General features: G+C 47.1%; 2 protein-coding genes across 2 annotated transcripts; both read left to right on the top strand.

Annotated features, from left to right (window-relative positions):
• The first annotated feature begins 61,146 nt into the window (after positions 1-61,146).
• Positions 61,147-166,135, top strand: LOC141219265 (SH3 domain-containing kinase-binding protein 1-like). The gene is made up of 7 exons (XM_073666034.1): positions 61,147-61,366; positions 143,346-143,451; positions 144,538-144,541; positions 155,206-155,331; positions 157,015-157,268; positions 160,274-160,337; positions 166,094-166,135. Exons 1-7 carry the CDS (start codon positions 61,147-61,149, stop codon positions 166,133-166,135), a joined length of 816 nt encoding a protein of 271 aa, XP_073522135.1.
• Positions 166,136-167,240: 1,105 nt separating this feature from the next.
• LOC141219264 (SH3 domain-containing kinase-binding protein 1-like) lies at positions 167,241-258,313 on the top strand. Its single transcript, XM_073666033.1, has 7 exons — positions 167,241-167,316; positions 173,598-173,687; positions 238,047-238,159; positions 247,383-247,508; positions 249,192-249,445; positions 252,450-252,513; positions 258,272-258,313. The coding sequence occupies exons 1-7, from the start codon at positions 167,241-167,243 to the stop codon at positions 258,311-258,313; spliced, it is 765 nt and encodes a 254-aa protein (XP_073522134.1).
• Positions 258,314-288,358: the final 30,045 nt, after the last annotated feature.

The raw sequence follows: 288,358 nt of genomic DNA, 5'->3' as shown, positions 1-288,358 counted from the left end.
AACAGGAGGAGCACTGCCAGAGCCCTGCAAAATGACCTCCAGCAGGCCACAAATGTGCATGTGTACAGCCCAACACCGTGCAGGACACTTGGCATTTTCCACAGAACACCAGGATTGGCAAAGTCGCCACTGGCGCCCTGTGCTCTTCATAGATGAAAGCAGGTTCACACTGAGCTCATGCGACAGACGTGACAGAGTCTGGAGACGCCGTGGAGAGCGCATAGTGGGCAAACAACCTTACGCGGTGAAATGAGCTGCATCTGGATCTCGTCCACCTAAAGGGACTGTCAGCACAGAATGACTGTACAAACTAAGTCCCATCTCTCGGTGCTTCATGACGGGTCCAATCATTTATATACACCTTCCCACCTGCTTGTTTTCCCTCTATACACACCCTTCTCTTCTTTGATTGACAGCTCTGGCTTCATAGAACCAGAGAAGGAAGGAGACAGAGATAAAACAAGTAGGTGGGAAGGTGTATAGAAATGATTGGCCCACGCCGTGATCCATGGAGCGCTTGTACTTGATTTCTACAGTCATTCTGTGCTGACAGTCCCTTTAAAATCAGTGTTTCCCAAACTCCAGTCCCCACGGCCCCCCACAGGTCATGTATTCAGGATTTCTATAGTATTGCACAGGTGAGAGAATTCCTGATTCCTTGATGCTACTTTCATCACATGTGTAATACTGAGAAAATCCTGAAAACATGACCTGTTGGGGTGAAAACCTGACCTGTTGGGGGCCATGAGGACTGGAGTTTGGGAAACACTGCCTTAAATGGAGCGGTGCTGCAGTTTTATTATTCAGCGATTAGCAGGATCCCCCAACAATTTCTTAAGCAATGAGAAAATGCAGCCCCTAATGATGTCCTCTGACAATAAGCGGGTCACGGACAGCAGATGCATTGGGTTCTGCATTTCTTGGAGAATGGGATGGGGCAGCTTCTGTCTTCTCCGTGATACAATCAGGAAGGAGATGCAGCGTGAGACAATCCCTGTCTAGATCTTTGATCTGATCATCAATACAGAGGGCTGATTGGTGAAGACAGAGGGAAAGGCTAATAAGATTATTAAAAAAAACTTAGTTTTTCAGCTGGTACTTCCTCTGGGGTCAGTATGCCAACCTCATTGACTTCATAGCACTTGCCAGAGTGGGCAGACACGATTTATTGCCTTTACACACGTCACCTCCACACAGGGCGATGCTGGCTACCACGCCTCTGTAGTGATCAAACGTTGAGTCAAACAGCAGGGCTTTAAGAGGGCTGCCCTTTTCAATCTTGGGACTAAAACACAAAAATAAGACATCCTGTTAAGGGGTATAAAGGTAAGTAAACCGCGTTCAGTCCGGGGTGATGAATTCCAAAAGACAAAGTTTATTCTGCCATCACATAACGTTTCGACCTGTTATAGGTCTTTATCAAGTATATACAAAGACATACAGGGATACTGATCCCCCTGGTCAGTGGCCAGAACCCTGTAAATTCCCCTTAAATGGTCCAAAACTGAAACTGTGGGAACAATCGAATCCACTTAGGGTTCAGCAAACTTACAGTCAAGGGTTTGATAAAGTTATCTACACCCTTGTGTCTCCGGAAAGCATGGCGTACGTTCACGTGCTGAAAATGCCGACCAGTGCTGGAGTGAGCGGAGGTCCGCAGCTTGTGACAATCCTGCTGTAGTGAAACTACAGGTCCCAGCAGGCTGACGGTCTCTCATCAAGTTATGCTGGGAGCCGCAGTTTCACAAATAGTGCTAGAGGATCCATGTCAGAAATATGAGGCTGCCACTAGGGTTTCTCCCACAAATATGTAATCGGACGTGGAGCAGATCCACACGTGGATGAGCCATATTCTCTATCTGTGAACATACTACTCTCCTTCACTCAGATTGTAAGTGGTTCTGCAGCGCATCTGTGCAGAGCAAGCTGTCAATCAAAATCCGGGCCGGGTTTACAGCCGTCACCTCCGATATAGTGAGCGGTGCTGTGATCCAAGACTGTAGCCGCTCCGTGCACAACGATGAGTGAAGGCCGGCAGCTGCAGGGAGGAAAGAAGTTAATTTTCTCCCGTACCTGCACTATCAATAAGGCGGCCGGGCAACATTGTAACAATATTTATCTGCAGATTAACCCTATACCTGCAGGTAAATAGCATTTTTCAAGGTGACAGGTTCCCTTTAATGAAGAGAAGATGGATAGAGCTGCATTAGTCCATACTCACAGTGGAAGCCTCCTGACAACTTCTTGAAGAACACTTTCCACATTTGTTCCAAGCTTCGCCGAGATCTAATAGAAATAAACAGAGAAATTAATTTCTTAATACAGTTTAGACCTCGGCTCCAATGAATCACAAGAAATGAAACCTGTTTGAAGCTGACAAGCAATCAAGCCCCTCCGTAAGCCACACAGAACATGGCTACTTATGTCATCTGCAGGTGATTAAAGGAACCTGTCATGTTGAAATGGTATAAGATCTGTAGGGGGATGTTGTAGAGCAGAGAAGTTGATCAGACTGATAGACATATCTGTGGGAAGAGAGTCAGTAAGACTTGCATTTTATGCAGAGGAAGTCCTGCAGTATGTATACTAGTCCAGTGGGCGGTCCTAAGTGATTGACAGTTCCCTGTATGACCATGCAGGCAAAGATAGCTGTCAATCACTAGCATGACCGCCCACTGGACTCATCTATACAAACAGCAGGATTCCACTGAATAAATTGATACAGGAAAAATATCTATCTTTGTACTGTGTTAGCCAGTAGATAGAAGAGTATTTAGATTTGAGAGTCCTCAGTGGTTGATACCTTTTAATGGCTAACGGAAAAGATGGTAACAAATTGCAAGCTTTCCAGACTACTCAGGTCTCAGGTCTGCCTGATGAAGAGGCCTGAGCAGTTTGGAAAGCTTGCAATTTGTTACCATCTTTTCAGTTAGCCATTAAAGGTATCAACCACTGAGGACTCTCAAATCTAATGAATGAATTACAATTTATACTGAATCTTCTCCCACAAACCTATATATCGTTCTGCTCAGTTTCTCATGGATAAAACCTGTAAGTCTGAATGGGGCTGTAATGTTATTACAATCATGTATACGCAGATCACAAAATCTTTCAGATGATCTTTTATTTTTAACACTCAAAACCCCTATGGATATTTATGTTTACTAAAGGATTCCTTACCCATTCTTCTGACAGCTCTTCTTTAGGTATGGACACATACCGGCATCCGGCATAAAAACATCTGGAGACTTTTCCTTTTTCTGTGATATTGGATAATCTTGTTCATTTCTAACGCTTTAAATCTTTCAAATTGTTTCCGAAAAATGTATCATAAAGGGACTTCCTCAGGTCAGTTTTGCTTGTGGTTGTGTTACCATTATTTGTGCCAAATGTATCAAAGAGTTGCACGATGTTTGATAAATGTTTATGTAGAACTTCCATCTTTATTTATTTATTTTACTCACTTACATAGCACCATCCTATTCCGCAGCGCTTTACAGACATTATCATCGCTGTCCCCATTGGGGCTCACAATCTACATTCCCTATCAGTATGTCTTTGGAGTGTGGGAGGAAACCAGAGAACCTGAAGGAAACCAACGCAAACACGGGGAGAACATACAAACTTCTTGCAGATATCATCCTTGGAGGTATTTGAACCCAGGATCCCAGAGCTGCAAAGCAACAATGCTAACCACTGAGCCACGGTGTATCTTTATCCACTGAGCCACGGTGTATCTTTATCCACTGAGCCACCGTGTATCTTTATCCACTGAGCCACCGTGTATCTTTATCCACTGAGCCACCGTGTATCTTTATCCACTGAGCCACCGTGTATCTTTATCCACTTTTAACGTCACCCGTCGTTCTTAGACCTGTTTAGCTTTCCAAGCCCAATTTCTAAAAGTTGCAAGAGTGCTGTAAAATAGGAAACTGCACATTTTTGCGCAAAAATGATGCGTCACAAAATAGTTTCGTGTTTTTTTAACACCAAAAATTGATGTAAATTCCTCGCTACATTGCCCCTTTTCCAGCCAAATTTTGTAGAAAAAAAAATAAAAGACAAGGTACAGACAGCGAAGTTAAATTTGCCTACAGGAATGATTTTGATCTGGAGCGCATTGTACCCGGATACAGTCACTAGCGGGAATGTCAACCATCTTCTCAATTTGTTTCTCCACCCTCTCCGGATCTGCATTCTTCAAGTCTATCTAAAAGCAAAAGTATAAATACTAATTATTTATCAAAGCTGGACAAAATCTAGAAACCATATAATAAAACTGGCATAAAATATAGTGCTGAACAAGAGTTTAGGGAGAGATGTACAACTGGCACTGGCCTTTAAAAGGGATTGTGTAATCGCACAAAACTAGCAAAAATGTAAAGTGCCTGTAAAACAAGGAACGTGCAATTTACCTCTTAGTAAAAATCCTATTCTTTCTCAAGAACGGGAGGAATTTTAATTTCATAATTTTTTTTAATCAAATAATTTTTATTGAAAAACTCCAAATACAAATTTTCCATCTTTCAAATAACATACATGACATAGTAATTCCATAGTATAAAACATGAACAAAGTATCTGAACTTCAATTCCCTAACCCACCCTAAACCCAAATCCCAACACTCCAGAGAGAACCATTTTCAGAGCAGTTCTAGAATAACGGACTACAGCATTCGTAGAAGGGGAAGAAGATAAAAAAGTGACTAACAAAGGGATAGCAGCGTTTTAATTTTATCATTTACTGCTTGATGCCTGAGCCGGGAAGTGCACGCTTGAAAACTGTTGCAGGCTGCTGTAATCACAGGACACAAGCAAACAGCATGGCATTTCCTATCAGCAGGGAGGAAGTAAAGGGAACAGTAATGAAAGTCTCCTCCTACTCCGCTCCATAATGAAATGAACAGTGTGCATCCTACAAATGCGATGCATACAGCAAACAATTGATTTTCCATACACAGGTTTTGAGTTGACCACTGGATATACACATGTGTATAACTAATTACCAGAACTGGAAATCGAAAAAAAAGACGAGCAAGTTTGGGGTGAATCCTGCCTTCATTACTGCACAGCCGCTCATAGAGGGATCGGTACTAGGAACAGCAGGAGTGCCGGCGATGTTCACAGATTTACCTGCTGCGGGACTGAAGGAGTCTGATAGTGTTCGGCTCTAAGCTTTTCACCTTGTTTACGACAGGAATAATTGAAAGCTGTGCTTCAAAGGCGAGGAAGAAGTTGGTCACTGTCTGCGCTTGAATACCCTTAAGGGGGGAAAAAATATATATATACATATATACAAATACTGAAACATCTAAATGCATTAGAACATCAAACCTGGTGAAGCGGTAAATGACTTGTCCTCCAGGGATACAGGCTACTGTCATTCAGTAATTATTTAATAGGAATTTTACATTTTATGTGATCACCACGCTAGAATGTAAATGATGAAAACACAACACAACTCCTCACCATATGAAGATATTTTGTGTTTTATAGAACAGCATTTCTGTGGAATAACACGACTGATTTACTGTGTATGCACCATAGCCTTCATTTGATGTCACTTACTGTCACCTGTCACCTTGCCCCAACTCTGCAATCCCCAATATCAGTCCATGACCTCAATGGGGTCACTATAAAATTCTAAAGAGGACTGGTCATGTCTCTATTAGAAAATAGATAAACTTAGGATAGAAACAATATGAGCATATACCCCGCTATAAGTAAGTAAAAAGCAATAGTGAATATATATAATATAGGGTACTTAGTAAACATGGTTTTTGATTTTAAAAAAGCCATCCCACCCACACCAAGGTGTACCCAGTCAGTTATGTGAAATATATAATAAGATACACTTTAGTACAATATTAGTGTTTTATCCCTTTAAATCTGCTGCTACTTCTGTCACCATGGTAACTGCATTCATACTCAGCCAATAGGATTGCTCGGTTTGAATTTGGGAAAAAAAAAAAAGTCCTATATCGTCAGTTTGTTCCTTCTCATCTGAGTGTGAAGACAGACACCTGCGATCAGCGAGAGATTATAGGTATAAGACGTGATATAATATAACGGACGGAGCCACATCCCATCACACGCACTCAGCGACCACAACTCACAGGAATCAGCACATTTACCAGACAATAAGTTATTATTCCCCAACACATAATACGCTGAGACACCAGTGGGGGGCGCCGCACTCGTTACATCTCCCATCTGGATGGATCCAGCGACGAGATCCTGATATTTCCCCCCAGCTCCGCTCCTCCATAGGGAATGGCCCAGATGCACGCAGAACGGACCGAAGTGTAATACTGCTAGAACTCTGCATGATATCACATCCTCCATATATACCACATAATAAAGGGGTGCTCCCACTGGGACAGGTCATCACCTATCCAGAGATCAGTGATAACTTGTTCCAACTAGACATCCCCTTTAATGGAAGAGATCACATCTCTAACAGTCAATACGCTATTCATTCCCATTCTTCCCTGGCCCCAGTAATGCCCCTGAGTATATCGCCAATATGAGCCAATCATCAAACCCTCTGCTGACTGTTCCCGATGTTTTATAGAGTTTGGAGACGTTGCTACAAGAGAAGATATCAGCGGACACCATGGGGGTGGAGTATTCTGCCAGCGATGGAGCAGGTAGTATCCACCAGTCTGTGATATCTGACCTTCCTCCATATTCTGCTCTTACATGCGTTTCTTCAGCTTTACCCCTTCCCGACATAACCAATTTATGTTTTTTTTCTGTTTTTTCCTCCGCTTTTTCCAAGGGCTATAACTTTTTGATATCTGTCCACATAGTGTGAGGTCTTGTTATTTTGTAGGATGAGCTGTCCTTATAAATGACACCATTCATTTACCACATAGTGCTAGAAAACGGGAAAAACATTTCAAGTGCAGTAAAAGTGCGAAAAAAAAAGCCTGACATTGTTTTTCTGGGAACGGTTTTAACGGCGCACATTGTGTGGTAAAAATGACCTGGTAATAGGATCCTACTCCTCAGTGTGATTACAGCAAGACCAAACTTCTCCAATAGTTTTGGCAAAAGAAAAAAACTTTTTTTTGATGCTGTCACCATTTTTTCTGAGACCCGAAACATTTTCAGTTTCCGGGTTGATGGAGCTGTGTGGGGGCTTATTTTTTGAAGGGCAAGAGGACTTTATTGATAACATTTTGGGACACATATGTCATGGTCATCGCTTCTTACAGGATTTTCTGCAGTATTGAGGCGAACGAAAAAATGCAATTTTGTCTTTTTGAATTTTTTTCTGTGTTCACTGATCGTTTTTTTTTTTTATATTTTGATAGATTGTATTTCTCTGAAAGAGACCAAACCACAAAATGTGTATATTTTTATTATCTTTATTTTTAGTGGGAGGTGAGTTGAACGTGTGGGGTTTTAATAAATATATATATACTTTTTTCACTGTATTTGTATACATCATCTGATTGCTTGTGCTATATACAGCGATACCACAGTAATGCTCCATATAACAAAACCACGGTCTTCTTTACAGCCCAAATGAAGCGTTATGATGACAGACACGGAGGCTTCAGCAGACCCCCGGATGTCATAGCAGTCCATCAGCGCCCTATGATCGTGTCACAGGAGCGCCGGTGGGCGTATGGAACGACGCGTCCCAATGCTGGCGCGCTGTTAATGCTGCTGTTAGAGATTGACAGCAGCACTGAACAGGTTAACAGTGGTGGGCAGATCTTCGCTCCACTCGCAGCTGTTAGAGGCAGGTCCTGGTTGTTTGTCACAGCCATTATCTGCCATGTACGGGGCGAGCTGACCCTGCTCCATACACCCGCTACTGACTTATACCATACATGTACGGCAGATGTTGGTAAGGAGTTAAAGCGGTTGTCCAGCTTTGGGGCCATTTTTTTTACTTTAATGCAAGTATTTGGGGCTAAAATCGATTTCTGTAATTGAGTTTTGTAACATACCTGGCGGCGTCCTTGCATGGTGGTCCGTCTCCCACTGTGCAAGAGGGCGCACTTGATCTCCTGTCCAGAATGTCTCTCTGGCTTCCCTCCATGCTGTCTGTTTGTGTCTGTTTCTGCTGCTTAAGGGCGGCGCCCGATCACTTCCTGCCTTTTGTACCTGCTGTGGGTCACACCCCTTGTGCGTCCTCAGCCTATTGCTGTCTGTCACTTGGTATATAGCTCAGCAGCTCCCTTCTATCCCTGCCTGAGCATAGTGTTTCCTTCAGTGTGTGCTTGCACTCTGAAGGTGCCAGGTCCCGTCTCTTGTCTCCTGCTTTTTGTATCAGTTCCCGTGTCTGAACTGAGTCCTGTATGTCTCCTGCTTTGCGGTATCAGCTCCCGTGTCTGAACTGAGTCCTGTATGTCTCCTGCTTTGCGGTATCAGCTCCCGTGTCTGAACTGAGTCCTGTATGTCTCCTGCTTTGCGGTATCAGCTCCCGTGTCTGAACTGACTCCTTTCTGTGTTCTCTTGTCTGTCCTGTCTGAACACGCTCCTAGCCTGTTCCTCTCGCCTTCTAGTGGCCGATTTCCTAGACCCGCTCCTGTGTCTGGTCTGTCCTGTCTGAACACGCTCCTTGCCTGTTCGTTCCGCCTTCTAGTGGCCGATTTCCTAGACCCGCTCCTGCGTCTGGTCTGTCCTGTCTGAACACGCTCCTTGCCTGTTCGTTCCGCCTCTCTGGGGGCCGTATTCCCAGACCCGCTCCTGTATCCCTCTGCAGTGTCGGTCTCCTCCGTACACTCAGTTCCAGTCTGAACTCTCTCCTGTCCTTTACCTGTTTTGCCTCTATGTCCGTTCCCTTCCTTTTTCTGCAGAGTCTGAACTCGTACCTAACTCCTGCTTGTTGTCTCTGCAAGTACTGTGTGAGTATCTGGCTCTGTCTTTCCCTTCCTGTCTGTTCCGTGTGAACAGAGCCCTGTCCTCCCTGCTCAGCCTTGTCTGCACTCTAGCTGTGCTTGCCTGTAACCCTCTGCCTGTATTGTTCCTGAGTCCCGGTGTGTACTGGGTCCTATCCCGCCTGTGTTCCTACCTGCTAGTGCCTCCCTGTCTGCACTCTAGCTGTGCTTGCCTTTACCCCCCTGCCTGCATACCCGCCTGCCTGCATACCAGTCGTGCCTGCCTATACCCTCCAGTCTGTGTGCCAGCCTACCAGCCTGTTCCTGTATTCCCCTGTGTGGGTCAACAGCCGTGTCCGGGGTCTGTCCTGGAGTAGCACCTGGTCCCTCTGCTCGGTTCCTCCTTGGTGCACTGGCGTCGTATGCCGTCGTGCGACCCTGGTCGGATCGGGTGAATACTTAGTCACGCCCCTCCAGGCATTCACTCTCCGGCACGGTCCAGTGGAATCACTACCAATCACACGCACACGCCGCTTAGCCCGGGCGTGTGCATAACAGCATGCTCAGGCCATGGTTCCCGTTGAGCCCCACGGCCTTCGCTCTTTGAGAAGTTTTTCCAGCGAATACATGCATTAAAATAAATAAATAAATTTTTTTCCCCCTTTAGCTGAGTTCCAGGCGAATTACGCACCCGTCCAGATGGATCTATCAGCTCTCGTTCCTGCGGATCCGCCACGTTACTATGGGGATCCAAGACAGTGTCGTGCATTTGTGGAGCAATGCATGCTACACTTTAAGGCCTACCCTCTCTATTTTCCTTCCGATTGGGCTAAAGTGGCCTTTATGATTGACTACCTAGCGGGTGATGCCTTGAAATGGGTCACCCCCCTATGGGAAGCATGGGATCCTGTCATCCTTGACCTGCAGGCCTTCCTGGTGGCCTTTCGTATGGTCTTCGAGGACCCTAACTCTGAAGCCCCTGCTGAAGCTTCACTTCCCAATATCCCGGAGCAGCCCCGACGGGTAATGTGTGTGGGTAGCGCAATAGTCCTCCAGCCCAATGAGACTACTGCCCACCCAGAATCCTCACAGGGTGACTACGCTTTCCGGAATACTTCTCTCAACCTCAAGAGGCAGTCCAGACGTGCTAGACTTAGAGGCAAGCCGTCACGCCAGGGTCTGTCCTCCCTGAGACCTCCTGACCCCAACCTTGAAGTCCCTACTGAAGCTTCATCTCCCTGTATCCCGGAGAAACCCCAATGGGTAATGTGCGTGGGTAGTGCACCAGTTCTCCTGGCCGAAGAGACTTCTGCCCATCCAGACTCCACACAGGAGAACTTCCTGCACCCGGCATCAGATGCTTTTTTCTCTTTAACCGGTGTGCATGTCCAAGGATGCTCCAAAGCTGTGGTTACCTCAGAGTCTGTGCACCTCTACTACCTGGTGGAGGATCCCCTGTTGCCTCCTGAACCCTCCGGGATACCACTCGATGACAAATGGAGAGAGACTTCTCTACACCCGGTACTCAATACTTTGTCCGCTTCGTCCTGTGAGCCTGACAATGGGTACCCCAAAGTGGTAGTTACCTCCGAGTCTCTACACCCCTCCGACCAGGCGGAGGATCTCCAGTTGTCTCCTGAACCCTTCGGGGTGCTACCTGGTAGCGAAAGGACAGAGACTCTCTTATACTCTGTACCTGATACCTCGCTCGCTTCGTCCAGTGAGTCCAACCTAGTGTACTCCGAAGCAGAGGTTACTCCTGAGTCTCTACACCCCTCCGACCAGGCGGAGGACCTCCAGTTGTGTTCAGAATCCTTCGGGGTGCCACCTGGTGGTGAATGGACAGAGACTTTCCTATATCCTGGATCTGATACCTCGCTTGCTTCGTCCAGTGAGTCCGACCTAGTGTACTCTGAAGCAGAGGTTACCCGTGAGTCTCTACACCCCTCTGACCAGGCGGAGGACCGCCAGCTGTCTCCAGAACCCTTCGGGGTGCCACCTGGTGGTGAATGGACAGAGACTTTCCTATACTCGGTACCCGATACCTCGCCTGCTTCCTCCAGTGAGTCCGACCTAGTGTACTCTGAAGCAGAGGTTACCCGTGAGTCTCTACACCCCTCTGACCAGGCGGAGGACCGCCAGCTGTCTCCAGAACCCTTCGGGGTGCCACCTGGTGGTGAATGGACAGAGACTTTCCTATACTCGGTACCCGATACCTCGCCTGCTTCCTCCAGTGAGTCCGACCTAGTGTACTCTGAAGCAGTTGTTTTCTCTGAGCCTCTGCACTCTTCTGACCCGGCGGAGGACCTCCAGTTGTTTCCTGAATCCTCCGGGATACCACCAGATAACAAAGAGACAGTGACTTTTCCTCATTATGTACCTGATAACCCGTCTATTTCTTCCTGTGAGCTTGACAAGATGTACCTCGAAGCAGAGATTACCCTTAAGTCTCTGTCCCCCTCCAACCCAGTGAACGACTGGCCCTCGAATTCCCTGCGGAAGATTCTGGCAGGCCTGAAGAAGAGGGGGCGTAAGGGGGGAGGTACTGTAACATACCTGGCGGCGTCCTTGCATGGCGGTCCGTCTCCCACTGTGCAAGAGGGCGCACTTGATCTCCTGTCCAGAATGTCTCTCTGGCTTCCCTCCATGCTGTCTGTTTGTGTCTGTTTCTGCTGCTTAAGGGCGGCGCCCGATCACTTCCTGCCTTTTGTACCTGCTGTGGGTCACACCCCTTGTGCGTCCTCAGCCTATTGCTGTCTGTCACTTGGTATATAGCTCAGCAGCTCCCTTCTATCCCTGCCTGAGCATAGTGTTTCCTTCAGTGTGTGCTTGCACTCTGAAGGTGCCAGGTCCCGTCTCTTGTCTCCTGCTTTTTGTATCAGTTCCCGTGTCTGAACTGAGTCCTGTATGTCTCCTGCTTTGCGGTATCAGCTCCCGTGTCTGAACTGAGTCCTGTATGTCTCCTGCTTTGCGGTATCAGCTCCCGTGTCTGAACTGACTCCTTTCTGTGTTCTCTTGTCTGTCCTGTCTGAACACGCTCCTAGCCTGTTCCTCTCGCCTTCTAGTGGCCGATTTCCTAGACCCGCTCCTGTGTCTGGTCTGTCCTGTCTGAACACGCTCCTTGCCTGTTCGTTCCGCCTTCTAGTGGCCGATTTCCTAGACCCGCTCCTGCGTCTGGTCTGTCCTGTCTGAACACGCTCCTTGCCTGTTCGTTCCGCCTCTCTGGGGGCCGTATTCCCAGACCCGCTCCTGTATCCCTCTGCAGTGTCGGTCTCCTCCGTACACTCAGTTCCAGTCTGAACTCTCTCCTGTCCTTTACCTGTTTTGCCTCTATGTCCGTTCCCTTCCTTTTTCTGCAGAGTCTGAACTCGTACCTAACTCCTGCTTGTTGTCTCTGCAAGTACTGTGTGAGTATCTGGCTCTGTCTTTCCCTTCCTGTCTGTTCCGTGTGAACAGAGCCCTGTCCTCCCTGCTCAGCCTTGTCTGCACTCTAGCTGTGCTTGCCTGTAACCCTCTGCCTGTATTGTTCCTGAGTCCCGGTGTGTACTGGGTCCTATCCCGCCTGTGTTCCTACCTGCTAGTGCCTCCCTGTCTGCACTCTAGCTGTGCTTGCCTTTACCCCCCTGCCTGCATACCCGCCTGCCTGCATACCAGTCGTGCCTGCCTATACCCTCCAGTCTGTGTGCCAGCCTACCAGCCTGTTCCTGTATTCCCCTGTGTGGGTCAACAGCCGTGTCCGGGGTCTGTCCTGGAGTAGCACCTGGATCAGCCTGTAGTGTGTTTTTCCACTTTAATTTTGGGGGTGACTCCGAATCCAGGCCTCCATTGGTTAATAAATTTGATTTCCATTGATGATTTTTGTGTGATTTTGTTGTCAACACATTCAACTTTGTACAGAACAAAGTATTCAATGAGAATATTTCATTCATTCAGATCTAGGATGTGTTATTTGAGTGTTCCCTTTATTTTTTTGAGCAGTGTGTATATATAATATAAACAATTACTGCAGCTTTAATACTATTTATTACGTCTCAGGAGGAGGACGGAAGAGGAAGAGGACGGAAGAGGCGGAGGACGGAAGAGATGGAGGACGGAAGAGGCGGAGGATGGAAGAGGAGGAGGACAGAAGAGGAGGAGGATGGAAAAGGAGGAGGACGGAAGAGGAGGAGGATGGAAGAGAAGGAGGACGGAAGAGGCGGAGGATGGAAGAGGCGGAGGATGGAAGAGGCGGAGGACAAAAGAGGCGGAGGGCGGAAGAGGTGGAGGACGGAAGAGAAGGAGGACCGAAGAGGAAGAGGACGGAAGATGAGGAGGACGGAAGAGGAGAAGGACGTAAGAGGAAGAGGACGGAAGAGGAGGAGGACGGAAGAGGCGGAGGACAGAAAAGGCGGAGGACGGAAGAGGCGGAGGACAGAAGAGGCGGAGGACGGAAGAGGCGGAGGACAGAAGAGAAGGAGTACGGAAGAGGAGGAGGATGGAAGAGGAGGAGGACGGAAGAGGAGGAGGACGTAAGAGGAAGAGGACAGAAGAGGAGGAGGACGGAAGTGGAGGAGGATGGAAGAGGAGGAGGACAGAATAGGAGGAGGAGGACAGAACTGCACCTTAAGATCCCTAGGGGGAAAGGGATTGTAGTAATATAGTGGTAGTATATCTGTATTAGTGTAATATGAGTAATAATACTAGTGATAATAGTAAGAAAGTAATAAAATAACAGTAGTAATAGTAGTAGGTAGAATAGCAGTGTGATCCAGGGTCCTAGGACTGATCGCCTTTTCTCGGGGTCAAGAAGGAATTTTTCCCCTGTGACACAAATTGGCTGAAGTGTACTGGGGTTTTTGCCTTCTTCTGGATCAACACTGTAGGTATAGGGCAGTATTAGCAGTGATAGGAAAGAAGAATAATACTGTAATAAGATAGCACAATGTAATAATAACCATATCAAATAGATTTATAAAAACAAATTAAAATAACTCCAGTAGTACAATAATTAGTGTAATATTATATAACTTCTAATAACATTATTAGGTTTGATCCAGGGTCCTAGTACTGATCGCCTTTTCCCGGGGTCAAGAAGGAATTTTTCCCCTGTGACACAAATTGGCTGAAGTGTCCTGGGGTTTTTGCCTTCTTCTGGATCAACACTGTAGGTATAGGGCAGTATTAGCAGTGATAGGAAAGAAGAATAATACTGTAATAAGATAGCACAATGTAATAATAACCATATCAAATAGATTTATAAAAACAAATTAAAATAACTCCAGTAGTACAATAATTAGTGTAATATTATATAACTTGTAATAACATTATTAGGTTTGATCCAGGGTCCTAGGACTGATCGCCTTTTCCCGGGGTCAAGAAGGAATTTTTCCCCTGTGACACAAATTGGCTGAAGGTGTCCTGGGGTTTTTACCTTCTTCTGGATCAACAGTTTTAGGCATAGGGATTTTAGTAATACCATTATTAGAATCACAAGATTAATAAAAAAAAATTAGAATTACATTTTTTTAATTAGTTTTATAACAGTTACAATTAATTGCATTAATGCAATAATAATAAATAGTAAAAATGGTGGTAATAATAATAATACAAAAAACTAGTCCCAGTTAGTAAGTTAGTGTAATGTTAGTGTAGGGACCCATCTGAAGAGGTCGCCTTGACGTTGGCAGATGGGCTCGCACAATTTGCTCAAAATGTGCGCTAAGAACCTCATATTTCTATGTACAGGAGATCTAGCAGTAATACCATTCAGGAGATAGATATCTGTGTACACACATTCTGTTATATACTTTTGTGCAGCACACAGGGCAGGTATACAGGTACAGGGCGAGAGTGTTACAGTGATATTATAACTCGGCCTTAAGGATAAAATGCTGATAACTACAGATCCTGGAAACATATCCGAAACTAGACCTTGTAAGTAACTGGTTCCCAGCTAGTGGTAAATATGTACAGGGCAGTCCGGTACCAAGACCTGCTCTATAGGACACATTATCATCAGGCAGGTCCTTACAAGATCTGCGGCAGAAGTGTGGCTGTATAACACAGTTCTGCTCCTGCCTCAGCTGCCCACAGTGGAGCCAACCTTGATCCTGGCAGCTTAATCCATTGTATGACACAGTAGGGGGCTTCCACAGCATTTAGGCACTTTAGACAGGAGAGGGAGGCATGATCATGGTGCCAATGAGTTTCTATGGCAGCTGAGATCTAACAATGGACCCCATGACGGCCATCTTACTGCTCCTATTAGACCCCGGCTGAGGAAAGGTCTATGAGGACACCGGTCAGACTTATGTCGCCTGCTCTGCACATATTAGAAATACCTAGGGCTGATTAGTTTGCCATTTGTAAATCTGATCCAGCAGCGTTGGGCTACCACTGACGTGATCAGGGCTATTGAGCTCCTAGATTGGGCAGAGGAGCTCAGTATTCAGCAGGAGCTGGCCGAGGAGAGCAGAGCAACTTGCATGGGGCTACTGCACAAGAAGCAACTCACAAGGTGGAGATTTACCCGGAGACGCTGTGCTCGGGCTGTGATCTGCTGTGCAGGCTGCATAGTAGATGCCTCGAAGGACCCGAACTTCACCCCTAACAGGCACAGCAGAGCTCGGACGGCTGCAAGTGAAAGGAGAGCGGCTGATTAGTAACTGCTGCGTCTCCTGCAGCTCAGATAAGAGCCGCACAGAGCGGGAGTTCAGTAATGATGAATATGGGAAGTGTCCGCCCCTCACATGCCCTATATGCGGCCTCCAGAGGTAAAGTCTCCCCTGTAACCAGCGCCTCCTCCCACCTTCTCTGCTGGCATGCTCCATTACTTAAAGGGAATGTCTGAAGAAAACAAGTTATCACTTATCCACAGGCTCGGTGATCACTTACTGATCGTGGGGTCTGACCGCTGCGAGCCATCGTCTGATCGGGAAGGAGTGGAAAGTCAGGGATCAACTGCAGCTCCATTCATTCTCTATGGGGCTCCGGAAAAGCCGAGCTCAGCGCTTGAATGCCACATAGGGAATAAATGGAGCGGATCCTGGAGTAATAACATGTCCTCCTCTCCTCAGCTTTCTGTCTGTGTAAGTGGCTCAGCCCTTGTCTCCCCTTCTGCTCCGGCTTCTGTGCTGGTCCTTGTGAGGAAGAGGAAACCCTCTGCCCTTCTGCTCCGGCTTCTGTGCTGGTCCCTGTGAGGAAGAGGAAACCCCCTGCCCTTCCGCTCTCAGTCCTTTGCGACTTTTCACAATCGTTCAGTGCAGGGCCGGCGTCAGCACCCGGCGTACCCGGGCAAGTGCCGGGGCCCTGGAAAATCAGAGGGGCCCACCCACCGCCCACTCACTGTCGGGGCCCGGGCCCAGCCGCCCACTCACTGTCGGGGCCGGGCCCACACACCCACCCGCCCACTCACTATCGGGGCCGGGACCACACACCCACCCGCCCACTCACTGTCGGGGCCGGGCCCACACACCCACCCGCCCACTCACTGTCGGGGCCAGGCCCATACACCCACCCGCCCACTCACTGTCGGGGCCGGGCCCACACACCCACCCGCCTACTCACTGTTGGGGCCGGGCCCACACACCCACCCAGCCACTCACTGTCGGGGCCGGGCCCACACACCCACCCGCCCACTCACTGTCGGGGCCCTGGCCGCATCTTCGGCACCTGTTCAGTGACGCAGGCGCTGCTTGATTGCCGGCACTCCCCCCAGACACGGCCACGCGCTATGCGGCTGTGTCTGCTAGTAATGACGCGGCAGGGTCGACGGCACTGCACCTTTAATTGTGCTTGTGTGTCGCCCCTGCCGCGTCATTACTAGCAGACACAGCAGCACAGTGCGCGGCCGTGTCTGGGGGGAGTGCCGGCAATCAAACATCGTCGGAGGTCCTGCACAGATGGGGGGGAGCGACCCGGACCCGACCGCAAGTGGGCCCCTCTGATGGTCCAGGGCCATGATGTCTGTGACATGCCGGGGGCCCTGCACTGCCCCAAACCTGAGGAGCTGCTGGACAGGACACTGGACCGGGGACAGGTGAGTGATGCTTCCCCAATCCCCATATTAAAAATACTTGTAATGGGTCTGTGTGAGCGCATGTACAGTATGTGAATGTCAGTGTGTATGACTGTGTATATAAATTTGTCTGTTTTATATATGTCTTTAAGAATTTGTGTAAAAATGTGTATGTCTGTATGTGTACATATCTGTGTACCATGTGTGCGTGCATGTGTCTGCGTACCGTGTGTGCGTGCATGTGTCTGCGTACCGTGTGTGCGTGCATGTGTCTGCGTACCGTGTGTGCGTGCATGTGTCTGCGTACCGTGTGTGCGTGCGCGTGTCTGCGTACCGTGTGTGCGTGCGCGTGTCTGCGTACCGTGTGTGCGTGCGCGTGTCTGCGTACCGTGTGTGCGTGCGCGTGTCTGCGTGCCGTGTGTGCTTGAGCGTGTCTGCGTACCGTTTGTGCATGTGCATGTCTGCGTACCGTGTGTGCTTGCGCATGTCTGCGTACCGTGTGTGTGCGCATGTCTGCATATGTGAAGGATGAGGTGGCAGGCTGGGCCCTGTGTACTATATATATATTTCTCCGCCGTATCTGTGCATCATGAATCGTGTATGTGTTAAAAGGGCCCACTGAGACTTTTTTGCCCGGGGCCCAGAAAAACCTGGAGCCGGCCCTGGCTTAGTGCACCCATTATATGTAATAAGGATCATTCTTCATCCCTTGTCCAGCTTTCATCCCCCCCAGTCTGACCAGCGGACAAGATAATAAACATGTGAGTGGAAGGTTCACAATTATTAGATGTGTTGTGAAAAGTCTCCACAGCATTATCCGGAGAAAACTGCAGGGTGACCGCTTGTGAAACCAGCACAAAATCCAGTGGACAGCGCTTCCCTGCCCCCCGCCGGTCTCTGTATCCTGGCATTCAGCTATTCCATTTGGTGCTTATTCTGGAAGGAAAACAAAAATGTGATGTTCTTACACAGACGCCTGAAGACGCAGCTTTTCATCATCCATGTTGGGCTGTTGTATGACGTGTGGATTACTCTGCTTGCTGGATTCTTGCATTACCACAAACACTGCCTTTATTTTGTGATTTCTGTGCCGCTTCCCACTTCTATTGGCAGTGTGATATATCAGCACGTGAGGGCTGCCACAATCATGTGTCAATAGGTTATTGCTGGAGCCTGTGATATAGAGACCATCCTGGACCAGGGATGAGTTGGTACAGAAGCACCTAGAGAGGGGGGTACAGGGGCTTCATTTCAATTTTAAACTTAGCTGGATTGTGTTTAGCTACAAGAATGGAAAGTAAAATAATAAAATCTTAATTTTTTTTTTCTATTTGGCAAAATCGTCCATCAGAGGTTTGGCCACTACCGAAAAGTTTTTGATGAACTTACAGTAGTAGCTGGCGAAACCCAAAAAACTTTGTAACGCCTTTAAGTCTTGAATATAATACCAATCCAGTACCGTCCGGACTTTGGCCAGATCCATGCAAAAACGGTGAATGATAAGAACTAACCTTGAATGGAGAACATACATTTCTCTGGTTTGACAAATAATTTATTATCTTTGAGTATCTGTAAGACCTGCCTGACATGTACCTGATGTGACTGGAGGTAAATAAATTAATATGTCATCAAGATTGGTTTGTTATGATCTACCTGCCAGATGACTAAAAATGTCACTAACAGTGTTGAAAGAAAGCGGGAGCATTAGTCAACCCAAATGCCATCACAAGCTTTTCATAGTGCCCCTCAGGAGTATTGAAGGCCATCTTCCACTCATCTCCTCAATGTGAATGAGATTATAAGCCCCCCTGAGGTCTAGTTTAATCAAATCGTAGGAGCCAAATTTTTTTCTAAAGAGGTCGGGGATGAGAGGGAGAGGATATGCATCCCAGACCGTGATCCGATTAAACTCGCGAAAATCAAGGCGGGGGCGCAACCCCCAGTCTTTTTTTTGACAAATAAAAACCCCACTGCAACGGGAGATGAAGAACGTCTTATATGGCCCAATGGTAGACTGACTGACCATGCTGTTCTGAACTGCCACCCTAAGATGGCTTCCCATTATATACCTACTGTATAAGTGCTCCCTCTAACGGCTTCCTCCACCCACACCCACTACTGGTTCCCCCTACCTTTGGGTTCCCCCCACTCCAGCCAGGGACAGGGCTCAGCAGCTGCACTCTGCATGTTGGATGCAGGTGTTTTGGGGGGTTCCGTGCAGCACTCCAATCTTACCTGAGTGAAGGGAGACACCACACCTCTGGGTGAGGTGCAGTACCTCTGTGACGACTGAACCCTCAGGGGCGCCACATGCCCACGATGCAGAAATGCTCCGGATTTTTCCTGAGTGTTTCTGCATCTCCCTGGCAGAAAAAACGCATGCAGATTTTACATGCGTTTTTCCTGCCAGGGACAAACGTAAGTGAAGCATTTTTCACATGCATGTCCGCATGCGGGTTGTCAACCGCTTTCCAAGCGATTTTAGCATCACTTGGAAAGTGCTTGACAACTTGGTCACGCTATATAAATCCTTGCAACCGGCATGTATTTATATAGTGTGACCAAGTTAATAGTTGAAAAAAAGAATAAAAATGGTAAAAAAAAAAAAAATAGAATTAGACTTACCGGTAATTCTGTTTCTAAGACCCTCCACGACAGCACACCTGGAGGTAGCCTCCCAATCCTAATTAGGGACAGGAAAACAAGATGTTAAATAGCCCCTCCCTGCTACAATCCCCAGTGTTTTCAAAGGACCCCACAGTATGAATTCTCTAAATATTTATTAACACTAAGGATTTTTCCAATCAATAAAGAAATGGAGGGAACTACCCATGCTGTTGTGGAGGGTCTTAGAAACCGAATTACTGGTAAGTCTAATTCTATTTTCTCCAATCCCCTCCATGACAGCACACCTGGAGTAATACCAAAGAATGAATTTTAGGGAGCGACAACAGCCTGAAGGACTTTCCTTCCAAATGCTAAGGCTATGTGCCCACGTTGCATTTATGAAGCAGAAAATTTCTGCTTCATTTCTGCAAGTCCTCTCCCGGAAAAACGCATGCGGAATTCCGCACGCATTTATCGCGCATTTTTCGCGCGTTTATCACGCGTTTTCCACATGCGGAATTGCCTTGCGTTTTTTATGCATTGGACAAAGGCAATTCTGCTTGCGGAAACGCAAAATTAAATGACATGCTGCGGACTTTTGAACGCAGCATAAACGCTGCGGAAAAATCCGCAGCATGTGCATAGAACTTGCGGAATCCCATTGGGGACCATGGGGTGCGGGTTACCAAGCGTTTTACAAGCGTTTCCGCTGCGGAAATTCCGCATCAAAAACGCTTGAAAAACGCTACGTGGGCACACAGCCTTAGTCTCTATTAGATATTACATCTAGTCTATAATGTTTAGCAAAGGTATGGACAGACGACCATGTAGCTGCCCTGCAAATCTGCTCAATGGATGCACTAGCTTTTTCCGCCCAGGAGACCGACATAGCTCTAGTAGAAAGAGCTTTCAAGGATTCCAGAGGAGGCAAATCTTGAACTATGTATGTTTCACAAATTGCTTTCTTAATCCAATTTGCTAGCGTATTTTTGCAATTTTCTTTCCTTTATTGGGGCCTCCATATTGGACAAATAGGTTCTGATCCTTCCTCCAGGTTTCAGTCTGCCTCAAATAGCGGATTATAGTCCTTCTTACATTCAACGCGTGGAATTCTTCTTCCTTGCTATTTGATGGATTTTGACAGAATGACGGAAGAATTATGGGCTGAGACATATGAAAATTAGACGACACTTTAGGTAGAAAAGAAGGATCCAACTGGAGGATGATCCTGTCCTCCAAAATACGACAATAAGTCTCTCTGATAGACAGGGCTTGGATTTCACTCACTCTTCTGGCTGTAGTCAGAGCTATAAGCAATGTCACTTTCCAAGACAATTTGTCTATGTGTGCCTCGGCTATTGGCTCGAAAGGATGCATAGTTAGGCCTCTAAGAACTACGTTGAGATCCCAAGGTGGAACTATTTTAGCTCTTGTTGGAATAATCCGAGAAGCAGCTATCATGAACCTCTTAATCCATCTGTTTTGGGCCAAATCAGCATCAAAATAGGAACTTAAAGGCGAGACTTGGACCTTCAGCGTGCTTGGTCTTAATCCTTTAGACAGACCGTTCTGTAGGAAATCCAAGATTCTGGCCACATCAGGCCGAAAGGGATCTAATGGACGAGGCTCATACCATAGCTTGAAAGCTTTCTAGATTTTTCCATAGATGGAATTTGTGACTGGTTTTCTGTTTTTCTGCAGTGTATGTGACTCGCCCCCAGGGGTGTCGCGGGGCACCCGGCAGCCGGGCCTAAGACTGCCTGCGGGGATTATCGCGGTGGCTGGCCCAGGGCGGTCAGTGCCAAAAGGAATTATTTGTAGGGAATTTGTCGTGACGCCACCTGTGGTGTCTGGTGATGATCACCAGCGCTGCAACAGTCCTCTGAGGCAGATGTCCCGACAGCTTGAGATGGAACGGCTCCCCACAGGTGGAGCAGGCCTCAGGGCAGTATAAATGATGCAGGTTGCGCTGAGGGTTGTGGTGCAGGGAAAGCGATGGCACAGCAGGAGTAACGGACAGAGACAGGGGATTTGCTTCATTACCTTTACTGGTACAGCTGTTAGGTACGGTCCAGGGTACTCCAGATGAAGGGCGCACTTTTGGACTTCTCCCCAGGGAGCGGTTATAGGGCCTCCTGATCTGTGTCTGTCCCTATGTATGCTCCTGGCCAGCCTGCAACTGGGCCTAGCTTATGTGTCCTGCTTTTACTTCACCTGATGCTCAGAAATAGGACCTCTGGTTGGTAACCACTTTCCCTGGATGTCGGGGCCTTCGTGGTTCCTGATCCTGTGTGTGTCTAGCCTTCAGGTTTGCCAGGGACTTGTAGTCCTCCTGGGATTCCGGTTATCCCCACTGGGTGTAAAGGGTCCCTGCAGGCGCGGACCCGGTGTCCGGTAGATATAAAGGGGTGAGCTTACTGTGCTCCTCTGCCCCCTTGGTTTCACTCCCACTTTTCTCCTTGCCGTCGGCCACACTCGGGGCCCTCACTACTAGGCAGCTGACGTGCTGCGTCTTCACCGCTATCTGAGCGTCGGCACGCTCTCAGGCTCTCTCTCAGCCTGCCTGCTCTGCTCTGACTCTGAGCACTCACTAATCAACTGAGCTGCCTGGCTCCACCTTCCCTATATATATATATCCCTATCCGGGCTCCCTCTGCTGGTATGAGGTGGAAGGTAGAGATGTTTGTATGTAGTGAGGGCCTCTTGTGGAGAAATCCATCCATGCACCCTTCTGGGTTCTGTGGCACCAATGCACAGCAGGGCGCCACATTTGGATCACCTGTACTGAGAAGCCTCTGGCTTTTCAGAGGGCAGTCTCAGAAGCCAAACTGCTAGAGCCAAATTCTGAGGGGCCGGATGGAAAATCTGGCCCTAATGCAGCAGATCGTGGATTCGAGGAAGCATCAATGGATCCTCCATTCTTAGACTGCTCAATGTTCCAAACCATGCTCTTTTTGGCCACATTGGAGCTATTAGGATAGTCTTGACCCCTTCCGACCTGATTTTTTGTAAAGTCCTTGGTATTAACAGAATCAGGGGAAAAGCATTAGCGAGCCCAACTTTCCAAGGGTGAGCGAATGCATCTATCCCTGTTGCTGAATCCTCGGGGTTCAAAGAGAAAAAGGCTCTTACTTTTGCGTTTTCCTGGTTCGCAAACAGGTCCACATCTGGGTATTCCCTCTTTTGAACAATCATCTGAAATATCTTCGAGTTCATGCTCGTCTCCCCTGGATGAATGTCTTTTCTGCTCAGAAGATCTGCATGATAGTTGTCGGAGCCTCTCAGATGCAGAGCCGATAAGGATAGTAGATGATGCTTCGCCCAGTGGAAGATCCTTTCGGACATCTGTAACCTCCTGCTTCTTGTACTTCCCTGATGTCTCAAGTGGGCTACAGTTGTCATATTGTCCGAGTAGACTCTGACATGCGACCCCTGAAGCACAGTATTGGCTGCCCATAGGGTTTCTTCCACCACTTTCATTTCTCTTAAGTTTGAGTACTGCTCTGCTATTTCTTGCGACCAGACCCCGTGGAAGGCCACGTGGGAGACTACTGCTCCCCATCCCCTTTTGCTTGCGTCTGTTTTGACGGATAACAAGGGAAGTTGAATCCATGCTGAACTTTTCTCCAGATTTCCTGGACAGAGCCACCAATTTAAAGATGCTTTCACCTTCTCTGGCAGATGAATTCTGTTGGAGAGGGAACTTGGAGATCTGTCCCAACAGGAAAGGATGTAGTTTTGAAGGACCCTTGAATGCGCTTGAGCCCAAGGTACCGCCTGAATAGATGAGGTCATGGACCCGAGGACGGACATGGCGAATCTTAATGACACTCAGCTCTGGTTCTTTAGTGCATAAACTTTCGACCTCAACTGAATCTGCTTCTCTTTTGGCAGAAAAGAGGCTTGTTGCTGAGAATCCAGGAGAATTCCCAAGAAGGTCTTCCTGGTGGAGGGAATCAGATCTGACTTTTGGTAGTTTATCAACCATCCCAAGGATTCCAGGATCTGGAGGGTCATCTGGAGGTCTCTTTCCAAACTTGAAACCGAGGGAACCATCACCAAAAAATTGTCTAAATATGGCACGATGCAGATATTCAGTTTCCTTAGATAAACCTACTACCTCTGCCATGATCTTTGTAAACAGGCGGGTTGCTGACGGAATGCCGAAGGGGAGTACATTGAATTGAAAATGAAGTACCTCTCGGTTCTGAGTTACAGCAAATCTGAGAAATTTTCTGTAATCCGGATGAATTGGCACGTGGTAGTAAGCCTCTGGCTGGTCTACTGTTGCCACGACAAATCCTTTTCCAATCAACGGAATCGTGGACTTTATCGACTCCATCTTGAACCTTCTGTATTTCACATATTGGTTGAGATGTTTCAGATTAAGGATTATCCTGTAAGAACCTGAGACCTTCCTTAGCAGAAACACCCGATAATAGTGTCCTTCTCCTTGTTCCATGGATGCACTGGTGAAATGACTCCCGAGTTTTGAAGCTTCTGAAGACCTAACTAGAGATGAGCGTTGTTCGACTCGAACTGTTCGCCAATCTCAAATTCGAGCTGTTTTGGGCGGTGTTCGAGCCGGTCGGCGAACACGAACGATTTGAAAAAAATTCGACTGTTCGAGGTTATGTTCGATAACTGTTCGTGCACCAAAATCATAACTGGATTTTTTCTCAGTAATGCTGAAAATGAATGTTAATACGCAGTTTGAGTGTACAGCGGGGCGGGGGGAGGGGCAGGGGATGGATCTCTGCAGGAATAATGAAGATCTCCATTTTTCTTTCTCTTTCCCGCATTTACAGTGGGGAGGTGCAGTCTGTCAGCCTATCAGCAGCGCACACACGGAGCGAAGTGCTTTTTTTCACACAAGCAAGGGCATGTGTCATTGGCCGTGTATGTCACATGTCCTTGCCCTATAAGACCCAGCCATTTTCCCCGTCGCCACCATTTTCTCACTGTTGCAGCTGCGTGTTAGACGGCACCGCTGTAGCTGTGTGCGCTATACCTTGTTAATTTAAAGCCAATTTTAGCACAAATCTACAGATAGCTTGGGAGTAGGGAAGAGTTGTGATTGCAGTCCTTTTAAGGACTAGGTTACAGCATTTCCTACGACTTTTATCAGGCAGGTCTGTGCTCTTAAATAGATAGGTTGGGAGTAAAGACTAATTGTAATTGCAGTCCTTTTCAGGACTAAGTTAGATCAGTTCCTATCAGTTTTTGCCAGGCAGGTCTGTGCCAGTGCTCTGCAAGTTTTTTTCACAGCATTTGGCTAAATCTAGCAAAGCTAATCCTTTTTGGCCTATTGCAGAGTGTGTTAGTCAGTGGAGTAGCCTATCTTTGTTGCAAGCTACACCACCTGTGTATAGAATACCATTTTTTTTACTGCACCTAGTGAAGTAAAACCTTTTGGGCATAGCATCATTCTATTAGTCCATCTATACTAACCTCCATCAGGTTGCAAACTGAATATAATTTTTTTCTGCATCTAGCTCTGAAAAAATATTTGGGCTTCTAGCAGTGTGTGGGACTTGTTCTACTAGTCCATCTATACTGACCTCCATCAGGTTGCAAATTGAATATAATTTTTTTCTGCATCTAGCTCTGAAAAAAAATGTGGGCTTCTAGCAGTGTGTGGGACTTGTTCTATTAGTCCATCTTTACTGACCTCCATCAGGTTGCAAATTGAATATAATTTTTTTCTGCATCTAGCTCTGAAAAAATATTTGGGCTTCTAGCAGTGTGTGGAACTTGTTCTATTAGTCCATCTATACTGACCTCCATCAGGTTGCAAATTCAATATCATTTTTATCTGCATCTAACCCAGCCAATAGTTTTGGCCTAATACCACAGTTTGGCCACTCAGCTCTGCTCGGTTCCCATCCATTGTTTTTTTGTGCAAACAACTCCAGAGTTGTGAATTAGTTAACCACCAAAATGAGTGGAAAAGGCCTGCTGCTGGTGGAAAGGGGAATAGGCGTGTTGGGAAGGGGAAAAAAGGTTGTGTCTGTGGGGTAGCTGTTAAAGCAACAGTAACATCTGCAGAAGAAAGACCATCTTCCAGCCAAACTAAAATGTCTACTTCTTTTAGCGGACAATGCGATAAGATCCCTTTCTTACGGCCACGCCAATCGCTACAAATTCCAGATGAGGCACAAAAACAGCAGGTGCTTCAATGGATATCAAGTGCTCCTTTAAGTGGGCTCTCCTTCACCTCAACTTCAACATCACAAATACTCCAGTCCTCAGAGGTGTCACCCCAATCGCACTTGCTTCCTCACAGCTCCCAAATCTCCAGCTGCCCGTCTGAGTATGAGGTAGAACAGATGGTTGAGTCTGCAGAGCTGTTTACTCATACTATAGCCTGGGAATCAGAGGTCGGCTCCAGCGCTTCTGTGAATCCAGACGAGGAAATGATCTGCACTGATGCCCAGAATCTTTATGAGTCGGATCCAGGACCAGACGCAGAAGGTTCTGACCATAATGTAGACCCTCATTCCCAAACTGTAACTCCTGTTGGTGGAGACAATGAGGAAGACGATGATGAGACTCAAATACCTGATTGGAGCGACAACTTTAGTTTTTTGTCAGGGCAGGAACAGGTTGGCTCTGAGGACGACGGGTGTGATAACGCACAGGGTGATGATGATGAGGTTGGAGATCCCACTTACTGTCAACCCACAGTCAGCCAGTCGATGAGGTCAGCAGAGGAGGTGGAGGAGGATGCTAGTGACGACGAGGTCAGGTTGCGCCTTCCTGGACAGAGACGTAGTACTGGAAGCACGTCAACAACTGCATCCTCAAACACAACTCTGCCTCTCACCACAAGTCGTGGTGGCTCTTCAGGTCGCATGGGTGCTAAGCCTTGCATAGCCTGGGCATTTTTTCAGATCGATAAAGATGACCCAACTCGTGTTATCTGTAACATTTGTCAGCAAAAGCTAAGTAGAGGCCAAAATATACATAGTTTGAGTACTTCATGCATGAACCGGCACATGGACATGAAGCATAAGTTGCAGTGGGAAGCTCACTGTGCTACAATGCGGCCTAGCCGGCCGGGCCAACCACCGTCTGCCATATCTTGTGCATCCGCGGCCTCTTCATCCTCTGTGACTGGGGGGACAGCAGTCACACCTGTTTTGGGGCGAAGACCTGCCACCTCTTTACCCGCAACAGCCAGCGTGATTGGCAGGTCATCATTTTCTTTGGAGGTGGTAACACCAGCTGGTGTTGAGCGCTGTCCGACATCGATAGCACCACCTTTGGATCAAGGCAACCTAACATGTCCGCCTGCATCTTCCTCACAGACCGGCAGTTTGCCGGGGACACCCTTATCAACCCCGTCTAAGCACAATAGCCAGCCCTCGGTCCCTCAGATGTGGACAAGTAAAAGACCATTTCCTCCTAGCCATGAGAAAGCTAAGAGGTTGAATTTCACCATCTGCAAGCTCTTGGCTACAGAAATGCTGCCTTTCCGCCTGGTGGACACAGAGGATTTTCGAGACCTTATGTCCGTCGCAGTGCCCCAGTACCAGATGCCCAGTCGGCACTACTTCTCAAAGAAAGGTGTGCCTGCGCTCCACCAGCATGTCGCACACAACATCACCGCTTCTTTGAGAAACTCTGTGTGTGACAGGGTGCATTTCACCACAGACACTTGGACGAGTAGGCATGGACAGGGGCGTTACATGTCGCTGACTGGGCACTGGGTAACTATGGTGACAGCAGGACAAGGGGCTGCTGTCCAAGTCTTGCCGTCCCCACGAGTTGTGCGTCAATCCTCTTTATCTCAAAGTTCCTCCACTGCTTCTGCCTCCTCAACCTCCTCTCGGTCCTCCACCTGCACCCAAAGCCTGTCTGGTCATGCCACAAGCTTTCTAACTGTGCAGAAGGGATCCTGCACACCTCCTTACTATGCTGGCAGAAGGGCTCAACGTCATCAGGCGGTTTTTACTTTGAAATGTCTGGGAAATGTGAGTCACACAGCTGAGGAGTTGTGGTCAGCTCTGGAGAACCAATTTCATGAATGGTTGTCTCCACTGGACCTGAAACCAGGGAAGGCTGTGTGCGACAATGCTGCAAACCTGGGTGCGGCCCTTCGCCGGTCAATGTCACACACGTGCCTTGTATGGCTCACGTGTTGAACCTGGTTGTCCAGCAATTTTTAGCCCACTATCCCGGACTAGATGGCCTTCTGCAGAGGGCACGGTCGCTGTGTGCTCACTTCCGCCGTTCGCATCCCGCAGCTCAGCGACTTACATCTCTACAGAAGTCGTTGGGCCTGCCACTTCACCGGCTAAAATGCGATGTGCCTACCCGGTGGAATTCAACTCTGCACATGTTGCAGCGACTGTGGCAGCACCGACAAGCCCTGGTGCAATACGTTCTGACGTATAGCCTGGGCCAACGAGATCCAGAGGTGGGGCAAATCACGCTGGAGGAGTGGTCTCAGATCAGGGACCTATGCACCCTTCTGCACAGTTTTGAAATGGCGACAAAGATGTTTAGTGCTGACGATGCCATTATCAGCATGAGTATTCCGGTGATTTACATGCTGGAGCACATGTTAAACAGAATTCGGAGTCAGGTGGTGGCACAAGAGGAGGTGGAGGAAGTAGAGGAGGAGGAGTTGTATGCGGAAGGGCTAACATCTGCAAGGTCCAGACGGTCGGCAGCACCAAGGCGGCAGGCATGTGAGGGTGGGGGAGATGGTTTTACCAGGGCGCATGGTAGCAGCCAAACTAGTGAGGAAGGTGCAGGAGCCCAGGAAGAAGTGGAGGACGAACTGATGGAAGACTCATCAGATGAGGGAGACCTTGATCACATTTCTGTTGTGCGAGGTTGGGGGGAGAGGACAGAAGAAGGAAGCATGATTGTTACCTCGCCACCAACACAACAGGGACTTGGTGCTCCTGGATGCGCAACACACATGAGTGCCTTCTTGCTGCGCTACCTGCAACATGACCCTCGAATTGTGAGAATTAGAAATAATCCTGACTACTGGGTTGCCACACTGTTAGATCCCCGGTACAAAAGTAAATTTGCAGAAATTATTCCTGCCATAGAAAGGGATGCACGCATGCAGGAGTATCAGCAGAGACTGTTGCAGAATCTTACATGTGCTTTTCCACAAAACACCAGTGGTGCACGTAGTGAATCTCACAGTTCCAACTTGCCAACCGTGGGACCGTCGAGTGTTCAGCACTCAAACCGTAACAGAACCACAGTATCTGCTGGTAACATCAATTTTGCGGAATAATTTCACCACTTTTTTAGCCCATCCTTTGCAAGGCCACAGGAGACAAGAAGTCTGACACATAGTCAACGCCTAGAGAAGATGGTACAGGAGTATCTCCAAGTAAACATTGAAGCCATGACTGTGTCACTGGACCCTTGCTCTTTTTGGGCTTCCAATCTGGATAAATGGCCGGAGCTAGCCACTTACGCCTTGGAGATCTTGTCATGCCCCGCAGCCAGCGTTCTGTCTGAACGTGTGTTCAGCGCTGCTGGTGGTGTGCTGACAGATAAGCGCACGCGGTTCTCCACTGATAATGTAGACAGACTCACGTTCATAAAGATGAACAAATCATGGATCCGAAACGACTTTTCTACCCCTGTGTCATCCTGGGGAGAGTAAAAGCTTGATGATTGGTTAAAATCACCTCACCAACCGTTTTAAGCTTTCAAATTACTAATCATGTTTATCTGTATCTTGACTGGAAAATAATTTGGGCTTTGTAGCAGTGTGCAGCACTGATTCTATTAGGCCATCTATACTAAGCTCCACCAGATTTAAAATTAAAAATAATTTTTAGCTGCATCTAGCCCGGAAAATAATTTTGGGGCTCCGAGATGCGCAAGACACATAAGTGCCTTCTTGCTGCACTACCTGCAACATGACCCTCATATTGTCAGAATTCAAAGTAATCCTGACTACTGGGTTGCCACACTCTTAGATCCCCCAAACTTTTCGATCAACCTTTTCATTTTAATAAAGACCAAAAAAATGGTCATTTTTGAAATTATAAGCATTAGCAGGTTATTAGAAACTGAAATCAAACAGTTTTCAACTCAAAACTTTATTCTAGGTGATGTTACATTTGCACATAGGACCCCTTGTTCGAAAGGAGCTTCTGAACTCTCTCGTCCATTGAATTTGTCAGGTTTTGGATGGTTTCTGCTTCAATTGTTTTGCATTGGGACAGAATACCCTCCCAGAGCTGTTGCTTAGATGTGAACTGCCTCCCGCCATCATAGACACTCCTTTTGATGATGTTCCAGAGGTTCTGAATGGGGTAGAGGTCAGGGGAGCATGGGGGTCACACCATAAGTTTGTCCCCTTTTATGCCCATATCAGCCAGAGATGCAGATGTTTTATGTGCAGCATGAGATGGTGCATTATCATGCATAAAAATGATCTTGCTGTGGAATACACGGTTCTTCTTCTTGAACCATGGCAGGAAGTGCTGTTTGAGAAACTCCACATACATTATGGAGTTCATCTTTACCCCTTCAGGGATCCTAAAGGGGCCGACAATCTCTCTCCCCATGATTCCAGCCCAAAACATTACTCCACCTCCTCCTTGTTGGCGCTGTAGCCGTGTTTGCGGGGGGGTGTCCATCAACCAGCCATCCTCCACTCCATCCATCTGGACCATCGAGCGTTGCACGGCACTCATCCGTGAACAAAACAGTTTTGAAATCAGTCTTCATGTAATGTTTGGCCCACTGGAGCCGTTTCTGCTTGTGTGAAGTGGATAGAGGAGGTCGACAAGATGGCGTATGCACAGCTGCAAACCTCTGAAGGACCCTGCATCTTGTTGTTCGGGGGATGTTGGAGGCACCAGCAGCTTCAAAAACTTGTCTGCTGCTATGACAAGGCTTTTTTGCCGCTGCTCTTTTAACCTGACGTAATTGCCTGTAGGAAAGAGTCCTTAATTTGTCCTTATCAGCACGCACACGTTGGTACTGTGAATCAGCTACATACTACTTGATTGCCAAGACACTTCATCCTGATCATCGCACAATGTTGATTGTAGTCATGCCTTGACCTAAACACTCCACAATTTCTTGCTTCTCAGCAGCCGACACATCCTTTTTCTTTGCCATTTTGGCAGAAAATGTAGGCTGCTTAATAATGTGGGACAGCCTTCTTAAGTAGTCTTGCCTTTCATTGGACACACCTGCCAAACTAATTAGCACAGGTGTCTGCAATTGCTTACAGTGATATAAAGAGCCCTGACACACATCACCATCAATGAGTTTAACTGACAAACAAGCAAATTCTTCCCTTATCACTCCTAAACACTTTTTGCATAATAATTTGGAACACAGTGTACATGTGCTTTTCCACAAAACACCAGTGGTTCAGGTGGATTTGGGCGTGCGGTGGCGACTCGCCCGTCCGCACCCCTGGGATCCCTTCGTTCCTTGTTCCTGGAGCCTTCTCCGCTCCTCTTCCTTCCTTCTCCCTCTTCCAGGCCTGGGCCTCTGTTACTAGGCCCGCCTCAGGAGCAGAGCGCATGCAGAGCCCCTGCTCCCTGTCACTTCTGCTCAGACTTCTCTGCACTGAACTAAGATGGTGCCCACCTTTTATACTCCCTTCTCAATGCACCCAGGAACTGCTTCCTCCCTGCTCCTGCACTACAGGGTTCCCCTTCCTCAGTGTTCCCTCCCCCCACTCCAGCCAGGGACAGGGACTGTCGTGCCCATCTCAGGGGCATATTGGTCGCCCTGCCCCACGGCAATGTGGTGTAATGCATGCAGGTGTAGGGTCCTGATCCACACTCCATCCTTACCTGAGAGTGAGATATCACACCTCTGGGTGAGGTGGAATACCTCTGTAGCAACCGAGCCCTGAGGGTGCTACAGTTCCATTTATCTTCAGCCTAGGTGATGTATTGCGATACAGGGCCGTGATTTTGGCTATAAAAGGGTCCCCTAGACCCCTACCCCAAGCTTTTTAAGAGAATCATATATGACGTGCCAGGAGACTCTATGGAATGCTTTCTCAGCATCCAACGAGAGTATCTAATTACAAATTTTTAACTGCATCTAGCCCAGGAAATACTTTGTGCCTAGTAGCAGTGTCTGCTAGTCAGCGGATTATCCCGGCTGTTAAGCAAGCTACACCACCTGTAGCTTGGACACTTAATTTTTTCAAAGGAAATGCTTCGGGACCACGGGATACTCAGTGAAGAGCATCAGGAGGCACCCCAAGGCATAGGGGCTGGGACTGGTGGTAGGATGCCTTGCGGTGGACAGCCGAGCTCGATCCTTATAAAAGCTTTTTAATTGCAGCAGCTTTAGTGGACGCTACTGGAGCTGGAATTACGCGGCTGCTGGCATGAGACTTGCCCTCCAATAGATCCTTGTAAATGGATTTAAAGTGTATTCATTCAAATTAGAGAGACAATTTAAATTAAAAAGCTTAGAGCTGCCTCCACCACAGGGGGGGCTCGCTCGACCCACCAGCGGACAGGCACCAATATTGGGAGAGGGGGGCTGGCCGTCAGGGTTCACCGCGGCTCTGGCACAAACCCGGCGACACGGAGATGGCACGGGCAGGAGCGGACTGGCCGTGTCGGCTTCTCACTTTTTGGATTTTAGAAGGGCATGACATGCCTATATCTGTGTCTCCCCCTCCTTTTACTCCTCCACCTCTTTTCTTTTCGCATGACTATATGTACTTGTCACTTTTCCATGTGTTAGTTGTGTCTTCTGAGCAGTTTGTCAGCTTTTGGACACCTTTGAAGGTGTTTTCTATGTGTTTCTATGTGTTTTTGTTTGCCTGCCATTGGTTTTAACGGTGTTCGAAGGTGTTCGACGAACAGTTCGACGAACAGTTCGGCGAACACACGGGTGTTCGACGAACCGAACCGAACCCGAACACTACGGGGGTGGCTCAGCACTACTGTTGACCCATGTGTGATCGTGACTCATTAGGAAGCATCTGACTTTAATGAACAACTATAACTACGCATGACCTGTTACGGCCAATGTGGTTTCCTACCTGATGGCTTCCCTCTTCCCAACATACCAAGGGATCCCATGATCCCGTCCCTGAAATAAAGACGCTACAACCTGTTATTCGTTGAATAAATTTGGCCACAGCGGCCGTTTATTAACAAACAACAAATAACAAACAAAATAACAATGAAATATATATATATATATATATGGAGGGAGGGTTCTTGGAGCTAATAGATGTGGCTTTAAATTAACTTAAAAAATCAACCGCCATGTTACCCTCAGCCGTTCAGCACCAGCTCAAGGGCACCAAAAACTTCCACATTCCGTGAAAGACCAACCAACTAAATGCTCCCGAGGTAAAACCCCGTCCAGAGCCCAGAACCGACTGCCAGATCACCCCCCACTCAATTTAAACGACCTGGAATTTTCCCAATTCCTTCCACCGACAATTCGGTACCAACTCCAAGAACCCCACCCCCCGCCAACCACAAAGAGCCCTGAAACCTTAGGCTCGTGAATGCCTCAAAGCTACCAACGCCCTTCAATCCCCTCCTGTATTGCAAGGGCCCAAAGATCGATACCGATATCATTGAGATGAACACCATCCTTCAACCAAAAATTACCAACCCCCGATTCCAACTCAAAGTGCCTAAAACTTATCCCCCCATTCCTTGACACAAAGCTAGACACGGCCCTATTTAATTTCACTCTTGCTCTATTTATACCTTTTTCTGATCTGACCACCCGCCATTTCTTCCTGGGCTCTATATCTGACCAAACCGTCAGAACCCCCGGGAACGAAGTCCACAATCTCAAAAAATCAAAACGGATATCCCGAATTAACTCTCTCACGGGCCTTGCCCCCAAATCGTTCCCTCCCAAATGCACAACCAGAATATCCGGTGTTCTGTCCAATCTTGCCGCTTTATGAAACTCCGACAAAAACCGGCTCCATACCATCTCTCTTAAACCTAGCCACCTTATAACCACTTGTACCATCGGAAAGCCCAATTGCCTGCCGTCACGCCTTACGTCAGCATGCAGCGCCCCCCAATGCACGTACGAATGTCCGAAAATCCAAGCTAACACGGGAAAGCCACCTAAAAGAATAATAAACAAGCATATTCAACAACTCACAAATGAACAAAGTCCTGCGTTATTTAACGGCGAACATACGTCAAATAACGGTCCGAACTCCACCTTCCAATCCGCTTTATCACCTCCGCCCCCAAACCGCGCCTATCAGCCTCATACACTGTCCCAATCCTAAAGGAATGTGAACCATAAACACCCGGGCTAAGGCCCAACTCTTGCACCCCCTTTTTTAGGACCACTATACACTGGAAACGGGAAAGAAATGACCCGTTGCAATGACGTAACAGTAGGCCGGATCTACACGACCACACTTGCCAATAAACCTCCAAGCACCTTCTTGGACACATCAGAGCCCCGTCCACTCTACCTCAAACGACGCGCTTACCTCTACCCAACTGATCAGTTTTTGCGCATCTAATCCAAAAATCGATACCCCAGGCCCAGCAACTCGTGTCTTCGGCTAATAAACCTCCCGCCCTATTCCTGCTGGGGGTGACCAACTCGCCTATTCTCATCGCCCCGAAAAAAGCTAAGGAAAAGGCTAACGTAAACAGAGCCGCCTCAAAAGTAGAACAACAAATCCTTTCCAAAACCAGACCTAACCTTTCCAACATACTAAACGTGACTGGCCTACACTTATCCAAACTCTTGCTACCTTTTCGAAAACCTCTAAGTGCCTGCTTGACCAAAAAGGATTTAGTAACATCAGTCAAACACTGTAACTTGAAACCGAATGCGAGCCTAGCAACAAATTTACTAATTCTAGATGCCGACCACCCTAAGTCCGCAGCCTTACCAACCAAAAACAAGACTGCCAACGTCCTATCCTCGTCACTCTCTATCGCCCCCCAATGCGACACCCAAATTACCACAGACAAACGAATCTGGGGGACCTATGAACATAAAATCATCCAGGTAATGAATAACGGACTGCACACCTGCAAAATCCCTGACCACTCATTCCAGAAAAGTACTGAAAGTTTCAAACAATGAACATGAAATAGAACCACCCTTAGGCAAACACCTATCTAGGTAATAACCTTTGTTCCAAAAACAACCCAATAGCGGAATGCTAGCCGGGTGAACTGGAAGTAGCCTAAAAGCTGATTCAATGTCAGTTTTCGCTAACAGTGACCCAGGCCCGTACCTACGAACCCATGACACAGCCGCATCAAATGATGTGTATTCAACCGAACATAATTTCGGCGCTATACCGTCATTGACCGAACAACCTTTTGGGTACGACAAATGCCGGATCAGGCAAAATTTATTTGGCTCCTTCTTAGGCACTACCCCCAAAGGAGAAATGATCACGCCTTCAACCGGTAGACTATCAAAAGGCCCCGCCATACGACCTAACTCCACTTCCTTTACCAACTTAACACCGACAACCTCTGGATGCAACAAAGCAGACCTCAAATTCTTAACAGAGAATGGAACCATATGGTCAGGAGGCGGGATCCTGAAACCCTCCAAAAAAACATTATTAATAATCCTGGCCTTCGATTGATCGGGATATCTACTTAGAAAGGGGGCCATCCCTAGCAGATTCACTGGAGTCACCCCCTTGACCGGTACCACACGACATCCTTCCTTTTCCTTTTTTGAAGCATTTTGCAGCCCCATGGGAGCTCCAGTTGCAATGGGAACAAACGTGCTTGAACTTACAGCTGTTCCCTTATTTGCACTGGCCATCATTAAATTGCCAGCACGTTCCCGACTTCTCTTTTCCTCCCTGACTACCTCCCCCCTGTCCCGACGATTGACTCCCGCTTCCCCCGCACCGGTGAAAGGACTGCCCGTATCTAGCAGGGGCCATCACTTTTAACCAAAGGCCAATATCTTTCTGGTCCCACTTAATCTCAGGCTGCACCGCCTTCCTCTGCCTGAATTGCTCGTCGTACCTCAGCCATGTTTATCCCCCGTAAGTACGATGCGCTTCCCCAATCGCGTCTAAGTAACAGAATAGACCCGAGCAATTTTCAGGAACTTTTCCCCAATGACACCGGCCAATATAGCGAATGCTTGAAGCCAATTTGCAAAAGTCTGAGGGATCCTCCTCTTCCTTTTTGCTATTATCCTTCCTCCCCTTGTCTAAATTAAACTTCTCCAAGGGAAGGAGGGAGAAAATTTTGACATATTCTTCACGCCAAATTTTCTCCTTCACCTCTTCCCCAGTGGCCCTTCGAAGCACACATACACCTCACCCTTTGCCCTATCATCCAGCTTCACCGTATCGCCCTTGTCCTTTTCCGTCTGAACCGATACTGAAACGCCCGTAGATGCTACCTCTGTGCCCGCCGCAGACCCTACCGTAACGCAACTGGGTTGCAGCAACACCTCCTGGCCTGGTAACCAAGCTCCTACGGGGGATGGCCTTTCCCCACCCGCTGCACCTCTCTCCATTCTAAGCAAAATCTGTGACATGCTATGCAAGATATCCCTAATCCCCGATACCTCTGCACCCCCGGGACCACCTAAACTCCTCCCCCCTGGCCCTACAAACTGACCACTACCTCCCCTTAGCAAAACAGCCCCTGCGGGCGACAAACAAGACATAGAATCATACTCACGCAGTTGCGCAGGTGCTGTGTTCCCGCCAGCCGGAATTCCTCAGTCCTGACGATCACTTCTTCCGTCACGGTCACTGCTGGAATCGGATCCTTCTGTGTCCATTCGCCACTCAAGGCCCGCGCCCCTGGCCTCTGCGTCACCAGGGGGGACCTGAACGGTCACGGATGCTGCAGACTGGCTTCTCCCCGACGATCGCCTCCCGCCAGACCGTCTTGCACTCCTGGATGCAGCTCTGGGCCTACTCCGGCAACCAGACCCAGACGCACAGGCCTGGACGCTGCCAGGCAGAGCGGTGTCGCTGCCCGCCGCTCCTTCCCTTCCGCGTCGTCCATGTGAGCCAGGCAGCAGTGGTTCCCTGGACTGCTGCCTGCCCGCAGATGCTTGCCTCCCTGGTGTCACGTCTCTGAGCTGGCCCACCAGGGATTCGACGGACGCCATTTCTGGGTAAATCACTCTGCTGCTCCTCAGGGAATGGCGGTTTTCCCACACTTTTCCCTATATATGCGCCTCTCCCACTACCCACCCCCCAACTTCCCATTATCCAATCCCCAAGGCTGCCTCATTCAAAAGGGGGGGGGGGGGTGAAACCTCCAGACCAATCCCAGTCATGGGTGGCTTCCCCATAGCTGTTCTGTCTCCAGCCCCCTCCTTGCTGATAGTTTTTGGTTTGCTTTCTTATTGCCTGTAGCATTTTACAAGATATGGGTATATTCTGTGAAACAGGACAAGTTTATCTTGGGATATGAGTTTTTGAATGCAAGATTGTTGTAGATATGTGAAAGCTGACATTGATTTTGAATTTAAGGCTGCATTCACACTTTGCTTTTGCAGGGTTTTCTTCGTTTTTTTGTTGCTGCAATCGAGATAGAAATGGCAAAAAAATGCAATGCAGCTGCAACATGTGAACTTTTTTTTTATTTTACTTATAGAGCGTCATTAATTCCACAGCTCTTTACAGAAATTATCAACACTATCCACATTGGGGGCTAGCAATCTAGATCCCCTATCAATATGTCTTTGGGGTGTGGGAGGAAACTCATGCGAACACGGGGATGTGGAGCCCCTGAGGGTTCGACCGCCACAGGAATGCTGCACTTCTCTAATGGAGTGTAGTGTTCCTCCTCTGAGGTAAGAACAGTGCGATGGTCAGGACCCTTCCTTCACATCCAACACCACACTTCTCCCACCAGAGGGGGCTAGAATGCACTATGTGCTGCCCTCCTGGTTACAGGGAGATTGGGGAACCAAGAGTTAGGGGAACCATTTAGTGGGTGAGGGTGGAGGACTCACATTTTAGTGACACTTTAAATTTCATATTTAGTAAAAAGCCATCTTGGTTCATGGTCTTTTGGGAGGTCCTTTGGTCTTTGCTCAGTCTTGTAACTGTGAACACTGTGATCTCCGACCCTGAGTGTGGATCCTGTGTGGACCTGCAGCGGATGGAGACACAGCCCTCGTACCTTGGCCTTGGGACAAGGGGCTGGCTGCAGATGATGAACGTCTCAGCCCGGTCAAGGACCATGACCAAGAAGGCCCGGAACTTAAGAGTGTAGCTCCATAGCAAATGTATCCCAGTGAGGATGCAGACGGAGCGGTAGACGCCACCTGTCCTCGCCCACCTGATATATTCAGAGGGAGTCCGGCTGCAAGAGGGGTACCGGCCTCCGACACCCGACCTTGCTACTCCACGTCCTGGTCGGGAAAGCCCGGTAGGCCCTGAGGATCCCACCGGGTATCGGAAGGAGCGGAGCTGCCACCCGTACCCTTTTTCTGAGAGGAGCTCAGAGGGAGACCCGGCCTATCCACACACACACAGACGGGAAAGGACCCGGTCTGAAGTCTAGGAAAACTCTGGTGCAGGATCCTGATTTAACACTGGACTTGCTCGGAGGTTGTCGGACCCCCGTCCCTGGTGGCCGCAGAACTCCGCGAGGAGCAGGGTCGCCTTCCTTCTCCCATCTCTTATGTGAGTAAAGCCTTGGAAGTTCACCCCTATGGCCTCCGGACTTTCTTTAATCGGCGCTACACCGCACGACACAGACTTTCTAGACTACTACCCCGCCTCCGTCCTGTCTCTCTGCCCTGAGGCCTTGCTCCGCCTGTGGGGAGTAGTAACAACGCCAGCTGCCCTAACACCAGGCCTCAGCGGACTGCGGTAGCGCTGGTGGCCTTCACCAGGTGCCACAGGTGGCGTAGTTGTAATCAGCCACTCAACCCCGATAAGCCCATACCATCCCTTTTAAATTGTGACGGCCCTGAGCACGGAGCGGGTCCGGGCCACGGCTGCACCCCATCTCTCCATCTTAGGACCCGACTCCGAGTCCCCCATCTCCCAGGGTAAAGAAAAGGGCTTCCGAGAAGAGGCGTCACAGGGAGAACATACAAAATCCTACATTCATGCAATAATGAACCCTTTAAAAATGTTTTAAAATATAGCATCAACCATAAGTATTAACTTCTATCTATTTTAAGGGTTATTCCCATCTTCAAAGTCAGGTATAATTGGAAAGCGCTTGTAAAAACAAGCAACTTTCTAATTTACTATTTATTTAATGCGGCTCAAACTGACAATATAAACTTAGCACATAGACGGGTAGATATATTTAGTGGTACAAATCACTGCCTCTTTTCTTGAGAAACTGAAGTTTAAAGGGAATCTGTCACCTGTTTTTGCTCTGTAATTTGAGAGCAGTATGATGTAGGGGCTGAGAGCCTGATTCCAACGATGTGTCACTTATTGGACTGTGTTTTGCTGTTTCAGTACAATCAGAGTTTTATCAGCAGGAGATTATCACTATAGGACAAGCTGCCCGCATGCCTCCTAGGCCATCCACACACCCCAACATTGAATGGCAGCTTTTTGTCAATATACATTGGCAGCTTTCTGTGTACAATCAGTGGTATGGGCTGGATTACATAGGGCTCAACATTTCAAGGTCTGCTAGAACTTCAGCAGAGAAAATTGTGACCCTATCATAAGTGCTGGACCCAGTAACTAAGTTATACATTGCTGGAATCAGGGTCTCTGTCTCTACATCATGCAGCTGTCACATTACGTAGCAAAAACCTGCTGATAGATTCTCTGTAATCATATATGCTTATTATAGTTCACTGTGCACCCTTAGAGTGGTCTAGAGGCTCAGTGCACCGTTCCGTACACTGGTTTTGCATGCCCCGCCTCCCTCATTAGTGATCGACAGCGCTGCCTTGCCTGGAGCTAGAACTGTCTGCAGAAAAAGCTCAGGCTGACAGTCACCAGTGAGGGTGCAAAATCAGTGGGAGATCGGTTTGCAGAGCCTCTTGGTCACACTAAGGATGCATTAAGCTTCCTAATTTGCTTATTTGATTAAGCTTCAATTACTGCAGAATAGAGGCAGGATTTGGAACTATAGGTGTAATTTTTCGAGTGACTATATCCCCTACAGGGTTTTGTTTTATAATGTCAGATTGGGCTGACAGATTCCCTTTAATATCTGCCCCCTGATAATTAAAATTGCATTTTTTTATTGTTTACTGTTCATAGGCTAAACAGTAGCAGTGGCTAAAGATGCACTTACAAGCTCTTACATAGTGAGCTTGCAAACACGGCACTGAAACTGGACAGGATCTTTGGAACTTGCTATTAGTTCCGATTCTGGCCAGCTTCAGTACCACTGCACTTCTTTAATGCTGCCTCATATAACATCAGGGAGCGCTAGATTCACATCTGGCCTGAATTGTCAATCAAGCAGGAGCGCACTGCTTCTTAGCAAGTAGGTAGCTGTGAGCCTGGAGAGCGGTGCGCTCCTGACCATAAATCACGGGACAAGCCCTTTAATTCAATTTATGTTGTGCACCATTTTATTTGACCAATAAATAACAGATTAGCAGAATTTCGGGTGCTGCTAACACACTCTCCAGGAATGCATTAGGGCAAGCATAACTAGCGGATTGCCAGATATAGTGGTGCTCATCTTGAGATAAAACAGTACAAAATTATGAGCAAAAACAGCATGAAAAACTGAATGAGAGCGACACTCACAATTGATACGTGAAAATACAGCACAGTATTGTGGTCGTCATATGAGGAGACATAAAGACAGTGCCGGACTGGGGTGCCAAAGGCCCACCAGTAACATTGACTTTGGGGGACCCACTTTTCAACTGCATGCAAATATTACACTACCCTTGTTCACAAATTTACCTATACCTCTATATAATAATAAACTGGGTATTTTGGTGAATGAATGATGGTATGCTGCTTTTTTTTCTGTTCCAAGTGAATTATGCCTAGTACTGCCCATATAGTGGAGTTGGGGCCCACCAGAGGATTTCCCTGCTGCCCTATGGGCCAGTCCGAGCCTGAATAAAGAGGAATGTAAGCGACAGCTGTTTCACATAAACTACACTTCTTCAGGCTCAGCCGGAAAAAGCGTAGTTTACGTGAAACAGCTGTCGCTTATTTATGTCTTTATGTCTCCTCATGTGACAACCACAATAAAGTGCTGTACTTTCATGTACTAGTGGTGAGTGCCGCTCTCATTCAGTTTCAATCTGTTTTTGCTCACCATTTTATTTGCAAATTCTTATGAATGACAGTAAATCACGTCTTATAAAAGCGCTTTGTGTTTTTCAGCCCACTGAAATTGGCATCAGAAACTGTTGGCCAAATGTAAAATTCTGCCTTTTTTACCATCCTTGGCCATTTATTGGCTGTGTTCTTTTGTGCAAAGAACTGGGTAGATGGGACAGATAATAAATTGAAATTTCGGCATGTGATGTATTTTAGTCTGTGTTGGTCATCGGTAGCCCAGCAGTTATAGATTAACGTACATCATTACAACTAGAAATCCTATTTATACAAGCAATACATATAAAAACCCAGGATACAATGATTAGAATAGTGTAGAAGCTTCATGGCAGTAGATCACTACGTTGTGGGAAACCTCTGCTCCTGAATGGAGTAAATCTATAACACGAGGCCGATCTCATCATAGAACAGAAGTTCCTCCTGGTTCTTTATATTTCTGGGGAAGTCGACTGAGTACTTATAATACTGATGAAAAGAATAAATGCCCGTGTATAAGACAGAGAAGCTGTTTGACCGTATCCAACTTGAAGAGAAAGAGATGTCACTTAGTTGATAGATTTGTTGCCATATCTGTATTTTATCTGTTAGATGTTGAAGGCTTTGATTCCCTTGTGTCAACTGGAGAGAAACTTAGTCCTCCTACTGCTTCAAGGCCTAAATCCAGCGGGAGACGTCCACCTTCCCAGTCTCTGACGTCGTATGTATGTGCCGCAATTCATGCTCCACACAACTAAATGCTGCTCATGACTAAGGGACGGCCTATAATGCAATCTACAGAAGTGTCCTACAGAATAGGAGACCTGAGCGGCAGGGATCACTTTACACCACTGACAGACCCAGCCTGATACATTCTTCTCATTATTCTGTTTGTCCTGGCTATAAGTCGTCACTCTCCTGAACCCAGCTGGTAAATGTATAGACACGTGCAATTTTCAAGGAGTGTAAAGACTTCTCATGAGTACAGATGCCTTAAAGGGAAGGTGCCATCAAAAAAAAATTTTTTTCAACATTTGCGAAAACGTAAAGTATTATTGTTTTGATTCGTTTCTCCAATATTATCATATTTTTTTAATGGAGTAAAATATGAAAAATAATTTAAAAACTTTGACATGTTCCACTTTGAAACACTAGGGGGAGCCGCTACTGAAATTTGGCATGAAAACCTTGTGTAGAGCTGGCATGCATTACGACTGCTGAAAATCTGGGCTGGATTTGCTCCATGTCTGATGTCTCCTCCTCCCCCCTCCCTTTCTGGGTGTTTACAAATGGATAAGAGACAATGAAGTTTAGGAATTAGGATCTCTCACAGTGAGGAGCCATTTTGTTGTAGACACAAAGTGATACCAACACACAACTACATGCAGATCCTTATGCAGCAAGGTCTGATATTAGGCTATGTGCCCACTTTGCGTAAATTAAGCAGAAATTTCTGCATCATTTCCGCATCTCCCTGCTGCGGGAAAGCGCAAGCCTAATTCACATGCGTTTTCCTGCAAAACACAAGCGCAAATCCAGCGTTTTTGCATGCATTTTAGCATGCACATTGTCAAGAGCTTTCCAAGCGATATTAGCATCACTTGGAAAAGTGCTTGACAGGTTGGTCACACTGCATAGTGCTTGACAAGTGTGACCAACTTTTTACTATTGATGCTGCATATGCATGTAAAAAATAATAAGTCTCCTCACCGCTCCTCCCCGGTAGCTTTGTTCCCATAGATACAGAGCGGCAGGACCTGTGAGGACCTCACGGTCACATGACCGCAGCATCATCGCAGGCCGTTGCCGCAATGCATCTCTGGGTCCGGAGGCAGCGGCGGTGAGGAGATTGTGGGCTGACAGAGGGTAAGTATATTGATATTTATTATTTTCATTATTTTTTTACAACAGGTTTTATGGTACCTGGGCCTGGAGGTGAGTCTCCTCTCCTCCAGACCCGGGTACCATACACATATTGAAGCGCACAATATACACATGGTGGGCATGGACATACGCATAAGGCGGCGATTACTCCGCGTAACCGCAAAATTAATGGACATGCTACGTGTTTTTACACAGCGATAATACGCAGCATGTGCTCATGACTTGCGTTCTCACATAGGGGACCATGGGGGGCATATATACTAGCGTTTTTCAAGTCTTTGCGCTGCGTAATTTACGTGAAAAAAACTCTTAAACGCTATGTGGGCACACAGCCGTAGACACATAGTGATACCAGCACACAACTACATGCAGATCCTTATGCAGCAAGGTCTGATATTAGAGCGTCAGCTCTGCGGCCCAGGCCTGGATATACAGGAGTATATAGTACAGAGCGGTCACTGAGGTCTGATATTAGAGCGTCAGCTCTGCGGCCCAGGCCTGGATATACAGGAGTATATAGTACAGAGCGGTCACTGAGGTCTGATATTAGAGCGTCAGCTCTGCGGCCCAGGCCTGGATATACAGGAGTATATAGTACAGAGCGGTCACTGAGGTCTGATATTAGAGCGTCAGCTCTGCGGCCCAGGCCTGGATATACAGGAGTATATAGTACAGAGCGGTCACTGAGGTCTGATATTAGAGCGTCAGCTCTGCGGCCCAGGCCTGGATATACAGGAGTATATAGTACAGAGCGGTCACTGAGGTCTGATATTAGAGCGTCAGCTCTGCGGCCCAGGCCTGGATATACAGGAGTATATAGTACAGAGCGGTCACTGAGGTCTGATATTAGAGCGTCAGCTCTGCGGCCCAGGCCTGGATATACAGGAGTATATAGTACAGAGCGGTCACTGAGGTCTGATATTAGAGCGTCAGCTCTGCGGCCCAGGCCTGGACTGAATATTGTCCTTGTGTTCTTACTATTTATTTTGTATATAATGTATTTAAATGTTTCAGTTTTATTTAGTAATTTGCATTTTCATTATTAATGCAAATATAAAGGGTCGCTGGTCATGTGACCTCTCATGTTATGGATTAGGTACCAGTGACAAGTAACAGTAGAATAGTGACTGCAGCTCTGGAGGTGACTGGAGGATAAGACCAGATGTAACAGCAGAATAGGGAGTGCAGCTCTGGAGGATAAAACCAGATGTAAAACCAGATGTAACAGCAGAATAGTGACCGCAGCTCTGGCAGATAAAACCAGATGTAACAGCAGAATAGTGACCGCAGCTCTGGAGGTGACTGGAGGATAAGACCAGATGTAGCAGCAGAATAGTGACCGCAGCTCTGGAGGATAAGACAAGATGTAACAGCAGAATAGTGAGTGCAGTTCTGGAGGTGACTGAAGGATAAGACCAGATGTAACAGCAGAATAGTGACCGCAGCTCTGGAGGATAAGACAAGATGTAACAGCAGAATAGTGAGTGCAGTTCTGGAGGTGACTGAAGGATAAGACCAGATGTAACAAAAAATGAATACAAAAAAAACAAAACTGCGGCACCTTCACTTTAATGCTGTGAAAATAAGAAGGAAGCTGGGGATGGAGGAAACTCAAATGGTCCCAAAGGGTAGACTATAATAAAAAGCGCAACACAGCACTTAGCTAACATATTAGTGTTGTTCTCTAGTCAATTCATTTTCACTAAAGAAGGGGGCTGGAGGCAAGGAACCTAGATGGAAGCCCCACATGACCGGGAGGGGACAGGAGGGTGTAATTTGAACTTAAAAGGATAGGGATTGGATATAGGTTGAAGGGCGGGCATTTGAGGGGGGGGGGGTAGATAAAGCAGAAAGGGTGGGGTGAGAAACGGTCAGTTCAGAGAAGAAAGCATTGGAAAAGTCCCAGAGACAAGACCATTGGAGAAAGTCCTTTTGTGTGAAGACACTTACCAAGAATATGGAAACTGTAGATTCCTTGAGCGCAAGACTGAGGGAGGCTGCAAGATCCAGAAGTGGAGGGTGGCTGGAGTCCCAGCTGTCTGGATTGCTGGGGAGTGATGGGGCAGAAGCACCTCCATCGAGATCTGGAAGGGCCAGCAGGAGGACGAGGCCCCCCGTTAGGATTTCTCTGGACACGGTTAGTGCGGGCAGCAGGCGCAGGCCGCGGAGCCCCTCAGGGGACCCTGCGTCCGGTGAGCGTGTTGTTGGAACTCCCCGTCAGCGTGCCCGCCGCGGCAGGAATCCGCCTAGCCGCCCTGCGGGCTCCATCTGCAGTGTATCGCAGTCCTCAACTGAAAGAACCCGGTCGGCTGTGCTGCGGCCTGCTCCGGTGTCACGCCGCAATACCAGGGCCCGGGCCGCGCCAGAAGCAATGCCCACGATACAGCCACGTCAGCTTCCGGTGGGCGGGACATCACCGGAAGTGCTAGCAACGTCACTTCCGGAACCGGCATCACGTGACGGGGCTACTCAGGAAGTCTTCGACGGAGATATGCACACGCCCCCCAGTTCAAGAAAAGGCACCAATTCAAAGCGCCGTGACCACAGAGGACGCGTAGCGGGGGGAGCAGCAGAAGGATCATTTGCACGGCAGGTACACGTGGCGATGCTCCAGTCGGGGTGCCTGCTAGAAACAATGGGACAGGGATGCAGCAGCAGAATTTCACGGGCAGGCAGCGGCAATTTGAAGATCTGCTGCCTGGCTCGATGCAACACATTCAAGGCGGTGGAGCGGCGGGCATTAGCACTGGGATGCCTGGCAGTCAAACTTGGAACACGACAGGCCGGACACGAGAGTCGGGGTCTGGAAATCAAGGAAGGTCACGGACGGCAGGAAGGACCAGAGCCAGGATTGACTGAGGATGAGCAGCGGAGACGGCGGCGAGTGCTCAGGTCCCCCCTGGTGACGAGGAGGACAGGGGCGCGGGCCTTGCGCTGCAGCAGGAGTCGGACGGATCGGAGAGTGGGGAGGATAGAGGTGAATCCAGGCGTCGGCAGGACACAGGAATTTTGGCTGGCAGGGACACAGCACCTGCGCAGCTGGGTGAGTTTGCTTCTATGTCTTGTTTGTCGCCCGCTGGGTCATTACTGTATGAGGGAGTTGATAGGCAGTCGGCGGGGCCCAGCGGGCAAAATATTAGGGGAGGTTGCGGGTCTGATATAATGGGTCTTAGAGACATTTTGTTTAATATGTCGCAATTTTTGGCTAGAATAGATAGTGGGGGGAGTTAATCAGGGTGGATTGGCATCCGCGGCAGCGACGTGGGTGCCTAGTCAACCGGTGTCTTTGCAGGTGGGAAGCGAGATGGGCAGGTCGGGGGTCAGTGCAGACATTATACCTTCTGGGGTATCGGTTTGTGTGCAGACAGAAAAGGACAAGGCGGATAATGTAAGACTGGGCGATAGGGCAAAAGGGGAAGTTTATGTGTGCTTTGAGGGGCCGTTGGGGGCACACCTAAAAAAAGAGGTAAAGGAAAAAATTTGGCGGGATGAGTACGTAGAGATTTTTTCCCTTCTTCCATTGGAAAAGTTTAACCTGGATAAGGGAAAAAGGGATGAGAGTAGAAAAGAGGAGGAGGAGAAGCGTAGGTGGAGGTTGATTCCTCAGACGTTTGTAAATTGGTTACAGGCTTTCGCAATATTGGCTAGTGTTATTGGGGAGAAAGCTCCTGATAATTGCTCAGGCTTATTCTGCTAGCTTGATGCTATCGGGGAGGCCCAGAGGACTTACGGGGGTCAGGCGTGGTTAAGATATGATGAGCAATTTCGGCAGAGAAAAGCAGTCCGACCGGAGATCAGATGGGATCAGAAAGACATTGGGTTGTGGTTGAGGGTTATGGCTCCAGTGAGGTATGGGCAGTCCTTTCACGGGAACAACAGTAGCGGGAATCAATCAGCGGGACATGGGGGAGGTAGTAAGGGGGCGCAAAACATTAAAAAGGAAGCGGGAACTTGCTGGCAATTTAATGATGGCCAATGCAAGTACGGGAACTCCTGTAAATTCAAGCATGTGTGCTCCCATTGTAATGGAAGCTCACATAGAGCATCAAAATGCTTTAAGAGAGGAAAAGGAAAGCCGTCGGTGGTTACCGGTCAAGGGGGTTACTCCGGTGAGGGTTCACGCGATGGCCCCCTTTCTAAATAGGTATCCGGATCAGTTGAAGGCTAAAGTTATTGAGGATGGGTTTTTGGATGGTTTTAGAATACCAGCTCCTGATCATGTAGTCCCTTTTTCGGTTAAAAATTTAATGTCGGCTCACCGTTATCCAGAGGTGGTTAAGACAAAGTTAGCTAAAGAGGTTGAATTGGGCAGGATGGCGGGACCGTTTCAGGAATTGCCTAGCAACAAGGTGATTATTTCACCGTTAGGAGTTGTGCCCAAGAAAGAGGTGAATAAGTTTCGCTTGATTCAGCATTTGTCATACCCTAAAGGGCTTTCAGTGAATGATGGCATTGCGCAGGAGTTGTGTTCGGTCCAATATACATCTTTTGATGCGGCGGCACAATGGGTACGGAGGTATGGGCCAGGCTCGTTGCTAGCTAAGACTGATATTGAGTCTGCTTTTAGGTTGTTGCCAGTTCACCCGGATAGCATCCCGTTGTTGGGATGTTTTTGGGAAGGGGAGTATTATGTTGATAGATGTTTGCCAATGGGTTGTTCAATTTCGTGTTCTTTGTTTGAAACTTTCAGTAGTTTTTTGGAATGAGTAGTGAAGGACCTGGCTTCTGTGAAGTCGGTCATTCATTATTTGGACGACTTCTTGTTTATAGGTCCCCCGCAATCATTGTTGTGTAGGAATTTGTTAGGTACTATGGAGTGGGAGGCAGAGCATTTTAGCGTACCTTTGGCAGTAGAAAAGACGGAAGGCCCTTGCACAACCCTAAGTTTCCTGGACATTGTAATTGATACTGAAAGGATGGAGTGTCGGTTACCAGATGATAAATTGATTTTGCTTAAACAGGAGGTCGATAGGATCGGGAGATTGCGCAAGGTGACACTGAAGGAGTTACAGTCACTGTTAGGGCGTTTGAATTTTGCGGGCAGGATTTTGCCAATGGGTAGAATATTTTGTCGCAGGTTGGCTGGAGCAACAGCAGGAGTGCGGGCTCCGCATCATTTTATTCGCTTAAATAAAGAACACAAGGAGGATCTGAAAGTTTGGAAGTTGTTTCTGCAAAATTATAACAGAAGATCGTTAATACAGGAGGAGTTTTTGAACAGTTATGATTGTGAGATATTTACTGATGCTGCAGGAGGTGCTGGTTATGGGGCATACTGGAAAGGGCGGTGCAGTGTAGGTGAGTGGCCGAATTTGTGGAAAGAGAGGGGTCTTACGAGGAACTTGGCATTTTTGGAGTTGTTTCCTATTGTTGTGGCGGTGAATATTTGGGGGGAGTGTTTTGCCAACAGGAGAATTCGGTTTCACTGCGATAACATGGGAGTTGTATCGGTCATCAACAGTTTGTTGGCCTTGTCGCCGCCTGTGATTAGGTTGCTGAGGGAACTTGTACTTTGTTGTCTTAAGTTGAATGCTTGGATTACAGCAGTCCATGTGCCAGGTGTAAAAAATTCCATAGCAGATGCCTTGTCTCGTTTTCAGTGGGATCGTTTTCGGGCACTAGCACCAGAGGCAGAGGACGTGGGTCAAGAATGCCCTTCGCGGTTATGGCAGATGGTTATGGAGGAGTGGGACGGTTAATACAAGAGTCTATCACAAGGCAGACCTGGGCATCATACGAGGCATCGTTGCGAGTATGGCAAAGTTGGATTCGGGAGTGGGGTGGAGTGGAGAGTGAGGTAGATAGAGAGACGGCTGTGTTGTTTCTGCTGGGAAAGGGCGGCAGAGAGCGGATAGTCGATTTCAAAAGTTGGCAAGTTTGTGGCAGGATTAGCATTTGGTTTTAAATTGCTGGGTACGAAGGATGTTACGAAGGCCTTTTTGGTGAAGCAAGCTTTGAAGGGCTTTAGGAAAGGAGGTAAAGTGTTGGATAAACGTAGGCCGGTAACCTTTAGTATCTTGGAACGTTTGGGTTTGGTAATGGATAGGATTTGTTGTTCATTTTTCGAGGCCACATTGTTTAGATTGGCTTTTGCTTTGGCATTTTTTGGTGCACTAAGGGTAGGTGAATTGGTGGCACTAAGCAAGAATAAGGTTGGGGGTTTGTTTGCTGAGGATATGAGCGGTCGAGATGGGGGCATTGAATTTTGGATAAGACGGGGGATGACAGATCAATTGGGCAGAGGAAAACGTGTGGTCTTAGGTGAGGTTAAGGGATCTTTGGTTTGTCCTAGGACATGTTTAATGGCTTACTGGCAGGTTTGGTCAGGGAGGAAGGGCTCATTATTGTGTCATGAAAATGGTGAATTTTTATCGCGTTTCCAGTTTATAGCAGTGTTTAAGAAGGGTATTGCTGAGTTGGGCCTTAGCCCTGAGGTATATGGGTCACATTCCTTCAGAATTAGCGCGTCATCGGAAGCGGATGGTTTGGGGTTAGGCAAGGAAGTGATAAAACGCATTGGGAGATGGAGTTCCGATCGATACCTGTCTTATGTAAGGAATTAGGCATTCGGTCTAATGTAATTATCTTTTGGTTTTAAATATTTTTGGTTGTCTTGTTGCAGGTGGAGTCCCGTTGTTAGTGTGGATTATGGGGCACTCTTTTGTCCACTGGGGGGCACTGCGGGCGGACGTGAGGCCCGACGGTAGGCAATTGGGCTTCAGCCGAGAGCAAGCCATGGTTCTGTGGTTGGGTTTCCGAGGGATGGTGTGGAGAAGAGTACTGCCAGAGTTCCATAAAGCAGCTCATTTGGATCGGGCATCGGATATTTTAGTGCTGCACATGGGAGGGAATGATTTGGGGGCTCGACCGGTCAGGGAATTGATGAGGGACATTAAAATTGATCTTTTAAGGCTATGGAGATCGTTTCCTGAGGTGTTGACTGTTTGGTCTGAGGTGGTGCCCAGAAAAACATGGAGGGAGGCCAGATCATTGAAGGGAATTAATAGGGCACGTATAAAGTTGAACAGAGCCATATCAGCTTTTGTTAACAGGAATGGGGGAGTAAGCGTACGGCATCTTGATCTGGAAGCGGGAGTTGGAGAATTTTGGGCAAAGGATGGCGTGCATTTGAATGATATACGCATCGATTTATGGGCATTGGCCATACAAGGCGGGATTGAAAGGGCTTTGGCGGTGTTGGGGCGCTCACGAGCCTGAGGTGGTCAGGGCTGTTCGTTTGTGGCGGGGGAGGGGGGGGGGGGTTGTGGCCAAATTCATCCAAAGAGAAAATTACAGGTGCAGTGTTTTATTTGGTATGGGTGAAAAGGGGAGGGGGAATGTGAACCATGGAACCCGGGTTGGCCGTACATGGTCAAGAAGGGGGCTGGAGGCAAGGAACCTAGATGGAAGCCCCACATGACCGGGAGGGGACAGGAGGGTGTAATTTGAACTTAAAAGAATAAGGATTGGATATAGGTTGAGGGGCGGGCATTTGAGGGGGGCGTAGATAAAGCAGAAAGGGTGGGGTGAGAAACGGTCAGTTCAGAGAAGAAAGCATTGGAAAAGTCCCACCCACCCCTTTTTTCGGTTGTTTGTTAGTTTCTTTTAAATTGCATTGGAAAAGGGCGGGTTTTGTAGGAAGAAGAACAGGGAGGTCTAATAATTAGGGTGTATTAGGAGGGGTTTTATATATATATATATATATATATATATATATATATATATATATATATATATATATATATATATATGTATAAAAAAATTTTAGTGATGTGTTAAGATGTCTTTGTCACAGTGGCTGGCGGGGGGGGTTGGGGTTCTTGGAGTTGGCACGGAAGTGTCGGTAAAAAAGGAGATTATCAAGTTACAGGCATTGGCTTGATTAAGGGGGGTGATCTGGCATTTTGGTTTTGGGGGCTCTGGACGGGGTTTTACCCTGGGAGCTTTTGGTGCCCTTGAGCTGGCGTGGTACGGCTGAGGGTAACATGGTGGTTCAAGTACAGTTTGGTTTATGCCAGATCAATTTTTTAACTCCAAGAACCCTTACCCTTGTTATTATAATGTTTATATGTTTAATATTGTTGTTTGTTAATAAAACCGCCGCTGTGGCCAAATTTATCCAAAGAGAAAATTACAGGTGCAGTGTTTTATTTGGTATGGGTGAAAAGGGGAGGGGGAATGTGAACAATGGAACCCGGGTTGGCCGTACACGGTCAAGAGTCTCTTTATAGCTGTGCTGGTAAGAATGGAGATGGCTGGCTTATTACGCATCTTCTTGTCATGTAGGAAATATTGTTACATTCAGTATACTTTTATTCACTACGATCTTTTGTAGTCCTCCCTTTCCAGTCCTGATTTCTTTGACTCTCCAAGTCCAGAAGATGACAAGGATGATATCAATCACCTGTCACAGAGACTTATAGACTCATCCAAGAAAGCCCCACGTAGTCTTACATCACAGGTAAGTAAGGGGAGCGTGCTCTCTGTTGTGGATCAATACAATTAGGACTGGGAGGGTTAAAAGTCAATGTGTAATCTTACCATGGAGGAAAGGTGTAGATGATCCATGCTTATCGGGGAGTATAGCAATATAGCTGCCTACTGTAGCTGCTCTATTTCCTGCTGCGCTGATGGTCCCTAATGTCACGGGTGTACTCTCTTCCCTTATAAAAGCTAAATAAGTAATTGTGGGAAAACCTTTTTCTAGAAGTAGATTTTTACCAGTTTATCATAGATTGCATCCTTTAAGGCATTGTCCAACTTGACTAAGTTATTACCCATACATGCATGGAATGGTGATAATTTGTTGATTAGAAATTATGAAAAAGATTTGTAGGACCCTAGTCCAGCTGCCATATTGGTAGTCCATGGCTGCCAGAGCAGAGCCCTGTGAACCTCCTCCTACCTGCTGGTGTTCCCAGTGTCTCTTCTGATCCGTAGGCCTGGCTCACTGTCATTGTTCTGGTACAACGCACACATGACGCTTAGCCAGGCCTGCCGATCAGAACAAGCACCAGGGATCCTGGCCGTTAAAAGGAGGTTCACAGAGCTCTGCTCCGGCGGCCATTGACTACTGAAGTAGTCGTTGAATAAGGATCCCGCAAATCTTTTTAATCATCTCTATTGCAGATTGCTTGAGGTCCCACTGCTGTGATTACCACACTCTCAAGATATGAGCACAGCACCACTCCATTCATTGTCTGTGGAACTCTGGCAGGCCATAGAAATTGAATGGAGCAGCAGTGCACATGCACAGCCATCATTCAAATCCTGTACATAGGTGGTAACTTGCTACTTGGGACAACTCCTCAAAGGAATTATCCTACAAACAAGGTGCGGACATATCATTGGTGCAACCAATGGGGCCGCACAGGGGCCCAAGAGATAAGGGGGCCCATTTCTACCTCCAAAGCAGGTGCAATTTTGCATTCTTAGGAGCTCTTGGACTGCAAAGGGCCATATATTGTTCTTGTACCCGGGCCCTTTTCTGTCTGTATACACCAGTGCTACAAACAACAGGTGATTATATGATGATGCAGGGTCCAACTGCTGGGAGTCCCACCAATCCTGAGGACTGTATTTCACATGTGAATGGAGCATTAGGGCATATGCATGACCGCCGCTCTGTTGACTGCCTATGGCACAGGTGGTCACACATACTGCTGTTCCACAAAACCATAGAAGTGAATGGAGCTGTGGTCACACACTGTGGTGCACTGCTGCTCCATATTGCAGAAATAAGACCCCTGTTCTCATGACTGGTGGAGGTCCCAGCGAACAGACCCCCAGTAATCTTACATTTATCCCCTATCTAATAGATAGCTTATGCTGCATTAGCCAAGTCAGCTCTGTACCATCTATGGGGGTCACTGTATACATTAGAATATTAAATGAAAGTGTTTTTTTTGTGTTTTTTTTCTCTTTAATCAGAGCATTGCCTATGACTGAGCTGTAATTGTGGCTGCAGTTGTGCCTGCATTTTCTTAATATCTTTCAATAATGAAGACCACCTAATAGCACATATAATACCGCTGTATTTAGGCAATGATTTACCAGCATATGGGAAATATTCATTTATGATTACTACATGTGTCCTTTTAATAATAATAGTTTTCTGTACATATTCAGTGTATTCCTGTCTTGTAGGTACCAGAGAACAGAGCTGCATTGCCCCCCAAACCAGGAGGCTTGATTTCAAGTGTTAGTTTCTCACACGGCGCTCCTGGAGCCCCATCAGCATTTCACATTGTCACCTCAAGTAGTCACAGGTCAAACTCTCCGTCCTTTGGTAGCTCCGATGCAAGACACACAGTTGAGCATGGCCAGTCATCACTAGAAGAGCTGCAGGCACAAGTCAAGGAGCTTCGAAGCATCATTGAGACAATGAAGGACCAGCAAAAGTAAGCTTTATTATACCAGATGCCGGCAGCCGGGAATTAAAGGACTTGTTCTGATTTAATATTTTTGTGTAAAGTTTCAAAAATGTCATGGATGACTTTTTTATAATGTGCAAACCAAATGAATGGCTATCATGTCATACATAGATAGCCCGAGTCCACAAGATGGAGAGCCGCTGCTTGTCAGGGCTCAAAAAAGAGGTTCCCTGGAGGTTGTCCTCTCTAACAGGTTTTCCTGATGAAAGAAACTCTTAAAATGTCATGATACATTGTATTATTTATGGAGTATTTGTTTATTAATAATTAATCCATACCATTTTTTCCCTGAGCGTGAATTCAGTCGGAGCTTATTTTCATCAGATCGGTGCTAAGAGACACTATAATTGTCACAGTCAGTGATTTCCATCTGGCTAAAAGAAGAATGTGCAAAAGACGAAAAACAAATCTGCAATTATGTTCAAAATATCAATTTAGCAGAGAATAGGAAGTAATTAACACAATCTATTCACACTCATCTAATAACAGCCTGTAATGGATGTTATAAGACTTCATTCAGCACATTGGAAGCAGACAATTTTGCTATACGTTCAGAAAATGGACCTTTTCTCTAGATGGATCTAAAGGTGCAGTGAGCAAATGTACAGCCATATACTTAGGTCCATTTACTATTAGCTTCCAGCATTAAAAGAAATGAGTTGAGATGCTGTTTATGACAGGGCAGAATAAAGCCTCAGACTGTGTGACTATATGACTATATTTTTGCTATAGTTTTTCATACTTTTTTACATTTAGTACATCACAGTTTGCAAGTTCCGTGAATGTACCTATCTTTCTTCTGCTGGTATATAGTGAGATCCACTGGGAATCTAAAACATTGGGACAGTGCTCTAAGAGGAGAAAAAGAAAAATGAGATCTTGTACAGTACAAGGTGTAGAAAAGGGCTCCCCAACCTGTGGCTCGCAGACCTATAATGTGTGGCTCGCGGCTGTGTGTCAGCTTGTTGCCTTAGCACCATGTCTAACAAACAGATATGAAGAGCAGGTCTCTAGTTCCTGACGTTTGTGGATAACCCCATACAGAAGAGCAGGTCTAGATGCACATATATAAGAGGTTGTCCACTACTAGGACAACCCTTTATCACTCTGAATGTTTGCCCTCGTTAAAATAAAAACCCCTGTCCTCACCTCCCGTGCTGGCGCAGTTCCAGTGGTGTCGGCACTCACGTTCTGGGGCTCTCGTGCGGTTATGTCACGTGAGCCCTGCACCATATCAATACTGGTGTCCTAGTCCTAGTAGTGGACAACCCCTTTAAGAGTTGGAGAGATAAATGAAGTCTGGAGATGAGACTGGAGATAAGATGATACTGCTAGTTAAAGGGTTGCTTGAAGTTGGATGCAATAATGTGGTGGGAGTGCCTGCTGCGAGAATACCGAATATGAGTGCGGTGAGAACCCCTGTATGTAAGCACACTGCCTTGGTTTTATTTCTATGGGGAAGTTCTGGCTGTTATTATACCAGTAATGGGGCTCTGGGTGTAACTACTGTGGGATAGGGAGCGGGATCTGGATGTCACTAGTCGGGGGGCTCTGGATGTTGCTCATGACCCTCTCTCAGAGCTGAATGCGATTCCCAAGGTAAGAAATGTTGGGGATCACTGATCTAGAATTACTCAGGCCTGAGTGCAAAGAGGGGGTAGATTTCTTGATGGTAGTGACTGTAGACGTCCCTATGGTGGAGCATTTGGGACAGACTAGTTCTTTCTTGGTAGTGAAATTCTAGGATGCATGATATATTATAATCTATACAATCTGTGAGTTCTATTTGCCAACGATAGGTAGCACCAAAGTAATTAATTTCAATAATTTAAATGGATGGTCAGTGGAACAAAAACGTCTTTATATTTAGTGCCATATTAAAATGCGAGAAGGATGGAGTAAATTGAAATATAAGACAGTGGAGTCTCTTGGCTAATGTGATGTAGTGTCTGAAGCAGGTCGTATAGTCACTGAGCATATCACCAGAGCAGCAATAAGGAGCCTGGTGTATCTGGCAGCAGAGTAGAGGAGATGATAGGGTAGCACATGTAACTATGGCACAGCAGGGATTGACCTAGGTGTGATTATAGTGGACGCACATAAATACATAACTGATTGGTTCAGTTGATTCTCACTTGGTTGCCTGAGTCTCTCCTGGAGATGAATACTGTGTCGCATCTCCTCCTAGGGATCCAGTACAATCACCATAGTGGGTAATCCTTTTGTGGACTGTCACTGCCATGTCTCCTCAGAACCTGCCCCCTTGGGTATTTCCAGCCTCAGAGGTCTCGCAAGCCAAACAAACCAAACTCCAACCCAAAGATGAAGGGTTTTTTAGGTGGTAGGTGTAGGTTGTACCACTGGTATCTTGCAATGGGGTGAGAGCTCAACTATGAATTTGAGGCTTCAGCATCAGAATTATTCAGATCCTGTCCAGACTAGGCTTGAAACATTGGTCCATGCGTAAGCAGTAAATTCATGGGCTCTATGCTTAAACATATGTAGGCCTAGGATTATTAAGAGGCTCGATGTGGAACCCAGGATGATGTGTCCACATCAGCTGACTGTTTTTTTTTATATATATTTGTTTTTTTTGCAAATGAGTATTTGTCATCTGAACATTTGTTGCTTTTCTGGTGAACATTTGTCTGTGTCCAATATAAGCACAGGGTGATATATTAGATGAAAATTATCTGAAAATAAGATGCTTCTCCCTATGTATTATTCAGTATATGCAAAGAAGACTGTGAAATAGATAATCTGTGGAGCACATATCATCTCAGATCTCAGCACAGCTTACCCCAAGCAGTATTTCAGGAGTCAGATTCCTACTCAAACTATTTGGTTATTCGGATTCTCCACATGTTTCATTGTCCTTGTTCTTCACTTTGCTGCCTTTTAAAGTATAGTTTAGTATACTCGAGGTTACCCCAGAAAATTAATTCCATCGTTCTTGTATTTTTATTTTAGAAAAGAAATAAAACAATTACTGTCCGAGCTGGATGAAGAAAAGAAGATTCGTCTTCGATTACAGGTACACAATATTTGACTTGAAGCCCTTCCGAAATAGTAGTTTGGAAATGTATGCTGTAGTTGTGCTCTGACCACAGGTTCCAGTGATATGATAAAAGTCTGAAATTCTCAGAGTCCTGTTAGTACATCATCAATCATAGGCTTACTCATTAAAACGGTGTAAAGAAAATCCAGTTGTCTTTTTTCAATAATATACTTTTTATTAAGGGATGTTTTACAAAAGAAGGGAAAGGGAAAATAAAATATGATAAAGACAGTATAGTAGTATTACAACAGTTACATCATCCTAACAAAACTTTTAACTTGGAGGAAAAATCTGGAAAAGGATAGCCGGAGAGGAAGAAAGGAAAGAAAGGAAGGAAAGGGAGAGAGGAATGGGATGGGGAAAAAAGGGAAGGACGAATGAGGAAAACAGGGGAAAGGGAGGTGAAAACAAAATAGATCATCTATAGTATAAATCCTTGTTATGGCATCACAGGATTTCAGTTTAATTATGTTAAAATAATAAATGATTTGTATACTTTCTGGCTAAAAGATGTTATTTGTTTGGAGAGGTATTCTTATTCAGGGAAAAGTATCCAGTATCCAGATCCAGAAAGACCATATAGAATAGTATTTCTTAAGAGAGCTGTTTCTTAACGCATAGGAATGTTCTAAAGAATTGTGAACTAACATCTTATCTATAATTTCTGAGATAGTAGGAACATTAACTGACTTCCATTTAGATTCAATAAGTAGCTTTGTTATAGCCAATATATGAATGGAAATATGTTTTATCTTCTGTGGGAGTAAATTTGAGTCAAGAGATAGAAGGGCTAGTTGTGGTGAAATATTAACTGTAGAGTTGTTGATTTTATTCAACAATTTAAAGATCTCTTTCCATATTAATGCAGCTTTAGAACATGTCCAAAAGATATGAAATACCGTATTTTTCGGACTATAAGACGCACCGGACCATAAGATGCACCTAGGTTTTAGAGGAGGAAAAAAAAAATAATTAAGCAAAAAATGTGTTCATGATGCACTTTCAAGGGGGAGGGGGTCTTCTGCTGACACTGGTATAGGGGTAATGTCCCCCAATTCTGACAATATCCCCCATCCTGGTATATATGTCTCTCCCCTTCCTTTTATACGTGGTCCCCATCCCCATCCTGGTATGCCTCACATCCCTCCATCCTGGTATGCATGGCACCCCTCATCCTTATCCTGGTATGTATGGCACCCCTCATCCCTGTCCTGGTATGCATGGCACCCCTCATCCCTGTCCTGGTATGCATGGCACCCCTAATCCCTATCCTGTTATGCATGGCACCCCTCATCCCTATCCTGGTATGCATGGCACCCCTCATCCCTATCCTGGTATGCATGACACCCATAATCCCTATCCTGGTATGCATGGCACCCCTAATCCCTATCCTGGTATGAATGGCACAGCAATCCCCATCCTGGTATGCATGGCACAGCAATCCCCATCCTGGTATGCATGGCACCCCTAATCCCTATCCTGGTATGCATGGCACCCCTCATCCTTATCGTGGTATGTATGGCCCCTCATTCTAATCCTGGTATGTATGGCCCCCTCATCTTTATCCTGTTATGTATGCCGCCCTCAGTGTTATCCTGGTATGTATGGCCCCCTCATCTTTATCTTGTTATGTATGGCCCCCTCATCTTTATCCTGTTATGTATGCCCCCCTCAGCATTACCCTGGTATGTATGGCCCCCTCATCCTTACCCTGGTATGTATGGCCCCCTCATCCTTACCCTGGTATGTATGGCCCCCTCATCCTTATCCTAGTATGCGTGGTCCCCCTAATCCCTATCATGCTGCACATTAAAAAAAAAACTCTCCTACTCACCTTTCTTCTCTCCTCCAGCGCTTCGTCCTGCCTGCCCACACTGATCTCTCCATGTGAGCCGCGCATGGCGTCACTACCATGTGCAAGGAGAGATCAGCTGCCGGAAGTCACTGCTCGCAATGCCGGTACTGTGTGCACGGGGAGCAGTGACTTCATGCTCCTTCATAGCCGACACACATCGTAGCCGCGCTGCGGCTCCTGCTGCTGCCGGGCTACCGCGTGTGCCCGCTTATTAAAGGGCATAAATATTCACCCCATCTCCATGCCCATGGGCGTGGAGAGAGGTTGAATATTCATGCCCTTTAACAGCGGGCACAGGCGATTCCGGCAACAGCAGGAGCCGCGCTGCGGCTACACTGTGTGCTGCTATTAAGGAGCGTGGGGAGCACTGAATATTCATTTTCTTTAGCAGCGGGGACAATGTAGGCTGCAGCGGGCGGTTGCTGACTCCTGTTCCCCGCTCCTTCACCGCTACTGCTCCCCCCACACCCCACATATATATACACCCCCCCCCCTTCAACATTCGGACTATAAGACGCACCCCCCATTTTCCTCCAAAATTTTGGAGGAAAAAAGGGCTTCTTATAGTCCGAAAATTACGGTAAGTTGGTTTTTTGTCCACAGTATCTCCAACATGAATCAGAGTAGTCCACAAAGGCTTTCTTTAGTCTGGCTGTACAATTCCTCTTCTGGAAGATTATGAAAAGTTTTTAGGGAGAGGAAGTCTATAATTGATTTGTTTAAAGTGGCGACCATGAAATCCCAGTTGATGCGAACAAATGTCTTTTCGGCTTCTAAAGATAGTAGTATGGAAGACAATTTTTGTTTTTCCACATATATAAGTAAATTTAAAAGTCTTTTTGTGTCATCTGAGGCTTGTCTTCCCTTAATAAAACCCTACTTTATCAGAATGAATTAGTATAGGCATAATTTTAATGAATCTTTCAGATATTAGCTTAGCGTATATTTTCAGTGTCTGTATTTAGAAGAGATATCGGCCTTTGGTTCGACATCTCCTCAGAATTACTATTTTGTTTAGGTATAACAACAATGGTGGCTATTAGGGATTCATTTGAGAATAGGCCATTGTTGGTCGTTTGATATAACAGAAGTTAGGGGGTTAGAGAGATGATGTCTAAATAATTTATAATATTTGGTGGGTATTCATCAAGTCCGGGGGATTTATTTTCCGGCAATTTCTTGATGGCAATATCAGTTTTGTTAGTAGAGAAAGGGGAATTTAATCATTTAATTTGCTCTGAGTTTAATTGCGGGAGTTCTTCTGAAAGGAAATTATTTATTCATTTCATATTTAATTGGGTAGTTTCTTTGTCGTCTTTCAGATTGTATAGGGAAGAATAAAATGTAGCAAATTGTTCCACTATAGCTTGCGGGTGTATGTAGTTGATTCCATCTTGGATTTAAGTTCAGCTCTAAGACTTATTATGGCAAAGTGAGTTTTTTTCCGTCGGATTTTGTTGTTGTTTCGCCACTGCCTTGCTAATCTTTTGGGTGATTTTTTTTATATATTTTCTTTTGTTTTCCTTTTGTGTTGTGCATTGAGTTGGATAAGGATCCCTCTAAGTACTGCCTTATGGACATCTCAAATACTAGTATTTGCGCAATAAAATAATGATGTAGCCACTTATGGTTAGACCTTTAAAATGAATTTACTCTGAGGGTCTACTTTTCTTCCTTGTTCTGGATTGTGACCATTCTCGGACATATTCCGTCCGTCCTTTGGGTCTTGAATAAGGTTGGCTTTTCCATTGAAGAAGACTATGAGTCTAGCAGAAAAACACCACTATACGAAATGTTATTCGCTCTTAAGATGCTAGTTATGCCAGCAAAGGATTTTCCTAGCATATCTCTTTTGAGAAGTCCAGAAATATTTTTATTGACTGGTAAAGAGGAGGTAGATATTAATTTTTCTTTAGATAGTCCAGAAGGCGACCGGTCCTTAGTCTGGAAGAAATGTATTCTCGCAATCGCTTCTCTTGAAGTGTCTCCTGACAGAAAACTAGGTTTTGGTAGCCTATGGGCTCTGTCTGTTGTCAGTTCTGCATTAGGAACCGATGGTAGTGTTTTATATATTAAGTCTTTAATATATGGAACCATTTGTGACGGGGAAACATTCTCAAGTATTCCCCTAAATTTTAGATTGTTCCGCCTGTTGCGGTCCTCTAAATCTGTAAGTTTTAATTTTAATGTTTTAACTTCGCTTTTAAGTAAACAATGATCCTTTTCCAAAGCGTATTGTGTGCCAGATATGGGGATTTTACTTTTTTATTTGTGTCATTGATTTTCTGATTAATATCTTTTCAGTATTGCATTTAGGCTTTGGAATCCATTGACCATAATTATGTTCAGTTGTTGAATGAAAGATGAATGGAGGTCTAGCAAGTATTTTTCTCATGGAGAAAGATTAACAGGTTTCTCTTTTATTAAAATTGTGTTTGCGTTGTCACTATATCTATTAATGGGTATCAGAATAGGAGACATATCAGGAGAAGTTGTATGGTCCCTTTTAGCTCTATGTTTAGAGGGGGTCAAATTGGGAGATATGTCCTCTGAACCATCATCTGTTTCAGATGAGTGTAAGTCCTTTTTATTATCATTGTTACCCTTTATGCCACTTGCCTGCTTCTTTCTTTTATTCCTTGTATGAGATCCACCTAATGTGAACGATGTGTCCATATTAATAGGGGCAGTACGGGAAGTATATGTAATAATATTATCAGACAGTTCCTCATCTTTGCCTGTCATCATTTATCTTGGAGCTGCGCTGTATGCTCAGTATCCAGAAGCTCTGCTATTAAACAGCGTGATTGCGGCGCGTTGCTAGTGTCTGTCAAGAGGGGATTCTCCAAGTGCAGGGACTTCTCCTGAGCTGGTAAGTAGCCCGGCTTCTGAATGACATTGGCGCTGCCCGCTCTGTTGCTGGCACGGCGCTCCGTGTCATTAGTGAGGCGTGCGGTGCTGCTCCGGGGTAGAGGGAGTTTACTCACTGCTGCTCTTCAGTGATTCCTGTCAGCGCTGGGCTTTTGCTTCCCACGGTGAGTTCCTTTCTTTTTACCTCAGGTGGAGGTAGTGGTCCCATTGGATCTTGATGGTGGGCCTCAGAGGTGGGTCCAGGACTATCTTGAAGGTCCAGGGGATTCTTCTTTTCTTTGTACAAGAAACAGTTGTTGCTCTAAACATTCTCTATCCATTTTTATTCCATATGGATGTCAATGAAATTAAGAAATCTCTACAATCCAAATGAGAACAATGGACATGTCACAGCCCACATCAGAAGTCCTACAATCATGAACTTTTCTTCCCTCCAAGGCCAAAATACGTTTGGTGCCAAACGATCTAAAATTTGCCTCAAACGCGACAAGCACAACAGCCGTTCACCTACCAAGGACGCCCTGGTGACTTTTCTAGCTCTCACCCACGTGAATATCGGTGGACTCCACGTTGTGCTCAAGTGTTCCTCCTCGAAACTGCGCATGAAGGAAACTCCGGCAGTTTTACTTCAGAGTGGTACTTTTTTATGATATTTTTCCATGAATAAAGAGTATTTCCAATTGTCTGTTTACAAGCTTTATAATTTTATGGTTGTTTTTTCTTTCCTTTTTTATTACGTCTTTTATCTCGGATTTTCTGAAATCTCTGTGCAGCTGAGTAACCCTTTCCTGTCCTTTCTGTTACCTTCTGAGACATACTATATGGGTTTGGATCTCTGACTGGAAACGTTCATGTGCAAAGTACTGTTCATACAATGTGATGAAACGCTTTGCTTTTCACTGTACTTTACGAATGTGTTCCCTAAGAGAGAAAAGTATGGCGTTTACAGATAATTTGTGCCTTTTTTTAATTCTTGATTCCTGCAGAAACATAGTAGTTACAAGTTGGCCCTAACTATATTGGTGATCGGACCGGCCAGACGAAGCTTGTAGGGTAAGAACGCCCTTCTCCGGACGTCACCTGAGACAGGAGGTTCATAGGACTATTATAATAATAGAAAATGCAATAAAATAACTTAAAAATAAACTTTATCATTTAGGAAGTACGGTTACATTTATTTTAAAGAGACAGGATGCAAATTAAAAATACAAAAAAAAACAATTATCATTCTAGTAATGGAGGAAGAATTATAGATTTATGCTAAAAGTAAAATAAAGATGCAAATGGTTGGTGAGAAATAAGTGACCACATTGAATATTTCTTTAGATTCAGTAGTAATGGAATTCTAATTGGACAATACTTTACAATAGTTAAGTATGCATTACAAGGGATCGTAAATGTATTTTAGGATAGGGCTTTGGATTAGTTTACATTATCTTTCCAAGTAATGAAATAATAAGAAGCAATGAAGAAAGACAATGATTGTGAAAGCCAAGGCGTCCCTTGTTTACAAGCAGCTGAGATTTCTGAATTTCACTCTAGTGGTGACGTTTGGTACTGCGTGCAGCGTATTTGAAGCCTCTGGATAGAGTACAACAGAGACCTCTAGTGGTACAAATTGTAAAAGACATGTTATACGAATGACTATATTTTTAATTGCATGGTGCGCAAATGTTTAAATCAAAAACCGCAATATAAGTATATACTGTATTGATGTCCAACATGTTATAGAAAAAATGTATAACAAAGCCCAAAAATAAGCATTAATAATCATATTCGTAGACAAACTGGTTAAGATTCTACTCAAAATAGCTTCTTGTGTTGGAGGCGACAATTGTGTGGATTATCGGTGTTGCCATGAGGTCGGTTGCTGCACTTGTATTATTAGACTTGCCTCTTTAGGTTGCAAGAATGAAGAAGATGCTGAATATGTCTCATTTTCTGTCATCCTCGAGTGAACGCAGATGGGAAAGTATAGAAGATAAATCTAATGTGACATGTCCCTCCCATATTTATATGTGACGTTGCCCTTTCTCAAGCTGCACCCCACATGGGGTCTAAGAATCAGGACAAACACCTAGAAATCTGGGTGCTTGAGTGTTGTATGTATATATACAATAAAATGTCTTTAATTCAGCTTTGATGGGACCTGAGAGGTGACAGATGAACTAATACACTGGATTATTGGACTGCCATGTATATGTTGTGGATGAACTCTACCTAGAGAATCTCTAGGAAGAAAGTCCAATGTACAGGTCAGATGCCAGATAATCAGAACTTCTGGACTATCGGATGCCCGATTAAAGGGATTTTGTTGTATGTATATATTTCATCATTTGTATGTAAAGTTAATGTGCAACCAAGTGATCTCAGTGAGAGCAGTGCATGGGGTTATAAGGAATTGGTGACATTTATATAGATGTGACCCATTTTGTATATCACGGTATAACGACGCACTGGTTTTTGCCGTCACTCGCTGTTTCCGTAATTGGCAAATATCACAAGTCAGTGCAGACGATGTGAAGAGGTGGAAGATGACATTACTGCTGAGAGAGTTACGCTAGTTTGTCATAGCATGGAATGAATGTCCCATCATTACAACATGTTATACTTACAGGAACGTCATTGTGTTACCAGTGTATGTTCCTTATTATAAGTTACCACTTCACTGGAATTTATACTCATCACCCAAAACTAAGTGTGAATTATGTTTTACATTTTTTGCTCCCCTTCTCCTATTTTGAGCAAATAAAAATACAGTCTCTTGGCTCGTACAATCGATTCCCTGCATATTTAGTGATGCTGTTTTTAACTTGGATTTTGATAATATCTCTGGTATTTATGTCTTGTCACTTGCCACTCTGTTGTAAGCTTCATAATGAAACAGAATGTTTTTTATATGGATGTGCTGTCATTGTGTGATTTATTTTTTCCATGAGCCGTGATGTGTCCAAATAGAATATCCAAACTATTCAGAAAGTGGCCGGACAAGGGGATTTGGAGGATGGTTACTAATGCAAAATGTAGATGATAGATAGATTAACAAAAAAAGGAGCTGGAAAAGCATAAAGAAAGGCTCCAGCACACAGACTGCAACCCACCAAGCTATGGCACATAAGTCAGCGAAAAAGAGGGTAGCACTTTATAGAAAATTACATCAAAAATGGTGTATTTATTGGCCCATGTGAACAGGTGGAAATGCTTCAGCTCAAAAGCAAGTGGATTTTCAACGTAACTAAACAAGCCTCATCGGGTCTAAGAAATCTATGTAATAATGTGAACAGCTTCTATTGTGGAGTCTGCTCCACTTCAGAGTTATCACATATATTGGGAATAACCCTTTCCCGTCTAAGGTAGTTTTCACCTTCCTGACCAGGCCAAATTTTTTAAACCAATGTGCTATTTTATGTGGTAATAATTTTTTTCTTGACACGTTGTATTTTATGTTAGTGGTAGATTTAGGTTAATATGATTGGCATTTATATTAAAGAAATAGAAATTTGATGCATATGACGCGCCCCCTGGGACATATTCCTTTTTGAGGGGAATACCCGGCACCGGATCAGATGGGGGGGGTTGTAGTCTCCGAGCGGCTGTGACCCGGTCCCGTGCCCAGGGCGTCAAGCTAAGTGTTATGTGGCAGCTTTACAGATGTTACTAAAGTTCTTTTGTGTCGACTACGCCACCCGTTGGGATGCGGTCACTGTGGCCGCCGCTGCAGCAGGGTCCGCTGAGGCTGATGGTGGGTGCGCAGCTTGGTGGGATAACCCCCAACGGGAGGGGTATAGCCTCAGAGGGGACAGGCGCAGAGGATGGGGGTTGTGGTGGTGCGGTGCAGCTGGCAATGAAGACAGACTCGGGTTGTGCAGTTAAGGGTGTTTACTTACTGCTGATGTTGTACTGGTCACTCCAGCTGCTAGTGACCACCCGAGCCGTGCTGCGTCCACCAGGTCCTGGATCCAGCCAACCCCCAAACAAGTCCGGAGCGTGGCCCTGAGCTCTCCCTCTGTCCTTTCTTCAGCCGTCCCCACCAGTGATTCACCTAGGTCCAGCTCCCTCGGGCCTTCTTTTGGGACACCCTTGGCCCTGGGTTCCCTTCAGTCTTCCCCCTCTGGGTCTTTCTCTGCTCCACTCTCTCTCTCTCCAGGGCTGCTGTTTCCTTCTCTCTCCTCTCCAACTGACTTGTTCTCAGCGTCTGACCCTGATCTAAGTTGGTGCCCTCCTTATATATCCCTCTATGTGTGAGCTCAGGTGACCAGCACCCAATGAGCTCCTAACACTACCCAGACTGCTCCCCCTATCTGCCCCTACACTACATGGGATGTACCACCCCCCTCCCACTCCAGCCAGGAACAGACTCGGTCGTACCTGCACATTTCTAAGTGGGAGTACCGTCGGCCTGCTCCTCTGGAATGGGATGTATGTAGTGCATGCAGTCTATCTGAGCTCAGTTCCACACTCCTTCCTTACCCGGGAGTGGAATATCACACCTCTGGGTTGAGGTGCAATACCCCTGTAGCAGCCGAATCCTCAGGGTGCTACATTCCCCCCTGGTAAATCACAGCACGTCCTCGGGCTGTAAGACATAAAACACCAAAACATACAAAATTTTTCATATAAACATATAAAACATATAAACATTATATATATATAAAACTTTTTATATAAACATTCTCGTAGACTTCTCTTGTCTCTGGTTCCTCCTCCGGACACTGTGCAACGTGTGTCCGGGAAAAGTGCGACAGTCTCTTAGAAAATCTGGTTTTCTATAAAACCGGTAGGGGGCGCTTTAGGACGCGCAACTATTTACAAGGAAGTTGGCCGCTCTCAGTCCTCGGCCAGGTAGAGGGAAGGGAATGGCTGCTCACAGTCCTCAGCCTGTAGGATGAAGGGGTTAACGGGTAAACAGTTCACTGGTCCCAACGGGGACTATTTTAGCAGCAACAGTTCCAGTTTCAGTTCCTTTATACCCCGATTGGGTAACTATTTACATCACTTCTCGGCCGCACTCAACGGCGTCTTCCTCCTGCTCTTTGCTTACAGCTGGTTGTTACTTCAGACCCGTCCGGCCATGTGAGCTGGCTGAACAAGTCCTCTCCCAGACGCGGCACCCTTGGTTTTACGGGTGCGGGCGCGGTGGTGGTGGCGCCCGGGTTGCCCAGGCCTTGCGGCCAGGCCTGGGGCACCTGGAAGGTGAAGGGCACCGTTAGGACGGCGGCGCCCTGGGCTACCTGGCCTTGCGGCCAGGCCGGAGGCTCCGCGGAGGTAGGGGGCGCTGTTGGTGATGCGGCGCCCGGGGGTACTAGGCCTTGCGACCAGGCTGGTGGTGTTTCCTGCTTTGTCACGCTCCGGGTCGAGGCGCGTGACGTCACAGGGGTCGCTGCGGCGGCTTCCGGTCGGGGCCTAGTCCATAGCGGTGACATGGCGGCTATGGGCACAGCAGGGGGACTTTCGGGCTCTGCGACGGGGAGCTGGGGCAGGTAAGCGGTGTCACGGCTTGGGGTATAGGCGTCCCCTTTACCTGCCTCCATGCGTTCGGCTCCCTCCTCGGCGCCGTCTCCGGCCTTGGGTCCTCCTGCGCCATCCTCAGAGGCGGTCTGCTTCCTCTTCCAGGGTAGCGTGCTCCGTTGACTGGTCTCTGGTTGCTGGGCCATCTCCCGGCTCCACTCCGCCAGTATCTCGCGCTGTACCCGGGCCATCCTCCTTGCGAGGCCCTCCAGGGCAGTTTGTGCACACTCCCGGTCTCGGGGGAGCTGCGCTAGGATCTCCGCTAGACCTAGCGGGGTTGTGGACTCTAGCAGGCTCCTGACCATCGGGTCGGTGCTGCTCTGCTCGGCTTCCGGCAGGCTCCTGGCCAGCGGGCCGGTGCTGCTCTGCCCTCCTTCCTCGGTCTCCAGCAGACTCCTGGCCAGCGGGCCGGTGCTGTTCTGCTTTCTCTCCATCTCCGGGTAAGCTCCTCCGCTACTCCTTGTTAGACCTCTTGCCTCCGGGTGCGCTCGCTCCAGACTGCTCCAAGCGACACCCATCTTTGTTCTTCTCTTTCGTCTCCTCCCACTTCGAGGGCGGTCCCGGGGCAACTCGGTGACTGTCAGCTCCAGGGGTAGTTCTTTCACGCTGACCGACACCTCCAGCATCACAGTCTCTGTTGGTGGGGGCGGTTTCCACTTTTGGCGCCATTTTCTGTCCTGGCCCACGATGGGAGGTGGCCTCCTGCCCTCCTTTGGCACGCCCATAATGGCGTCCGCTGCTCTTCCAAGGCGGGAAATCTGCGGTTTTGGCGGGAATCGCTTCCCAGTGGCGGGAAACTCGGCAGATGGCGGGAACAAGCTGGAAATGGCGGACAATCGGCGGGAAACGACTGGTGATGGAGTCCGATGGCGTGGACCCTCCGGAACCGGCGGGAGACTTCTTTCTGAGGTAAACTTGCACTTTTCTTCAGGCACGCAGTACCCGGGTGTTGCGGGCACGTAATCCTGCCGACTACGCCAAAGTTGACGCGCCCCCTGGGACATATTCCTTTTTGAGGGGAATACCCGGCACCGGATCAGATGGGGGGGGTTGTAGTCTCCGAGCGGCTGTGACCCGGTCCCGTGCCCAGGGCGTCAAGCTAAGTGTTATGTGGCAGCTTTACAGATGTTACTAAAGTTCTTTTGTGTCGACTACGCCACCCGTTGGGATGCGGTCACTGTGGCCGCCGCTGCAGCAGGGTCCGCTGAGGCTGATGGTGGGTGCGCAGCTTGGTGGGATAACCCCCAACGGGAGGGGTATAGCCTCAGAGGGGACAGGCGCAGAGGATGGGGGTTGTGGTGGTGTGGTGCAGCCGGCAATGAAGACAGACTCGGGTTGTGCAGTTAAGGGTGTTTACTTACTGCTGATGTTGTACTGGTCACTCCAGCTGCTAGTGACCACCCGAGCCGTGCTGCGTCCACCAGGTCCTGGATCCAGCCAACCCCCAAACAAGTCCGGAGCGTGGCCCTGAGCTCTCCCTCTGTCCTTTCTTCAGCCGTCCCCACCAGTGATTCACCTAGGTCCAGCTCCCTCGGGCCTTCTTTTGGGACACCCTTGGCCCTGGGTTCCCTTCAGTCTTCCCCCTCTGGGTCTTTCTCTGCTCCACTCTCTCTCTCTCCAGGGCTGCTGTTTCCTTCTCTCTCCTCTCCAACTGACTTGTTCTCAGCGTCTGACCCTGATCTAAGTTGGTGCCCTCCTTATATATCCCTCTATGTGTGAGCTCAGGTGACCAGCACCCAATGAGCTCCTAACACTACCCAGACTGCTTCCCCTATCTGCCCCTACACTACATGGGATGTACCACCCCCCTCCCACTCCAGCCAGGAACAGACTCGGTCGTACCTGCACATTTCTAAGTGGGAGTACCGTCGGCCTGCTCCTCTGGAATGGGATGTATGTAGTGCATGCAGTCTATCTGAGCTCAGTTCCACACTCCTTCCTTACCCGGGAGTGGAATATCACACCTCTGGGTTGAGGTGCAATACCCCTGTAGCAGCCGAATCCTCAGGGTGCTACACATATATTTTGAAAAAATCTCCATTTTTGAACTTTGAAATTTTTATGTCCCTAAAAACTTTATTTTTGTGCCATACTGCAGAATTTTTTTAAATAAATAACATTTACCATATGTCTACATTAAATACGCTCTATTTTTAATTGATATTTTTTTGTTAGGATTTTTTATAAGGGTTAAAAGTTTAGCAGTAATTTTTCTTTTTCTCAATGAGATTTCCAAACTCTCTTTTTTTAGGGGCCCTTTACACATTTGAAGTGATTTTGAGGGGCCTATGTCACGTGTACCCCTCAAGATTTTCAAAACTGTATTGAGAAATTTTGTATACCCCACAGGGCTTCATGCTGTTAAATGAAAAATTACTTTTTATGCACAAAAATGTTACTTTAGCTCCCAATTTTGTCATTTCAGTAACGGAGCAGAAGAAAATAGACAATTAATTTTGGGCCAACACCCCACATGTGGCTGGAAGATACTTTTTGGATAAACGGCAGGGCTTGAAAGGCAAGGAGCAAAATTTTACATTGGAGCACAATTTTGGCTGGAATAGATTCCATATGCCATGTCACATTTGCAGAGCTCCTGAGGTGCCCAAAGAATGGAAAGCCCCTAGAAAAGGCCCCATGTTAGTTACTGCATTCCTCAAGGAATTCAACTAAGGGTATGCTGGCCATTTTAGATCCAAAGATGCTTCACAAAAGTTTATAACATTGGAACAAGAAAAATGTTTTCTATGAAAATGTTACTTTAGCCCCAAATGTCTCAGTACACTGAAATCCCATAAGAGGCTGAAACCTATTTTTGGGGCCCATAGCTGGGTTCAGAAGGAAAGGAGCGCTATTTGGCCTTTGTTAAGCTATTTTGGAAGAGATAGACTATAAACATCATGTTACATTTGCGGAGCTCCTGAAGTGCTAAAATCCAAAACCTCCCACAATTACCCAAATTATAAAAACTACACCCACTATGAATTCATTTAGGGGTGGGGTGAGCATCTTGAACCCACAGGCATTTCAGAGAATTTTATAACACTAGGCCGTGAAAAAGAAAAAAAAAGTTTTTTTCCACTAAGATGTTGAAGAAGCCACAAATTTTCATTTTTACAAGGGTAACGTTGAGTACATCAATACTCCATATGTGGTCGGAGACTACTCTTTGGGCTCAGAAGGGAAGAAGCGCTATAAAACTTTTGGCTCACAATTTTACCTGGAATAGATTGCAGATGACATGTCACATTTCAAGAGCCCATAAGGTGAGAAACCCACAAAAACTCCCATAATTGAACCCATTTTGGAAACTGTATCCCTCAAGGAATTCATTTCTGGGTGTAGTGAGCATCTTAAACCGGGTGACAAGTCACTAAACACTTGGAGGTGAAATTGAAGGATGACATTTTTTCAACCAAAATGTTGGTTTAGCCCCAACGTTTTGCAAGGATGACAAGAAAAATTGGACCCTATAAATCATAATACAATTTTCTCCTGAAAATACAAATCTCCAGTATGTGGCCAGAATGGTTTGGGGTGCCATGTCACATCAGCAGAACGCCTGATGTACCAGAAAAGCAGAAACCCCCAAAGTGACCACATTTAAAAAAAAAACTGTACCCTTCAATGAATTTAGAGGTATAGTGCACATGTTGACACCATATGTGTTTCACTGAATTTTATTAATTTATCAGCAGGAGATTATCACAGCCTGACTAGGTCTCATGTGCAGGCCAGTCAGGTTAATCTGTGTAACCCCGCCCCTACCACTGATTGGCAGTTTTCTGAAACTGTACAGTGTACATAGGAAGCTGCCAATCAGCGGTGGGGGAGGGGTTACATCGAGCTCAGCATTTATAGCGCTGCTATATCAACAGCAGATAAAGCATGGATTATATCAAAACTGTACCAAGCAGTCCAGTCAGTGATACATTGCTTGAATCAGGCTTTCTTGCTCTATATTATGCTGCTTTCAGATTACATAGCAAAAACCTGCCGTCAGATTCCCTTTAATAGTGTATATAAGTAATAAGTTGCTTGTAAACTAAAATTTGGTTATACTTTTTTGTTGGTGCCTTAAGTTTTATTCAGTTGAGGTTTCTCTGTGTACATTTAGAAGCACATTCATTTAGACTGGCGTTACGCACATAAGTTTTAATGAAGGGGCTTGCTGGAGTACAATGTGCCTTATTCATTAAGTAGAGTATGACTCTTCATGGACTAGGTGTATCTGATAACCAGCATGCACTGTAGCCAAACGTGTCCTCCAATTAGTGACTGGAGTACACTTCTGGAGTAAGTTACACCACTAGAGTGGCATAATGTATCATGATTTGAGTAGCCGCGCCCCGTCCATATCCTGCACATTCTATCTCATAATAGTGGAGCTGGCGTTTATGCTAAACATTGCAACTTATTAAGGAGTAGTGATGAGCGAGCACTAAAATGCTCGGGTACTAGTTGCTCGAATCAAGCAAATTGGAATGCTCGAGTGCTCGACCCCAGCAATGAGCCTAATTTAAGTCTATGGGAAACTCGAGCATTTTTTCGGCGGCACCCCCCCACCCCGGAGGTCTGCAGGGGGCCAAAAACTGTCCAAATCAATAGGAACAGTGCTCAAATGCCATGGGAACAGCATGGGGAAGACCCCTGGAAGCATCTCTGACTCCCAGGTCACTGCTGTGAACAATGTTGTCAGAGTATTACCCCACTTTTACGGATTCACAATGAAACATACAAAAACTAAACCAAAATGGATTTTCGTGGGAAAAATGTCAAGGAACATCCTTTCCAAGGTAATGACTTGTATATAAAGCAAAATAAATAACCAAAAACAAAAATGCTCCTCAATGCGCCCTTGTGAATAGCTTCACTGACACACTGCTACAAACTGTAAATGGAAGACAATATTTTACACGATCGCTACAAATGGCTGGATTTGTACCGCAGTTATATGTGATATGTCTGATGGACGCCTACTGTTTTAAATAGCGGGCTTGTAGTTTCCTATTATTCACAGCGACCACGTGTGAATAGCTTCACTGACAAACTGCTACAAACTGTAAATGAAGGATAATATTTTCCACGTTCACTACACATTTCTGAATTTTTATCGCTGTAATATGGGATCACGTCTGATGATGGAAAAGATCTGGTTGTATTCTGCAGTGCTAACAAGCAAATGGAGAAGTAAAATGGTGTACTCTGGATTGCTTTTTTAAGCAAATGATCAGGATTAACATAAAAAAAAATAGCTCTGGCCCCTGATATCTGGGGCTATGTCTACGGATATCTGTAACAGCAGGAGCAGACAGAACGTGCAGTGGACCCTCTTGTGCTGTGTACACTGCCACAAACCCTGCCTGCCTGCCTAACTCGTGCTATCAGGATTAATATATGCAGCTGGATTAGTCCTCAGAAGAACTGTTAGTTCAGATGGATATATATATATACATACTCCTGGAGTACCACTACCTATATGTAACTATTACACCGCCAATTCTCTCCCTCACACAGCAGGACCTCTCCTTACTCTGCCTGTTTGCGGGATAGGCTTTGATGAGCATAGCGGCGCCCGGTCTTATATAGACTCGATGACGCTATTCGGCCAGCCAATCACTGTAATGCCACAACCAACATGGCTACGACATTACAGTGTGTGGCAAACAATCCCTGCATGGTCATTGGCTCTCTAAAGAGAGCCAAACATGCATGGCGGGGAACAGAGCTCCCGCCCGAGCAACCCCGAAAATACTCGCCGAGCATGTCGAGCAGGGTGATGCTCAGGCGAGTACCGAGCAGTGGTGAGCACGCTCGCTCATCACTGTTAAGGAGTTTTACACAATTCCAACATAAACCCCTTAATGAATCAAGCCCTTAGTCTATATAAGGGTTGTCCACTACTAGGACCAACCCTTCTCAATTACTGTTTCCACGAAGTAAAGTAATAGCAGCTATACTCACCTCCGGTGGTGGCACCATTCCAGCTGGATCACTGAGGGGCTCCTGCAGGAACTGAGCAGTCAATGTCTTTGATCCTAGCTGTTATCTTTAATTTACCTCTTTGATGCCACAACCTATAGTAACAGTGGCATCTAGGTTGCTAAATAAAGTTAGGGGGCTTTCTTAGTCAATAAACCTACACAATGGCCCCCACAGCTGCAATGTTAAATCATGCCTCGCAGCATCGCGCAATGAAGCAACCAGGTTCACGTTCTGTATAGGGACTACAATAAAAAAAGTAAAACAATAAAATAAAATGTTTATAAAAAAAATAACATACATCCCTGTTCTTTGATGTGGACTTGGGAACTGAGCTGGCAGATGACGGCTGTGTTATTCAGCTATCATCTGCTTCTAACAGTAGTGAATGGAGGGAAGCTCCACCTGCGGCTGCTACACCCCCCCAGCATCTTAGTGCACGCTGCCTTAGATCTTATCTTTATGGCACAAGGTAATGGAAATCTTTGACAATGACGATATTTTTTATAATGTAACCTCTGAATCTATTGTCTATTATTACCTTTTCTTGTTACATGTTATACCTACTATTGTCACTGACTTACCTTATAAGGTTATTACCTTGAAAGCCACATGTTATACCTACCTTTGCTATCAATGCTCCTTATGTGAAGGTACCTTTTGATACGATCTATGCTTGGTTTTTTACCAATATATTACCTGGCCGGCAGCTTACACTCACATTTGTGATACAATCTATGCTGGTTTAGGGATGTTAGTCTCCTTGCAGGATCTTTACCATCTCATCCTGCCTCTGTAGCTGTCCTCTCCTATCCCCAACCCCTCCCCTCCTTTCCTTATTTATTGTCTTTGTATAACTTTAAATATCATTCAATAAAATTTATATTTTATGATACAAAATCCCTTTTATGTCATTTTGGGTCTACCAACAGGCGGATTAAGATACAAATAGGGGAGATTCTCCCCCTATATTTAACCTCTTCTTCCCAAAATAGATGACACGTAGGGTTGCCTTGACAGCCTTGGGTCTGCTGAACACGCCAGTGCTTGTCATGACAGTACTCCTTTGAACACCAGCCTATGGAGAGTAGGAGACTGTGATTTTTGATATATAAAGAAGCAGGGCTGTCATCAGGAATTTCAGCACCCCATTCTGGCAAAATTTTCGAGCCCCCTTGAAACTCCACCCCAGCTCCGCCTCCATCTCTTGAATCTTCCACACTCCCACCACCCAATCTTGGAAAAACTCCACTTCTGCACCACGTCCTTACCAATCACACATTAACAGTTCCCATCAAACACTATATCACATACATAGCCAGCAGCTTTTGTTTTGGCCAAAAGATTTTTTAAGCCTGCCACCACGACAAGGTAGACTCCTTTGGCAGGGCCCTACTCTACTCTAACCTATTAAACATTTCTTAAAATATCCAATACTCTGTTTAGTGATATTTTTCTTTATTTTTCTTTAAGGGAATGTGTCACATATATTTTTAAACTAATTGAAATCAGATTGTGATAATTTTTTATAATCTGTATTTCTGATTGCAGATTATTGTATTTTGTTTTCTGTACATTTATGGAAGCTGCTCTCTTGCCTATTTGGAGATATGGACATTAGACATTATAGGGGACTCTATGTATTTCCTTGGGACAGTTTTCTTTACATGTTCTTATATTTAGTGACATGCAGATGTCATTGTGCAGGAAAGGGGAAAAGGTGAGCTGTGACACTACCTAATGTGAATGGTGGATTCTGTTATCTCTCATTGTAATCCTGCTTGTTATAATAATGAGGTGACTGATGAAAAGGGATCTCTTCTGGATGTGTCAGTCTATTAGAAAAGCAGTTTCTGAATATTTATTATTTTGTGATATAAGGGGTGACAAACTTTAAAGTAAAGTCTTCCAAAACTTTAAGCTATGATTAAAAGGATTGGCCATTTTCTGGTTATTGTTGACCAATGTGTTTGAGAGGATGATAAGGCACTTACTAATATGGCCTTTCTTGAATTTTGGCACTAAATATGAGATATGGGAAATAGAAATATAGTCTATGTTGAATTTTGTCACTAAGTGCCTTTTATTCCTCTCACAAACACATTGGTTAACAATAACCAGAGAGTGGTCAATGCCCTTAACATAAAAGCTTCGGAACACATTCCCACTAAACATTTAGCTCTTTTTCATAAGAGTCATTTAGTTAAATCCTTTGGTCAATTATGTAAAGTGCAAATTATAGTGTCAGTAACAAAACAAACAGAAAACAAAACAATGACAAGATGTATAACCAATTAATACAATGAAAATAAGGTCATTTTGTGAGGTCAGGAAAATGCAAAATAAAAACAACAAACAGTATTGCACACGATCTAAGGAACTGAACCATAATAATAAAGATGTATTTCCATAAATCTAAGAACAACAGACAATAGTGCGCTCTATCCTTAGAACTGAGCCCTAATAATAAATGGGTATTCCCATCTGGGGCACTGATAGTACATCGCTGGGTCAGTCAGGTGCAGGTCCCACAACTGAAACATTACTAACTGATCTGTTACATCTCTCTAATACTAGGACTTTGGGTCAGTAATCCGGCAGTCAGGCTAGGATACTCATCCATAATACAGGGGAACATTCATGGCATAAATACACTAATGTAAAACTGGCTGCAATGTGGAAGATGTGAAGATGCAAATTGACATATGTGGAACAGGCAGTCGTCTTACCTTCTGGTTAGCAAAATCATTAATCAGGTCTTTAATATTCAGGCGTCTGGAGAGCTCATGCTCAATTGATAGAAGGGCTAGGCTGTTCAACCGTTATTCTGTCATTGTAGGACGCAGATAGTTCTTTACCAATGAGAGATTGCTAAATGCTATCTGTACTTCTGCTACTGAAAGTGGTAGGATGCTAAAAATTCTGAGTGCAATACACACCTCTCCATATATTCCTTGAAGCTTGAATTTGTAGATGGCGTTTAGTAAATCCAGTGGACCCATATTTTCTGTAAATGTACCTTCATAAACTTTCCGAAGATGTTGCAGCTCAGAAAGTAACGATGATGTTTAGATCCTTAGGGTATGCAGAGATCAATTCTTCAGTGGATGCCACCAGATTTTTTTTCACTAATTGTCCTCACCTTAAGAGCTGGAGCAAACAACTTGCAGACATATTCCATTGATCTGAGGCGCTGGTGAAAATGAGAAATTATAGTGTCCATTGCCACAAGAAGGCCATTAGCTTTGAAGTGCTCTTCAGGATTTGCAGCTTCATGATGCTTTGACTTTCTTTGGCACTATTGTTGAGCATTCAATAGGTCCTTTGCAATCTGGAATCTGCTACCAAACCAGCTTCAGAAAGCAGAGTGGGACACTTTTCCCTGAGTAATATCGTTTCTTCAGAGAGAGGTTTAAGGTTGGCAGCTCCAACTTCCAAAAGAGACAGATCTAGATTGTAGTATTTTTTTTCTCTCAAAAGTCGTAAGAACTTTTACCCAAAATGTTGCTAAAATCACTGCCCTGAAAGACAAAAAATAGTCTTGGACATCTTCAGCTTCTGAATGTGCATCATTTGTAAGTTTTCCGTAAGAAAGAACTTCATCAAGAAACTTCAAAATGCTTGGCAGCCTCTATTCTTGAGCTCCACCGGGTGTCACTTAGACCATGTAAAGGCCTTCCAACTGCATCAAGTTGGAAGACCGTTGCTAAACAGAATGTATAGCCGGTTTAGGCTTCCAAAAAAGTCTTCATTTCAGGACAGCTTGCAACAGCATGAACACCCACAAAGTTTATAGAATGGGCAGTACAAAGACAAAAGAGAGCCCTTGGAAATTTCACTAGAATTTTGGCCCTTACACCTTTAATCCTACCAGACATGTTTGCTCCTTTATCATATACCTGGCCTCTGCAGTTTTTAGGTCAATGGCATGCTCATTCAGTCTTGATATAACCATGTCCTCAATTTCTTCTCGTGTCTTCTGAAAAAAAAATGTATGTCTCTCTGGAGACATACCTCAAAAGTACAACGCTCTGTTCAGTGCGTGAGACGTCTGAAGTAGCATCACAAATAAAAATAAATAGCTTCTTTCCTATCTGAAAATATGGCATCCAGGACATGTTTTCTATAAATATTTATACATTTATTTTGTATTGTCCAAGATAGATAATGAGCTGGAATTTTTTTGCTTTTCTTGACTAACCTTGAATTTTCTAGATGCTCTTTTAGTACACTGTCATATTGTGACAGGATTTCCAAAGTTCCAAGAAAATTGCCGTTATGTAGATCTCAAATTCTCTGCAATATTCCCCTGAAAGCCATGTTGCATTAACCTAATTGCAGTGTCGCATCCAAAAGTCTTTCTAGAAGAGTCACGAGCTTCTCCGCTTCCTTCGCTAAACTTCATTGCATCTCAAAGTCAACAGCATGGCCACCTAGGGCATTTTGGAGTGTTCTCCAACTCCAGTAGTGCTTCCTGTTCTGTGCAATATGTTCATGCTCTGGTAACTTGAGGTACAGGCGATTCCATTTGAAAACCAAAGGATTAAAACCTTCTTTCCGATAAAGTCTGCTCCCAGTCTTGATTCTCTGATCAACAGAAAATGCCATGCACGCTACACAATACATTGCTTTCTTACTTGGACTCCATGTTAGCCAATCCCTGAAAAAATGTTCATGCCCATTAGATGACTTGGCATATAGGAGAAAGTCACTAAAAGAACGGTCATCAACATCCTTAGGCAGAGATTGTACTATCTGCTTCAATACTTCGTTATTAGAAAGCCCTGAAAATACAATCTTCTCCCTTTCCTTGTCCATGATGACATCTGGCCACATTGCTGGGTCTTTCCAATCGATTTCTTCTCCTTGTAATGTTACATGAATGCACTCCTCTGAAGAAAACGACTCTGTGTAGTAGAGGCGAGAGAGCCTTTAAGAGAACTCTTACATGATGCATCAAAGATGGAGAGAGATTGCCATCTGCTGTCCAGACACAGTCAAGCGGAACCAAGATATACAAGAGAAGTTGAAGACAGAGCAGATTTAGATGCTGGACCCGGTCAGGTGACTTCCAGGAAGGAGTTCCTGGAGATAAGAGGCCAGCGCGCCAAGCCTGAGGAGTTTTTGGCGCCAAGCAGCAGAGAGGAGCAGACGTGCTCCCTGCATGCTGAGAAGACCTGCGTGGCAGGCCTAAGCCGGAGGCCTGCCAGGTGCCATAGCCGGGCAGCGGTGGATGAGCTCCGGATCCCTCACAGATGTGACCCAATTGCTGTACCTACTGAGGAGAGTCGGAACCTGCTTGCGGTGCTGAGTGAGTTCGCGGAACCCGACGTCGCCCGCCGACAGACGAGATCTGGACCCCCCTATCCCCGGCTTGAGAGACTGCCTCCAACGGCCAGGAAGAGAGGAGTTGAGAGACTGCTGAGCCAGGAAAGTCACGCCAGTGAAAGCAGAAGAGCTGCATACGTGAACAGGGCCGTCACTTCTTCTGTTCACTCACGGTACCGGGGCCAGTTGGGTTTAGGTACTCAGGTTGGGAGGGGAACAGTTGGGGCGGAAGAAGCTAAACTTGCTTTAATTGATTTTGTCCGGAAAAGACTTGCGGCCTAGCGGGAATAACCGGTGACCCCCACTAGAGCCATATACAGAGATAAAGAACTGACGTGGTGACTCCCCTGACTGGGTGCACCACATTACTTTGAGAGACTTCGTATTTTGCTAATATTTCAAATTACCGTTCAATACCCTTGTTGCTATCCCCTTGCTCAAAATACCTGTTTTATATATACATAAACTGTTTATAATCATCTCTGACTGTCCCTGCCTTGTGTCTCTGTGCGTTGCATTCCGGCAACTGCATTACATCTGCACTTTGGCAGCAAGATTGTCCTTCATATACATGTTCTAAAATGGAACATGACCATGAAGGTGACGCGCCCCCTGGGCCATGTTGTTAGGGATACCCGGAGCCGGATCAGATGGGGGTTGTAGTCTCCGAGTGGCTGTGACCCGGTCCGTGCCCAGGGTGTCAAACTCAGTGTGCGGCAGTCCTTGTAGATGTTTTAGTGTCGACTACGCCACCCGTTGATTTGCGGTCAAAAGGCCGCCGCTGCAGGATGGTCCGCTGAGGCTGGTGGTGTGTGTGCAGCTGTGGTAGTATAACCCCCAACGGGAGGGGTATAGCCTCAGGGGGTCAGACGTGGAGGATGGTGGTTGTGAAGGTGCAGCAAGGAGACTCAGAGGCATGAAATGCAGTTCAGGGTTTTTACTCACTGGTGTTGCTCGGGTCACTCTGTACAGCAGTGACCACCCAAGCCGTGCTGCGTCCACCAGGTCCTGGACTCGGCCAACTCCCGGGCAATTCTTGAGTATGGTCCTGAGCTCCTTTCTGACTCTCCCTTCTTCTGGCCGTTCCCACCAGGGATCCACCTCTGTCCAGCTCCCTCGGGCCTCTTAGTGGTTGAACCTTCTCTGGCTTCCCTGGCCCTACTCGTGGTGTGCCTTCCTGGTGGATTTGGTGAGGGTCGTGGCAGATCCTGCCCACGACCTCCGGTTCCTGGTTAAGGTGTGCTTTAGCCTCTGCCAGCTTAGGATCCGGTACCCTTTTGCCGACCCTTCACCCTTATCAGCTCTCATACAGGCTCTTGGGGTCCCCTCTCGTCCTGCGCCTCTGGGTCTCTCTTCCTTCTCCTCTCCTGGAGTACTGCTGACTCGCAGACTCACTAACTGACTGACTGACTGACCCTGTCCTAAGATGGTGCCCACCTTATATACTCCCTCTATGTGTGAGCTCAGGTGACCAGCACCCAATGAGCTCCTACATTTACCCAGACTACTCCCCCTATCTGCCCCTACACTACTGGGATGTTCCACCCCCCTCCCACTCCAGCCACGGACAGACGCTGTCGTACCTGCACATATACTGGTGGGAGTACCGTTGTTCTGCCCCCCCGGAAATGGGATGTATGTAGTGCATGCAGCCTACTGAGCTCAGTTCCATACTCCATCCTTACCCGGGAGTGGAATACCACACCTCTGGGTTGAGGTGCAATACCCCTGTAGCAGCCGAATCCTCAGGGTGCTACATTCCCCCCTGGTAAATCACAGCACGTCCTCGGGCTGTAAAAGAATAAACATCCAAAAACATACAATTTTTTTTTCAAAAACACCAACATATAAAACATATAAACACTTTCAGCAGTATAAACTTTTTCTTGTTCCTCCGGCCACGGTGCAACTTGTGACCGGGTAAAGTGCCACAGTCTCTGGTAGAAAAACAACAGTTTCCTATAAAACCGGTAGGGGGCGCCTTAGAAAGCGCAACTATATACAAAGGGAGGTATGGCCGCTCTTAGTCCTCGGCCAGTGGGGAAAAGGAATGGCTGTTCACAGTCCTCAGCCTGTTAGGGGATAGGGACACACGGGTACAGTTCTCTTGCTGGTCCCGACGGGGACTACACTTTGGTAGCAGCAGTTTTTGTACCCACACGGGTAACTATTCACATACTCTATTTACAGTTCATCAGTGGCGGTGTGCTCTTGGCTGAGGGTAATCTTTAGACCCGTCCGGGTCCTCTTGATCCTCCTCACCCCGTAGCTCCTCCTCAGTCAGTCTATGCACATGCAGGGCATACGGGACCTTGGCGCACTGATGCCGGGTGAAGGTGACCTCATCACCCAGGTATAGGTCATGACCTCTGTGTCCCTCCGGGAGATGACTTTCAACGTCTCTGCGGGTGACAAAGACGTCGCCGGGGGTCTTGTGGTCCCGGATGAAACCCCACCCGTGCTCCAACTGGAATTTTATTACAGTCCCGCTGGCACGGGGACCGTGGGCGGCACGGGGGTTTCTGCGGGCTCGGCTCTTCTGCTCGGCGCTCTTCACTTGGAGCCGCTCCTCGCGGACCCGCCTCTCTCGTCGCTCTCTAGCAAAAACCTCCAATTGTTGCTGGCAGCACTCCGCACGCTGGGCTGCGGCTGCCCGGGTCTCCTCGGTGAATCCCATCAGGTCCTCACCGGTAAAGTCCCACTCGAACTGGGCTTCCTCCAACGAGAGTGGGGTGATCTTGGCGGGCGCCGGAGCCGGGATCAGGGGCTCATCCAGGGGTCTTTCTTTCCGGAGTCGGGGATGGTGGTACTCCGGTGGCCACACAGGGGGCTGCCCATCCGGGCAAGTGTGCTGGGCAAATAGGTCTTCACCCAGGTGTGGCGCTGTGGACGTTGAGGGCGCGGTGGTGGTAGCGGCGCCCGGGTTCACCAGGCCTTGCGACCAGACCTGGGGCACCCTGAAGGTGAAGGGCACCGTGAAGACGGCGGCGCCCGGGGTTACGTGGCCCAACGACCAGGCCGGTGGCTCGGCTGTGGTATAGGGCGCTGTTGGTACTGCTGCGCCCGGGGGTACTCGGCCCTGCGACCAGGCCGGGGGCGCTTCTTGCTTGGCCACGCTCTGAGTCGAGGCGCATGACGTCACAGGGAGCGCGGACGCGGCTCCGGCCGCTTGAGGCCTAGCTTGGAGCGATGACGCAGCGGCTACGGGAACGGTGAATGGGGCTTCGGGCTCTGCGACGGGGAGCTGGGGCAGGTTTACGGCTTCTGGGCACGGGATGTTGTCGTCCCCATTACCTGCCTTCATCTCTTCGGCTCCCTCCGCGGCGTCGTCTCCGGCCGTCGTCCATCCTTCGCCGTCCTCAGAGGTGGACTTGCTCCTCGCTGCGGGTGGCATGCTTCGCTGGCGGGCTCCGGCCTGCCGGGCCATCTCTCGGGTCCACTCCGCCAGTGTTTCCTGCTGCACCCGGGCCATCCTTCGTGCTAGGCCCTCCAGCGCGGTCCGTGCATGCTCCCGATCTCCGGGGAGCTGCGCCAGGATCTCCAGCAGGCCTTCTGGAGTGGCGACCTGCAACAGGCTCCTGACCACTGGGTCGGTGCTGCCTGACTCTCCCTCCATCTCCGGGTGTGTTCTCTCTGGACTCTCCTCCAGACTCCTCCAAGCTGCTCCCATCTTCTTTCTTTTGTTCGGTATCCGCCCACATTGAGGGTGGTCCCGGGGCCACTTGGTGATTGTCAGTTCCAGGGGCAGTTCTCTCACGCTGATGGACATATCAATCATCACAGTCTCTGCTGGTGGGGGCGGTTTCCACTTTTGGCGCCATTTTCGGTCCTGGCCCACGATGGGAGGTGGCCTCTTGCCATCCTTTGGCACGCCCATAAGGGCGTCCGCTCTGCCAAGGCGGGAAATCTTCTCAGATGGCGGGAACCGCTTCCCTATGGCGGGAAACTCTGTGGATGGCGGGAAAAGACTGCAGATGACGGGCAAATGGCGGGAACTGATCCGAGATGGCGTCCGATGGCGGGGACCCTCTGGAATTGGCGGGAGACTTCTTTTTACGGTAAATGCGAACTTTTCTTCAGGCACGCAGTACCCGGTGGTTGCGGGCACGTGATCCTGCCGACTACGCCAAAGTTGACGCGCCCCCTGGGCCATGTTGTTAGGGATACCCGGAGCCGGATCAGATGGGGGTTGTAGTCTCCGAGTGGCTGTGACCCGGTCCGTGCCCAGGGTGTCAAACTCAGTGTGCGGCAGTCCTTGTAGATGTTTTTAGTGTCGACTACGCCACCCGTTGATTTGCGGTCAAAAGGCCGCCGCTGCAGGATGGTCCGCTGAGGCTGGTGGTGTGTGTGCAGCTGTGGTAGTATAACCCCCAACGGGAGGGGTATAGCCTCAGGGGGTCAGACGTGGAGGATGGTGGTTGTGAAGGTGCAGCAAGGAGACTCAGAGGCATGAAATGCAGTTCAGGGTTTTTACTCACTGGTGTTGCTCGGGTCACTCTGTACAGCAGTGACCACCCAAGCCGTGCTGCGTCCACCAGGTCCTGGACTCGGCCAACTCCTGGGCAATTCTTGAGTATGGTCCTGAGCTCCTTTCTGACTCTCCCTTCTTCTGGCCGTTCCCACCAGGGATCCACCTCTGTCCAGCTCCCTCGGGCCTCTTAGTGGTTGAACCTTCTCTGGCTTCCCTGGCCCTACTCGTGGTGTGCCTTCCTGGTGGATTTGGTGAGGGTCGTGGCAGATCCTGCCCACGACCTCCGGTTCCTGGTTAAGGTGTGCTTTAGCCTCTGCCAGCTTAGGATCCGGTACCCTTTTGCCGACCCTTCACCCTTATCAGCTCTCATACAGGCTCTTGGGGTCCCCTCTCGTCCTGCGCCTCTGGGTCTCTCTTCCTTCTCCTCTCCTGGAGTACTGCTGACTCGCAGACTCACTAACTGACTGACTGACTGACCCTGTCCTAAGATGGTGCCCACCTTATATACTCCCTCTATGTGTGAGCTCAGGTGACCAGCACCCAATGAGCTCCTACATTTACCCAGACTACTCCCCCTATCTGCCCCTACACTACTGGGATGTTCCACCCCCCTCCCACTCCAGCCACGGACAGACGCTGTCGTACCTGCACATATACTGGTGGGAGTACCGTTGTTCTGCCCCCCCGGAAATGGGATGTATGTAGTGCATGCAGCCTACTGAGCTCAGTTCCATACTCCATCCTTACCCGGGAGTGGAATACCACACCTCTGGGTTGAGGTGCAATACCCCTGTAGCAGCCGAATCCTCAGGGTGCTACAAAGGCATTGGCTCTTCTTCCATCTCCATAAAAACAGTGGGAGGGAGCATTTTGTGAGAAGGACTCTTTGGTGACATGGTACTGGACCGTGTTTCCGCAGATTCTTCTGTTACTGCACCAGTTGGCATAGCTGCACCCTCTTTTTACAAGTGGGTGTGTGCGTGAACCTCATCACTTTGGGGCTCTCAACTCCTATTGTGCCGCAAGAACCAGGGTGCGCCGGCAGCTTGGGAACAAAGAGCGGGTCGGCAGTGTCTGACGTCACTGATGTCAGATGAGGCCAGCCCACTCTGCTGCGGCCATACAGTGTAAGTAGCTGCGGCTGTGAGTGACTGGGGCCCAGATCTTAATAAAGCCGACGCGGCTTCAGTCACTGCTCAGTACATAGTAATCGGCTGCTCTAACCGCGCACTGGCACTGACTGACAGTGTAAAATGTTCTGCGTATAGCTATGATTATAATGGAGTGCAGATATTGTGGTGCATATACTTACCGCCAGTTTATGAGTAGATCTGCTGACTCCTTTATCTTCGATGTCTTCCAATGGGATCCGCTGTCAACTTTATGCTCAGCTGCATAAAAAAAAAATCCGGCCTCCTTCCTCCCCTTAATAGCCGGCCATCACACACCTTTTCCCAACACCCATGACAGCTTTTTCATGAGTGTGAGGAAATCTTACTACCGGTAATGGTAAAAATGATCATAGACATGTGCAATGATGTTTGTTTAAAAAAAAAAATCCGGCCTCCTCCTCCCCTTAATAGCCGGCCATCGCACACCATGTTATTTCTTCTCAGCCCAAGACAGCACCGAAAGATGGAGCTGTCATGAGCAAGAGGAAAATCCAATTACCGGTTAGTGTAAAAAGTTCTGCACATGTCTATGATTATAGTGAAGCGCAGGTGTTGTGGCGCTTATACTTACCGCCAGCATATGATTACAATATCTGGCTTCTCCATCTTTAGAGTCTGTCTTTGGGGTCCCTCAGTGTTGTGTCCATGGTTATCTTCATTCCAGCAGTTTTTCCAGATGATCAGTGATGTTCACTCTTCGGTTCTTCAAGGTCTTCTGGAGGCTGAGGAAGACAGCTCGCTCTGGTGACTATGGAGCTGGTGTCTTGTCAAGGGTTTCTGTAGCACCCTGAGGATTCGGCTGCTACAGGGGTATTGCACCTCAACCCAGAGGTGTGATATTCCACTCCCGGGTAAGGATGGAGTGTGGACCTGAGCTCGGTAGGCTGCATGCACTACACACATCCCATTTCCGAGGAGCAGACCGACGGTACTCCCACTTAGAAATGTGCAGGTACGACCGAGTCTGTTCCTGGCTGGAGTGGGAGGGGGGTGGTACATCCCAAGTAGTGTAGGGGCAGATAGGGGGAGCAGCCTGGGTAAAGATAGGAGCTCATTGGGTGCTGGTCACCTGAGCTCACACATAGAGGGTGTATATAAGGTGGGCACCATCAGAGAACAGGGTCAGTCTGTCAGAGTAAGAAGCAGAGGTCCAGATGAGCCTGCAGAGAGAGAGTGGAGCAGAGAAGAAAGACCCAGGGAAGACAAAGAGAGGACTCTGAGAACCCAAATTCAATCACCGGGTGAAGAGTCGGCAATAGGGTACCGGATCCCAAGCTGGTGGGGGCAAAATCACACCCTAGCCAGAGACCGGAGGCCGTGGGCAGTGTCTGCCACGGCCACCCACCACATCCACCCCGAAGGCATACCACGTGGAGGGTCAGGGAACCCAAGGCCAAGGGTCTCCCAGCAGAAGGCCCGAGGGAGCTGGACCTAGGTGGATCACTAGTGGGGACGGCCAGAGGAAAGGACAGAAGGAGAGCTCAGGGTCACGCTCCGGACTTGTTTGGGGGTTGGCTGAATCCAGGACCTGGTGGACGCAGCACGGCTCGGGTGGTCACTTGAAGCTGGAGTGACCGGAACAGCAGCAGTGAGTAAATACCCTAAACTGCACAACCCGACTCTGTCTTCATTTAACATCTATGCTGCACCACCACAACCCCCATCCTCTGCACCTGACCCCCTGAGGCTATACCCCACCCGTTGGGGGTTATACTACCAAAAGCTGCACCAACACCATCAGCCTCAGCGGACCCTGCTGCAGCGGCGGCCATAGTGACCGCAATACAACGGGTGGCGTAGTCGACATTAAGAACTTTATAACATCTGTAGGACTGCCACATACTCTGAGCTTGACACCCTGGGCACGGACCGGGTCACAGCCACTCGGAAGACTACAACTCCCATCTGATCCGGCTCCGGATATTCCCCTAAAGAATATGGCCCAGGGGGCGCGTCAACTTTGGCGTAGTCGGCAGGATTACGTGCCCGCAACAACCGGGTACTGCGTGCCTGAAGAAAAGAACGAGTTTACCTCAAAAAGAAGTCTCCTGCCGGTTCCGGAGGGTCCCCGCCATCGGACTCCATCACAGGTCGATTCCCGCCGGTTGTCCGCCATTAACAGCTTTTTCCCGCCATCTGCAGAGTTTCCCGCCACTGGGAGACGATTCCCGCCATTTCCAAAGGTTTCCCGCCTTGGAAGAGCGGACGCCATTATGGGCGTGCCAGAGGATGGCAAGAGGCCACCTCCCATCGTGGGCCAGGACCGAAAATGGCGCCAAAAGTGGAAACCGCCCCCACCAACAGAGACTGTGATGCTAGAGGTGTCTGTCAGCGTGAAAGAACTGCCCCTGGAGCTGACAGTCACCAAGTGGCCCCGGGACCGCCCTCGAAGTGGGAGGACTGAGGAGAAGAGAACAAAGATGGGTGTCGCTTGGAGCAGTCTGGAGAGAGCGCACCCGGAGGCAAGAAGCCTGGAGAAGGGTATCGGAGGAGCTTACCCGGAGATGGCGAGAAAGCAGAGCAGCACCGGCCCGTTGGCCAGGAGCCTGCTAGAAACAGAGGAGAGAGAGCAGAGCAGCACCGGCCCGCTGGCCAGGAGCCTGCTAGAGACAGCAGAAGGAGAGCAGAGCAGCACCGACCCGTTGGTCAGGAGCCTGCTGGAAACAACGACCTCACTAGGCCTAGTGGAGGTCCTAGCACAGCTCCCCCGAAACCGGGAGTGTGCACAGACCGCTCTGGAGGGCCTCGCAAGGAGGATGGCCCGGGTGCAGCGAGAGACGTTGGCGGAGTGGAGCCGTGAGATGGCCCAGCAGACCGAGACCTGTCAGCGGAGCACGCCACCCAAGACGAGGAGACAGACCGCCTCTGAGGATGGCGCGGGAGGACTGAAGGCCGGAGACGGCGCCGAGAAGGGAGCCGAACGAGTGGAGGCAGGTAAAGGGGACGTCTATACCCCAAACCGGGAAACCGCGCACCTGCCCCAGCTCCCCGTCGCAGAGCCCGAAGTCAATCCTGCCGTGCCCGTCACTGCAACGTCACCGCCGCAGACTAGGCCTCAAACGGGAGCCGCGACCCCTGTGACGTCACACGCCTCGACCCCGAGCGTGACCAAGCAGGAAGTACCACCAGCCTGGTCGCAAGGCCTAGTACCCCCGGGCGCCGCAATACCAACAGCGCCCCCTACCTCCGCGGAGCCACCGGCCTGGTCGCAGGGCCAAGTAGCCCAGGGCGCCGCCGTCCTTACGGTGCCCTTCACCTTCCAGATACCCCAGGCCTGGCCGCAAGGCCCGGGCAACCCGGGCGCTAACACCACCGCGCCCATAAGACCAAAAGTGCCGCATCTGGGAGAAGATCTGTTCGCCCAACATACGTGCCCGGATGGGCAGCCCTTTATTTGGCCACCGGAGTTTCACCATCCCCGACTCCGGAAAGAGAGAGCCCTAGACGAGCCCCTGATTCCGGCTCCGAAGCCCATAAAGAGGATCTCGCCCCCGCTAGAAGAGACCCAGTTTGAGTGGGACCCCACCGGAGAAGATCTCATGGGGTTCACTCAGGAGACTCGGGCAGCTGCAGCGGAGCGTGCTGAGTGCTGCCGCCAACAGCTCGAGGTCTTCGAGAGGGAGCGGAGAGAGAGGCGGGTCCGGGAACAGCAAGCCCAGATAAGGAGCGCGGAGCAGAAGAGCCGGGCCAGGAGAGACCCCCGTGCAGCGCATAGTCCCCGCACCACCGGGACTGTGATAAAGTTTAACATGCAGCATGGGTGGGGCTTCATCCGAGACCACCGCACCCTAGGCGACGTCTTCGTGACCAGGAGAGACGTTGAATCCCACCTACCGGAGGGACACAGAGGTCGTGACCTTTACATCGGGGACGAGGTCACCTTCACCCGGCACAAGTGTGCCAAAGGACCCTACGCCCTCCATGTGCATCGTCTGACGGAGGAAGAGCTGCGGTGTGAGGAGGAAGAACAAGAGGACCCGGACGGGTCTGAAGCCAAAGGTAACCATAAAGAAAGAGCAGGAGGACGCCGTCGTTAAGTACAGCAGAGTACAAGCTGTATATAGTTGCCCGTCGGGGCACCGTGAACTGTTACTGCTGCTATTATAGTCCCCGTTGGGACCAGCAAGTGTGAACTGTTTACCCGTATTTCCCTTAATCCCACTGACCGAGGACTGAGAGCGGTCATTCCTCCCTAATACCTGGCCGAGGACTGAGAGCGGCCATATCCCTTGTAAATAGTTGCGCGTCCTAAAGCGCCCCCTACCGGTTTTATAGGAAAACCATTTTTTCAAGAAAAGACTGTCGCACTGTACCCGGTCACACGTTGCACAGTGACCGGAGGAGGAGCCAGAGGCGACGAGAATGTTTTGCTGCTAATGTATGTTATTTTATATGTTTTTACTATGTTGTTGATATGAAAAAAAAAAAAAAAAAAAAAATTGTATGTTTTGGTGTTTTATGTCTTACAGCCCGAGGACGTGCTGTGATTTACCAGGGGGGAATGTAGCACCCTGAGGATTCGGCTGCTACAGGGGTATTGCACCTCAACCCAGAGGTGTGATATTCCACTCCCGGGTAAGGATGGAGTGTGGACCTGAGCTCGGTAGGCTGCATGCACTACACACATCCCATTTCCGAGGAGCAGACCGACGGTACTCCCACTTAGAAATGTGCAGGTACGACCGAGTCTGTTCCTGGCTGGAGTGGGAGGGGGGTGGTACATCCCAAGTAGTGTAGGGGCAGATAGGGGGAGCAGCCTGGGTAAAGATAGGAGCTCATTGGGTGCTGGTCACCTGAGCTCACACATAGAGGGTGTATATAAGGTGGGCACCATCAGAGAACAGGGTCAGTCTGTCAGAGTAAGAAGCAGAGGTCCAGATGAGCCTGCAGAGAGAGAGTGGAGCAGAGAAGAAAGACCCAGGGAAGACAAAGAGAGGACTCTGAGAACCCAAATTCAATCACCGGGTGAAGAGTCGGCAATAGGGTACCGGATCCCAAGCTGGTGGGGGCAAAAGCACACCCTAGCCAGAGACCGGAGGCCGTGGGCAGTGTCTGCCACGGCCACCCACCACATCCACCCCGAAGGCATACCACGTGGAGGGTCAGGGAACCCAAGGCCAAGGGTCTCCCAGCAGAAGGCCCGAGGGAGCTGGACCTAGGTGGATCACTAGTGGGGACGGCCAGAGGAAGGGACAGAAGGAGAGCTCAGGGTCACGCTCCGGACTTGTTTGGGGGTTGGCTGAATCCAGGACCTGGTGGACGCAGCACGGCTCGGGTGGTCACTTGAAGCTGGAGTGACCGGAACAACAGCAGTGAGTAAATACCCTAAACTGCACAACCCGACTCTGTCTTCATTTAACATCTATGCTGCACCACCACAACCCCCATCCTCTGCACCTGACCCCCTGAGGCTATACCCCACCCGTTGGGGGTTATACTACCAAAAGCTGCACCAACACCATCAGCCTCAGCGGACCCTGCTGCAGCGGCGGCCATAGTGACCGCAATACAACGGGTGGCGTAGTCGACATTAAGAACTTTATAACATCTGTAGGACTGCCACATACTCTGAGCTTGACACCCTGGGCACGGACCGGGTCACAGCCACTCGAAAGACTACAACTCCCATCTGATCCGGCTCCGGATATTCCCCTAAAGAATATGGCCCAGGGGGCGCGTCATTTCCATGTTGACAAAAGAAAATCCCTTGAACATGGCCTGGTCCTTTGCTGATAGAGGTGACTTTTTGGCCTCCGCTGCTTCTAATTTCTCCAGATGGTGTGGTCGAGAACGGTGATGAGCTTTAGTTGGCTATAAAACAAAAAAAGAATCATAACATTAAGAATATGACTTTTTATCACATTCCTGGTTTTAAACTGCACTAAAATTACCAAAATCTTAATCCTTCTGGAGAAGGATGATGTCCACATTAACTTGAAAGTGAAAAGTGAAATGATCTGATCCATCAGACCAGGACCAGCAGCTCTGGATGATGTTGGTTTAACAATGTTAGTGTCAGCGGTAAATAATACTCAACAGAAAGTCAACACCAAAAAATGATAGAAACAACTATCAGCTTTCAATAAGTGTTCTCTACCCATCATTGTTTCCCCTATGCAGAGATGATGGTGCAATGTGATCTGGACATATACTTACTACAGGGATGTGTGGTGGAGGCACTTTCAGGGCTTCCACAGAGACCCAGTCAATACACTGGAAAAACACCTGCTCTCTGATGTTACCATGGACTCCTAAGCGTCTGGCTGGATCTTTCTGTAGGAGCTAAAAACAATAAAGTAAAACCCATGAAGGTAAGTGGTAGAGACAATAAAACATTCTCACGACATCACCATTTAAATGAATATTATACAACCCCTAGTACTAATAACTTGGAGTTATACTGACCTGTTTAATGATGTCATCAATGCCGGAGGATGCCTCATCGAGTGTCAGATGGAACGTACACTCACTGGTAACCATATCTTTTAAGATGACACCAAAAGAATACCAGTCTACTCCGGCGTTATACTCCTTGCCAGGAAAAATCTATCATGGAAGAGAGAACAGAAAGGTCAAAATGTTAACGCCCCATGGACTATAATTTTTGTGAAAATTAAATAGGAAAGCACTATTGTCTGCACCTCAGGAGCCATGTAGCCCGGTGTTCCAGCGTATTCGGTGGCTGTTCGGTCTCCATGCATGTTGTCAATTGCGAGACCGAAATCTGTGATCTTAATATGGCCCGTTTCAGCCACCAGGATGTTCTCGGGCTTGAGGTCTCTGTGGATGACGCCCTTGGAGTGGAGGTACTGGATTCCACAGACCAGTTCAGCGGCATAGAATCTGACAAAAAGACATGAATGAGTGTAGCTTCCCGAGGAGAAGACAAGAAACACCAAGATCCAGCCAATATTATCTACATGATCAACCAGAACAAGATGACTATATACAGGACATACAACAAATCCTGCCAGATCCCACTGATGAATAATGAAGCCACTCAGGTTTCTGTCGCTGCAGTCTACAATATTTTTGATATAAAAAGCACCAGAACCCAAAGGCATATAATACAGCACCGAAGTGAACAGAACCAACCCTAGACATTTATGTACAGTTATGATCAGGATTGTAGGTAACATAAAATGTACCTTGCGCTGGGGATGTCAAGCCGCCCCTTCGTCAGTAGGAAGGTGTTAAAGTCCCCGCAGCTCACGTATTCCAGACCAAGCAGCACATAGCGCTGTAGCACAGAAAAACGTATAAGTATATTTATATGCAGGTAAAGTTGCCAAAAGATTACAATATCTAAACACATGCTACAGAATAGGTCAGTATAACTATAGGCAACAGGATAAATGGAAGGTTGATAGTATACATTTCCCATTTAAGAGGGATTACATTTCAGATGTCCCAACATTTTTTCAATGTTCTAGCTGACGACCATATGAGGCATCTCTAATGACAAATGACACCTTAGGGATCATAATTGTGCTCCTGTGGAGGGTTATTTAAATATGCGGTTATGTATAATGATTTTCTTTAGAGTGGCATACGGAGATTTAAAGGACTGCTGTACATTTTGTTCAATTAATATTCAATGTAATTTTATTTCAGACATTTACAGGGGGTGCCCTGTTATTACTGAGGCTCGGGTCAAGCATGGTGCCAGTCAGAGGTTTACTGCCTCAGAGGGGTTTTACTGCAGGGGGATATTTACTGCCTGGGGGGTGTATTTACTGCTTGTAGGGGGGTATTTGCTGTGTGTGTGAGGGCATTTACTGTGTGTGTGAGTGCATTTACTGTGTGTGGGGTTGGTGCAGACACAGTATGGTTAGTGGGGGGATGAGTGTGGACATAGTATGAGGAGCAAGGGGAAAATGTATGCGGACACAGTATTGAGAGCGAGTGTCATGGGTGTGTCAGAGGTGACAGACAGTCGCCCTGCAGTTGGTTGCAGGAGATCTCTACATTTGGCATTACAGACAACTTGCTAGAGGCTGGCTGTCTCTAGGACCCAGCGGCTACCTCCCTCTGGCTAATTATCTCCCTCGTGTGGGTGTATAATTAACTGCTGTGTCTTAGAGGGAGGTGCCGGCGATATTCATTACTACTTGTGAGGCTTTAGCAAGAGCAGTACTTCATCCTCTCTGGAGCTTGAGGCCGTGTGTTCATTTGTCTGGAGTCGTCTAAAGCTAAGAATCTGGGCTCCCTTTTACTTTTCCTTTTGTGTTGCACTAGTCTTTCCCACACCAGGCACGACATTATCACCGGCCGAGCACGTTTTGAAAAGGAAAAAAAAAATCTGCCTTTTTTTTTTCTTTCTCTGTGTGTTTTTGGGCGTGGACCTTTTTTTTTTCCTTTCTCCCTTCGTACGGGTTCAGTTGCAGAGCTCGCAGAGCAGTTTTACAGTCTGTCTCTGGAGGTGAATGACTTCCGCTGTGAGGTTTAGCAGCAGCATCAGCGGTTACAGGTCGCCAATCTGAGGGTCTCTGCAGGTAGGCCGGTCCAGCCTGAACCCAAGGTTGTCCTCCTGGACAGGTTTTCAGGAGGTAGGGATACGTTTTTTTGTATTTAAGGAGGCATGCAAATTATACTTTAAACTTCATCCTTACTCCTCTAGTAATGAGGAGCTACGGATTGGTATTGTGATATCTCTATTACAGGGAGATCCTCAGTCATGGGCGTTTTCTTTACCGCAGGACTCTGTTTGTCTCCAGTCTGTGGAGGGGTTTTTCGAGGCTCTGGCCCTCATTTATGATGACCTTGACCGAGTCGCCTTGGCTGAGTCTAGGCTACGTCGCCTTAAGCAGGGAAATAGGTCAGTGGAAACATTCAGTTCGGAATTCCGCAGATGGGCAACGGATTCCAAATGGAATGACTCAGCCCTTAGAAGTCAATTTTGTAAGGAGCTTACTGAAAGGTTGAAAGATGCCTTGGCAGTATATGAAACCCCTCAGTCCTTGGAGGCTGCCATGTCTTTGGCCATACATCTTGATAGACGCCTTCGGGATTGACAGGTGAGACCACCTTCTCCAGGGCCTTCTAGTTGGGGTTGTGTATCCCTGCCAGGGGAGCGGTCTGGGGGTGAACCAGTATTGGGGGAGGTGGAAGAACCCATGCAGTAAAGGGGTGTATCTGCATCATACATCTCCCCGGAGATTCACAAGAAAAAAGGCATGTTTTTTTTTGTGGGGAAAAAATTTCTGTGTTTGCTGACAGTGGAGCCGGAGTCATCATTTTGGATGCTGAGTTTGTGAAAACTCATGGTCTTGTTTGCTGTACTTTAGATAAACCTATTTCCATTTTCGCCATCAACTCGGCGACCCTTGCAGAGAGAGCATTTACTCAGATTGTACATAATGTAAAAGTGAGTGTGGGGTCAGTTCATTGTGAAATCATCCCTTGCTATGTTCTGGACAATCTTCCCACACTGATTGTCTTGGATATCCCTTGGCTTGTTAAACATAATCCATTGGTTGATTGGCAAACTGGGGAGATTATTGAATGGGGAGATTACTGCCATGAGAACTGTCTAGATATTTCCCTTGCTACTGTCTCTACGGAAATATTACCTGCTTTTCTGTCTGGTTTTGAGGATGTTTTTTCTGAGAGGTGATGTCAGGATTTGCCCCCTCATCGTGCTTATGACTGTCCTATTAACCTGACCCCCGGAGCTAAACTACCGAAGTCCAGACTGTATAATCTTTCTGGCCCTGAGAGACAAGCCATGAAGGATTTCATTGCGGAAAGTCTGGAGAAGGGACATATCAGACCCTCATCTTAGCCCGTGGCTACAGGTTTCTTTGTGAAGAAAAAAGATGGCGGTCTACGTCCCTGTTTAGATTTCCAGGAATTAAATCAAATTACCATCGATGATCCATACCCTCTTCCTCTGATTCCTGATTTGTTCAGCCAGGTTGTGGGAGCTAAGGTATTCTCCAAGTTGGATTTAAGGGAAGCCTACAACCTGGTTAGAATCAGAGAAGGGGACGGATGGAAAACAGCGTTCAATACCCCGGAAGGACATTTCGAGAGTCAGGTTATGCCTTTTGGTTTGGCCAATGTACCTGCGGTATTCCAGAATTTCATAAATGATATTTTCCATCATTTGATAGGGAGGTTTGTGGTGGTCTATCTGGACGATATTTTGCTTTACTCCACTGATTTTGAGACTCATCAGGGGCATGTTAAGCAGGTACTCCAGATATTAAGGGATAGCAAACTTTAAGCCAGACTAGAAAAATGTGTTTTCGCTGTTCAGGAGGTGCAGTTTTTGGGGTACTTGTTGTCATCTTCGGATTTTCGGATGGATCCGGAGAAGATCCATGCAGTCCTTGACTGGGAACGTCCAGAGAACCTGAAGGCTCTACAACGTTTTCTGGGCTTTACTAATTTTTACCGGAAATTCATCCAGAATCACTCTGTTACTGTGAAACCCCTTACTGACATGACTAAGAAGGGGTCTAATTTTTCCAAATGGTCGGATTCTTCCATCCAGGCTTTTTCTTCCTTAAAGAATCATTTTGCCACTGCACCTATACTCATTCAACCCGATGTTTCTCAACTCTTTATTGATGTGTCTGATATCGGGGTTGGGGCTGTGTTGTCTCAGGATTCGTCCCCTGGTAAATGGCGTCCATGCGCCTTCTTTTCTAAAAAAAATGTCTTCGGCTGAGAGAAATTATGACGTGGGTAATAGGGAACTTTTGGCGATCAAATTGGCGTTCGATGAATAGCGACATTGGATGGAGGGGGCTGTCCATCCTATTACTGTTATTACTGACCATAAGAACGTGTCATATATCCATCAGCTAAACGTCTCAACCGTAGGCAAGCCAGATGGTCCATGTTTTTTACTAGGTTCAATTTTGTTGTCACTTTTCATCCAGAGGTCAAAAATGTCAAGGCTGATGCTTTGTCCCAGAGTTTCACTGGTGGTGGTGACCATGAGAACCCTGCCGCGATATTACAGAAAGGTGTATTCATTTCGGCACTTTATCCTGAACTGGAGGGTGAGGTGCTGGAGGCTCAGGGGGACGCCCCTGCCTCCTGCCCTTCAGGAAAGTTATTTGTACCATCCAATCTGCGCTGCAAAGTAATTAAGGAACATCATAACTCTGTGCTTTCTGGGCATCTAGGTGGTAAGGCAACGGTAGACCTCCTCGCTAGTCGTTTTTGGTGGCCCGGGTTGCATCAGGATGTAATTGAACACGTAGCTGCTTGTAGTATTTGCACGCGTTCTAAGGTTTCGCATATCCATCCGTCTGGTACTCTTCTTCCGCTACCTATCCCTAGTAGGCCATGGACACAATTGTCCATGGATTTTATTACTGACCTACTGGTTTCTGCAGGCAAAACGGTGGATTTGGTGGTAGTAGATAGGTTCAGTAAAATGGTTTATTTTGTCGCATTGCCTGCACTTCCAAATGCCAATACACTTGTTCAGGTGTTCATAAATGAGATTGTGAAGCTTCACAGGGTTTCCTCCCATGTGGTGTCAGATCGGGGGACCCAGTTTGTTTCCATGTTCTGGAGGGCATTCTGTTCTCGACTGGTGGTGCAGCTGTCCTTTTCCTCTGCCTTCCACCCTTAGTCGAATGGACAGACCGAGCGTGTCAATCAGAATTTGGAGACCTACCTCAGGTGTTTCGTTTCCGAAAATCAGGAGGATTGGGCATCCTACCTACCGCTGGCAGAATTTGCCATTAATAATCATCGTCAAGAATCCACTGGCATGTCACTGTTCTTCGGTGCATACGGTTATCGCCCACAGTTTGATACCTTTAGTGGGGGAGAAGCTTCAGAACGGTTTAACTTCATCGCTCTCCTCGGTATGGCAGGGTGTGCTGAGTAATTTAAAGATCATGGGAGACAGGTATAAACGTATGGCTAACAGAAAAAGCTTGCAAGGTCCGGACCTGAATGTGAATGACTTTGTGTGGTTGCCTACCAGGAATATAAGATTGAAAGTTCCTTCTTGGAAGCTGGGACCTAGGTTTATTGGTCCCTATAAAATAACCGCCGTCATTAACCCAGCAGCGTTTCGTCTTGAACTTCCTCAGGCCCTTAAATTCCACAACATGTTCCATAGGCCCTTACTTAAAAAACATGTGGAACTTATTGAACCCTCGCCTCTACCACCGCCCCCAGTAATGGTTGATGTTAATTTGGAGTTCCAGATTTCGAGGATTGTAGATTCTCGTGTCCAACGTCATTCTCTACAATACTTGGTGCACTGGAAAGGCTATGGTCCAGAGGAGAGGATGTGGGTTTCAGCATCAGAGGTGAACGCTCCCAGATTGGTTCGCTCATTTCACACCTCTTTTCCTGAGAAACTCGGTCCTGAGTGCCAGGAGGCCACTCGTAGAGGGGGGGGGGTACTGTCACGGGTGTGTCAGAGGTGACAGACAGTCGCCCTGCAGTTAGTTGCAGGAGATCTCTACGTTTGGCATTACAGACATCTTGTTAGAGGCTGGCTGTCTCTAGGACCCAGCGACTACCTCCCTCTGGCTAATTAGCTCCCTGGGCTGGGTGTATAAATACCTGGTGTGTCTGAGAGGGAGGTGCCAGCGATATTCATTACGACTTGTGAGGCTTTAGCAAGAGCAGTACTTCGTCCTCTCTCGAGCTTGAGGCTATGTGTGCATTTGTCTGGAGTCGTCAAAAGCTAAGCAATATCCCCCTGTTTGACTACCCTTGTTGTCTATAGAGTTTAGTGGAGATCTACTAGTGCTCATCTCCTCCCGTCCCTAGCCTTAGCCATACGCCAGGGAAAGTCAGGGCGAGGCACCCGTGTAGCGATCGATGAAGAGCCAATATAGGGAGGGTAGTTGAGACAGGGTGACACTAGACCAGACTAGGAGGTCTCCCCTTCCCCCTTTTCCCTAGAGTCTGGACTCCCTTTCCCTTTTCCCTTTGTGTTGCACTAGACTTTCCCACACCTGGCGTGACAGTGAGGGTGATGGGATGGGTTCAGACACAGTTTGGGGAGTTGAGGAGATGTGTGAGGAGGCAGTATTGTTTAGTGGGAGGGTAAATGTATGAGGAGGAAGGGGTAAATAAGTGAGGAGACTATTGAGGGGAATAGTGCGAGGAGACAGTAAGGGGGGGGATAAAAGTGTGAGTGGGCACAGAATAGAGACTGAGTAGTGTAGGGGGTACCATAGGGGGACAGTGTAAGAGCACAGCCAGGAGGGGACAGTATACCAAGGAGGGGATGAGCAGTGTGATGAGAAGGCACAGAATAGAGATTGAGTAGTTGGGGGTAAGCATTGGGGAACAGTGTAAGGACATAGCCAGGAAGAGATAGTAAGCCAAGGAGGGGGAGAGTATGGTGCAGGGGCATAGTATAGACACTGGGCCCTATAAGGGGGACACAGTGTGAGAGGAGAGTGTGAAGAAAGGGCCCAGTATGGAAAGGAGAGTGCAGTGTACAGAGCATGTACCATAGGAGGGACAGTGTGGGGGTGATAATTCATGCCGGGAATATAGTGAGGGGCAATTATTTATTCAGGGGTTCAGCATAGGACACATATTTTTATTCAGGAGCATTATAATGCCATTGTTATCTTTAAGGGCATCGTGTGGGATGTGCTGCAGAAGATCAGAGAAGATAGAAGTCTGCAGAGACGAGCTTTGGATGAGAAAACTCATCATGGAGTCTGGACAAGATGAAGAAGAAAAGAAAGAGAACGACTAGAAACAACATCATCTATAAGGTACCTGGATGTAAATGTTATTTGTGATACTAACTCAGTACTGATTCTCATATTTTTATTTATGTTAGAAGCATTAAAAGGATTGTCCAAGTTTGTGGTGAGTCAGCAGTCACTCTATGTGACTGCAGGCTTCTGAATTCTAACAGTGCACTGCACACTGTCAGGATTTTCTTGTGCCGGCGATTTTCATACATGCGGTCACATGCCGACTAGACATGTGTGGCCTAACTCAATGAAAATGAATTGAGTGAGGATGGATACGTCTAGTCAGAATGTGGCCAGAAGTATACAAATCGCATACTTGTGCAAGGGAGACTCCTAAAAGTGTGTACTGCATGTGCTGTGACTGCAGACTTTCATCTCAAACCTGAACAAACCCTTTAATTATAAAATGAAGCCCTGTAGCATGCCAATCCTAACAGTGTGTAATATACTCACTGTCAGGATTCAGCTCTGCTTGCAGGTTCCAGCAGTCATCACACAGTCACTTCACTCATATGTGAGCAGGGGAGGGCTGGGTCAGGGGGTAGAGGGGCATATGCCCCCTGGGCCGGTCATTAAGCAGCTGATTAAGGCCACTGGTGGGTTGATGCTGTTGTATACAGTAAGTGCAGACCGGTCGCATCACAGTGGAGCAAACATGTCCACTGAATGGTGTGTGCGTCCGTCTGCTGAAGTAGAGGGAGTGTGGCTGCATCTTCTTACTGATGGAGAGGAGCATGTGGGCGGGACAGACAGGGGGCATCTGTGAGTACGAACTTCAGCTCTCTGTGTGGTGAGGAGATGGCAGGACGCTGCTCACCTGCTGATAAATACAGGGCCGGGACCTGGATTGTGTGGGGTCCTGGATTGAGTCTGTGGCCGCTCTGATGATTTCCCCTGAGATTTATTGCAGGAGTCTGAACCCTCAGGGTCGCTCTGTCAGTGCCAGCTCATCGGCTCCAGCGTCATCAGATCCACAGGAAAGTTCAGTCTGCTGCAATAAATCTCTGTCCCTATACCTCAGAGTGACCAGAGACACAATACAGAATCCTGCACTGGACTGATCAACCCTGAGTATGGACACTGGACATCACATGTTATATACAGGTGCTTCTCACAAAATTAAAATATCATCAAAAATGTAATTTATTTCAGTTTTTCAATGCAAAAAGTGAAACTCATATATTAAATAGAGTCATTGCAAACAGAGTGATCTATTTCAAGTGTTTATTTCTGTTAATGTTGATGATTATGGATTACAGCCAATGAAAACACAAAAGTCATTATCTCAGTAAATTAGAAAAAACACCTGCAAAGGCTTCCTAAGCGTTTAAAAAGATCCCTTAGTCTGTTTCAGTAGGCTCCACAATCATGCGGAAGACTGCAGACTTGACAGATGTCCAGAAGGCAGTCATTGACACACTCCACAAGGAGGGTAAGCCATAAAAGGTCATTGCTAAAGAAACTGGCTGTTCACAGAGTGCTGTATCCAAGTATATTAATGGAAAGTTGAGTGGAAGGAAAAAGTGTGGTAGAAAAAGGTGCACAAACAACCGGGATAACCACAGCCTTGAAAGGATTGTTAAAAAAAGGCCATTCAAAAATTTGGGTGAGATTCACAAGGAGTGGACTGCTGCTGGAGTCATTGCTTCAAGAGCCACCACACACAGATGTATCCAGAACATGGGCTACAAGTGTCGCATTCCTTGTGTCAAGCCACTCATGACCAATACACAACGCCAGAAGCGTCTTACCTGGGCCAAGGAAAAAAAGACCTGGACTGTTGCTCAGTGGTCCAAGGTATAGTTTTCAGATTAAAGTAAATTTTGCATTTCTTTTGGAAATCAAGGTCCCAGAGTCTGGAGGAAGAGTGGAGAGGCCACAATCCAAGCTGCTTGAGGTCTAGTGTGAAGTCTCCACAATCAGTGATGGTTTGGGGAGCCATGTCATCTGCTGGTGTAGGTCCACTGTGTTTTATCAAGACCAAAGTCAGCGCAGCCGTCTACCAGGACATTTTACAGCACTTCATGCTTCCCTCTGCCGACAAGCTTTTTGGAGATGGAAATGTCATTCTCCAGCAGGACTTGGCCCCTGTCCACACTGCCAAAAGTACCAATACCTGGTTTACAAACAATAGTATCACTGTGCTTGATTGACCAGCAAACTCGCCTGACCTTAACCCTATAGAGAATCTATTATAGAGAATCTAAGGGGTATTGTCAGGAGGAAGATGAGACACCAGACCCAACAATGCAGACGAGCTGTAGGCTGCTATCAGCACAACCTGGGCTTCCATAACACCTCAGCAGTACCAGAGGCTGATCGCCTCCATGCCACATTGCCGCATTGATGCAGTAATTGATGCCAAAGGAGCCCCGACCAAGTATTGTGTGCATTTACTGAACATATGTAGCACCCTGAGGATTCGGCTGCTACAGGGGTATTGCACCTCAACCCAGAGGTGTGATATTCCACTCCCGGGTAAGGATGGAGTGTGGACCTGAGCTCGGTAGGCTGCATGCACTACACACATCCCATTTCCGAGGAGCAGGCCGACGGTACTCCCACTTGGAAATGTGCAGGTACGACCGAGTCTGTTCCTGGCTGGAGTGGGAGGGGGGTGGTACATCCCAAGTAGTGTAGGGGCAGATAGGGGGAGCAGCCTGGGTAAAGATAGGAGCTCATTGGGTGCTGGTCACCTGAGCTCACACATAGAGGGAGTATATAAGGTGGGCACCATCAAAGAACAGGGTCAGTCAGTCAGTCTTTGCAGAGGAGTCAGGAAGAAGAGCAGAGCAGCCCCAGAGAGAGAGAGAGAGGAGAAAGCAAGAGAGACCCAGAGGGGGAAACAGAAGAGAGGACTCTGAGACCCCAAATCCAATCCACGGGTGAAGAGTCGGCATCAGGGTACCGGAACCCAAGCTGGTGGGGGCAAAAACACACCCCAGCCAGAGACCGGAGGCCGTGGGCAGTGTCTGCCACGGCCACCCACCACATCCACCCCGAAGGCATACCACGTGGAGGGTCAGGGAACCCAAGGCCAAGGGTCTCCCAACAGAAGGCCCGAGGGAGCAGGACCTGGGTGGATCACTAGTGGGGACGGCCAGAGAAAGGACAGAAGGAGAGCTCAGGGTCGCGCTCCGGACTCGCTTGGGGGTTGGCTGGATCCAGGACCTGGTGGATGCAGCACGGCTCGGGAGGTCACTTGAAGCTGGAGTGACCGGAACATCAGCAGTGAGTAAATACCCTAAACTGCACAACCCGACTCTGTCTTCATTTTACATCTACGCTGCACCACCACAACCCCCATCCTCTGCACCTGACCCCCTGAGGCTATACCCCACCCGTTGGGGGTTATACCATCACAAGCTGCACCTACACCATCAGCCTCAGCGGACCCTGCTGCAGCGGCGGCCATAGTGACCGCAATACAACGGGTGGCGTAGTCGACAATAAAGAACTTAATAACATCTGTAGGACTGCCACATACAACTGAGTTTGACACCCTGGGCACGGACCGGGTCACAGCCACTCGGAAGACTACAACTCCCATCTGATCCGGCTCTGGATATTCCCCCTAAAGAATATGGCCCAGGGGGCGCGTCAACTTTGGCGTAGTCGGCAGGATTACGTGCCCGCAACATCCGGGTACTGCGTGCCTGAAGAAAAGTGCAAGTTTACCTCAAAAAGAAGTCTCCTGCCGGTTCCGGAGGGTCCCCGCCATCGGACCCCATCACAGGTCGATTCCAGCCGGTTGTCCGCCATTAACAGCGTTTTCCCGCCATCTGCAGAGTTTCCCGCCACTGGGAAGCGATTCCCGCCATTTCCAAAGGTTTCCCGCCTTGGAAGAGCGGACGCCATTATGGGCGTGCCAGAGGGTGGCAGGAGGCCACCTCCCATCGTGGGCCAGGACCGAAAATGGCGCCAAAAGTGGAAACCGCCCCCACCAACAGAGACTGTGATGCTAGAGGTGTCTGTCAGCGTGAAAGAACTGCCCCTGGAGCTGACAGTCACCAAGTGGCCCCGGGACCGCCCTCGAGGGGGGAGGAGACGAAAGGAGAGAGCAAAGATGGGTGTCGCTTGGAGCAGTCTAGAGCGAGCGCACCCGGAGGCAAGAAGCCTGGAGAAGAATATCGGAGGAGCTTACCCGGAGATGGCGAGAAAGCAGAGCAGCACCGGCCCGTTGGCCAGGAGCCTGCTAGAAACCGAGGAGGGAGAGCAGAGCAGCACCGGCCCGCTGGCCAGGAGCCTGCTGGAGACGACTGTAGGAGAGCAGAGCAGCACCGACCCGTTGGTCAGGAGCCTGCTGGAAACAACGACCCCACTAGGCCTAGTGGAGGTCCTAGCACAGCTCCCCCGAGACCGGGAGTGTGCACAGACCGCTCTGGAGGGCCTCGCAAGGAGGATGGCCCGGGTGCAGCGAGAGACGTTGGCGGAGTGGAGCCGAGAGATGGCCCAGCAGACCGAGACCTGTCAGCGGAGCACGCCACCCGAGACGAGGAAACAGACCGCCTCTGAGGATGGCGCGGGAGGATTGAAGGCCGGAGACGGCGCCGAGAAGGGAGCCGAACGAGTGGAGGCAGGTAAAGGGGACGTCTATACCCCAAACCGGGAAACCGCGTACCTGCCCCAGCTCCCCGTCGCAGAGCCCGAAGTCTATCCTGCCGTGCCCGTCGCTGCAACGTCACCGCCGCAGACTAGGCCTCAAACGGGAGCCGCGACCCCTGTGACGTCACACGCCTCGACCCCGAGTGTGACCAAGCAGGAAGTACCACCAGCCTGGTCGCAAGGCCTAGTACCCCCGGGCGCCGCAATACCAACAGCGCCCCCTACCTCCGCGGAGCCCCCGGTCTGGTCGCAGGGCCAAGTAGCCCAGGGCGCCGCCGTCCTTACGGTGCCCTTCACCTTCCAGATACCCCAGGCCTGGCCGCAAGGCCCGGGCAACCCGGGCGCTAACACCACCGCGCCCATAAGACCAAAAGTGCCGCATCTGGGAGAGGACCTGTTTACCCAACATACGTGCCCGGATGGGCAGCCATTTATATGGCCACCGGAGTTCCACCATCCCCGACTCCGGAGAGAGAGACCCCTGGATGAACCCCTGATCCCGGCTCCAAAGCCCGTGAAGAGGATCTCGCCCCCGCTAGCGGAAGCGCAGTTTGAGTGGGACCCCACCGGAGAAGATCTTATGGGGTTCACTCAAGAGACTCGGGCAGCTGCAGCGGAGCGTGCTGAGTGCTGCCGCCAACAGCTCGAGGACTTTGAGAGGGAGCGGAGAGAGAGGCGGGTCCGGGAACAGCAAGCTCAAATAAGGAGCGCGGAGCAGAAGAGCCGGGCCAGGAGAGACCCCCGTGCAGCGCATAGTCCCCGCACCACCGGGACTGTGATAAAGTTTAACCTGCAGCATGGGTGGGGCTTCATCCGAGACCACCACACCCTAGGCGACGTCTTCGTAACCAGGAGAGACGTTGAGTCCCACCTACCGGAGGGACACAGAGGTCGTGACCTTTACATCGGGGACGAGGTCACCTTCACCCGGCACAAGTGTGCCAAAGGTCCCTACGCCCTCCATGTGCATCGCCTGACGGAGGAAGAGCTGCGGTGTGAGGAGGAAGAACAAGAGGACCCGGACGGGTCTGAAACTAGAGTTAAAGGTAACCATAAAGCAAGAGCAGGAGGACGCCGTCGTTAAGTACAGCGAAGTAGAAGCTGTATATAGTTGCCCGTCGGGGCACTGTGAACTGAAATTGTTACTGTTGCTAATATAGTCCCCGTTGGGACCAGCAAGTGTGAACTGTTACCCGTATTTCCCTAAATCCCACTGACCGAGGACTGAGAGCGGTCATTCCTCCCTAATACCTGGCCGAGGACTGAGAGCGGCCATACCCCTTGTAAATAGTTGCGCGTCCTAAAGCGCCCCCTACCGGTTTTATAGGAAAGCCACGAGTTCCAAAGACTGTCGCACTTTACCCGGTCACACGTTGCACAGTGACCGGAGGAGGAGCCAGAGGCGACGAGAATGTTTTATAAGAATGTTTTGCTGCTAATGTATGTTATTTTATATGTTTATACGATGTTGTTGATATGAAAAAAAATTTGTATGTTTTGGTGTTGTTTATGTCTTACAGCCCGAGGACGTGCTGTGATTTACCAGGGGGGAATGTAGCACCCTGAGGATTCGGCTGCTACAGGGGTATTGCACCTCAACCCAGAGGTGTGATATTCCACTCCCGGGTAAGGATGGAGTGTGGACCTGAGCTCGGTAGGCTGCATGCACTACACACATCCCATTTCCGAGGAGCAGGCCGACGGTACTCCCACTTGGAAATGTGCAGGTACGACCGAGTCTGTTCCTGGCTGGAGTGGGAGGGGGGTGGTACATCCCAAGTAGTGTAGGGGCAGATAGGGGGAGCAGCCTGGGTAAAGATAGGAGCTCATTGGGTGCTGGTCACCTGAGCTCACACATAGAGGGAGTATATAAGGTGGGCACCATCAAAGAACAGGGTCAGTCAGTCAGTCTTTGCAGAGGAGTCAGGAAGAAGAGCAGAGCAGCCCCAGAGAGAGAGAGAGAGGAGAAAGCAAGAGAGACCCAGAGGGGGAAACAGAAGAGAGGACTCTGAGACCCCAAATCCAATCCACGGGTGAAGAGTCGGCATCAGGGTACCGGAACCCAAGCTGGTGGGGGCAAAAACACACCCCAGCCAGAGACCGGAGGCCGTGGGCAGCGTCTGCCACGGCCACCCACCACATCCACCCCGAAGGCATACCACGTGGAGGGTCAGGGAACCCAAGGCCAAGGGTCTCCCAACAGAAGGCCCGAGGGAGCAGGACCTGGGTGGATCACTAGTGGGGACGGGCAGAGAAAGGACAGAAGGAGAGCTCAGGGTCGCGCTCCGGACTCGCTTGGGGGTTGGCTGGATCCAGGACCTGGTGGATGCAGCACGGCTCGGGAGGTCACTTGAAGCTGGAGTGACCGGAACATCAGCAGTGAGTAAATTCCCTAAACTGCACAACCCGACTCTGTCTTCATTTTACATCTACGCTGCACCACCACAACCCCCATCCTCTGCACCTGACCCCCTGAGGCTATACCCCACCCGTTGGGGGTTATACCATCACAAGCTGCACCTACACCATCAGCCTCAGCGGACCCTGCTGCAGCGGCGGCCATAGTGACCGCAATACAACGGGTGGCGTAGTCGACAATAAAGAACTTAATAACATCTGTAGGACTGCCACATACAACTGAGTTTGACACCCTGGGCACGGACCGGGTCACAGCCACTCGGAAGACTACAACTCCCATCTGATCCGGCCCCGGATATTCCCCCTAAAGAATATGGCCCAGGGGGCGCGTCACATACATTTCAGTAGGCCAATATTTCGGATTTTAAAAACATTAAAACATTTTTCAAGCTGGTGTTATATAGTATTCTAATTTACTGAGATAATGACTTTCATGGTTTCATCGGCTGTAAGCCATAATCATCAACATTAACATAAATAAACACTTGCAATAGATCACTCTGTGTGTAATGACTCTATATAATATATGAGTTTCACTTTTTGTATTGAAGAACTGAAGTAAATTAAATTTTTGATGATATTCTAATTTTGTGAGAAGCACTTGTACAGTATATCCTGTGCCAGGTGCAGGAATGATCAGTCCAGTGCATAGTTCATTGTATATCTTTGCACATAGTATACCACTATAGTATAAAGAATAATACAGACATCAGCTGTTATACAGTATACACATTGTGATATATCTGTATATACATGCAGCAATGTATATACTGTATAAGTCATATATTATCCTGTGTGTTAGGACCTGTGCACACATTGCAAAATTATGACAGATTTTTCTTAACATATTCGTCACAAAACTTGAAGGGCAAAATATCTGCAGCATGTACATTTTTTAAGTATTTTTGCTGCAGATTTCACCCATACTAATGAGTGTTGAAAAATCTGCAATAAAAACGCAAGTAAAAAAAACACATCAAAAACTTGTCTACTATATGCAGCATTTTTTCTGCCAAGAGATGCAGAAAGGGTGCAGAAGTTTCTGCACCAAATACTTAAAGCACCACTCCAGCATTTTTTTATTGCATTGCTGGAGTGGTGCTTTAAATGTAAGTCCCCTGCCCCCTGTCTGATACCCACCTGTAGCCTTCATCAGTTTTCGACACCGCACCCGTTTGTTTCCTGTGAAAAGTGACCTGCTTGCAGCTCCTGTATTTCAAGGAGTGCGCTGGAGGTCACAACTTAATACAAGTCTATGTGAGCCTCGTTCTGGCTCTCATAGACCTGTATTGAGAGCTTGTGACGTAACTTCTGACTTCCGGACACTCAGAAGCTGCACTCACAAGATGGCGCCGCTGGACCGGAGCGGTGTTGAAAACCGGGGAAGATGCTGGAGGATGAGTATATGACCAGGGGCAGGGGGCTTACACTTAAAGCGCCACTCCAGTGCTGAGAACAAGCAAACGCTGGAGTGGTGCTTAAACGTGTGCACATACCCTTATACTTTGTGTACAGACATGAGATGTTATACAGTATACACACTGTCAGATATATGAATATACATACAACAATGTGTATCCTGTATAACATCTGATGTTTGTATAACAGTACTATATGCAAGTAATATATTATTCTGTATGTGCTAGCCCTCTTTCACACGTCCTGATATTTCCTGTACTGGAAAAAAACAGTACCGGAGATGTCCGTGTCTCCCTGTGTGGCATACGTGTGGCAACCATGTGCCGCCCATATGCCACAGCAGGAACACACGTACCAGCGCCTGGGAATCAGCGGTATAGTTAGCACTGTTCCCAAGCGATGGGTGATGGAGGCAGCTCTCATCATTGTCCCCTGCTGGTGCTGAGATCAGCGCGAACAAGGGACAATGTTGAGAGTTGTATTCTGCCCCCTCTGTCTACAACAAGTGTAAAAATAAGAATAAAATTAAAAACACATTATAAAATCACAGTAAACGATCTATATACACTGCTCAAAAAAATAAAGGGACAACTCAAATAACACATCCTAGATCTGAATGAAATGAAATATTCTCATTGAATACTTTTTTCTGTACAAAGTTGAATGTGCTGACAACAAAATCACACAAAAATCATCAATAGAAATCAAATGTATTAACCAATGGAGGCCTGGATTTGGAGTCACCCCCAAAATTAAAGTGGAAAAACACACTACAGGCTGATCCAATTTTGATGTAATGTCCTTTAAACAAGTCAAAATGAGGGTCAGTATTGTGTGTGGCCTCCACGTACCTGAATGACCTCCCTACAATGCCTGGGCATGCTCCTGATGAGCTTGTGGATGGTCTTCTGCTGGATCTCCTCCCAGACCTGGACTAAAGCATCTGCCAACTCCTGGACAGTCTGTGGTGCAATGTGACGTTGGTGGATGGAGCGAGACATGATGTCCCAGATGTGCTCAATTGGATTCAGGTCTGGGGAACGGGCGGGCCAGTCCATAGCTTCAATGACTTCATCGTGCAGGAACTGCTGACACACTCCAGCCACATGAGGTCTGGCATTGTCTTGCATTTGGAGGAACCGAGGGCCAACTGCACCAGCATATGGTCTCACAAGGGGTCTGAGGATCTCATCTCGGTACCTAATGGCAGTCAGGCTACCTCTGGCGAGCACATGGAAGGCTGTTTCAGATTCAGATCTAGGATGTGTTATTTGAGTGTTCCCTTTATATTTTTGAGCTGTGTAGTTACGGTACCAACAAATCTAACAATTCACAGAGCTCGTACCTCTTCAAGACAAATTCTAAAATATAACTTTTAATATCTGTATTAAAATATTGACAGCCATAAAATAACAAACCACAACATCAGTGCACAATAAGAGGAGGGGATAGTCCCTCACCCTATTTAGGCCCTATTTCACCCTACCTTGCCGCGGAGGTTGGCACCCTATTTTCCTGTGCAATGGCACCCCCGCTCAACGATGACTCTCCCTGGGATCCCTATAACACCCTATATTGACGGCCAGTGGGGTACAGGGATTCTTAGTGGAGAACACACAGTTTCTTGTGACAAATAGAAACAATGCAAAAAATACTCAAAAAGTTTTTATATATCTGTAGCCCTGATCAGTACAATTTGACCACAGATACAGAAGGCTGCATGAATATAATCAAAGCGCATAACATGGATCAATTTTTAAAATCTTTTTTGCTTGCTCGAAATCATGCCACATAGAAGGATAAATCTTAAAGTGCACTACTTAATTTCCATGACATGGACAGAGGATCCATCTACTATATAATCGGCTTATCCCGTCTGTCTGTCTGTCGAGGAAATCCCGCGTCGCTAATTGGTCCGGCCACGGCCAATCAGCGACGCGGGATTTCAGAACAAGATGGCGGCTGTTAGCGGCTCATCTGCCGCATGGAGGTCAGCGGCGATGCAGCAGGGAGATGACCGGCGCTAGCCGGTCATCTCCCGGCTGCTCGCAGCAGAAGTACCCAGACCGGCGGCCAAGGCGGCGCCGCACCCCTCCTTCACACTTGCCGTCGGGAGATCAGGGGCCCTAGCCGCTGATCTGTGTAACATACCTGGCGGCGTCCTTGCATGGTGGTCCATCTCCCACTGTGCAAGAGAGCGCACTTGATCTCCTGTCCAGAGTGTCTCTCTGGCTTCCCTCCATGCTGTCTGTTTGTGTCTGTCTCTGCTGCTTAAGGGCGGCGCCCGATCACTTCCTGCTTTTTGTACCTGCTGTGGGTCACACCCCTTGTGCGTCCTCAGCCTATTGCTGTCTGACACTTGGTATATAGCTCAGCAGCTCCCTTCTATCCCTGCCTGAGCATAAGTGTTTTCTTTCAGTGTGTGCTTGCACTCTGAAGGTGCCAGGTCCCGTCTTTGTTTCCTTGTCTGCCTTTCCTGGAGGCTGTATTTCCAGGCCTGTCTGAACTAAGTCCTGTATGTCTCCTGCTTTTCGGTATTAGTTCCCGTGTCTGAACTAAGTCCTGTATGTCTCCTGCTTTTTGTATCAGTTCCCGTGTCTGAACTGAGTCCTGTATGTCTCCTGCTTTTTGTATCAGTTCCCGTGTCTGAACTGAGTCCTGTATGTCTCCTGCTTTGCGGTATCAGCTCCCGTGTCTGAACTGTGTCCTGTATGTCTCCTGCTTTGCGGTATTAGTTCCCGTGTCTGAACTAAGTCCTGTATGTCTCCTGCTTTGCGGTATTAGTTCCCGTGTCTGAACTGAGTCCTTTCTGTGTTCTCTTGTCTGTCCTGTCTGTACACGCTCCTTGCCTGTTCGTTCCGCCTTCTAGTGGCTGATTTCCTAGACCCGCTCCTGTTTCTGGTCTGTCCTGTCTGAACACGCTCCTTGCCTGTTCGTTCCGCCTCTCTGGGGGCCGTATTCCCAGACCCGCTCCTGTATCCCGCTGCAGTGTCGGTCTCCTCCGTACACTCAGTTCCAGTCTGAACACTCTCCTGTCCTTTACCTGTTTTGCCTCTATGTCCGTTCCCTTCCTTTTTCTGCAGAGTCTGAACTCGTACCTAACTCCTGCTTGTTTTCTCTGCAAGTACTGTGTGAGTATCTGGCTCTGTCTTTCCCTTCCTGTCTGTTCCGTGTGAACAGAGCCCTGTCCTCCCTGCTCAGCCTTGTCTGCACTCTAGCAGTGCTTGCCTGTAACCCTCTGCCTGTATTGTTCCTGAGTCCCGGTGTGTACTGGGTCCTATCCCGCCTGTGTTCCTACCTGCTAGTGCCTCCCTGTCTGCACTCTAGCTGTGCTTGCCTTTACCCCCCTGCCTGCATACCCGCCTGCCTGCATACCAGTCGTGCCTGCCTATACCCACCAGTCTGTGTGCCAGCCTACCAGCCTGTTCCTGTATTCCCCTGTGTGGGTCAACAGCCGTGTCCGGGGTCTGTCCTGGAGTAGCACCTGGTCCCTCTGCTCGGTTCCTCCTTGGTGCACTGGCGTCGTATGCCGTCGTGCGACCCTGGTCGGATCGGGTGAATACTTAGTCACGCCCCTCCAGGCATTCACTCTCCGGCACGGTCCAGTGGAATCACTACCAATCACACGCACACGCCGCTTAGCCCGGGCGTGTGCATAACAGCATGCTCAGGCCATGGTTCCCGTTGAGCCCCACGGCCTTCGCTCTCTGAGAAGTTTTTCCAGCGAATACATGCATTAAAATAAATAAATTTTTTTTCCCTTAGCTGAGTTCCAGGCGAATTACGCACCGTCCAGATGGATCTATCAGCTCTCGTTCCTGCGGATCCGCCACGTTACTATGGGGATCCAAGACAGTGTCGTGCATTTGTGGAGCAATGCATGTTACACTTTAAGGCCTACCCTCTTTATTTTCCTTCCGATTGGGCTAAAGTGGCCTTTATGATGTCTTACCTGGCGGGTGATGCCTTGGAATGGATCAACCCCCTATATGAAACACAGGATCCGATCCTCCGGGACCTAATGGCCTTCCTGGTGGCCTTTCTAGTGGTCTTCGATGATCCTAACCCGGAGGCTCCTGCTGAAGCTTCACTTCCCAATATCCCGGAGCAGCCCCAATGGGTAATGTGTGTGGGTAGCGCAATAGTCCTCCAGCCCAATGAGACTACTGCCCACCCAGAATCCTCACAGGGTGACTACGCTTTCCGGAATACTTCTCTCAACCTCAAGAGGCAGTCCAGACGTGCTAGACTTAGAGGCAAGCCGTCACGCCAGGGTCTGTCCTCCCTGAGACCTCCTGACCCCAACCTTGAAGTCCCTACTGAAGCTTCATCTCCCTGTATCCCGGAGAAACCCCAATGGGTAATGTGCGTGGGTAGTGCACCAGTTCTCCTGCCCGAAGAGACTTCTGCCCATCCAGACTCCACACAGGAGAACTTCCTGCACCCGGCATCAGATGCTTCTCTCTCTTTAACCGGTGTGCATGTCCAAGGATGCTCCAAAGCTGTGGTTTCCTCTGAGTCTGTGCACCTCTACTACCTGGCGGAGGATCCCCTGTTGCCTCCTGAATCCTCCGGGATACCACTCGATGACAAATGGAGAGAGACTTCTCTACACCCGGTACTCAATACTTTGTCCGCTTCGTCCTGTGAGCCTGACAATGGGTACCCCAAAGTGGTAGTTACCTCCGAGTCTCTACACCCCTCCGACCAGGCGGAGGATCTCCAGTTGTCTCCTGAACCCTTCGGGGTGCTACCTGGTAGCGAAAGGACAGAGACTCTCCTATACTCTGTACCTGATACCTCGCTCGCTTCGTCCAGTGAGTCCAACTTAGTGTACTCCGAAGCAGAGGTTACTCCTGAGTCTCTACACCCCTCTGACCAGGCGGAGGACCGCCAGCTGTCTCCAGAACCCTTCGGGGTGCCACCTGGTGGTGAATGGACAGAGACTTTCCTATACTCGGTACCCGATACCTCGCCTGCTTCCTCCAGTGAGTCCGACCTAGTGTACTCTGAAGCAGAGGTTACCCGTGAGTCTCTACACCCCTCTGACCAGGCGGAGGACCGCCAGCTGTCTCCAGAACCCTTCGGGGTGCCACCTGGTGGTGAATGGACAGAGACTTTCCTATACTCGGTACCCGATACCTCGCCTGCTTCCTCCAGTGAGTCCGACCTAGTGTACTCTGAAGCAGTTGTTTTCTCTGAGCCTCTGCACTCTTCTGACCCGGCGGAGGACCTCCAGTTGTTTCCTGAATCCTCCGGGATACCACCAGATAACAAAGAGACAGTGACTTTTCCTCATTATGTACCTGATAACCCGTCTATTTTTTCCTGTGAGCTTGACAAGATGTACCTCGAAGCAGAGATTACCCTCAAGTCTCTGTCCCCCTCCAACCCAGTGAACGACTGGTCCTCGAATTCCCTGCGGAAGATTCTGGCAGGCCTGAAGAAGAGGGGGCGTAAGGGGGGAGGTACTGTAACATACCTGGCGGCGTCCTTGCATGGTGGTCCATCTCCCACTGTGCAAGAGAGCGCACTTGATCTCCTGTCCAGAGTGTCTCTCTGGCTTCCCTCCATGCTGTCTGTTTGTGTCTGTCTCTGCTGCTTAAGGGCGGCGCCCGATCACTTCCTGCTTTTTGTACCTGCTGTGGGTCACACCCCTTGTGCGTCCTCAGCCTATTGCTGTCTGACACTTGGTATATAGCTCAGCAGCTCCCTTCTATCCCTGCCTGAGCATAAGTGTTTTCCTTCAGTGTGTGCTTGCACTCTGAAGGTGCCAGGTCCCGTCTTTGTTTCCTTGTCTGCCTTTCCTGGAGGCTGTATTTCCAGGCCTGTCTGAACTAAGTCCTGTATGTCTCCTGCTTTTCGGTATTAGTTCCCGTGTCTGAACTAAGTCCTGTATGTCTCCTGCTTTTTGTATCAGTTCCCGTGTCTGAACTGAGTCCTGTATGTCTCCTGCTTTTTGTATCAGCTCCCGTGTCTGAACTGAGTCCTGTATGTCTCCTGCTTTTTGTATCAGTTCCCGTGTCTGAACTGAGTCCTGTATGTCTCCTGCTTTGCGGTATCAGCTCCCGTGTCTGAACTGTGTCCTGTATGTCTCCTGCTTTGCGGTATTAGTTCCCGTGTCTGAACTAAGTCCTGTATGTCTCCTGCTTTGCGGTATTAGTTCCCGTGTCTGAACTGAGTCCTTTCTGTGTTCTCTTGTCTGTCCTGTCTGTATACGCTCCTTGCCTGTTCGTTCCGCCTTCTAGTGGCTGATTTCCTAGACCCGCTCCTGTTTCTGGTCTGTCCTGTCTGAACACGCTCCTTGCCTGTTCGTTCCGCCTCTCTGGGGGCCGTATTCCCAGACCCGCTCCTGTATCCCGCTGCAGTGTCGGTCTCCTCCGTACACTCAGTTCCAGTCTGAACACTCTCCTGTCCTTTACCTGTTTTGCCTCTATGTCCGTTCCCTTCCTTTTTCTGCAGAGTCTGAACTCGTACCTAACTCCTGCTTGTTTTCTCTGCAAGTACTGTGTGAGTATCTGGCTCTGTCTTTCCCTTCCTGTCTGTTCCGTGTGAACAGAGCCCTGTCCTCCCTGCTCAGCCTTGTCTGCACTCTAGCAGTGCTTGCCTGTAACCCTCTGCCTGTATTGTTCCTGAGTCCCGGTGTGTACTGGGTCCTATCCCGCCTGTGTTCCTACCTGCTAGTGCCTCCCTGTCTGCACTCTAGCTGTGCTTGCCTTTACCCCCCTGCCTGCATACCCGCCTGCCTGCATACCAGTCGTGCCTGCCTATACCCACCAGTCTGTGTGCCAGCCTACCAGCCTGTTCCTGTATTCCCCTGTGTGGGTCAACAGCCGTGTCCGGGGTCTGTCCTGGAGTAGCACCTGGTCCCTCTGCTCGGTTCCTCCTTGGTGCACTGGCGTCGTATGCCGTCGTGCGACCCTGGTCGGATCGGGTGAATACTTAGTCACGCCCCTCCAGGCATTCACTCTCCGGCACGGTCCAGTGGAATCACTACCAATCACACGCACACGCCGCTTAGCCCGGGCGTGTGCATAACAATCTGCCTACGGTAGCCGCATGGAGGTCAGCGCAATGTAGCCGGAAGTACCGGATGTAGCCGGAGGTCAGCTGCTCGCTGCGGAAGTACCCGCACAGGCAGCGCCGCTCTCCGGTCCTCACTAGCACAGAATTCATTAGGGGCCCCCGGGAGGATGCATTGGGGGGTTAATTTAAAGTAGTGCACAACCCATTTAAACACTGCTTCGCTGATTAGTCGCGCCCGGTCGGCCGCATACATATTCTAAAATACCCGATGCATTAGAATCGGGCCACCGTCTAGTTTCAAGATAATACTCAATGCCCGATCAGTTTATATATAGCTCATGATCTCAGTTAATAAATTGTCCTGGACCAGGGATCCATTTAATACAAATAAATATTGCTTAGTAGATGTAACCACAATTAAATGCCCAAATAGCTCAAGGCAATTCATATGTAGCTCATGGCCACTGTTTAACTGTCATGAATCAAAATATATTACCAAATCTACACATATATGACTTAATGCCTCCACAACTAAGATTATATGTCATGAATGAAAATATATGGTGCATATATGACTCAATGCCTGTACAACTCAACGCGTTTCCCCTTTCTATGTGGCATGATTTAGAGCAAACAAGATTTTAAAAATGGATCCATGTTATGCGCTTTGATTATATTCATGCAGCCTTCTGTATCTGTGGTCAAATTGTACTGATCAGGGCTGCAGATATATAAAAACTTTTTGAGCATTTTTTGCATTGTTTCTATTTGTCACAAGAAACTGTGTGTTCTCCACTAAGAATCCCTGTACCCCACTGGCCTTCAATATAGGGTGTTATAGGGATCCCAGGGAGAGTCATCGTTGAGCGGGGGTGCCATTGTACAGGAAAATAGGGTGCCAACCTCCGCGGCAAGGTAGGGTGAAATAGGGCCTAAATAGGGTGAGGCACTATCCCCTCCTCTTATTGTGCACTGATGTTGTGGTTTGTTATTTTATGGCTGTCAATATTTTAATACAGATATTAAAAGTTGTATTTTATAATTTGTATGGAAGAGGTACGAGCTCTAAAAACACATTATACTCACTACTCACCTGTCCAAAGTTGAAATAATCCAGTGTCCCACGCTGTAATCCATCTGACCGACATTTCTTCATCAGTGTGATCGGTAGCTTGAGGCGACCGCACGCGCTGAGGAGCAGAGGAGAATGACTCTCTGCAGCGAGCGGACCCCTGAACTGCGCTGAGCTTAGTGAGTGACAGGACACTGGTCAGTGAACTCAGTGCAGTTCAGGGGCCCGCTCGCTGCAGCGAGTCATTCTCCTCTGTTCCTCAGCATGTGTGATCGCCTTAAGCCATCGATCACGCTGATGAACAAATGTCGGTTAGATGGATTACATCGTGGAACACTGAATTATTTCAACTTCGGACAGGTGAGTATAATGTGTTTTTTATTTTATTCTTATTTTTACACTTGTTGGAGACAGAAGGAGCAGAATACTACTCTTAACATTGTCCCCTGCTGGCTGATCTCAGCGCAAGCAGGGGACAATGATGAGAGATGCCTCCAGCATCCGGCACTTCGTAACAGCGCTAACAGTACGCTGATTCCCAGGCGCCGGTACGTGTCATACTTATGACACACAGATGTGCGCGCGTGTGTTGGACATCTTCCGACCCGTACGGTGTGCAAAAAATGGACATTTCAGCATGTTTTGCCTACAGACACATGGTCCGTGGAAACACAGTGACATGTGCACAGGCACATTCATTTAATGGGTCTACATGTGTAAGTGTCTCCAGTTCGTGTGAAAACTGTCACCACACGTACCGGACACACGTGTGAATGAGGCCTTATACTTTGCGTACAGACATATGGTGTCTGTTCACATTGTATATCACACACCAGTCACATATTCCTCTGTATACTGTATGCAACATACTAAGTGCACAGACATTAGATATTATATATAGATAATATGTGATAGTGTAATATCTGATGTCTGTTGTCATACTATAATATATACCAGACATATATCCTGTATACTGTATGTGCAATACTGATATATACTGGTATATACAGCATAATAAGTTAGTCATATATAATATACTTTTACCCGTTTCATGTTGTTGAGTTCAATTGTGACTTGCTTGAGTGTGTAGATTTGCAAAAAAACACAAACAAAAAAAAAGCGACATTTCTAGGTAACTCTGTAGTACCCCTATACTTGTGTGACCACCATTACTCCTGGCATAGGTTTTTCTCAGGGGTGTAGAACAGCACAGCGTACCTTGCTTTACTGCACCTCTAAAAGCGTGTGCGCTGCCTAAAGCTAGTCATACATAAGGCTAGGTAACACTGACTAGTGCAGTGTATGGCTCTGCAGAGCGCAGCCTCTCAATTCCTTCTGTGGTTTTTCTAATGTGCACTCGTTTAGCTAATGCTTAGATTTTAACAAGAACAACCACCTTAAGGTATGTGCACACGTTGCCTTTGTGCTGCGGTTTCCCCACTTTTTTGCTGCAAAAAATACAGCAAAGTGATTGAGATATCTGAAATCTCATGCACACGTTGCTTATTTCTTAATTGCAGATTTGAAGTAGTTTCATATCTGCTGCATGTCCATTCTTTCAGTGTTTTCCCCCATTCCAATGAGTGGAGAAAAACGCATAAAAAACTTCAGCAAAAACGTGTGGGTTTTATGCAGCGGTTTTTCTGCCAATGGACACATTTTTGGTGCAGAAACATCTGCAGCAAATACTTAACGTGTGCATATAACCTTAAGTTCTGTGCAAACATTCAGGATTTGCAGCAGAAAATTCTGTTGCAAATCCTGATGTCTTGGCAGGGAAAACTCTTCATAAAATACACCTGTTTTTGCCTCGTTTTTTACTTGCATTTTTGTTGCGTATTTTTCCTCACTCATTAGCATGGGTGAAAAAAGCTGCAAGAATTGACATGCTTCAGGTTTGAATCTGATGCAAATCTGCTAGGAAAAAAATAAGCGATGTCTGCATTCACTTTGCTGGGACAACAAAACGTTGCATATTTTCAGTGCCAAATTTGTGCTGAAAAAGATGCATCAAACATGCAACATTTGCACATGACCTTAAACAAAATTTGCACCACATTTTTAAATGTATCTAGGTCTACTACAAAGAAAGGACATAACCAGAGGTGAGCGGATCGATATGTGGGACTCTGGTCCAGCATTCAGTTAATTGATACCTGGCTGCTGAATCTCTAATCCGACATCACTTGTGGGGGCGACACTTGTCTAATTTTTTACTTACAATGTGTAATGACAGTGCACTCTGTTACCGTCTCATTACTTCTGACCACAGCTGGTGAGAGAGCGCATTGTCACTGTGCACTGAGAAGATGGCTGACTCTAACCGCATGCTAAGTGCATAGTGGGTGTATATAGATTGGACTAGGACTACGTTTCCTAGCATACACTGCATCCTTGAACTTCCTGTTTCCCTAGATGTGGTTTTATGTGGCTGCCGGGGAATACAGTTTCGTACTTGACAGGGAGATGTGGGAGACAGAAGTGTAATATTGTTATTACATAGGGGTGTGGTGAAGATTAGGGGTGGAGAGCAGAGCTACAAGTCCCAGCATGCAGGCAGCTCTGTCATCATGCAAGTACAGTAGGAAGGGGTTAGTATATAGAGAGGGGCTATAATGTGCTGTTATTTACCGGGTAGGATCGGGCACTACAAGTCCCAGCAGCTCTGTCATCAGGCAAATGGAAGTAGGAAAGGGTATGGCACTACAAGTACTATTACTTTTTTGTACTTTTTGTCATCATTAGTATTAACATAGTCTTAGTGAGGAATAAGGATTACAAGTCTCAGCATTTGGGGGCTTGCACAGGGTAGGAGGTCATGTTGGGGGCTTTCAAAGGGAAGGGGGTCATGTTGAGAGACTTGCACAGGGTAGGATGTAATGTTGGGGGCTTGCACAGGAAAAGGGTCATTTGGGGGCTTTTGTAGCGCCCCGAGGGTTCGGCCGCTACAGGGGTATTGCACCTTTGCCAGAGGTGTGGTATTCCACTCCCAGGTAAGGATGGAGTGTGGACCAGGGCTCAGTCAGCTCCATACAGCACACACACCCCATTTCCGAGGGACAGCTCAACGGTGCTCCCACTAGACAGAAGTGCAGGCACGACCGACTATGTCCCTGCCTGGAGTGGGGAGGGGGGTGGAACACCCAGTGCTGTAGGGGCAGATATGGGTTGGTTCCTGAGCGTAGGAAGGAGCTCATTGGTTGCTGGTCACCTGGGCTCATGGTCAGAGGGAGGTATAAAAGGTGGGCACCATCTTAGAACAGTGTTCAGTCTGTGAGGAGAGCTGACAGGGAGCAGCAGCTCAGGCTGAGTGCTGCTCCAGAGGCAGGCCTAGAGAAGAGGCCGGAGCGTGAGAGGAGAAGGAGAAGTGGGCCTGGAGAAGAGGCCAAGGGAAGGAGGAGAAGACAGAACAGGAAAGAAGGAGAAGAGACAGAGAAACAGAAGGGCTCAGGAAAAAGAAGGTGGAAGGGACCCTAAGAACCCACGAGAATCCAGGGTGAAGGGTCAGGCAGATTAAGGGTACCGGATCCCAAGTTGGTGGAGGAGAAACTACCCTCAGCCAAAGACCGGTCGTCGTGATCATTTATTGGTGCGACACCTCATCAAACCTGCTAGGAAGGCACCATATAGGACAGCGGAGGACGGGGCCCACGTTTAACCGCACAGGTCCGCGGCAGCTGGACAAAAGTGGGTCACTGGTGAGGAAGGCCAGAGAAAGGATTAAAGGGGGTCCTGTGCCATGCTCCTGAACTGCCTGGGAGTTGACCGAGCCCCGCACCTGGTGGACGCAGCACGGCTCGGGCGGTCACTACCTGTACAGAAGTGACCTGGAGTACCTGAACTGTGAGTAAAAGACATTGGACTGCAGTACGTTGTCTGTGTGCTCTTTCGCTCCTCCAGCACTACCGGTACTGGGACTCTCACCACCATCACTCCCACCATCCGCTACACTGCCCTGGGGCCGCACTCTTCCCGTGGGGAGTCACACCATCCCAGCTGCACACATCATCAGCCCCAGCGGACTGCCTTGCAGCGGCGGTTCCTAATAACCGCAATCCACGGGTGGCGTAGTCGGACATTATCTAAAGCACGTAGCAGACTACCATTGGTCTGACCACCCTGAGCCGCGGGACCGGGCCGCCACTACTACTCCCAGCGTCCCCCTACTGCCCAGTTCTGCGTGCCCCACGGCTCAGGGGGCGAGTCAGCTTTGGCGTAGTCGGCAGGATTTCGTGCCCGCTAACAACGGGTACTGCGCGCCTGAAAAGAGACTGTTTCATTGTACTAAAGATGGCGCCCGCCCTAGAAGAACGAGCGCCATAATGTGCGCGCCAAAAGACCACAGGAGGCCGCCTCCCATCGTGGGCCGGGTCCCAGAATGGCGCCAAAGAGGAAGCCCGCCCGCAACAACCGTGAGCACGGCTGTAGAAATGTCCGTCAACGTGGCGGGGCTGCCCCTGAGAGTGATTGTCAGTAGAATGCCCCAGGACCACCCCCAATGGGGGCAAAAGAGAAGAAAACTGCGGGGCAGGGGGTGGTCTGGATCAGTTTGGCCAGGCCGCACCCGGAGATGGAGAAAGGAACCAGCTCCAGCACTTTGGCAAGGGGCCTGCTGCAAGCCACACCACCATACAGCCTCACCGAGTTGCTAGCCCATCTCCCCAAGGAGGACCCCGAGTATGCGCGGGCGGCGCTGGAGGAGTTGGACCGGAGAATGGTCCGGGCGCAGCAGGACGTGATCGCCGGGTGGAAAGAAGAAGTGGCCCGGCGGGCTGTGACCCTGCAGCAGGAGGCGCCGTTGACGTCCAGCAGCACACCAGCCACCGGGGACAGTGACGGCAGAGCGGAGGCTGAAGACGACGCCGCGGAGGAGGCCGCGACAGCAGAGGCAGGTAACGGAGACGCCCCTACCCCGAACCCTGGGGCCGCCGACCTGCCCCTGCACCCTGTTGCGGAGCCCAACGTACCTGGACCCGCCGTCGACACCGTGCCTCCACCGCCACCAACCGGTCCCCAGGCCGTCGATGCTGCCAGAGAACCCCGCCCCACGCCGTGCCCTCTGACCCCGGGCGTGCTTAGTAATCCACTAACGCAAGCCCGGTCGCAAGGCCTAGCGCCCCCTGCACCCGCTGTACCACCCCAGGGTGCAACTAGGAAACGTCCAGCGCGGGCCTGGTCGCAAGGCCGCGTACCCCCGGACGCCGCCCGTCGACGGGAGTACTGCCGCCAACAGCTGGAGGTGTTCGAGAGGGAGCAGCAGGAGCGGCGCATGAAACAGGAGAAGCTGCAGGCCCAAAGTGTGGAGCAGAAGATGAAGGCCCGACGAGATCCCCGAGCTGCCCGCGGTCCCCGAGTCACCGGGACTGTCGTGAAATTTCACATGGAACATGGCTGCGGTTTCATCCGAGACCCTGAGACCATCAGCGATGTGTTCGTGACGAGGAGAGATGTGGAGAGCCACCTGCCTGAGGGTCATCGAGGGCGAGATCTGTTTCCAGGGGACGTGGTGTCCTACACCCGACACCAAGGCGTGAAGGGATGGTACGCCCTGCACGTTCACAGAGTGGTAGAAGAGGAGGAGCAGTACCACTTGGACTCTGAGTACCAAGAGGGCCCGGACGGGCCTGAAGATCATGAGGAAGATGGAGCATCAGGAGGACACAGTTACCAGTGAACGGTAAAGTGGAATTGTACATAGCTACCCGTCAGGGTACAGAGAACTGTGTGGGACTGTTTCAAATTGAGTGTGGTCCCCGTTGGGACTGATATAGGACTGTGTGCAAGTTAACCCCCTCCATCCCCTACCAGGCTGAGGACTGTGAGCAGCCATTTCCCTTCCCAAAACTGGCCGAGGACTGAGAGCGGCCACCCCTTGTATATAGTTGCGCTTCCTAAAGCGCCCCCTACTGGTTTTATAAAAACACTACTTCATCTACCTCGGGACAGCAAGTCCCTCGTGTTTACAAGTTTGCCAAAATTCCTGCACTTACAAGAAGAGTGCACACCTGGTCGCAAGTTGCACCGCCGCCAGGATCTAAGAATGTGTTGTAAAAATGTTTTCCTGCAAATGTTTTATATGAAAAGTTTTTATATGCTGCTAGATAGTAATGTGAATGTTTTCTATAGTGTTTATATGTCAAAAGAGTTCCAGAAGTATTAGTAAGTGTTTTATAATAGTGTGACAAGAAAAGAAAAGCGTTTCCCATAAAGGGAATTGAACCGTGTTGCCTGTTTTCTGATGTGAAAAGTTTTAAAAAGTTTTGCATGTCCTGTAATTATCTGTTTTTGCTCTTTTCCAGCCCGAGGACGTGCTGTGCTTTACCAGGGGGGAATGTAGCGCCCCGAGGGTTCGACCGCTACAGGGGTATTGCACCTCTGCCAGAGGTGTGGTATTCCACTCCCAGGTAAGGATGGAGTGTGGACCAGGGCTCAGTTAGCTGCATACAGCACACACACCCCATTTCTGAGGGACAGCTCAACGGTGCTCCCACTAGACAGAAGTGCAGGCACGACCGACTATGTCCCTGCCTGGAGTGGGGAAGGGGGTGGAACACCCAGTGCTGTAGGGGCAGATATGGGTTGGTTCCTGAGCGTAGGAAGGAGCTCATTGGTTGCTGGTCACCTGGGCTCATGGTCAGAGGGAGGTATAAAAGGTGGGCACCATCTTAGAACAGGGTTCAGTCTGTGAGGAGAGCTGACAGGGAGCAGCAGCTCAGGCTGAGTGCTGCTCCAGAGGCAGGCCTAGAGAAGAGGCCGGAGCCTGAGAGGAGAAGGAGAAGTGGGCCTGGAGAAGAGGCCAAGGGAAGGAGGAGAAGACAGAACAGGAAAGAAGGAGAAGAGACAGAGAAACAGAAGGGCTCAGGAAAAAGAAGGTGGAAGGGACCCTAAGAACCCACGAGAATCCAGGGTGAAGGGTCAGGCAGATTAAGGGTACCGGATCCCAAGTTGGTGGAGGAGAAACTACCCTCAGCCAAAGACCGGTCGTCGTGATCATTTATTGGTGCGACACCTCATCAAACCTGCTAGGAAGGCACCATATAGGACAGCGGAGGACGGGGCCCACGTTTAACCGCACAGGTCCGCGGCAGCTGGACAAAAGTGGGTCACTGGTGAGGAAGGCCAGAGAAAGGATTAAAGGGGGTCCTGTGCCATGCTCCTGAACTGCCTGGGAGTTGACCGAGCCCCGCACCTGGTGGACGCAGCACGGCTCGGGCGGTCACTACCTGTACAGAAGTGGCCTGGAGTACCTGAACTGTGAGTAAAAGACATTGGACTGCAGTACGTTGTCTGTGTGCTCTTTCGCTCCTCCAGCACTACCGGTACTGGGACTCTCACCACCATCACTCCCACCATCCGCTACACTGCCCTGGGGCCGCACTCTTCCCGTGGGGAGTCACACCATCCCAGCTGCACACATCATCAGCCCCAGCGGACTGCCTTGCAGCGGCGGTTCCTAATAACCGCAATCCACGGGTGGCGTAGTCGGACATTATCCAAAGCACGTAGCAGACTACCATTGGTCTGACCACCCTGAGCCGTGGGACCGGGCCGCCACTACTACTCCCAGCGTCCCCCTACTGCCCCGTTCCGCGTGCCCCACGGCTCAGGCGGCGAGTCACTTGCACAGGGATTTCTCTGCCATATCTGTGGGTCACGTATCATGGTATGTGTTAAAGGAGCCCACTGAGACTCTTTGGCCCGGGACCTGCGAAAACCTGGAGCCAGCCCTGGGAATAAGAAATGGTAAATGGGTGTGGCCAGGGGCACGGCCAAATTTGCCGATCTGTCCTTCTTTCTCTTCTTCCAAAGTTGGGAGGTATGCCTGTACACACCTGTTTTCTGTTTGGAAGTGACGGTCAGTCTTTTGATAGTCATATTTCTATATTGTGCACTGACATTAGATCATATAGGCCCTGGACTGATCCTGCACCGACTACAAGACATCACTTTGTAGAGATGGCGGTATATATATATATAATCTGTGTTGTCCTGTAGTCGGTGCAGGATCAGTCTTGGGCAGGGGTCTTTATAGTCAGGTCTGCAGGGTCTCTATCTCGGGTACGATGTGATTTGAACATTCATACAGATGAGGGGCGATAACCTCACACTGACAGCGCGACCCCAACCTGCATGAAGGGTCCATCTGCTACAATAAATCTTTCTGATCATCAGCAGAACGTCCATAGATCACATTCGGGATCCGGCCTCTGGACTTGTCAGGAGGTGAACAGCGTCCTGCCACTTCCACACTCTACAAAAAGCATAAATCTCCTGTCCCAGCGCTATCCGGAGCTCAGACTTATAAGAATCAAAGATGTCTGCTCTCCGGTACTGCTCAGCGGCTGAAGCTTCTCTCCGGCAGGCAGAAGAATGTGAGCAGTGCCTGCTGTGCTGCGCTGCAGACGCCCGGCCGGCACATGTACACATTTACATATACAGGGCCACCCTGCGTTCTCTAAAGCAGCAGATGGCTGGGCGGCCCTCAACAGCTGCTTGGTGGCCGGCCCGGTGAGCATGTGCCCCTCTGCCCCCTGGTCCAGCCCGCCCCTGCTCAATATAATACCATTTTTTCCATTAGTTGGTTAAGTTAGAAGAAGTTTCACTCAAAGACAGTGGATTTGGTACTTTATTACAGTATATTCATACATAGAAAACATGGTGACGGAAAAAAAAGTGACCCCAAGTACATAACATTGTCCCACCATTAATTAAAAAAACTTTATTAAGATACAGATAATACTTGTATACAAAAATAACACATTTTCAAATTGTATATAAAGTGCACAAAAGTCAATAGCCCTGACATATAGTGTACACAGGGTCCCCCACATGGTATACACAAAATACAATGTCATCCAGGAAATAACAAACATTAAATACATTTAATCTATTCTGAAATCCCATGTCTATACAAGATAATAATATGCAAAATTATAGTGTCAAAGAAATGGCATAGAGTCCAAAAAAAACATATAAACACATTTTACTTAATACAAAAAATTTCCTTCAGAGCAATGTATAAGTCATATCAAGAAGGTGATGACGGCAGGAAGAGGTTCTGCAGCAGCAGGTTGAATATTACAAAGAATATCGAGCCTCTTTTGTAACAGCCCTGATCACAGAGTGGATATAAATGTCCATAGACTACTACATGGCATTGATGCCTACGAACGAGATAATGCCCAGCTAATACTGTAAATGATACAAATATTACCAGTCACCCAATTAGAATCATGAGATCCGGGGGAAGTGAATTTTTACAGGTCATTGACCTCTGTGATAACATCTGATATTTTCAATAATTTATTGTGTGGGGGACATTGGGCCTCATTAATAAATCTGCCTACTAGAAAACTAGTTACCCATACTAACCAATTAGAGATCAGCTAAGATTGTTTTAACTGACCTGGAAAAGTAAAAGCTTTTAATAAATGATTCCCAATGTACCGCGCCCCACAATGAATTATATTAATAACAGTAGGGGCCACAATATCCCATGTGTATAAGTGTCACATTAACCTTATATTCTGTGGTTACCTTGGGACATGCTACATTGAGATGTAAGAAGATGATATCAGTGGGGTCCATGAGGCAGAGCAGTGTGTGGTACGTGTGACATTTCCTAATATCCAGCAATCGATACTGTACCTTGGTCTGGAATGCAAAGTCTGCGTGGACAAGGAAGGGGCTCCCAGATGCCAGCTGTAAAACCCGTCGCTCCACCATCACACGCTCATCACCTTCAGCAAGCAGGGCTCTTTTGCCGATGATCTTAACAGCAAAATGTTTGTGGGTAGATGAATCTTCCGCCAGCAGGACCGTCCCAAAACTTCCCTGGCCAAGCACATGATGGAATAATAATCTCCTCTTGATGGTATCAGTATCAGAGACTGTGCTTTTGGAGCCGGTTGGCCGAACACCGCTGCTTCCTTCAGCTTCTTCAGCTTTCTGGTTTAGATCCATGGCTTTCTGTCCTGATGTAATCCTTCTTCTTTTCTTCTCCTTTCTGTCCCCCGATGAGATGAAGATGGCTCCTCTCTTCTTGGCTTCCATCATCTGACTTTCTACCTCCTCCTTTTCTTCCACTTCCTCTTTCTTCTGGACTGGTTGTTTGACTGAAGACTTCCTCTCATCATCAGATGTGTCATGGGAAGGTCTTCCAGTCTTCAGTCCTTCTCTCCTCACCACGTTCTCCTCTACTTCTTCTTTCTTCTGGACTGGTGTTTTTGTCCTGTTGACTGAAGACTTCCTCTCATCATCAGATGTGTCATGGGAAGGTCTTCCAGTCTTCAGTGCTTCTCTCCTCACCACGTTCTCCTCTACTTCTTTCTTCTGGACTGGTGATTTTGTCCTGTTGACTGAAGACTTCCTCTCATCATCAGATGTGTCATGGGAAGGTCTTCCAGTCTTCACTCCTTCTCTCCTCACCACAATCTCCTCCTCTTTTGCATCCATATTATTGCTTTGCTTTGGGTCAGACGACATCTCCTCCACTGTCGCTGGGGAATTCCAACTGTCACTTCCAACTGTCACTCAGTGCAATTCATATGGAATCATCATGCATGCACCACCGCTGGTCATGTGATCACACACTGATGACACACTGATCGCACACTGATGGCACACTGATCATACACTATGACACAATAATGACACTGGTGACACACTGATGGCACACTGATGGCACACTGATCACACACTGATGGCACACTGATGGCACACTGATCACACACTATGGCACACTGATGACAGTAATGGCACACTGATAACACACTGATAACATTAATGGCACACTGATTACACACTAATGATACTGATGACACACTGATCACACACTATAGCACACTGATGACATTAATGGCACACTGATCACACTCTAATGATACTGATGACACACTGATCACACACTGATGGCACACTGATCACACACCAATGACATTAATGGCACACTGATGGCACACTGATCACACACGGATGACACACAGATCACACACTGATGACACACTGATCACACACTGATAACACACTGATGACACACCAATGACATTAATGGCACACTGATGGCACACTGATCACACACCAATGACATTAATGGCACACTGATGGCACACTGATCACACACGGATGACACACTGATCACACACTGATGACACACTGATCGCACACTGATCACACACTGATTGCACACTGATGTCATTAATGGCCTAAGTGCAAGAACCCCAACAAGGACCTGTGATGACTTTGATTTGGATGTCAGAATTGATAGAATCCCTTTAATGTAACTTCTAAATTCCAATAATGTTTTGCAGGATAATCTCCACCAGCTTTGATCTTACTTTGCCTGTCACTTTACTTGCCAACACATTATACTGTGCCACTTACGGCTGGACTTATATTTTGTGACTTGTAAAGTGTATAATACCTCGGTGATGATTCGGGGGGCCGGCTCCATGCTGTTTTATAAGGACTGTGTGCAATCATTTAACACTCTGGCATTGTTGCTATTGACCTGTTGACTAGAGATGAGCGGTGTTCAACTCGAACTGTTCGCCAATCTCAAATTCGAGCTGTTTTGGGCGGTGTTCGAGCCGTTCGGCGAACACGAACGATTTGAGAAAAATTCGGCTGTTCGAGGTTATGTTCGATAACTGTTCGTGCCCCAAAATCATAACTGGATGTTTTCTCAGTAATGCTGAAAATTAATGTTAATACGCAGTTTGAGTGTACAGCGGGGCAGGGGGAGGGGCAGGGGATGGATCTCTGCAGGAATAATGAAGATCTCCATTTTTTTTCTCTTTCCCGCATTTACAGTGGGGAGGTGCAATCTGTCAGCCTATCAGCAGCGCACACACGGAGCAAAGTGCTTTTTTTCACACAAGCAAGGGCATGTGTCATTGGCAGTGTATGTCACATGTCCTTGCCCTATAAGACCCAGCCATTTTCCCCGTCGCCACCATTTTCTCACTGCTGCAGCTGCGTGTTAGACGGCACCGCTGTTGCTGTGTGCGCTATACCTTGTTAATTTCAAGCCAATTTTCGCACAAATATACAGATAGCTTGGGAGTAGGGAATAGTTGTGATTGCAGTCCTTTTAAGGACTAGGTTACAGCATTTCCTACGACTTTTATCAGGGAGGTCTGTGCTCTTAAATAGATAGATTGTGGGAGTAAAGACTAATTGTAATTGGAGTCCTTTTCAGGACTAGGTTACATCAGTTCCTATCAGTTTTTGCCAGGCAGGTCTGTGCCAGTGCTGTGCAAGTTTTTTTCACAGCGTTTGGCTGAATCTAGCAAAGCTAATCCTTTTTGGCCTATTGCAGAGTGTGTTAGTCAGTGGAGTAGCCTATCTGTGTTGCAAGCTACACCACCTGTGTATAGAATACCAATTTTTTTACTGCACCTAGTAAAGTAAAACCTTTTGGGCATAGCATCATTCTATTAGTCCATCTATACTGACCTCCATCAGGTTGCAAACTGAATATAATTTTTTCCTGCATCTAGCTCTGAAAAAATATTTGGGCTTCTAGCTGTGTGTGGGACTTGTTCTATTAGTCCATCTATACTGACCTCCATCAGGTTGCAAATTGAATATAATTTTTTTCTGCATCTAACCCAGACGATAGTTTTGGCCTAATACCACAGTTTGGCCACTCAGGTCTGCTCGGTTCCCATCCATTGTTTTTTTGTGCAAACAACTCCAGAGTTGTGAATTAGTTAACCACCAAAATGAGTGGAAAAAGGCCTGCTGCTGGTGGAAAGGGGAATAGGCGTGTTGGGAAGGGGAAAAAAGGTTGTGTCCGTGGGGTAGGTGTTAAAGCAACAGTAACATCTGCAGAAGAAAGACCATCTTCCAGCCAAACTAAAATGTCTACTTCTTTTAGCGGACAATGTGATAAGATCCCTTTCTTACGGCCACGCCAATCGCTACAAATTCCAGATGAGGCACAAAAACAGCAGGTGCTTCAACGGATATCAAGTGTTCCTTTAAGTGGGCTCTCCTCCACATCAACTTCAACATCACAAATACTCCAGTCCTCAGAGGTGTCACCCCAATCGCACTTGCTTCCTCACAGCTCCCAAATCTCCAGCTGCCCATCTGAGTATGAGGTAGAACAGATGGTTGAGTCTGCAGAGCTGTTTACTCATACTATAGCCTGGGAATCAGAGGTCGACTCCAGCGCTTCTGTGAATCCAGACGAGGAAATGATCTGCACTGATGCCCAGAATCTTTATGAGTCGGATCCAGGACCAGACGCAGAAGGTTCTGACCATAATGTAGACCCTCATTCCCAAACTGTAACTCCTGTTGGTGGAGACAATGAGGAAGACGATGATGAGACTCAAATACCTGATTGGAGCGACAACTTTAGTTTTTTGTCAGGGCAGGAACAGGTTGGCTCTGAGGACGACGGGTGTGATAACGCACAGGGTGATGATGATGAGGTTGGAGATCACACTTACTGTCAACCCACAGTCAGCCAGTCGATGAGGTCAGCAGAGGAGATGGAGGAGGATGCTAGTGACGACGAGGTCAGGTTGCGCCTTCCTGGACAGAGACGTAGTACTGGAAGCACGTCAACAACTGCATCCTCAAACACAACTCTGCCTCTCACCACAAGTCATGGTGGCTCTTCAGGTCGCATGGGTGCTAAGCCTTGCATAGCCTGGGCATTTTTTCAGATCGATAAAGATGACCCAACTCGTGTTATCTGTAACATTTGTCAGCAAAAGCTAAGTAGAGGCCAAAAAATACATAGTTTGAGTACTTCATGCATGAACCGGCACATGGACATGAAGCATAAGTTGCAGTGGGAAGCTCACTGTGCTACAATGCGGCCTAGCCGGCCGGGCCAACCACCGTCTGCCATATCTTGTGCATCCGCGGCCTCTTCATCCTCTGTGACTGGGGGGACAGCAGTCACACCTGTTTTGGGGCGCAGACCTGCCACCTCTTTACCCGCAACAGCCAGCGTGATTGGCAGGTCATCATTTTCTTTGGAGGTGGTAACACCAGCTGGTGTTCAGCGCTGTCCGACATCGATAGCACCACCTTTGGATCAAGGCAACCTAACATGTCCGCCTGCATCTTCCTCACAGACCGGCAGTTTGCCGGGGACACCCTTATCAACCCCGTCTAAGCACAATAGCCAGCCCTCGGTCCCTCAGATGTGGACAAGTAAAAGACCATTTCCTCCTAGCCATGAGAAAGCTAAGAGGTTGAATTTCACCATCTGCAAGCTCTTGGCTATAGAAATGCTGCCTTTCCGCCTGGTGGACACAGAGGATTTTCGAGACCTTATGTCCGTCGCAGTGCCCCAGTACCAGATGCCCAGTCGGCACTACTTCTCAAAGAAAGGTGTGCCTGCGCTCCACCAGCATGTCGCACACAACATCACCGCTTCTTTGAGAAACTCTGTGTGTGACAGGGTGCATTTCACCACAGACACTTGGACGAGTAGGCATGGACAGGGGCGTTACATGTCGCTGACTGGGCACTGGGTAACTATGGTGACAGCAGGACAAGGGGCTGCTGTCCAAGTCTTGCTGTCCCCACGAGTTGTGCGTCAATCTTCTTTATCTCAAAGTTCCTCCACTGCTTCTGCCTCCTCAACCTCCTCTCGGTCCTCCACCTTCACCCAAAGCCTGTCTGGTCATGCCACACGCTTTCTAACTGCGCAGAAGGGATCCTGCACACCTCCTTACTATGCTGGCAGTAGGGCTCAACGTCATCAGGCGGTTTTTACTTTGAAATGTCTGGGAAATGTGAGTCACACAGCTGAGGAGTTGTGGTCAGCTCTGGAGAACCAGTTTCATGAATGGTTGTCTCCACTGGACCTGAAACCAGGGAAGGCCGTGTGCGACAATGCTGCAAACCTGGGTGCGGCCCTTTGCCGGGGCAATGTCACAGACGTGCCTTGTATGGCTCACGTGTTGAACCTGGTTGTCCAGCAATTTTTAGCCCACTATCCCGGACTAGATGGCCTTCTGCAGAGGGCACGGTCGCTGTGTGCTCACTTCCGCCGTTCGCATCCCGCAGCTCAGCGACTTACATCTCTACAGAAGTCGTTGGGCCTGCCACTTCACCGGCTAAAATGCGATGTGCCTACCCGGTGGAATTCAACTCTGCACATGTTGCAGCGACTGTGGCAGGACCGACAAGCCCTGGTGCAATACGTTCTGACGTATAGCCTGGGCCAACGAGATCCAGAGGTGGGGCAAATCATGCTGGAGGAGTGGTCTCAGATCAGGGACCTATGCACCCTTCTGCACAGTTTTGCAATGGCGACGAAGATGTTTAGTGCTGACGATGCCATTATCAGCATGACTATTCCGGTGATTTACATGCTGGAGCACATGTTAAACAGAATTTGGAGTCAGGTGGTGGCACAAGAGGAGGTGGAGGAAGTAGAGGAGGAGGAGTTGTATGCGGAAGGGCTAACATCTGCAAGGTCCAGACAGTCGGCAGCACCAAGGCGGCAGGCATGTGAGGGTGGGGGAGATGGTTTTACCATGGCGCATGGTAGCAGCCAAACTAGTGAGGAAGGTGCAGGAGCCCAGGAAGAAGTGGAGGACGAACTGATGGAAGACTCATCAGATGAGGGAGACCTTGATCACATTTCTGTTGTGCGAGGTTGGGGGGAGAGGACAGAGGAAGGAAGCATGATTGTTACTTCGCCACCAACACAACAGGGACTTGGTGCTCCTGGATGCGCAACACACATGAGTGCCTTCTTGCTGCACTACCTGCAACATGACCCTCGAATTGTGAGAATTAGAAATAATCCTGACTACTGGGTTGCCACACTGTTAGATCCCCGGTACAAAATTTGCAGAAATTATTCCTGCCATAGAAAGGGATGCACGCATGCAGGAGTATCAGCAGAGACTGTTGCAGAATCTTACACGTGCTTTTCCACAAAACACCAGTGGTGCACGTAGTGAATCTCACAGTTCCAACTTGCCAACCGTGGGACCGTCGAGTGTTCAGCACTCAAACAGTAACAGAACCACAGTATCTGCTGGTAACATCAATTTTGCGGAATCATTTCACCACTTTTTTAGCCCATCCTTTGCAAGGCCACAGGAGACAAGAAGTCTGACACATAGTCAACGCCTAGAGACGATGGTACAGGAGTATCTCCAAGTAAACATTGAAGCCATGACTGTGTCACTGGACCCTTGCTCTTTTTGGGCTTCCAATCTGGATAAATGGCCGGAGCTAGCCACTTACGCCTTGGAGATCTTGTCATGCCCCGCAGCCAGCGTTCTGTCTGAACGTGTGTTCAGCGCTGCTGGTGGTGTGCTGACAGATAAGCGCACGCGGCTCTCCACTGATAATGTAGACAGACTCACGTTCATAAAGATGAACAAATCATGGATCCGAAACGACTTTTCTACCCCTGTGTCATCCTGGGGAGAGTAAAAGCTTGATGATTGGTTAAAATCACCTCACCAACCGTTTTAAGCTTTCAAATTACTAATCATGTTTATCTGTATCTTGGCTGGAAAATAACTTGGGCTTTGTAGCAGTGTGCAGCACTGATTCTATTAGGCCATCTATAATAAGCTCCACCAGATTTAAAATTACTAATCATGTTTATCTGTATCTTGGCTGGAAAATAACTTGGGCTTTGTAGCAGTGTGCAGCACTGATTCTATTAGGCCATCTATAATAAGCTCCACCAGATTTAAAATTACTAATCATGTTTATCTGTATCTTGGCTGGAAAATAATTTGGGCTTTGTAGCAGTGTGCAGCACTGATTCTATTAGGCCATCTATAATAAGCTCCACCAGATTTAAAATTACTAATCATGTTTATCTGTACCTTGGCTGGAAAATAATTTGGGCTTTGTAGCAGTGTGCAGCACTGATTCTATTAGGCCATCTATACTAAGCTCCACCAGATTTAAAATTAATAATAATTTTTAGCTGCATCTAGCCTGGAAAATAATTTTGGGGCTCCGAGATGCGCAAGACACATAAGTGCCTTCTTGCTGCACTACCTGCAACATGACCCTCATATTGTCAGAATTCAAAGTAATCCTGACTACTGGGTTGCCACACTCTTAGATCCCCCAAACTTTTCGATCAACCTTTTCATTTTAATAAAGACCAAAAAAATGGTCATTTTTGAAATTATAAGCATTAACAGGTTATTAGAAACTGAAATCAAACAGTTTTCAGCTCAAAACTTTATTCTAGGTGATGTTACATTTTCACATAGGACCCCTTGTTCGAAAGGAGCTTCTGAACTCTCTCGTCCATTGAATTTGTCAGGTTTTGGATGGTTTCTGCTTCAATTGTTTTGCATGAGGACAGAATACCCTCCCAGAGCTGTTGCTTAGATGTGAACTGCCTCCCGCCATCATAGACACTCCTTTTGATGATGCTCCAGAGGTTCTGAATGGGGTAGAGGTCAGGGGAGCATGGGGGTCACACCATAAGTTTGTCCCCTTTTATGCCTATATCAGCCAGAGATGCAGATGTTTTATGTGCAGCATGAGATGGTGCATTATCATGCATAAAAATGATCTTGCTGTGGAATACACGGTTCTTTTTCTTGAACCATGGCAGGAAGTGCTGTTTGAGAAACTCCACATACATTATGGAGTTCATCTTTACCCCTTCAGGGATCCTAAAGGGGCTGACAATCTCTCTCCCCATGATTCCAGCCCAAAACATTACTCCACCTCCTCCTTGTTGGCGCTGTAGCCGTGTTTGCGGGGGGTGTCCATCAACCAGCCATCCTCCACTCCATCCATCTGGACCATCGAGCATTGCACGGCACTCATCCGTGAGCAAAACAGTTTTGAAATCAGTCTTCATGTAATGTTTGGCCCACTGGAGCCGTTTCTGCTTGTGTGAAGTGGATAGAGGAGGTCGACAGGATGGCGTATGCACAGCTGCAAACCTCTGAAGGACCCTGCATCTTGTTGTTCGGGGGACGTTGGAGGCACCAGCAGCTTCAAAAACTTGTCTGCTGCTATGACAAGGCTTTTTTTGCCGCTGCTCTTTTAACCTGACGTAATTGCCTGTAGGAAAGAGTCCTCAATTTGCCCTTATCAGCACGCACACGTGTGTACTGTGAATCAGCTACATACTTCTTGATTGCCAAGACACTTCATCCTGATCATCGCACAATGTTGATTGTAGTCATGCCTTGACCTAAACACTCCACAATTTGTTGCTTCTCAGCAGCCGACACATCCTTTTTCTTTCCCATTTTGGCAGAAAATGTAGGCTGCTTAATAATGTGGGACAGCCTTCTTAAGTAGTCTTGCCTTTCATTGGACACACTTGGCAAACTAATTAGCACAGGTGTCTGCAATTGCTTACAGTGATATAAAGAGCCCTGACACACATCACCATCAATGAGTTTAACTGACAAACAAACAAATTCTTACCTTATCACTCCTAAACACTTTTTGCATAATAATTTGGAACGCAGTGTACATGTGCTTTTCCACAAAACACCAGTGGTTCACGTAGTGAATCTTACAGTTCTAACTTGCCAACCGTGGTCTGTATGGAGTTGTTCAATAAAGGGCCCAAAATTAAGATAACATAGATGGGAGAGGTCTCTATGAATAGGAATTCCTAAGTATTTGATACCCTGTGAGGGCCAGGCAAAGGGAAAGTTGGACTGGATGGAATCCTGTATGGATTTGGGGAGGGAGACATCGAGGGCCTCAGACTTCGCTGCATTGATTTTAAAATTTGACCATGTAACAAAGTGATCTATTTCAGCCATAACAGCATGGATGGATATATGTGATTGAGTGATATATACTAGGACATCATCAGCAAATAGAGAGCACTTGTACTCGGTGCCTCCCACCTCAATCCACCTAATATTGGGGTTATGGCGAATTGATGAGAGCAGGTGCTCCGTCACTAGGATGTATAAGAGAGGGGACAGAGGACATCCCTGCCTTGTCCCATTGGTGATTGTGAAAGGTGATGAAAATGTTCTGATGCACCCCCTGGGCCTTGGGACACCCGGAGCCGGACCCTTTTTGGTGGATGCTGGTGGTTGTAGTCTCCGTGGCGGCGACCCGGTTCCGTGGCTCAGGGCGGTCAAACCAGTGGCGGAACTATTTATGTGGTTTTGATGTTTAAATGTCCGACTACGCCACCCGTGGATTGCGGTCAGAGTGAACCGCCGCTGCAGGGCAGACCGCTGAGGCTGGTGTTGTGGGTGCAGCAGAGCGTAGCATAACTCCCCACGGGAGGAGTATAGCCTCAGGGCAGTGTATGCGGAGGGTGGGGGTGATGGTGCAGGGCAGCAGCAGTAACGACACGGAGCCAGTGATGCAGTCCAGGGCCTTTACTCACAGTTCTTATTATCCAGACCACGTCTGCAGGTAACGGCTGCCCACGTCGTACTGTGCTCACCAGGTGAGGGGCTCAGACAACTCCCAGATAACTTTGGAGCACTTCACAGGACCCCCTTTGTGTGTCCTTTGTCTGGCCTTTCTTACCAACCCTTCTGTCCAGCTGCCTCGGGCAGTTTCCCTGACCCTATGTGGTGCCTTCCTAGCGGGTGTAGCGAGGGGCTGCGCCACATAAAATGTCACAGCCTCCAGTTTCTAGCTGAGGGTCGTTTCCTGCCTCCACTAGTTTCGGGGACCGGTCTCCCCCTTTGGCCTGACCCCTCCACGCAGGTGGATTCGGGCGTGCGGTGGCGACTCGCCCGTCCGCACCCCTGGGATCCCTTCGTTCCTCGTTCCTGGAGCCTTCTCCGCTCCTCTTCCTTCCTTCTCCCTCTTCCAGGCCTGGGCCTCTGTTACTAGGCCCGCCTCCGGAGCAGAGCTCATGCAGAGCCCCTGCTCCCTGTCACTTCTGCTCAGACTTCTCTGCACTGAACTAAGATGGTGCCCACCTTTTATACTCCCTTCTCAATGCACCCAGGAACTGCTTCCTCCCTGCTCCTGCACTACAGGGTTCCCCTTCCTCAGTGTTCCCTTCCCCCACTCTAGCCAGGACAGGGACTGTCGTGCCCATCTCAGGGGCATATTGGTCGCCCTGCCCCACGGCAATGTGGTGTAATGCATGCAGGTGTCGGGTCCTGATCCACACTCCATCCTTACCTGAGAGTGAGATATCACACCTCTGGGTGAGGTGCAATACCTCTGTAGCAACCGAGCCCTCAGGGTGCTACAGTTCCATTTATCTTCAGCCTAGGTGACGTATTGCGATACAGGGCCGTGATTTTGGCTATAAAAGGGTCCCCTAGACCCCTACCCCAAGCTTTTTAAGAGAATCATATATGGCGTGCCAGGAGACTCTATGGAATGCTTTCTCAGCATCCAACAAGAGTATCTAATTACAAATTTTTAACTGCATCTAGCCCAGGAAATACTTTGTGCCTAGTAGCAGTGTCTGCTAGTCAGCGGATTATCCCGGCTGTTAAGCAAGATACACCACCTGTAGTTTGGACACTTAATTTTTTCAAAGGAAATGCTTCGGGACCACGGGATACTCAGTGAAGAGCATCAGGAGGCACCCCAAGGCATAGGGGCTGGGACTGGCAGTAGGATGCCTTGCGGTGGACAGCCGAGCTCGATCCTTATAAAAGCTTTTTAACTGCAGCAGCTTTAGTGGACGATACTGGAGCTGGAATTACGCGGCTGCTGGCATGAGACTTGCCCTCCAATAGATCCTTGTAAATGGATTTAAAGTGTATTCATTCAAATTAGAGAGACAATTTAAATTAAAAAGCTTAGAGCTGCCTCCACCACAGGGGGGCTCGCTCGACCCACCAGCGGACAGGCACCAGTATTGGGAGAGGGGGGCTGGCCGTCAGGGTTCACCGCGGCTCTGGCACAAACCCGGCGACACGGAGGTGGCACGGGCAGGAGCGGACTGGCCGTGTCGGCTTCTCACTTTTTGGATTTTAGAAGGGCATGACATGCCTATATCTGTGTCGACGAACCAAACCGAACCCGAACACTACGGGGGTGGCTCAACACTACTGTTGACCCATGTGTGATCGTGACTCATTAGGAAGCATCTGACTTTAATTAACAACTATAACTACGCATGACCTCTTACGGCCAATGTGGTTTCCTACCTGATGGCTTCCCTCTTCCCAACATACCAAGGGATCCCATGATCCCGTCCCTGAAATAAAGACGCTACAACCTGTTGTTCGTTGAATAAATTTGGCCACAGCGGCCGTTTATTAACAAACAACAAATAACAAACAAAATAACAATGAAATATATATATATATATATATATATATATATATGGAGGGAGGGTTCTTGGAGCTAATAGATCTGGCTTTAAATTAACTTAAAAAATCAACCGCCATTTTACCCTCAGCCGTTCAGCACCAGCTCAAGGGCATCAAAAACTTCCACATTCCGTGAAAGACCAACCAACTAAATGCTCCCGAGGTAAAACCCCATCCAGAGCCCAGAACCGACTGCCAGATCACCCCCCACTCAATTTAAACGACCTGGAATTTTCCCAATTCCTTCCACCGACAATTCGGTACCAACTCCAAGAACCCCACCCCCCGCCAACCACAAACAGCCCTGAAACCTTAGGCTCGTGAGTGCCCCAAAGCTACCAACGCCCTTCAATCCCCTCCTGTATTGCAAGGGCCCAAAGATCGATACCGATATCATTGAGATGAACACCGTCCTTCAACCAAAAATTACCAACCCCCGATTCCAACTCAAAGTGCCTGAAACTTATCCCCCCATTCCTTGACACAAAGCTAGACACGGCCCTATTTAATTTCACTCTTGCTCTATTTATACCTTTTTCTGATCTGACCACCCGCCATTACTTCCTGGGCTCTATATCTGACCAAACCGTCAGAACCCCCGGGAACGAAGTCCACAATCTCAAAAAATCAAAACGGATATCCCGAATTAACTCTCTCACGGGCCTTGCCCCCAAATCGTTCCCTCCCAAATGCACAACCAGAATATCTGGTTCTGTCCAATCTTGCCGCTTTATGAAACTCCGACAAAAATCGGCTCCATACCATCTCTCTAAAACCTAGCCACCTTATAACCACTTGTACCCTCGGAAAGCCCAATTGCCTACCGTCACGCCTTACGTCAGCATGCAGCACCCTCAATGCACGTACGAATGTCCGAAAATCCAAGCTAACACGGGAAAGCCACCTAAAAGAATAATAAAAAAGGATATTCAACAACTCACAAATGAACAAAGTCCTGCATTATTTAACGGCGAACATACGTCAAATAACGGTCCGAACTCCACCTTCCAATCCACTTTATCACCTCCGCCCCCAAACCGCGCCTATCAACCTCATACACTGCGCCAATCCTAAAGGAATGTGAACCATAAACACCCGGGCTAAGGCCCAACTCTTGCACCCCCTTTTTTAGGACCACTATACACTGGAAACGGGAAAGAAATGACCCGTTGCAATGACGTAACAGTAGGCCGGATCTACACGACCACACTTGCCAATAAACCTCCAAGCACCTTCTTGGACACATCAGAGCCCGTCCACTCTACCTCAAACGACGCGCTTACCTCTACCCAACTGATCAGTTTTTGCGCGTCTAATCCAAAAATCGATACCCCAGGCCCAGCAACTCGTGTCTTCGGCTAATAAACCTCCCGCCCTATTCCTGCTGGGGGCGACCAACTCGCCTACTCTCATCGCCCCGAAAAAAGCTAAGGAAAAGGCTAACGTAAACAGAGCTGCCTCAAAAGTAGAACAACAAATCCTTTCCAAAACCAGACCTAACCTTTCCAACATACTAAACGTGACTGGCCTACGCTTATCCAAACTCTTGCTACCTTTTCGAAAACCTCTAAGTGCCTGCTTGACCAAAAAGGATTTAGTAACATCAGTCAAACCCTGTAACTTGAAACCGAATGCGAGCCTAGCAACAAATTTACTAATTCTAGATGCCGACCACCCTAAGTCCGCAGCCTTACCAACCAAAAACAAGACTGCCAACGTCCTATCCTCGTCACTCTCTATCGCCCCCCAATGCGACACCCAAATTACCACAGACAAACGAATCTGGGGGACCTATGAACATAAAATCATCCAGGTAATGAATAACGGACTGCACACCTGCAACATCCCTGACCACCCATTCCAGAAAAGTACTGAAAGTTTCAAACAATGAACATGAAATAGAACAACCCATAGGCAAACACCTATCTAGGTAATAACCTTTGTTCCAAAAACAACCCAATAGCGGAATGCTAGCCGGGTGAACTGGAAGTAGCCTAAAAGCTGATTCAATGTCAGTTTTCGCTAACAGTGACCCAGGCCCGTACCTACGAACCCATGACACAGCCGCATCAAATGATGTGTATTCAACCGAACATAATTTCGGCGCTATACCGTCATTGACCGAACAACCTTTTGGGTACGACAAATGCCGGATCAGGCGAAATTTATTTGGCTCCTTCTTAGGCACTACCCCCAAAGGAGAAATGATCACGCCTTCAACCGGTAGACTATCAAAAGGCCCCGCCATACGACCTAACTCCACTTCCTTTACCAACTTAACACCGACAACCTCTGGATGCAACAAAGCAGACCTCAAATTCTTAACAGAGAATGGAACCGTACGGTCAGGAGGCGGGATCCTGAAACCCTCCAAAAAACCATCATTAATAATCCTGGCCTTCGATTGATCGGGATATCTACTTAGAAAGGGGGCCATCCCTAGCAGATTCACTGGAGTCAACCCCTTTGACCGGTACCCACGACATCCTTCCTTTTCCTTTTTTGAAGCATTTTGCAGCCCCATGGGAGCTCCAGTTGCAATGGCAACAAACGTGCTTGAACTTACAGCTGTTCCCTTATTTGCACTGGCCATCATTAAATTGCCAGCACGTTCCCGAATTCTCTTTTCCTCCCTGTGCTCCCTGACTACCTCCCCCCTGTCCCGACGATTGACTCCCGCTTCCCCCGCTCCGGTGAAAGGACTGCCCGTATCTAGCAGGGGCCATCACTTTTAACAAAAGGCCAATATCTTTCTGGTCCCACTTAATCTCAGGCCGCATCGCCTTCCTCTGCCTGAATTGCTCGTCGTACCTCAGCCATGTTTATCCCACGTAAGTACGATGCGCTTCCCCAATCGCGTCTAAGTAACAGAATAGACCCGAGCAATTTTCAGGATACTTTTCCCCAATGACACCGGCCAATATAGCGAATGCTTGAAGCCAATTTGCAAAACTCTGAGGGATCATGCGCCACCTGTGCTTCTCCTCCTCTTCCTTTTTGCTATTATCCTTCCTCCCCTTGTCTAAATTAAACTTCTCCAAGGGAAGGAGGGAGAAAATTTTGACATATTCATCACGCCAAATTTTCTCCTTCACCACTTTTTTTAAATGTGCCCCCAGTGGCCGCTCGAAGCACACATACACCTCACCCTTTGCCCTATCATCCAGCTTCACCGTATCGCCCTTGTCCTTTTCCGTCTGAACCGATACTGAAACGCCCGTAGATGCTACCTCTGTGCCCGCCGCAGACCCTACCGTAACGCAACTGGGTTGCAGCAACACCTCCTGGCCTGGTAACCAAGCTCCTACGGGGGATGGCCTTGCCCCACCCGCTGCACCTCTCTCCATTCTAAGCAAAATCTGTGACATGCTATGCAAGATATCCCTAATCCCCGATACCTCTGCACCCCCGGGACCACCTAAACTCCCCCCCCCTGGCCCTACAAACTGACCACTACCTCCCCTTAGCAAAACAGCCCCTGCGGGCGACAAACAAGACATAGAATCATACTCACGCAGTTGCGCAGGTGCTGTGTTCCCGCCAGCCGGAATTCCTGAGTCCTGACGATCACCTCTTCCGTCACGGTCACTGCTGGAATCGGATCCTTCTGTGTCCATTCGCCACTCAAGGCCCGCGCCCCTGGCCTCTGCGTCACCAGGGGGGACCTGAACGGTCACGGATGCTGCAGACTGGCTTCTCCCCGACGATCGCCTCCCGCCTTACCGTCTTGCACTCCTGGATGCAGCTCTGGGCCTCCTCCGGCAACCAGACCCAGACGCACAGGCCTGGACGCTGCCAGGCAGAGCGGTGTCGCTACCCGCCGCTCCTTCCCTTCCGCGTCGTCCATGTGAGCCAGGCAGCAGTGGTTCCCTAGACTGCTGCCTGCCCGCAGATGCTTGCCTCCCTGTTGTCATGGCGACGTCTCTGAGCTGGCCCACCAGGGATTCGACGGACGCCATTTCTGGGTAAATCACTCTGCTGCTCCTCAGGGAATGGCGGTTTTCCCACACTTTTCCCTATATATGCGCCTCTCCCACTACCCACCCCCCAACTTCCCATTATCCAATCCCCAAGGCTGCCTCATTCAAAAGGGGGGGGGGGGTGAAACCTCCAGACCAATCCCGGTCATGGGTGGCTTCCCCCTAGCTGTGCTGTCTCCAGCCCCCTCCTTGCTGATAGTTTTTGGTTTGCTTTCTTATTGCCTGTAGCATTTTACAAGATATGGGTATATTCTGTGAAACAGGACAAGTTTATCTTGGGATATGAGTTTTTGAATGCAAGATTGTTGTAGATATGTGAAAGCTGACATTGATTTTGAATTTAAGGCTGCATTCACACTTTGCTTTTGCAGGGTTTTCTTCATTTTTTTGTTGCTGCAATCGAGATAGAAATGGCAAAAAAATGCAATGCAGCTGCAACATGTGAACTTTTTTTTTATTTTACTTATAGAGCGTCATTAATTCCACAGCTCTTTACAGACATTATCAACACTATCCACATTGGGGGCTAGCAATCTAGATCCCCTATCAATATGTCTTTGGGGTGTGGGAGGAAACCCATGCGAACACGGGGATGTGGCGCCCCTGAGGGTTCGACCGCCACAGGAATGCTGCACTTCTCTAATGGAGTGTAGTGTTCCTCCTCTGAGGTAAGAACAGTGCGATGGTCAGGACCCTTCCTTCACATCCAACACCACACTTCTCCCACCAGAGGGGGCTAGAATGCACTATGTGCTGCCCTCCTGGTTACAGGGAGATTGGGGAACCAAGAGTTAGGGGAACCATTTAGTGGGTGAGGGTGGAGGACTCACATTTTAGTGACACTTTAAATTTCATATTTAGCAAAAAGCCATCTTGGTTCATGGTCTTTTGGGAGGTCCTTTGGTCTTTGATCAGTCTTGGAACTGTGAACACTGTGATCTCCCACCCTGAGTGTGGATCCTGTGTGGACTTGCAGCGGATGGAGACACAGCCCTCGTACCTTGGCCTTGGGACGACTGGAGATGATGAACGTCTCAGCCCGGTCAAGGACCATGACCAAGAAGGCCCGGAGCTTAAGAGTTTAGCTCCATGGCAAATGGATCCCAGGGAGGATGCAGACGGAGCGGTAGACGCCACCTGTCCTCGCCCACCTGATATATTCAGAGGGAGTCCGGCTGCAAGGGGGGTACCGGCCCCCGACACCCGAACTTGCTACTCCACGTCCTGGTCGGTAAGCCCGGTAGGCCCTGAGGATCCCACCGGGTATCAGAAGGAGCGGAGCTGCCACCCGTACCCTTTTTCTGAGAAGAGCTCAGAGGGAGACCCGGCCTATCCACACACACACAGACGGGAAAGGACCCGGTCTGAAGTCTAGGAAAACTCTGGTGCAGGATCCTGATTTAACACTGGACTTGCTCGGAGGTTGTCGGACCCCCGTCCCTGGTGGCCGCAGAACTCCGCGAGGAGCAGGGAGTCGCCTTCCTTCTGCCATCTCTTATGTGAGTAAAGCCTTGGAAGTTCACCCCTATGGCCTCTGGACTTTCTTTAATCGGCGCTACACCGCACGACACAGACTTTCTAGACTACTACCCCGCCTCCGTCCTGTCTCTCTGCCCTGAGGCCTTGCGCCACCTGTGGGGAGTAGTAACAACGCCAGCTGCCCTAACACCAGGCCTCAGCGGACTGCGGCAGCGCTGGTGGCCTTCACCAGGTGCCACAGGTGGCGTAGTTGTAATCAGCCACTCAACCCGGATAAGCCCATACCATCCCTTTTAAATTGTGACGGCCCTGAGCACGGAGCGGGTCCGGGCCACGGCTGCACCCCATCTCTCCATCTTAGGACCCGACTCCGAGTCCCCCATCTCCCAGGGTAAAGAAAAGGGCTTCCGAGAAGAGGCGTCACAGGGAGAACATACAAAATCCTACATTCATGCAATAATGAACCCTTTAAAAATGTTTTAAAATATAGCATCAACCACAAGTATTAACTTCTATCTATTTTAAGGGTTATTCCCATCTTCAAAGTCAGGTATAATTGGAAAGCGCTTGTAAAAACAAGCAACTTTCTAATTTACTATTTATTTAATGCGGCTCAAACTGACAATATAAACTTAGCACATAGACGGGTAGATATATTTAGTGGTACAAATCACTGCCTCTTTTCTTGAGAAACTGAAGTTTAAAGGGAATCTGTCACCTGCTTTTGCTCTGTAATTTGAGAGCAGTATGATGTAGGGGCTGAGAGCCTGATTCCAACGATGTGTCACTTACTGGACTGTGTTTTGTTGTTTCAGTACAATCAGAGTTTTATCAGCAGGAGATTATCACTATAGGACAAGCTGCCCGCATGCCTCCTAGGCCATCCACACACCCCAACATTGAATGGCAGCTTTTTGTCAATATACATTGGCAGCTTTCTGTGTACAATCAGTGGTATGGGCTGGATTACATAGGGCTCAACATTTCAAGGTCTGCTAGACCTTTAGCAGAGAAAATTGTGACTCTATCATAAGTGCTGGACCCAGTAACTAAGTTATACATTGCTGGAATCAGGGTCTCTGTCCCTACATCATGCGGCTGTCACATTACATAGCAAAAACCTGCTGATAGTTTCTCTGTAATCATATATGCTTATTATAGTTCACTGTGCACCCTTAGAGTGGTCTAGAGGCTCAGTGCACCGTTCCGTACACTGGTTTTGCATGCCCCGCCTCCCTCATTAGTGATCGACAGCGCTGCCTTGCCTGGAGCTAGAACTGTCTGCAGAAAAAGCTCAGGCTGACAGTCACCAGTGAGGGTGCAAAATCAGTGGGAGATCGGTTTGCAGAGCCTCTTGGTCACACTAAGGATGCATCAAGCTCCCTAATTTGCTTATTTGATTAAGCTTCAATTACTGCAGAATAGAGGCAGGATTTGGAACTATAGGTGTAATTTTTCGAGTGACTATATCCCCTACAGGGTTTTGTTTTATAATGTCAGATTGGGCTGACAGATTCCCTTTAATATCTGCCCCCTGATAATTAAAATTGCATTTTTTTATTGTTTACTGTTCATAGCCTAGACAGTAGCAGTGGCTAAAGATGCACTTACAAGCTCTTACATAGTGAGCTTGCAAACACGGCACTGAAACTGGACAGGATCTTTGGAACTTGCTATTAGTTCCGATTCTGGCCAGCTTCAGTACCACTGCACTTCTTTAATGCTGCCTCATATAACATCAGGGAGCGCTAGATTCACATCTGGCCTGAACTGTCAATCAAGCAGGAGCGCACTGCTTCTTAGCAAGTAGGTAGCTGTGAGCCTGGAGAGCGGTGCGCTCCTGACCATAAATCACGGGACAAGCCCTTTAATTCAATTTATGTTGTGCACCATTTTATTTGACCAATAAATAACAGATTAGCAGAATTTCGGGTGCTGCTAACACACCCTCCAGGAATGCATTAGGGCAAGCATAACTAGCGGATTGCCAGATATAGTGGTGCTCATCTTGAGATAAAACAGTACAAAATTATGAGCAAAAACAGCATGAAAAACTGAATGAGAGCGGCACTCACAATTGATACGTGAAAATACAGCACAGTATTGTGGTCGTCATATGAGGAGACATAAAGACAGTGTCGGACTGGGGTGCCAAAGGCCCACCAGTAACATTGACTTTGGGGGACCCACTTTTCAACTGCATGCATATATTACACTACCCTTGTTCACAAATTTACCTATACCTCTATATAATAATAAACTGGGTATTTTGGTGAATGAATGATGGTATGCTGCTTTTTTTTCTGTTCCAAGTGAATTATGCCTAGTACTGCCCATATAGTGGAGTTGGGGCCCACCAGAGGATTTCCCTGCTGCCCTATGGGCCAGTCCGAGCCTGAATAAAGAGGAATGTAAGCGACAGCTGTTTCGCATAAACTACACTTCTTCAGGCTCAGCCGGAAAAAGCGTAGTTTACGTGAAACAGCTGTCGCTTATTTATGTCTTTATGTCTCCTCATGTGACAACCACAATAAAGTGCTGTACTTTCATGTACTAGTGGTGAGTGCCGCTCTCATTCAGTTTCAATCTGTTTTTGCTCACCATTTTATTTGCAAATTCTTATGAATGACAGTAAATCACGTCTTATAAAAGCGCTTTGTGTTTTTCAGCCCACTGAAATTGGCATCAGAAACTGTTGGCCAAATGTAAAATTCTGCCTTTTTTTACCATCCTTGGCCATTTATTGGCTGTGTTCTTTTGTGCAAAGAACTGGGTAGATGGGACAGATAATAAATTGAAATTTCGGCATGTGATGTATTTTAGTCTGTGTTGGTCATCAGTAGCCCAGCAGTTATAGATTAACGTACATCATTACAACTAGAAATCCTATTTATACAAGCAATACATATAAAAACCCAGGATACAATGATTAGAATAGTGTAGAAGCTTCATGGCAGTAGATCACTACGTTGTGGGAAACCTCTGCTCCTGAATGGAGTAAATCTATAACACGAGGCCGATCTCATCATAGAACAGAAGTTCCTCCTGGTTCTTTATATTTCTGGGGAAGTCGACTGAGTACTTATAATACTGATGAAAAGAATAAATGCCCGTGTATAAGACAGAGAAGCTGTTTGACCGTATCCAACTTGAAGAGAAAGAGATGTCACTTAGTTGATAGATTTGTTGCCATATCTGTATTTTATCTGTTAGATGTTGAAGGCTTTGATTCCCTTGTGTCAACTGGAGAGAAACTTAGTCCTCCTACTGCTTCAAGGCCTAAATCCAGCGGGAGACGTCCACCTTCCCAGTCTCTGACGTCGCTATGTATGTGACGCACCCCTGGGCCTGTGTCACACAGCGTTGCGCATGCAGGAGCTTACCCGGATCCGGATCAGATGGGGGTAGTAGTCTCGTGGCGGTGACCCGGTCCGTGCCCAGGGAGTCAGACTAAGTGGCGTTGTATTAGCGGTAGGTGTTGGACGACTACGCCACCCGTTGAATGCAGCGAAGGAGCTGCCGCTGCAGGGCAGACCGCTGAGGCCGGTGGTAGGATTGTGCAGCGTGATAGTATCACCTCCAACGGGAGGGGTATGGCCTCAGGGCAGCCGACGTGGATGATGGGGGAGCAGGAATCACTCAGAGACGATGCGGTGTAGTTCAGGGTCTTTACTGGTGATAAAGATAGACCCTCCCGGAGTACTGGCTAGCGATCGGGGCCTGGTCAGTCCTTGAGCAGATGGGATCTCCCCTGGCCAGGCGGAGTTGTAGGCCTCCCAAACTGACTGTACTCTTCTGGCTACCTTGCTAGAGGCGGGTATAAGTAGCCCACGTCCCTGAGTGTCCCGTGTGGTGCTCACCCATATGGCCGGTGACTCGGGGCCTTCTAGTGGCGTCCGCTCCACGACGGCGGTGCTGGTCCCACGCATGTGACCGTGCCTTCGGGTTTCTGGGCCAGAGGACCTGAAATCCCCTGCCGGTCGGTTTCTGCTGCTGGGTAGGAGTTAGTCCCCACAGCCTCGGACTCCGGGTCCGGTGATAGCTTCCCAGTCAGGGCGAGCTCTGCAGCTGCCAGCCCCTGACTCCTTATAGCACTGCTCCCACAGAGCTCCTGATGTTCTTTTCCTATATCTGCTTCTCTTCTCTGTCTCTACTTCTTCTCTACTCACTAACCCTGCCTCAGCCCTAGGTTTATATAGGGGAAGTCCTTCCCCTCCCAGGACTGGGCAGGAGGTGTGGCATGCATAGGATTCCTGACCAAGAGACCTCCCACCTGCTCTCAGACATAACATTGCTGTTACTGTGGAAACCAGACCCCTGGGGTGCCACATATGTGCCGCAATTCATGCTCCACACAACTAAATGCTGCTCATGACTAAGGGACGGCCTATAATGCAATCTACAGAAGTGTCCTACAGAATAGGAGACCTGAGCGGCAGGGATCACTTTACACCACTGACAGACCCAGCCTTATACATTCTTCTCATTATTCTGTTTGTCCTGGCTATAAGTCGTCACTCTCCTGAACCCAGCTGGTAAATGTATAGACACGTGCAATTTTCAAGGAGTGTAAAGACTTCTCATGAGTACAGATGCCTTAAAGGGAAGGTGCCATCAAAAAAAATGTTTTCAACATTTGCGAAAACGTAAAGTATTATTGTTTTGATTCGTTTCTCCAATATTATCTTATTTTTTAATGGAGTAAAATATGAAAAATAATTTAAAAAGTTTGACATGTTCCACTTTGAAACACTAGGGGGAGCAGCTACTGAAATTTGGCATGAAAACCTTGTGTAGAGCTGACATGCATTACGACTGCTGAAAATCTGGGCTGGATTTGCTCCATGTCTGATGTCTCCTCCTCCCCCCTCCCTTTCTGGGTGTTTACAAATGGATAAGAGACAATGAAGTTTAGGAATTAGGATCTCTCACAGTGAGGAGCCATTTTGTTGTAGACACAAAGTGATACCAACACACAACTACATGCAGATCCTTATGCAGCAAGGTCTGATATTAGGCTATGTGCCCACTTTGCGTAAATTAAGCAGAAATTTCTGCATCATTTCCACATCCCCCTACTGCGGGAAAGCACAAGCCTAATTCACATGCGTTTTCCCGCAAAACACAAGCGCAAATCCAGCGTTTTTGCATGCATTTTAGCATGCACATTGTCAAGAGCTTTCCAAGCGATATTAGCATCACTTGGAAAAGTGCTTGACAGGTTGGTCACACTGCATAGTGCTTGACAAGTGTGACCAACTTTTTACTATTGATGCTGCATATGCATGTAAAAAATAATAAGTCTCCTCACCGCTCCTCCCCGGTAGCTTTGTTCCCATAGATACAGAGCGGCAGGACCTGTGAGGACCTCACGGTCACATGACCGCAGCGTCATCGCAGGCCGTTGCCGCAATGCATCTCTGGGTCCGGAGGCAGCGGCGGTGAGGAGATTGTGGGCTGACAGAGGGTAAGTATATTGATATTTATTATTTTCATTATTTTTTTACAACAGGTTTTATGGTACCTGGGCCTGGAGGTGAGTCTCCTCTCCTCCAGACCCGGGTACCATACACATATTGAAGCGCACAATATACACATGGTGGGCATGGACATACGCATAAGGCGGCGATTACTCCGCGTAACCGCAAAATTAATGGACATGCTACGTGTTTTTACGCAGTGATAATACGCAGCATGTGCTCATGACTTGCGTTCTCACATAGGGGACCATGGGGGGCATATATACTAGCGTTTTTCAAGTGTTTGCACTGCGTAATCTACGCGGAAAAAACTCTCAAACGCTATGTGTGCACACAGCCGTAGACACATAGTGATACCAGCACACAACTACATGCAGATCCTTATGCAGCAAGGTCTGATATTAGAGCGTCAGCTCTGCGGCCCAGGCCTGGATATACAGGAGTATATAGTACATAGCGGTCACTGAGGTCTGATATTAGAGCGTCAGCTCTGCGGCCCAGGCCTGGATATACAGGAGTATATAGTACAGAGCGGTCACTGAGGTCTGATATTAGAGCGTCAGCTCTGCGGCCCAGGCCTGGATATACAGGAGTATATAGTACAGAGCGGTCACTGAGGTCTGATATTAGAGCGTCAGCTCTGCGGCCCAGGCCTGGACTGAATATTGTCCTTGTGTTCTTACTATTTATTTTGTATATAATGTATTTAAATGTTTCAGTTTTATTTAGTAATTTGCATTTTCATTATTAATGCAAATATAAAGGGTCGCCGGTCATGTGACCTCTCATGTTATGGATTAGGTACCAGTGACAAGTAACAGTAGAATAGTGACTGCAGCTCTGGAGGTGACTGGAGGATAAGACATGCTGTCTTATTCTTCAGTCACCTCCAGATCAGAATTCACTATTCTGTTACATGATGACACAGAATAGTGAGCGCAACTCTGGAGGTGACTGGAGGATAAGACCAGATGTAACAGCAGAATAGGGAGTGCAGCTCTGGAGGATAAAACCAGATGTAAAACCAGATGTAACAGCAGAATAGTGACCGCAGCTCTGGCAGATAAAACCAGATGTAACAGCAGAATAGTGACCGCAGCTCTGGAGGATAAGACAAGATGTAACAGCAGAATAGTGAGTGCAGTTCTGGAGGTGACTGAAGGATAAGACCAGATGAAACAAAAAATGAATACAAAAAAAAAACCAACTGCGGCAATCTTCACTTTAATGCTGTGAAAATAAGAAGGAAGCTGGGGATGGAGGAAACTCAAATGGTCCCAAAGGGTAGACTATAATAAAAAGCGCAACACAGCACTTAGCTAACATATTAGTGTTGTTCTCTAGTCAATTCATTTTCACTAAAGAAGGGGGCTGGAGGCAAGGAACCTAGATGGAAGCCCCACATGACCGGGAGGGGACAGGAGGGTGTAATTTGAACTTAAAAGGATAGGGATTGGATATAGGTTGAAGGGCGGGCATTTGAGGGGGGGGGGGGATAGATAAAGCAGAAAGGGTGGGGTGAGAAACGGTCAGTTCAGAGAAGAAAGCATTGGAAAAGTCCCAGAGACAAGAACATTGGAGAAAGTCCTTTTGTGTGAAGACACTTACCAAGAATATGGAAACTGTAGATTCCTTGAGCGCAAGACTGAGGGAGGCTGCAAGATCCAGAAGTGGAGGGTGGCTGGAGTCCCAGCTGTCTGGATTGCTGGGGAGTGATGGGGCAGAAGCACCTCCATCGAGATCTGGAAGGGCCAGCAGGAGGACGAGGCCCCCCGTTAGGATTTCTCCAGACACGGTTAGTGCGGGCAGCAGGCGCAGGCCGCGAAGCCCCTCAGGGGACCCTGCGTCCGGTGAGCGTGTTGTTGGAACTCCCCGTCAGCGTGCCCGCCGCGGCAGGAATCCGCCTAGCCGCCCTGCGGGCTCCATCTGCAGTGTATCGCAGTCCTCAACTAAAAGAACCCGGTCGGCTGTGCTGCGGCCTGCTCCGGTGTCACGCCGCAATACCAGGGCCCGGGCCGCGCCAGAAGCAATGCCCACGATACAGCCACGTCAGCTTCCGGTGGGCGGGACATCACCGGAAGTGCTAGCAACGTCACTTCCGGAACCGGCATCACGTGACGGGGCTACTCAGGAAGTCTTCGACGGAGATATGCACACGCCCCCCAGTTCAAGAAAAGGCACCAATTCAAAGCACCGTGACCACAGAGGACGCGTAGCGGGGGGAGCAGCAGAAGGATCATTTGCACGGCAGGTACACGTGGCGATGCTCCAGTCGGGGTGCCTGCTAGAAACAATGGGACAGGGATGCAGCAGCAGAATTTCACGGGCAGGCAGCGGCAATTTGAAGATCTGCTGCCTGGCTCGATGCAACACATTCAAGGCGGTGGAGCGGCGGGCATTAGCACTGGGATGCCTGGCAGTCAAACTTGGAACACGACAGGCCGGACACGAGAGTCGGGGTCTGGAAATCAAGGAAGGTCACGGACGGCAGGAAGGACCAGAGCCAGGATTGACTGAGGATGAGCAGCGGAGACGGCGGCGAGTGCTCAGGTCCCCCCTGGTGACGAGGAGGCCAGGGGCGCGGGCCTTGCGCTGCAGCAGGAGTCGGACGGATCGGAGAGTGGGGAGGATAGAGGTGAATCCAGGCGTCGGCAGGACACAGGAATTTCGGCTGGCAGGGACACAGCACCTGCGCAGCTGGGTGAGTTTGCTTCTATGTCTTGTTTGTCGCCCGCTGGGTCATTACCGTATGAGGGAGTTGATAGGCAGTCGGCGGGGCCCAGCGGGCAAAATATTAGGGGAGGTTGCGGGTCTGATATAATGGGTCTTAGAGACATTTTGTTTAATATGTCGCAATTTTTGGCTAGAATAGATAGTGGGGGGAGTTAATCAGGGTGGATTGGCATCCGCGGCAGCGACGTGGGTGCCTAGTCAACCGGTGTCTTTGCAGGTGGGAAGCGAGATGGGCAGGTCGGGGGTCAGTGCAGACATTATACCTTCTGGGGTATCGGTTTGTGTGCAGACAGAAAAGGACAAGGCGGATAATGTAAGACTGGGCGATAGGGCAAAAGGGGAAGTTTATGTGTGCTTTGAGGGGCCGTTGGGGGCACACCTAAAAAAAGAGGTAAAGGAAAAAATTTGGCGGGATGAGTACGTAGAGATTTTTTCCCTTCTTCCATTGGAAAAGTTTAACCTGGATAAGGGAAAAAGGGATGAGAGTAGAAAAGAGGAGGAGGAGAAGCGTAGGTGGAGATTGATTCCTCAGACGTTTGTAAATTGGTTACAGGCTTTTGCAATATTGGCTAGTGTTATTGGGGAGAAAGCTCCTGATAATTGCTCAGGCTTATTCTACTACCTTGATGCTATCGGGGAGGCCCAGAGGACTTACGGGGGTCAGGCGTGGTTAAGATATGATGAGCAATTTCGGCAGAGAAAAGCAGTCCGACCGGAGATCAGATGGGATCAGAAAGACATTGGGTTGTGGTTGAGGGTTATGGCTCCAGTGAGGTATGGGCAGTCCTTTCACGGGAACAACAGTAGCGGGAATCAATCAGCTGGACATGGGGGAGGTAGTAAGGGGGCGCAAAACATTAAAAAGGAAGCGGGAACTTGCTGGCAATTTAATGATGGCCAATGCAAGTACGGGAACTCCTGTAAATTCAAGCATGTGTGCTCCCATTGTAATGGAAGTTCACATAGAGCATCAAAATGCTTTAAGAGAGGAAAAGGAAAGCCGTCGGTGGTTACCGGTCAAGGGGGTTACTCCGGTGAGGGTTCACGCGATGGCCCCCTTTCTAAATAGGTATCCGGATCAGTTGAAGGCTAAAGTTATTGAGGATGGGTTTTTGGATGGTTTTAGAATACCAGCTCCTGATCATGTAGTCCCTTTTTCGGTTAAAAATTTAATGTCGGCTCACCGTTATCCAGAGGTGGTTAAGACGAAGTTAGCTAAAGAGGTTGAATTGGGCAGGATGGCGGGACCGTTTCAGGAATTGCCTAGCAACAAGGTGATTATTTCACCGTTAGGAGTTGTGCCCAAGAAAGAGGTGAATAAGTTTCGCTTGATTCAGCATTTGTCATACCCTAAAGGGCTTTCAGTGAATGATGGCATTGCGCAGGAGTTGTGTTCGGTCCAATATACATCTTTTGATGCGGCGGCACAATGGGTACGGAGGTATGGGCCAGGCTCGTTGCTAGCTAAGACTGATATTGAGTCTGCTTTTAGGTTGTTGCCAGTTCACCCGGATAGCATCCCGTTGTTGGGATGTTTTTGGGAAGGGGAGTATTATGTTGATAGATGTTTGCCAATGGGTTGTTCAATTTCGTGTTCTTTGTTTGAAACTTTCAGTAGTTTTTTGGAATGGGTAGTGAAGGACCTGGCTTCTGTGAAGTCGGTCATTCATTATTTGGACGACTTCTTGTTTATAGGTCCCCCGCAATCATTGTTGTGTAGGAATTTGTTAGGTACTATGGAGTGGGAGGCAGAGCATTTTGGCGTACCTTTGGCAGTAGAAAAGACGGAAGGCCCTTGCACAACCCTAAGTTTCCTGGACATTGTAATTGATACTGAAAGGATGGAGTGTCGGTTACCAGATGATAAATTGATTTTGCTTAAACAGGAGGTCGATAGGATCGGGAGATTGTGCAAGGTGACACTGAAGGAGTTACAGTCACTGTTAGGGCGTTTGAATTTTGCGGGCAGGATTTTGCCAATGGGTAGAATATTTTGTCGCAGGTTGGCTGGAGCGACAGCAGGAGTGCGGGCTCCGCATCATTTTATTCGCTTAAATAAAGAACACAAGGAGGATCTGAAAGTTTGGAAGTTGTTTCTGCAAAATTATAACGGAAGATCGTTAATACAGGAGGAGTTTTTGAACAGTTATGATTGTGAGATATTTACGGATGCTGCAGGAGGTGCTGGTTATGGGGCATACTGGAAAGGGCGGTGCAGTGTAGGTGAGTGGCCGAATTTGTGGAAAGAGAGGGGTCTTACAAGGAACTTGGCATTTTTGGAGTTGTTTCCTATTGTTGTGGCGGTGAATATTTGGGGGGAGTGTTTTGCCAACAGGAGAATTCGGTTTCACTGCGATAACATGGGAGTTGTATCGGTCATCAACAGTTTGTCGGCCTTGTCGCCGCCTGTGATTAGGTTGCTGAGGGAACTTGTACTTTGTTGTCTTAAGTTGAATGCTTGGATTACAGCAGTCCATGTGCCAGGTGTAAAAAATTCCATAGCAGATGCCTTGTCTCGTTTTCAGTGGGATCGTTTTCGGGCACTAGCACCAGAGGCAGAGGACGTGGGTCAAGAATGCCCTTCGCGGTTGTGGCAGATGGTTATGGAGGAGCGGGACGGTTAATACAAGAGTCTATCACAAGGCAGACCTGGGCATCATACGAGGCATCGTTGCGAGTATGGCAAAGTTGGATTCGGGAGTGGGGTGGAGTGGAGAGTGAGGTAGATAGAGAGACGGCTGTGTTGTTTCTGCTGGGAAGGGCGGCAGAGAGCGGATAGTCGGTTTCAAAAGTTGGCAAGTTTGTGGCAGGATTAGCATTTGGTTTTAAATTGCTGGGTACGAAGGATGTTACGAAGGCCTTTTTGGTGAAGCAAGCTTTGAAGGGCTTTAGGAAAGGAGGTAAAGTGTTGGATAAACGTAGGCCGGTAACCTTTAGTATCTTGGAACGTTTGGGTTTGGTAATGGATAGGATTTGTTGTTCATTTTTCGAGGCCACATTGTTTAGATTAGCTTTTGCTTTGGCATTTTTTGGTGCACTAAGGGTAGGTGAATTGGTGGCACCAAGCAAGAATAAGGTTGGGGGTTTGTTTGCTGAGGATATGAGCGGTCGAGATGGGGGCATTGAATTTTGGATAAGACGGGGGATGACAGATCAATTGGGCAGAGGAAAACGTGTGGTCTTAAGTGAGGTTAAGGGATCTTTGGTTTGTCCTAGGACATGTTTAATGGCTTACTGGCAGGTTTGGTCAGGGAGGAAGGGCCCATTATTGTGTCATGAAAATGGTGAATTTTTATCGCGTTTCCAGTTTATAGCAGTGTTTAAGAAGGGTATTGCTGAGTTGGGCCTTAGCCCTGAGGTATATGGGTCACATTCCTTCAGAACTGGCGCGTCGTCGGAAGCGGATGGTTTGGGGTTAGGCAAGGAAGTGATAAAACGCATTGGGAGATGGAGTTCCGATCGATACCTGTCTTATGTAAGGAATTAGGCATTCGGTCTAATGTAATTATCTTTTGGTTTTAAATATTTTTGGTTGTCTTGTTGCAGGTGGAGTCCCGTTGTTAGTGTGGATTATGGGGCACTCTTTTGTCCACTGGGGGGCACTGCGGGCGGACGTGAGGCCCGACGGTAGGCAATTGGGCTTCAGCCGAGAGCAAGCCGTGGTTCGGTGGTTGGGTTTCCGAGGGATGGTGTGGAGAAGAGTACTGCCAGAGTTCCATAAAGCAGCTCATTTGGATCGGGCACCGGATATTTTAGTGCTGCACATGGGAGGGAATGATTTGGGGGCTCGACCGGTCAGGGAATTGATGAGGGACATTAAAATTGATCTTTTAAGGCTATGGAGATCGTTTCCTGAGGTGTTGACTGTTTGGTCTGAGGTGGTGCCCAGAAAAACATGGAGGGAGGCCAGATCATTGAAGGGAATTAATAGGGCACGTATAAAGTTGAACAGAGCCATATCAGCTTTTGTTAACAGGAATGGGGGAGTAAGCGTACGGCATCTTGATCTGGAAGTGGGAGTTGGAGAATTTTGGGCAAAGGATGGCGTGCATTTGAATGATATACGCATCGATTTATGGGCATTGGCCATACAAGGCGGGATTGAAAGGGCTTTGGCGGTGTTGGGGCGCTCACGAGCCTGAGGTGGTCAGGGCTGTTCGTTTGTGGCGGGGGGGGGGGTTGTGGCCAAATTCATCCAAAGAGAAAATTACAGGTGCAGTGTTTTATTTGGTATGGGTGAAAAGGGGAGGGGGAATGTGAACCATGGAACCCGGGTTGGCCGTACATGGTCAAGAAGGGGGCTGGAGGCTAGGAACCTAGATGGAAGCCACACATGACCGGGAGGGGACAGGAGGGTGTAATTTGAACTTAAAAGAATAGGGATTGGATATAGGTTGAGGGGCGGGCATTTGAGGGGGGCGTAGATAAAGCAGAAAGGGTGGGGTGAGAAACGGTCAGTTCAGAGAAGAAAGCATTGGAAAAGTCCCACCCACCCCTTTTTTCGGTTGTTTGTTAGTTTCTTTTAAATTGCATTGGAAAAGGGCGGGTTTTGTAGGAAGAAGAACAGGGAGGTCTAATAATTAGGGTGTATTAGGAGGGGTTTTATATATATATATATATATATATATATATATATATATATATATACAGTACAGACCAAAAGTTTGGACACACCTTCTCATTTAAAGATTTTTCTGTATTTTAATGACTATGAAAATTGTACATTCACACTGAAGGCATCAAAACTATGAATTAACACATGTGGAATTATATACTTAACAAAAAAGTGTGAAACAACTGAAAATATGTCTTATATTCTAGGGTCTTCACAGTAGCCACCTTTTGCTTTGATGACTGCTTTGCACACTCTTGGCATTCTCTTGATGAGCTTTAAGAGGTAGTCACCGGAAATGGTCTTCACTTCACAGGTGTGCCCTGTCAGGTTTAATAAGTGGGATTTCTGGCCTTATAAATAGGGTTGGGACCATCAGTTGTGTTGTGCAGAAGTCTGGTGGATACACAGCTGATAGTCCTACTGAATAGACTGTTAGAATTTGTATTATGGCAAGAAAAAAGCAGCTAAGTAAAGAAAAACGAGTGGCCATCATTACTTTAAGAAATGAAGGTCAGTCAGTCTGAAAAATTGGGCAAACTTTGAAAGTGTCCCCAAGTGCAGTTGCAAAAACCATCAAGCGCTACAAAGAAACTGGCTCACATGAGGACCGCCCCAGGAAAGGAAGACCAAGAGTCACCTCTGCTTCTGAGGATAAGTTTATCCGAGTCACCAGCCTCAGAAATCGCAGGTTAACAGCAGCTCAGATTAGAGACCAGGTCAATGCCACACAGAGTTCTAGCAGCAGACACATCTCTACAACAACTGTTAAGAGGAGACTTTGTGCAGCAGGCCTTCATGGTAAAATAGCTGCTAGGAAACCACAACTAAGGACAGGCAATAAGCAGAAGAGACTTGTTTGGGCTAAAGAACACAAGGAATGGACATTAGACCAGTGGAAATCTGTGCTTTGGTCTGATGAGTCCAAATTTGAGATCTTTGGTTCCAACCACCGTGTCTTTGTGCGATGCAGAAAAGGTGAACGGATGGACTCTACATGCCTGGTTCCCACCGTGAAGCATGGAGGAGGAGGTGTGATGGTGTGGGGGTGCTTTGCTGGTGACACTGTTGGGGATTTATTCAAAATTGAAGGCATACTGAACCAGCATGGCTACCACAGCATCTTGCAGCGGCATGCTATTCCATCCGTTTTGCGTTTAGTTGGACTATCATTTATTTTTCAACAGGACAATGACCCCAAACACCTCCAGGCTGTGTAAGGGCTATTTGACCAAGAAGGAGAGTGATGGGGTGCTACGCCAGATGACCTGGCCTCCACAGTCACCAGACCTGAACCCAATCGAGATGGTTTGGGGTGAGCTGGACCGCAGAGTGAAGGCAAAAGGGCCAACAAGTGCTAAGCATCTCTGGGAACTCCTTCAAGATTGTTGGAAGACCATTTCCGGTGACTACCTCTTGAGGCTCATTAAGAGAATGCCAAGAGTGTGCAAAGCAGTCATCAAAGCAAAAGGTGGCTACTTTGAAGAACCAAGAATATAAGACATATTTTCAGTTGTTTCACACTTTTTTGTTAAGTATATAATTCCACATGTGTTAATTCATAGTTTGGATGCCTTCAGTGTGAATGTACAATTTTCATAGTCATGAAAATACAGAAAAATCTTTAAATGAGAAGGTGTGTCCAAACTTTTGGTCTGTACTGTATATATATAAAATTTAGTGATGTGTTAAGATGTCTTTGTCGCAGTGGCTGGTGGGGGGGGTTGGGGTTCTTGGAGTTGGCACGGAAGTGTCGGTAAAAAAGGAGATTATCAAGTTACAGGCATTGGCTTGATTAAGTGGGGTGATCTGGCATTTTGGTTTTGGGGGCTCTGGACGGGGTTTTACCCTGGGAGCTTTTGGTGCCCTTGAGCTGGCGTGGTACGGCTGAGGGTAACATGGTGGTTCAAGTACAGTTTGGTTTATGCCAGATCAATTTTTTAACTCCAAGAACCCTTACCCTTGTTATTATAATGTTTATATGTTTAATATTGTTGTTTGTTAATAAAACGGCCGCTGTGGCCAAATTTATCCAAAGAGAAAATTACAGGTGCAGTGTTTTATTTGGTATGGGTGAAAAGGGGAGGGGGAATGTGAACAATGGAACCCGGGTTGGCCGTACACGGTCAAGAGTCTCTTTATAGCTGTGCTGGTAAGAATGGAGATGGCTGGCTTATTACGCATCTTCTTGTCATGTAGGAAATATTGCTACATTCAGTATACTTTTATTCACTACGATCTTTTGTAGTCCTCCCTTTCCAGTCCTGATTTCTTTGACTCTCCAAGTCCAGAAGATGACAAGGATGATATCAATCACCTGTCACAGAGACCTATAGACTCATCCAAGAAAGCCCCACGTAGTCTTACATCACAGGTAAGTAAGGGGAGCGTGCTCTCTGTTGTGGATCAATACAATTAGGACTGGGAGGGTTAAAAGTCAATCTGTAATCTTACCATGGAGGAAAGGCGTAGATGATCCATGCTTATCGGGGAGTATAGCAATATAGCTGCCTACTGTAGCTGCTCTATTTCCTGTTGCGCTGATGGTCCCTAATGTCACGGGTGTACTCTCTTCCCTTATAAAAGCTAAATAAGTAATTGTGGGAAAACCTTTTTCTAGAAGTAGATTTTTACCAGTTTATCATAGATTGCATCCTTTAAGGCATTGTCCAACTTGACTAAGTTATTACCCATACATAGAATGGTGATAATTTGTTGATTAGAAATTATGAAAAAGATTTGTAGGACCCTAGTCCAGCTGCCATATTGGTAGTCCATGGCTGCCAGAGCAGAGCCCTGTGAACCTCCTCCTACCTGCTGGTGTTCCCAGTGTCTCTTCTGATCCGTAGGCCTGGCTCACTGTCATTGTTCTGGTACAACGCACACATGACACTTAGCCAGGCCTGCCGATCAGAACAAGCACCAGGGATCCTGGCCGTTAAAAGGAGGTTCACAGAGCTCTGCTCCGGCGGCCATTGACTACTGAAGTAGTCGTTGAACAAGGATCCCGCAAATCTTTTTGATCATCTCTATTGCAGATTGCTTGAGGTCCCACTGCTGTGATTACCACACTCTCAAGATATGAGCACAGCACCACTCCATTCATTGTCTGTGGAACTCTGGCAGGCCATAGAAATTGAATGGAGCAGCAGTGCACATGCACAGCCATCACTCAAATCCTGTACATAGGTGGTAACTTGCTACTTGGGACAACTCCTTCAAAGGAATTATCCTACAAACAAGGTGCGGACATATCATTGGTGCAACCAATGGGGCCGCACAGGGGCCCAAGAGATAAGGGGGCCCATTTCTACCTCCAAAGCAGGTGCAATTTTGCATTCTTAGGAGCTCTTGGACTGCAAAGGGCCCATATATTGTTCTTGTACCCGGGCCCTTTTCTGTCTGTATACACCAGTGCTACAAACAACAGGTGATTATATGATGATGCAGGGTCCAACTGCTGGGAGTCCCACCAATCCTGAGGACTGTATTTCACATGTGAATGGAGCATTAGGGCATATGCATGACCGCCGCTCTGTTGACTGCCTATGGCACAGGTGGTCACACATACTGCTGTTCTACAAAACCATAGAAGTGAATGGAGCTGTGGTCACACACTGTGGTGCACTGCTGCTCCATATTGCAGAAATAAGACCCCTGTTCTCATGACTGGTGGAGGTCCCAGCGAACAGACCCCCAGTAATCTTACATTTATCCCCTATCTAATAGATAGCTTATGCTGCATTAGCCAAGTCAGCTCTGTACCATCTATGGGGGTCACTGTATACATTAGAATATTAAATGAAAGTGTTTTTTTTGTGTTTTTTTTCTCGTTAATCAGAGCATTGCCTATGACTGAGCTGTAATTGTGGCTGCAGTTGTGCCTGCATTTTCTTAATATCTTTCAATAATGAAGACCACCTAATAGCACATATAATACCGCTGTATTTAGGCAATGATTTACCAGCATATGGGAAATATTCATTTATGATTACTACATGTGTCCTTTTAATAATAATAGTTTTCTGTACATATTCAGTGTATTCCTGTCTTGTAGGTACCAGAGAACAGAGCTGCATTGCCCCCCAAACCAGGAGGCTTGATTTCAAGTGTTAGTTTCTCACACGGCGCTCCTGGAGCCCCATCAGCATTTCACATTGTCACCTCAAGTAGTCACAGGTCAAACTCTCCGTCCTTTGGTAGCTCCGATGCAAGACACACAGTTGAGCATGGCCAGTCATCACTAGAAGAGCTGCAGGCACAAGTCAAGGAGCTTCGAAGCATCATTGAGACAATGAAGGACCAGCAAAAGTAAGCTTTATTATACCAGATGCCGGCAGCCGGGAATTAAAGGACTTGTTCTGATTTAATGTTTTTGTGTAAAGTTTCAAAAATGTCATGGATGACTTTTTTATAATGTGCAAACCAAATGAATGGCTATCATGTCATACATAGATAGCCCGAGTCCACAAGATGGAGAGCCACTGCTTGTCAGGGCTCAAAAAAGAGGTTCCCTGGAGGTTGTCCTCTCTAACAGGTTTTCCTGATGAAAGAAACTCTTAAAATGTCATGATACATTGTATTATTTATGGAGTATTTGTTTATTAATAATTAATCCATACCATTTTTTCTCTGAGCGTGAATTCAGTCGGAGCTTATTTTCATCAGATCGGTGCTAAGAGACACTATAATTGTCACAGTCAGTGATTTCCATCTGGCTAAAAGAAGAATGTGCAAAAGACGAAAAACAAATCTGCAATTATGTTCCAAAATATCAATTTAGCAGAGAATAGGAAGTAATTAACACAAACTATTCACACTCATCTAATAACAGCCTGTAATGGATGTTATAAGACTTCATTCAGCACATTGGAAGCAGACAATTTTGCTATACGTTCAGAAAATGGACCTTTTCTCTAGATGGATCTAAAGGTGCAGTGAGCAAATGTACAGCCATATACTTAGGTCCATTTACTATTAGCTTCCAGCATTAAAAGAAATGAGTTGAGATGCTGTTTATGACAGGGCAGAATAAAGCCTCAGACTGTGTGACTATATGACTATATTTTTGCTATAGTTTTTCATACTTTTTTACATTTAGTACATCCCAGTTTGCAAGTTCCGTGAATGTACCTATCTTTCTTCTGCTGGTATATAGTGAGATCCACTGGGAATCTAAAACATTGGGACAATGCTCTAAGAGGAGAAAAAGAAAAATGAGATCTTGTACAGTACAAGGTGTAGAAAAGGGCTCCCCAACCTGTGGCTCGCAGACCTATAATGTGTGGCTCGCGGCTGTGTGTCAGCTTGTTGCCTTAGCACCATGTCTAACAAACAGATATGAAGAGCAGGTCTCTAGTTCCTGACGTTTGTGAATAACCCCATACAGAAGAGCAGGTCTAGATGCTCATATATAAGAGGTTGTCCACTACTAGGACAACCCTTTATCACTCTGAATGTTTGCCCTCGTTAAAATAAAAACCCCTGTCCTCACCTCCCGTGCTGGCGCAGTTCCAGTGGTGTCCGCACTCACGTTCTGGGGCTCTCGTGCGGTTATGTCACGTGAGCCCTGCACCATATCAATACTGGTGTCCTAGTCCTAGTAGTGGACAACCCCTTTAAGAGTTGGAGAGATAAATGAAGTCTGGAGATGAGACTGGAGATAAGATGATACTGCTAGTTAAAGGGTTGCTTGAAGTTGGATGCAATAATGTGGTGGGAGTGCCTGCTGCGAGAATACCGAATATGAGTGCGGTGAGAACCCCTGTATGTAAGCACACTGCCTTGGTTTTATTTCTATGGGGAAGTTCTGGCTGTTATTATACCAGTAATGGGGCTCTGGGTGTAACTACTGTGGGATAGGGAGTGGGATCTGGATGTCACTAGTCGGGGGGCTCTGGATGTTGCTCATGACCCTCTCTCAGAGCTGAATGCGATTCCCAAGGTAAAAAATGTTGGGGATCACTGATCTAGAATAACTCAGGCCTGAGTGCAAAGGGGGGGTAGATTTCTTGATGGTAGTGACTGTAGACATCACTATGGTGGAGCATTTGGGACAGACTAGTTCTTTCTTGGTAGTGAAATTCTGGGATGCATGATATATTATAATCTATACAATCTGTGAGTTCTATTTGCCAACGATAGGTAGCACCAAAGTAATTAATTTCAATAATTTAAATGGATGGTCAGTGGAACAAAAACGTCTTTATATTTAGTGCCATATTAAAATGCGAGAAGGATGGAGTAAATTGAAATATAAGACAGTGGAGTCTCTTGGCTAATGTGATGTAGTGTCTGAAGCAGGTCGTATAGTCACTGAGCATATCACCAGAGCAGCAATAAGGAGCCTGGTGTATCTGGCAGCAGAGTAGAGGAGATGATAGGGTAGCACATGTAACTATGGCACAGCAGGGATTGACCTAGGTGTGATTATAGTGGACGCACATAAATACATAACTGATTGGTTCAGTTGATTCTCACTTGGTTGTCTGAGTCTCTCCTGGAGATGAATACTGTGTCGCATCTCCTCCTAGGGATCCAGTACAATCACCATAGTGGGTAATCCTTTTGTGGACTGTCACTGCCATGTCTCCTCAGAACCTGCCCCCTTGGGTATTTCCAGCCTCAGAGGTCTCGCAAGCCAAACAAACCAAACTCCAACCCAAAGATGAAGAGTTTTTTAGGTGGTAGGTGTAGGTTGTACCACTGGTATCTTGCAATGGGGTGAGAGCTCGACTATGAATTTGAGGCTTCAGCATCAGAATTATTCAGATCCTGTCCAGACTAGGCTTGAAACATTGGTCCATGCGTAAGCAGTAAATTCATGGGCTCTATGCTTAAACATATGTAGGCCTAGGATTATTAAGAGGCTCGATGTGGAACCCAGGATGATGTGTCCACATCAGCTGACTGTTATTTTTTTATATATATTTGTTTTTTTTGCAAATGAGCATTTGTCATCTGAACATTTGTTGCTTTTCTGGTGAACATTTGTCTGTGTCCAATATAAGCACAGGGTGATATATTAGATGAAAATTATCTGAAAATAAGATGCTTCTCTCTATGTATTATTCAGTATATGCAAAGAAGACTGTGAAATAGATAATCTGTGGAGCACATATCATCTCAGATCTCAGCACAGCTTACCCCAAGCAGTATTTCAGGAGTCAGATTCCTACTCAAACTATTTGGTTATTCGGATTCTCCACATGTTTCATTGTCCTTGTTCTTCACTTTGCTGCCTTTTAAAGTATAGTTTAGTATACTCGAGGTTACCCCAGAAAATTAATTCCATCGTTCTTGTATTTTTATTTTAGAAAAGAAATAAAACAATTACTGTCCGAGCTGGATGAAGAAAAGAAGATTCGTCTTCGATTACAGGTACACAATATTTGACTTGAAGCCCTTCCGAAATAGTAGTTTGGAAATGTATGCTGTAGTTGTGCTCTGACCACAGGTTCCAGTGATATGATAAAAGTCTGAAATTCTCAGAGTCCTGTTAGTACATCATCAATCATAGGCTTACTCATTAAAACGGTGTAAAGAAAATCCAGTTGTCTTTTTTCAATAATATACTTTTTATTAAGGGATGTTTTACAAAAGAAGGGAAAGGGAAAATAAAATATGATAAAGACAGTATAGTAGTATTACAACAGTTACATCATCCTAACAAAACTTTTAACTTGGAGGAAAAATCTGGAAAAGGATAGCCGGAGAGGAAGAAAGGAAAGAAAGGAAGGAAAGGGAGAGAGGAATGGGATGGGGAAAAAAGGGAAGGACGAATGAGGAAAACAGGGGAAAGGGAGGTGAAAACAAAATAGATCATCTATAGTATAAATCCTTGTTATGGCATCACAGGATTTCAGTTTAATTATGTTAAAATAATAAATGATTTGTATACTTTCTGGCTAAAAGATGTTATTTGTTTGGAGAGGTATTCTTATTCAGGGAAAAGTATCCAGTATCCAGATCCAGAAAGACCATATAGAATAGTATTTCTTAAGAGAGCTGTTTCTTAACGCATAGGAATGTTCTAAAGAATTGTGAACTAACATCTTATCTATAATTTCTGAGATAGTAGGAACATTAACTGACTTCCATTTAGATTCAATAAGTAGCTTTGTTATAGCCAATATATGAATGGAAATATGTTTTATCTTCTGTGGGAGTAAATTTGAGTCAAGAGATAGAAGGGCTAGTTGTGGTGAAATATTAACTGTAGAGTTGTTGATTTTATTCAACAATTTAAAGATCTCTTTCCATATTAATGCAGCTTTAGAACATGTCCAAAAGATATGAAATACCGTATTTTTCGGACTATAAGACGCACCGGACCATAAGATGCACCTAGGTTTTAGAGGAGGAAAAAAAAAAAATTAAGCAAAAAATGTGTTCATGATGCACTTTTAAGGGGGAGGGGGTCTTCTGCTGACACTGGTATAGGGGTAATGTTCCCCAATTCTGACAATATCCCCCATCCTGGTATATATGTCTCTCCCCTTCCTTTTATACGTGGTCCCCATCCCCATCCTGGTATGCCTGGCATCCCTCCATCCTGGTATGCATGGCACCCCTCATCCCTATCCTGGTATGCATGGCACCCCTCATCCCTGTCCTGGTATGCATGGCACCCCTCATCCCTGTCCTGGTATGCATGGCACCCCTAATCCCTATCCTGGTATGCATGGCACCCCTAATCCCTATCCTGGTATGAATGGCACAGCAATCCCCATCCTGATATGCATGGCACCACTAATCCCTATCCTGGTATGCATGGCACCCCTCATCCTTATTGTGGTATGTATGGCCCCTCATTCTAATCCTGGTATGTATGGCCCCCTCATCTTTATCCTGTTATGTATGCCGCCCTCAGCGTTATCCTGGTATGTATGGCCCCCTCATATTTATCTTGTTATGTATGGCCCCCTCATATTTATCCTGTTATGTATGCCCCCCTCATCCTTACCCTGGTATGTATGGCCCCCTCATCCTTACCCTGGTATGTATGGCCCCCTCATCCTTACCCTGGTATGTATGGCCCCCTCATCCTTATCCTAGTATGCATGGTACCCCTAATCCCTATCATGCTGCACATTAAAAAAAAAACACTCCTACTCACCTTTCTTCTCTCCTCCAGCGCTTCATCCTGCCTGCCCACACTGATCTCTCCATGTGAGCCGCGCATGGCGTCACTACCATGCGCAAGGAGAGATCAGCTGCCGGAAGTCACTGCTCCCAATGCCGGTACTGTGTGCACGGGGAGCAGTGACTTCATGCTCCTTCATAGCCGACACACAGCGTAGCCGCGCTGCGGCTCCTGCTGCTGCCGGGCTACCGCGTGATCCTGCTTATTAAAGGGCATGAATATTCACCTCCTCTCATGCCCATGGGTGTGGAGAGAGGTTGAATATTCATACCCTTTAACAGCGGGCACAGGCGATTCCGGCAGCAGCAGGAGCAGCGCTGCGTCTATACTGTGTGCTGCTATTAAGGAGCGTGGGGAGCACTGAATATTCATTTTCTTTAGCAGCCGGGACAATGTAGGCTGCAGCGGGCGGCTGCTGCCTCCTGTTCCCCGCTCCTCCACCGCTACTGCTCCCCCCACACCCCACATATATATACAACCCCCCTCCTCCAACATTCGGACTATAAGACGCACCCCCCATTTTCCTCCAAAAGTTTGGAGGAAAAAAGGGCTTCTTATAGTCCGAAAAATACGGTAAGTTGGCTTTTTGTCCACAGTATCTCCAACATGAATCAGAGTAGTCCACAAAGGCTTTCTTTAGTCTGGCTGTACAATTCCTCTTCTGGAAGATTATGAAAAGTTTTTAGGGAGAGGAAGTCTATCATTTATTCGTTTTCTGCTATTTTCTGCTTTGAATAATAATATTCGCTTCAGAAGAAGCCTGTATATTTGGTAGGGCAATTCCCCCTTTTATTTTTGAATAGTAACATTTTTGCAATTCTCTGAAACTTTGTTTGCCATCTATAATTTGACAGTTGTTTATGAAGAGATTTAATCCATATTTCTGGGACTAGGATAGGAATTGTTCTGAAAATATATTGTAATTTTGGTAGTATAATCATTTTGTAGATAGTAATCCTACTCATCCACGAAGTGTTAGATTTATCATAGTTGCCAATGCTTATTTGGATTTGCTTTTGCAATATGTTTAAGTTCTCATCTAGGATTTTATGTAAAAGGTTAGTGAATTTGATTCCAAAATAGCGATTATGGGATTTTTCCATTAATTTTGTAAATTGATAATCTAAGAAAAAAATTAACATTTTTGATTTTTTTGGCATTTATTTTATAATTGGAAACCGCTGAAATTTCTTTGATATTTTGGGTAATAACTCTTAGTGAGTTGATAGCGTCAGTAATGGAAATGAACGTGTCAACCGCAAATAAACTAATTTCATGTTGTCTAAAATTAAGTGGGATTCCCTTTATGAGGTTGTTGGTTCTGGTAATTTCAGCAAAGGGTTCCATTATGAGATCAAATAAGGGTGGAGATAATGGACTTCCCTGACGTTTACCATTAGTAATAGTAAAGGTTTTAGAGAGTAAATTGTTAATTTGGATCTTTGCTGAAGGGCATGAATAAAGAGCAGTAATAGTTTTAAGAATTTGTTCTTGAAATCCAAATTCGTTTAAAGTGGCGACCGTGAAATCCCAGTTGATGCGAACAAATGTCTTTTCGGCTTCTAAAGATAGTAGTATGGAAGACAATTTTTGTTTTTCCACATATATAAGTAAATTTAAAAGTCTTCTTGTGTCATCTGAGGCTTGTCTTCCCTTAATAAAACCCTACTTTATCAGAATGAATTAGTATAGGCATAATTTTGTTTAATCTTTCAGATATTAGCTTAGCGTATATTTTCAGTGTCTGTATTTAGAAGAGATATCGGCCTTTGGTTCGACATCTCCTCAGAATTACTATTTTGTTTAGGTATAACAACAATGGTGGCTATTCGGGATTCATTTCAGAATAGGCCATTGTTGGTCGTTTGATATAACAGAAGTTAGGGGGTTAGAGAGATGATGTCTAAATAATTTATAATATTCGGTGGGTATTCATCAAGTCCGGGGGATTTATTTTCCTGCAATTTCTTGATGGCAATATCAGTTTTGTTAGTAGAGAAAGGGGAATTTAATCATTTAATTTGCTCTGAGTTTAATTGCGGGAGTTCTTCTGAAAGGAAATTATTTATTCATTTAATATTTAATTGGGTAGTTTCTTTATCGTCTTTCAGATTGTATAGGGAAGAATAAAATGTAGCAAATTGTTCCACTATAGCTTGCGGGTGTATGTAGTTGATTCCATCTTGGATTTAAGTTCAGCTCTAAGACTTATTATGGCAAAGTGAGTTTTTTTCCGTCGGATTTTGTTGTTGTTTTGCCACTGCCTTGCTAATCTTTTGGGTGATTTTTTTTATATATTTTCTTTTGTTTTCCTTTTGTGTTGTGCATTGAGTTGGATAAGGATCCCTCTAAGTACTGCCTTATGGACATCTCAAATACTAGTATTTGCGCAATAAAATAATGATGTAGCCACTTATGGTTAGACCTTTAAAATGAATTTACTCTGAGGGTCTACTTTTCTTCCTTGTTCTGGATTGTGACCATTCTCGGACATATTCCGTCCGTCCTTTGGGTCTTGAATAAGGTTGGCTTTTCCATTGAAGAAGACTATGAGTCTAGCAGAAAAACACCACTATACGAAATGTTATTCGCTCTTAAGATGCTAGTTATGCCAGCAAAGGATTTTCCTAGCATATCTCTTTTGAGAAGTCCAGAAATATTTTTATTGACTGGTAAGGAGGAGGTAGATATTAATTTTTCTTTAGATAGTCCAGAAGGCGACCGGTCCTTAGTCTGGAAGAAATGTATTCTCGCAAACGCTTCTCTTGAAGTGTCTCCTGACAGAAAACTAGGTTTTGGTAGCCTATGGGCTCTGTCTGTTGTCAGTTCTGCATTAGGAACCGATGGTAGTGTTTTATATATTAAGTCTTTAATATATGGAACCATTTGTGACGGGGAAACATTCTCAAGTATTCCCCTAAATTTTAGATTGTTCCGCCTGTTGCGGTCCTCTAAATCTGTAAGTTTTAATTTTAATGTTTTAACTTTGCTTTTAAGTAAACAATGATCCTTTTCCAAAGCGTATTGTGTGCCAGATATGGGGATTTTACTTTTTTATTTGTGTCATTGATTTTCTGATTAATATCTTTTCAGTATTGCATTTAGGCTTTGGAATCCATTGACCATAATTATGTTCAGTTGTTGTATGAAAGATGAATGGAGGTCTAGCAAGTATTTTTCTCATGGAGAAAGATTAACAGGTTTCTCTTTTATTAAAATTGTGTTTGCGTTGTCACTATATCTATTAATGGGTATCAGAATAGGAGACATATCAGGAGAAGTTGTATGGTCCCTTTTAGGTCTATGTTTAGAGGGGGTCAAATTGGGAGATATGTCCTCTGAACCATCATCTGTTTCAGATGAGTGTAAGTCCTTTTTATTATCATTGTTACCCTTTATGCCACTTGCCTGCTTCTTTCTTTTATTCCTTGTATGAGATCCACCTAATGTGAACGATGTGTCCATATTAATAGGGGCAGTACGGGAAGTATATGTAATAATATTATCAGACAGTTCCTCATCTTTGCCTGTCATCATTTATCTTGGAGCTGCGCTGTATGCTCAGTATCCAGAAGCTCTGCTATTAAACAGCGTGATTGCGGCGCGTTGCTAGTGTCTGTCAAGAGGGGATTCTCCAAGTGCAGGGACTTCTCCTGAGCTGGTAAGTAGCCCGGCTTCTGAATGACATTGGCGCTGCCCGCTCTGTTGCTGGCACGGCGCTCCGTGTCATTAGTGAGGCGTGCGGTGCTGCTCCGGGGTAGAGGGAGTTTACTCACTGCTGCTCTTCAGTGATTCCTGTCAGCGCTGGGCTTTTGCTTCCCACGGTGAGTTCCTTTCTTTTTACCTCAGGTGGAGGTAGTGGTCCCATTGGATCTTGATGGTGGGCCTCAGAGGTGGGTCCAGGACTATCTTGAAGGTCCAGGGGGTTCTTCTTTTCTTTGTACAAGAAACAGTTGTTGCTCTAAACATTCTCTATCCATTTTTATTCCAGATGGATGTCAATGAAATTAAGAAATCTCTACAATCCAAATGAGAACAATGGACATGTCACAGCCCACATCAGAAGTCCTACAATCATGAACTTTTCTTCCCTCCAAGGCCAAAATACTTTTGGTGCCAAACGATCTAAAATTTGCCTCAAACGCGACAAGCACAACAGCCGTTCACCTACCAAGGACGCCCTGGTGACTTTTCTAGCTCTCACCCACGTGAATATTGGTGGACTCCACGTTGTGCTCAAGTGTTCCTCCTCGAAACTGCGCATGAAGGAAACTCCGGCAGTTTTACTTCAGAGTGGTACTTTTTTATGATATTTTTCCATGAATAAAGAGTATTTCCAATTGTCTGTTTACAAGCTTTATAATTTTATGGTTGTTTTTTCTTTCCTTTTTTATTACGTCTTTTATCTTGGATTTTCTGAAATCTCTGTGCAGCTGAGTAACCCTTTCCTGTCCTTTCTGTTACCTTCTGAGACATACTATATGGGTTTGGATCTCTGACTGGAAACGTTCATGTGCAAAGTACTGTTCATACAATGTGATGAAACGCTTTGCTTTTCACTGTACTTTACGAATGTGTTCCCTAAGAGAGAAAAGTATGGCGTTTACAGATAATTTGTGCCTTTTTTTAATTCTTGATTCCTGCAGAAACATAGTAGTTACAAGTTGGCCCTAACTACACTGGTGATCGGACCGGCCAGACGAAGCTTGTAGGGTAAGAACGCCCTTCTCCGGACGTCACCTGAGACAGGAGGTTCATAGGACTATTATAATAATAGAAAATGCAATAAAATAACTTAAAAATAAACTTTATCATTTAGGAAGTACGGTTACATTTATTTTAAAGAGACAGGATGCAAATTAAAAATACAAAAAAAAACGATTATCATTCTAGTAATGGAGGAAGAATTATAGATTTATGCTAAAAGTAAAATAAAGATGCAAATGGTTGGTGAGAAATAAGTGACCACATTGAATATTTCTTTAGATTCAGTAGTAATGGAATTCTAATTGGACAATACTTTACAATAGTTAAGTATGCATTACAAGGGATCGTAAATGTATTTTAGGATAGGGCTTTGGATTAGTTTACATTATCTTTCCAAGTAATGAAATAATAAGAAGCAATGAAGAAAGACAATGATTGTGAAAGCCAAGGCGTCCCTTGTTTACAAGCAGCTGAGATTTCTGAATTTCACTCTAGTGGTGACGTTTGGTACTGCGTGCAGCGTATTTGAAGCCACTGGATAGAGTACAACAGAGACCTCTAGTGGTACAAATTGTAAAAGACATGTTATACGAATGACTATATTTTTAATTGCATAGTGCGCAAATGTTTAAATCAAAAACAGCAATATAAGTATATACTGTATTGATGTCCAACATGTTATAGAAAAAATGTATAACAAAACCCAAAAATAAGCATTAATAATCATATTCGTAGACAAACTGGTTAAGATTCTACTCAAAATAGCTTCTTGTGTTGGAGGCGACAATTGTGTGGAGTATCGGTGTTGCCATGAGGTCGGTTGCTGCACTTGTATTATTAGACTTGCCTCTTTAGGTTGCAAGAATGAAGAAGATGCTGAATGTGTCTCATTTTCTGTCATCCTCGAGTGAACGCAGATGGGAAAGTATAGAAGACAAATCTAATGTGACATGTCCCTCCCATATTTATATGTGACGTTGCCCTTTCTCAAGCTGCACCCCACATGGGGTCTAAGAATCAGGACAAACACCTAGAAATCTGGGTGCTTGAGTGTTGTATGTATATATACAATAAAATGTCTTTAATTCAGCTTTGATGGGACCTGAGAGGTGACAGATGAACTAATCACTGGATTATTGGACTGCCATGTATATGTTGTGGATGAACTCTACCTAGAGAATCTCTAGGAAGAAAGTCCAATGTACAGGTCAGATGCCAGATAATCAGAACTTCTGGACTATCGGATGCCCGATTAAAGGGATTTTGTTGTATGTATATATTTCATCATTTGTATGTAAAGTTAATGTGCAACCAAGTGATCTCAGTGAGAGCAGTGCATGGGGTTATAAGGAATTGGTGACGTTTATATAGATGTGACCCATTTTGTATATCACGGTATAACGACGCACTGGTTTTTGCCGTCACTCGCTGTTTCCGTAATTGGCAAATACCACAAGTCAGTGCAGACGATGTGAAGAGGTGGAAGATGACATTACTGCTGAGAGAGTTACGCTAGTTTGTCATAGCATGGAATGAATGTCCCATCATTACAACATGTTATACTTACAGGAACGTCATTGTGTTACCAGTGTATGTTCCTTATTATAAGTTACCACTTCACTGTCATTTATACTCATCACCCAAAACTAAGTGTGAATTATGTTTTACATTTTTTGCTCCCCTTCTCCTATTTTGAGCAAATAAAAATACAGTCTCTTGGCTCGTACAATCGATTCCCTGCATATTTAGTGATGCTGTTTTTAACTTGGATTTTGATAATATCTCTGGTATTTATGTCTTGTCACCTGCCACTCTGTTGTAAGCTTCATAATGAAACAGAATGTTTTTATATGGATGTGCTGTCATTGTGTGATTTATTTCTTCCATGAGCCGTGATGTGTCCAAATAGAATATCCAAACTATTCAGAAAGTGGCCGGACAAGGGGATTTGGAGGATGGTTACTAATGCAAAATGTAGATGATAGATAGATTAACAAAAAAAGGAGCTGGAAAGCATAAAGAAAGGCTCCAGCACACAGACTGCAACCCACCAAGCTATGGCACATAAGTCAGCGAAAAAGAGGGTAGCACTTTATAGAAAATTACATCAAAAATGGTGTATTTATTGGCCCATGTGAACAGGTGGAAATGCTTCAGCTCAAAAGCAAGTGGATTTTCAACGTAACTAAACAAGCCTCATCGGGTCTAAGAAATCTATGTAATAATGTGAACAGCTTGTATTGTGGAGTCTGCTCCACTTCAGAGTTATCACATATATTGGGAATAACCCTTTCCCGTCTAAGGTAGTTTTCACCTTCCTGACCAGGCCAAATTTTTTAAACCAATGTGCTATTTTATGTGGTAATAATTTTTTTTTTGACACGTTGTATTTTATGTTAGTGGTAGATTTAGGTTAATATGATTGGCATTTATATTAAAGAAATAGAAATTTGATGCATATATTTTGAAAAAATCTCCATTTTTCAACTTTGAAATTTTTATGTCCCTAAAAACTTTATTTTTGTGCCATACTGCAGAATTTTTTTAAATAAATAACATTTACCATATGTCTACATTAAATACGCTCTATTTTTAATTGATATTTTTTTGTTAGGATTTTTTATAAGGGTTAAAAGTTTAGCAGTAATTTTTCTTTTTCTCAATGAGATTTCCAAACTCTCTTTTTTTAGGGGCCCTTTACACATTTGAAGTGATTTTGAGGGGCCTATGTCACGTGCACCCCTCAAGATATTCAAAACTGTATTGAGAAATTTTGTATACCCCACAGGGCTTCATGCTGTTAAATGAAAAATTACTTTTTATGCACAAAAATGTTACTTTAGCTCCCAATTTTGTCATTTCAGTAACGGAGCAGAAGAAAATAGACAATTAATTTTGGGCCAACACCCCACATGTGGCTGGAAGATACTTTTTGGATAAACGGCAGGGCTTGAAAGGCAAGGAGCAAAATTTTACATTGGAGCACAATTTTGGCTGGAATAGATTCCATATGCCATGTCACATTTGCAGAGCTCCTGAGGTGCCCAAAGAACGGAAAGCCCCTAGAAAAGGCCCCATGTTAGTTACTGCATTCCTCAAGGAATTCAACTAAGGGTATGCTGGCCATTTTAGATCCAAAGATGCTTCACAAAAGTTTATAACATTGGAACAAGAAAAATGTTTTCTATGAAAATGTTACTTTAGCCCCAAATGTCTCAGTACACTGAAATCCCATAAGAGGCTGAAACCTATTTTTGGGGCCCATAGCTGGGTTCAGAAGGAAAGGAGCGCTATTTGGCCTTTGTTAAGCTATTTTGGAAGAGATAGACTATAAACATCATGTTACATTTGCGGAGCTCCTGAAGTGCTAAAATCCAAAACCTCCCACAATTACCCAAATTATAAAAACTACACCCACTATGAATTCATTTAGGGGTGGGGTGAGCATCTTGAACCCACAGGCATTTCAGAGAATTTTATAACACTAGGCCTTGAAAAAGAAAAAAAAAGTTTTTTTCCACTAAGATGTTGAAGAAGCCACAAATTTTCATTTTTACAAGGGTAACGTTGAGTACATCAATACTCCATATGTGGTCGGAGACTACTCTTTGGGCTCAGAAGGGAAGAAGCGCTATAAAACTTTTGGCTCACAATTTTACCTGGAATAGATTGCAGATGACATGTCACATTTCAAGAGCCCATAAGGTGAGAAACCCACAAAAACTCCCATAATTGAACCCATTTTGGAAACTGTATCCCTCAAGGAATTCATTTCTGGGTGTAGTGAGCATCTTAAACCGGGTGACAAGTCACTAAACACTTGGAGGTGAAATTGAAGGATGACATTTTTTCAACCAAAATGTTGGTTTAGCCCCAACGTTTTGCAAGGATAACAAGAAAAATTGGACCCTATAAATCATAATACAATTTTCTCCTGAAAATACAAATCTCCAGTATGTGGCCAGAATGGTTTGGGGTGCATGTCACATCAGCAGAACGCCTGATGTACCAGAAAAGCAGAAACCCCCAAAGTGACCACATTTAAAAAAAAAACTGTACCGTTCAATGAATTTAGAGGTATAGTGCACATGTTGACACCATATGTGTTTCACTGAATTTTATTAATTTATCAGCAGGAGATTATCACAGCCTGACTAGGTCTCATGTGCAGGCCAGTCAGGTTAATCTGTGTAACCCCGCCCCTACCACTGATTGGCAGTTTTCTGAAACTGTACAGTGTACATAGGAAGCTGCCAATCAGCGGTGGGGGAGGGGTTACATCGAGCTCAGCATTTATAGCCCTGCTATATCAACAGCAGATAAAGCATGGATTATATCAAAACTGTACCAAGCAGTCCAGTCAGTGATACATTGCTTGAATCAGGCTTTCTTGCTCTATATTATGCTGCTTTCAGATTACATAGCAAAAACCTGCCGTCAGATTCCCTTTAATAGTGTATATAAGTAATAAGTTGCTTGTAAACTAAAATTTGGTTATACTTTTTTGTTGGTGCCTTAAGTTTTATTCAGTTGAGGTTTCTCTCTGTACATTTAGAAGCACATTCATTTAGACTGGCGTTACGCACATAAGTTTTAATGAAGGGGCTTGCTGGAGTACAATGTGCCTTATTCATTAAGTAGAGTATGACTCTTCATGGACTAGGTGTATCTGATAACCAGCATGCGCTGTAGCCAAACGTGTCCTCCAATTAGTGACTGGAGTACACTTCTGGAGTAAGTTACACCACTAGAGTGGCATAATGTATCATGATTTGAGTAGCCGCGCCCCGTCTATATCCTGCACATTCTATCTCATAATAGTGGAGCTGGCGTTTATGCTAAACATTGCAACTTATTAAGGAGTAGTGATGAGCGAGCACTAAAATGCTCGGGTACTAGTTGCTCGAATCAAGCAAATTGGAATGCTCGAGTGCTCGACCCCAGCAATGAGCCTAATTTAAGTCTATGGGAAACTCGAGCATTTTTTTGGTGGCACCCCCTCCACCCCGGAGGTCTGCAGGGGGCCAAAAACTGTCCATGCTCAAATGGCATGGGAACAGCATGGGGAAGACCCCTGGAAGCATCTCTGACTCCCAGGTCACTGCTGTGAACAATGTTGTCAGAGTATTACCCCACTTTTACGGATTCACAATGAAACATACAAAAACTAAACCAAAATGGATTTTCGTGGGAAAAATGTCAAGGAACATCCTTTCCAAGGTAATGACTTGTATATAAGGCAAAATAAATAACCAAAAACAAAAATGCTCCTCAATGCGCCCTTGTGAATAGCTTAACTGACACACTGCTACAAACTGTAAATGGAAGACAATATTTTACACGATCGCTACAAATGGCTGGATTTGTACCGCAGTTATATGTGATAGGTCTGATGGACGCCTACTGTTTTAAATAGCGGGCTTGTAGTTTCCTATTATTCACAGCGACCACGTGTGAATAGCTTCACTGACAAACTGCTACAAACTGTAAATGAAGGATAATATTTTCCACGTTCACTACACATTTCTGAATTTTTATCGCTGTAATATGGGATCACGTCTGATGATGGAAAAGATCTGGCTGTATTCTGCAGTGCTAACAAGCAAATGGAGAAGTAAAATGGTGTACTCTGGATTGCTTTTTTAAGCAAATGATCAGGATTAACATAAAAAAAAATAGCTCTGGCCCCTGATATCTGGGGCTATGTCTACGGATATCTGTAACAGCAGGAGCAGACAGAACGTGCAGTGGACCCTCTTGTGCTGTGTACACTGCCACAAACCCTGCCTGCCTGCCTAACTCGTGCTATCAGGATTAATATATGCAGCTGGATTAGTCCTCAGAAGAACTGTTAGTTCAGATGGATATATATATATACATACTCCTGGAGTACCACTACCTATATGTAACTATTACACCGCCAATTCTCTACCTCACACAGCAGGACCTCTCCTTACTCTGCCTGTTTCCGGGATAGGCTTTGATGAGCATAGCGGCGCCCGGTCTTATATAGACTCGATGACGCTATTCGGCCAGCCAATCACTGTAATGCCACAACCAACATGGCTACGACATTACAGTGTGTGGCAAACAATCCCTGCATGGTCATTGGCTCTCTAAAGAGAGCCAAACATGCATGGCGGGGAACAGAGCTCCCGCCCGAGCAACCCCGAAAATACTCGCCGAGCATGTCGAGCAGGGTGATGCTCAGGCGAGTACCGAGCAGTGGTGAGCACGCTCGCTCATCACTATTAAGGAGTTTTACACAATTTCAACATAAACCCCTTAATGAATCAAGCCCTTAGTCTATATAAGGGTTGTCCACTACTAGGACTAACCCTTCTCAATTACTGTTTCCACAAAGTAAAGTAATAGCAGCTATACTCACCTCCGGTGGTGGCGCCATTCCAGCTGGATCACTGAGGGGCTCCTGCAGGAACTGAGCAGTCAATGTCTTTGATCCTAGCTGTTATCTTTAATTTACCTCTTTGATGCCGCAACCTATAGTAACAGTGGCATCTAGGTTGTTAAATAAAGTTAGGGGGCTTTCTTAGTCAATAAACCTACACAATGGCCCCCACAGCTGCAATGTTAAATCATGCCTCGCAGCATCGCGCAATGAAGCAACCAGGTTCACGTTCTGTATAGGGACTAAAATAAAAAAAGTAAAACAATAAAATAAAATGTTTATAAAAAAAATAACATACATCCCTGTTCTTTGATGTGGACTTGGGAACTGAGCTGGCAGATGACGGCTGTGTTATTCAGCTATCATCTGCTTCTAACAGTTGCGAATGGAGGGAAGCTCCACCTGCGGCTGCTACACCCCCCCAGCATCTTAGTGCACGCTGCCTTAGATCTTATCTTTATGGCACAAGGTAATGGAAATCTTTGACAATGACGATATCTTTTATAATGTAACCTCTGAATCTATTGTCTATTATTACCTTTTCTTGTTACATGTTATACCTACTATTGTCACTGACTTACCTTATAAGGTTATTACCTTGAAAGCCACATGTTATACCTACCTTTGCTATCAATGCTCCTTATGTGAAGGTACCTTTTGATACGATCTATGCTTGGTTTTTTACCATTATATTACCTGGCCGGCAGCTTACACTCACATTTGTGATACAATCTATGCTGGTTTAGGGATGTTAGTCTCCTTGCAGGATCTTTACCATCTCATCCTGCCTCTGTAGCTGTCCTCTCCTATCCCCAACCCCTCCCCTCCTTTCCTTATTTATTGTCTTTGTATAACTTTAAATATCATTCAATAAAATTTATATTTTATGATACAAAATCGCTTTTATGTCATTTTGGGTCTACCAACAGGCGGATTGAGATACAAATTGTTATGATCTGCTACAGAGACTAAGGAAAGACAGGAGATCTGTCCCTACAATAGAACTAAACTAGATCCCTACGATGTAACGGGGAACCTGATCCTGCGATCAGACCCGCTAAAGTCCTCGGCTAGTCTGTACGAAGACCTATAGATGTGAGGGAGGTATCCCTACAAGAACTAGGGACTGGGATAAGTTGGACACCTCCTAGCAGAAATAGTAGCAGTCAAAGACAAATGTGACACCCCAGGGGTCTGGTTGTCACAGTGATAGAGATATTACGTCTGAGAGCAGGTGGGAGGTCCTTTGGTCAGGGATCCTGTGCATGCCACACCTCCTGCCCAGCCTTGGGAGGGGAAGAACTTCCCCTGTATAAACCCGGGGCTGAGGCAGGGTTAGTGAGTCCAGGAAGAGTAGAGACAAGAGCAGCATAGGAAGCAGCAGAGTCACAAGGAGTCAGGGGCTGGCAGCTAAAGAGCTCGCCCTGACTAAGAAGATTCTTTACCGGACCCGGAGTCCGAGGCTGTGGGGACTAACTTCTACCCAGCAGCAGAATCCGTCAGGCAGGGGATTTCAGGTCCCCTGGCCCAGAAGCCCGAAGGCCCGGTCACACGCGTGGGACCAGCACCGCCATCGTGGAGCGGAAGCCATTAGAAGGCCCCGAGTCACCGGCCATACGGGTGAGCACCACACGGTACACTCAGGGACGTGGGCTACTTACATCAGCTTCTAGCAAGGTAGCCAGAAGAGTACAGTCAGCTTGGGAGGCCTACAACTACGCCTGGCCAGGGGAGATCCCATCTGCTCAAGGACTGACCAGGCCCCGTTCGCTAGCAAGTACTCCGGGAGGGTCTATCGTTGTTACCAGTAAAGACCCTGAACGCTACCATACCGTCTCTGAGTGGTTCCTGCTACCCCCATCATCCACGTCGGCTGCCCTGAGGCCATACCCCTGCCGTTGGGGGTTATAATATCACGCTGCACCATCCTTCCACCGGCCTTAGCGGTCTGCCCTGCAGCAGCAGCCCCCTGGCTGCATTCAACGGGTGGCGTAGTCATCAACCATTTTCTACCGCTAACAGACTGCCGTCCAGTTTGACTCCCTGGGCACGGACCGGGTCACCGCCACGAGACTACAACCCTAAACAGATCCGGCTCCGGGTAAGCTCCCGCGTGCGCAACGCAGCGCGACACAGGCCCAGGGGCGCGTCAACTTTGGCGTAGTCGGCAGGATCACGTGCCCGCAACCACCGGGTACTGCGTGCCTGAAAAGCAAAGACTGTTCAAACTTACCAGTGGTGAAGATTCCCGCCATCGGTGAAGATTCCCGCCATCCGGCGCCATCTTCAGCCTTCTTCCCGCCATCGGTGAAGTTTCCCGCCATCTTCAGCCTTCTTCCCGCCATCCGTGGAGTTTTCCCGCCATTGGACGCCATCTTGAGGACGCCGCGCGGGAAGAAGAGGGGCGTGGACTCCGAAAGCGCGCGAGAACTGAAGCCCCGCCTCACGTCCGGACGTTGCGTAAGGTCCTGGAAGGAGCCCAGCAGACGCCGACGTCACAGGAGCGCGACGGAAGGTCCTCAACCCTGACGATCCACTGCGGAGCCGCGGCCTACGGAACAGGATCATCGCAAGGTAGGCCACGGTCCACTAGGGGGGAGGAAGATGTCGGATACGGAGGGGAGCTCCACTGCCTCAACCCCCGCCAGCGCTACCGCTGTTGCAGTTATGCCCTTCACCATGCCCTATATCCCGGGAGCAGCTTGGCTACCCCAGTACTCAGGGGAGTCACATACCCTGCATGACTTTAGAGAAAAGCTGGATAGCCTCTTCCAGGTGTACCCCCTCACAGAAGAGCAAAAAGTGAGCATCCTGGTGGCCCAACTAACTGGGGCAGCCAAAAGGGAAGTAAAATCCTGGCCACCTGGGAGGAAGACTGTCGCAGGGATACTAACCCGGCTGAAGGACACCTTTGATACCCGCACCTCAGCCGAGATTAAACTTAGATTCTACGGGTGCAAGCAGCGAGCGCATGAGAGTATAAGGGACTATGCACTCAACCTACAAGAGGCCCTGAGGGCCATTAAGCAGACCGACCCTAATGGAGTGGGAAACGAGGACAGGCTGTTGACCGAACAATTTATAGAGGGTTTATATTGCAATGCCCACCGCACCCAGTTGCGGGCAATGGCCTTACAGGACCCTCATCTAGAATTTGCACAGTTCAAGGACAGAGCCATCCGGGTGCTCCGAGAACCGGCACCAGGTGGCGTTGTGACCCACAGACGCCCCACTACCACTTACTACCAGGAGGCGGCGCCCTTGTCAGCAGGGCCTGTGGGAGCTGATGCGCAGGCTTTGGACAATGACCCGGCTCCAGACCTACACCATCAGGTCCAAGAGCTAGCTAAAAGCGTTGCTGCGCTAACCCGAACTGTGCAGTCTTTACAGGTTTCCACTCCAGGGAAGATCCAGCTGGCATCCGGACCGGAGGACATCCCGTGGCGTCGACCAAGGAGGACCCCACCGGCCAGAGGAAGACCCAGTGACCGATACAGCGAGGACGGACGACCCATCTGCCGCCGCTGCAATCAACCCGGACATATGGAAAGGTACTGTTCTTTAAACGGGCACAACCTGGGGTAGAGGGCCAACCCCCAGGAAAAAGATCACCAGGCCCATCGAACTGGCGCGACAGATATGTGGGAGGACGTCCAGTCTTGCCTGTGGTACTGGATGGCATTCCCATGAGTGCCCTACTGGACACCGGGTCACAGGTCACCACCATCCCGTACGTGCTCTTCAAGCAGTACTGGAATGACTCGGATATTACCCGCTACCCTGACGACGACTTGAGTATCATCGCCAGCAATGGTCAGCCCGTGCCACAGATCGGATTTAAAGAGGTGACTATCAAAATTGGTAGAGTCGAACTGGCCGCACAGGGACTGATCATTGTAGATATTGACAAACATGAGAGTCACCCAAAAATAACTCTAGGAACTAATGTAATTGAAAATTGTCTTGCAGAGGTGATTTTCCTTTTACAGCAGGTTGCCAAGAATGCCAGCTCCGGCGAGCAGCGGGTGCTCCAGAAAGAGATCCGGGCACTGATGCAACGGCAACAAGTGGAACTCTCCGGCGGTGAGATTGGTAGCGTAAGAATGTGTGACCCTTTTCCTATTGCCATGCCCCCAAAAAGTGAAATGATGATTTGGTGCCGGGCAGCTATTGGTCTGAGAGGTAGAGATTACCAGGCAATGGTAGAACCAGTTTACTCAGACAGTAGGCCCACCATTTTGACAGCACGGGGGGTGGTCAATGTACGCCATGGGAGGGTGCCCGTTCGCATAATAAATATCGGGGAGAGGGAAGTGTACCTGCCCCGGTATGCCACGCTGGCCAAATTATATACCACTAATCAAAATTCTATACAATCTGTGGAACCCTTGCCTCCATCTCACCCGGAGGAAGGTAACGGCTCTAAGAAAGACATGGAGGACTGGTGTCAGCAACTACATCTGGGTACTGACTCCACTCCCTCACACCAGAAACAAGGAGTCTATCGGGTGGTTCAAGAGTATGAGAGAGTGTTTAGTAAACACCCGTTAGACTTCGGGCGAGTCAAGGGGGTAGAACACCGCATCCCCACGGGAGATCATCCTCCCATAAAAGAGAGGTATCGACCCGTACCCCCTGCACATTACCAACACGCCAAGGGGATGCTTAGAGACATGAAGGAGGCTGGGGTAATCCGGGATAGCTGTAGCCCCTGGGCAGCCCCACTAGTTTTAGTCAAAAAGAAAGACAACACCATGAGGATGTGTGTAGATTACCGGAAAATCAACCGTATCACACACAAGGATGCGTACCCCTTACCAAGGATAGAGGAGTCATTGGCTGCTTTAAGATCTGCTAACTTCTTCTCTACCTTGGATCTCACTAGCGGGTACTGGCAGGTTCCTGTAGCAGAGGCGGACCGGGAGAAGACCGCATTCACCACCCCGATGGGACTTAGCGAGTTCACCTGCATGCCGTTCGGACTCTGCAACGCCCCAGGAACCTTCCAACGATTAATGGAGTGCTGTCTGGGCCACAGAAACTTCGAGACGGTCCTGTTGTACCTGGACGATGTCATCGTATACTCCAAAACTTATGAGGACCACCTGAAACACCTGGCGGAGGTGTTCGAAGCTCTGGCGAGTTACGGCCTAAAGGTGAAACCCTCCAAGTGTCACCTCCTGAAACCAAAGGTGCAATACCTGGGACACGTGGTGAGCGCTGACGGAGTGGCTCCCGACCCCGATAAGATCACCGCAATCAAAGGATGGCCAAGCCCTTCCAGCGTAAAAGAAGTGCGGCAGTTCCTAGGGTTGGTAGGCTACTACCGAAGGTTTATTCCCGGTTTCACCAAAAAGGCGGCGCCTATGCAGGACCTCCTGATAGGCCAGTCCCGGAAGGCCAAGAACCAGAAGCCGCCCTTCAAATGGGAAGAGCTAGAGGAAGAGTCCTTCCGCCAGCTGAAGATGGCCCTCACGGGGGATGAAATCTTGGCGTATCCGGACTATAGCCAGCCCTTCATCCTCTACACCGACGCCAGTAACGTCGGGCTAGGAGCCGTACTGTCCCAGATTCAGCAGGGGAAAGAGCGAGTAATCGCCTATGCCAGCCGAAAACTGCGACCCACCGAAAGGAATCCCGAGAATTATAGCTCATTTAAGCTAGAGTTCCTGGCCGTGGTATGGGCAGTCACCGAGCGCTTTAAGCATTACCTCGCTTCTTCCCGGTTCACCGTATACACGGATAACAACCCGCTGACACACCTGGACACGGCAAGACTCGGTGCCCTGGAGCAGAGGTGGATGGCCCGTCTGTCCAACTACGAGTTCACAATTAAATACCGGGCAGGGCGCTCCAATACCAACGCGGACGCCCTGTCCAGGATGCCCAACCTGCCGGACGGAGGAGAAGATCCGGAGGGACTGGAAGAAGTTGAACTCCCTGCGTTCCACCGTCATGGGACTATCCAGTATTCCCACCGGGTAAGGAGTAAGCAGGCTGCTACGTTGAACCCCTTACCTCACTACAACTGGGCGGAAACGCAAGACAGCGACCCTGCCGTCCGACTGGTGAAGGAGATGCTGACTCGCCCGGAGGCTAGCCTGGAATCAGACGCTCCAGAGGAAGCCAAACAACTATGGGCAGAGAAGAGTCGACTGTTCCTTTACAAGGGGAAGTTGTGCCGCAGAATGGTTAACTCCAGGACGCATGAACTACTCTGGCAAGTAGTGGTGCCACGAAGAGACGCAGCCATGGTGATGGAGGCATACCACGACGGAGCTGGACACTTCGGGTGGAAAAAGCTGGAGTTCCTGCTGCGCGAGCGGTTCCACTGGGTAGGCATGAGGGGAACCATCGAGAAGTGGTGCAGAGACTGTGGCCCGTGCAATCTGAGAAGGAAGGACCGGGCCAGCCAGAAGACTCCCCTGCAGTCCATCGTCACCCGGCAACCGTTGGAACTGGTAGCCTTGGATCATGTAAAACTGACCCCCAGCAGAAGTGGCTACGTCTACGCGTTAACCATCGTGGATCATTACTCCCGGTTTCTGGTTGTCGTCCCCGTCAAGGACTTAACGGCTCGAACAGCAGCTAGAGCCTTCCAGCAGCACTTTTGCCGTCCACACGGGTACCCGGACCAAGTGCTGACGGACCAGGGACCTGCCTTTGAAGCGGAGGTCTTCCAGGAATTCTGCAATCTGTATGGCTGCCGGAAGATAAGGACGACACCCTACCATCCGCAAACTAATGGACTTTGTGAGAAAATGAACCAGGTGGTAATGGATCTTCTAAAAACGTTGCCCCTGGAAGAACGCAGTCTGTGGCCTGAGAAGTTGCCCGATCTGGTGGACCTATAAAACCACATCCCGGTAGGTTCCACCAACTGTACCCCGGCTTACCTAATGAGGGCAAGACCAGGTAAGTTACCTGTTGACCTGGAAATGGGAGTCCTGACGCCCGAGGACACTTCACCAGAAACAGACTGGGACACAGAGAGGCAGCAGCAGTACCGGAAAGTACAGGAGAGCGTGGAGCGAAGTCTCTGTCAGGCTAGGGAAAGACAAGAGAAGACTTACAACCAGTATGCTCCCGCTGTTCCCCTGGTACCCGGAGAGCAGGTCTTGAAGAGGAAGAGACGGCTCCACAAGTTGGACGACCAGTGGGAGAAGGACCCGTACACCGTACTGCCCTCAAGCCACGAGAACCCGAAGGTCTGTACCATCAGTAAAGACGGAGGGGAAACCACAGCCATTGTATCCCGGGACCACCTGAAGAAGTGCCCCGAACAACTGAGGAACCCTGAGGAGGAACAGGAAGACCATCGACCCGTGGAAGAAAGGGAAGATATGGTTAGTACCGTGCTCGGGGACTTCCCTCGGTCTTGGACTCAAGTCAATGGTGCAGTTGTGGTACCCGTACTCACCTTCCTCCAACCATCATCCCAAGAACCTACGGAGCAACGGGTAGAGCTGGAAGAGCAGCCGGTCCAGGAGGCAGAAGACTCCACCCAAGCGGAACAGGAGAATCCACCCTCTGCTTATAGTGAGCCTGCCGTACCCCTAGTGAGACAAAGAGCCGGTAGACAGCTGCCCAGTTTACCCTTGACAGCTCCTACACCCTGTAGTTCAGGGCCAGACAGTCAGCTCCGTAGGTCCACTAGGGCCACTAGAGGCCAGTTACCCGCACGTTGGAGGATCTAAATGTTTAAGTTGTTTTACAATGTTTACCTGTTTATTGTTGCTTGTGTGTAATTTTGTGTTTCTAGTTGTTTTCAGGAGTCTTCGGTGAATTTACCGGGAATCCTTTGTATATAGTTGGAGCGTAACCCAGGATGGACTAGAGACTGTTAAGGACTCGGGGTAGGACAGACCCCTACCTGGTTACGTCTCCCTGTGTTGGTGAAATGGACACCTTTGCTTTTCTTCAAAGACTGCACCCGGTTGCGGACATCCGTGACCATCTTATTGTGTTTCCTTATTGTATTTTATTGTTCTATGATATACCTTGTTATATTTTTCTAAAAAGTGTTTAGTCCCGGAGTACTAAATTTCACTAGGGGGGAGTGTGACACCCCAGGGGTCTGGTTGTCACAGTGATAGAGATATTACGTCTGAGAGCAGGTGGGAGGTCCTTTGGTCAGGGATCCTGTGCATGCCACACCTCCTGCCCAGCCTTGGGAGGGGAAGAACTTCCCCTGTATAAACCCGGGGCTGAGGCAGGGTTAGTGAGTCCAGGAAGAGTAGAGACAAGAGCAGCATAGGAAGCAGCAGAGTCACAAGGAGTCAGGGGCTGGCAGCTAAAGAGCTCGCCCTGACTAAGAAGATTCTTTACCGGACCCGGAGTCCGAGGCTGTGGGGACTAACTTCTACCCAGCAGCAGAATCCGTCAGGCAGGGGATTTCAGGTCCCCTGGCCCAGAAGCCCGAAGGCCCGGTCACACGCGTGGGACCAGCACCGCCATCGTGGAGCGGAAGCCATTAGAAGGCCCCGAGTCACCGGCCATACGGGTGAGCACCACACGGTACACTCAGGGACGTGGGCTACTTACATCAGCTTCTAGCAAGGTAGCCAGAAGAGTACAGTCAGCTTGGGAGGCCTACAACTACGCCTGGCCAGGGGAGATCCCATCTGCTCAAGGACTGACCAGGCCCCGTTCGCTAGCAAGTACTCCGGGAGGGTCTATCGTTGTTACCAGTAAAGACCCTGAACGCTACCATACCGTCTCTGAGTGGTTCCTGCTACCCCCATCATCCACGTCGGCTGCCCTGAGGCCATACCCCTCCCGTTGGGGGTTATACTATCACGCTGCACCATCCTTCCACCGGCCTCAGCGGTCTGCCCTGCAGCAGCAGCCCCCTGGCTGCATTCAACGGGTGGCGTAGTCATCAACCATTTTCTACCGCTAACAGACTGCCGTCCAGTTTGACTCCCTGGGCACGGACCGGGTCACCGCCACGAGACTACAACCCTAAACAGATCCGGCTCCGGGTAAGCTCCCGCGTGCGCAACGCAGCGCGACACAGGCCCAGGGGCGCGTCACAAACACACAACAAAAAGCATAGAGGTCAGAAGACCTAGCAAAACTAACAGAGAACGGCAACAGAGCACCAAGCTAGCTCAAGAGTAGTAAATACAATGAAGTCCAGCAAGGCAAGGAGGGCGGAGCCGGATTAAATAGGCAAAAATTGTCATGTGACCAGCAAACTCAAAGAAACCTAACAGGAGAGTTCTAACAGTACCCCCTCTTCTAAGAGGATCCTCCGGATCCCCTAGGCCCAGGCTTACCAGGAAACCTCCTGTGAAACGCTCTGACAAGTCTGGAAGCAGAAACATCATCCGCCCTCACCCATGAGTTATCCTCAGGTCCTAAACCCTTCCAAGCGACGAGATACTGCAAACTCCCTCTATACTGTCTAGAATTTAGGATGCGGGAAATTTCATATTCCCCGTCCTCCACCACCGGAGAAACAGTGGCAGAGGCGTCACCATCCGACACATCAGCTTTTTTCAATAGAGAAACATGAAACACCGGGTTAATCTTCCAGGACGTAGGAACCTCCAACCTAACAGCAGATTGGTTAACTATCTGAAGCACCTTAAAGGGCCCTACGAACTTGGGACCCAATTTTTTAGAAGGAATCCTCAATCGCAGATTCTTAGAGGACAACCAAACCATGTCACCAACAGCAAACAAAACCTCTTGCCGTTTCCTATCAAAGTACCTCTTAGATTTTTTGTTAGCCTCCTGAAGATTACCACGCACATCCGTCCAAACTCTCTCCAAATCACCGGAAAAGCTCTCCTCCTCAGGCACAGCCGAAACCAATTTGGAGAATGACCCAAAAGACGGATGTCTCCCAGAACAACAAAAAAAAGGCGAACACCCAGCAGAAGAGGATGTATGGTTGTTAAGAGCAAATTCAGCAAGTGGCAGAAACTCAGACCACCCCTCTTGATTGTCTGCCACAAAACAACGCAAGAACTGCTCAACATCCTGGTTCTTCCTTTCAGTCTGGCCATTAGACTCAGGATGATATCCGGATGAAAACGACAAATGAACTCCCAACCTGTCACAAAAGGCACGCCAAAAACGAGCCACGAACTGAGGTCCCCTATCAGAAACAATGTCAGTAGGAACACCATGTAGTCTGACAATTTCCTTGACAAAGGCCTTAGCGAGTGTCTTAGCGCAGGGCAGTTTGATGAAGGGAACCAAGTGACACATCTTGCTAAAACGGTCCACGACCACCCAGATGACCGTGAAACCTTCAGAGGGGGGAAGGTCAGTAATAAAGTCCATAGCCAGATGTGTCCAAGGTGCACTAGGAACCTCCAGAGGGCAAAGCAACCCCGCAGCAGGAGCATGCGAAGACTTGGATCTTGCACACACAGTACATTGGCGCACCCACTTAATGACTTCCTTCTGCCATCCAGGCAACCAAAAACTGCGACCCACAAGTCTCTTGGTCTCAGAAATTCCTGGATGACCTGCCAACCGAGACTCATGACACTCAACAAACAAATCTCTCCTAAAGGTCCTAGGCACAAACAACCTCCCATGGGGAGTGTTAGATAGGGCATTCTCCTGATCTTTAAGAATCTCATCCTCCAAAATGGAGTCCAAAGCAGCAATCACAACACCTTCTTGTAAAATGGTCTCCTCTTCCTCCTCAACACCGACCATGGGAGAAAAGCTGCGAGACAAAGCATCCGCTTTAACATTCTTGGTACCCGGGATGTAAGTAACGGAAAAATTAAACCACGAGAAAAAAAGTGCCCACCTAGCCTGACGGGCATTCAAGCGCTTGGCAGCATCAAGATAGATCAGATTTTTATGATCAGTGAAAACCTGAATGGGAAATTCAGCACCTTCCAAGAGGTGACGCCAGTGTTCAAATGCGAGTTTAATCGCCAGCAATTCCCGATTACCAATATCGTAATTAAGATCAGCCTCAGAAAATTTCTTTGAAAAAAAGGCACAGGGATGTACTCCATCCTTGTTTTCCTGAGACAACACCGCACCGACCCCCACCGAAGAAGCATCAACCTCAACCAAAAACGGCTTAGTCACATCAGGCTGCATAAGGATGGGAGCAGAGGTGAACCTCTCCTTTAGAAACACAAAAGCTTCAATGGCCTCAGAAGTCCACTGAACCGCATTAGCACCTTTCCTGGTGAGATCGGTCAGTGGTTTGACAATAATAGAAAAATTTTTTATGAATTTTCTGTAATAATTGGCGAAACCCAAAAACCTCTGTATCGATTTCAAACCAATAGGCCTAGGCCATTCCTGCACAGCTTGAACTTTAACCGGGTCCATCTCAAAACCTTCACTGGAGATAATGTAGCCCAAAAAACTAATTCTCTGTACAGCGAACTCACATTTCTCCTGCTTAGCAAAAAGCGAATTGTCCATTAATAACTGTAATACCTCACGTACGCTCCGCCAATGAGACTCCAGATCAGGCGAATAAATCAGAATGTCATCCAAATACACAACCACATTTTTGCCGATTAAAGGTCTAAGGATGTCATTAATAAGATTCTGAAAAAATGCTGGAGCATTGGTAAGACCAAAAGGCATAACCAGGTTCTCAAAATGACCCACAGGAGTGTTAAAAGCAGTCTTCCATTCATCACCCTCCTTCATGCGCAACAAATTGTATGCCCCCCGGAGATCAATTTTAGAGAACCACTTGGCCCCCACTAACTGGTTAAATAAATCAGGAATCAATGGCAGTGGGTAAGGATTGCGTACAGTAATTTTATTAATCTCACGAAAGTCCAGACTAGGACGTAAACCGCCATCTTTCTTTTTTACAAAATAAAATCCAACAGCCACAGGAGACTTGGAAGGCCTAATGTGACCGGCGGCCAAGCTTGTCTGTATGTATTCCTCCAAAGCCTTTCTCTCAGGAATAGTCAGATTAAATAAACGACTTTTAGGAAGAGTCGCTCCAGGGACAAATTCAATGGTACAATCATAGTCTCTATGGGGAGGCAAAATTTGCGACTCCTCCTCAGAAAAAACTCTCCAAAAATCCTGAATAGGTACAGGTAATTCCCCTTTTTCCACAGCAGCAATGCGCCCATTACAACACTTGTCATAACACTTAGGGCTCCAGGACTTAATTTCATTGGTAGACCAATCCAATACAGGATTGTGCAATTTTAACCAGGGTAACCCCAATATTACTGGAGAAGGCAAATTATCCAATACCACCAAATCCAAATTCTCTTGATGAATACCATTAATAGTGAGGGGAAATTCACAGACCTTGTGAGTAACACTCTTCAAGGGAGAGCCATCAACAGAAACCACAGAAATAGGGGATGACAAAGTTTTAGGTTCTAATCTAAGTTTTTCCAAGAATCCCCCATCAATCACATTCAGAGTAGAACCACAATCCAAAAATACCCGAAATTCAATGAATTCATCCTGAGCAGCAGTAGTGGCAGATAGGAATACTCCCTTAGAATTTAAACAGGCAATACGGGCATGACTGACCATTTTTTTTCTTTCTTCATACGAAGCACACAGCTCTTAATAAAATGACCAAGATTTCCGCAATAGAAGCACAAGCCTTCAGAAAGCCTGCGGTCTTTTTCCTGAGAGCGGGGTGCCATCGCCCCAATCTCCATCGGCTCTCCATTGTCAGCACAGACCCTCTCAAGACTCGGAGTTGACATAGCAGAGGATTTGCTTTCATTAATCCTTGCACGCAGTCTCCTGTCCACCCGTATAGCTAATTGCATTGCCTCCTGCAAGTTTCCAGGTGTGGGATAAGCAATCAGTAAATCCTTAACCCTTTCACCTAGCCCTGCAAGAAACAAGCTTTTCAAAGCTGAATCGTTCCACCCCACCTGGGCAGACCACCGACGGAAGTGAGAACAATATTTTTCCACATTACCCGATCCCTGCCTCAAACGTCTTAATTCAGACTCAGCAGATGAGACACGATCAGGATCATCGTACAACAAACACAAAGCAGAAAAAAAACTATCCACTGATCTAAAGCACGGATCACTAGGTTGGAGAGAGAAGGCCCATCCCTGAGGATCTTTGCGCAAAAGTGACATTATGAACCCTATGCGCTGTGACTCATCACCAGAGGATCCGGGTCTCAAACGAAAATACAATAAACAAGCATTTTTAAAAGAAAAAAAATCTTGTTGTTCGCCAAAAAATAAATCAGGCAGACGTACCTTTGGTTCAACAAAATGTGCTCCAGGACAGCTACTCACGTGTTGTTGGAGCTTGACCACCTCCAGAGAGAGTCCCTGCAAGCGTTGAGCCAAATCTTGAACCGAGACCATGATGGAAAACTGGAGGTCTTTCCTTAGAGAAATTTTTTTTTTTTTTTTTTTTCTTTTAGGGCTGGACTTACTGTTATGATCTGCTACAGAGACTAAGGAAAGACAGGAGATCTGTCCCTACAATAGAACTAAACTAGATCCCTACGATGTAACGGGGAACCTGATCCTGCGATCAGACCCGCTAAAGTCCTCGGCTAGTCTGTACGAAGACCTATAGGTGTGAGGGAGGTATCCCTACAAGAACTAGGGACTGGGATAAGTTGGACGCCTCCTAGCAGAAATAGTAGCAGTCAAAGACAAACACACAACAAAAAGCATAGAGGTCAGAAGACCTAGCAAAACTAACAGAGAACGGCAACAGAGCACCAAGCTAGCTCAAGAGTAGTAAATACAATGAAGTCCAGCAAGGCAAGAAGGGCGGAGCCGGATTAAATAGGCAAAAATGGTCATGTGGCCAGCAAACTCAAAAAAACCTAACAGGAGAGTTCTAACACAAATAGAGGAGATTCTACCCCTATATTTAACCTCTTCTTCCCAAAATAGTTTACACGTAGGGTTGCCATGACAGCCTTGGGTCTGCTGAACACGCCAGTGCTTGTCATGACAGTACTCCTTTGAACACCAGCCTATGGAGAGTAGGAGACTGTGATTTTTGATATATAAAGAAGCAGGGCTGTCATCAGGAATTTCAGCACCCCATTCTGGCAAAATTTTCGAGCCCCCTTGAAACTCCACCCCAGCTCCGCCTCCATCTCTTGAATCTTCCACACTCCCACCACCCAATCTTGGAAAAACTCCACTTCTGCACCACGTCCTTACCAATCACACATTAACAGTTCCCATCAAACACTATATCACATACATAGCCAGCAGCTTTTGTTTTGGCCAAAAGATTTTTTAAGCCTGCCACCACGACAAGGTAGACTCCTTTGGCAGGGCCCTACTCTACTCTAACCTATTAAACATTTCTTAAAATATCCAATTCTCTGTTTAGTGATATTTTCTTTATTTTTCTTTAAGGGAATGTGTCACATACATTTTTAAACTAATTGAAATCAGATTGTGATAATTTTTTATAATCTGTATTTCTGATTGCAGATTATTGTATTCTGTTTTCTGTACATTTATGGAAGCTGCTCTCTTGCCTATTTGGAGATATGGACATTAGACATTATAGGGGACTCTATGTATTTCCTTGGGACAGTTTTCTTTACATGTTCTTATATTTAGTGACATGCAGATGTCATTGTGCAGGAAAGGGGAAAAGGTGAGCTGTGACACTACCTAATGTGAATGTTGGATTCTGTTATCTCTCATTGTAATCCTGCTTGTTATAATAATGAGGTGACTGATGAAAAGGGATCTCTTCTGGATGTGTCAGTCTATTAGAAAAGCAGTTTCTGAATATTTATTATTTTGTGATATAAGGGGTGACAAACTTTAAAGTAAATTCTTCCAAAACTTTAAGCTATGATTAAAAGGATTGGCCATTTTCTGGTTATTGTTGACCAATGTGTTTGAGATGATGATAAGGCACTTACTAATATGGCCTTTCTTGAATTTTGGCACTAAATATGAGATATGGGAAATAGAAATATAGTCTATGTTGAATTTTGTCACTAAGTGCCTTTTATTCCTCTCACAAACACATTGGTTAACAATAACCAGAGAGTGGTCAATGCCCTTAACATAAAAGCTTCGGAACACATTCCCACTAAACATTTCGCTCTTTTTCATAAGAGTCATTTAGTTAAATCCTTTGGTCAATTATGTAAAGTGCAAATTATAGTGTCAGTAACAAAACAAACAGAAAGCAAAACAATGACAAGATGTATAACCAATTAATACAATGAAAATAAGGTCATTTTGTGAGGTCAGGAAAATGCAATATAAAAACAACAAACAGTATTGCACACGATCTAAGGAACTGAACCATAATAATAAAGATGTATTTCCATAAATCTAAGAACAACAGACAATAGTGCGCTCTATCCTTAGAACTGAGCCCTAATAATAAATGGGTATTCCCATCTGGGGCACTGATAGTACATCGCTGGGTCAGTCAGGTGCAGGTCCCACAACTGAAACATTACTAACTGATCTGTTACATCTCTCTAATACTAGGACTTTGGGTCAGTAATCCGGCAGTCAGGCTAGGATACTCATCCATAATACAGGGGAACATTCATGGCATAAATACACTAATGTAAAACTGGCTGCAATGTAGAAGATGTGAAGATGCAAATTGACATATGTGGAACAGGCAGTCGTCTTACCTTCTGGTTAGCAAAATCATTAATCAGGTCTTTAATATTCAGGCGTCTGGAGAGCTCATGCTCAATTGATAGAAGGGCTAGGCTGTTCAACCGTTATTCTGTCATTGTAGGACGCAGATAGTTCTTTACCAATGAGAGATTGCTAAATGCTATCTGTACTTCTGCTACTGAAAGTGGTAGGATGCTAAAAATTCTGAGTGCAATACACACCTCTCCATATATTCCTTGAAGCTTGAATTTGTAGATGGCGTTTAGTAAATCCAGTGGACCCATATTTTCTGTAAATGTACCTTCATAAACTTTCCGAAGATGTTGCAGCTCAGAAAGTAACGATGATGTTTAGATCCTTAGGGTATGCAGAGATCAATTCTTCAGTGGATGCCACCAGATTTTTTTTCACTAATTGTCCTCACCTTAAGAGCTGGAGCAAACAACTTGCAGACATATTCCATTGATCTGAGGCGCTGGTGAAAATGAGAAATTATAGTGTCCATTGCCACAAGAAGGCCATTAGCTTTGAAGTGCTCTTCAGGATTTGCAGCTTCATGATGCTTTGACTTTCTTTGGCACTATTGTTGAGCATTCAATAGGTCCTTTGCAATCTGGAATCTGCTACCAAACCAGCTTCAGAAAGCAGAGTGGGACACTTTTCCCTGAGTAATATCGTTTCTTCAGAGAGAGGTTTAAGGTTGGCAGCTCCAACTTCCAAAAGAGACAGATCTAGATTGTAGTATTTTTTTTCTCTCAAAAGTCGTAAGAACTTTTACCCAAAATGTTGCTAAAATCACTGCCCTGAAAGACAAAAAATAGTCTTGGACATCTTCAGCTTCTGAATGTGCATCATTTGTAAGTTTTCCGTAAGAAAGAACTTCATCAAGAAACTTCAAAATGCTTGGCAGCCTCTATTCTTGAGCTCCACCGGGTGTCACTTAGACCATGTAAAGGCCTTCCAACTGCATCAAGTTGGAAGACCGTTGCTAAACAGAATGTATAGCCGGTTTAGGCTTCCAAAAAAGTCTTCATTTCAGGACAGCTTGCAACAGCATGAACACCCACAAAGTTTATAGAATGGGCAGTACAAAGACAAAAGAGAGCCCTTGGAAATTTCACTAGAATTTTGGCCCTTACACCTTTAATCCTACCAGACATGTTTGCTCCTTTATCATATACCTGGCCTCTGCAGTTTTTAGGTCAATGGCATGCTCATTCAGTCTTGATATAACCATGTCCTCAATTTCTTCTCGTGTCTTCTGAAAAAAAAATGTATGTCTCTCTGGAGACATACCTCAAAAGTACAACGCTCTGTTCAGTGCGTGAGACGTCTGAAGTAGCATCACAAATAAAAATAAATAGCTTCTTTCCTATCTGAAAATATGGCATCCAGGACATGTTTTCTATAAATATTTATAAATTTATTTTGTATTGTCCAAGATAGATAATGAGCTGGAATTTTTTTGCTTTTCTTGACTAACCTTGAATTTTCTAGATGCTCTTTTAGTACACTGTCATATTGTGATTTCCAAAGTTCCAAGAAAATTGCCGTTATGTAGATCTCAAATTCTCTGCAATATTCCCCTGAAAGCCATGTTGCATTAACCTAATTGCAGTGTCGCATCCAAAAGTCTTTCTAGAAGAGTCACGAGCTTCTCCGCTTCCTTCGCTAAACTTCATTGCATCTCAAAGTCAACAGCATGGCCACCTAGGGCATTTTGGAGGGTTCTCCAACTCCAGTAGTGCTTCCTGTTCTGTGCAATATGTTCATGCTCTGGTAACTTGAGGTACAGGCGATTCCATTTGAAAACCAAAGGATTAAAACCTTCTTTCCGATAAAGTCTGCTCCCAGTCTTGATTCTCTGATCAACAGAAAATGCCATGCACGCTACACAATACATTGCTTTCTTACTTGGGCTCCATGTTAGCCAATCCCTGAAAAAATGTTCATGCCCATTAGATGACTTGGCATATAGGAGAAAGTCACTAAAAGAACGGTCATCAACATCCTTAGGCAGAGATTGTACTATCTGCTTCAATACTTCGTTATTAGAAAGCCCTGAAAATACAATCTTCTCCCTTTCCTTGTCCATGATGACATCTGGCCACATTGCTGGGTCTTTCCAATCGATTTCTTCTCCTTGTAATGTTACATGAATGCACTCCTCTGAAGAAAACGACTCTGTGTAGTAGAGGCGAGAGAGCCTTTAAGAGAACTCTTACATGATGCTTCAAAGATGGAGAGAGATTGCCATCTGCTGTCCAGACACAGTCAAGCGGAACCAAGATATACAAGAGAAGTTGAAGAGAGAGCAGATTTAGATGCTGGACCCGGTCAGGTGACTTCCAGGAAGGAGTTCCTGGAGATAAGAGGCCAGCGCGCCAAGCCTGAGGAGTTTTTGGCGCCAAGCAGCAGAGAGGAGCAGACGTGCTCCCTGCATGCTGAGAAGACCTGCGTGGCAGGCCTAAGCCGGAGGCCTGCCAGGTGCCATAGCCGGGCAGCGGTGGATGAGCTCCGGATCCCTCACAGATGTGACCCAAGTGCTGTACCTACTGAGGAGAGTCGGAACCTGCTTGCGGTGCTGAGTGAGTTCGCGGAACCCGACGTCGCCCGCCGACAGACGAGATCTGGACCCCCCTATCCCCGGCTTGAGAGACTGCCTCCAACGGCCAGGAAGAGAGGAGTTGAGAGACTGCTGAGCCAGTAAAGTCACGCCAGTGAAAGCAGAAGAGCTGCATACGTGAACAGGGCCGTCACTTCTTCTGTTCACTCACGGTACCGGGGCCAGTTGGGTTTAGGTACTCAGGTTGGGAGGAGAACAGTTGGGGCGGAAGAAGCTAAACTTGCTTTAATTGATTTTGTCCGGAAAAGACTTGCAGCCTAGCGGGAATAACCGGTGACCCCCACTAGAGCCATATACAGAGATAAAGAACTGACGTGGTGACTCCCCTGACTGGGTGCACCACATTACTTTGAGAGACTTCGTATTTTGCTAATATTTCAAATTACCGTTCAATACCCTTGTTGCTATCCCCTTGCTCAAAATACCTGTTTTATATATACATAAACTGTTTATAATCATCTCTGACTGTCCCTGCCTTGTGTCTCTGTGCGTTGCATTCCGGCAACTGCATTACATCTGCACTTTGGCAGCAAGATTGTCCTTCATATACATGTTCTAAAATGGAACATGACCATGAAGGCATTGGCTCTTCTTCCATCTCCATAAAAACAGTGGGAGGGAGCATTTTGTGAGAAGGACTCTTTGGTGACATGGTACTGGACCGTGTTTCCGCAGATTCTTCTGTTACTGCACCAGTTGGCATAGCTGCACCCTCTTTTTACAAGTGGGTGTGTGCGTGCACCTCATCACTTTGGGGCTCTCAACTCCTATTGTGCCGCAAGAACCAGGGTGCGCCGGCAGCTTGGGAACAAAGAGCGGGTCGGCAGTGTCTGACGTCACTGATGTCAGATGAGGCCAGCCCACTCTGCTGCGGCCATACAGTGTAAGTAGCTGCGGCTGTGAGTGACTGGGGCCCAGATCTTAATAAAGCCGACGCGGCTTCAGTCACTGCTCAGTACATAGTAATCGGCTGCTCTAACCGCGCACTGGCACTGACTGACAGTGTAAAATGTTCTGCGTATAGCTATGATTATAATGGAGTGCAGATATTGTGGTGCATATACTTACCGCCAGTTTATGAGTAGATCTGCTGACTCCTTTATCTTCGATGTCTTCCATTGGGATCCGCTGTCAACTTTATGCTCAGCTGCATAAAAAAAAAAATCCGGCCTCCTTCCTCCCCTTAATAGCCGGCCATCACACACCTTTTCCCAACACCCATGACCGCTTTTTCATGAGTGTGAGGAAATCTTACTACCGGTAATGGTAAAAATGATCATAGACATGTGCAATGATGTTTGTTTAAAAAAAAAATCCGGCCTCCTTCCTCCCCTTAATAGCCGGCCATCGCACACCATGTTATTTCTTCTCAGCCCAAGACAGCACCGAAAGATGGAGCTGTCATGAGCAAGAAGAAACCCAATTACCGGTTAGTGTAAAAAGTTCTGCACATGTCTATGATTATAGTGAAGCGCAGGTGTTGTGGCGCTTATACTTACCGCCAGCATATGATTACAATATCTGGCTTCTCCATCTTTAGAGTCTGTCTTTGGGGTCCCTCAGTGTTGTGTCCATGGTTATCTTCATTCCAGCAGTTTTTCCAGATGATCAGTGATGTTCACTCTTCGGTTCTTCAAGGTCTTCTGGAGGCTGAGGAAGACAGCTCTCTCTGGTGACTATGGAGCTGGTGTCTTGTCAAGGGTTTCCATGTTGACAAAAGAAAATCCCTTGAACATGGCCTGGTCCTTTGCTGATAGAGGTGACTTTTTGGCCTCCGCTGCTTCTAATTTCTCCAGATGGTGTGGTCGAGAACGGTGATGAGCTTTAGTTGGCTATAAAACAAAAAAAGAATCATAACATTAAGAATATGACTTTTTATCACATTCCTGGTTTTAAACTGCACTAAAATTGCCAAAATCTTAATCCTTCTGGAGAAGGATGATGTCCACATTAACTTGAAAGTGAAAAGTGAAATGATCTGAACCATCAGACCAGGACCAGCAGCTCTGGATGATGTTGGTTTAACAATGTTAGTGTCAGCGGTAAATAATACTCAACAGAAAGTCAACACCAAAAAATGATAGAAACAACTATCAGCTTTCAATAAGTGTTCTCTACCCATCATTGTTTCCCCTATGCAGAGATGATGGTGCAATGTGATCTGGACATATACTTACTACAGGGATGTGTGGTGGAGGCACTTTCAGGGCTTCCACAGAGACCCAGTCAATACACTGGAAAAGCACCTGCTCTCTGATGTTACCATGGACTCCTAAGCGTCTGGCTGGATCTTTCTGTAGGAGCTAAAAACAATAAAGTAAAACCCATGAAGGTAAGTGGTAGAGACAATAAAACATTCTCACGACATCACCATTTAAATGAATATTATACAACCCCTAGTACTAATAACTTGGAATTATACTGACCTGTTTAATGATGTCATCAATGCCGGAGGATGCCTCATCGAGTGTCAGATGGAACGTACACTCACTGGTAACCATATCTTTTAAGATGACACCAAAAGAATACCAGTCTACTCCGGCGTTATACTCCTTGCCAGGAAAAATCTATCATGGAAGAGAGAACAGAAAGGTCAAAATGTTAACACCCCATGGACTATAATTTTTGTGAAAATTAAATAGGAAAGCACTATTGTCTGCACCTCAGGAGCCATGTAGCCCGGTGTTCCAGCGTATTCGGTGGCTGTTCGGTCTCCATGCATGTTGTCAATTGCGAGACCGAAATCTGTGATCTTAATATGGCCCGTTTCAGCCACCAGGATGTTCTCGGGCTTGAGGTCTCTGTGGATGACGCCCTTGGAGTGGAGGTGCTGGATTCCACAGACCAGTTCAGCGGCATAGAATCTGACAAAAAGACATGAATGAGTGTAGCTTACCGAGGAGAAGACAAGAAACACCAAGATCCAGCCAATATTATCTACATGATCAACCAGAACAAGATGACTATATACAGGACATACAACAAATCCTGCCAGATCCCACTGATGAATAATGAAGCCACTCAGGTTTCTGTCGCTGCAGTCTACAATATTTTTGATATAAAAAGCACCAGAACCCAAAGGCATATAATACAGCACCGAAGTGAACAGAACCAACCCTAGACATTTATGTACAGTTATGATCAGGATTGTAGGTAACATAAAATGTACCTTGCGCTGGGGATGTCAAGCCGCCCCTTCGTCAGTAGGAAGGTGTTAAAGTCCCCGCAGCTCACGTATTCCAGACCAAGCAGCACATAGCGCTGTAGCACAGAAAAACGTATAAGTATATTTATATGCAGGTAAAGTTGCCAAAAGATTACAATATCTACACACATACTACAGAATAGGTCAGTATAACTATAGGCAACAGGATAAATGGAAGGTTGATAGTATACATTTCCCATTTAAGAGGGATTACATTTCAGATGTCCCAACATTTTTTCAATGTTCTAGCTGACGACCATATGAGGCATCTCTAATGACAAATGACACCTTAGGGATCATAATTGTGCTCCTGTGGAGGGTTATTTAAATATGCGGTTATGTATAATGATTTTCTTTAGAGTGGCATACGGAGATTTAAAGGACTGCTGTACATTTTGTTCAATTAATATTCAATGTAATTTTATTTCAGACATTTACAGGGGGTGCCCTGTTATTACTGAGGCTCGGGTCAAGCATGGTGCCAGTCAGAGGTTTACTGCCTCAGAGGGGTTTTACTGCAGGGGGATATTTACTGCCTGGGGGGTGTATTTACTGCTTGTAGGGGGGTATTTGCTGTGTGTGTGAGGGCATTTACTGTGTGTGTGAGTGCATTTACTGTGTGTGGGGTTGGTGCAGACACAGTATGGTTAGTGGGGGGATGAGTGTGGACATAGTATGAGGAGCAAGGGGAAAATGTATGCGGACACAGTATTGAGAGCGAGTGTCATGGGTGTGTAGCACCCTGAGGATTCGGCTGCTACAGGGGTATTGCACCTCAACCCAGAGGTGTGGTATTCCACTCCCGGGTAAGGATGGAGTATGGAACTGAGCTTAGTAGGCTGCATGCACTACATACATCCCATTTCCGGGGGACAGAACAACGGTACTCCCACCAGTATATGTGCAGGTACGACAGCGTCTGTCCCTGGCTGGAGTGGGAGTGGGGGTGGAACATCCCAGTAGTGTAGGGGCAGATAGGGGGAGTAGTCTGGCTAAATGTAGGAGCTCATTGGGTGCTGGTCACCTGAGCTCACACATAGAGGGAGTATATAAGGTGGGCACCATCTTAGGACAGGGTCAGTCAGCCAGTCAGTCAGTCTGTGAGTCAGCAGTAACTCCAGGAGAGGAGAAGGAAGAGGGACCCAGAGGCGCAGGACGAGAGGGGACCGCAAGAGCCCGTATGAGAACTGATAAGGGTGAAGGGTCGGCAAAAGGGTACCGGATCCCAAGCTGGCGGAGGCAAAAGCAAACCTTAGCCAGGAACCGGAGGTCGTGGGCAAGATTTGCCACGACCCTCACCAAATCCACCAGAATGGTACACCGAGCATAGGGTCAGGGAAGCCAGAGAAGGTTCAACCACCAAGAGACCCGAGGGAGCCGGACACAGGTGGATCCCTGGTGGGAACGGCCAGAGAGAGAGAAGAAGGGAGCTCAGGACCATACTCAGGAATTGCCCGGGAGTTGACCGAGTCCCGCACCTGGTGGACGCAGCACGGCTTGGGTGGTCACTGCTGTACAGAGTGACCCGAGCAACACCAGTGAGTAAAAACCCTGAACTGCATTTCATGCCTAGGAGTCTCCTTGCTGCACCTTCACAACCACCATCCTCCACGTCTGACCCCCTGAGGCTATACCCCTCCCGTTGGGGGTTATACTACCACAGCTGCACACACACCACCAGCCTCAGCGGACCATCCTGCAGCGGCGGCCTTTTGACCGCAAATCAACGGGTGGCGTAGTCGACACTAAGAACATCTACAAGGACTGCCGCACACTGAGTTTGACACCCTGGGCACGGACCGGGTCACAGCCACTCGGAGACTACAACCCCCATCTGATCCGGCTCCGGGTATCCCTAACAACATGGCCCAGGGGGCGCGTCAACTTTGGCGTAGTCGGCAGGATCACATGCCCGCAACCACCGGGTACTGCGTGCCTGAAGAAAAATTCGCAATTACCTCAAAACGAAGTCTCCCGCCAATTCCAGAGGGTCCCCGCCATCGGACGCCATCTCGGATCGGTTCCCGCCATTTGCCCGTCATCTGCAGTCTTTTCCCGCCATCTGCAGTGTTTCCCGCCACTGGGAAGCGATTCCCGCCATCAGAGAAGATTTCCCGCCTTGGCAGAGCGGACGCCATTATGGGCGTGCCAAAGGATGGCAAGAGGACACCTCCCATCGTGGGCCAGGACCGAAAATGACACCAAAAGTGGAAACCGCCCCCACCAGCAGAGACTGTGATGATTGATATGTCCATCAGCGTGAGGGAACTGCCCCTGGAACTGGCAATCACAAAGTTGCCCCAGGACGACCCCCAATGTGGGCGGATACAGAACAAAAGAGTGAAGATGGGAGCAGCTTGGAAGAGTCTAGAGAGAACACACCCGGAGATGGAGGGAGAGTCAGGCAGCACCGACCCAGTGGTCAGGAGCCTGTTGCAGGCCGCCACTCCAGAAGGCCTGCTGGAGATCCTGGCGCAGCTCCCCGGAGATCGGGAGCGTGCACAGACCGCGCTGGAGGGCCTAGCACGAAGGATGGCCCGGGTGCAGCAGGAAACACTGGCGGAGTGGACCCGAGAGATGGCCCGGCAGGCCGGAGCCCGCCAGCGAAGCATGCCACCCGCAGCGAGGAGCAAGTCCACCTCTGAGGACGGCGAAGGATGGACGACGGCCGGAGACGACGCCGCGGAGGGAGCCGAAGAGATGAAGGCAGGTAATGGGGACGACAACATCCCGTGCCCAGAAGCCGTAAACCTGCCCCAGCTCCCCGTCGCAGAGCCCGAAGCCCCACTCACCGTTCCCGTAGCCGCTGCGTCATCGCTCCAAGCTAGGCCTCAAGCGGCCGGAGCCGCGGCCACGCCCCCTGTGACGTCACGCGCCTCAACCCTGAGCGCGGCCAAGCAGGAAGCGCCACCGGCCTGGTCGCAGGGCCGAGTACCCCCGGGCGCCGCCGTCTTCACTGCGCCCTCTACCACCATCATGCCACCGGCCTGGTCGCTGGGCCAAGTAACCCCGGGCGCCGCCGTCTTCACGGTGCCCTTCACCTTCAGGGTGCCCCAGGCCTGGTCGCAAGGCCTGGTGAACCCGGGCGCCATTACCACCACCGCGCCCTCAACGTCCACAGCGCCACACCTGGGTGAAGACACCTGCCCGGATGGGCAGCCCCCTGTGTGGCCACCGGAGTACCACCATCCCCGACTCCGGAAAGAAAGACCCCTGGATGAGCCCCTGATCCCGGCTCCGGCGCCCGCCAAGATCACCCCACTCTCGTTGGAGGAAGCCCAGTTCGAGTGGGACTTTACCGGTGAGGACATAATGGGATTCACCGAGGAGACCCGGGCGGCCGCAGCTGAGCGTGCGGAGTGCTGCCGGCAGCAGTTAGAGGTCTTCGACAGAGAGAGGAAAGAGAGGCGGGTCCGCGAGGAGCGGCTGCAAGTAAAGAGTGCAGAACAAAAGAGCCGGACCCGAAGGAACCCCCGTGCAGCCCACGGTCCCCGTGCCACCGGGACTGTAATTAAATTCCAGTTGCAGCACGGTTGGGGCTTCATCAGAGACCATCACACCCCCGGCGACGTCTTCGTGACCAGAAGAGATGTCGAGTCCCACCTACCGGAGGGACACAGAGGTCGTGACCTATACCTGGGTGATGAGGTCACCTTCACCCGGCATCAGTGCGCCAAGGGCCCGTATGCCCTGCATGTGCATAGACTGACTGAGGAGGAGCTACGGGGTGAGGAGGATCAAGAGGACCCGGACGGGTCTAAATATTACCCTCAGCCAAGAGCACACCGCCACTGATGAACTGTAAATAGAATATGTAAATAGTTACCCGTGTGGGTACAAAAACTGCTGCTACCAAAGTGTAGTCCCCGTCGGGACCAGCAAGTGAATACCCATGTGTCCCTATCCCCTAACAGGCTGAGGACTGTGAACAGCCATTCCTTTTCCCCACTGGCCGAGGACTGAGAGCGGCCATATTCCCCTTTGTACATAGTTGCGCTTTCTAAGGCGCCCCCTACTGGTTTTGTAAGGAACTGTGTTTTTCCAGAAGAGACTGTTGCACTTTACCCGGTCACAAGTTGCACCGTGGCCGGAGGAACAAGAAGGTTTATATGAAAAGTTTTATGCTGCTGATAATGTTTATATGTTTTATATGTTTATGTTATGAAAAAAAAATTGTATGTTTCTGGATGTTTTTATTCTTTTACAGCCCGAGGACGTGCTGTGATTTACCAGGGGGGAATGTAGCACCCTGAGGATTCGGCTGCTACAGGGGTATTGCACCTCAACCCAGAGGTGTGGTATTCCACTCCCGGGTAAGGATGGAGTATGGAACTGAGCTTAGTAGGCTGCATGCACTACATACATCCCATTTCCGGGGGACAGAACAACGGTACTCCCACCAGTATATGTGCAGGTACGACAGCGTCTGTCCCTGGCTGGAGTGGGAGGGGGGTGGAACATCCCAGTAGTGTAGGGGCAGATAGGGGGAGTAGTCTGGGTAAATGTAGGAGCTCATTGGGTGCTGGTCACCTGAGCTCACACATAGAGGGAGTATATAAGGTGGGCACCATCTTAGGACAGGGTCAGTCAGCCAGTCAGTCAGTCTGTGAGTCAGCAGTAACTCCAGGAGAGGAGAAGGAAGAGGGACCCAGGACGAGAGGGGACCCCAAGAGCCCGTATGAGAACTGATAAGGGTGAAGGGTCGGCAAAAGGGTACCGGATCCCAAGCTGGCGGAGGCAAAAGCAAACCTTAGCCAGGAACCGGAGGTCGTGGGCAAGATTTGCCACGACCCTCACCAAATCCACCAGAATGGCACACCGAGCATAGGGTCAGGGAAGCCAGAGAAGGTTCAACCACCAAGAGACCCGAGGGAGCCGGACACAGGTGGATCCCTGGTGGGAACGGCCAGAGAGAGAGAAGAAGGGAGCTCAGGACCATACTCAGGAATTGCCCGGGAGTTGACCGAGTCCCGCACCTGGTGGACGCAGCACGGCTTGGGTGGTCACTGCTGTACAGAGTGACCTGAGCAACACCAGTGAGTAAAAACCCTGAACTGCATTTCATGCCTCTGAGTCTCCTTGCTGCACCTTCACAACCACCATCCTCCACGTCTGACCCCCTGAGGCTATACCCCTCCCGTTGGGGGTTATACTACCACAGCTGCACACACACCACCAGCCTCAGCGGACCATCCTGCAGCGGCGGCCTTTTGACCGCAAATCAACGGGTGGCGTAGTCAACACTAAGAACATCTGCAAGGACTGCCGCACACTGAGTTTGACACCCTGGGCACGGACCGGGTCACAGCCACTCGGAGACTACAACCCCCATCTGATCCGGCTCCGGGTATCCCTAACAACATGGCCCAGGGGGCGCGTCAGGTGTGTCAGAGGTGACAGACAGTCGCCCTGCAGTTGGTTGCAGGAGATCTCTACATTTGGCATTACAGACAACTTGCTAGAGGATGGCTGTCTGTAGGACCCAGCGGCTACCTCCCTCTGGCTAATTATCTTCCTCGTGTGGGTGTATAATTAACTGCTGTGTCTTAGAGGGAGGTGCCGGCGATATTCATTACTACTTGTGAGGCTTTAGCAAGAGCAGTACTTCATCCTCTCTGGAGCTTGAGGCCGTGTGTTCATTTGTCTGGAGTCGTCTAAAGCTAAGAATCTGGGCTCCCTTTTACTTTTCCTTTTGTGTTGCACTAGTCTTTCCCACACCAGGCACGACATTATCACCGGCCGAGCACGTTTTGAAAAGGAAAAAAAAAATCTGCCTTTTTTTTTTCTTTCTCTGTGTGTTTTTGGGCATGGACCTTTTTTTTTTCCTTTCTCCCTTCGTACGGGTTCAGTTGCAGAGCTCGCAGAGCAGTTTCACAGTCTGTCTCTGGAGGTGAATGACTTCCGCTGTGAGGTTTAGCAGCAGCATCAGCGGTTACAGGTCGCCAATCTGAGGGTCTCTGCAGGTAGGCCGGTCCAGCCTGAACCCAAGGTTGTCCTCCTGGACAGGTTTTCAGGAGGTAGGGATACGTTTTTTTGTATTTAAGGAGGCATGCAAATTATACTTTAAACTTCATCCTTACTCCTCTAGTAATGAGGAGCTACGGATTGGTATTGTGATATCTCTATTACAGGGAGATCCTCAGTCATGGGCGTTTTCTTTACCGCAGGACTCTGTTTGTCTCCAGTCTGTGGAGGGGTTTTTCGAGGCTCTGGCCCTCATTTATGATGACCTTGACCGAGTCGCCTTGGCTGAGTCTAGGCTACGTCGCCTTAAGCAGGGAAATAGGTCAGTGGAAACATTCAGTTCGGAATTCCGCAGATGGGCAACGGATTCCAAATGGAATGACTCAGCCCTTAGAAGTCAATTTTGTAAGGAGCTTACTGAAAGGTTGAAAGATGCCTTGGCAGTATATGAAACCCCTCAGTCCTTGGAGGCTGCCATGTCTTTGGCCATACGTCTTGATAGACGCCTTCGGGATTGACAGGTGAGACCACCTTCTCCAGGGCCTTCTAGTTGGGGTTGTGTATCCCTGCCAGGGGAGCGGTCTGGGGGTGAACCAGTATTGGGGGAGGTGGAAGAACCCATGCAGTAAGGGGGTGTATCTGCATCATACATCTCCCCGGAGATTCACAAGAAAAAAGGCATGTTTTTTTTTGTGGGGAAAAAATTTCTGTGTTTGCTGACAGTGGAGCCGGAGTCATCATTTTGGATGCTGAGTTTGTGAAAACTCATGGTCTTGTTTGCTGTACTTTAGATAAACCTATTTCCATTTTCGCCATCAACTCGGCGACCCTTGCAGAGAGAGCATTTACTCAGATTGTACATAATGTAAAAGTGAGTGTGGGGTCAGTTCATTGTGAAATCATCCCTTGCTATGTTCTGGACAATCTTCCCACACTGATTGTCTTGGATATCCCTTGGCTTGTTAAACATAATCCGTTGGTTGATTGGAAAACTGGGGAGATTATTGAATGGGGAGATTACTGCCATGAGAACTGTCTAGATATTTCCCTTGCTACTGTCTCTACGGAAATATTACCTGCTTTTCTGTCTGGTTTTGAGGATGTTTTTTCTGAGAGGGGATGTCAGGATTTGCCCCCTCATCGTGCTTATGACTGTCCTATTAACCTGACCCCCGGAGCTAAACTACCGAAGTCCAGACTGTATAATCTTTCTGGCCCTGAGAGACAAGCCATGAAGGATTTCATTGCGGAAAGTCTGGAGAAGGGACATATCAGACCCTCATCTTAGCCCGTGGCTACAGGTTTCTTTGTGAAGAAAAAAGATGGCGGTCTACGTCCCTGTTTAGATTTCCAGGAATTAAATCAAATTACCATCCATGATCCATACCCTCTTCCTCTGATTCCTGATTTGTTCAGCCAGGTTGTGGGAGCTAAGGTATTCTCCAAGTTGGATTTAAGGGGAGCCTACAACCTGGTTAGAATCAGAGAAGGGGACGGATGGAAAACAGCGTTCAATACCCCGGAAGGACATTTCGAGAGTCTGGTTATGCCTTTTGGTTTGGCCAATGCACCTGCGGTATTCCAGAATTTCATAAATGATATTTTCCATCATTTGATAGGGAGGTTTGTGGTGGTCTATCTGGACGATATTTTGCTTTACTCCACTGATTTTGAGACTCATCAGGGGCATGTTAAGCAGGTACTCCAGATATTAAGGGATAGCAAACTTTAAGCCAGACTAGAAAAATGTGTTTTCGCTGTTCAGGAGGTGCAGTTTTTGGGGTACTTGTTGTCATCTTCGGATTTTCGGATGGATCCGGAGAAGATCCGTGCAGTCCTTGACTGGGAACGTCCAGAGAACCTGAAGGCTCTACAACGTTTTCTGGGCTTTACTAATTTTTACCGGAAATTCATCCAGAATCACTCTGTTACTGTGAAACCCCTTACTGACATGACTAAGAAGGGGTCTAATTTTTCCAAATGGTCGGATTCTTCCATCCAGGCTTTTTCTTCCTTAAAGAATCATTTTGCCACTGCACCTATACTCATTCAACCCGATGTTTCTCAACTCTTTATTGATGTGTCTGATATCGGGGTTGGGGCTGTGTTGTCTCAGGATTCGTCCCCTGGTAAATGGCGTCCATGCGCCTTCTTTTCTAAAAAAAATGTCTTCGGCTGAGAGAAATTATGACGTGGGTAATAGGGAACTTTTGGCGATCAAATTGGCGTTCGATGAATAGCGACATTGGATGGAGGGGGCTGTCCATCCTATTACTGTTATTACTGACCATAAGAACGTGTCATATATCCATCAGCTAAACGTCTCAACCGTAGGCAAGCCAGATGGTCCATGTTTTTTACTAGGTTCAATTTTGTTGTCACTTTTCATCCAGAGGTCAAAAATGTCAAGGCTGATGCTTTGTCCCAGAGTTTCACTGGTGGTGGTGACCATGAGAACCCTGCCGCGATATTACAGAAAGGTGTATTCATTTCGGCACTTTATCCTGAACTGGAGGGTGAGGTGCTGGAGGCTCAGGGGGACGCCCCTGCCTCCTGCCCTTCAGGAAAGTTATTTGTACCATCCAATCTGCGCTGCAAAGTAATTAAGGAACATCATAACTCTGTGCTTTCTGGGCATCTAGGTGGTAAGGCAACGGTAGACCTCCTCGCTAGTCGTTTTTGGTGGCCCGGGTTGCATCAGGATGTAATTGAACACGTAGCTGCTTGTAGTATTTGCACGCGTTCTAAGGTTTCGCATATCCATCCGTCTGGTACTCTTCTTCCGCTACCTATCCCTAGTAGGCCATGGACACAATTGTCCATGGATTTTATTACTGACCTACTGGTTTCTGCAGGCAAAACGGTGGATTTGGTGGTAGTAGATAGGTTCAGTAAAATGGTTTATTTTGTCGCATTGCCTGCACTTCCAAATGCCAATACACTTGTTCAGGTGTTCATAAATGAGATTGTGAAGCTTCACAGGGTTTCCTCCCATGTGGTGTCAGATCGGGGGACCCAGTTTGTTTCCATGTTCTGGAGGGCATTCTGTTCTCGACTGGTGGTGCAGCTGTCCTTTTCCTCTGCCTTCCACCCTTAGTCGAATGGACAGACCGAGCGTGTCAATCAGAATTTGGAGACCTACCTCAGGTGTTTCGTTTCCGAAAATCAGGAGGATTGGGCATCCTACCTACCGCTGGCAGAATTTGCCATTAATAATCATCGTCAAGAATCCACTGGCATGTCACTGTTCTTCGGTGCATACGGTTATCGCCCACAGTTTGATACCTTTAGTGGGGGAGAAGCTTCAGAACGGTTTAACTTCATCGCTCTCCTCGGTATGGCAGGGTGTGCTGAGTAATTTAAAGATCATGGGAGACAGGTATAAACGTATGGCTAACAGAAAAAGCTTGCAAGGTCCGGACCTGAATGTGAATGACTTTGTGTGGTTGCCTACCAGGAATATAAGATTGAAAGTTCCTTCTTGGAAGCTGGGACCTAGGTTTATTGGTCCCTATAAAATAACCGCCGTCATTAACCCAGCAGCGTTTCGTCTTGAACTTCCTCAGGCCCTTAAATTCCACAACATGTTCCATAGGCCCTTACTTAAAAAACATGTGGAACTTATTGAACCCTCGCCTCTACCACCGCCCCCAGTAATGGTTGATGTTAATTTGGAGTTCCAGATTTCGAGGATTGTAGATTCTCGTGTCCAACGTCATTCTCTACAATACTTGGTGCACTGGAAAGGCTATGGTCCAGAGGAGAGGATGTGGGTTTCAGCACCAGAGGTGAACGCTCCCAGATTGGTTCGCTCATTTCACACCTCTTTTCCTGAGAAACTCGGTCCTGAGTGCCAGGAGGCCACTCGTAGAGGGGGGGGGTACTGTCACGGGTGTGTCAGAGGTGACAGACAGTCGCCCTGCAGTTAGTTGCAGGAGATCTCTACGTTTGGCATTACAGACATCTTGTTAGAGGCTGGCTGTCTCTAGGACCCAGCGACTACCTCCCTCTGGCTAATTAGCTCCCTGGGCTGGGTGTATAAATACCTGGTGTGTCTGAGAGGGAGGTGCCAGCGATATTCATTACGACTTGTGAGGCTTTAGCAAGAGCAGTACTTCGTCCTCTCTCGAGCTTGAGGCCATGTGTGCATTTGTCTGGAGTCGTCAAAAGCTAAGCAATATCCCCCTGTTTGACTACCCTTGTTGTCTATAGAGTTTAGTGGAGATCTACTAGTGCTCATCTCCTCCCGTCCCTAGCCTTAGCCATACGCCAGAGAAAGTCAGGGCGAGGCACCCGTGTAGCGATTGATGAAGAGCCAATATAGGGAGGGTAGTTGAGACAGGGTGACACTAGACCAGACTAGGAGGTCTCCCCTTCCCCCTTTTCCCTAGAGTCTGGACTCCCTTTCCCTTTTCCCTTTGTGTTGCACTAGACTTTCCCACACCTGGCGTGACAGTGAGGGTGATGGGATGGGTTCAGACACAGTTTGGGGAGTTGAGGAGATGTGTGAGGAGGCAGTATTGTTTAGTGGGAGGGTAAATGTATGAGGAGGAAGGGGTAAATAAGTGAGGAGACTATTGAGGGGAATAGTGCGAGGAGACAGTAAGGGGGGGGATAAAAGTGTGAGTGGGCACAGAATAGAGACTGAGTAGTGTAGGGGGTACCATAGGGGGACAGTGTAAGAGCACAGCCAGGAGGGGACAGTATACCAAGGAGGGGATGAGCAGTGTGATGAGAAGGCACAGAATAGAGATTGAGTAGTTGGGGGTAAGCATTGGGGAACAGTGTAAGGACATAGCCAGGAAGAGATTGTAAGCCAAGGAGGGGGAGAGTATGGTGCAGGGGCATAGTATAGACACTGGGCCCTATAAGGGGGACACAGTGTGAGAGGACAGTGTGAAGAAGGGGCCCAGTATGGAAAGGAGAGTGCAGTGTACAGAGCATGTACCATAGGAGGGACAGTGTGGGGGTGATAATTCATGCCGGGAATATAGTGAGGGGCAATTATTTATTCAGGGGTTCAGCATAGGACACATATTTTTATTCAGGAGCATTATAATGCCATTGTTATCTTTAAGGGCATCGTGTGGGATGTGCTGCAGAAGATCAGAGAAGATAGAATTCTGCAGAGACGAGCTTTGGATGAGAAAACTCATCATGGAGTCTGGACAAGATGAAGAAGAAAAGAAAGAGAACGACTAGAAACAACATCATCTATAAGGTACCTGGATGTAAATGTTATTTGTGATACTAACTCAGTACTGATTCTCATATTTTTATTTATGTTAGAAGCATTAAAAGGATTGTCCAAGTTTGTGGTGAGTCAGCAGTCACTCTATGTGACTGCAGGCTTCTGAATTCTAACAGTGCACTGCACACTGTCAGGATTTTCTTGTGCCGGCGATTTTCATACATGCGGTCACATGCCGACTAGACATGTGTGGCCTAACTCAATGAAAATGAATTGAGTGAGGATGGATACGTCTAGTCAGAATGTGGCCAGAAGTATACAAATCGCATACTTGTGCAAGGGAGACTCCTAAAAGTGTGTACTGCATGTGCTGTGACTGCAGACTTTCATCTCAAACCTGAACAAACCCTTTAATTATAAAATGAAGCCCTGTAGCATGCCAATCCTAACAGTGTGTAATATACTCACTGTCAGGATTCAGCTCTGCTTGTGACGCGCCCCCTGGGCCATGTTGTTAGGGATACCCGGAGCCGGATCAGATGGGGGTTGTAGTCTCCGAGTGGCTGTGACCCGGTCCGTGCCCAGGGTGTCAAACTCAGTGTGCGGCAGTCCTTGCAGATGTTCTTAGTGTCGACTACGCCACCCGTTGATTTGCGGTCAAAAGGCCGCCGCTGCAGAATGGTCCGCTGAGGCTGGTGGTGTGTGTGCAGCTGTGGTAGTATAACCCCCAACGGGAGGGGTATAGCCTCAGGGGGTCAGACGTGGAGGATGGTGGGTGTGAAGGTGCAGCAAGGAGACTCAGAGGCATGAAATGCAGTTCAGGGCTTTTACTCACTGGTGTTGCTCGGGTCACTCTGTACAGCAGTGACCTCCCAAGCCGTGCTGCGTCCACCAGGTGCGGGACTCGGTCAACTCCCGGGCAATTCCTGAGTATGGTCCTGAGCTCCCTTCTTCTCTCTCTCTGGCCGTTCCCACCAGGGATCCACCTGTGTCCGGCTCCCTCGGGTCTCTTGGTGGTTGAACCTTCTCTGGCTTCCCTGACCCTATGCTCGGTGTGCCATTCTGGTGGATTTGGTGAGGGTCGTGGCAAATCTTGCCCACGACCTCCGGTTCCTGGCTAAGGTTTGCTTTGGCCTCCGCCAGCTTGGGATCCGGTACCCTTTTGCCGACCCTTCACCCTTATCAGTTCTCATACGGGCTCTTGGGGTCCCCTCTCGTCCTGCGCCTCTGGGTCCCTCTTCCTTCTCCTCTCCTGGAGTTACTGCTGACTCGCTGACTGGCTGACTGACCCTGTCCTAAGATGGTGCCCACCTTATATACTCCCTCTATGTGTGAGCTCAGGTGACCAGCACCCAATGAGCTCCTACATTTACCCAGACTACTCCCCCTATCTGCCCCTACACTACTGGGATGTTCCACCCCCCTCCCACTCCAGCCAGGGACAGACGCTGTCGTACCTGCACATATACTGGTGGGAGTACCGTTGTTCTGTCCCCCGGAAATGGGATGTATGTAGTGCATGCAGCCTACTAAGCTCAGTTCCATACTCCATCCTTACCCGGGAGTGGAATACCACACCCCTGGGTCGAGGTGCAATACCCCTGTAGCAACCGAGTCCTTAGGGTGCTACATTCCCCCCTGGTAAATCACAGCACGTCCTCGGGCTGTAAAAGAATAAAAACATCCACAAACATACAATTTTTTTTCATAACATAAACATATAGAACACTATATATATTATCAGCAGCAATAAACTTTTCATATAAACCTTCTTGTTCCTCCGGCCACGGTGCAACTTGTGACCGGGTAAAGTGCAACTGTCTCTTCTGGAAAAACACCGTTCCTTACAAAACCAGTAGGGGGCGCCTTAGAAAGCGCAACTATATACAAGGGGAGGTATGGCCGCTCTCAGTCCTCGGCCAGTGGGGAAAAGGAATGGCTGTTCACAGTCCTCAGCCTGTTAGGGGATAGGGACACACGGATATTCACTTGCTGGTCCCGACGGGGACTACACTTTGGTAGCAGCAGTTTTTGGTACCCACACGGGTAACTATTTACATATTCTATTTACAGTTCATCAGTGGCGGTGTGCTCTTGGCTGTGGGTAATCTTTAGACCCGTCCGGGTCCTCTTGATCCTCCTCACCCCGTAGCTCCTCCTCAGTCAGTCTATGCACATGCAGGGCATACGGGCCCTTGGCGCACTGATGCCGGGTGAAGGTGACCTCATCACCCAGGTATAGGTCACGACCTCTGTGTCCCTCCGGCAGATGACTTTCAACGTCTCTGCGGGTGACAAAGACGTCGCCGGGGGTCTTGTGGTCCCGGATGAAACCCCACCCGTGCTCCAACTGGAATTTTATTACAGTCCCGCTGGCACGGGGACCGTGGGCAGCACGGGGGTTTCTGCGGGCTCGGCTCTTCTGCTCGGCGCTCTTCACTTGGAGCCGCTCCTCGCGGACCCGCCTCTCTCTCCTTTCTCTGTCGAAGACCTCTAACTGCTGTCGGCAGCACTCTGCACGCTGGGCTGCGGCCGCCCGGGTCTCTTGCGTGAACCCGATGAGGTCTTCTCCAGTGGGGTCCCACGCGAACTGCGCCTCCTCCAACGAGAGTGGGGTGATCTTGGCGGGCGCCGGAGCCTGGATCAGGGGCTCATCCAGAGGCCGTTCCCTCCGGAGTCGGGGATGGTGGTACTCTGGTGGCCACACAGGGGGCTGCCCATCCGGGCAAGTGCGCTGGGCAAATAGGTCTTCACCCAGGTGTGGCGCTGTGGACGTTGAGGGCGCGGTGGTGGTAGCGGCGCCCGGGTTCACCAGGCCTTGCGACCAGGCCTGGGGCACCCTGAAGGTGAAGGGCACCGTGAAGACGGCGGCGCCCGGGGTTACTTGGCCCAGCGACCAGGCCGGTGGCTCGGCAGAGGTAGAGGGCGCTGTTGGTACTGCGGCGCCCGGGGGTACTCTGCCCTGTGACCAGGCCGATGGCGCTTCCTGCTTGGCCGCGCTCAGGATTGAGGCGCGTGACGTCACAAGAGGCGTGGCCGCGGCCCCTGCTTGAGGCCTAGTCTGGAGCGGTAGCGGAGCGGCAACAGGCACGATCGGTGGGATTTCGGGCTCTGCGACGGGGAGCGGGGGTAGGCTTACGGTGGCCGGGCTTGGGGTAGTGACGTCCCCTTTACTTGCCTCCGTATCTTCAGCTCCCTCTGTGGCGTCGTCTCCGGCCTCAGTCCCTTCTGCATCCTCTTCAGGGGCAGGCGTGCTCCTCGTTGCGGGTGGTGTGCTTCGCTGGCGGGCTCCAGCCTGCTGGGCCATCTCTCTGCTCCATGCGGCCAGTACGTCTCGCTGCACTCGGGCCATCCTCTGAGCCAAGCCCTCCAGTGCGGTCCGTGCACGCTCCCGATCTCCGGGGAGCTGCGCCAGGATCTCCAGCAGGCCTTCTGGAGTGGCGGCCTGCAACAGGCTCCTGACCACAGGGTCGGTGCTGCTTGACTCTCCCTCCATCTCCGGGTGTGTTCTCTCTAGACTCTTCCAGGCTGCTCCCATCTTCTTTCTTTTGTTCTGTATCCGCCCACATTGGGGGTCGTCCTGGGGCAACTTTGTGATTGCCAGTTCCAGGGGCAGTTCCCTCACGCTGATGGACATATCAATCATCACAGTCTCTGCTGGTGGGGGCGGTTTCCACTTTTGGCGCCATTTTCGGTCCTGGCCCACGATGGGAGGTGGCCTCTTGCCATCCTTTGGCACGCCCATAATGGCGTCCGCTCTGCCAAGGCGGGAAATCTTCTCTGATGGCGGGAATCGTCTCCCAGTGGCGGGAAACACTGCAGATGGCGGGAAAAGACTGCAGATGACGGGCGAATGGCGGGAACTGATCCGAGATGGCGTCCGATGGCGGGGACCCTCTGGAATCGGCGGGAGACTTCTCTTTACGGTAAATATGAACTTTTCTTCAGGCACGCAGTACCCGGTGGTTGCGGGCACGTTATCCTGCCGACTACGCCAAAGGTTGACGCGCCCCCTAGGCCATGTTGTTAGGGATACCCGGAGCCGGATCAGATGGGGGTTGTAGTCTCCGAGTGGCTGTGACCCGGTCCGTGCCCAGGGTGTCAAACTTAGTGTGCGGCAGTCCTTGCAGATGTTCTTAGTGTCGACTACGCCACCCGTTGATTTGCGGTCAAAAGGCCGCCGCTGCAGAATGGTCCGCTGAGGCTGGTGGTGTGTGTGCAGCTGTGGTAGTATAACCCCCAACGGGAGGGGTATAGCCTCAGGGGGTCAGACGTGGAGGATGGTGGTTGTGAAGGTGCAGCAAGGAGACTCAGAGGCATGAAATGCAGTTCAGGGTTTTTACTCACTGGTGTTGCTCGGGTCACTCTGTACAGCAGTGACCTCCCAAGCCGTGCTGCGTCCACCAGGTGCGGGACTCGGTCAACTCCCGGACATTTCCTGAGTATGGTCCTGAGCTCCCTTCTTCTCTCTCTCTGGCCGTTCCCACCAGGGATCCACCTGTGTCCGGCTCCCTCGGGTCTCTTGGTGGTTGAACCTTCTCTGGCTTCCCTGACCCTATGCTCGGTGTGCCATTCTGGTGGATTTGGTGAGGGTCGTGGCAAATCTTGCCCACGACCTCCAGTTCCTGGCTAAGGTTTGCTTTGGCCTCCGCCAGCTTGGGATCCGGTACCCTTTTGCCGACCCTTCACCCTTATCAGTTCTCATACGGGCTCTTGGGGTCCCCTCTCGTCCTGCGCCTCTGGGTCCCTCTTCCTTCTCCTCTCCTGGAGTTACTGCTGACTCGCTGACTGGCTGACTGACCCTGTCCTAAGATGGTGCCCACCTTATATACTCCCTCTATGTGTGAGCTCAGGTGACCAGCACCCAATGAGCTCCTACATTTACCCAGACTACTCCCCCTATCTGCCCCTACACTACTGGGATGTTCCACCCCCCTCCCACTCCAGCCAGGGACAGACGCTGTCGTACCTGCACATATACTGGTGGGAGTACCATTGTTCTGTCCCCCGGAAATGGGATGTATGTAGTGCATGCAGCCTACTAAGCTCAGTTCCATACTCCATCCTTACCCGGGAGTGGAATACCACACCTCTGGGTCGAGGTGCAATACCCCTGTAGCAGCCGAATCCTCAGGGTGCTACACTTGCAGGTTCCAGCAGTCATCACACAGTCACTTCACTCATATGTGAGCAGGGGAGGGCTGGGTCAGGGGGTAGAGGGGCATATGCCCCCTGGGCCGGTCATTAAGCAGCTGATTAAGGCCACTGGTGGGTTGATGCTGTTGTATACAGTAAGTGCAGACCGGTCGCATCACAGTGGAGCAAACACGTCCACTGAATGGTGTGTGCGTCCGTCTGCTGAAGTAGAGGGAGTGTGGCTGCATCTTCTTACTGATGGAGAGGAGCATGTGGGCGGGACAGACAGGGGGCATCTGTGAGTACGAACTTCAGCTCTCTGTGTGGTGAGGAGATGGCAGGACGCTGCTCACCTGCTGATAAATACAGGGCCGGGACCTGTATTGTGTGGGGTCCTGGATTGTGTCTGTGGCCGATCTGATGATTTCCCCTGAGATTTATTGCAGGAGTCTGAACCCTCAGGGTCGCTCTGTCAGTGTCAGCTCATCGGCTCCAGCGTCATCAGATCCACAGGAAAGTTCAGTCTGCTGCAATAAATCTCTGTCCCTATACCTCAGAGTGACCAGAGACACAATACAGAATCCTGCACTGGACTGATCAACCCTGAGTATGGATACTGGACATCACATGTTATATACAGGTGCTTCTCACAAAATTAAAATATCATCAAAAATGTAATTTATTTCAGTTTTTCAATGCAAAAAGTGAAACTCATATATTAAATAGAGTCATTGCAAACAGAGTGATCTATTTCAAGTGTTTATTTCTGTTAATGTTGATGATTATGGATTACAGCCAATGAAAACACAAAAGTCATTATCTCAGTAAATTAGAAAAAACACCTGCAAAGGCTTCCTAAGCGTTTAAAAAGATCCCTTAGTCTGTTTCAGTAGGCTCCACAATCATGCGGAAGACTGCAGACTTGACAGATGTCCAGAAGGCAGTCATTGACACACTCCACAAGGAGGGTAAGCCATAAAAGGTCATTGCTAAAGAAACTGGCTGTTCAGAGTGCTGTATCCAAGCATATTAATGGAAAGTTGAGTGGAAGGAAAAAGTGTGGTAGAAAAAGGTGCACAAACAACCGGGATAACCACAGCCTTGAAAGGATTGTTAAAAAAAGGCCATTCAAAAATTTGGGTGAGATTCACAAGGAGTGGACTGCTGCTGGAGTCATTGCTTCAAGAGCCACCACACACAGATGTATCCAGAACATGGGCTACAAGTGTTGCATTCCTTGTGTCAAGCCACTCATGACCAATAGACAACGCCAGAAGCGTCTTACCTGGGCCAAGGAAAAAAAGACCTGGACTGTTGCTCAGTGGTCCAAGGTATAGTTTTCAGATTAAAGTAAATTTTGCATTTCTTTTGGAAATCAAGGTCCCAGAGTCTGGAGGAAGAGTGGAGAGGCCACAATCCAAGCTGCTTGAGGTCTAGTGTGAAGTCTCCACAATCAGTGATGGTTTGGGGAGCCATGTCATCTGCTGGTGTAGGTCCACTGTGTTTTATCAAGACCAAAGTCAGCGCAGCCGTCTACCAGGACATTTTACAGCACTTCATGCTTCCCTCTGCCGACAAGCTTTTTGGAGATGGAAATGTCATTCTCCAGCAGGACTTGGCCCCTGTCCACACTGCCAAAAGTACCAATACCTGGTTTACAAACAATAGTATCACTGTGCTTGATTGACCAGCAAACTCGCCTGACCTTAACCCCATAGAGAATCTATTATAGAGAATCTATGGGGTATTGTCAGGAGGAAGATGAGACACCAGACCCGACAATGCAGACGAGCTGTAGGCTGCTATCAGCACAACCTGGGCTTCCATAACACCTCAGCAGTACCAGAGGCTGATCGCCTCCATGCCACATTGCAGCATTGATGCAGTAATTGATGCCAAAGGAGCCCCGACCAAGTATTGTGTGCATTTACTGAACATACATTTCAGTAGGCCAATATTTCGGATTTTAAAAACATTAAAACATTTTTCAAGCTGGTGTTATATAGTATTCTAATTAACTGAGATAATGGCTTTTGTGGTTTCATCGGCTGTAAGCCATAATCATCAACATTAACATAAATAAACACTTGCAATAGATCACTCTGTGTGTAATGACTCTATATAATATATGAGTTTCACTTTTTGCATTGAAGAACTGAAGTAAATTAAATTTTTGATGATATTCTAATTTTGTGAGAAGCACTTGTACAGTATATCCTGTGCCAGGTGCAGGAATGATCAGTCCAGTGCATAGTTCATTGTATATCTTTGCACATAGTATACCACTATAGTATAAAGAATAATACAGACATCAGCTGTTATACAGTATATGACGCGCCCCCTGGGACATATTCCTTTTTGAGGGGAATACCCGGCACCGGATCAGATGGGGGGGGGGTTTGTAGTCTCCGAGCGGCTGTGACCCGGCCCCGTGCCCAGGGCGTCAAGCTCAGTGTTATGTGGCAGTCCTACAGATGTTATTAAGAGTTCTTTTGTGTCGACTACGCCACCCGTTGTGATGCGGTCACTGTGGCCGCCGCTGCAGCAGGGTCCGCTGAGGCTGATGTTGGGTGCGCAGCTTGGTGGGATAACCCCCAACGGGAGGGGTATAGCCTCAGAGGGGACAGGCGCAGAGGATGGGGGTTGTGGTGGTGTAGTGCAGACGGCAGTGAAGACAGAGTCGGGTTGTGCAGTTAAGGGTGTTTACTTACTGCAGATGTTGTACTGGTCACTCCAGCTGCTAGTGACCACCCGAGCCGTGCTGCGTCCACCAGGTCCTGGATCCAGCCAACCCCCAAACAAGTCCGGAGCGTGGCCCTGAGCTCTCTTTCTGTCCCGTTCTCTGGCCGTCCCCACCAGTGATCCACCTAGGTCCAGCTCCCTCGGGCCTTCTGTTGGGACACCCTTGGCCCTGGGTTCCCTGACCCTTCATGTGGTGTGCCTTCGGGGTGGATGTGATGGGTGACCGTGGCAGACGCTGCCCACGGTCTCCGGTCTCTGGCTGGGGAATGTTTTTACCCCCCACCAGCTTGGGATCCGGTACCCTGTGCCAACTCCTCACCCGGTGCTTTAACTTGGGTTCTTGGGTCCTCTCTGTTTTCCCCTCTGGGTACTCCTTCTCTGCTCCTCTCTCACTCAGGGTCTCTCTCTTGCTGCAGGCTGACTTCCTCTCTGCTTGCTGTCTGCTCCTCTGCAGCTGTCTTGCTGTCTCCAACTGACTTGTTCTCTGCATCTGACCCTGATCTTAGTTGGTGCCCACCTTATATACACCCTCTATGTGTGAGCTCAGGTGACCAGCACCCAATGAGCTCCTATCTTTACCCAGGCTGCTCCCCCTATCTGCCCCTACACTACATGGGATGTACCACCCCCCTCCCACTCCAGCCAGGAACAGACTCGGTCGTACCTGCACATTTCTAAGTGGGAGTACCGTCGGCCTGTTCCTCGGAAATGGGATGTGTGTAGTGCATGCAGCCTACCGAGCTCAGATCCACACTCCATCCTTACCCGGGAGTGGAATATCACACCTCTGGATTGAGGTGCAATACCCCTGTAGCAGCCGAATCCTCAGGGTGCTACATATACACATTGTGATATATCTGTATATACATGCAGCAATGTATATACTGTATAAGTCATATATTATCCTGTGTGTTAGGACCTGTGCACACATTGCAAAATTATGACAGATTTTTCTTAACATATTCGTCACAAAACTTGAAGGGCAAAATATCTGCAGCATGTAAATTTTTTAAGTATTTTTGCTGCAGATTTCACCCATACTAATGAGTGTTGAAAAATCTGCAATAAAAACGCAAGTAAAAAAAACACATCAAAAACGTGTCTACTATATGCAGCATTTTTTCTGCCAAGAGATGCAGAAAGGGTGCAGAAGTTTCTGCACCAAATACTTAAAGCACCACTCCAGCATTTTTTTATTGCATTGCTGGAGTGGTGCTTTAAATGTAAGTCCCCTGCCCCCTGTCTGATACCCACCTGTAGCCTTCATCAGTTTTCGACACCGCACCCGTTTGTTTCCTGTGAAAAGTAACCTGCTTGCAGCTCCTGTATTTCAAGGAGTGCGCTGGAGGTCACAACTTAATACAAGTCTATGTGAGCCTCGTTCTGGCTCTCATAGACCTGTATTGAGAGCTTGTGACGTAACTTCTGACTTCCGAACACTCAGAAGCTGCACTCACAAGATGGCGCCGCTGGACCGGAGCGGTGTTGAAAACCGGGGAAGATGCTGGAGGAAGAGTATATGACCAGGGGCAGGGGGCTTACACTTAAAGCGCCACTCCAGTGCTGAGAACAAGCAAACGCTGGAGTGGTGCTTAAACGTGTGCACATACCCTTATACTTTGTGTACAGACATGAGATGTTATACAGTATACACACTGTCAGATATATGAATATACATACAACAATGTGTATCCTGTATAACATCTGATGTTTGTATAACAGTACTATATGCAAGTAATATATTATTCTGTATGTGCTAGCCCTCTTTCACACGTCCTGATATTTCCTGTATTGGAAAAAACCAGTACCGGAGATGTCCGTGTCTCCCTGTGTGGCATACGTGTGGCAACCATGTGCTGCCCATATGCCACAGCAGGAACACACGTACCGGCGCCTGGGAATCAGCGGTATAGTTAGCACTGTTCCCAAGCGATGGGTGATGGAGGCAGCTCTCATCATTGTCCCCTGCTGGCGCTGAGATCAGCGCGAACAAGGGACAATTTTGAGAGTTGTATTCTGCCCCCGCTGTCTACAACAAGTGTAAAAATAAGAATAAAATTAAAAACACATTATAAAATCACAGTAAACGATCTATATACACTGCTCAAAAAAATAAAGGGAAAACTCAAATAACACATCCTAGATCTGAATGAAATGAAATATTCTCATTGAATACTTTTTTCTGTACAAAGTTGAATGTGCTGACAACAAAATCACACAAAAATCATCAATAGAAATCAAATGTATTAACCAATGGAGGCCTGGATTTGGAGTCACCCCCAAAATTAAAGTGGAAAAACACACTACAGGCTGATCCAATTTTGATGTAATGTCCTTTAAACAAGTCAAAATGAGGGTCAGTATTGTGTGTGGCCTCCACGTACCTGAATGACCTCCCTACAATGCCTGGGCATGCTCCTGATGACCTTGCGGATGGTCTTCTGCTGGATCTCCTCCCAGACCTGGACTAAAGCATCTGCCAACTCCTGGACAGTCTGTGGTGCAATGTGACGTTGGTGGATGGAGCGAGACATGATGTCCCAGATGTGCTCAATCGGATTCAGGTCTGGGGAACGGGCGGGCCAGTCCATAGCTTCAATGACTTCATCGTGCAGGAACTGCTGACACACTCCAGCCACATGAGGTCTGGCATTGTCTTGCATTTGGAGGAACCGAGGGCCAACTGCACCAGCATATGGTCTCACAAGGGGTCTGAGGATCTCATCTCGGTACCTAATGGCAGTCAGGCTACCTCTGGCGAGCACATGGAGGGCTGTTTCAGATTCAGATCTAGGATGTGTTATTTGAGTGTTCCCTTTATATTTTTGAGCAGTGTAGTTACGGTACCAAGAAATCTAACAATTCACAGAGCTCGTACCTCTTCAAGACAAATTCTAAAATATAACTTTTAATATCTGTATTAAAATATTGACAGCCATAAAATAACAAACCACAACATCAGTGCACAATAAGAGGAGGGGATAGTGTCTCACCCTATTTAGGCCCTATTTCACCCTACCTTGCCGCGGAGGTTGGCACCCTATTTTCCTGTGCAATGGCACCCCCGCTCAACGATGACTCTCCCTGGGATCCCTATAACACCCTATATTGACGGCCAGTGGGGTACAGGGATTCTTAGTGGAGAACACACAGTTTCTTGTGACAAATAGAAACAATGCAAAAAATACTCAAAAAGTTTTTATATATCTGTAGCCCTGATCAGTACAATTTGACCACAGATACAGAAGGCTGCATGAATATAATCAAAGCGCATAACATGGATCAATTTTTAAAATCTTTTTTGCTTGCTCGAAATCATGCCACATAGAAGGATAAATCTTAAAGTGCACTACTTAATTTCCATGACATGGACAGAGGATCCATCTACTATATAATCGGCTTATCCCGTCTGTCTGTCTGTCCAGGAAATCCCGCGTCGCTAATTGGTCCGGCCACGGCCAATCAGCGACGCGGGATTTCAGAACAAGATGGCGGCTGTTAGCGGCTCATCTGCTGCATGGAGGTCAGCGGCGATGCAGCAGGGAGATGACCGGCGCTAGCCGGTCATCTCCCGGCTGCTCGCAGCAGAAGTACCCAGACCGGCGGCCAAGGCGGCGCCGCACCCCTCCTTCACACTTGCCGTCGGGAGATCAGGGGCCCTAGCCGCTGATCTGCCTACGGTAGCCGCATGGAGGTCAGCGCAATGTAGCCGGAAGTACCGGATGTAGCCGGAGGTCAGCTGCTCGCTGCGGAAGTACCCGCACAGGCAGCGCCGCTCCCCGGTCCTCACTAGCACAGAATTCATTAGGGGCCCCGGGAGGATGCATTGGGGGGTTAATTTAAAGTAGTGCACAACCCATTTAAACACTGCTTCGCTGATTAGTCGCACCCGGTCGGCCGCATACATATTCTAGAATACCCGATGCATTAGAATCGGGCCACCGTCTAGTTTCAAGATAATACTCAATGCCCGATCAGTTTATATATAGCTCATGATCTCAGTTAATAAATTGTCCTGGACCAGGGATCCATTTAATACAAATAAATATTGCTTAGTAGATGTAACCACAATTAAATGCCCAAATAGCTCAAAGCAATTCATATGTAGCTCATGGCCACTGTTTAACTGTCATGAATCAAAATATATTACCAAATCTATACATATATGACTTAATGCCTCCACAACTAAGATTACATGTCATGAATGAAAATATATGGTGCATATATGACTCAATGCCTGTACAACTCAAGGCGTTTCCCCTTTCTATGTGGCATGATTTAGAGCAAACAAGATTTTAAAAATGGATCCATGTTATGCGCTTTGATTATATTCATGCAGCCTTCTGTATCTGTGGTCAAATTGTACTGATCAGGGCTGCAGATATATAAAAACTTTTTGAGCATTTTTTGCATTGTTTCTATTTGTCACAAGAAACTGTGTGTTCTCCACTAAGAATCCCTGTACCCCACTGGCCGTCAATATAGGGTGTTATAGGGATCCCAGGGAGAGTCATCGTTGAGCGGGGGTGCCATTGTACAGGAAAATAGGGTGCCAACCTCCGCGGCAAGGTAGGGTGAAATAGGGCCTAAATAGGGTGAGGCACTATCCCCTCCTCTTATTGTGCACTGATGTTGTGGTTTGTTATTTTATGGCTGTCAATATTTTAATACAGATATTAAAAGTCGTATTTTATAATTTGTATGGAAGAGGTACGAGCTCTAAAAACACATTATACTCACTACTCACCTGTCCAAAGTTGAAATAATCCAGTGTCCCACGCTGTAATCCATCTGACCGACATTTCTTCATCAGTGTGATCGGTAGCTTGAGGCGACCGCACGCGCTGAGGAGCAGAGGAGAATGACTCTCTGCAGCGAGCGGACCCCTGAACTGCTCTGAGCTTAGTGAGTGACAGGACACTGGTCAGTGAACTCAGCGCAGTTCAGGGGCCCGCTCGCTGCAGCGAGTCATTCTCCTCTGCTCCTCAGCATGTGTGATCGCCTTAAGCCATCGATCACGCTGATGAACAAATGTCGGTTAGATGGATTACATCGTGGAACACTGAATTATTTCAACTTCGGACAGGTGAGTATAATGTGTTTTTTATTTTATTCTTATTTTTACACTTGTTGGAGACAGAAGGAGCAGAATACTACTCTTAACATTGTCCCCTGCTGGCTGATCTCAGCGCAAGCAGGGGACAATGATGAGAGATGCCTCCAGCATCCGGCACTTCGTAACAGCGCTAACAGTACGCTGATTCCCAGGCGCCGGTACGTGTCATACTTATGACACACAGATGTGCGCGCGTGTGTTGGACATCTTCCGACCCGTACGGTGTGCAAAAAATGGACATTTCAGCATGTTTTGCCTACGGACACATGGTCCGTGGAAACACAGTGACATGTGCACAGGCACATTCATTTAATGGGTCTACATGTGTAAGTGTCTCCAGTTCGTGTGAAAACTGTCACCACACGTACCGGACACACGTGTGAATGAGGCCTTATACTTTGCGTACAGACATATGGTGTCTGTTCACATTGTATATCACACACCAGTCACATATTCCTCTGTATACTGTATGCAACATACTAAGTGCACAGACATTAGATATTATATATAGATAATATGTGATAGTGTAATATCTGATGTCTGTTGTCATACTATAATATATACCAGACATATATCCTGTATACTGTATGTGCAATACTGATATATACTGGTATATACAGCATAATAAGTTAGTCATATATAATATACTTTTACCCGTTTCATGTTGTTGAGTTCAATTGTGACTTGCTTGAGTGTGTAGATTTGCAAAAAAACACAAACAAAAAAAAAGCGACATTTCTAGGTAACTCTGTAGTACCCCTATACTTGTGTGACCACCATTACTCCTGGCATAGGTTTTTCTCAGGGGTGTAGAACAGCACAGCGTACCTTGCTTTACTGCACCTCTAAAAGCGTGTGCGCTGCCTAAAGCTAGTCATACATAAGGCTAGGTAACACTGACTAGTGCAGTGTATGGCTCTGCAGAGCGCAGCCTCTCAATTCCTTCTGTGGTTTTTCTAATGTGCACTCGTTTAGCTAATGCTTAGATTTTAACAAGAACAACCACCTTAAGGTATGTGCACACGTTGCCTTTGTGCTGCGGTTTCCCCACTTTTTTGCTGCAAAAAATACAGCAAAGTGATTGAGATATCTGAAATCTCATGCACACGTTGCTTATTTCTTAATTGCAGATTTGAAGTAGTTTCATATCTGCTGCATGTCCATTCTTTCAGTGTTTTCCCCCATTCCAATGAGTGGAGAAAAACGCATAAAAAACTTCAGCAAAAACGTGTGGATTTTATGCAGCGGTTTTTCTGCCAATGGACACATTTTTGGCGCAGAAACATCTGCAGCAAATACTTAACGTGTGCATATAACCTTAAGTTCTGTGCAAACATTCAGGATTTGCAGCAGAAAATTCTGTTGCAAATCCTGATGTCTTGGCAGGGAAAACTCTTCATAAAATACACCTGTTTTTGCCTCGTTTTTTACTTGCATTTTTGTTGCGTATTTTTCCTCACTCATTAGCATGGGTGAAAAAAGCTGCAAGAATTGACATGCTTCAGGTTTGAATCTGATGCAAATCTGCTAGGAAAAAAATAAGCGATGTCTGCATTCACTTTGCTGGGACAACAAAACGTTGCATATTTTCAGTGCCAAATTTGTGCTGAAAAAGATGCATCAAACATGCAACATTTGCACATGACCTTAAACAAAATTTGCACCACATTTTTAAATGTATCTAGGTCTACTACAAAGAAAGGACATAACCAGAGGTGAGCGGATCGATATGTGGGACTCTGGTCCAGCATTCAGTTAATTGATACCTGGCTGCTGAATCTCTAATCTGACATCACTTGTGGGGGCGACACTTGTCTAATTTTTTACTTACAATGTGTAATGACAGTGCACTCTGTTACCGTCTCATTACTTCTGACCACAGCTGGTGAGAGAGCGCATTGTCACTGTGCACTGAGAAGATGGCTGACTCTAACCGCATGCTAAGTGCATAGTGGGTGTATATAGATTGGACTAGGACTACGTTTCCTAGCATACACTGCATCCTTGAACTTCCTGTTTCCCTAGATGTGGTTTTATGTGGCTGCCGGGGAATACAGTTTCGTACTTGACAGGGAGATGTGGGAGACAGAAGTGTAATATTGTTATTACATAGGGGTGTGGTGAAGATTAGCATTGTGTACAGGGTGGAGAGCGGAGCTACAAGTCCCAGCATGCAGGCAGCTCTGTCATCATGCAAGTACAGTAGGAAGGGGTTAGTATATAGAGAGGGGCTATAATGTGCTGTTATTTACCGGGTAGGATCGGGCACTACAAGTCCCAGCAGCTCTGTCATCAGGCAAATGGAAGTAGGAAAGGGTATGGCACTACAAGTACTATTACTTTTTTGTCATCATTAGTATTAACATAGTCTTAGTGAGGAATAAGGATTACAAGTCTCAGCATTTGGGGGCTTGCACAGGGTAGGAGGTCATGTTGGGGGCTTTCAAAGGGAAGGGGGTCATGTTGAGAGACTTGCACAGGGTAGGATGTAATGTTGGGGGCTTGCACAGGAAAAGGGTCATTTGGGGGCTTGCACAGGGATTTCTCTGCCATATCTGTGGGTCACGTATCATGGTATGTGTTAAAGGAGCCCACTGAGACTCTTTGGCCCGGGACCTGCGGAAACCTGGAGCCAGCCCTGGGAATAAGAAATGGTAAATGGGTGTGGCCAGGGGCACGGCCAAATTTGCCGATCTGTCCTTCTTTCTCTTCTTCCAAAGTTGGGAGGTATGCCTGTACACACCTGTTTTCTGTTTGGAAGTGACGGTCAGTCTTTTGATATTCATATTTCTATATTGTGCACTGACATTAGATCATATATGCCCTGGACTGATCCTGCACCGACTACAAGACATCACTTTGTAGAGATGGCAGTATATATATATATAATCTGTGTTGTCCTGTAGTCGGTGCAGGATCAGTCTTGGGCAGGGGTCTTTATAGTCAGGTCTGCAGGGTCTCTATCTCGGGTCCGATGTGATTTGAACATTCATACAGATGAGGGGCGATAACCTCACACTGACAGCGCGACCCCAACCTGCATGAAGGGTCCATCTGCTACAATAAATCTTTCTGATCATCAGCAGAACGTCCATAGATCACATTCAGGATCCGGCCTCTGGACTTGTCAGGAGGTGAACAGCGTCCTGCCACTTCCACACTCTACAAAAAGCATAAATCTCCTGTCCCAGCGCTATCCGGAGCTCAGACTTATAAGAATCAAAGATGTCTGCTCTCCGGTACTGCTCAGCGGATGAAGCTTCTCTCCGGCAGGCAGAAGAATGTGAGCAGTGCCTGCTGTGCTGCGCTGCAGACGCCCGGCCGGCACATGTACACATTTACATATACAGGGCCGCCCTGCGTTCTCTAAAGCAGCAGATGGCTGGGCGGCCCTCAACAGCTGCTTGGTGGCCGGCCCGGTGAGCATGTGCCCCTCTGCCCCCTGGCCCAGCCCGCCCATGCTCAATATAATACCATTTTTTCCATTAGTTGGTTAAGTTAGAAGAAGTTTCACTCAAAGACAGTGGATTTGGTACTTTATTACAGTATATTCATACATAGAAAACATGGTGACGGAAAAAAAAGTGACCCCAAGTACATAACATTGTCCCACCATTAATTAAAAAAACTTTATTAAGATACAGATAATACTTGTATACAAAAATAACACATTTTCAAATTGTATATAAAGTGCACAAAAGTCAATAGCCCTGACATATAGTGTACACAGGGTCCCCCACATGGTATACACAAAATACAATGTCATCCAGGAAATAACAAACATTAAATACATTTAATCTATTCTGAAATCCCATGTCTATACAAGATAATAATATGCAAAATTATAGTGTCAAAGAAATGGCATAGAGTCCAAAAAAAACATATAAACATATTTTACTTTATACAAAAAATTTCCTTCAGAGCAATGTATAAGTCATATCAAGAAGGTGATGACGGCAGGAAGAGGTTCTGCAGCAGCAGGTTGAATATTACAAAGAATATCGAGCCTCTTTTGTAACAGCCCTGATCACAGAGTGGATATAAATGTCCATAGACTACTACATGGCATTGATGCCTACAAACGAGATAATGCCCAGCTAATACTGTAAATGATACAAATATTACCAGTCACCCAATTAGAATCATGAGGTCCGGGGGAAGTGAATTTTTACAGGTCATTGACCTCTGTGATTACATCTGATATTTTCAATAATTTAAAGTGTGGGGGACATTGGGCCTCATTAATAAATCTGCCTACTAGAAAACTAGTTACCCATACTAACCAATTAGAGATCAGCTAAGATTGTTTTAACTGACCTGGAAAAGTAAAAGCTTTTAATAAATGATTCCCAATGTACCGCGCTCCACAATGAATTATATTAATAACAGTAGGGGCCACAATATCCCATGTGTATAAGTGTCACATTAACCTTATATTCTGTGGTTACCTTGGGACATGCTACATTGAGATGTAAGAAGATGATATCAGTGGGGTCCATGAGGCAGAGCAGTGTGTGGTACGTGTGACATTTCCTAATATCCAGCAATCAATACTGTACCTTGGTCTGGAATGCAAAGTCTGCGTGGACAAGGAAGGGGCTCCCAGATGCCAGCTGTAAAACCCGTCGCTCCACCATCACACGCTCATCACCTTCAGCAAGCAGGGCTCTTTTGCCGATGATCTTAACAGCAAAATGTTTGCGGGTAGATGAATCTTCCGCCAGCAGGACCGTCCCAAAACTTCCCTGGCCAAGCACATGATGGAATAATAATCTCCTCTTGATGGTATCAGTATCAGAGACTGTGCTTTTGGAGCCGGTTGGCCGAACACCGCTGCTTCCTTCAGCTTCTTCAGCTTTCTGGTTTAGATCCATGGCTTTCTGTCCTGATGTAATCCTTCTTCTTTTCTTCTCCTTTCTGACCCCCGATGAGATGAAGATGGCTCCTCTCTTCTTGGCTCCCATCATCTGACTTTCTACCTCCTCCTTTTCTTCCACTTCCTCTTTCTTCTGGACTGGTTGTTTGACTGAAGACTTCCTCTCATCATCAGATGTGTCATGGGAAGGTCTTCCAGTCTTCAGTCCTTCTCTCCTCACCACGTTCTCCTCTACTTCTTCTTTCTTCTGGACTGGTGGTTTTGTCCTGTTGACTGAAGACTTCCTCTCATCATCAGATGTGTCATGGGAAGGTCTTCCAGTCTTCAGTCCTTCTCTCCTCACCACGTTCTCCTCTACTACTTCTTTCTTCTGGACTGGTGGTTTTGTCCTGTTGACTGAAGACTTCCTCTCATCATCAGATGTGTCATGGGAAGGTCTTCCAGTCTTCACTCCTTCTCTCCTCACCACAATCTCCTCCCCTTTTGCATCCATATTATTGCTTTGCTTTGGGTCAGACGACATCTCCTCCACTGTCGCTGGGCAATTCCAACTGTCTCTTCCAACTGTCACTCAGTGCAATTCATATGGAATCATCATGCATGCACCACCGCTGGTCATGTGATCACACACTGATGGCACACTGATCACACACTATGGCACACTGATGACATTAATGGCACACTGATCACACTCTAATGATACTGATGACACACTGATCACACACTGATCGCACACTGATGGCACACTGATCACACACTATGGCACACTGATCACATACCAATGACATTAATGGCACACTGATGGCACACTGATCACACACGGATGACACACTGATCACACACTGATTACACACTGATGACACACTGATGGCACACTGATCACACACTGATGACACACTGATGACATTAATGGCACACTGATCACACACTGATGACACTCTGGTCGCACACTGATCACACACTGATGGCACACTGATCACACACTATGGTACACTGATGACAGTAATATCACACTGATCGCACACTGATGACACACTGATGACATTAATTGCACACTGATTACACACTAATGATACTGATGACACACTGATGGCACACTGATCACACACTGATGACACACTGATGGCACACTGATGACATTAATGGCTCACTGATCACACACTAATGATACTGATGACACACTGATGGCACACTGATCACACACTGATGACACACTGATGACATTAATGTCACACGGATTACACACTAATGATACTGATGACACACTGATGGCACACTGATCACACACTGATGACACACTGATGGCACACTGATGACATTAATGGCTCACTGATCACACACTAATGATACTGATGACACACTGATGGCACACTGATCACACACTGATGGCACACTGATCACGCACTATGACACACTGATGACATTAATGGCACACTGATCACACACTGATGACACATTGATCGTACACTGATGGCACACTGATCATACACTATGACACACTGATCGCACACTGATGGCACACTGATGACATTAATGGCACACTGATCACACACTGATGGCACACTGATCACACACCAATGATATTAATGGCACACTGATGGCACACTGATCACACACGGATGACACACTGATCACACACGGATGACACACTGATCACACACTGATGGCACACTGATCACACACTGATGACTTTAATGGCACACTGATCACACACTGATCACACACTGATGGCACACTGATCGCACAGTGATGGCACACTGATGACATTAATGGCACACTGATCACACACTGATGGCACACTGATCACACACCAATGATATTAATGGCACACTGATGGCACACTGATCACACACGGATGACACACTGATCACACACGGATGACACACTGATCACACACTGATGGCACACTGATCACACACTGATGACTTTAATGGCACACTGATCACACACTGATCACACACTGATGGCACACTGATCGCACACTGATCATACCCTATGACACACTAATGACACTGGTGACACACTGATCGCACACTGATGGCACACTGATCATACACTATGACACAATAATGACACTGGTGACACACTGATCGCACACTGATTGCAAACTGATCACACACTGATGGCTCACTGATGACATTAATGGCACACTGATCACATACTGATGGCACACTGATCACACACCAATGACATTAATGGCACACTGATGGCACACTGATCACACATGGATGACACACTGATTACACACTGATGACACACTGATCACACACTGATGACACACCAATGACATTAATGGCACAGTGATGGCACACTGATCACACACGGATGACACACTGATGACACACTGATGACACACTGATGGCACACTGATGGCACGCTGATCACACTATGGCACACTGATCACACACTGATGACACATTGATCACACACTGATCACACACTGATGACACACTGATCACACACTGATGACACACGGATGGCACACTGATCACACACGGATGACACACTGATCACACACTGATGACACACTGATCACACACTGATGACACACTGATCACACACTATGGCACACTGATCGCACACTGATGGCACACTGATCGCACACTGATCACACACTGATTGCACACTGATGACACACTGATCGCACACTGATGGCACACTGATCACACTATGGTACACTGATCACACACTGATGACACACTGATCGCACACTGATTGCACACTGATGTCATTAATGGCCTAAGTGCAAGAACCCCAACAAGGACCTGTGATGACTTTGATTTGGATGTCAGAATTGATAGAATCCCTTTAATGTAACTTCTAAATTCCAATAATGTTTTGCAGGATAATCTCCACCAGCTTTGATCTTACTTTGCCTGTCACTTTACTTGCCAACACATTATACTGTGCCACTTACGGCTGGACTTATATTTTGTGACTTGTAAAGTGTATAATACCTCGGTGATGATTCGGGGGGCCGGCTCCATGCTGTTTTATAAGGACTGTGTGCAATCATTTAACACTCTGGCATTGTTGCTATTGACCTGTTGACCCATGGGTGATCGTGACTCATTAGGAAGCATCTGACTTTAATGAACAACTATAACTACGCATGACCTGTTACGCCCAATGTGGTTTCCTACCTGATGGCTTCCCTCTTCCCAACATACCAAGGGATCCCATGATCCCGTCCCTGAAATAAAGACTCTACAACCTGTTATTCGTTGAATAAATTTGGCCACAGCGGCCGTTTATTAACAAACAACAAATAACAAACAAAATAACAATGGAATATATATATATATATATATATATATATATATATATATATATATATATATATATATATATGGAGGAAGGGTTCTTGGAGCTAATAGATCTGGCTTTAAATTAACTTAAAAAATCAACCGCCATGTTACCCTCAGCCGTTCAGCACCAGCTCAAGGGCACCAAAAACTTCCACATTCCGTGAAAGACCAACCAACTAAATGCTCTCGAGGTAAAGCCCCGTCCAGAGCCCAGAACCGACTGCCAGATCACCCCCCACTCAATTTAAACGACCTGGAATTTTCCCAACTCCTTCCACCGACAATTCGGTACCAACTCCAAGAACCCCACCCCCCGCCAACCACAAACAGCCCTGAAACCTTAGGCTCGTGAGTGCCCCAAAGCTACCAACACCCTTCAATCCCCTCCTGTATTGCAAGGGCCCAAAGATCAATACCGATATCATTGAGATGAACACCGTCCTTCAACCAAAAATTACCAACCCCCGATTCCAACTCAAAGTGCCTAAAACTTATCCCACCATTCCTTGACACAAAGCTAGACACGGCCCTATTTAATTTCACTCTTGCTCTATTTATACCTTTTTCTGATCTGACCACCCGCCATTTCTTCCTGGGCTCTATATCTGACCAAACCGTCAGAACCCCCGGGAACGAAGTCCACAATCTCAAAAAATCAAAACGGATATCCCGAATTAACTCTCTCACGGGCCTTGCCCCCAAATCGTTCCCTCACAACTGCACAACCAGAATATCCGGTGTTCTGTCCAATCTGGCCGCTTTATGAAACTCCGACAAAAAACGGCTCCATACCATCCCTCTAAAACCTAGCCCCCTTATAACCACTTGTACCCTCGGAAAGCCCAACTGCCTACCGTCACGCCTTACGTCAGCATGCAGCGCCCCCCAATGCACGTACGAATGTCCGAAAATCCAAGCTAACACGGGGAAGCCACCTAAAAGAATAATAAACAAGCATATTCAACAACTCACAAATGAACAAAGTCCTGCATTATTTAACGGCGAACATACGTCAAATAACGGTCCGAACTCCACCTTCCAATCCGCTTTATCACCTCCGCCCCCAAACCGCGCCTATCAGCCTCATACACTGCGCCAATCCTAAAGGAATGTGAACCATAAACACCCGGGCTAAGGCCCAACTCCTGCACCCCCTTTTTTAGGACCACTATACACTGGAAACGGGAAAGAAATGACCCGTTGCAATGACGTAACAGTAGGCCGGATCTACACGACCACACTTGCCAATAAACCTCCAAGCACCTTCTTGGACACATCAGAGCCCCGTCCACTCTACCTCAAACGACGCGCTTACCTCTACCCAACTGATCAGTTTTTGCGCGTCTAATCCAAAAATCGATACCCCAGGCCCAGCAACTCGTGTCTTCGGCTAATAAACCTCCCGCCCTATTCCTGCTGGGGGCGACCAACTCGCCTACTCTCATCGCCCCAAAAAAAGCTAAGGAAAAGGCTAACGTAAACAGAGCCGCCTCAAAAGTAGAACAACAAATCCTTTCCAAAACCAGACCTAACCTTTCCAACATACTAAACGTGACTGGCCTACGCTTATCCAAACTCTTGCTACCTTTTCGAAAACCTCTAAGTGCCTGATTGACCAAAAAGGATTTAGTAACATCAGTCAAACCCTGTAACTTGAAATTGAATGCGAGCCCAGCAACAAATTTACTAATTCTAGATGCCGACTGTTATGCACACGCCCGGGCTAGAGCGGCGTGTGCATGTGATTGGTAGTGATTCCACTGGACCGTGCCGGAGAGTGAATGCCTGGAGGGGCGTAACTAAGTATCGACCCGATCCGACCAAGGTGGCACGACGGCATACGACGCCAGAGCACCAAGGAGGAACCGAGCAGAGGGACCAGGTGCTACTCCAGGACAGACCCCGGACACGGCTGTTGACCCACACAGGGGAATACAGGAACTGACTGGTAGACTGGCAGGCAGGCGGGTATGCAGGCAGGCGGGTATGCAGGCAGGCGGGTATGCAGGCAGGCGGGTAAAGGTAAGCACAGCTAGAGTGCAGACAGAAAGGCACTAGCAAGTAGGAACACAGGCGGGATAGGACCCAGTACACACCGGGATTCAGGAACAATACAGGCAGAGGGGTACAGGCAAGCACAACTAGAGTGCAGAAGACTGAGCAGGGAGGACAGGGCTCTGTTCACACTGAACAGACAGGAAGGGAAAGGCAGAGCCAGACACCCACAGGGTACTTGCAGTGAAGTAGCGAGTGGACCACAAACTCACAAACGGGAGTACAGAGACAACAGGCAGGAGTTAGGTACGAGTTCAGACTCTGCAGAAAAAGGAAGGGAACGGACTTAGAGGCAAAACAGGTAAAGGATAGGAGAGAGTTCAGACTGGAACTGAGTGTACGGAGGAGACCGACACTGCAGCGGAATACAGGAGCGGGTCTGGGAATACTGCCCCCAGAGAGGCGGAACGAACAGGCAAGGAGCGTGTTCAGACAGGACAGACTAGAGAACACAGAAAGGACTCAGTTCAGACTCGGGAACTAATACCGTAAAGCAGGAGACATACAGGACACAGTTCAGACACGGGAGCTGATACCGCAAAGCAGGAAACATACAGGACTTAGTTCAGACACGGGAACTAATACCGTAAAGCAGGAGACATACAGGACACAGTTCAGACACGGGAGCTGATACCGCAAGGCAGGAGAAATACAGGACTAGTTCAGACAGGCCTGGAAATACAGCCTCCAGGAAAGGCGGACAGGGAAACAGGAACGGACCTGGCACCTTCAGAGTGCAAGCACACACTGAAAGAAACACATATGCACAGGCAGGGATAGAAGGGAGCTGCTGACCTATATACCAAGAGACAGACAGCGATAGGCTGAGGACGCACAAGGGGTGTGACCCACAGCAGGTACAAAAGGCAGGAAGTGATCGGGCGCCGCCCTTAAGCAGCAGAAACAGACAAACACAAACAGACAGCATGGAGGGAAGCCAGAGAGACATTCTGGACAGGAGATCAAGTGCGCCCTCTTGCACAGTGGGAAATGGACCACCATGCAAGGACGCCGCCAGGTATGTTACACCGACCACCCTAAGTCCGCAGCCTTACCAACCAAAAACAAGACTGCCAACGTCCTATCCTCGTCACTCTCTATCGCCCCCCAATGCGACACCCAAGTTACCACAGACAAACGAATCTGGGGGACCTATGAACAAAAAATCATCCAGGTAATGAATAACGGACTGCACACCTGCAACATCCCTGACCACCCATTCCAGAAAAGTACTGAAAGTTTCAAACAATGAACATGAAATAGAACAACCCATAGGCAAACACCTATCTAGGTAATAACCTTTGTTCCAAAAACAACCCAATAGCGGAATGCTAGCCGGGTGAACCGGAAGTAGCCTAAAAGCTGATTCAATGTCAGTTTTCACTAACAGTGACCCAGGCCCGTACCTACGAACCCATGACACAGCCGCATCAAATGATGTGTATTCAACTGAACATAATTCCGGCGCTATACCGTCATTGACCGAACAACCTTTTGGGTACGACAAATGCCGGATCAGGCGAAATTTATTTGGCTCCTTCTTAGGCACTACCCCCAAAGGAGAAATGATCACGCCTTCAACCGGTAGACTATCAAAAGGCCCTGCCATACGACCTAACTCAACTTCCTTTACTAACTTAACACCGACAACCTCTGAATGCAACAAAGCAGACCTCAAATTCTTAACAGAAAAAGGAACCGTATGGTCAGGAGGCGGGATCCTGAAACCCTCCAAAAAACCATCATTAATAATCCTGGCCTTCGATTGATCGGGATATCTACTTAGAAAGGGGGCCATCCCTAGCAGATTCACTGGAGTCACCCCCTTGACCGGTACCCACGACATCCTTCCTTTTCCTTTTTTGAAGCATTTTGCAGCCCCATGGGAGCTCCAGTTGCAATGGGAACAAACGTGCTTGAACTTACAGCCGTTCTCTTATTTGCACTAGCCATCATTAAATTGCCAGAACGTTCCCGACTTTTCTTTTCCTCCCTGTGCTCCCTGACTACCTCCCCCCTGTCCCGACGATTGACTCCCGCTTCCCCCGCTCCGGTGAAAGGACTGCCCGTATCTATCAGGGGCCATCACTTTTAACCAAAGGCCAATATCTTTCTGGTCCCACTTAATCTCAGGCCGCACCGCCTTCCTGTGCCTGAATTGCTCGTGGTACCTCAGCCATGTTTGTCCCCCGTAAGTACGATGCGCTTCCCCAATCGCTTCTAAGTAACAGAATAGACAATTTTCAGGAAACTTTTCCCCAATGACACCAGCCAATATAGCGAATGCTTGAAGCCAATTTGCAAAAGTCTGAGGGATCAAGCGCCACCTGCGCTTCTCCTCCTCTTCCTTTTTGCTATTATCCTTCCTCCCCTTGTCTAAATTAAACTTCTCCAAGGGAAGGAGGGAGAAAATTTCGACATATTCATCACGCCAAATTTTCTCCTTCACCTCTTTTTTTAAATGTGCCCCCAGTGGCCCCTCGAAGCACACATACACCTCACCCTTTGCCCTATCATCCAGCTTCACCGTATCGCCCTTGTCCTTTTCCGTCTGAACCGATACTGAAACGCCCGTAGATGCTACCTCTGTGCCCGCCGCAGACCCTACCGTAACGCAACTGGGTTGCAGCAACACCTCCTGGCCTGGTAACCAAGCTCCTACGGGGGATGGACTTGCCCCACCCGCTGCACCGCTCTCCATTCTAAGCAAAATCTGTGACATGCTATGCAAGATATCCCTAATCCCCGATACCTCTGCACCCCCGGGACCACCTAAACTCCTCCCCCCTGGCCCTACAAACTGACCGCTACCTCCCCTTAGCAAAACAGCCCCTGCGGGCGACAAACAAGACATAGAATCATACTCACGCAGTTGCGCAGGTGCTGTGTCCCCGCCAGCCGGAATTCCTGAGTCCTGACGATCACCTCTTCCGTCACGATCACTCCTGGAATCGGATCCTTCTGTGTCCATTCGCCACTCAAGGCCCGCGCCCCTGGCCTCCGCGTCACCAGGGGGACCTGAATGGTCACGGATGCTGCAGACTGGCTTCTCCCTGACGATCGCCTCCCGCCAGACCGTCTTGCACTCCTGGATGCAGCTCTGGGCCTCCTCCGGCAACCAGACCCAGACGCACAGGCCTGGACGCTGCCAGGCAGAGCGGTGTCGCTACCCGCCGCTCCTTCCCTTCCGCGTCGTCCATGTGAGCCAGGCAGCAGTGGTTCCCTGGACTGCTGCCTGCCCGCAGATGCTTGCCTCCCTGGTGTCATGGCGACGTCTCTGAGCTGGCCCACCAGGGATTCGACGGACGCCATTTCTGGGTAAATCACTCTGCTGCTCCTCAGGGAATGGCGGTTTTCCCACACTTTTCCCTATATATGCGCCTCTCCCACTACCCACCCCCCAACTTCCCATTATCCAATCCCCAAGGCTGCCTCATTCAAAAGGGGGGGGGGTGAAACCTCCAGACCAATCCCGGTCATGGGTGGCTTCCCCCTAGCTGTGCTGTCTCCAGCCCCCTCCTTGCTGATAGTTTTTGGTTTGCTTTCTTATTGCCTGTAGCATTTTACAAGATATGGGTATATTCTGTGAAACAGGAGAAGTTTATCTTGGGATATGAGTTTTTGAATGCAAGATTGTTGTAGATATGTGAAAGCTGACATTGATTTTGAATTTAAGGCTGCATTCACACTTTGCTTTTGCAGGGTTTTCTTCGTTTTTTGTTGCTGCAATCGAGATAGAAATGGCAAAAAAATGCAATGCAGCTGCAACATGTGAACATTTTTTTATTTTACTTATAGAGCGTCATTAATTCCACAGCTCTTTACAGACATTATCAACACTATCCACATTGGGGGCTAGCAATCTAGATCCCCTATCAATATGTCTTTGGGGTGTGGGAGGAAACCCATGCGAACACGGGGATGTGGCGCCCCTGAGGGTTCGACCGCCACAGGAATGCTGCACTTCTCTAATGGAGTGTAGTGTTCCTCCTCTGAGGTAAGAACAGTGTGATGGTCAGGACCCTTCCTTCACATCCAACACCACACTTCTCCCACCAGAGGGGGCTAGAATGCACTATGTGCTGCCCTCCTGGTTACAGGGAGATTGGGGAACCAAGAGTTAGGGGAACCATTTAGTGGGTGAGGGTGGAGGACTCACATTTTAGTGACACTTTAAATTTCATATTTAATAAAAAGCCATCTTGGTTCATGGTCTTTTGGGAGGTCCTTTGGTCTTTGATCAGTCTTGGAACTGTGAACACTGTGATCTCCCACCCTGAGTGTGGATCCTGTGTGGACCTGCAGCGGATGGAGACACAGCCCTCGTACCTTGGCCTTGGGACCAGGGGCTGGCTGGAGATGATGAACGTCTCAGCCCGGTCAAGGACCATGACCAAGAAGGCCCGGAGCTTAAGAGTGTAGCTCCATAGCAAATGGATCCTAGGGAGGATGCAGACGGAGCGGTAGACGCCACCTGTCCTCGCCCACCTGATATTTTCAGAGGGATTCCGGCTGCAAGAGGGGTACCGGCCCCCGACACCCGACCTTGCTACTCCACGTCCTGGTCGGTAAGCCCGGTAGGCCCTGAGGATCCCACCGGGTATCGGAAGGAGCGGAGCTGCCACCCGTACCCTTTTTCTGAGAGGAGCTCAGAGGGAGACCCGGCCTATCCACACACACACAGACGGGAAAGGACCCGGTCTGAAGTCTAGGAAAACTCTGGTGCAGAATCCTGATTTAACACTGGACTTGCTCGGAGGTTGTCGGACCCCCGTCCCTGGTGGCCGCAGAACTCCGCGAGGAGCAGGGAGTCGCCTTCCTTCTGCCATCTCTTATGTGAGTAAAGCCTTGGAAGTTCACCCCTATGGCCTCCGGACTTTCTTTAATCGGCGCTACACCGCACGACACAGACTTTCTAGACTACTACCCCGCCTCCGTCCTGTCTCTCTGCCCTGAGGCCTTGCTCCGCCTGTGGGGAGTAGTAACAACGCCAGCTGCCCTAACACCAGGCCTCAGCGGACTGCGGCAGCGCTGGTGGCCTTCACCAGGTGCCACAGGTGGCGTAGTTGTAATCAGCCACTCAACCCGGATGAGCCCATACCATCCCTTTTAAATTGTGACGGCCCTGAGCACGGAGCGGGTCCGGGCCACGGCTGCACCCCATCTCTCCATCTTAGGACCCGACTCCGAGTCCCCCATCTCCCAGGGTAAAGAAAAGGGCTTCCGAGAAGAGGCGTCACAGGGAGAACATACAAAATCCTACATTCATGCAATAATCAACCCTTTAAAAATGTTTTAAAATATAGCATCAACCACAAGTATTAACTTCTATCTATTTTAAGGGTTATTCCCATCTTCAAAGTCAGGTATAATTGGAAAGTGACGCGCCCCTGGGCCTGTGTCGCGCTGCGTTGCGCACGCGGGAGCTTACCCGGAGCCGGATCTCTTGAGGGTTGTAGTCTCGTGGCGGCGACCCGGTCCGTGCCCAGGGAGTCAAACTGAGCGGCGATGTACTAGCAGTAGATGGTTGGTGACTACGCCACCCGTTGAATGCAGCTATGGAGCTGCCGCTGCGGGGCAGACCGCTGAGGCCGGTGGAAGGATGGTGCAGCGTGGATGGTATAACCCCCAACGGGAGGGGTATGGCCTCAGGGCAGCCGACGTGGATGATGGGGGTAGCAGGAACCACTCAGAGACGGTGCGGTGTAGTTCAGGGTCTTTACTGGTGACAAAGATAGACCCTCCCGGAGTACTTGCTAGTGATAGGGGCCTGGTCAGTCCTTGAGCAGATGGGATTTCCCCTGGCCAGGCGGAGTTGTAGGCCTTCCCAACTAACTGTACTCTTCTGGCTACCTTGCTAGAGGCGGGAATAAGTAGCCCACGTCCCTGAGTGTACCGTGTGGTGCTCACCCGTATGGCCGGTGACTCGGGGCCTTCTAATGGCTTCCGCTCCACGATGGCGGTGCTGGTCCCACGCGTGTGACCGTGCCTTCGGGCTTCTGGGCCAGAGGACCTGAAATCCTCTGCCGGACGGTTTCTGCTGCTGGGTAGGAGTTAGTCCCCACAGCCTCGGACTCCGGGTCCGGTTAGAAATTTTCTCAGTCAGGGCGAGCTCTGTAGCTGCCAGCCCCTGACTCGTTGTAACACTGCTCCCTACAGAGCTCCTGATGTTTCTTGCTATGCTGCTTCTCTTCTCTACTCTTGTTCTGTCTTCTTTCTCACTCACCCTGCCTCAGCCCCGGGTTTATATAGGGGAAGTCCTTCCCCTCCCAAGACTGGGCAGGAGGTGTGGCATGCACAGGATCCCTGACCAAAGGACCTCCCACCTGCTCTCAGACGTAATATCTCTATCACTGTGGCAACCAGACCCCTGGGGTGTCACAAAAGCGCTTGTAAAAACAAGCAACTTTCTAATTTACTATTTATTTAATGCGGCTCAAGCTGACAATGTAAACTTAGCACATAGACGGGTAGATATATTTAGTGGTACAAATCACTGCCTCTTTTCTTGAGAAACTGAAGTTTAAAGGGAATCTGTCACCTGTTTTTGCTCTGTAATTTGAGAGCAGTATGATGTAGGGGCTGAGAGCCTGATTCCAACGATGTGTCACTTACTGGACTGTGTTTTGCTGTTTCAGTACAGAGTTTTATCAGCAGGAGATTATCACTATAGGACAAGCTGCCCGCATGCCTCCTAAGCCATCCACACACCCCAACATTGAATGGCAGCTTTTTGTCAATATACATTGGCAGCTTTCTGTGTACAATCAGTGGTATGGGCTGGATTACATAGGGCTCAACATTTCAAGGTCTGCTAGACCTTTAGCAGAGAAAATTGTGACTCTATCATAAGTGCTGGACCCAGTAACTAAGTTATACATTGCTGGAATCAGGGTCTCTGTTCCTACATCATGCGGCTGTCACATTACGTAGCAAAAACCTGCTGATAGATTCTCTGTAATCATATATGCTTATTATAGTTCACTGTGCACCCTTAGAGTGGTCTAGAGGCTCAGTGCACCGTTCCGTACACTGGTTTTGCATGCCCCGCCTCCCTCATTAGTGATCGACAGCGCTGCCTTGCCTGGAGCTAGAACTGTCTGCAGAAAAAGCTCAGGCTGACAGTCACCAGTGAGGGTGCAAAATCAGTGGGAGATCGGTTTGCAGAGCCTCTTGGTCACACTAAGGATGCATCAAGCTTCCTAATTTGCTTATTTGATTAAGCTTCAATTACTGCAGAATAGAGGCAGGATTTGGAACTATAGGTGTAATTTTTCGAGTGACTATATCCCCTACAGGGTTTTGTTTTATAATGTCAGATTGGGCTGACAGATTCCCTTTAATACCTGCCCCCTGATAATTAAAATTGCATTTTTTTATTGTTTACTGTTCATAGCCTAGACAGTAGCAGTGGCTAAAGATGCATTTACAAGCTCTTACATAGTGAGCTTGCAAGCACTGCACTGAAACTGGACAGGATCTTTGGAACTTGCTATTAGTTCCGATTCTGGCCAGCTTCAGTACCACTGCACTTCTTTAATGCTGCCTCATATAACATCAGGGAGCGCTAGATTCACATCTGGCCTGAACTGTCAATCAAGCAGGAGCGCACTGCTTCTTAGCAAGTAGGTAGCTGTGAGCCTGGAGAGCGGTGCGCTCCTGACCATAAATCACGGGACAAGCCCTTTAATTCAATTTATGTTGTGCACCATTTTATTTGACCAATAAATAACAGATTAGCAGAATTTCGGGTGCTGCTAACACACCCTCCAGGAATGCATTAGGGCAAGCATAACTAGCGGATTGCCAGATATAGTGGTGCTCATCTTGAGATAAAACAGTACAAAATTATGAGCAAAAACAGCATGAAAAACTGAATGAGAGCGACACTCACAATTGATACGTGAAAATACAGCACAGTATTGTGGTCGTCATATGAGGAGACATAAAGACAGTGCCGGACTGGGGTGCCAAAGGCCCACCAGTAACATTGACTTTGGGGGACCCACTTTTCAACTGCATGCAAATATTACACTACCCTTGTTCACAAATTTACCTATACCTCTATATAATAATAAACTGGGTATTTTGGTGAATGAATGATGGTATGCTGCTTTTTTTCTGTTCCAAGTGAATTATGCCAAGTACTGCCCATATAGTGGAGTTGGGGCCCACCAGAGGATTTCCCTGCTGCCCTATGGGCCAGTCCGAGCCTGAATAAAGAGGAATGTAAGCGACAGCTGTTTCGCATAAACTACACTTCTTCAGGCTCAGCCGGAAAAAGCGTAGTTTACGTGAAACAGCTGTCGCTTATTTATGTCTTTATGTCTCCTCATGTGACAACCACAATAAAGTGCTGTACTTTCATGTACTAGTGGTGAGTGCCGCTCTCATTCAGTTTCAATCTGTTTTTGCTCACCATTTTATTTGCAAATTCTTATGAATGACAGTAAATCACGTCTTATAAAAGCGCTTTGTGTTTTTCAGCCCACTGAAATTGGCATCAGAAACTGTTGGCCAAATGTAAAATTCTGCCTTTTTTTACCATCCTTGGCCATTTATTGGCTGTGTTCTTTTGTGCAAAGAACTGGGTAGATGGGACAGATAATAAGTTGAAATTTCGGCATGTGATGTATTTTAGTCTGTGTTGGTCATCGGTAGCCCAGCAGTTATAGATTAACGTACATCATTACAACTAGAAATCCTATTTATACAAGCAATACATATAAAAACCCAGGATACAATGATTAGAATAGTGTAGAAGCTTCATGGCAGTAGATCACTACGTTGTGGGAAACCTCTGCTCCTGAATGGAGTAAATCTATAACACGAGGCCGATCTCATCATAGAACAGAAGTTCCTCCTGGTTCTTTATATTTCTGGGGAAGTCGACTGAGTACTTATAATACTGATGAAAAGAATAAATGCCCGTGTATAAGACAGAGAAGCTGTTTGACCGTATCCAACTTGAAGAGAAAGAGATGTCACTTAGTTGATAGATTTGTTGCCATATCTGTATTTTATCTGTTAGATGTTGAAGGCTTTGATTCCCTTGTGTCAACTGGAGAGAAACTTAGTCCTCCTACTGCTTCAAGGCCTAAATCCAGCGGGAGACGTCCACCTTCCCAGTCTCTGACGTCGTATGTATGTGCCGCAATTCATGCTCCACACAACTAAATGCTGCTCATGACTAAGGGACGGCCTATAATGCAATCTACAGAAGTGTCCTACAGAATAGGAGACCTGAGCGGCAGGGATCACTTTACACCACTGACAGACCCAGCCTGATACATTCTTCTCATTATTCTGTTTGTCCTGGTTATAAGTCGTCACTCTCCTGAACCCAGCTGGTAAATGTATAGACACGTGCAATTTTCAAGGAGTGTAAAGACTTCTCATGAGTACAGATGCCTTAAAGGGAAGGTGCCATCAAAAAAAAATTTTTTTCAACATTTGCGAAAACGTAAAGTATTATTGTTTTGATTCATTTCTCCAATATTATCTTATTTTTTTAATGGAGTAAAATATGAAAAATAATTTAAAAAGTTTGACATGTTCCACTTTGAAACACTAGGGGGAGCCGCTACTGAAATTTGGCATGAAAACCTTGTGTAGAGCTGGCATGCATTACGACTGCTGAAAATCTGGGCTGGATTTGCTCCATGTCTGATGTCTCCTCCTCCCCCCTCCCTTTCTGGGTGTTTACAAATGGATAAGAGACAATGAAGTTTAGGAATTAGGATCTCTCACAGTGAGGAGCCATTTTGTTGTAGACACAAAGTGATACCAACACACAACTACATGCAGATCCTTATGCAGCAAGGTCTGATATTAGGCTATGTGCCCACTTTGCGTAAATTAAGCAGAAATTTCTGCATCATTTCTGCATCCCCCTGCTGCGGGAAAGCACAAGCCTAATTCACATGCGTTTTCCCGCAAAACACAAGCGCAAATCCAGCGTTTTTGCATGCATTTTAGCATGCACATTGTCAAGAGCTTTCCAAGCGATATTAGCATCACTTGGAAAAGTGCTTGACAGGTTGGTCACACTGCATAGTGCTTGACAAGTGTGACCAACTTTTTACTATTGATGCTGCATATGCATGTAAAAAATAATAAGTCTCCTCACCGCTCCTCCCCGGTAGCTTTGTTCCCATAGATACAGAGCGGCAGGACCTGTGAGGACCTCACGGTCACATGATCGCAGCATCATCGCAGGCCGTTGCCGCAATGCATCTCTGGGTCCGGAGGCAGCGGCGGTGAGGAGATTGTGGGCTGACAGAGGGTAAGTATATTGATATTTATTATTTTCATTATTTTTTTACAACAGGTTTTATGGTACCTGGGCCTGGAGGTGAGTCTCCCCTCCTCCAGACCCGGGTACCATACACATATTGAAGCGCACAATATACACATGGTGGGCATGGACATACGTATAAGGCGGCGATTACACCGCGTAACCGCAAAATTAATGGACATGCTACGTGTTTTTACGCAGCGATAATACGCAGCATGTGCTCATGACTTGCGTTCTCACATAGGGGACCATGGGGGGCATATATACTAGCGTTTTTCAAGTCTTTGCGCTGCGTAATTTACGTGAAAAAAACTCTTAAACGCTATGTGGGCACACAGCCGTAGACACATAGTGATACCAACACACAACTACATGCAGATCCTTATGCAGCAAGGTCTGATATTAGAGCGTCAGCTCTGCGGCCCAGGCCTGGATATACAGGAGTATATAGTACAGAGCGGTCACTGAGGTCTGATATTAGAGCGTCAGCTCTGCGGCCCAGGCCTGGACTGAATATTGTCCTTGTGTTCTTACTATTTATTTTGTATATAATGTATTTAAATGTTTCAGTTTTATTTAGTAATTTGCATTTTCATTATTAATGCAAATATAAAGGGTCGCTGGTCATGTGACCTCTCATGTTATGGATTAGGTACCAGTGACAAGTAACAGTAGAATAGTGACTGCAGTTCTGGAGGTGACTGAAGGATAAGACGTGCTGTCTTATTCTTCAGTCACCTCCAGATCAGAATTCACTATTCTGTTACATGATGACACAGAATAGTGAGCGCAGCTCTGGAGGTGACTGGAGGATAAGACCAGATGTAACAGCAGAATAGGGAGTGCAGCTCTGGAGGATAAAACCAGATGTAAAACCAGATGTAACAGCAGAATAGTTACCGCAGCTCTGGCAGATAAAACCAGATGTAACAGCAGAATAGTGACCGCAGCTCTGGAGGTGACTGGAGGATAAGACCAGATGTAGCAGCAGAATAGTGACCGCAGCTCTGGAGGATAAGACAAGATGTAACAGCAGAATAGTGAGTGCAGTTCTGGAGGTGACTGAAGGATAAGACCAGATGTAACAGCAGAATAGTGACCGCAGCTCTGGAGGATAAGACAAGATGTAACAGCAGAATAGTGAGTGCAGCTCTGGAGGTGACTGGAGGATAAGACCAGATGTAACAGCAGAATAGTGACCGCAGCTCTGGAGGATAAGACAAGATGTAACAGCAGAATAGTGAGTGCAGTTCTGGAGGTGACTGAAGGATAAGACCAGATGAAACAAAAAATGAATACAAAAAAAAACCAACTGCGGCACCTTCACTTTAATGCTGTGAAAATAAGAAGGAAGCTGGGGATGGAGGAAACTCAAATGGTCCCAAAGGGTAGACTATAATAAAAAGCGCAACACAGCACTTAGCTAACATATTAGTGTTGTTCTCTAGTCAATTCATTTTCACTAAAGAAGGGGGCTGGAGGCAAGGAACCTAGATGGAAGCCCCACATGACCGGGAGGGGACAGGAGGGTGTAATTTGAACTTAAAAGGATAGGGATTGGATATAGGTTGAAGGGCGGGCATTTGAGGGGGGGGGGGGGATAGATAAAGCAGAAAGGGTGGGGTGAGAAACGGTCAGTTCAGAGAAGAAAGCATTGGAAAAGTCCCAGAGACAAGAACAATGGAGAAAGTCCTTTTGTGTGAAGACACTTACCAAGAATATGGAAACTGTAGATTCCTTGAGCGCAAGACTGAGGGAGGCTGCAAGATCCAGAAGTGGAGGGTGGCTGGAGTCCCAGCTGTCTGGATTGCTGGGGAGTGATGGGGCAGAAGCACCTCCATCAAGATCTGGAAGGGCCAGCAGGAGGACGAGGCCCCCCGTTAGGATTTCTCCGGACACGGTTAGTGCGGGCAGCAGGCGCAGGCCGCGGAGCCCCTCAGGGGACCCTGCGTCCGGTGAGCGTGTTGTTGGAACTCCCCGTCAGCGTGCCCGCCGCGGCAGGAATCCGCCTAGCCGCCCTGCGGGCTCCATCTGCAGTGTATCGCAGTCCTCAACTGAAAGAACCCGGTCGGCTGTGCTGCGGCCTGCTCCGGTGTCACGCCGCAATACCAGGGCCCGGGCCGCGCCAGAAGCAATGCCCACGATACAGCCACGTCAGCTTCCGGTGGGCGGGACATCACCGGAAGTGCTAGCAACGTCACTTCCGGAACCGGCATCACGTGACGGGGCTACTCAGGAAGTCTTCGACGGAGATATGCACATGCCCCCCAGTTCAAGAAAAGGCACCAATTCAAAGCGCCGTGACCACAGAGGACGCGTAGCGGGGGGAGCAGCAGAAGGATCATTTGCACGGCAGGTACACGTGGCGATGCTCCAGTCGGGGTGCCTGCTAGAAACAATGGGACAGGGATGCAGCAGCAGAATTTCACGGGCAGGCAGCGGCAATTTGAAGATCTGCTGCCTGGCTCGATGCAACACATTCAAGGCGGTGGAGCGGCGGGCATTAGCACTGGGATGCCTGGCAGTCAAACTTGGAACACGACAGGCCGGACACGAGAGTCGGGGTCTGGAAATCAAGGAAGGTCACGGACGGCAGGAAGGACCAGAGCCAGGATTGACTGAGGATGAGCAGCGGAGACGGCGGCGAGTGCTCAGGTCCCCCCTGGTGACGAGGAGGACAGGGGCGCGGGCCTTGCGCTGCAGCAGGAGTCGGACGGATCGGAGAGTGGGGAGGATAGAGGTGAATCCAGGCGTCGGCAGGACACAGGAATTTTGGCTGGCAGGGACACAGCACCTGCGCAGCTGGGTGAGTTTGCTTCTATGTCTTGTTTGTCGCCCGCTGGGTCATTACTGTATGAGGGAGTTGATAGGCAGTCGGCGGGGCCCAGCGGGCAAAATATTAGGGGAGGTTGCGGGTCTGATATAATGGGTCTTAGAGACATTTTGTTTAATATGTCGCAATTTTTGGCTAGAATAGATAGTGGGGGGAGTTAATCAGGGTGGATTGGCATCCGCGGCAGCGACGTGGGTGCCTAGTCAACCGGTGTCTTTGCAGGTGGGAAGCGAGATGGGCAGGTCGGGGGTCAGTGCAGACATTATACCTTCTGGGGTATCGGTTTGTGTGCAGACAGAAAAGGACAAGGCGGATAATGTAAGACTGGGCGATAGGGCAAAAGGGGAAGTTTATGTGTGCTTTGAGGGGCCGTTGGGGGCACACCTAAAAAAAGAGGTAAAGGAAAAAATTTGGCGGGATGAGTACGTAGAGATTTTTTCCCTTCTTCCATTGGAAAAGTTTAACCTGGATAAGGGAAAAAGGAATGAGAGTAGAAAAGAGGAGGAGGAGAAGCGTAGGTGGAGGTTGATTCCTCAGACGTTTGTAAATTGGTTACAGGCTTTCGCAATATTGGCTAGTGTTATTGGGGAGAAAGCTCCTGATAATTGCTCAGGCTTATTCTGCTAGCTTGATGCTATCGGGGAGGCCCAGAGGACTTACGGGGGTCAGGCGTGGTTAAGATATGATGAGCAATTTCGGCAGAGAAAAGCAGTCCGACCGGAGATCAGATGGGATCAGAAAGACATTGGGTTGTGGTTGAGGGTTATGGCTCCAGTGAGGTATGGGCAGTCCTTTCACGGGAACAACAGTAGCGGGAATCAATCAGCGGGACATGGGGGAGGTAGTAAGGGGGCGCAAAACATTAAAAAGGAAGCGGGAACTTGCTGGCAATTTAATGATGGCCAATGCAAGTACGGGAACTCCTGTAAATTCAAGCATGTGTGCTCCCATTGTAATGGAAGCTCACATAGAGCATCAAAATGCTTTAAGAGAGGAAAAGGAAAGCCGTCGGTGGTTACCGGTCAAGGGGGTTACTCCGGTGAGGGTTCACGCGATGGCCCCCTTTCTAAATAGGTATCCGGATCAGTTGAAGGCTAAAGTTATTGAGGATGGGTTTTTGGATGGTTTTAGAATACCAGCTCCTGATCATGTAGTCCCTTTTTCGGTTAAAAATTTAATGTCGGCTCACCGTTATCCAGAGGTGGTTAAGACGAAGTTAGCTAAAGAGGTTGAATTGGGCAGGATGGCGGGACCGTTTCAGGAATTGCCTAGCAACAAGGTGATTATTTCACCGTTAGGAGTTGTGCCCAAGAAAGAGGTGAATAAGTTTCGCTTGATTCAGCATTTGTCATACCCTAAAGGGCTTTCAGTGAATGATGGCATTGCGCAGGAGTTGTGTTCGGTCCAATATACATCTTTTGATGCGGCGGCACAATGGGTACGGAGGTATGGGCCAGGCTCGTTGCTAGCTAAGACTGATATTGAGTCTGCTTTTAGGTTGTTGCCAGTTCACCCGGATAGCATCCCGTTGTTGGGATGTTTTTGGGAAGGGGAGTATTATGTTGATAGATGTTTGCCAATGGGTTGTTCAATTTCGTGTTCTTTGTTTGAAACTTTCAGTAGTTTTTTGGAATGGGTAGTGAAGGACCTGGCTTCTGTGAAGTCGGTCATTCATTATTTGGACGACTTCTTGTTTATAGGTCCCCCGCAATCATTGTTGTGTAGGAATTTGTTAGGTACTATGGAGTGGGAGGCAGAGCATTTTGGCGTACCTTTGGCAGTAGAAAAGACGGAAGGCCCTTGCACAACCCTAAGTTTCCTGGACATTGTAATTGATACTGAAAGGATGGAGTGTCGGTTACCAGATGATAAATTGATTTTGCTTAAACAGGAGGTCGATAGGATCGGGAGATTGCGCAAGGTGACACTGAAGGAGTTACAGTCACTGTTAGGGCGTTTGAATTTTGCGGGCAGGATTTTGCCAATGGGTAGAATATTTTGTCGCAGGTTGGCTGGAGCAACAGCAGGAGTGCGGGCTCCGCATCATTTTATTCGCTTAAATAAAGAACACAAGGAGGATCTGAAAGTTTGGAAGTTGTTTCTGCAAAATTATAACAGAACATCGTTAATACAGGAGGAGTTTTTGAACAGTTATGATTGTGAGATATTTACGGATGCTGCAGGAGGTGCTGGTTATGGGGCATACTGGAAAGGGCGGTGCAGTGTAGGTGAGTGGCCGAATTTGTGGAAAGAGAGGGGTCTTACGAGGAACTTGGCATTTTTGGAGTTGTTTCCTATTGTTGTGGCGGTGAATATTTGGGGGGAGTGTTTTGCCAACAGGAGAATTCGGTTTCACTGCGATAACATGGGAGTTGTATCGGTCATCAACAGTTTGTCGGCCTTGTCGCCGCCTGTGATTAGGTTGCTGAGGGAACTTGTACTTTGTTGTCTTAAGTTGAATGCTTGGATTACAGCAGTCCATGTGCCAGGTGTAAAAAATTCCATAGCAGATGCCTTGTCTCGTTTTCAGTGGGATCGTTTTCGGGCACTAGCACCAGAGGCAGAGGACGTGGGTCAAGAATGCCCTTCGCGGTTATGGCAGATGGTTATGGAGGAGTGGGACGGTTAATACAAGAGTCTATCACAAGGCAGACCTGGGCATCATACGAGGCATCGTTGCGAGTATGGCAAAGTTGGATTCGGGAGTGGGGTGGAGTGGAGAGTGAGGTAGATAGAGAGACGGCTGTGTTGTTTCTGCTGGGAAAGGGCGGCAGACAGCGGATAGTCGATTTCAAAAGTTGGCAAGTTTGTGGCAGGATTAGCATTTGGTTTTAAATTGCTGGGTACGAAGGATGTTACGAAGGCCTTTTTGGTGAAGCAAGCTTTGAAGGGCTTTAGGAAAGGAGGTAAAGTGTTGGATAAACGTAGGCCGGTAACCTTTAGTATCTTGGAACGTTTGGGTTTGGGAATGGATAGGATTTGTTGTTCATTTTTCGAGGCCACATTGTTTAGATTGGCTTTTGCTTTGGCATTTTTTGGTGCACTAAGGGTAGGTGAATTGGTGGCACTAAGCAAGAATAAGGTTGGGGGTTTGTTTGCTGAGGATATGAGCGGTCGAGATGGGGGCATTGAATTTTGGATAAGACGGGGGATGACAGATCAATTGGGCAGAGGAAAACGTGTGGTCTTAGGTGAGGTTAAGGGATCTTTGGTTTGTCCTAGGACATGTTTAATGGCTTACTGGCAGGTTTGGTCAGGGAGGAAGGGCCCATTATTGTGTCATGAAAATGGTGAATTTTTATCGCGTTTCCAGTTTATAGCAGTGTTTAAGAAGGGTATTGCTGAGTTGGGCCTTAGCCCTGAGGTATATGGGTCACATTCCTTCAGAATTGGCGCGTCATCGGAAGCGGATGGTTTGGGGTTAGGCAAGGAAGTGATAAAACGCATTGGGAGATGGAGTTCCGATCGATACCTGTCTTATGTAAGGAATTAGGCATTCGGTCTAATGTAATTATCTTTTGGTTTTAAATATTTTTGGTTGTCTTGTTGCAGGTGGAGTCCCGTTGTTAGTGTGGATTATGGGGCACTCTTTTGTCCACTGGGGGGCACTGCGGGCGGACGTGAGGCCCGACGGTAGGCAATTGGGCTTCAGCCGAGAGCAAGCCGTGGTTCTGTGGTTGGGTTTCCGAGGGATGGTGTGGAGAAGAGTACTGCCAGAGTTCCATAAAGCAGCTCATTTGGATCGGGCATCGGATATTTTAGTGCTGCACATGGGAGGGAATGATTTGGGGGCTCGACCGGTCAGGGAATTGATGAGGGACATTAAAATTGATCTTTTAAGGCTATGGAGATCGTTTCCTGAGGTGTTGACTGTTTGGTCTGAGGTGGTGCCCAGAAAAACATGGAGGGAGGCCAGATCATTGAAGGGAATTAATAGGGCACGTATAAAGTTGAACAGAGCCATATCAGCTTTTGTTAACAGGAATGGGGGAGTAAGCATACGGCATCTTGATCTGGAAGCGGGAGTTGGAGAATTTTGGGCAAAGGATGGCGTGCATTTGAATGATATACGCATCGATTTATGGGCATTGGCCATACAAGGCGGGATTGAAAGGGCTTTGGCGGTGTTGGGGCGCTCACGAGCCTGAGGTGGTCAGGGCTGTTCGTTTGTGGCGGGTGGGGGGGTTGTGGCCAAATTCATCCAAAGAGAAAATTACAGGTGCAGTGTTTTATTTGGTATGGGTGAAAAGGGGAGGGGGAATGTGAACCATGGAACCCGGGTTGGCCGTACATGGTCAAGAAGGGGGCTGGAGGCAAGGAACCTAGATGGAAGCCCCACATGACCGGGAGGGGACAGGAGGGTGTAATTTGAACTTAAAAGAATAAGGATTGGATATAGGTTGAGGGGCGGGCATTTGAGGGGGGCGTAGATAAAGCAGAAAGGGTGGGGTGAGAAACGGTCAGTTCAGAGAAGAAAGCATTGGAAAAGTCCCACCCACCCCTTTTTTCGGTTGTTTGTTAGTTTCTTTTAAATTGCATTGGAAAAGGGCGGGTTTTGTAGGAAGAAGAACAGGGAGGTCTAATAATTAGGGTGTATTAGGAGGGGTTTTATATATATATATCTATATCTATATATATATATATATATATATATATAAAAAAAATTTAGTGATGTGTTAAGATGTCTTTGTCGCAGTGGCTGGCGGGGGGGGGTTGGGGTTCTTGGAGTTGGCACGGAAGTGTCGGTAAAAAAGGAGATTATCAAGTTACAGGCATTGGCTTGATTAAGTGGGGTGATCTGGCATTTTGGTTTTGGGGGCTCTGGACGGGGTTTTACCCTGGGAGCTTTTGGTGCCCTTGAGCTGGTGTGGTACGGCTGAGGGTAACATGGTGGTTCAAGTACAGTTTGGTTTATGCCAGATCAATTTTTTAACTCCAAGAACCCTTACCCTTGTTATTATAATGTTTATATGTTTAATATTGTTGTTTGTTAATAAAACGGCCGCTGTGGCCAAATTTATCCAAAGAGAAAATTACAGGTGCTGTGTTTTATTTGGTATGGGTGAAAAGGGGAGGGGGAATGTGAACAATAGAACCCGGGTTGGCCGTACACGGTCAAGAGTCTCTTTATAGCTGTGCTGGTAAGAATGGAGATGGCTGGCTTATTACGCATCTTCTTGTCATGTAGGAAATATTGTTACAATCAGTATACTTTTATTCACTACGATCTTTTGTAGTCCTCCCTTTCCAGTCCTGATTTCTTTGACTCTCCAAGTCCAGAAGATGACAAGGATGATATCAATCACCTGTCACAGAGACCTATAGACTCATCCAAGAAAGCCCCACGTAGTCTTACATCACAGGTAAGTAAGGGGAGCGTGCTCTCTGTTGTGGATCAATACAATTAGGACTGGGAGGGTTAAAAGTCAATGTGTAATCTTACCATGGAGGAAAGGTGTAGATGATCCATGCTTATCGGGGAGTATAGCAATATAGCTGCCTACTGTAGCTGCTCTATTTCCTGCTGCGCTGATGGTCCCTAATGTCACGGGTGTACTCTCTTCCCTTATAAAAGCTAAATAAGTAATTGTGGGAAAACCTTTTTCTAGAAGTAGATTTTTACCATTTTATCATAGATTGCATGCTTTAAGGCATTGTCCAACTTGACTAAGTTATTACCCATACATGGAATGGTGATAATTTGTTGATTAGAAATTATCAAAAAGATTTGTAGGACCCTAGTCCAGCTGCCATATTGGTAGTCCATGGCTGCCAGAGCAGAGCCCTGTGAACCTCCTCCTACCTGCTGGTGTTCCCAGTGTCTCTTCTGATCCGTAGGCCTGGCTCACTGTCATTGTTCTGGTACAACGCACACATGACACTTAGCCAGGCCTGCCGATCAGAACAAGCACCAGGGATCCTGGCCGTTAAAAGGAGGTTCACAGAGCTCTGCTCCGGCGGCCATTGACTACTGAAGTAGTCGTTGAACAAGGATCCCGCAAATCTTTTTGATCATCTCTATTGCAGATTGCTTGAGGTCCCACTGCTGTGATTACCACACTCTCAAGATATGAGCACAGCACCACTCCATTCATTGTCTGTGGAACTCTGGCAGGCCATAGAAATTGAATGGAGCAGCAGTGCACATGCACAGCCATCACTCAAATCCTGTACATAGGTGGTAACTTGCTACTTGGGACAACTCCTTCAAAGGAATTATCCTACAAACGAGGTGCGGACATATCATTGGTGCAACCTATGGGGCCGCACAGGGGCCCAAGAGATAAGGGGGCCCATTTCTACCTCCAAAGCAGGTGCAATTTTGCATTCTTAGGAGCTCTTGGACTGCAAAGGGCCCATATATTGTTCTTGTACCCGGGCCCTTTTCTGTCTGTATACACCAGTGCTACAAACAACAGGTGATTATATGATGATGCAGGGTCCAACTGCTGGGAGTCCCACCAATCCTGAGGACTGTATTTCACATGTGAATGGAGCATTAGGGCATATGCATGACCGCCGCTCTGTTGACTGCCTATGGCACAGGTGGTCACACATACTGCTGTTCCACAAAACCATAGAAGTGAATGGAGCTGTGGTCACACACTGTGGTGCACTGCTGCTCCATATTGCAGAAATAAGACCCCTGTTCTCATGACTGGTGGAGGTCCCAGTGAACAGACCCCCAGTAATCTTACATTTATCCCCTATCTAATAGATAGCTTATGCTGCATTAGCCAAGTCAGCTCTGTACCATCTATGGGGGTCACTGTATACATTAGAATATTAAATGAAAGTGTTTTTTTTGTGTTTTTTTTCTCGTTAATCAGAGCATTGCCTATGACTGAGCTGTAATTGTGGCTGCAGTTGTGCCTGCATTTTCTTAATATCTTTCAATAATGAAGACCACCTAATAGCACATATAATACCGCTGTATTTAGGCAATGATTTACCAGCATATGGGAAATATTCATTTATGATTACTACATGTGTCCTTTTAATAATAATAGTTTTCTGTACATATTCAGTGTATTCCTGTCTTGTAGGTACCAGAGAACAGAGCTGCATTGCCCCCCAAACCAGGAGGCTTGATTCCAAGTGTTAGTTTCTCACACGGCGCTCCTGGAGCCCCATCAGCATTTCACATTGTCACCTCAAGTAGTCACAGGTCAAACTCTCCGTCCTTTGGTAGCTCCGATGCAAGACACACAGTTGAGCATGGCCAGTCATCACTAGAAGAGCTGCAGGCACAAGTCAAGGAGCTTCGAAGCATCATTGAGACAATGAAGGACCAGCAAAAGTAAGCTTTATTATACCAGATGCCGGCAGCCGGGAATTAAAGGACTTGTTCTGATTTAATGTTTTTGTGTAAAGTTTCAAAACTGTCATGGATGACTTTTTTATAATGTGCAAACCAAATGAATGGCTATCATGTCATACATAGATAGCCCGAGTCCACAAGATGGAGAGCCACTGCTTGTCAGGGCTCAAAAAAGAGGTTCCCTGGAGGTTGTCCTCTCTAACAGGTTTTCCTGATGAAAGAAACTCTTAAAATGTCATGATACATTGTATTATTTATGGAGTATTTGTTTATTAATAATTAATCCATACCATTTTTTCCCTCAGCGTGAATTCAGTCGGAGCTTATTTTCATCAGATCGGTGCTAAGAGACACTATAATTGTCACAGTCAGTGATTTCCATCTGGCTAAAAGAAGAATGTGCAAAAGACGAAAAACAAATCTGCAATTATGTTCAAAATATCAATTTAGCAGAGAATAGGAAGTAATTAACACAAACTATTCACACTCATCTAATAACAGCCTGTAATGGATGTTATAAGACTTCATTCAGCACATTGGAAGCAGACAATTTTGCTATACGTTCAGAAAATGGACCTTTTCTCTAAATGGATCTAAAGGTGCAGTGAGCAAATGTACAGCCATATACTTAGGTCCATTTACTATTAGCTTCCAGCATTAAAAGAAATGAGTTGAGATGCTGTTTATGACAGGGCAGAATAAAGCCTCAGACTGTGTGACTATATGACTATATTTTTGCTATAGTTTTTCATACTTTTTTACATTTAGTACATCACAGTTTGCAAGTTCCGTGAATGTACCTATCTTTCTTCTGCTGGTATATAGTGAGATCCACTGGGAATCTAAAACATTGGGACAGTGCTCTAAGAGGAGAAAAAGAAAAATGAGATCTTGTACAGTACAAGGTGTAGAAAAGGGCTCCCCAACCTGTGGCTCGCAGACCTATAATGTGTGGCTCGCGGCTGTGTGTCAGCTTGTTGCCTTAGCACCATGTCTAACAAACAGATATGAAGAGCAGGTCTCTAGTTCCTGACGTTTGTGAATAACCCCATACAGAAGAGCAGGTCTAGATGCACATATATAAGAGGTTGTCCACTACTAGGACAACCCTTTATCACTCTGAATGTTTGCCCTCGTTAAAATAAAAACCCCTGTCCTCACCTCCCGTGCTGGCGCAGTTCCAGTGGTGTCCGCACTCACGTTCTGGGGCTCTCGTGCGGTTATGTCACGTGAGCCCTGCACCATATCAATACTGGTGTCCTAGTCCTAGTAGTGGACAACCCCTTTAAGAGTTGGAGAGATAAATGAAGTCTGGAGATGAGACTGGAGATAAGATGATACTGCTAGTTAAAGGGTTGCTTGAAGTTGGATGCAATAATGTGGTGGGAGTGCCTGCTGCGAGAATACCGAATATGAGTGCGGTGAGAACCCCTGTATGTAAGCACACTGCCTTGGTTTTATTTCTATGGGGAAGTTCTGGCTGTTATTATACCAGTAATGGGGCTCTGGGTGTAACTACTGTGGGATAGGGAGCGGGATCTGGATGTCACTAGTCGGGGGGCTCTGGATGTTGCTCATGACCCTCTCTCAGAGCTGAATGCGATTCCCAAGGTAAGAAATGTTGGGGATCACTGATCTAGAATTACTCAGGCCTGAGTGCAAAGGGGGGGTAGATTTCTTGATGGTAGTGACTGTAGACGTCACTATGGCGGAGCATTTGGGACAGACTAGTTCTTTCTTGGTAGTGAAATTCTGGGATGCATGATATATTATAATCTATACAATCTGTGAGTTCTATTTGCCAACGATAGGTAGCACCAAAGTAATTAATTTCAATAATTTAAATGGATGGTCAGTGGAACAAAAACGTCTTTATATTTAGTGCCATATTAAAATGCGAGAAGGATGGAGTGAATTGAAATATAAGACAGTGGAGTCTCTTGGCTAATGTGATGTAGTGTCTGAAGCAGGTCGTATAGTCACTGAGCATATCACCAGAGCAGCAATAAGGAGCCTGGTGTATCTGGCAGCAGAGTAGAGGAGATGATAGGGTAGCACATGTAACTATGGCACAGCAGGGATTGACCTAGGTGTGATTATAGTGGACGCACATAAATACATAACTGATTGGTTCAGTTGATTCTCACTTGGTTGCCTGAGTCTCTCCTGGAGATGAATACTGTGTCGCATCTCCTCCTAGGGATCCAGTACAATCATCGTAGAGGGTAATCCTTTTGTGGACTGTCACTGCCATGTCTCCTCAGAACCTGCCCCCTTGGGTATTTCCAGCCTCAGAGGTCTCGCAAGCCAAACAAACCAAACTCCAACCCAAAGATGAAGGGTTTTTTAGGTGGTAGGTATAGGTTGTACCACTGGTATCTTGCAATGGGGTGAGAGCTCAACTATGAATTTGAGGCTTCAGCATCAGAATTATTCAGATCCTGTCCAGACTAGGCTTGAAACATTGGTCCATGCGTAAGCAGTAAATTCATGGGCTCTATGCTTAAACATATGTAGGCCTAGGATTATTAAGAGGCTCGATGTGGAACCCAGGATGATGTGTCCACATCAGCTGACTGTTATTTTTTTATATATATTTGTTTTTTTTGCAAATGAGCATTTGTCATCTGAACATTTGTTGCTTTTCTGGTGAACATTTGTCTGTGTCCAATATAAGCACAGGGTGATATATTAGATGAAAATTATCTGAAAATAAGATGCTTCTCCCTATGTATTATTCAGTATATGCAAAGAAGACTGTGAAATAGATAATCTGTGGAGCACATATCATCTCAGATCTCAGCACAGCTTACCCCAAGCAGTATTTCAGGAGTCAGATTCCTACTCAAACTATTTGGTTATTCGGATTCTCCACATGTTTCATTGTCCTTGTTCTTCACTTTGCTGCCTTTTAAAGTATAGTTTAGTATACTCGAGGTTACCCCAGAAAATTAATTCCATCGTTCTTGTATTTTTATTTTAGAAAAGAAATAAAACAATTACTGTCCGAGCTGGATGAAGAAAAGAAGATTCGTCTTCGATTACAGGTACACAATATTTGACTTGAAGCCCTTCCGAAATAGTAGTTTGGAAATGTATGCTGTAGTTGTGCTCTGACCACAGGTTCCAGTGATATGATAAAAGTCTGAAATTCTCAGAGTCCTGTTAGTACATCATCAATCATAGGCTTACTCATTAAAACGGTGTAAAGAAAATCCAGTTGTCTTTTTTCAATAATATACTTTTTATTAAGGGATGTTTTACAAAAGAAGGGAAAGGGAAAATAAAATATGATAAAGACAGTATAGTAGTATTACAACAGTTACATCATCCTAACAAAACTTTTAACTTGGAGGAAAAATCTGGAAAAGGATAGCCGGAGAGGAAGAAAGGAAAGAAAGGAAGGAAAGAGAGAGAGGAATGGGATGGGGAAAAAAGGGAAGGATGAATGAGGAAAACAGGGGAAAGGGAGGTGAAAACAAAATAGATCATCTATAGTATAAATCCTTGTTATGGCATCAAAGGATTTCAGTTTAATTATGTTAAAATAATAAATGATTTGTATACTTTCTGGCTAAAAGATGTTATTTGTTTGGAGAGGTATTCTTATTCAGGGAAAAGTATCCAGTATCCAGATCCAGAAAGACCATATAGAATAGTATTTCTTAAGAGAGCTGTTTCTTAACGCATAGGAATGTTCTAAAGAATTGTGAACTAACATCTTATCTATAATTTCTGAGATAGTAGGAACATTAACTGACTTCCATTTAGATTCAATAAGTAGCTTTGTTATAGCCAATATATGAATGGAAATATGTTTTATCTTCTGTGGGAGTAAATTTGAGTCAAGAGATAGAAGGGCTAGTTGTGGTGAAATATTAACTGTAGAGTTGTTGATTTTATTCAACAATTTAAAGATCTCTTTCCATATTAATGCAGCTTTAGAACATGTCCAAAAGATATGAAATACCGTATTTTTCGGACTATAAGACGCACCGGACCATAAGATGCACCTAGGTTTTAGAGGAGGAAAAAAAAAAAATTAAGCAAAAAATGTGTTCATGATGCACTTTTAAGGGGGAGGGGGTCTTCTGCTGACACTGGTATAGGGGTAATGTTCCCCAATTCTGACAATATCCCCCATCCTGGTATATATGTCTCTCCCCTTCCTTTTATACGTGGTCCCCATCCCCATCCTGGTATGCCTGGCATCCCTCCATCCTGGTATGCATGGCACCCCTCATCCCTATCCTGGTATGCATGGCACCCCTCATCCCTGTCCTGGTATGCATGGCACCCCTCATCCCTGTCCTGGTATGCATGGCACCCCTAATCCCTATCCTGGTATGCATGGCACCCCTAATCCCTATCCTGGTATGAATGGCACAGCAATCCCCATCCTGATATGCATGGCACCCCTAATCCCTATCCTGGTATGCATGGCACCCCTCATCCTTATTTTGGTATGTATGGCCCCTCATTCTAATCCTGGTATGTATGGCCCCCTCATCTTTATCCTGTTATGTATGCCGCCCTCAGCGTTATCCTGGTATGTATGGCCCCCTCATATTTATCTTGTTATGTATGGCCCCCTCATATTTATCCTGTTATGTATGCCCCCCTCATCCTTACCCTGGTATGTATGGCCCCCTCATCCTTACCCTGGTATGTATGGCCCCCTCATCCTTACCCTGGTATGTATGGCCCCCTCATCCTTATCCTAGTATGCATGGTACCCCTAATCCCTATCATGCTGCACATTAAAAAAAAAACACTCCTACTCACCTTTCTTCTCTCCTCCAGCGCTTCATCCTGCCTGCCCACTCTGATCTCTCCATGTGAGCCACGCATGGCGTCACTACCATGCGCAAGGAGAGATCAGCTGCCGGAAGTCACTGCTCCCAATGCCGGTACTGTGTGCACGGGGAGCAGTGACTTCATGCTCCTTCATAGCCGACACACATCGTAGCCGCGCTGCGGCTCCTGCTGCTGCCGGGCTACCGCGTGATCCTGCTTATTAAAGGGCATGAATATTCACCCCCTCTCCATGCCCATGGGCGTGGAGAGAGGTTGAATATTCATGCCCTTTAACAGCGAGCACAGGCAATTCTGGCAACAGCAGGAGCAGCGCTGCGTCTATACTGTGTGCTGCTAGTAAGGAGCGTGGGGAGCACTGAATATTCATTTTCTTTAGCAGCGGGGACAATGTAGGCTGCAGCGGGCGGCTGCTGCCTCCTGTTCCCCGCTCCTCCACCACTGCTGCTCCCCCCACACCCCACATATATATACAACCCCCCCCCCTCCAACATTTGGACTATAAGACGCACCCCCCATTTTCCTCCAAAATTTTGGAGGAAAAAAGGGCTTCTTATAGTCCGAAAAATACGGTAAGTTGGCTTTTTGTCCACAGTATCTCCAACATGAATCAGAGTAGTCCACAAAGGCTTTCTTTAGTCTGGCTGTACAATTCCTCTTCTGGAAGATTATGAAAAGTTTTTAGGGAGAGGAAGTCTATCATTGATTCGTTTTCTGCTATTTTCTGCTTTGAATAATAATATTCGCTTCAGAAGAAGCCTGGATATTTGGTAGGGCAATTCCCCCTTTTATTTTTGAATAGTAACATTTTTGCAATTCTCTGAAACTTTTTTTGCCATCTATAATTTGACAGTTGTTTATGAAGAGATTTAATCCATATTTCTGGGACTAGGATAGGAATTGTTCTGAAAATATATTGTAATTTTGGTAGTATAATCATTTTGTAGATAGTAATCCTACTCATCCACGAAGTGTTAGATTTATCATAGTTGCCAATGCTTATTTGGATTTGCTTTTGCAATATGTTTAAGTTCTCATCTAGGATTTTATGTAAAAGGTTAGTGAATTTGATTCCAAAATAGCGATTATGGGATTTTTCCATTAATTTTGTAAATTGATAATCTAAGAAAAAAATTAACATTTTTGATTTTTTTGGCATTTATTTTATAATTGGAAACCGCTGAAATTTCTTTGATATTTTGGGTAATAACTCTTAGTGAGTTGATAGCGTCAGTAATGGAAATGAACGTGTCAACCGCAAATAAACTAATTTCATGTTGTCTAAAATTAAGTGGGATTCCCTTTATGAGGTCGTTGGTTCTGGTAATTTCAGCAAAGGGTTCCATTATGAGATCAAATAAGGGTGGAGATAATGGACTTCCCTGACGTTTACCATTAGTAATAGTAAAGGTTTTAGAGAGTAAATTGTTAATTTGGATCTTTGCTGAAGGGCATGAATAAAGAGCAGTAATAGTTTTAAGAATTTGTTCTTGAAATCCAAATTCGTTTAAAGTGGCGACCGTGAAATCCCAGTTGATGCGAACAAATGTCTTTTCGGCTTCTAAAGATAGTAGTATGGAAGACAATTTTTGTTTTTCCACATATATAAGTAAATTTAAAAGTCTTCTTGTGTCATCTGAGGCTTGTCTTCCCTTAATAAAACCCTACTTTATCAGAATGAATTAGTATAGGCATAATTTTGATTAATCTTTCAGATATTAGCTTAGCGTATATTTTCAATGTCTGTATTTAGAAGAGATATCGGCCTTTGGTTCGACATCTCCTCAGAATTACTATTTTGTTTAGGTATAACAACAATGGTGGCTATTAGGGATTCATTTGAGAATAGGCCATTGTTGGTCGTTTGATATAACAGAAGTTAGGGGGTTAGAGAGATGATGTCTAAATAATTTATAATATTCGGTGGGTATTCATCAAGTCCGGGGGATTTATTTTCCTGCAATTTCTTGATGTCAATATCAGTTTTGTTAGTAGAGAAAGGGGAATTTAATCATTTAATTTGCTCTGAGTTTAATTGCGGGAGTTCTTCTGAAAGGAAATTATTTATTCATTTAATATTTAATTGGGTAGTTTCTTTATCGTCTTTCAGATTGTATAGGGAAGAATAAAATGTAGCAAATTGTTCCACTATAGCTTGCGGGTGTATGTAGTTGATTCCATCTTGGATTTAAGTTCAGCTCTAAGACTTATTATGGCAAAGTGAGTTTTTTTCCGTCGGATTTTGTTGTTGTTTTGCCACTGCCTTGCTAATCTTTTGGGTGATTTTTTTTATATATTTTCTTTTGTTTTCCTTTTGTGTTGTGCATTGAGTTGGATAAGGATCCCTCTAAGTACTGCCTTATGGACATCTCAAATACTAGTATTTGCGCAATAAAATAATGATGTAGCCACTTATGGTTAGACCTTTAAAATGAATTTACTCTGAGGGTCTACTTTTCTTCCTTGTTCTGGATTGTGACCATTCTCGGACATATTCCGTCCGTCCTTTGGGTCTTGAATAAGGTTGGCTTTTCCATTGAAGAAGACTATGAGTCTAGCAGAAAAACACCACTATACGAAATGTTATTCGCTCTTAAGATGCTAGTTATGCCAGCAAAGGATTTTCCTAGCATATCTCTTTTGAGAAGTCCAGAAATATTTTTATTGACTGGTAAGGAGGAGGTAGATATTAATTTTTCTTTAGATAGTCCAGAAGGCGACCGGTCCTTAGTCTGGAAGAAATGTATTCTCGCAATTGCTTCTCTTGAAGTGTCTCCTGACAGAAAACTAGGTTTTGGTAGCCTATGGGCTCTGTCTGTTGTCAGTTCTGCATTAGGAACCGATGGTAGTGTTTTATATATTAAGTCTTTAATATATGGAACCATTTGTGACGGGGAAACATTCTCAAGTATTCCCCTAAATTTTAGATTGTTCCGCCTGTTGCGGTCCTCTAAATCTGTAAGTTTTAATTTTAATGTTTTAACTTTGCTTTTAAGTAAACAATGATCCTTTTCCAAAGCGTATTGTGTGCCAGATATGGGGATTTTACTTTTTTATTTGTGTCATTGATTTTCTGATTAATATCTTTTCAGTATTGCATTTAGGCTTTGGAATCCATTGACCATAATTATGTTCAGTTGTTGAATGAAAGATGAATGGAGGTCTAGCAAGTATTTTTCTCATGGAGAAAGATTAACAGGTTTCTCTTTTATTAAAATTGTGTTTGCGTTGTCACTATATCTATTAATGGGTATCAGAATAGGAGACATATCAGGAGAAGTTGTATGGTCCCTTTTAGGTCTATGTTTAGAGGGGGTCAAATTGGGAGATATGTCCTCTGAACCATCATCTGTTTCAGATGAGTGTAAGTCCTTTTTATTATCATTGTTACCCTTTATGCCACTTGCCTGCTTCTTTCCTTTATTCCTTGTATGAGATCCACCTAATGTGAACGATGTGTCCATATTAATAGGGGCAGTACTGGAAGTATATGTAATAATATTATCAGACAGTTCCTCATCTTTGCCTGTCATCATTTATCTTGGAGCTGCGCTGTATGCTCAGTATCCAGAAGCTCTGCTATTAAACAGCGTGATTGCGGCGCGTTGCTAGTGTCTGTCAAGAGGGGATTCTCCAAGTGCAGGGACTTCTCCTGAGCTGGTAAGTAGCCCGGCTTCTGAATGACATTGGCGCTGCCCGCTCTGTTGCTGGCACGGCGCTCCGTGTCATTAGTGAGGCGTGCGGTGCTGCTCCGGGGTAGAGGGAGTTTACTCACTGCTGCTCTTCAGTGATTCCTGTCAGCGCTGGGCTTTTGCTTCCCACGGTGAGTTCCTTTCTTTTTACCTCAGGTGGAGGTAGTGGTCCCATTGGATCTTGATGGTGGGCCTCAGAGGTGGGTCCAGGACTATCTTGAAGGTCCAGGGGGTTCTTCTTTTCTTTGTACAAGAAACAGTTGTTGCTCTAAACATTCTCTATCCATTTTTATTCCAGATGGATGTCAATGAAATTAAGAAATCTCTACAATCCAAATGAGAACAATGGACATGTCACAGCCCACATCAGAAGTCCTACAATCATGAACTTTTCTTCCCTCCAAGGCCAAAATACTTTTGGTGCCAAACGATCTAAAATTTGCCTCAAACGCGACAAGCACAACAGCCGTTCACCTACCAAGGACGCCCTGGTGACTTTTCTAGCTCTCACCCACGTGAATATCGGTGGACTCCACGTTGTGCTCAAGTGTTCCTCCTCGAAACTGCGCATGAAGGAAACTCCGGCAGTTTTACTTCAGAGTGGTACTTTTTTATGATATTTTTCCATGAATAAAGAGTATTTCCAATTGTCTGTTTACAAGCTTTATAATTTTATGGTTGTTTTTTCTTTCCTTTTTTATTACGTCTTTTATCTTGGATTTTCTGAAATCTCTGTGCAGCTGAGTAACCCTTTCCTGTCCTTTCTGTTACCTTCTGAGACATACTATATGGGTTTGGATCTCTGACTGGAAACGTTCATGTGCAAAGTACTGTTCATACAATGTGATGAAACGCTTTGCTTTTCACTGTACTTTACGAATGTGTTCCCTAAGAGAGAAAAGTATGGCGTTTACAGATAATTTGTGCCTTTTTTTAATTTTTGATTCCTGCAGAAACATAGTAGTTACAAGTTGGCCCTAACTATATTTGTGATCGGACCGGCCAGACGAAGCTTGTAGGGTAAGAACGCCCTTCTCCGGACGTCACCTGAGACAGGAGGTTAATAGGACTATTATAATAATAGAAAATGCAATAAAATAACTTAAAAATAAACTTTATCATTTAGGAAGTACGGTTACATTTATTTTAAAGAGACAGGATGCAAATTAAAAATACAAAAAAAAACGATTATCATTCTAGTAATGGAGGAAGAATTATAGATTTATGCTAAAAGTAAAATAAAGATGCAAATGGTTGGTGAGAAATAAGTGACCACATTGAATATTTCTTTAGATTCAGTAGTAATGGAATTCTAATTGGACAATACTTTACAATAGTTAAGTATGCATTACAAGGGATCGTAAATGTATTTTAGGATAGGGCTTTGGATTAGTTTACATTATCTTTCCAAGTAATGAAATAATAAGAAGCAATGAAGAAAGACAATGATTGTGAAAGCCAAGGCGTCCCTTGTTTACAAGCAGCTGAGATTTCTGAATTTCACTCTAGTGGTGACGTTTGGTACTGCGTGCAGCGTATTTGAAGCCACTGGATAGAGTACAACAGAGACCTCTAGTGGTACAAATTGTAAAAGACATGTTATACGAATGACTATATTTTTAATTGCATAGTGCGCAAATGTTTAAATCAAAAACAGCAATATAAGTATATACTGTATTGATGTCCAACATGTTATAGAAAAAATGTATAACAAAACCCAAAAATAAGCATTAATAATCATATTCGTAGACAAACTGGTTAAGATTCTACTCAAAATAGCTTCTTGTGTTGGAGGCGACAATTGTGTGGAGTATCGATGTTGCCATGAGGTCGGTTGCTGCACTTGTATTATTAGACTTGCCTCTTTAGGTTGCAAGAATGAAGAAGATGCTGAATATGTCTCATTTTCTGTCATCCTCGAGTGAACGCAAGTGGGAAAGTATAGAAGATAAATCTAATGTGACATGTCCCTCCCATATTTATATGTGACGTTGCCCTTTCTCAAGCTGCACCCCACATGGGGTCTAAGAATCAGGACAAACACCTAGAAATCTGGGTGCTTGAGTGTTGTATGTATATATACAATAAAATGTCTTTAATTCAGCTTTGATGGGACCTGAGAGGTGACAGATGAACTAATCACTGGATTATTGGACTGCCATGTATATGTTGTGGATGAACTCTACCTAGAGAATCTCTAGGAAGAAAGTCCAATGTACAGGTCAGATGCCAGATAATCAGAACTTCTGGACTATCGGATGCCCGATTAAAGGGATTTTGTTGTATGTATATATTTCATCATTTGTATGTAAAGTTAATGTGCAACCAAGTGATCTCAGTGAGAGCAGTGCATGGGGTTATAAGGAATTGGTGACGTTTATATAGATGTGACCCATTTTGTATATCACGGTATAACGATGCACTGGTTTTTGCCGTCACTCGCTGTTTCCGTAATTGGCAAATACCACAAGTCAGTGCAGACGATGTGAAGAGGTGGAAGATGACATTACTGCTGAGAGAGTTACGCTAGTTTGTCATAGCATGGAATCAATGTCCCATCATTACAACATGTTATACTTACAGGAACGTCATTGTGTTACCAGTGTATGTTCCTTATTATAAGTTACCACTTCACTGTCATTTATACTCATCACCCAAAACTAAGTGTGAATTATGTTTTACATTTTTTGCTCCCCTTCTCCTATTTTGAGCAAATAAAAATACAGTCTCTTGGCTCGTACAATCGATTCCCTGCATATTTAGTGATGCTGTTTTTAACTTGGATTTTGATAATATCTCTGGTATTTATGTCTTGTCACCTGCCACTCTGTTGTAAGCTTCATAATGAAACAGAATGTTTTTATATGGATGTGCTGTCATTGTGTGATTTATTTCTTCCATGAGCCGTGATGTGTCCAAATAGAATATCCAAACTATTCAGAAAGTGGCCGGACAAGGGGATTTGGAGGATGGTTACTAATGCAAAATGTAGATGATAGATAGATTAACAAAAAAAGGAGCTGGAAAGCATAAAGAAAGGCTCCAGCACACAGACTGCAACCCACCAAGCTATGGCACATAAGTCAGCGAAAAAGAGGGTAGCACTTTATAGAAAATTACATCAAAAATGGTGTATTTATTGGCCCATGTGAACAGGTGGAAATGCTTCAGCTCAAAAGCAAGTGGATTTTCAACGTAACTAAACAAGCCTCATCGGGTCTAAGAAATCTATGTAATAATGTGAACAGCTTGTATTGTGGAGTCTGCTCCACTTCAGAGTTATCACATATATTGGGAATAACCCTTTCCCGTCTAAGGTAGTTTTCACCTTCCTGACCAGGCCAAATTTTTTAAACCAATGTGCTATTTTATGTGGTAATAATTTTTTTTTTGACACGTTGTATTTTATGTTAGTGGTAGATTTAGGTTAATATGATTGGCATTTATATTAAAGAAATAGAAATTTGATGCATATATTTTGAAAAAATCTCCATTTTTGAACTTTGAAATTTTTATGTCCCTAAAAACTTTATTTTTGTGCCATACTGCAGAATTTTTTTAAATAAATAACATTTACCATATGTCTACATTAAATACGCTCTATTTTTAACTGATATTTTTTTGTTAGGATTTTTTATAAGGGTTAAAAGTTTAGCAGTAATTTTTCTTTTTCTCAATGAGATTTCCAAACTCTCTTTTTTTAGGGGCCCTTTACACATTTGAAGTGATTTTGAGGGGCCTATGTCACGTGTACCCCTCAAGATATTCAAAACTGTATTGAGAAATTTTGTATACCCCACAGGGCTTCATGCTGTTAAATGAAAAATTACTTTTTATGCACAAAAATGTTACTTTAGCTCCCAATTTTGTCATTTCAGTAACGGAGCAGAAGAAAATAGACAATTAATTTTGGGCCAACACCCCACATGTGGCTGGAAGATACTTTTTGGATAAACGGCAGGGCTTGAAAGGCAAGGAGCAAAATTTTACATTGGAGCACAATTTTGGCTGGAATAGATTCCATATGCCATGTCACATTTGCAGAGCTCCTGAGGTGCCCAAAGAACGGAAAGCCCCTAGAAAAGGCCCCATGTTAGTTACTGCATTCCTCAAGGAATTCAACTAAGGGTATGCTGGCCATTTTAGATCCAAAGATGCTTCACAAAAGTTTATAACATTGGAACAAGAAAAATGTTTTCTATGAAAATGTTACTTTAGCCCCAAATGTCTCAGTACACTGAAATCCCATAAGAGGCTGAAACCTATTTTTGGGGCCCATAGCTGGGTTCAGAAGGAAAGGAGCGCTATTTGGCCTTTGTTAAGCTATTTTGGAAGAGATAGACTATAAACATCATGTTACATTTGCGGAGCTCCTGAAGTGCTAAAATCCAAAACCTCCCACAATTACCCAAATTATAAAAACTACACCCACTATGAATTCATTTAGGGGTGGGGTGAGCATCTTGAACCCACAGGCATTTCAGAGAATTTTATAACACTAGGCTGTGAAAAAGAAAAAAAAAGTTTTTTTCCACTAAGATGTTGAAGAAGCCACAAATTTTCATTTTTACAAGGGTAACGTTGAGTACATCAATACTCCATATGTGGTCGGAGACTACTCTTTGGGCTCAGAAGGGAAGAAGCGCTATAAAACTTTTGGCTCACAATTTTACCTGGAATAGATTGCAGATGACATGTCACATTTCAAGAGCCCATAAGGTGAGAAACCCACAAAAACTCCCATAATTGAACCCATTTTGGAAACTGTATCCCTCAAGGAATTCATTTCTGGGTGTAGTGAGCATCTTAAGCCGGGTGACAAGTCACTAAACACTTGGAGGTGAAATTGAAGGATGACATTTTTTCAACCAAAATGTTGGTTTAGCCCCAACGTTTTGCAAGGATGACAAGAAAAATTGGACCCTATAAATCATAATACAATTTTCTCCTGAAAATACAAATCTCCAGTATGTGGCCAGAATGGTTTGGGGTGCCATGTCACATCAGCAGAACGCCTGATGTACCAGAAAAGCAGAAACCCCCAAAGTGACCACATTTAAAAAAAAAACTGTACCCTTCAATGAATTTAGAGGTATAGTGCACATGTTGACACCACATGTGTTTCACTGAATTTTATTAATTTATCAGCAGGAGATTATCACAGCCTGACTAGGTCTCATGTGCAGGCCAGTCAGGTTAATCTGTGTAACCCCGCCCCTACCACTGATTGGCAGTTTTCTGAAACTGTACAGTGTACATAGGAAGCTGCCAATCAGCGGTGGGGGAGGGGTTACATCGAGCTCAGCATTTATAGCGCTGCTATATCAACAGCAGATAAAGCATGGATTATATCAAAACTGTACCAAGCAGTCCAGTCAGTGATACATTGCTTGAATCAGGCTTTCTTGCTCTATATTATGCTGCTTTCAGATTACATAGCAAAAACCTGCCGTCAGATTCCCTTTAATAGTGTATATAAGTAATAAGTTGCTTGTAAACTAAAATTTGGTTATACTTTTTTGTTGGTGCCTTAAGTTTTATTCAGTTGAGGCTTCTCTGTGTACATTTAGAAGCACATTCATTTAGACTGGCGTTACGCACATAAGTTTTAATGAAGGGGCTTGCTGGAGTACAATGTGCCTTATTCATTAAGTAGAGTATGACTCTTCATGGACTAGGTGTATCTGATAACCAGCATGCGCTGTAGCCAAACGTGTCCTCCAATTAGTGACTGGAGTACACTTCTGGAGTAAGTTACACCACTAGAGTGGCATAATGTATCATGATTTGAGTAGCCGCGCCCCGTCTATATCCTGCACATTCTATCTCATAATAGTGGAGCTGGCGTTTATGCTAAACATTGCAACTTATTAAGGAGTAGTGATGAGCGAGCACTAAAATGCTCGGGTTCTAGTTGCTCGAATCAAGCAAATTGGAATGCTCGAGTGCTCGACCCCAGCAATGAGCCTAATTTAAGTCTATGGGAAACTCGAGCATTTTTTCGGTGGCACCCCCCCACCCCGGAGGTCTGCAGGGGGCCAAAAACTGTCCATGCTCAAATGGCATGGGAACAGCATGGGGAAGACCCCTGGAAGCATCTCTGACTCCCAGGTCACTGCTGTGAACAATGTTGTCAGAGTATTACCCCACTTTTACGGATTCACAATGAAACATACAAAAACTAAACCAAAATGGATTTTCGTGGGAAAAATGTCAAGGAACATCCTTTCCAAGGTAATGACTTGTATATAAGGCAAAATAAATAACCAAAAACAAAAATGCTCCTCAATGCGCCCTTGTGAATAGCTTAACTGACACACTGCTACAAACTGTAAATGGAAGACAATATTTTACACGATCGCTACAAATGGCTGGATTTGTACCGCAGTTATATGTGATAGGTCTGATGGACGCCTACTGTTTTAAATAGCGGGCTTGTAGTTTCCTATTATTCACAGCGACCACGTGTGAATAGCTTCACTGACAAACTGCTACAAACTGTAAATGAAGGATAATATTTTCCACGTTCACTACACATTTCTGAATTTTTATCGCTGTAATATGGGATCACGTCTGATGATGGAAAAGATCTGGCTGTATTCTGCAGTGCTAACAAGCAAATGGAGAAGTAAAATGGTGTACTCTGGATTGCTTTTTTAAGCAAATGATCAGGATTAACATAAAAAAAAATAGCTCTGGCCCCTGATATCTGGGGCTATGTCTACGGATATCTGTAACAGCAGGAGCAGACAGAACGTGCAGTGGACCCTCTTGTGCTGTGTACACTGCCACAAACCCTGCCTGCCTGCCTAACTCGTGCTATCAGGATTAATATATGCAGCTGGATTAGTCCTCAGAAGAACTGTTAGTTCAGATGGATATATATATATACATACTCCTGGAGTACCACTACCTATATGTAACTATTACACCGCCAATTCTCTCCCTCACACAGCAGGACCTCTCCTTACTCTGCCTGTTTCCGGGATAGGCTTTGATGAGCATAGCGGCGCCCGGTCTTATATAGACTCGATGACGCTATTCGGCCAGCCAATCACTGTAATGCCACAACCAACATGGCTACGACATTACAGTGTGTGGCAAACAATCCCTGCATGGTCATTGGCTCTCTAAAGAGAGCCAAACATGCATGGCGGGGAACAGAGCTCCCGCCCGAGCAACCCCGAAAATACTCGCCGAGCATGTCGAGCAGGGTGATGCTCAGGCGAGTACCGAGCAGTGGTGAGCACGCTCGCTCATCACTGTTAAGGAGTTTTACACAATTTCAACATAAACCCCTTAATGAATCAAGCCCTTAGTCTATATAAGGGTTGTCCACTACTAGGACTAACCCTTCTCAATTACTGTTTCCACAAAGTAAAGTAATAGCAGCTATACTCACCTCCGGTGGTGGCGCCATTCCAGCTGGATCACTGAGGGGCTCCTGCAGGAACTGAGCAGTCAATGTCTTTGATCCTAGCTGTTATCTTTAATTTACCTCTTTGATGCCGCAACCTATAGTAACAGTGGCATCTAGGTTGTTAAATAAAGTTAGGGGGCTTTCTTAGTCAATAAACCTACACAATGGCCCCCACAGCTGCAATGTTAAATCATGCCTCGCAGCATCGCGCAATGAAGCAACCAGGTTCACGTTCTGTATAGGGACTAAAATAAAAAAAGTAAAACAATAAAATAAAATGTTTATAAAAAAAATAACATACATCCCTGTTCTTTGATGTGGACTTGGGAACTGAGCTGGCAGATGACGGCTGTGTTATTCAGCTATCATCTGCTTCTAACAGTAGTGAATGGAGGGAAGCTCCACCTGCGGCTGCTACACCCCCCCAGCATCTTAGTGCACGCTGCCTTAGATCTTATCTTTATGGCACAAGGTAATGGAAATCTTTGACAATGACGATATCTTTTATAATGTAACCTCTGAATCTATTGTCTATTATTACCTTTTCTTGTTACATGTTATACCTACTATTGTCACTGACTTACCTTATAAGGTTATTACCTTGAAAGCCACATGTTATACCTACCTTTGCTATCAATGCTCCTTATGTGAAGGTACCTTTTGATACGATCTATGCTTGGTTTTTTACCATTATATTACCTGGCCGGCAGCTTACACTCACATTTGTGATACAATCTATGCTGGTTTAGGGATGTTAGTCTCCTTGCAGGATCTTTACCATCTCATCCTGCCTCTGTAGCTGTCCTCTCCTATCCCCAACCCCTCCCCTCCTTTCCTTATTTATTGTCTTTGTATAACTTTAAATATCATTCAATAAAATTTATATTTTATGATACAAAATCGCTTTTATGTCATTTTGGGTCTACCAACAGGCGGATTGAGATACAAATTGTTATGATCTGCTACAGAGACTAAGGAAAGACAGGAGATCTGTCCCTACAATAGAACTAAACTAGATCCCTACGATGTAACGGGGAACCTGATCCTGCGATCAGACCCGCTAAAGTCCTCGGCTAGTCTGTACGAAGACCTATAGATGTGAGGGAGGTATCCCTACAAGAACTAGGGACTGGGATAAGTTGGACACCTCCTAGCAGAAATAGTAGCAGTCAAAGACAAACACACAACAAAAAGCATAGAGGTCAGAAGACCTAGCAAAACTAACAGAGAACGGCAACAGAGCACCAAGCTAGCTCAAGAGTAGTAAATACAATGAAGTCCAGCAAGGCAAGGAGGGCGGAGCCGGATTAAATAGGCAAAAATTGTCATGTGACCAGCAAACTCAAAAAAACCTAACAGGAGAGTTCTAACAGTACCCCCTCTTCTAAGAGGATCCTCCGGATCCCCTAGGCCCAGGCTTACCAGGAAACCTCCTGTGAAACGCTCTGACAAGTCTGGAAGCAGAAACATCATCCGCCCTCACCCATGAGTTATCCTCAGGTCCTAAACCCTTCCAAGCGACGAGATACTGCAAACTCCCTCTATACTGTCTAGAATTTAGGATGCGGGAAATTTCATATTCCCCGTCCTCCACCACCGGAGAAACAGTGGCAGAGGCGTCACCATCCGACACATCAGCTTTTTTCAATAGAGAAACATGAAACACCGGGTTAATCTTCCAGGACGTAGGAACCTCCAACCTAACAGCAGATTGGTTAACTATCTGAAGCACCTTAAAGGGCCCTACGAACTTGGGACCCAATTTTTTAGAAGGAATCCTCAATCGCAGATTCTTAGAGGACAACCAAACCATGTCACCAACAGCAAACAAAACCTCTTGCCGTTTCCTATCAAAGTACCTCTTAGATTTTTTGTTAGCCTCCTGAAGATTACCACGCACATCCGTCCAAACTCTCTCCAAATCACCGGAAAAGCTCTCCTCCTCAGGCACAGCCGAAACCAATTTGGAGAATGACCCAAAAGACGGATGTCTCCCAGAACAACAAAAAAAAGGCGAACACCCAGCAGAAGAGGATGTATGGTTGTTAAGAGCAAATTCAGCAAGTGGCAGAAACTCAGACCACCCCTCTTGATTGTCTGCCACAAAACAACGCAAGAACTGCTCAACATCCTGGTTCTTCCTTTCAGTCTGGCCATTAGACTCAGGATGATATCCGGATGAAAACGACAAATGAACTCCCAACCTGTCACAAAAGGCACGCCAAAAACGAGCCACGAACTGAGGTCCCCTATCAGAAACAATGTCAGTAGGAACACCATGTAGTCTGACAATTTCCTTGACAAAGGCCTTAGCGAGTGTCTTAGCGCAGGGCAGTTTGATGAAGGGAACCAAGTGACACATCTTGCTAAAACGGTCCACGACCACCCAGATGACCGTGAAACCTTCAGAGGGGGGAAGGTCAGTAATAAAGTCCATAGCCAGATGTGTCCAAGGTGCACTAGGAACCTCCAGAGGGCAAAGCAACCCCGCAGCAGGAGCATGCGAAGACTTGGATCTTGCACACACAGTACATTGGCGCACCCACTTAATGACTTCCTTCTGCCATCCAGGCCACCAAAAACTGCGACCCACAAGTCTCTTGGTCTCAGAAATTCCTGGATGACCTGCCAACCGAGACTCATGACACTCAACAAACAAATCTCTCCTAAAGGTCCTAGGCACAAACAAGCTCCCATGGGGAGTGTTAGATAGGGCATTCTCCTGATCTTTAAGAATCTCATCCTCCAAAACGGAGTCCAAAGCAGCAATCACAACACCTTCTTGTAAAATGGTCTCCTCTTCCTCCTCAACACCGACCATGGGAGAAAAGCTGCGAGACAAAGCATCCGCTTTAACATTCTTGGTACCCGGGATGTAAGTAACGGAAAAATTAAACCACGAGAAAAAAAGTGCCCACCTAGCCTGACGGGCATTCAAGCGCTTGGCAGCATCAAGATAGATCAGATTTTTATGATCAGTGAAAACCTGAATGGGAAATTCAGCACCTTCCAAGAGGTGACGCCAGTGTTCAAATGCGAGTTTAATCGCCAGCAATTCCCGATTACCAATATCGTAATTAAGATCAGCCTCAGAAAATTTCTGCAGGAACTGAGCAGTCAATGTCTTTGATCCTAGCTGTTATCTTTAATTTACCTCTTTGATGCCGCAACCTATAGTAACAGTGGCATCTAGGTTGTTAAATAAAGTTAGGGGGCTTTCTTAGTCAATAAACCTACACAATGGCCCCCACAGCTGCAATGTTAAATCATGCCTCGCAGCATCGCGCAATGAAGCAACCAGGTTCACGTTCTGTATAGGGACTAAAATAAAAAAAGTAAAACAATAAAATAAAATGTTTATAAAAAAAATAACATACATCCCTGTTCTTTGATGTGGACTTGGGAACTGAGCTGGCAGATGACGGCTGTGTTATTCAGCTATCATCTGCTTCTAACAGTAGTGAATGGAGGGAAGCTCCACCTGCGGCTGCTACACCCCCCCAGCATCTTAGTGCACGCTGCCTTAGATCTTATCTTTATGGCACAAGGTAATGGAAATCTTTGACAATGACGATATCTTTTATAATGTAACCTCTGAATCTATTGTCTATTATTACCTTTTCTTGTTACATGTTATACCTACTATTGTCACTGACTTACCTTATAAGGTTATTACCTTGAAAGCCACATGTTATACTTACCTTTGCTATCAATGCTCCTTATGTGAAGGTACCTTTTGATACGATCTATGCTTGGTTTTTTACCATTATATTACCTGGCCGGCAGCTTACACTCACATTTGTGATACAATCTATGCTGGTTTAGGGATGTTAGTCTCCTTGCAGGATCTTTACCATCTCATCCTGCCTCTGTAGCTGTCCTCTCCTATCCCCAACCCCTCCCCTCCTTTCCTTATTTATTGTCTTTGTATAACTTTAAATATCATTCAATAAAATTTATATTTTATGATACAAAATCGCTTTTATGTCATTTTGGGTCTACCAACAGGCGGATTGAGATACAAATTGTTATGATCTGCTACAGAGACTAAGGAAAGACAGGAGATCTGTCCCTACAATAGAACTAAACTAGATCCCTACGATGTAACGGGGAACCTGATCCTGCGATCAGACCCGCTAAAGTCCTCGGCTAGTCTGTACGAAGACCTATAGATGTGAGGGAGGTATCCCTACAAGAACTAGGGACTGGGATAAGTTGGACACCTCCTAGCAGAAATAGTAGCAGTCAAAGACAAACACACAACAAAAAGCATAGAGGTCAGAAGACCTAGCAAAACTAACAGAGAACGGCAACAGAGCACCAAGCTAGCTCAAGAGTAGTAAATACAATGAAGTCCAGCAAGGCAAGGAGGGCGGAGCCGGATTAAATAGGCAAAAATTGTCATGTGACCAGCAAACTCAAAAAAACCTAACAGGAGAGTTCTAACAGTACCCCCTCTTCTAAGAGGATCCTCCGGATCCCCTAGGCCCAGGCTTACCAGGAAACCTCCTGTGAAACGCTCTGACAAGTCTGGAAGCAGAAACATCATCCGCCCTCACCCATGAGTTATCCTCAGGTCCTAAACCTTTCCAAGCGACGAGATACTGCAAACTCCCTCTATACTGTCTAGAATTTAGGATGCGGGAAATTTCATATTCCCCGTCCTCCACCACCGGAGAAACAGTGGCAGAGGCGTCACCATCCGACACATCAGCTTTTTTCAATAGAGAAACATGAAACACCGGGTTAATCTTCCAGGACGTAGGAACCTCCAACCTAACAGCAGATTGGTTAACTATCTGAAGCACCTTAAAGGGCCCTACGAACTTGGGACCCAATTTTTTAGAAGGAATCCTCAATCGCAGATTCTTAGAGGACAACCAAACCATGTCACCAACAGCAAACAAAACCTCTTGCCGTTTCCTATCAAAGTACCTCTTAGATTTTTTGTTAGCCTCCTGAAGATTACCACGCACATCCGTCCAAACTCTCTCCAAATCACCGGAAAAGCTCTCCTCCTCAGGCACAGCCGAAACCAATTTGGAGAATGACCCAAAAGACGGATGTCTCCCAGAACAACAAAAAAAAGGCGAACACCCAGCAGAAGAGGATGTATGGTTGTTAAGAGCAAATTCAGCAAGTGGCAGAAACTCAGACCACCCCTCTTGATTGTCTGCCACAAAACAACGCAAGAACTGCTCAACATCCTGGTTCTTCCTTTCAGTCTGGCCATTAGACTCAGGATGATATCCGGATGAAAACGACAAATGAACTCCCAACCTGTCACAAAAGGCACGCCAAAAACGAGCCACGAACTGAGGTCCCCTATCAGAAACAATGTCAGTAGGAACACCATGTAGTCTGACAATTTCCTTGACAAAGGCCTTAGCGAGTGTCTTAGCGCAGGGCAGTTTGATGAAGGGAACCAAGTGACACATCTTGCTAAAATGGTCCACGACCACCCAGATGACCGTGAAACCTTCAGAGGGGGGAAGGTCAGTAATAAAGTCCATAGCCAGATGTGTCCAAGGTGCACTAGGAACCTCCAGAGGGCAAAGCAACCCCGCAGCAGGAGCATGCGAAGACTTGGATCTTGCACACACAGTACATTGGCGCACCCACTTAATGACTTCCTTCTGCCATCCAGGCCACCAAAAACTGCGACCCACAAGTCTCTTGGTCTCAGAAATTCCTGGATGACCTGCCAACCGAGACTCATGACACTCAACAAACAAATCTCTCCTAAAGGTCCTAGGCACAAACAAGCTCCCATGGGGAGTGTTAGATAGGGCATTCTCCTGATCTTTAAGAATCTCATCCTCCAAAACGGAGTCCAAAGCAGCAATCACAACACCTTCTTGTAAAATGGTCTCCTCTTCCTCCTCAACACCGACCATGGGAGAAAAGCTGCGAGACAAAGCATCCGCTTTAACATTCTTGGTACCCGGGATGTAAGTAACGGAAAAATTAAACCACGAGAAAAAAAGTGCCCACCTAGCCTGACGGGCATTCAAGCGCTTGGCAGCATCAAGATAGATCAGATTTTTATGATCAGTGAAAACCTGAATGGGAAATTCAGCACCTTCCAAGAGGTGACGCCAGTGTTCAAATGCGAGTTTAATCGCCAGCAATTCCCGATTACCAATATCGTAATTAAGATCAGCCTCAGAAAATTTCTTTGAAAAAAAGGCACAGGGATGTACTCCATCCTTGTTTTCCTGAGACAACACCGCACCGACCCCCACCGAAGAAGCATCAACCTCAACCAAAAACGGCTTAGTCACATCAGGCTGCATAAGGATGGGAGCAGAGGTGAACCTCTCCTTTAGAAACACAAAAGCTTCAATGGCCTCAGAAGTCCACTGAACCGCATTAGCACCTTTCCTGGTGAGATCGGTCAGTGGTTTGACAATAATAGAAAAATTTTTTATGAATTTTCTGTAATAATTGGCGAAACCCAAAAACCTCTGTATCGATTTCAAACCAATAGGCCTAGGCCATTCCTGCACAGCTTGAACTTTAACCGGGTCCATCTCAAAACCTTCACTGGAGATAATGTAGCCCAAAAAACTAATTCTCTGTACAGCGAACTCACATTTCTCCTGCTTAGCAAAAAGCGAATTGTCCATTAATAACTGTAATACCTCACGTACGCTCCGCCAATGAGACTCCAGATCAGGCGAATAAATCAGAATGTCATCCAAATACACAACCACATTTTTGCCGATTAAAGGTCTAAGGATGTCATTAATAAGATTCTGAAAAAATGCTGGAGCATTGGTAAGACCAAAAGGCATAACCAGGTTCTCAAAATGACCCACAGGAGTGTTAAAAGCAGTCTTCCATTCATCACCCTCCTTCATGCACAACAAATTGTATGCCCCCCGGAGATCAATTTTAGAGAACCACTTGGCCCCCACTAACTGGTTAAATAAATCAGGAATCAATGGCAGTGGGTAAGGATTGCGTACAGTAATTTTATTAATCTCACGAAAGTCCAGACTAGGACGTAAACCGCCATCTTTCTTTTTTACAAAATAAAATCCAACAGCCACAGGAGACTTGGAAGGCCTAATGTGACCGGCGGCCAAGCTTGTCTGTATGTATTCCTCCAAAGCCTTTCTCTCAGGAATAGTCAGATTAAATAAACGACTTTTAGGAAGAGTCGCTCCAGGGACAAATTCAATGGTACAATCATAGTCTCTATGGGGAGGCAAAATTTGCGACTCCTCCTCAGAAAAAACTCTCCAAAAATCCTGAATAGGTACAGGTAATTCCCCTTTTTCCACAGCAGCAATGCGCCCATTACAACACTTGTCATAACACTTAGGGCTCCAGGACTTAATTTCATTGGTAGACCAATCCAATACAGGATTGTGCAATTTTAACCAGGGTAACCCCAATATTACTGGAGAAGGCAAATTATCCAATACCACCAAATCCAAATTCTCTTGATGAATACCATTAATAGTGAGGGGAAATTCACAGACCTTGTGAGTAACACTCTTCAAGGGAGAGCCATCAACAGAAACCACAGAAATAGGGGATGACAAAGTTTTAGGTTCTAATCTAAGTTTTTCCAAGAATCCCCCATCAATCACATTCAGAGTAGAACCACAATCCAAAAATACCCGAAATTCAATGAATTCATCCTGAGCAGCAGTAGTGGCAGATAGGAATACTCCCTTAGAATTTAAACAGGCAATACGGGCATGACTGACCATTTTTTTTTCTTTCTTCATACGAAGCACACAGCTCTTAATAAAATGACCAAGATTTCCGCAATAGAAGCACAAGCCTTCAGAAAGCCTGCGGTCTTTTTCCTGAGAGCGGGGTGCCATCGCCCCAATCTCCATCGGCTCTCCATTGTCAGCACAGACCCTCTCAAGACTCGGAGTTGACATAGCAGAGGATTTGCTTTCATTAATCCTTGCACGAAGTCTCCTGTCCACCCGTATAGCTAATTGCATTGCCTCCTGCAAGTTTCCAGGTGTGGGATAAGCAATCAGTAAATCCTTAACCCTTTCACCTAGCCCTGCAAGAAACAAGCTTTTCAAAGCTGAATCGTTCCACCCCACCTGGGCAGACCACCGACGGAAGTGAGAACAATATTTTTCCACATTACCCGATCCCTGCCTCAAACGTCTTAATTCAGACTCAGCAGATGAGACACGATCAGGATCATCGTACAACAAACACAAAGCAGAAAAAAAACTATCCACTGATCTAAAGCACGGATCACTAGGTTGGAGAGAGAAGGCCCATCCCTGAGGATCTTTGCGCAAAAGTGACATTATGAACCCTATGCGCTGTGACTCATCACCAGAGGATCCGGGTCTCAAACGAAAATACAATAAACAAGCATTTTTAAAAGAAAAAAAATCTTGTTGGTCGCCAAAAAATAAATCAGGCAGACGTACCTTTGGTTCAACAAAATGTGCTCCAGGACAGCTACTCACGTGTTGTTGGAGCTTGACCACCTCCAGAGAGAGTCCCTGCAAGCGTTGAGCCAAATCTTGAACCGAGACCATGATGGAAAACTGGAGGTCTTTCCTTAGAGAAAATTTTTTTTTTTTTTTTTCTTTTAGGGCTGGACTTACTGTTATGATCTGCTACAGAGACTAAGGAAAGACAGGAGATCTGTCCCTACAATAGAACTAAACTAGATCCCTACGATGTAACGGGGAACCTGATCCTGCGATCAGACCCGCTAAAGTCCTCGGCTAGTCTGTACGAAGACCTATAGGTGTGAGGGAGGTATCCCTACAAGAACTAGGGACTGGGATAAGTTGGACGCCTCCTAGCAGAAATAGTAGCAGTCAAAGACAAACACACAACAAAAAGCATAGAGGTCAGAAGACCTAGCAAAACTAACAGAGAACGGCAACAGAGCACCAAGCTAGCTCAAGAGTAGTAAATACAATGAAGTCCAGCAAGGCAAGGAGGGCGGAGCCGGATTAAATAGGCAAAAATGGTCATGTGGCCAGCAAACTCAAAAAAACCTAACAGGAGAGTTCTAACACAAATAGAGGAGATTCTACCCCTATATTTAACCTCTTCTTCCCAAAATAGTTTACACGTAGGGTTGCCATGACAGCCTTGGGTCTGCTGAACACGCCAGTGCTTGTCATGACAGTACTCCTTTGAACACCAGCCTATGGAGAGTAGGAGACTGTGATTTTTGATATATAAAGAAGCAGGGCTGTCATCAGGAATTTCAGCACCCCATTCTGGCAAAATTTTCGAGCCCCCTTGAAACTCCACCCCAGCTACGCCTCCATCTCTTGAATCTTCCACACTCCCACCACCCAATCTTGGAAAAACTCCACTTCTGCACCACGTCCTTACCAATCACACATTAACAGTTCCCATCAAACACTATATCACATACATAGCCAGCAGCTTTTGTTTTGGCCAAAAGATTTTTTAAGCCTGCCACCACGACAAGGTAGACTCCTTTGGCAGGGCCCTACTCTACTCTAACCTATTAAACATTTCTTAAAATATCCAATTCTCTGTTTAGTGATATTTTCTTTATTTTTCTTTAAGGGAATGTGTCACATACATTTTTAAACTAATTGAAATCAGATTGTGATAATTTTTTATAATCTGTATTTCTGATTGCAGATTATTGTATTCTGTTTTCTGTACATTTATGGAAGCTGCTCTCTTGCCTATTTGGAGATATGGACATTAGACATTATAGGGGACTCTATGTATTTCCTTGGGACAGTTTTCTTTACATGTTCTTATATTTAGTGACATGCAGATGTCATTGTGCAGGAAAGGGGAAGAGGTGAGCTGTGACACTACCTAATGTGAATGGTGGATTCTGTTATCTCTCATTGTAATCCTGCTTGTTATAATAATGAGGTGACTGATGAAAAGGGATCTCTTCTGGATGTGTCAGTCTATTAGAAAAGCAGTTTCTGAATATTTATTATTTTGTGATATAAGGGGTGACAAACTTTAAAGTAAATTCTTCCAAAACTTTAAGCTATGATTAAAAGGATTGGCCATTTTCTGGTTATTGTTGACCAATGTGTTTGAGAGGATGATAAGGCACTTACTAATATGGTCTTTCTTGAATTTTGGCACTAAATATGAGATATGGGAAATAGAAATATAGTCTATGTTGAATTTTGTCACTAAGTGCCTTTTATTCCTCTCACAAACACATTGGTTAACAATAACCAGAGAGTGGTCAATGCCCTTAACATAAAAGCTTCGGAACACATTCCCACTAAACATTTCGCTCTTTTTCATAAGAGTCATTTAGTTAAATCCTTTGGTCAATTATGTAAAGTGCAAATTATAGTGTCAGTAACAAAACAAACAGAAAACAAAACAATGACAAGATGTATAACCAATTAATACAATGAAAATAAGGTCATTTTGTGAGGTCAGGAAAATGCAATATAAAAACAACAAACAGTATTGCACACGATCTAAGGAACTGAACCATAATAATAAAGACGTATTTCCATAAATCTAAGAACAACAGACAATAGTGCGCTCTATCCTTAGAACTGAGCCCTAATAATAAATGGGTATTCCCATCTGGGGCACTGATAGTACATCGCTGGGTCAGTCAGGTGCAGGTCCCACAACTGAAACATTACTAACTGATCTGTTACATCTCTCTAATACTAGGACTTTGGGTCAGTAATCCGGCAGTCAGGCTAGGATACTCATCCATAATACAGGGGAACATTCATGGCATAAATACACTAATGTAAAACTGGCTGCAATGTAGAAGATGTGAAGATGCAAATTGACATATGTGGAACAGGCAGTCGTCTTACCTTCTGGTTAGCAAAATCATTAATCAGGTCTTTAATATTCAGGCGTCTGGAGAGCTCATGCTCAATTGATAGAAGGGCTAGGCTGTTCAACCGTTATTCTGTCATTGTAGGACGCAGATAGTTCTTTACCAATGAGAGATTGCTAAATGCTATCTGTACTTCTGCTACTGAAAGTGGTAGGATGCTAAAAATTCTGAGTGCAATACACACCTCTCCATATATTCCTTGAAGCTTGAATTTGTAGATGGCGTTTAGTAAATCCAGTGGACCCATATTTTCTGTAAATGTACCTTCATAAACTTTCCGAAGATGTTGCAGCTCAGAAAGTAACGATGATGTTTAGATCCTTAGGGTATGCAGAGATCAATTCTTCAGTGGATGCCACCAGATTTTTTTTCACTAATTGTCCTCACCTTAAGAGCTGGAGCAAACAACTTGCAGACATATTCCATTGATCTGAGGCGCTGGTGAAAATGAGGAATTATAGTGTCCATTGCCACAAGAAGGCCATTAGCTTTGAAGTGCTCTTCAGGATTTGCAGCTTCATGATGCTTTGACTTTCTTTGGCACTATTGTTGAGCATTCAATAGGTCCTTTGCAATCTGGAATCTGCTACCAAACCAGCTTCAGAAAGCAGAGTGGGACACTTTTCCCTGAGTAATATCGTTTCTTCAGAGAGAGGTTTAAGGTTGGCAGCTCCAACTTCCAAAAGAGACAGATCTAGATTGTAGTATTTTTTTTCTCTCAAAAGTCGTAAGAACTTTTACCCAAAATGTTGCTAAAATCACTGCCCTGAAAGACAAAAAATAGTCTTGGACATCTTCAGCTTCTGAATGTGCATCATTTGTAAGTTTTCCGTAAGAAAGAACTTCATCAAGAAACTTCAAAATGCTTGGCAGCCTCTATTCTTGAGCTCCACCGGGTGTCACTTAGACCATGTAAAGGCCTTCCAACTGCATCAAGTTGGAAGACCGTTGCTAAACAGAATGTATAGCCGGTTTAGGCTTCCAAAAAAGTCTTCATTTCAGGACAGCTTGCAACAGCATGAACACCCACAAAGTTTATAGAATGGGCAGTACAAAGACAAAAGAGAGCCCTTGGAAATTTCACTAGAATTTTGGCCCTTACACCTTTAATCCTACCAGACATGTTTGCTCCTTTATCATATACCTGGCCTCTGCAGTTTTTAGGTCAATGGCATGCTCATTCAGTCTTGATATAACCATGTCCTCAATTTCTTCTCGTGTCTTCTGAAAAAAAAATGTATGTCTCTCTGGAGACATACCTCAAAAGTACAACGCTCTGTTCAGTGCGTGAGACATCTGAAGTAGCATCACAAATAAAAATAAATAGCTTCTTTCCTATCTGAAAATATGGCATCCAGGACATGTTTTCTATAAATATTTATAAATTTATTTTGTATTGTCCAAGATAGATAATGAGCTGGAATTTTTTTGCTTTTCTTGACTAACCTTGAATTTTCTAGATGCTCTTTTAGTACACTGTCATATTGTGACAGGATTTCCAAAGTTCCAAGAAAATTGCCGTTATGTAGATCTCAAATTCTCTGCAATATTCCCCTGAAAGCCATGTTGCATTAACCTAATTGCAGTGTCGCATCCAAAAGTCTTTCTAGAAGAGTCACGAGCTTCTCCGCTTCCTTCGCTAAACTTCATTGCATCTCAAAGTCAACAGCATGGCCACCTAGGGCATTTTGGAGTGTTCTCCAACTCCAGTAGTGCTTCCTGTTCTGTGCAATATGTTCATGCTCTGGTAACTTGAGGTACAGGCGATTCCATTTGAAAACCAAAGGATTAAAACCTTCTTTCCGATAAAGTCTGCTCCCAGTCTTGATTCTCTGATCAACAGAAAATGCCATGCACGCTACACAATACATTGCTTTCTTACTTGGGCTCCATGTTAGCCAATCCCTGAAAAAATGTTCATGCCCATTAGATGACTTGGCATATAGGAGAAAGTCACTAAAAGAACGGTCATCAACATCCTTAGGCAGAGATTGTACTATCTGCTTCAATACTTCGTTATTAGAAAGCCCTGAAAATACAATCTTCTCCCTTTCCTTGTCCATGATGACATCTGGCCACATTGCTGGGTCTTTCCAATCGATTTCTTCTCCTTGTAATGTTACATGAATGCACTCCTCTGAAGAAAACGACTCTGTGTAGTAGAGGCGAGAGAGCCTTTAAGAGAACTCTTACATGATGCTTCAAAGATGGAGAGAGATTGCCATCTGCTGTCCAGACACAGTCAAGCGGAACCAAGATATACAAGAGAAGTTGAAGAGAGAGCAGATTTAGATGCTGGACCCGGTCAGGTGACTTCCAGGAAGGAGTTCCTGGAGATAAGAGGCCAGCGCGCCAAGCCTGAGGAGTTTTTGGCGCCAAGCAGCAGAGAGGAGCAGACGTGCTCCCTGCATGCTGAGAAGACCTGCGTGGCAGGCCTAAGCCGGAGGCCTGCCAGGTGCCATAGCCGGGCAGCGGTGGATGAGCTCCGGATCCCTCACAGATGTGACCCAAGTGCTGTACCTACTGAGGAGAGTCGGAACCTGCTTGCGGTGCTGAGTGAGTTCGCGGAACCCGACGTCGCCCGCCGACAGACGAGATCTGGACCCCCCTATCCCCGGCTTGAGAGACTGCCTCCAACGGCCAGGAAGAGAGGAGTTGAGAGACTGCTGAGCCAGTAAAGTCACGCCAGTGAAAGCAGAAGAGCTGCATACGTGAACAGGGCCGTCACTTCTTCTGTTCACTCACGGTACCGGGGCCAGTTGGGTTTAGGTACTCAGGTTGGGAGAAGAACAGTTGGGGCGGAAGAAGCTAAACTTGCTTTAATTGATTTTGTCCGGAAAAGACTTGCAGCCTAGCGGGAATAACCGGTGACCCCCACTAGAGCCATATACAGAGATAAAGAACTGACGTGGTGACTCCCCTGACTGGGTGCACCACATTACTTTGAGAGACTTCGTATTTTGCTAATATTTCAAATTACCGTTCAATACCCTTGTTGCTATCCCCTTGCTCAAAATACCTGTTTTATATATACATAAACTGTTTATAATCATCTCTGACTGTCCCTGCCTTGTGTCTCTGTGCGTTGCATTCCGGCAACTGCATTACATCTGCACTTTGGCAGCAAGATTGTCCTTCATATACATGTTCTAAAATGGAACATGACCATGAAGGCATTGGCTCTTCTTCCATCTCCATAAAAACAGTGGGAGGGAGCATTTTGTGAGAAGGACTCTTTGGTGACATGGTACTGGACCGTGTTTCCGCAGATTCTTCTGTTACTGCACCAGTTGGCATAGCTGCACCCTCTTTTTACAAGTGGGTGTGTGCGTGCACCTCATCACTTTGGGGCTCTCAACTCCTATTGTGCCGCAAGAACCAGGGTGCGCCGGCAGCTTGGGAACAAAGAGCGGGTCGGCAGTGTCTGACGTCACTGATGTCAGATGAGGCCAGCCCACTCTGCTGCGGCCATACAGTGTAAGTAGCTGCGGCTGTGAGTGACTGGGGCCCAGATCTTAATAAAGCCGACGCGGCTTCAGTCACTGCTCAGTACATAGTAATCGGCTGCTCTAACCGCGCACCGGCACTGACTGACAGTGTAAAATGTTCTGCGTATAGCTATGATTATAATGGAGTGCAGATATTGTGGTGCATATACTTACCGCCAGTTTATGAGTAGATCTGCTGACTCCTTTATCTTCGATGTCTTCCATTGGGATCCGCTGTCAACTTTATGCTCAGCTGCATAAAAAAAAAAATCCGGCCTCCTTCCTCCCCTTAATAGCCGGCCATCACACACCTTTTCCCAACACCCATGACAGCTTTTTCATGAGTGTGAGGAAATCTTACTACCGGTAATGGTAAAAATGATCATAGACATGTGCAATGATGTTTGTTTAAAAAAAAAATCCGGCCTCCTTCCTCCCCTTAATAGCCGGCCATCGCACACCATGTTATTTCTTCTCAGCCCAAGACAGCACCGAAAGATGGAGCTGTCATGAGCAAGAAGAAACCCAATTACCGGTTAGTGTAAAAAGTTCTGCACATGTCTATGATTATAGTGAAGTGCAGGTGTTGTGGCGCTTATACTTACCGCCAGCATATGATTACAATATCTGGCTTCTCCATCTTTAGAGTCTGTCTTTGGGGTCCCTCAGTGTTGTGTCCATGGTTATCTTCATTTCAGCAGTTTTTCCAGATGATCAGTGATGTTCACTCTTCGGTTCTTCAAGGTCTTCTGGAGGCTGAGGAAGACAGCTCGCTCTGGTGACTATGGAGCTGGTGTCTTGTCAAGGGTTTCCATGTTGACAAAAGAAAATCCCTTGAACATGGCCTGGTCCTTTGCTGATAGAGGTGACTTTTTGGCCTCCGCTGCTTCTAATTTCTCCAGATGGTGTGGTCGAGAACGGTGATGAGCTTTAGTTGGCTATAAAACAAAAAAAGAATCATAACATTAAGAATATGACTTTTTATCACATTCCTGGTTTTAAACTGCACTAAAATTACCAAAATCTTAATCCTTCTGGAGAAGGATGATGTCCACATTAACTTGAAAGTGAAAAGTGAAATGATCTGAACCATCAGACCAGGACCAGCAGCTCTGGATGATGTTGGTTTAACAATGTTAGTGTCAGCGGTAAATAATACTCAACAGAAAGTCAACACCAAAAAATGATAGAAACAACTATCAGCTTTCAATAAGTGTTCTCTACCCATCATTGTTTCCCCTATGCAGAGATGATGGTGCAATGTGATCTGGACATATACTTACTACAGGGATGTGTGGTGGAGGCACTTTCAGGGCTTCCACAGAGACCCAGTCAATACACTGGAAAAACACCTGCTCTCTGATGTTACCATGGACTCCTAAGCGTCTGGCTGGATCTTTCTGTAGGAGCTAAAAACAATAAAGTAAAACCCATGAAGGTAAGTGGTAGAGACAATAAAACATTCTCACGACATCACCATTTAAATGAATATTATACAACCCCTAGTACTAATAACTTGGAGTTATACTGACCTGTTTAATGATGTCATCAATGCCGGAGGATGCCTCATCGAGTGTCAGATGGAACGTACACTCACTGGTAACCATATCTTTTAAGATGACACCAAAAGAATACCAGTCTACTCCGGCGTTATACTCCTTGCCAGGAAAAATCTATCATGGAAGAGAGAACAGAAAGGTCAAAATGTTAACACCCCATGGACTATAATTTTTGTGAAAATTAAATAGGAAAGCACTATTGTCTGCACCTCAGGAGCCATGTAGCCCGGTGTTCCAGCGTATTCGGTGGCTGTTCGGTCTCCATGCATGTTGTCAATTGCGAGACCGAAATCTGTGATCTTAATATGGCCCGTTTCAGCCACCAGGATGTTCTCGGGCTTGAGGTCTCTGTGGATGACGCCCTTGGAGTGGAGGTACTGGATTCCACAGACCAGTTCAGCGGCATAGAATCTGACAAAAAGACATGAATGAGTGTAGCTTCCCGAGGAGAAGACAAGAAACATCAAGATCCAGCCAATATTATCTACATGATCAACCAGAACAAGATGACTATATACAGGACATACAACAAATCCTGCCAGATCCCACTGATGAATAATGAAGCCACTCAGGTTTCTGTCGCTGCAGTCTACAATATTTTTGATATAAAAAGCACCAGAACCCAAAGGCATATAATACAGCACCGAAGTGAGCAGAACCAACCCTAGACATTTATGTACAGTTATAATCAGGATTGTAGGTAACATAAAATGTACCTTGCGCTGGGGATGTCAAGCCGCCCCTTCGTCAGTAGGAAGGTGTTAAAGTCCCCGCAGCTCACGTATTCCAGACCAAGCAGCACATAGCGCTGTAGCACAGAAAAACGTATAAGTATATTTATATGCAGGTAAAGTTGCCAAAAGATTACAATATCTACACACATATTACAGAATAGGTCAGTATAACTATAGGCAACAGGATAAATGGAAGGTTGATAGTATACATTTCCCATTTAAGAGGGATTACATTTCAGATGTCCCAACATTTTTTCAATGTTCTAGCTGACGACCATATGAGGCACCTCTAATGACAAATGACACCTTAGGGATCATAATTGTGCTCCTGTGGAGGGTTATTTAAATATGCGGTTATGTATAATGATTTTCTTTAGAGTGGCATACGGAGATTTAAAGGACTGCTGTACATTTTGTTCAATTAATATTCAATGTAATTTTATTTCAGACATTTACAGGGGGTGCCCTGTTATTACTGAGGCTCGGGTCAAGCATGGTGCCAGTCAGAGGTTTACTGCCTCAGAGGGGTTTTACTGCAGGGGGATATTTACTGCCTGGGGGGTGTATTTACTGCTTGTAGGGGGGTATTTGCTGTGTGTGTGAGGGCATTTACTGTGTGTGTGAGTGCATTTACTGTGTGTGGGGTTGGTGCAGACACAGTATGGTTAGTGGGGGGATGAGAGTGGACATAGTATGAGGAGCAAGGGGAAAATGTATGCGGACACAGTATTGAGAGCGAGTGTCATGGGTGTGTAGCACCCTGAGGATTCGGCTGCTACAGGGGTATTGCACCTCAACCCAGAGGTGTGGTATTCCACTCCCGGGTAAGGATGGAGTATGGAACTGAGCTTAGTAGGCTGCATGCACTACATACATCCCATTTCCGGGGGACAGAACAACGGTACTCCCACCAGTATATGTGCAGGTACGACAGCGTCTGTCCCTGGCTGGAGTGGGAGTGGGGGTGGAACATCCCAGTAGTGTAGGGGCAGATAGGGGGAGTAGTCTGGGTAAATGTAGGAGCTCATTGGGTGCTGGTCACCTGAGCTCACATATAGAGGGAGTATATAAGGTGGGCACCATCTTAGGACAGGGTCAGTCAGCCAGTCAGTCAGTCTGTGAGTCAGCAGTAACTCCAGGAGAGGAGAAGGAAGAGGGACCCAGAGGCGCAGGACGAGAGGGGACCCCAAGAGCCCGTATGAGAACTGATAAGGGTGAAGGGTCGGCAAAAGGGTACCGGATCCCAAGCTGGCGGAGGCAAAAGCAAACCTTAGCCAGGAACCGGAGGTCGTGGGCAAGATTTGCCACGACCCTCACCAAATCCACCAGAATGGTACACCGAGCATAGGGTCAGGGAAGCCAGAGAAGGTTCAACCACCAAGAGACCCGAGGGAGCCGGACACAGGTGGATCCCTGGTGGGAACGGCCAGAGAGAGAGAAGAAGGGAGCTCAGGACCATACTCAGGAATTGCCCGGGAGTTGACCGAGTCCCGCACCTGGTGGACGCAGCACGGCTTTGGTGGTCACTGCTGTACAGAGTGACCCGAGCAACACCAGTGAGTAAAAACCCTGAACTGCATTTCATGCCTAGGAGTCTCCTTGCTGCACCTTCACAACCACCATCCTCCACGTCTGACCCCCTGAGGCTATACCCCTCCCGTTGGGGGTTATACTACCACAGCTGCACACACACCACCAGCCTCAGCGGACCATCCTGCAGCGGCGGCCTTTTGACCGCAAATCAACGGGTGGCGTAGTCGACACTAAGAACATCTACAAGGACTGCCGCACACTGAGTTTGACACCCTGGGCACGGACCGGGTCACAGCCACTCGGAGACTACAACCCCCATCTGATCCGGCTCCGGGTATCCCTAACAACATGGCCCAGGGGGCGCGTCAACTTTGGCGTAGTCGGCAGGATCACATGCCCGCAACCACCGGGTACTGCGTGCCTGAAGAAAAATTCGCAATTACCTCAAAACGAAGTCTCCCGCCAATTCCAGAGGGTCCCCGCCATCGGACGCCATCTCGGATCGGTTCCCGCCATTTGCCCGTCATCTGCAGTCTTTTCCCGCCATCTGCAGTGTTTCCCGCCACTGGGAAGCGATTCCCGCCATCAGAGAAGATTTCCCGCCTTGGCAGAGCGGACGCCATTATGGGCGTGCCAAAGGATGGCAAGAGGACACCTCCCATCGTGGCCCAGGACCGAAAATGACGCCAAAAGTGGAAACCGCCCCCACCAGCAGAGACTGTGATGATTGATATGTCCATCAGCGTGAGGGAACTGCCCCTGGAACTGGCAATCACAAAGTTGCCCCAGGACGACCCCCAATGTGGGCGGATACAGAACAAAAGAGTGAAGATGGGAGCAGCTTGGAAGAGTCTAGAGAGAACACACCCGGAGATGGAGGGAGAGTCAGGCAGCACCGACCCAGTGGTCAGGAGCCTGTTGCAGGCCGCCACTCCAGAAGGCCTGCTGGAGATCCTGGCGCAGCTCCCCGGAGATCGGGAGCGTGCACAGACCGCGCTGGAGGGCCTAGCACGAAGGATGGCCCGGGTGCAGCAGGAAACACTGGCGGAGTGGACCCGAGAGATGGCCCGGCAGGCCGGAGCCCGCCAGCGAAGCATGCCACCCGCAGCGAGGAGCAAGTCCACCTCTGAGGACGGCGAAGGATGGACGACGGCCGGAGACGACGCCGCGGAGGGAGCCGAAGAGATGAAGGCAGGTAATGGGGACGACAACATCCCGTGCCCAGAAGCCGTAAACCTGCCCCAGCTCCCCGTCGCAGAGCCCGAAGCCCCACTCACCGTTCCCGTAGCCGCTGCGTCATCGCTCCAAGCTAGGCCTCAAGCGGCCGGAGCCGCGGCCACGCCCCCTGTGACGTCACGCGCCTCAACCCTGAGCGCGGCCAAGCAGGAAGCGCCACCGGCCTGGTCGCAGGGCCGAGTACCCCCGGGCGCCGCCGTCTTCACTGCGCCCTCTACCACCATCATGCCACCGGCCTGGTCGCTGGGCCAAGTAACCCCGGGCGCCGCCGTCTTCACAGTGCCCTTCACCTTCAGGGTGCCCCAGGCCTGGTCGCAAGGCCTGGTGAACCCGGGCGCCATTACCACCACCGCGCCCTCAACTTCCACAGTGCCACACCTGGGTGAAGACACCTGCCCGGATGGGCAGCCCCCTGTGTGGCCACCGGAGTACCACCATCCCCGACTCCGGAAAGAAAGACCCCTGGATGAGCCCCTGATCCCGGCTCCGGCGCCCGCCAAGATCACTCCACTCTCGTTGGAGGAAGCCCAGTTCGAGTGGGACTTTACCGGTGAGGACATAATGGGATTCACTGAGGAGACCCGGGCGGCCGCAGCTGAGCGTGCGGAGTGCTGCCGGCAGCAGTTAGAGGTCTTCGACAGAGAGAGGAAAGAGAGGCGGGTCCGCGAGGAGCGGCTGCAAGTAAAGAGTGCAGAACAAAAGAGCCGGACCCGAAGGAACCCCCGTGCAGCCCACGGTCCCCGTGCCACCGGGACTGTAATTAAATTCCAGTTGCAGCACGGTTGGGGCTTCATCAGAGACCATCACACCCCCGGCGACGTCTTCGTGACCAGAAGAGATGTCGAGTCCCACCTACCGGAGGGACACAGAGGTCGTGACCTATACCTGGGTGATGAGGTCACCTTCACCCGGCATCAGTGCGCCAAGGGCCCGTATGCCCTGCATGTGCATAGACTGACTGAGGAGGAGCTACGGGGTGAGGAGGATCAAGAGGACCCGGACGGGTCTAAATATTACCCTCAGCCAAGAGCACACCGCCACTGATGAACTGTAAATAGAATATGTAAATAGTTACCCGTGTGGGTACAAAAACTGCTGCTACCAAAGTGTAGTCCCCGTCGGGACCAGCAAGTGAATACCCATGTGTCCCTATCCCCTAACAGGCTGAGGACTGTGAACAGCCATTCCTTTTCCCCACTGGCCGAGGACTGAGAGCGGCCATATTCCCCTTTGTACATAGTTGCGCTTTCTAAGGCGCCCCCTACTGGTTTTGTAAGGAACTGTGTTTTTCCAGAAGAGACTGTTGCACTTTACCCGGTCACAAGTTGCACCGTGGCCGGAGGAACAAGAAGGTTTATATGAAAAGTTTTATGCTGCTGATAATGTTTATATGTTTTATATGTTTATGTTATGAAAAAAAAATTGTATGTTTCTGGATGTTTTTATTCTTTTACAGCCCGAGGACGTGCTGTGATTTACCAGGGGGGAATGTAGCACCCTGAGGATTCGGCTGCTACAGGGGTATTGCACCTCAACCCAGAGGTGTGGTATTCCACTCCCGGGTAAGGATGGAGTATGGAACTGAGCTTAGTAGGCTGCATGCACTACATACATCCCATTTCCGGGGGACAGAACAACGGTACTCCCACCAGTATATGTGCAGGTACGACAGCGTCTGTCCCTGGCTGGAGTGGGAGGGGGGTGGAACATCCCAGTAGTGTAGGGGCAGATAGGGGGAGTAGTCTGGGTAAATGTAGGAGCTCATTGGGTGCTGGTCACCTGAGCTCACACATAGAGGGAGTATATAAGGTGGGCACCATCTTAGGACAGGGTCAGTCAGCCAGTCAGTCAGTCTGTGAGTCAGCAGTAACTCCAGGAGAGGAGAAGGAAGAGGGACCCAGAGGCGCAGGACGAGAGGGGACCCCAAGAGCCCGTATGAGAACTGATAAGGGTGAAGGGTCGGCAAAAGGGTACCGGATCCCAAGCTGGCGGAGGCAAAAGCAAACCTTAGCCAGGAACCGGAGGTCGTGGGCAAGATTTGCCACGACCCTCACCAAATCCACCAGAATGGCACACCGAGCATAGGGTCAGGGAAGCCAGAGAAGGTTCAACCACCAAGAGACCCGAGGGAGCCGGACACAGGTGGATCCCTGGTGGGAACGGCCAGAGAGAGAGAAGAAGGGAGCTCAGGACCATACTCAGGAATTGCCCGGGAGTTGACCGAGTCCCGCACCTGGTGGACGCAGCACGGCTTGGGTGGTCACTGCTGTACAGAGTGACCCGAGCAACACCAGTGAGTAAAAACCCTGAACTGCATTTCATGCCTCTGAGTCTCCTTGCTGCACCTTCACAACCACCATCCTCCACGTCTGACCCCCTGAGGCTATACCCCTCCCGTTGGGGGTTATACTACCACAGCTGCACACACACCACCAGCCTCAGCGGACCATCCTGCAGCGGCGGCCTTTTGACCGCAAATCAACGGGTGGCGTAGTCAACACTAAGAACATCTGCAAGGACTGCCGCACACTGAGTTTGACACCCTGGGCACGGACCGGGTCACAGCCACTCGGAGACTACAACCCCCATCTGATCCGGCTCCGGGTATCCCTAACAACATGGCCCAGGGGGCGCGTCAGGTGTGTCAGAGGTGACAGACAGTCGCCCTGCAGTTGGTTGCAGGAGATCTCTACATTTGGCATTACAGACAACTTGCTAGAGGATGGCTGTCTGTAGGACCCAGCGGCTACCTCCCTCTGGCTAATTATCTTCCTCGTGTGGGTGTATAATTAACTGCTGTGTCTTAGAGGGAGGTGCCGGCGATATTCATTACTACTTGTGAGGCTTTAGCAAGAGCAGTACTTCATCCTCTCTGGAGCTTGAGGCCGTGTGTTCATTTGTCTGGAGTCGTCTAAAGCTAAGAATCTGGGCTCCCTTTTACTTTTCCTTTTGTGTTGCACTAGTCTTTCCCACACCAGGCACGACATTATCACCGGCCGAGCACGTTTTGAAAAGGAAAAAAAAAATCTGCCTTTTTTTTTTCTTTCTCTGTGTGTTTTTGGGCATGGACCTTTTTTTTTTCCTTTCTCCCTTCGTACGGGTTCAGTTGCAGAGCTCGCAGAGCAGTTTCACAGTCTGTCTCTGGAGGTGAATGACTTCCGCTGTGAGGTTTAGCAGCAGCATCAGCGGTTACAGGTCGCCAATCTGAGGGTCTCTGCAGGTAGGCCGGTCCAGCCTGAACCCAAGGTTGTCCTCCTGGACAGGTTTTCAGGAGGTAGGGATACGTTTTTTTGTATTTAAGGAGGCATGCAAATTATACTTTAAACTTCATCCTTACTCCTCTAGTAATGAGGAGCTACGGATTGGTATTGTGATATCTCTATTACAGGGAGATCCTCAGTCATGGGCGTTTTCTTTACCGCAGGACTCTGTTTGTCTCCAGTCTGTGGAGGGGTTTTTCGAGGCTCTGGCCCTCATTTATGATGACCTTGACCGAGTCGCCTTGGCTGAGTCTAGGCTACGTCGCCTTAAGCAGGGAAATAGGTCAGTGGAAACATTCAGTTCGGAATTCCGCAGATGGGCAA

Source organism: Phyllobates terribilis, unplaced genomic scaffold, assembly GCF_046119375.1.
Source record: "Phyllobates terribilis strain yellow unplaced genomic scaffold, ASM4611937v1 Scaffold_258__1_contigs__length_2716348, whole genome shotgun sequence".
Taxonomy (NCBI): domain Eukaryota; kingdom Metazoa; phylum Chordata; class Amphibia; order Anura; family Dendrobatidae; genus Phyllobates; species Phyllobates terribilis.
The sequence above is the reverse complement of the archived record's forward strand: the minus strand, read 5'-3'. Positions and strand labels throughout refer to the sequence as shown.

What these genes read in the sequence shown, in the direction of transcription:
- LOC141219264 (XM_073666033.1), top strand. Translation starts at nt 167,241, where the DNA reads ATGATTGTGAAAGCCAAGGCGTCCCTTGTTTACAAGCAGCTGAGATTT. An exon ending in TCTTATCTTTATGGCACAAG is followed by an intron (nt 173,688 to 238,046) that starts GTAATGGAAATC and finishes TTTATCTGTTAG; the next exon opens with ATGTTGAAGGCTTTGATTCC. An exon ending in ACAATGAAGGACCAGCAAAA is followed by an intron (nt 249,446 to 252,449) that starts GTAAGCTTTATT and finishes TTTTTATTTTAG; the next exon opens with AAAAGAAATAAAACAATTAC.
- LOC141219265 (XM_073666034.1), top strand. Translation starts at nt 61,147, where the DNA reads ATGAACTTTTCTTCCCTCCAAGGCCAAAATACGTTTGGTGCCAAACGA. An exon ending in GGCAGTTTTACTTCAGAGTG is followed by an intron (nt 61,367 to 143,345) that starts GTACTTTTTTAT and finishes TTTATCTGTTAG; the next exon opens with ATGTTGAAGGCTTTGATTCC. An exon ending in CACGTAGTCTTACATCACAG is followed by an intron (nt 155,332 to 157,014) that starts GTAAGTAAGGGG and finishes CCTGTCTTGTAG; the next exon opens with GTACCAGAGAACAGAGCTGC.